This window comes from Perissodus microlepis, chromosome 17, assembly GCF_051167445.1.
Source record: "Perissodus microlepis isolate ML-2025 ecotype Zambia chromosome 17, ASM5116744v1, whole genome shotgun sequence".
NCBI lineage: Eukaryota > Metazoa > Chordata > Actinopteri > Cichliformes > Cichlidae > Perissodus > Perissodus microlepis.
The window spans coordinates 36,463,517-36,666,389 of NC_140477.1; the positions used below are offsets into that span (position 1 = coordinate 36,463,517).

The following is a 202,873-nucleotide window of genomic DNA, read 5'->3' on the forward strand; positions in this document are numbered from 1 at the left end:
CAAGCCGGAAGATTTTGGACAGTCTTTGCATCGTGAAGCAAAACTGCTGAGACCATGACAACAACCACACCCTTGTATTATGTGGTCTGCATAACTGTATATGTTTATGCAAAATCACCTCTTTGCAAAGCTGTTCAGCTCCTAAAGCGCTCAGGTCATGCAGGAGTGGCCTGCAGCACATTTTTGAACCAGTTATTTAAACTCTCTTTAAGAGGGGAAACAAATAAACAACATTTGAATTTTTCTCTGAACTTCTGACAGATTATTATTGTTCATTCATACATATTACGATAAATGAGAGTTCCTGGGAAAAGCAGAAGGCAGTACGATGGCTTTAATTTCAGACTTAAATTAGAGACCTGCAGCATCTTTATCATCTTAGATCAGTTATTATAAACTGTTTAGATGTCTTTAAATGATTTGTCATCAACTTACACAAACCCAATTTTAGAGGTTCGCAAAAAATCTCTCAGACAAAAGCACGAGTCCTTATCCTGTTGGATGACTTACTTATTTGTGCAAATAACAAATAGTCTCCCAAATACAGTGCAACCCCAAAGTGGGGAATTACAACACTTTGTGTGTGTTTGTGCATAGGGCGATCGTGGCTCAAGAGTTGGGTGTTCGTCTTGTAATTGGAAGGTTGCCGGTTCGAGCCCCGGCTCGGACAGTCTCGGTCGTTGTGTCCTTGGGCAAGACACTTCACCTACCGCCTGCTGGTGGTGACCAGAGGGGCCGGTGGCGCGATATGGCAGCCTCGCTTCTGTCAGTCTGCCCCAGGGCAGCTGTGGCTACAACTGTAGCTGCCTCCACCAGTGTGTGAATGTGAGAGTGAATGAATAGCGCTTTGAGGGGTTCTGAAAAGTGCTATATAAATGCAGTCCATTATTATTTATCATTTTTACTTTGTAGCAAATAAACAAATTGTTTCTTTTTTTCTGGCTTCATGAACTAATAAATGTCTAACATCTTGCACACGTCCTGCTTTTATTTATTACAAAGTGAGAATAACATCATCTGTTGGTGGTAGAGTGGATGTTTATGTGTAAGGAAGAGACTCCCTTACTAATATTATTTATTATAACTTGTACAGCACTTTACAGCACACTTTATGTAGCATCGCACATCAATAACATTTGCACACAAGAGGTTTAATTATTTATTGAATATTTGAGTATTTTAATAGTTAGCAGGGAGCCTTTTGTTCCAGGTCCTGCACAGCTGCTCCTCATCAAGAGGTGTGGTGGTTTTCTGTGAGGGGGAATGAACTGTTACTGGGAGCGAATGAGGTCTACCAGGAAAATGTGCAAAGTCCAGAGGTAAAGCTAATGCAAAGAAGTAGCTGCTGAGATGTCATTACTCACCTGTCTTTTCTGTCCTCTCCAGGGTGTTTGGGCAAATATTTCCCCGAGGGTCCGAACATCATTGAAAAGTACCGGGAGAGGCCATGGGCTAAGGGAGTGTGGGGAGCAGAGATGCGTTACTGTAACGCGTTACTTAGTAGGAGAGAGTATGAGCGTGCAGCGTTTAAAGCGTGGAAGTTCTGACCTTACTTTGAGTTTGATTCTGTAAAAAGTGACAAAAACGTAGGAGGAAAACTTGGTTTTACAGCGAAAAAAAAAAAACAAGCACCGAGTAGCTGCCGCTGGAATGTGAAACTGCCGGATCCTTCCACTGAGCGCTGCGGCACACCTGCACCAAGGCAAACCTCCGCCTACCCCATTCCTGCTATACAGGTGAAAATAGAGCAACAGGACCGCTAGTCTTTGACTTTATTTATTTTCTGCTGTGTTTCACTTACACTCACTCTTTCAAATAGATGTAAACACAAAAACCTATTTAATTTTATGTGCTGGAATGTGCAGAAATAGGTTTAAATGTTAAACAAATGTCTTCCAGTCAGAGAATGGTGCATATAATTTAATGTTTGCTTGATGCATAAAGTTAAAAGATTAAAACTGATAAAACAAGTTTTAAAAAGAGACTTTTTCATTAATTACATTTTATATGATGGATTATGTAGAAAAAGTAGAATTGGGCTGAAAGATCTATCGCTTTGTTACCTATTCAGGGGATAAATCATGTTTTAAAAAGTAACTAAGTAACTAATTACTTTTGAAAATAAGTAATCAGTAAAGTAACAGGATTACTTTTTTCGGGAAGTAATCAGTAATTAGTTACTGATTACTTTTTTCAAGTAACTTGACCAACACTGGTGGGGAGTCTAATTGTTATTATATAATAATTTATATAAAATATTGAATCATATGAAAATGTAAAATGCATGTATATATGTATTTAATAGGTTTGCTGTCGACTGTTGGTGGAAGGTTGGAAAACTCGCCTGGCAGTAAGGCTGCCAGTTGTCATTAGACAGGAGAGTGAGCGTCATGGCCTCTTATATACGGGCTAATAAACACCTCTTGGTCTTCCTCGCTGTAAATCCAGCCGCTGCAAAAGGCAACACAAGTATTAGAATCTTTTAAGAATGTGTTCAAAATCATATTTTCATCTTAAATGTACAACAAGTAGAAGGCTTTAAAAGCTTTTTGACTGGCCATAAGCTATTCCTTTTTGTTGGGACCAACCACTACAAAACCACGTACACATCCTGTCATGGGAGTGAATGCAGTATGAAAAGGAATCTGCACGTTCATGTAAATCATGTCAGCCTTCAGTGTGTCTGAGCTGAGTCTGGCTGATGCCCCAGGGTGACATTCCTCTGCATCCAGGCTGTATGCACTGAAGGATTAAACTGTCATGCTGATGTGCTTTGACCTGCACTTCTCTGTCCTCTTCAATGAGTTCTTACTCACATGGGAAACATCATCGCTGTCTTAAACGTTGAGTCATTTCTCACAAAAACCCAGAGACAGCTGGTAACCAGTCTGGATATGGCACTGTGACCTGTGCACCTCTGCCATAGTGGGCTCTATTTTTTACACTGACAGTAACTGTACTTTGGACGGGGGAATATTGATGGTGCTGGGAGGACAGATGACTCAGCCTGCAGCGGGCGCTCAGCGCTCCTGAAGAGAAACACCGGTCGATCGGTCGTTATTTAGACTGTTATCAATCTTATTTGGCACCAAAGCCAAACCCAGACAGCAGGGGGAGGCTGGCAGCTATTACTCTGTGGGGAGATGCACAGCTGTGCCACTCTGTGAACACTCCACACATACTAATTGCACACGACCAGAGGGACACAAGTGAGGACACATTTCAGAGTGAGTGACAATGTTTCCTCTAATCTTCATCTGCAATCATGTGAATCCAGAAGAAATGGCCAGTAGCCGTCCTCCAACCTGCACCTGGCCTCCACAAGATACTGTAGATACCGAGTACTTTTACTGATACTTTTAACTTTCCACAGCAGGTTACACAGAGAGAGTATATCACGAGCTGTTTGCAAATTCTTAACACATTTTATTCATTTGACCAATAAATCACACAGCAAAATAAAAACCTTCCAGCTTTTTGTGGATTTTTTTTGAGACCTGGAATTCAAATGTGCTCGTCTTTAAAGCACTTTCACTCAACGTCTGCTGTTTAAATGTGTTTAAGTCAAACATGGATTTGACAGTCAGTGTAAAAAGGTTATATTCAGATATTTTTTGCAGTTCATGTTTAAGATTTCTTTTTTCAGTTCCAATAAACGAATTTATTTGACTGATTATATTTGAATCTCTGAGTATAGTCCCACAGGGAATCAGTCTGCTAAAGTAACAGCTATGATGAACAGACTGACCACGCGAGGTGGCTGATTACTCTTTATCTCAGTTTCTGTCTGAGGGATCTCCGTCCTCCTCTCTTCCTTCCATCTTCCTTTACATCTAGACGATGCTTCACTTCACAGTCACCACAACCTGCATAGCTGGTGTGACTGCAGGGCAGCTAAACACAGCACAGCAGGAAGGAGGGAGTAAAGTCTTCTTTTATTTTTTCATTTTTATTCATTATTTTTAAATTCAGTTTTTGGAGTTCACGTTTGATTAGACTACACCTGCTTTATGGCTCTTTGTTGCCCATGAATTGGACTTCAGTCAGCAGACACATTCCCCCAGCAGCAGGTCTGCAGTTACAAGCTGTTGCCAGACCGGATATGAGGGTGGACAGCTACATCTTCAGCATGAATAATCGCCCCATAAGCTGTAATATGCATCTTTTCACCTTCAGGATGCTCTGCAGATGCCACTCATTCCTGATGAGATGTCTGCACTGAGAAAGGACCCGGACAAACAGATGGTGAGAGCAGCCAGTCTTCACTTAAAAAGATATATGGATGCAGACAGGAGACGTGTCTGACCAAAGTTTGGTTTTACTCTTTCATTTGGCATAAGAACACGTCTGAATAACAAATGGACCAAGGAAGAACGCAGACAGTTCAGAAATATTCTATCTATGATTTAGATGAAGGATGTCCCATCATAGTACAGCGTTTCCAACTGAAACAGGAAGCTGAAGTGTGACAACACCAAATGGGAACATTCAAAAGTGAAAAGCTGCTTAGTTGGATTATTAACGATGGTCTTTTCAACAAAAAGCAACTTTCACCCACAGACATTAACATAAATACTTTTCTCTGGAAACATTCCTCAGAGACTTTGGTCCATACCGACGCTGCATCGCAGCAGCTCAACACAAGGACTCATAGCAGAGCACCCGCGCACACACTTGTACATAAGCTCGATGTAAGATAAGGAATGAAAAATAAGAACAAAGTGGGAGTTTAAAGAAGTTTCAGTTTGTGTTGGCATTTTGGGCAGACTTTATTGAAAACTGATTTCAGGGTTAAAGCAAGGATCAGGTCTAGGTTACCGATATGGTAAGGGTTTGGCACTCAGTCCTGATGGTTTACTTTAGGGGCGGGAGGCTTGGAAACGCATCAAAGTCAATGAATGCTTTTACAAAGATCTGAGAATTTCCTTAATCATAATTTAATGCAGTGCAACAAAAACCAGTTTGAAGAAATTGTGGTGGAGGTGTGGTCGCTGGTTTAGCTGCAGGGGAGGAGCTCAAGTGGGCAGTGCCAAGGAGGCTAGAGGGACAGGTGACGGCGATCGGTCCAATGAGGCTCCTCCCTTTATATGCAGCGAAGCCGGCGACCAGAGGGAGGTGTGTGTGAGCAGGGTCTGAATGTACACGAGTGTCACGTCAATAAATGCTTCCAGTAATAAAAACATAGCAGTGTGTCAGGACGACTTCTACAAAAAGACAAGAACAATGAAATATAGGAAGACTGAACAATATAAATATTAACACTGACTCAACGTCGAGCCATTGTTCACACCAAAAATGTCCCTGTTGTTTGATTAACATAAGAATATTACAGTACAAATAACCATACTTCAGCACTATGTTGAATATTTCCAGACAAAATGCACTTAACTATAAAACTTGATACTGTTGCATTTCCAACATGGTACAAACACTTCTGATTCCTTCTTTCATTCAAATGAAGAAGGTCTTTGAAATTTTGTGGGATCATCTTTAGGGCAAGAATAATGAGAAGACCAGTAAGTTAGTGGTAGTTAGTTCAAACAGCCTCAGAATAACTGGGAGAAACCTCCCCCAGTCTCCCCACTGGCGGCTACATCAACGCTGTGCACACCAGCCAATAGAAGAGCTTCTCCCTCTCTGACCACTAGGCCATCTCATACTGTAAATTCTTCCTCTCGGTGACTGATGACACTTTTATCGCAACATTAGCCATCAGCAAGCAGAATGCTTGTGATGTGATTGCTGCGATCTGCCTCTGCTCTGTTCTTTGGGACCTCAAATCTAAATGTCATCACTTGAATAAATCAGTGGGTGATTCATCATCACATCAGATAATCCATTCAGTCTGCATGTACTGCCAACACATTTCATCTTTATGGAAGAAAAATTGACCAACCATCTGCATTTTGTTTCACAGCAAAATCCTCCCTAACATTTGGGCACTGACAAATCTGTGCTGCTGACTAATGTTCTTTCCTCAAGGACGGGAGGAAGTGTCTCGTATGAGCTTTTGTAGAGAAACTGAGATTTAAAGCCACTCGAAAGTTGCTGGTGTAAGCCTGCACCCACATCACTCTGATCCTATCATGGGAACTGATATTATCTGTGATAACAAGGCATGAAAATAGTATCTTATTATCTTAATTTATTTTAATGAAGCTTATACGTTAGTGCAGTAAGGAAGATCTAGGCTACTAGTCTGTTCCATTTCCCACGCTGCCAAGCTCAGTGCTGATGTTATTTCTCTGGTCCAATCTTCTTGCCCGCCTCTGGGTCACCTCTGTTTTTTACTTTAAACATTCATACACACAAACTGATGGACTGGTTGAATTCAGTGAAGGCTGGCTTTAAAGCTGACCTTAGTAAGATCGTGGTGGGAAGGGTATTAGTGCCTATATGTAAGATAAATAGATCTACAAGTGTGACAACTGGACTACTGGATGGTATTAGGACACTAGCTATGAAGAGCCAATGAACTTTAAACTTAGTGATCTTCTGTCACTCCACCTGTCAAAGTCTTAGTCTTGCAACCCGCCTCCTCCCTATTGCTCCACGCTGTCAGAGCTCAGAGCGCTCCGAACATCAAAGTGAACTCAACACAAATTCTTTGCTTGAGGCTTCGTAGCACTAACGGCTAGATCAAAGTCCCTGAGCCTGGTTCTGCTGAGACCGTCGTCTTGTTAAAGGCAAGTTCTTCTTCTCCACTGTCACCAAGTGTTCACTCACAAGGGATCAAGGGATCACTGGGGTTCGCTCTCTAATACTTGCAAAATGCTCTTATATCTCCCAAACCTGTTGCTCATCACTTAATCGGCTCATGATCTTAATGACTGGTCTGTCCTGTAACTAGTGAACACTCGTGCTCCTGCCCCCCCCTCCTGTTCCCTGACTTATGTCCCTTTTAGCGGACACAGCCTGTGAGACAAACCTGAGCTGTCATGCAGGGCTTCATCTTATCCAGATAACTTCAGCGTTAACCCTGGATTTCCTATCCTATGAAGGTGGTTCTTCTTTCTTTTGCCCCTAGCTGGCGGTCAGCAATACATCAGTATTCCAATAAGCCAATATGTCGCTGTGGGTGCCGTAGCGTTTCCATCTTGGTCAACGATGCACTTCCAGGCCTTGCGATCTGTGGCCTTGACTTTTACTTGCTCGAGGGTTAGACGTCGTTGTTTAAGATCATCTTCTTGGGCGTGTCACGCTTGATTGTCCAGTGGGAGGGGCGATGGTTGCTCATGCAGCAGACGTGGCCAAACCATTGCAGTTGTTGCTTCTGGATCAGCCCTTCCATTGAGGGCTGCTGGTGACACTACATATCGCACTGTTGCTAAGACAGTCACGGAGGGACACTCGAAGAATCTGATGCAAACAGCACATTTGGAAGACCGCGAGCTTGTTGAGGTCGTGCTTGAGGATGGCCCAGGTCTCGGGTCCATAGAGAAGAATGGGTAATACCAGTGCGCATTACTGGTGGATGGTGGTTCACTTCATATTAGTATGATTATAATGTCTCTGGGTCAGGGACGAGACCCTGCCCCAAGTGGAGGAGTTTAAGTATCTCAGGGTCTTGTTCGTGAGTGATGGGAGCGGGAGATCGACAGACGGATTGGTGCTGCGGCCGCAGTGATGTGGACGCTGTACCCGTCTGTCGAGGTGAAGAGAGAGCTGAGTGTAAAAGTGAAGCTCTCAGTTTACCGGTCGATCTGCGTCCCTGCCCTCACCTATGCTCACGAGCTGTGGGTAGTGACCGAAAGAACGAGATCGCGGATACAAGTGGTGGAAATGAGCTTCCTCCGAACGGTGGAAGGCCTCTCCCTTAGAGATAGGGTGAGAAGTTCAGCCATCTGGGAGGGACTCAGAGTAGAGCCGCTGCTCCTCCACATTGAAAGGAGCCAGCGGCTCTACTCTGCTGGAGGGATTATATCTCTCGGCTGGCCTGGGAACACCTTGGTGTTCCCCCGGATAAGCTGGAGGAGGTGGCTGGGGAGATGGAGGTCTGGGCTTCTCTGCTTGGGCTGCTGCCCCCGCGACCCGGCCTCGGATTAGCGGAAGAAGATGGATGGATGGATGGAACTTATGTGTGAGGATTAATTTAGAGATCAGCAGGTGTGAAATCACTGCCCACTGACTAATCACTTCTCTAGAAAACAGTGTTACTCTTCTTGGGAGCTCTGTCAGACCTCTGCAGACAGAGTAGGAGGCTGTAAACCTTTTCACTATCATATGAAGTCTTTATGTTTAGCTGAAGAGCTCAGAAATAAATATAGATTCTTAGACGCAACTTTATTCAGTTTGACAATGATTTGATATTTCTACAAGCATTCAAATATAATCATGACACAAACACTGTACTTGCTGGCCTCATGTCACGTTTGTATGTAGACTAAGGCTATGTTTGAAATCTGTTTTTATATTTGACATTTACTCTCAAAACTTTACACACCATGTTTTTACTGAGTCTTATATTTTACGTCATTAAGCCGTACCTCACTAAAAACACTGAATGAAGTGCCAGCGGTGCAGAAAAGTCTGCTGGTTCATTTGATGATTAAGAAAATCTGCTGCTTTGTTGCTGAATTCCAGCCACTAGCACAGCGGTCTCCAACCTTTTTTGCGCCACGGACCGGTTTATGCCCGACAATATTTTCACAGACCGGCCTTTAAGGTGTCGCGGATAAATACAACAAAATAAAACTAGTACCGGTACCGAACAAAAGAAGATTTATTCATAACACACGTGAAAAGACCCAGGAAAACCGAGTTAACGATAAAAACGATAACAAAATTACGCTGAAAACCGATAAAAACCCTGAAAAACATACATTTCACACCTGAGCCTCAACTCTCGCGGCCCGGTACCAAACGACTCACGGACCGGTACCGGTCCGAGGCCCGGGGGTTGGGGACCGCTGCACTAGAACACAGGCCCACACCAAGATTACCTGTTCAATCAATAACATGAATGTCACTTTGCTCTGCTGACAAACTAAAGTGATGTTCAGGTCTCATTTATTAGGACGTGGGATACTAACCTTTAATGTTTACAGTAAATGTATCCAGTGTAAAGTGTCAGATGTCTGATGTGCAGCAGTCACCATAGACATAACAGCACTGAGAGCGCTCTCACCCATAAAATTAACTTGAATTAAAATTTTTATTTTGTTGCTCTGCACGTCAAATCAGCGGATTCATGATTTTCTGCAGCATTAATCGTGTGTCCTTTTTGTTCTTTAAAGATTATATCGTCATCTGACAACACCTCTGAAGAAGGCGGCACTCATGGGGATCATTTTCTTTGTAAAGTCAGGATTTATACGCTTAACTAATAGAAACGTACCTGCTCATCCTCTGCTCAGGGAGAGACTGAAGCTCCCCCCTGCAGAGAAAACACTTTCCTTAGTCACTCAGCGGCTCTCTGCAAATATCCATTATGTGTTCCACAAACCTTTCAGTGCTACGAACAATTGTCAGTTTACCTCTTGGGTCCATTTGCAGTTAAACTTGACAATAAAATTTCCAATTAGATTTGTATGTATAATTATAAAATGTGCCAACCTTGGCCCAAATCATTTGTGATCTGTGATCCCCGGGCTACAAATACATTGACAGAACTAGAGTAAAATTAGGATGTACTAGGAACATACACGCTAATGCAGTTCTATAACATTAGCTATGTACAAACAGATATGCAGAGATATCTCAGTTGCCCTACTTCCTGTTCTGTCACACTGGGTTTATTTTCCTGGTTTCCTTCTATTTGTTTAATTGCAGTGTCTTCTGTAATGTTGCTCTTAAGCTCATTACAATCTCTTGACTTTACTGCTGTCCTGTTTTTAAGGACTGACCTAATTCCTGACAAAAACAAAAACAGTGAGAACATTTTTTTCTAAAAAATATTTCCATATTATAATTTCTCTCATTACGTCTGAATATATAAGGACAGTCCAAGGGAGTTACAAAGCTGTTTTGTTACATGCTATTCATGTGTACAGCAAGTCCCTGCTGGTATGGGACTGGAACCCCTGGGTGAAAAAAACGTCCCTGTAAATCTGAAATCTGGTTTATGAGCAGTGCTCAAATCTGTAATCCAAGCAGTTTTGCATTTTGCTGCTAGACATTTCCAAAGTGTGTGCACTGGTTTGCCAGTGGCTTATTTCCTTAGAGAGCTGAGAGCTCCATGCTAGCCTTAAACTAGTAGCTTCTTTGTGCAGTGAAATGAACAGTAAATGTGTGAAATGTACAAAACACAACTTTGTAATCTCCATAAAACAGATATGATGGATGGTGTAAAAACTGAAATGCTCCATTCCTCGTTCTCAGAAGAAATTATTTGCTGCAGTTGGTATTTATAAATCTACTGTGTCCCATACTGGCATTAAACTTTGTAGCCTTAAACTAATGTAAGTACCCTTCTGTCTCGGGCAAAGAGCGTACACCCCTCTGCAAGCTTGGCTGGCCAAGCTGACTTCATAGCTAGTGTCCTAATACCATCCAGTAGTGCAGTTGTCACACTTGTAGATCTATTTATCTTACATATAGGCACTAATACCCTTCCCACCACGATCTTACTAAGGTCAGCTTTAAAGCCAGCCTTCACTGAATTCAACCAGTCCATCAGTTTGTGTGTATGAATGTTTAAAGTGAAAACAGAGGTGTCCCAGAACCCCTTCCACTGTTTTCTTCACCCACACTTAGTAAAGCTCAAACAGTCAACCTCAGCTACTTTATCTTAGTTCTCTGGCACTGATGTTGTACTGTACCTGCCAAAGGTACAGTACAACACCAGGAGAACAACAACACCTGTACTAAAAGGCAGGCTGAGCAGTGGAGGGTTAAGCTCTATCATTAATGTGTCATCTCAGATTTGGATCCAGATTTAAATGTCTGTGAAGGTTCTCATCCAGGTCATCGTAGTCAAAGGAGCTTGCAAAGAAAAGCGTCTGGACTCCTTTAAGTTGCTTGAAGACGTGTCACCTCTCATCCGAGAAGCTTCTTCAGTTCTAGGGTCAACCAATCTGGGTGTGGGTCCCAATCAACCCTGGCTGATTGGGACCCACACCCAGTTTCACACCTTGGCTCAGGCGATTAGAGGATCATCAGGGGGTCCTTTTGTCCCTCTGTGGGGGGAAACTCCCACTAGGTTTAAATCTGGGACTCTCCACCATTTGACCTTAGAACTGAAGAAGCTTCTCGGATGAGAGGTGAAACGTCTTCAAGTAACTTAAAGAAGTCCAGACGCTTTTCTTTGCAAGCTCCTTTGACTACGATCCAGATTTAAACTCACTGTTTTTCTTGCTCCTGTTTAGATACTAAAACTCCTTTTTTAAACTACTACACTGCCTTTCTTTGTTTTTCCCCCATGGTTGAAAAATGAAACTGCTATTTTTCAGTCTTCACTGAAACACACATGCACCTACACACACACACCAGTTGCTATTGGGCCTCCCTCTAATGACAGGGTGTGTAGTTAACAGGCTAGTGAGGGCAGTGTGTATTTCAAAGTTGGGACCACAAGGTCATCCAGGAGGAACGCCTCCAAGTCTGTATTTCTGAATGCGTATGTGCTGTCAAGGGGGACCGGCAGTGCTACACTCGGTACACTCAGTAGTCCATCAAAATACAGTCCTTGTATACACTCCCTGTCCTTTCAGTGCGCCTTGTTTACAAGGAGGAGTGTTTACATATTATATTACAGTGCTGCTACTACAGCGGTGCTGTGTGGGGATGAGAAACGTTTGTCAGCAGTTCTATTCAAGGCCAAAACTAATCGTCAGGGTAAATGAGTGCAGTGATATAGTGTTTTTCCACCAGAACATGACACACACACACACACACACACACACACACAGGTCATCACTGGAAATCTTTTGATTTAGTATCTTACTCAAGGTCACGGCAGGACGCGGAGCCACGCACTGAATGATTGATGAACATCAGCTATTATGTCTGACTGCAAACATGCACACTGATGTGTCCAGTCACGGTTTAAGCCTTAGACCTGTCTGTCCAAGTTTAATAGTTCTTAATGACTTAAAAGTTTCACAAAGTTTTAAAGTTGCTGTGATGCAAAACTTCCAAAACCAACAAATACCAAATACTGGCTTTCAAGCTCTTTAGGATTCTTAACTCTTTCTTATTTTTAGGAAGATGTCATCGTCCAGGTGAGTGTCAGGTTGTGGAGACTGTTTTTCCTGCCCTGCCCCTGGATCCAGTTTCATCCCTCCTGGGCAGAGTTCTGCTTGTTCTGCTGGTTCATCTCACCTGCAGGTCATCATTGCCGATTATGAGCCAACATTTAAGGACCAGCTCGAGCCATCACTCCCTGCCAGACTGTCTGCTGCCTGCCTTGGGCTCAATATCTACACCTCACCTGGTTGCTAGAGGCTGGCCTTCATGTTGGACACTCACCTGGCTGCTTCCCCCTGGAATCTCAGCTCTCCATCTCCCAAGTCTCCTTCAAACAGTCGCTTCAGATGTAGTGGAGTAACCCAGTTGTCCTCTTTGAGTAAATCCATTCTCTCTGATGCTCACTCCTGATGATTACCTGGTAACCAAGTCTCCTGTGTTTAATAGTCTTTTCACTCTGAGTATTATGCTGCCTGTTGTGTCTGCGTTCAAGTCCAAACCTGGAATCAGTCACCTCAGCTCGTGAAAATGGGAAATGGGTGCAAATATGACCTGAAATCCAGCACATGGAACAAAACCAGACTTTGTATAGTAATAAACTTTAAAGTCAACATTTGGCTGTATGACCACCGTTATCCTTCAACACTGACTGAACTCTCCTACACAAGCTTTCTTGTAATTTCTTGAAATAGTCTTCAGGATTAGTTCTGCAGGTTTCTTCTTGAAGGACATTCAGAAGATCTTTGGACGTTTGACTGCCATTCTTCATCAAAATGATCCCACACTGCTTCAATAATGCTCCGGCTTTTGTCACTTCTTGTGTCATTTGGCATAATTCAGCCTTTTCTTCCTATTCTTCATTAATATAGAATGGCTTTGTGTCAGCCACCTTGCTAATTTTCAGATACTGTTCCTGTGCTTTGAATACTTTCTTAGGCCTGCCAGGGAACCAACCAATATAAATTACCTTTACTAATTCTGCCAACAATAGGAGTCAAATATCCAGCCAGGATCATGCAGAAGCCTGTTGACGGCTACTGAAAGCTTCTGGTTGAAGTTCAGCTTGCTAAAGACCATTAAACCAAATATTAGTGTATGAATACTTTTCACCCCGTGCAAGTTAGAGAAAATCCAAATAAATAAAAACTTTTGCGCCCAGTTTTTTAATCATTCAAGATGCATTAAAGATTATAAACTGTGTTTAAATATGCAGCCATTAGGTCAACGATTCTCTTAAACTCTTCACTGAGCCTGAGGAGGTTAAACAGTTAAGTTTGATCTGGGGTCCTTAAGCACAGAGAGGTCAGAGGTCAGTCAGTGGGTTGTATATTTACACAAGAAACCACAAAGTGTGGCAGAGTACAGTGTTGGTGTAATGAAAAAGATGATGGTCTCTGCAGTGATACAGAAACACAGATGCAGTAACGGAGGCAGTAACAATATGAGCTACTGTCCAAGGCCGGACTGTGTAATATTAGATTGGCATTAACCAGTCAGCTGTGTTAGCCTATCAGAAAGGATCATTTAATTACAGTAAGAGAAAAATGTCAAAAGTAGTTAAGGGCTCATATCACATAAAAAAAACATACTCCATGTACGTATCATAGTTGAATTCAATTCTGTTGTATTTATATAGTGCCAAATCACAACCTCAATGCATTTTATATTGTAAGATAAAGACTCTACAGAGATCATCCCTATCAAACAACCCCCTATGAGCAAGCACTTTGGCGACAGTGGGAAGGAAAAACTCCCTTTTAACAGGAAGAAACCTCCGGCAGAACCAGGCTCAGGGAGGGGCGGGGCCATCTGCTGTGATTGGTTGGGGTGAGAGGAAAGGAAGACAGGATAAAAGACATGCTGTGGAAGAGAGACAGAGGTTAATAACAGGTATGATTCAATGCAGAGAGGTCTGTTAATACATAGTGAGTGAGAAAGGTGACTGGAAAGGAAAAACTCAATGCATCATGGGAATCCCCCGGCAGCCTACGTCTATTGCAGCATAACTAAGGGAGGATTCAGGGTCACCTGGTCCAGCCCTAACTATATGCTTTAGCAAAAAGGAAAGTTTTAAGCCTAATCTTAAAAGTAGAGATAGTTTCTGTCTCCTGAATCCAAACTGGAAGCTGGTTCCACAGAAGAGGGGCCTGAAAACTGAAGGCTCTGCCTCCCATTCTACTTTTAAATACTCTAGGAACAACAAGTAGGCCTGCAGAGCGAGAGCGAAGTGCTCTAATAGGGTGATATGGTACTACAAGGTCATTAAGATAAGATGGGGCCTGATTATTTAAGACCTTGTATGTGAGGAGCAGGATTTTGAATTCTGGATTTAACAGGAACCCAAAACAGGAGAAATCTGCTCTCTCTTTCTAGTCCCTGTCAGGACTCTTGCTGCAGCATTTTGGATTAGCTGAAGGCTTTTCAGGGAGTTTTTAGGACTTCCTGATAATAATGAATTACAGTCGTCCAGCCTGGAAGTAATAAATGCATGAACTAGTTTTTCAGCGTCACTCTGAGACAGGATATTTCTAACTTTAGAGATGTTGCGCAAATGGAAGAAAGCAGTCTTACATATTTGTTTAATATGTGCGTTGAAGGACATGTCCTGGTCAAAAATGACTCCAAGGTTCCTCACAGTGTTACTGGAGGCCAAGGTAATGCCATCCAGAGTATGAATCTGGTTAGATACCATATTTCTAAGATTTTCAGGGCCGAGTACAATAACCTCAGTTTGATCTGAATTAAGAAGCAGAAAGTTAGCGGCCATCCAGGTCTTTATGTCTTTAAGACATTCCTGCAGTTTAACTAATTGGTGTGTGTTATCTGGCTTCATGGACAGATAGAGCTGGGTGTCATCTGCATAGCAGTGAAAATTTATGCATCTGCGGACACCAGTTGGGGGCAATGGGAGGAAGACAAAACAAAGGACAAACCATCCTTGCTTCTTTTTCTCATAAGCCCTCAGCGTACTCTAGATGTCCAGGAAGTACTTCATCACCCTTCAGACTGCAGGTCTTCTGGTAAATCTGATACTTTATGTTACTACTGGCGTTCTTTCTCAAACTCTACAGTTGAAAAGTAGGACTGTACAGGTTAGCCTTTCATCCACAAACCAGCAATCACAGACAGAGCTAACCAGGACCTAGTAGCTGTTCTGTCACTGCCTCCAAACGTTGCTCACACAACTCTCACTGAGTGGACAGTCTACCCATATAATGAAGGCCCTCAATGGCTACTCAATTATCACCTTTGGAATAAACTCTAGGTTGTCGGCCACATTTAATTCCAGGCCAGAAGTTGTCAGGGCATCATGCCATCCTGCATCATTATTTTCAGTATTGCTGGAAAGTGTAGAGAGACCAGCACTGGTTACTGGTGACTGGCTGATCAGGCTGAAGACTCTTGCCCAGGTTGGACACCAGGTCAGAAAGTTTGACTGCACTCTACAGATACCTTGTTACATTATTGTAACCATCCACATAAGACTTTAAAATATGAATCTCTAAACAGTTTGAGACTATGAAAATGCACTTGTGTCTTCGAGTCCTGCACTCTGTCATTATGAGCTGTGGTTGAACTTTTGCAGACTGCCTCCCACCGTCTCTGAGGGGGTTGGTGGTCTCCTTTTGCCTCTTACAATATAAAATGCATTGAGCTTGTGATTTGGCTCTAATGTACGTGTGTCTGTCAGGTCTTTTCAGAGGTGTGGCTTCTCACTGCTTTCAGCTCGATTTCTGGCTGACATACTTGCACTTCATCATCTAATCACCCCTCTGCAGTACTGAAGGAGCAACTTATCCACCCACTCTCTGCCAGGTCATTACAGCAGCCACAGTGCTAGCTTGTTCAACTGTTTTCAAGTTGCTTTTGTATTTCCCTGCACTTACTTTTGATTCTCCTCTTGTTCTAGAACTTTGACAGCCAGCAGTCTCCATGTCTCTGGAGCCCTGGCTCTCACCAAACTTTACTGCCCACTCACTTTCTGTTGCCCCTTCAGTGACAGTCTGACTCACATCCAGGCTTTATAACGAATAATTTTTTCTCATTCCAGATAATGGAAACACAAACATGTGTTTCCATTATCTGGCTTCACTCACTTTAAAATTGACAGTCAAGCTAATCATCACATGATCAACTTGATAAGTAAACCCGGGATTTCATAATTAGCAATAACAGCGGCATGAGAGTTATCACAAACATGGGCAGCAGAGCATCATGTTTGACAAAAGAAGGGCTGCAGTGTGCACGTGTGTTCACAACATGCTGTGTATGTATTTATCATGTATGGCTGTAAGGCTGGGAGACTGCTATGTAAATCTGCTGAAAGCAAGAAAGAAAAACTGGTGAAGTTATTGGATTTATCAGCATCACAATCCCATCATTAACACAGGACTTTTACATGGAATTACAAATTATTGTGTTGCTGAGATCAAGGTTTCCTCATGACATACAAGATACTGTAAGCCTCTTTCATTCAGATGCAAGTATAGTGGTGTTTGAGAGAAAATTAAAAACTAAAAACAAAAATAAAAGCTGAATTTAAATGAGTAGATCGGCTGTTATGCAAAGTGTATGTAAGGTCAACAAGGAGCAACATTTAAATGCACAATTTTCGGATATTATTGTTATGCTTACACGGCAGTAAAAGTATTTTAAGAGCAAGGGGAAAACTGAAGAACAGTAAAGAAAGTTGCTCGTCAGGCAAAGACCAACACTTTGTCTGTAAGAGTACACACTCCCAGTGTCTCTCACGGCATCCACTCAGAATGGGTTAATTGTTTTGAACAACTTTATTCTCTTTAACGAAGCCATGCAAACTTTTATCTTCATCCTATGAATATTTTTGAATTGTAGGACTTCGCTCTAATTTTTGAGCCTTTGCCTTATTTATTTATTCACTTATTTTTGAGAAAAACAGACCTAAACTCTGCTAAATACCACAACCAAATAAATGTAACACCCACTCTTTGAGCATCAATATCATGGGATAAATCCTAGTTTCAATAAGGTGTGCTTACTGTGAGGCCCTGTGGAAAAGTCTGTATTACCTGACCAGTTGACGAGTGGTTGGTTGAGATTGCTACCACTGTCTGAAACTGGTTGCACTTACAATCAGCTGGAGATTCCTTTGATCACTTGCAGGTTTCCAGCACTTCAGCTGCTCATTAAGAGTAGTGACACTGTGAATGGAGAGCGCTTTGGCTCAAAGTAAAAGTTGCACCTTTTGAAATGTGTTGGTTTTAGCATCAAGGCCCAACTTTTAACTTTATTTCTAGCACTTTCACTACTTCCACAGAGTAATTGCAGAGTTTTTCATGCAAATTATCATCAATTACCCCAAACAATCACAAGGGAGATCTTTATGACCAGTTTCACCCTGCAACAGTCAGCACACAGATTTTACTCCAGCAACAAGGGGTCACTGACCAGTCTCTGTGACTATGGTATATAAAGGCTGGTATCATTTGCATTGCAATGAAAATGTGTGAAGTTTTTCTAATAATACTGGGGAAGCACTGGTCCCAGCAGAGAATCCTGCAGAACTCTGTGACTAACTTTTGTGTTACAGACACATTTCCATGCACAAACTGGAGTCTAACAGATAGATGTGATTCACACCACTGCAGCAAAGATCCTTTAATAGCCTCATTGTGTTCTGTTCTCTGTAACAGCATGGTATTGTATTGTGAACTGAATGTTGCACTGAGGTCTAGCAGGACAAGCATCACGATGAGTGCACTGTCAAAGGCTATAAGAAGATCATTTGTAACCTTCACTGTCTTCGCTGTCTGACAAATACTCTTCCAAGAATCTTTAAAATATAAGGTAAGTTAGAAATCAGTCTACAATTAGCTAAGACAGTCAGATGTTTGCTTAGAAAGTAAAGGCTTAATCACCGCCACCTTAAAAGTCTGTGATACGCAGCGTGTTACTAAAGATTAAAACTGAATCGTGCTTTGTTCCTGTTTTCGTTTCATCAGTGACGAGCAGTAAGGCGTCCTCGCTTAGCAGAGGGCTTTTTTTCATCAAGCAAACGGAAATATATAAATGAGCGCAACGCCATTTCCTGTCCAGCTTATGTGTGGTCTGCTCTAGGGTGAGAGGAACACATACAAACTTTAGATCAGTTTGAGGTATCTCTTCCTTAAACATAATTACAACACTTTAAGAAAGATTATTATTGTAAATGTTATCCAAACATGGGGAGACAGAAGAGGTTTCCCAGGAAATAATATTTTACTGGTTTTGACTTTACAGTAAAGGTGAACAAGGAGTCAGGCTTAAATCTGTGGTTACAGTGACAGATTGCTGCCACTCCTCCTCAGGCTGTGCTTCAAGCATTCTGACAGTTTGCATGACTCGGGGGTGTTGATTCATGTAAGGATTCAGCCTGCTGTAACCATGTGTCTGTAAGGCACAATCAATACATTGATCAATTATTGACACTGGTTGTTTGGAGTAGTAAATATTACGATGGTTCTAGGGGCTCCTGCCCAGACTGGGACCAGCCAGGTTTCCCAGTCTGGCCCCCACAGGGTCTGAGCTCTTTTGTGTGGATACACATCATTTTAGTTGGTCTGATGATGACTTTATTTTTCTGAGTGTGTAAAGAGACGGAGAGTGTAACTGTGGCCAGAGGCCTTGAAGAACGTACGTCTTGGTTTGAGGACATGTTTATGGGCAGACTGGAGAGCACTCCAGCACGTGTTTAGTGAGGACGACAATGGGATCAAGAGAGACAGGCTCACAGTGGTAGGTTGTTTGTGTCTGTGTGTGTGCGGGTGTATGGTCACCCAGTGGATTGCAAGACCCCCGTGAGTCTCCCCCAACCACTGTTAATCCATCTATCTCGCTGTGTGACGTGCAGGGCGCAGCCAGACCCTCGAAACTGTCTGAGAAAACTGTAAATAACATCAAAGTCTCCACCCTCCACCTGCACCTGAGTTAGGTTTCACTTGTGGAACGAATCATCCAAGTCAGCTACAACACAGATGCCTGTTTGAAACCCCAACTATGTGGGACCACTGTAATGAGATAATGAAAAGACTACAGGATCTACTCTTCAAATGTGCAAAGCATCAAATATCTCAGTGTAAAATCATATATAAGACCATGCTTTGATCTTTATGGAACTATTACTTTATTTGAAAACGTTGTTACTTTGGGTGCAACTCAACAATGCCTCCGCTCAGCCCTGGCGCAGGGGTCCTCTGGCGCATCGACCTAACTAGGGGGCTCTTCGACTGACAGGGAGTTTGTTCCATCCTTGCAGGAGTTCACTCTGCAGGTGGGGGAGAGTCATAGGAGAGGTGGAGAATAAACTTAACCTGGGTGTCTATTGTCTTGTGCAGTCTGGGAGATGATTGAATGTTAGGGTGGGTACAGATTCCTCTGCGGTGGGGTCGGGTGGGCTGCCCCGGGTCCTGTGGGGCTGGGCAGTCCTGCTGCCATAGGCCCTGATCTGGATGGGCCTGTGCTCTCTTGCCTTGGTGGGTGCCGAAGGACGGGGGTGCCAACTGGGGTCAGCGGGGGAGCTGGCCCCAGGGAGGGGCATCTTGCTCCTCCCTTCTTTTCCTCCCCATCCCCGGCTGCCTCCCTCTTCCCGCTCCAACACACCCACCCACACAAGCAGGGCCTTGGGGTGCGGTTGTGTCACCAGGGTGCAGGCTTATCTCCCCTCACCACACTCCCTGCCAGTGACTGATGCCCTCAGGGGTCGGTGCGTTGGTTGTTCTTGGTGTCCGGGGCTGGGCCCTCAGGTATGTACCAGCTCACTCCCGGTGACTACTTGGCGGGGCCTGGTGCCTGTTGCTCGGTCAGGCCTCTCTGGGGCAAAGGGGGCCCTCGGGCCTCCGGCCTCTGGGCCTGCGGCTCGGTTCACTCTGGCACAGCTGGCTGCCGGCAGAGCCGGTGGGCACGTCACTGCAGCCCCCTCTGGCTTCTGCTCCGTGGCTACTGGGTGACCCCTCATCTGGGGCTCTCCTCAGCTCTTCCCAGGAGGGTGGCACGCATGCCCCTCCGGTGGTCCTCCTTGGGCTCTCGCACTCTGGGGCCTCTGGATGTCTGGAGCCTGGATCTCCTCCATGCCTGCTTCATGCCCTGGGGGACGGGGCTATGGCTCTCTACATCCTCTAGCAGACCATTACATGGGGAAACCTTTTGAATACAAGCGCGCTGATCCACACAGGTGTGCACACGGGTGTTCACTGTTCATAGACATAAACTACACCTCTATTGGCTGCTACTTCCAAGCACATTGTGCGCTGTCGGTCCTGCGTGCTGCACAACAACATTGAATATTTAGTATTTACTGCTGTTTACACTTAGCTAGATTAATGCGATGGTGTTGTGTTTAGTATGTTGCTCTGTTGTTTTTGCTTGTTTTCTCTTCTTTTTCTCTCAACAGGTGATCCAGCAGATTTTTTTCTCTTCTTTCTCTTTTTAAGTTTCCTTTCTCACTGTCCCTCTTCCCTCCTGTTTTTCTTGTCCTTCCTCTTTCTTTCTCTCTTTCCTATCCCTCAGTCATGTCTGTCCCGTCTGTAACAAGTGACAATAAAATAAAATAAATAATAACAACAAAGATCGATCAAAATGGATCAATACGGCAAGGCTGTGATGATCCATTTGGCAAAGTAAATCCATTGGGTCTCCTTGTTGGTCTTCAGACAACAATTCTGACGGCTAAAGAACCAAATGGGACAGGCAAAAAAAACCCCCCAAAAAACAATGCCTCCGCTCGTTTAGCTAATAGCCTGCATGCCATGTTTATAACTCTGCTAACTTCTGCAAGAAGGACACCAATCTCTTTTAATTTCTCAAGTGATGTTTGCTGTTGGCGAAGTTTGGCTTCAGTTGGTCTAACCCATCAACTATCACATGAGGAAGTAAGGAGGTGTCATATTCAGGAGTGGGTTGGCCAATTGTCTTGGCTCATGCATCATTCTGCTAGCTCTGCATCTGTAGCTTCTTGAGAATGCGATGCATCATCACCGTCTTGTCTAAGACAGATTTGCACAGCGGCTAAGAGTTTTTCATCAAAGCGAAATGTGTCATCAAGTATCCAGAATAAAAGATGCCATGTGCTCCCTCTAATTCCTCTTCCTGGCAAAGTAGACGGTCCAGAAAACATTTAGACTATTCAGTCTTGTCCGCCAGCTTGTATATCTGCACTGTCTCTACCATAGGTGTGCAAAATATAAGAATCATTTTATATATGTATAAATTGCATTTAATTGCTTGTCGTTTGGACAGAGCCTGCTAGAGAACCTAGAGACTTGCAGGCTAAGAAGTCGTGTATGTCGGGTCACGAATGTCTTTTATTGTGATTTTATATCCATGTGGTGGCGGGAAGCTGGAGCCACATTACATGACACACTGTTTTAATGGTTTCACAGTTCAGATTTGTCATCCAGATTGTTGTCTATAAATAATTACATCACATTAGCTCTGCAATAACAACTGATGCCAATTCACTGTCCAAAATTTAAACAGTAACACATTAGAAAAATTACACACTTAGAGACACTTGCTGACTTACTGACAGAATAATACCTTCATTTGAATTGACCTATGGAGTATTAATCCTTCGATGTCGACTTTTTCTGTTGTTTTGTAGCAGAATTGACACATTAATAGGGAATGCGAGCTGGTTTTAGGCCATCATGGTTAGTTTTACCCTACTGATGATGTGTTGTTGCAATAGTAAGTAAGCACTTTGAGTAGAAAAACGCTATATAAGAGCCAGTCCATTTACCATTTACAAGACGAAACAAAGGTCAGACATTTGGGTTACCTGCTTGACTGTAAATCAGGACCCTGCCTAGACACAGTGATACTGTGGCTCTGGGAATTTCTGGATGGTCTTGGATAACTGGCCGGTGAAGGAGAGCTGTTTGTAAAAAGTTCCTCTAAAAGGATCGATATGTAGGTCCGCAGGTAGGCTGGCTATGATGGTCATGTGCACCATCACACCACCCATTCAACGGGGGACTGACAGAGTCATAGTGTTTACATCAACCCTACCATTAAAATTACGACTCATCAAACTTTTTCCTTCTAATTTTGGTGACTCTGTATGAATTGCAGTTTCCTGTTCTTGGAGGAGGAAATAATGACAACACTCGTAAAATAGTTAGAAAATGTTCAAATCACCTGCCTAACACTTCTCAGTCCACTGACACGCCAGCACATCCAAATCACGTTTCATCTGAAACTGTGTAATGTGAGATGACCTAGTGGCAAGACGTCTCTGTTTCCGCTATTGTAACAGGTCTGTTACTGCAAACCTGCCCCATATGGACACTCAAAGTCAGATTTAATCACAATGAGCGTGTTACAGCTTGTCTGCATAGATTATTGTGATGGGACATACTTTCTCTAAAATTTCTGATCCTATCCAAGCACCACCTGACAGAGCAGCAGTATTCGATGCCCTGTGATTGGAATGGTCAGCTATTGCCCATAACAGTAAAACATATTGACAAGTGTGGTAAATTACTTTGTGCATCACGACAGAGACATCGCCTTTCTGAAGTAGCATGGCAATAAAAATGGCCAGACTAGTTAGGAGCTAGAGAATCCACCAACCCCGTAGAGAGAAGCGTACACGAGTTCCACACAAGACAGAAGGAGACACAGACAAAGTGGATTTCAGTGTCATTTTATTGTGAAAACAGGATAAACCACGGGTCACGCTGCTGTAGGATCCACCCCACTCTCCCACACAGTGTACATTATTCATTATTCATGATTTTGGAAAGTACCCCTGAAAATGAACAGAGTAAAAGAGCACAGCGAGAGGCTGTCCCACGAGGAAAAGCAACATATAGAAAATTTGGGTGTGTTGCCACGGTAACGTGAGCAGGGAAGCAGTATGGGCCGGTATCTAGGAATAAATAAATAAATTAATGGTACATGTTGGAATGAGGGTCTCGACTTCCTGGAGCAGTGGTAGCGCGCACACACGTGCACAAACTCCACTGACGCATAGCTCTTTGATACAGCACACATGGTGAAAACGCTGATGATATGGAATAACGCAGCATCACACACTGATCGTTTAAATTAAAAGGTCACCCACACATTACAGCGCAACATCCGTGCCACCTGGCAGCACGGGAAGCAGCTGGAACCACGAGAGGTGTGGGGCCTCTGCTGAAGGACGTACACAACGTCAGGGCGACACACAGACACGTGAAACCTGCTTGGACAGGTCATGCCCATGCTAATGCTAACTGATTTGAAAACGTGCCTAGATGTCACTGAGCATGCGAAGGGCAGGCCTACTCAGGCTCTCGTCTAACTTTTCAAACACATTAAGATCACTTATAATAAACACCATCTCAGTTTATTATAACTTGGGTTGTTAGTTTTGGAGTCATTGCTATTAAATATTTATTGGCAAGAGTAACAGTGTTACAACCAAGTTAACTATTTGCATCTTAAACAGGATCAATAACTGGGAAAAGATGGTTACGTTTTTTGGAAATCTGACTTTACTATGTAGGTACCATTTTCGGCCTGTATACTTCATAAACACTTTAGAAAGATTTACATTTGATAGTTAATTTTGTGCAGTTATATTTAGCAAAGTTTTCAGCTGTCAGAATGTTAGCTTGTTCTGGTGCTAGTTGGATAACAAATCTGTGCTGTACATACTCATACTATTCTGCTCTGCTAGTTGTTGGGATTGTTACAGATATTTTGGCTGAGTCTGCTGCTGTTTGACCTAAAAATAAAGTGGTTTAAGTCTAGAGACCAGTCGCACCCATCTGGCAACATCTGTTTGCGAGGGGAAAATGTGTATTCCCCAACCAGTTGGCAAGTGGTTGCTGGAAACTGCTGGCAGCCACTGGGTGAAGTCAAAAAAACTCCAACTGTTTTCCAACCAGTCAGGGAATACCCACGTTTCTCTTGCAACCAGCGGCTCACTTAGAGGCCTACAACACTGAGACAGTCGATTTTATAGCGACTGCCAACAACTTCCAAGTGCACCAACTGGTGGGGGACAAAATGTCCACAACTTTTTCATCCTTTGACTGCTCTGACTTGTGTGTCTTTAACACTATCCTGTTGTGGTGATACTGGTATTACCAGTTTGTTGGACAAAATACTCCAAATAATCCAAGCTGTAATAAACTGAGCAGCTTCTGACGAACGCTCATTTGTTTGTAGTTTTCAGGATCATGTCCGTCCCACAGATTTCTAAAAATAAAGCTGAAGTCATACCTGATGGGGTCACTTCTTTATTGCAGGTATGAGTAAGGTTATAAATGAGCATGTACGCCTTCTGTCCTAATGTGACTGCAGGAAATAGGTGTTCACTGTGTCTCTGTGTCGCCTCTGAATGAAAGGCACAGAAAAATGAGAGTAGTAGTGTGTGTCTGTGTGTGTATGTATGAGGCAACCAAAGTAAGTCATAAATATCACATACAAACGTCACAGCTCAAAAAATAACAGCAGAATGAATGACATCATGTTTGGACTGTACAAAAATATCCTGTGCTGGGACTCAGATATGTCTGACACGACACAGGCAGAGGACAAATGTAAGAAATCATCCTGGCTTTGTCCTTCTGTGCTGATGATATGATGCTTATTTCCAAATATGGTGTCTCTGCTGATGAAAAGTGTCCCCACAGAGAGAGAGACTGAAACTAAAATTAAATAAACTTCAATTGTATCTTCTACCTTTATAATCAGCTCTTTTTTAGCATGTTAACAATCTGAACTCTGAAAGTAAAAAACAAATAAATGACCTGACCAAATAAGTGTATTTACACTAAAAGACTTAATCTGCTGACATCATCACTGACAAAGAGTCCTCTCAGCCTTTGGGACAATCCAAGGCCAGGTGTTGCACCGTGTCTCCTGTTTTCACTCAGAATGACAGAAATGCTCAGCTCCAGCCTGCATAGCTGAATGTCACTAACAAATACGTCAGATTATATTAGATATGTCCATCTTTTACACTGTGTATATCATGAGCCAGGCACACTGACACCCACTCCAAAGCACAGAACTGAGTCAGGATTCCATTTGAACTTTCTACCATCAAATTTACAGGAAATTTCACTTCAAACACAATTTTTCTGCTTCTGAAACGATTCTTTCTTGTATTTACAAAATCTGGGTGTCAATACAATAAAATAAAAATAAAAGTAAAGCAGAAAAATGACATCATCTACTCATCCTCAAGAGGAAAACTGCTGTTAGAAGACAGCAAATGTGTAGTTCAGTCTAAAAGCAGACGTCGTTCAGAAACAACATAAATATACCCACTAGCTAGTCCTCAATATAGACACAACTATGGAGGAAAAATAACTTTAAATGTTGCTGCTTGTTTGTAACTGAGAGACTGAGACAGCGTCTCAGGGCTGCTGGAGTCCCCGTGGGCTTTTTAAAGCAGCTCTGTTTGCTTAAGCAGGCTGCGTTTTCCTGCATGGACAGTACTGATCACTGACACTGAGCCTTTTTGTTCTGGTTTTGTTTTTAAACCAGGGGGCCACTGGTTTAAAAACCAGTAGGAGGAGAGAAACCGGAGTGCGAAGAGAGACCGCTGTAATGGCTTGTTTGCAGGTTAAGAGGTCCTTTGTGCATTGTTTGTCTTTCATTCTGAGCGCTAAAAGAGCAGTTTAAACTGAGCTCTGACAGTGTGAGGTTCTGCCTGCTCGTGGCTTTCCCTATAACTGCTGAGTAAGACGCTGCGTGGCATTAACCTCAGCAGCAGTGCTGGTGTGTGTCTGTGTGAGTGTATTTGTGTGCGCCTGACCCAGGAGGAGGCCCAGATGAGAATATAACCATTGTTTCTGCTGGAGGATGAGGACCGGGGCGACAAGCCAGCCCAGTAGACTCTTTCCTTTATTAGAGCCAGATGTCTGTGGGTGTTAAAAAGGAAAACTAAGGCTGTTTGATTCGAACCTCCAGACACAGGCATGTGCACAAACGGACACCAGCAATGAGTCCAAAGCAACAAGAAGGGATCTGCAGCTAAAACATCCAGCCCGAGGGGGAAAAAGGCGTATGTGTAATCTGATTTAGGTGTGCTGACTAACCAGGGGTCATAATGAGACAGTTTTCAAGCAGAGTGGACCTGGATTTATTCTATCAGAAAGAAAACATCATACTGCAACTCCAAAGAGTTAGGGACTCAAAAACCATCAAAATCCTTAATGAAGTACAATCAGTAGTGTTATATATATATTTACGCTTGTTTTGCTAATCTCTCAGGATGAGATCAAACTTAGTGATCAAGCCTGAGCTGTGATAACCCTACTGTCGCCACGTCGCCACCGCTGGAACGCTCTCGTCACAGCCAAAGATTTCACATTTTGAGGGTCTTTACTTTGCAACCTAAAGCACCTCGAGGCGATTGTTGTTGTTGTTATTTGGTGTGATACGAAAACATGGAAATATCCTGAATTGAATTAAATTGACTATATTAACCATAATGCCCCCTCACACAGATCTGCTGACCTCCCTGAGCCTGCTTCTGCTGGAGGGTTCTTCCTGTTAAAAGGGAGTTTTTCCTTCCCACTGTCGCCAAAGTGCTTCAAAGGCAGTTGTTGTTCTCTCTATTATTCTCAGGTCTTTACCTCACAATATAAAGTACCTTAAGGTGAATGTTGTTGTTGTGATTTGGTGCTATATAAATGAAATATTCTAACGCTGTGAAATTAATTTGAAGCTGGAGTGGATTAAAATGTACAAACTGGTGTAAAACACAAAACGACTCCCTCTGTCACTGTAGTGTGTGACGGGCAGCCCATCCTCCCTCCTGTGTAGTTATTGACATTACACAACATTAATCACACCACAGGATCCTTTCTCTGTTATGTTGATTGTTGACGTGTCTTCTTTGGGATGTCCTAAATGGCAATGATGTGTACTTAACAGTGACTGTGGGTCTCGGAGGCCCTCAGCCATTTTGGCACCAAACGTCTGACAATAGAAATGTAAAAAAACATAAATTTTGAATGATCTGAAGCACAGAAAGACAAAGCCAATGGCCAAAAATGTACCACAAGAAATGAAAATGCTGACAGTCAGAATGACAGAACAAAAGTTTGAACTTCTCTAAAGTGTCCTAAATGTTTTTCAGCCCAAGAAAATAAAATATTAAATTCTTTCCATCTTAGTTTCAACAACAAAGCAAATTAAATAATCTTTTCATTGCTGCTCGCAGCAGTGATTCATAAGACAATAAAAACAAATAAAGCATGAAGACGAGAAAAGAGGATCATTTACTGAAAAACAGGTTTGGTTGTTGGAGCAGGGGCACGTCCACGAAGCTCCGCTATGCAGGGCATGGCGGTAATGAGACTCAGCGCCTTTAACCCTTTAACAGCCACACAGGCCGTCTCTTGTCTTGTAGGTTAGAGGCAGGCCGGTGCGCCCACTGAGCGAATCCTGTACCTTTCCAGACACGTTCTGTAGCTCAAAGTATTAAGGATGCTTGGTGTTACAGGCAATGATACGTAAGCACTTCACTGCTGTGGCAGAAGGGCCGACAAACTAATGTTAGAAACCAGTGACAGCGAGCTGTCGGCTGCACCGCCACACTACTAATGTGGAGGTTTTGAGAGTGGAATCGTAGCCATCAACTGCAGTAATCCTCGAGGTGGTGATGAGGCAGTTTCCCTCTCAGCTGTATGAATCTAATGAGAGCAAGCATGATGGGTACTGGCTCGCCACGCCGAGAGCTCGGTGGAAGATGTGAAGTGTGCCTTACAATTTGGCGGAGTTTCTATATTGATCAGAAGGAGGGGGAGACAAACTTAGCTCCCATAATGCTTTGGGGTCAGGGCACGTGCGAGGACGCTGTTTTCTTTGCAGAATCTGAAGCAGCCTAATTTGTCAGCAGTTTGCTTAAACGTGTAGGGAACAACATCAGGAGAATCCCTCATCCAGTCCATCCTCTGAGGATAACAACCATGAAGACCTGCTTCACCCACACATTTCAGTCCTTGCATGCGTCTAGTCCATTTAGCCCACATCCCTGTCCAGTCGGTGCTGACTGAACATCCTCTGAATTATTCCCAGAAACTCACACACCTCCGGCACCTGTTTACACATCAATTTTACAGTTTTTTAAATCAAGTTTGTTCCCATAAAATTCTGCCCTCCGCTCATTTCCTTTTATCTGTTTGACCGAATCAGCCGCTCTCAGAGTCCCATCTCTGTCCACCATTACTCCAACCTCAGGTAGCTGGGTATGGAGTAGTTGAACATGAGGAAGTCTAACTTGTAAAGCTGGTAGAGCTGGATCTGCTGCTGAGTGCTGATATTGCTGAAGAACTGAGCCGTCATAGCATCCGTGGTACGAGTGGACTTGGCGTAGGTCGGGAAGCGCAGGGAGTCACCTACACCCACCAGCTGCAACAGGTAGTTTGCATCCTCCTCCAGTGTCTCATACTTGCCCACCATGTCATAGTGGATGTGACACGGGTGACAGAGCTGGTACACAGTCTGCCAGTGCTCGTTGAGTCCGTCCCGCTGTGTGGCCGGGTCCACCAGATACTCAATGAACTCTTTGAATTTGACATCAGCCCCGTTGAGCAGGGCATCCTGCGTGGCGTTCTTGCGGTAGCGGCGGATGATTCGGGTGCCAAAGCGCTTGTGGAAGGATGAGTTGTACTTGAGGGTGAACTTGTTGCGATATGCAGAAACCAGCCTCTCGAAGGGCTCACGAACAAAAAGGAACTTGAGGTAGTTCTTGAGGCGGTGATTGATCTCGGCAATGCTGTACTGATTCAGTGTCTTAAGGTTGGAGGGAACGTGGGCTTCATTGGAAGGAATTTCCATTGGGTCACTGCGTGAGAGAGGCACGAGACAGTGAAGAACAACAGAAGCACTTATTTTCCTTCCTCTCTGTCTGTTCTCTAATTACTGGCTAATAGGTACAGTACCAAACTCACCTGTACTTGCCCCGGCCTGTAAGCACCATCATGACACGTTTCCAGTTGGTACAGGCCACCTTGGGGACATAGCAGTAGATAAGCTCATGGTCTTCATCCACCACGAGGTGTTTGAGGTCTCCGGGTGTCAGGACTCTCCGCTTACGACTCGATGCGCTGTAGACCCGACAGGCATCGACTACCTGATCCCTCCTGGCCTGGTGGAGGACAGCAGCTCCTGATAACTCCGTCTGAGAGAGAGAGAGAGAGACTACTGTGAAATTCAAATAAAAGGCTTCAGGAGGGTAAGTATAGCACAAGATGTGAACAGTCAGTGCCGCTGTTTTACTTTAATTATGTAGTTTACAGCACAGAGTTGAAAAGAATCCATGAGTAAACAATGTGCGATGTGCAATAAAGGTCCCTGAACAAACACTGGTTCCCAGCTCAAACTGGGTGGTTAGCCAACTTTCAGGATAATTACCAGATAAACCAATGAACCCTCTTTAGGCTGATGTAAAAAATAAATCTTTTTTTTTCAGCTGTGATTGATTGGGTTCAGCTAACCACAAGCTTAAAGAAGAAAAACTCATAGGGAATTGGAGCTTTTCATTGGCTAAATGAAAAGCTCCAATTCCCATGTTACTAGTGTGGACGTGTATGTCCCAGTGAAAGCCCGGCTGTAATCTGTGTGAAGGGATGAACAAAACAAACTAACAAAAATGAACTGCCTACTGGTTTTATTACAAGTTGATCTGATAAGGAATCCAATAATTAAATGCAACAACGCTTCATCATTAGCTAAACTCTGTGCAAGTCATTTGTACCAAATGTAACAAAATGTGACAATTGTGGGATTTTTGTTGACAATAATTGAACCCAAGAACGGGAACATACTGTATTAGTCACCAACATTCATATTTAACTCACTACACTAGTTATTGTAGCAGAATAATAAAATATTATTTCACACATTTGTTCTGAAACTTAAAGATGTTTTACTGCTCTTGGTCACTAACACGGCAGTGAGAAAAAGCAGAGCTGAGCACTCTACGACTGAAATGAATCAGAAAGAGGGCATGAGGCCGGATATGGAAAAGACAGGCAGTTAGATAGCGAGTTATCAATCTTAGGCTTTATTATCATACTCATCTCTTTATTCACTCTATCTTTTTGCCTTATTTGAGTCATTCCACAGACTGTGATAGAGATTAGTCCATGGGTGTGGAGGAAAATAATGATATTGGAGAATATTACAGATCCTGCGAGTTCAGTATGAGTGGCTCCAGTCGGTAATCATTTATCGGAGGCATATTTCACCGTCCCAGTGATGCCTGTGGTGAAGCGGACCGTGGCAGGAGAGAAAGGATGAGGTTACAGAAAGAAATGAGAATAGTAAGAGCAGTATGGAAGTTTTGCATTTTAGGGGCGGGAATGTTTGCTCGTGCCTCTTGATTATTTTTCCTCTGGGTCTACATTCCCCTGTAGGGCAGTGCTCTGGGTTCCTCACAGTATCTAAATTGATTTTACTGTGGCCTGCAGCCTTACCACTCTGTCCCACTCCACACAGCCATGGCCTTTCAGTGATACACTGTCAGGGGCTGAGAGGGTGGGAGAGATGCTGACATGAAGTAATGAAACAACACTGGGGCTAACAGGGAGTCTGTACACGAAGACAGCTTTGACTAAAGAGGTTTGCATGTGATTCTCTTTGATGCCAGCTTTCAAAACAGGTCTCCAAGTTTGCAGTTCATCACACGCACAGCTTGCTACGGCATCATGGGGAAAGCTTTTACAGTAGGGGATTGCACGATGTGCTCCTGTTATCCCGTAGCTAACAAGTCTACAACGATCCCAGCTGGGGCAAGAGGCGCGGTACACCCTGGACAGGCGACCAGTCTGTCGCAGGGCAAACACAACAGACAGTCACACCGACGGGCAATTATAATCATTTAACCCAACCCTACTAACTGCATGTCTTTGGACTGTGGGAGGAAGCTGGAGTACAGAAAGGCCCCGGCTACATGGGGGAGTCGGACCCAGGGACCTTCATGCCACCGTGCTGCCCCCCATAAGTCCATAAGACATAAAATCAGAATGACATCTATAAAATACACTTCTTGAACTAAACCAAAAAATAAAGTACTTACAATAGTTTTTTCTCACTAACTTTCTGTTCACTTATCTAGTGCTCAGTTCATTTAAGTATATCTCACAAAAATACTCTACATTTACTATTTTTTAACAGTTTCTTTGTAAAAAATGATGTGGACAGGTTTGCAAAGCAGTTTCATACTGTGAGTCACCTGGTGGTCCAACCTGTCTCCTGACAATTGTTTGCACAGCAGTGTCTCAGTTATAAGAAGCACACTGACTCACACTGACTCACACTGACTGGGCCTCAGTGTAAAACATTGCCAATTGGTTGTATTTTGGTTATATCCCTATACAAAAACACGCCCAGCACTTACGATATTTTGCAGTCAAATGTAATTTTGTTTAGTAAAAATAAATAAATAAAATACGTGCAAATCTTGCTCTCCCTGACCAAAAAATTACTTCCTGTCATCTTAGACAGCTCTGCACAAAACTACAATTTATTTTGAACTAAGATTTGCTTTTTTGCACAAGACACAATATTTTATTCCCACCAGAGAAAAATTAATATCTAGATCTCTTAAAAGAAACATTCTTCATTGGGCAAAGATAAAAGAGCATTTTCAAACATTGCTGTCTTTATTAGAATTAAAGCAATAGTGGGCGTCCTTTATTCCCATAGTTACTCCTGCTTTTGGGAAAGGGAAGTGGAGCTTTTTCAGGATGGACAATGAAAGTCTCCAGTCAAGATGAAGTGCTCCTTTTGTGCGTCTCCCACTTGTTTGCTCTTTTATGCATTTTGCAGTCCTCCTTATTCATGTTCATCAACTCCAAAGCATCAAAGCCCACTAAGGCATAAGAGCTCTTTGTTGATGAAACTCTTAAAGAAAAGGAAGAAGTGGGAGCATCAGGCTATAATTCCCTCAAATGTTGCAGCAGACATGCAACCCTCCATCTCAGCACAGTTTAAACTGTATTTAACTCCGGAAAAGAGACGAGGGGATCTTCTCAGGCTTGGCCTCAGTTTTCCCCTCATCTCTCTTCTTTCTCTGGGATCACTTTCTACCACTTATCTCATCTTTAGGCAGCCCTGTGAAGTCTCTTGTGGGGTTTTAATGAAGAGTGAGGACAGGGATGAAAAGCAGGAGGAGGAGATGAGATGTGGTGGAGGTCACTGACCTCTGGCCATGTCGAGCTTTTCCCATTGGACAGCAGACTATAGCACTAGCAAATATGCTTGCACATTTCTGCCCTGATACTTTGTGGACACAAGCTAGTGAAACGGCACCAAATAAGAGCCAGTGTCATAAAATGTCATAAAACCACAGCTATAAAAGTAGTTAGCCGAAGTTTGATCTCTTCCAATAAGAGCCTCAAACATCCAGCTCAGCAGTTTCTGCATGCAGGTATACTAGATGATGAATCACTTAGTGTTACAGACACCATGCACTGATATGGAAGTGAAGGTTTAGTCCCTATTTCTCTCTGGCAAACACCATCAAAACTTTGAGAAAATTGGGGGGTTGGAAATCCTTAATCCCACCATGGAAGTCATTGTCAGCAGCGTATCTGCAAACAGGGAAGGCTTTACTTCCTTATCCTGAGGTTTCGAGATGATGGGAAATGCACATCCTCTCCTTGTTGCACATTTGTTGTTAAAATGTGTGAGAAAGTGATGAAAGGGCAACATGGAGACTGTGTTTCAATATTTCAAGTCTTCATTTCCTCACCACGACTGTGTTATTGTCTCTGAAAGTTGTTATGAGTTTGAAATATCATCTGTGTATCAGCACTGAGCGGCTTGTCGCAGCAGTGGTAATGAATAGCTTCCTCCTAATCTGCTGATGATAGCAAAGAAAGAGATAAAGAAAGGAAGCCAGGAAGTGATGACTAAAGGACAGAAGAAACATATTCCAGTGAAAGTCTGTAAACTAGCTTACATACAAACGTAGATCCAAGGCTAAAGTATCAACAAAGCAAAGCAAGCCAGGGACGCAGGAAGTCTCAGGGTTACTCCACATCAGTTTGGTCACTTTGATTTGACCAAAGTCTGTGACAGAGCCTTCATCAGACTGTTAATTGGCTGCCTTGGCAGTAGTTTTATATACGTGTGCTATAACCTGTGTTTCTGTATTGTAACAAAGTTAAGACAAGTGTAAAATATTCTGAAAGCTAAAATAAAGATTGAACCAACCATATTTTCTATTTGACAGTAAATCATCTTCTGTTACTAATCAAACAGTTTTAGTACAGATTAGGTCTTAAAGACTTTTACTATGTAGCTAAAGATGACTAAAAATACACTTGAATGTTCCAGTTAGAGCTTGTGGTCATGAATTTTCATGGTGCAAAAGTAAGAAATTCACAATTTGTCTCATGTAATGACCTGAGGATGTTTCTTAAGCATAAGCTAAATGCTGAGGACCAAAAGGTTAGGGGAAAGAACAAAATGGACAAGGATGCAGCGAGTGAGAAGGAAAGACTATGACTTGACTGGCAAAGAGAGCTGGCTGATACGACTGGTGAAAAGGAGAGTGGATATACTGTGCGTGCAGTAGTCCAGGGTAAATAAGGGGGAGGCTAGGAGCTTAGGAGATGGACTCAAACTGGTCTACAATGGTGCCGACAGAAGGGGCAATGGACTTTAGTGGCTAGACTGACAGACTAAGTTAGAAAGGAAATGTACTAATGATTGAAGGGAGTGTGTTGAGGGGTTTGTGAAGAAAGAAAATAAGAGAGAGAGACAGAAGGATGGCAGTTAGTGAATCAGGAAGTGCAGAGGATGAGTAAGGACAACGTGAGGATGAAGAGTGGAAAGGTGGTTGGTCCTGATGACATACAGTGGACTTTTTTTAACACAATCTAGGAGGATGAAAAAATGCTTGAGGAATGGAGACAAAGTGCCAATTTTCAAGAACAATGATGATGTGCAGAGCTGTAGTAACTACAGAGAGATAAAGCTGATGAGCCATACCAAGAAAATATGTGAAAGAGTTCTTGGCGGGCTGATAATCAGTGAGCAGCGGTATAGCCATGCCAAGAAGGAGCACTACAGATGCAATGTTTGCTTTGAGAGTGTTGATGGAGAAGCACAGAAAAGGTCAGGAGAGCAGCACAGAGAAAGCATATGATAGCATGCCTGGAGAGGAACTGTGGTGCTGAAGGAATCAGGAGTGGCAAAGACTGAGGCTGGTGCAGCACATGTATGTGTGAGTATGTGAACAGATCTGTTTAAGGTAGGGATGGGATCACATCAGCAATCAGCTCTAATTCTTTGCAATGGCTGACAGATGAGATCAGACGGGAGTGTCTGCAGACTATGATCGATGACATCATGATCCGTAGTGACAGCAGGGAACAGATAGAAGACAACCTGGTGTGTTGAGGTATGCTTTGGAGAGAAGAGGGATGAAGAAGCAGTCTTACATATTAAACAAATATGTAAGACTGCTTTCTTCCATTTGCGCAACATCTCTAAAGTTAGAAATATCCTGTCTCAGAGTGACGCTGAAAAACTAGTTCATGCATTAGTCATGCAATGACAAATCCTGGTTTACTCCTAAACTCAAAAAGCTGTGGCTGGAAAAGAGAAAGGCGTTCAGAAGCGGAGACAGGGACTGCTACAGAGAGGCCAAGTACAGGTTCACTAAAGAAGTGGACATTGCTAAACATCAGCACTCTGAGAAGATGCAGCAGCAGATCTCAGAGAATGACTCGGCCTCTGTGTGGAAAGGTTTTAGGAATATCACCAACTACAAGCCTAAAACCCCCCACTCCACTGATGACTTGCTCTTGGCCAACACCCTTAACGACTTTTACTGCCGTTTTGACGAGCCAACAGGCAGCCTTCACACCTCCAACGGCCCCAACAATAGAGACACTTATTCCCCCACCTCTCCCCCCTCCATAGAGCCATCACCACCATCAAACACTTCACCTACAACACCCCCCTCCTCACCCCACACAAAGGGGGATTTCACACCACCTCCTCCCACCACTACTCTTCATATTCATGAAGCAGGTGTGAGGAAGCAGTTTAAGAATCTGAATGCTCGAAAAGCTCCCGGCCCAGACGGTGTGTCTCCTGCCACCCTCAGACACTGTGCAAACGAGCTGGCCCCAGTGTTTTCTGGCATTTTCAACTCCTCACTGCAGGCATGTCATGTGCCTGCCTGCTTCAAGTCCTCTACCATAATCCCTGTCCCCAAGAAACCAAGGATCACTGGACTAAATGACTACAGACCTGTGGCTCTGACATCTGTGGTCATGAAGTCATTTGAGCGCCTGGTTCTCTCCTATCTCAAGACCCTCACGGCCCCCCTCCTGGACCCCCTGCAGTTTGCGTACAGAGCCAACAGGTCTGTAGATGACGCCATCAACATGGCCCTACACTTCATCCTGCAGCATCTGGACTCCCCAGGAACCTACGCCAGGATCCTGTTTGTGGACTTCAGCTCTGCCTTCAACACCATCCTTCCAGACCATCTCCAAGGCAAGCTTTCCCAGATGAATGTGCCTGATCCCATCTGCCGGTGGATCACTGACTTCCTGACGGACAGGAAGCAGCACGTGAGGCTGGGAAAGAATGTCTCGGACTCCCGGACCATCAGCACCGGCTCCCCTCAGGGCTGTGTTCTTTCTCCTCTGCTCTTCTCCCTGTATACCAACTGCTGCACCTCCACCCACCAGTCTGTCAAGCTAATCAAGTTTGCAGATGACACCACCGTTATTGGACTCATCTCGGACGGGGATGAGTCTGCCTACAGGAGGGAGGTTGAACGTCTGGTGTCCTGGTGCAGCCACAACAACCTGGTGCTGAATGCCCAGAAGACAGTGGAGATTATTGTGGACTTCAGGAAGCACACAGCCCCACTCCCCCCCATCATCCTGACTGACACCCCCATCACCTCTGTGGACTCATTCCGCTTCCTGGGTACCACCATCACCCAGGACCTGAAGTGGGAGCCCACCATCACCTCCGTCATTAAGAAAGCCCAGCAGAGGATGTACTTCCTGAGGCAGCTGAAGAAATTCAACCTGCCAACACGGACGATGATGCAATTCTACACTGCAATCATCGAGTCCATCCTCACCTCCTCCATCACCGTGTGGTACGCTGGAGCCACTATCAGGGACAAACAGAGACTGCAGCGTGTTGTGCGCTCTGCTGAGAAGGTGATTGGCTGCAGACTCCCATCTCTGCAGGACCTGTACACCTCCAGGACACTGGGGCGTGCAGCTCGGATCTCAGCTGACCCTTCTCATCCTGGACACAGTCTGTTTGACCTGCTCCCCTCAGGCAGGAGGCTCCGGTCCATTCGCACCAGAACCTCTCGCCATAAGAACAGTTTCTTCCCCTCTGCTGTTGGACACATGAACAATAACCGTATGACTGTTCCCACCACTAACACATGACCCTACGCTGTGTTCACTGCATCATTCCATGTTTGGCACTGATCACCACCTGCACTCATGTATATATCATGTATATATCTATCTACTTAGCACTTTTAATTCTTATTCTTATTTTTTATTTTATTTATTTTTTTCTCATGTCTATTTAAGCGTTATTTATGACAGTATGTTTGCACTAAGCACCGCAGCAATTTCCTAATGTTGTAAACCTGCTCAACATTTGGCAATAAAACCCTTTCTGATTCTGATTCTGATTCTGATTCTGATTTATTACTTCCAGGCTGGACGACTGTAATTCATTATTATCAGGATGTCCAAAAAACTCACTGAAAAGCCTTCAGCTAATCCAAAATGCTGCAGCAAGAGTCCTGACAGGGACTAGAAGGAGAGAGCATATTTCTCCTGTTTTGTCTTCCCTTCATTGGCTTCCTGTTAAATCCAGAATTGAATTCAAAATCCTGCTCCTCACATACAAGGTCTTAAATAATCAGGCCCCATCTTATCTTAATGACCTTGTAGTACCATATCACCCTATTAGAGCACTTCGCTCTCGCTCTGCAGGCCTACTTGTTGTTCCTAGAGTATTTAAAAGTAGAATGGGAGGCAGAGCCTTCAGTTTTCAGGCCCCTCTTCTGTGGAACCAGCTTCCAGTTTGGATTCGGGAGACAGACACTATCTCTACTTTCAAGATTAGGCTTAAAACTTTCCTTGTTGCTAAAGCATATAGTTAGGGCTGGACCAGGTGACCCTGAATCCTCCCTTAGTTATGCTGCAATAGACGTAGGCTGCCGGGGGATTCCCAAGATGCATTGAGTTTTTCCTTTCCAGTCACCTTTCTCACTCACTATGTATTAACAGACCTCTCTGCACTGAATCATATCTGTTATTAACCTCTGTCTCTCTTCCACAGCATGTCTTTTATCCTGTCTTCCTTCTCTCACCCCAACCGGTCGCAGCAGATGGCCCCGCCCCTCCCTGAGCCTGGTTCAGCCGGAGGTTTCTTCCTGTTAAAAGGGAGTTTTTCCTTCCCACTGTCGCCAAAGTGCTGCTCATAGGGGGTCATATGATTGTTGGGTTTTTCTCTGTATCTATGAAGCGCCTTGAGGCGACTTTTGTTGTGATTTGGCGCTATATAAATAAAATTGAATAAAATTGAATTGAATTGAATTGAATTGAATTGAATTGAATAGAAGCAGGGCAGAATACATGTGTGTGAACGAGAAGACGACAGTGTGACAGCTGCAAGGAGTACAGGTAGTGGAGGTGGATGAGTTTAAATACCTGAGGTCAACCGTGTGAAGCAATGGACGACGCACAAGAGAGGTGAAAAATATGTGACAGAAGCACAGCAGCAAAAGTGAAAGGGGAGATTCATGAGACAGTAGTGAGACATAACAAAAGGCTGGAAATGGACAGACTGTCATTGGGAGTGACGACAACGGACAGGATTAGAAACAAGTGCATCAGGACGGCTCAGGCTGAGTGCTTTGGAGACACAGTTAGAGCAGCAAGGTTGAGACGGTTTGGGCACGTGCAGAAGAAGTAGACCACATGAATATAGAGGCTATGGGTGGGTGATGGTGGGGAGCCAGACGCTCCACTGTGGTGACCCCTAAGGTGCTGAAAGAGAGAAACTAATGCATTTGATTTATACCTCCCTTTGTTTAGAGAGGCATTGTTCATTCATGAAGTTAAGATTCTGCTCCTTATTGCAATTTATACGCTGCAACAGTCATTACTCCTGTGTACATTTAACCGTCCGATTTATTTTGTGTATGACTTGTGTTTTTGAAGACTTTACAGTGGGTGTGTGAAAAGAAGAAAGTCCAGTGTCGAGAGGGTGAAGTGCAGCAGCAACACATATCCTGTCTTTAGCTCAATGCTGCTTATTATCATAAGAATGCCGTTTCCGTTTTGTCTCCTAAAAATTCATCCGTCTGCGCTCCTCGTCTCGGGTCGCTGAGTTAGCTTCTCTCTCTGCTTGCCAGCTGTGAAGACAGCTAAACAAAGATCAATAGGATTCATCAAAGCACCTCTCTGTCACACACACTGAGCACTAAAGGCAGTCTGTGTCTGTGCGCACAGGCTGGCATTCATAAAGCAGGCAGGCATAAAGCTGCCAGTGTGCCACAACTGTACCAAATAACACCTGATTTGCAACCATAGAGCTTAACGGGTCGCTGCATGAAAGGTAACAAGGCTCTGCTCTGCTATGAAAGCTTTATGAGGCAGATTCATCCTTTCCAATAAGACCAGCAGTACATGGACTTTTCCACTATGTCATTTATGAGAAGTCCAGTAGCTGCTGAGGAGAAACTGGGCCAGTCATCATGACACAATAACCGCCTGCAGCCACGGAGACACCGACTGGATCTGAGGAAAAGTTTTTCTTTACCTGTATTTTTCCAGTGGGATAACTGAGAACACACTCTTTTTCTGAAGGACTCTGCTTCATATTCATTCCTCATACATTCATACCTAGAAAAAGAGCACAGCTGTCTACTGAGCTGCTCTGAAGGAGGAGTAGGCAAATACTGCAGAAAATAATGAGCTTAATGTTAAATAATTGATTGTAAAGCAGAATGTTTGTAATGCTAAATTTGTTGAGTCTTGCTGGCTTTTATACACAGACAGCACTCGGGCGTAGCTGCTGATAGCAGCTTCATTCAAAGTAGCAAGTGTGACTGTTACAGTGTAACTGGATACATTTTAAATACATTTTAGCCCTCTCTGTCTCTGCGACACTGAAACTGGAAAATCAGATCAGTCTAAAATGAGTTTGTTTTTGATGCTCTTGTCCCGCTTTGATGTTTTATGGAAAGCTGTGGTCGTGGTTATTACCTTCTTCAGTAAAGTGTTGAGCTACAACAGCAACTTCAAGTCAACAGCTCTCAGGGAAATGTAAAACATTTATATGAGGCATGTTTCCCACCATCAGTGATATTCTGTGAGTCTAACTTTGAACTCTGTGACTCTGTTGTGCAGATTCAGAGGATTTCAGTGGCAAACTGAGAACAAGAACCCCTCGACCTTGTATCCTACTAGCTGGATACGATCAGTTAACTAACTCACATACATTGGCTCCTGATGATTCTGACATATTTACTGATGTCATGCCAATCTGCCTGCCAGCCTCATATTCAGTTAACAAATTGCACTTACTTACCACAGGTGCCTGAACTCGACTGCTCTGTTTTATCTCAAACATAGCTGGTGCAATGTTTAAATACAGAGCATCACAAAAGCAGCCTTTCTAAGCTACAGCTTTAAATCTGTGAATCTACTGATTCATGATTTTTGTGCTGACGCTGTTGCATAAGGGCAGTGTGGGAAGGCCATGAATGGAGACAGTGTTCATGCCAGGGGCTAGAAGCACTGAGCTTTCCTGCCAGGTGCCATCAAGGTCAAGTAAACATGCAAACACACACAGATACATGCTCGCTATGATGCTACTTGCTGCAGGGTTCACTTCTTAACACATTCGCAGTAGCAGTTAAAAGTACTGCTAATAAAGTAAAAATAATCTGGGAATCCCCAAAACACCACCCTGAGCAGCAGTCAGTCACAGGTGTTTCATTAGAGGCTACAGTTTGACACACAGCCCTGGATGTTTATCTGTAAAAGCAGCAGTGGAGCCTGGAGGCCTCGCCTTCACTGAGCTGTTAACAGACCATCATAAGAATTTAACTGGCAGAGGTTTTTATGGAGAGTCTTTAGTGTCTTGTGACGATCTGTAGCTTTTCAACCCTAACAGTGTTGTAACTCTGGGGGTAGGCACCGAGTCCTTCTCATGCATGCATGTGACAGGAGGACAGGAGGTTAGTGAACTCTGCAGCATGGTCATTTCATGCTTTAAACTCCAGGATATCCGACACCTGGGTAAGGCCGGCCATCCCTATCCCACGGTAACGTTAAACCGGCAACCTGAGCCCGGAGACAGACCTCCTTCACAGGTGAAAGCTAACCCACAAGGACAGAGAATAGTCTTTACACTTTATCTCTGATGTCAGCCCAACGTTTTAAAGTTCATGTGAAGAACATGACAGTGTCCGCAGATAGATAAAGCTCTATTCAGAGAGCAGGGTTCAGTATGAAACCTATATGTGATGTGCATGTACATGTTATACTGTAAACTCTTTGGATGTGCAAAGGTTTTATGCTGTGGACACCTGCTCTGCCAGCTGATTGGTTTTTACCTGATGAGGAAAAATGAAACACACAAGGGAGAGTGTCGATTTTAGTTTGTCGGCCTGTAGAAGAACCACTGACTGCTTAACAGAGTGAAAGCAGAGAGTATATCCCTGTTTTTTTTTTAAAAACAGCTATTGGATTTATCAACATTTAATCTGAATGGATTCAGAAGTTAATGACTAATAATGCATTGCTGTGACTGTTAAAACGTGAGCCTTAAAAAGGTTTTACTCATATTTACTTTGTTATTTATGTTCCTCTCTGGATACGTGCTCGTGGCCTCGTAATACAGACGTCTGTTTTACTTTCCAGGGTTAAAATGCAACAAAGAGTTAAATTAAGCAGGCGGCGCAGTGACATGAGAGAATGAAATGAACCCGGAGGCCGTACATTTGTGCAGTGATATGTGTTTACTGTATATGTAGAACGTGTGCGCTGATGTACATCTCTGGATCAACAGTGTGTTGTACTTAAATATACACTTGTGTAGAGAACCAGCGTGTGTCTGTGTGACTAAACAGCAAAGAGAAAAGTGTGGGGTATAATCATAGCACCAAAGACAAGATAATGACAAAGTGCTCTGACTTTCCCTCAGTGCAAAGTTTCTTCTTCCTCTCATGAGCACTTTACTTTTTCTCTCTGCATCGTGTGTTTCACCCCTCAGGGAGAAAAAAATCAGAAAAGAGACGTCGAAGGAAAAAATGAGAAATAGGATTTCAATAAAAGCCAGTGACAACTATATTCTCTTTTCTGTTTGTTTTGTTTGTTCGAGTTTGTGATTTGATGGGCTCAAACGCAGCAAACAAGAATTTGTTTGGGTTTAGACGTCTACATTATCAAGAAAATTATGCACTGTTAACTCTGCTGCAATCAGTGTAAAGTAGAGCTGCTGTGGTATCAGTCCAGTCCTGATTTTCAGATAGATAACACTGCTAAAGCTAAGCTCTGAGATTCCTTTGGTTTTAATGTAAGAACATGCACTCAATGGTCACTCAAAATAAGCGTCAACAGTTATTATTTTGGTAGAAAAGTGAAAATAAAATGATATACAATGTACAATTTCCAAAATAACAATAATAATAATAAAAAAACAGTCCTATTGAGTTCATTATTTCAGTTTGTCCTTTTTGGTCATTAGTCAGGATTGTTTGTTAATTCCGTTGCTTTTTTATTTGCTTTGAATAGAATAGAATAGAATAGAATTAGACTTTATTGTCATTGCACATGTCACAAGTACAAGGCAACGAAATGCAGTTTGCATCCATCCAGAAGTGCTTTAGCCATGATATAGATATATTACAAAATATATATTAGCAATAATATGGGTCTGTTTTAGGTATGAGGGTACAAAAATGGGTCTATTATGGGTATGTTACAATGTACACGGTATGAAGGTATGTTATGAATATGCTATAAATATAAGTATGTACCGGCTGTAGTGGGTATACAAGCTATGTACAGGCTATGAACAGGATATAAATATGAAACTATACAGAAATATGCAAGTTATAAACAGTTGTAAACAGTTGTAGAATTATAATTATCGTATTGTACAGAATGATTGTTTATACAGAATTATACAGTAGCAGAAGTACAGTACAGAAGCTGCTCACACGCTCCACAGCCGTCCCTTTAATGTGGATGGGTGGATGTGGGTCAGCATTCCTCCTGTAGTCCACGATGAGCTCCTTGGTCTTCTCGGTGTTGAGCAGCAGGTTGTTGTTGTCACACCACTCAGCCAGACGATCCACCTCATCGTTGTCGTTGATGAGGCCAATCACCGTGGTGTCATCTGCAAACTTAATGATGGTGTTGGAACCATCAGCAGGTCTGCAGTCGTGGGTGAAGAGGGAGTAGAGGAAAGGGCTCATCACACAGCCTTGTGGTACACCGGTGTTCATTGTGATTGTAGATGAGCAGCGGTTATCCAGCCGGACATGTTGGGGCCGGTTGGTCAGGAAGTCCAGTAACCATTCACACATGAGGGAACTGATGCCCAGGTCTGTCAGTTTCCTGATGAGTTGTGAGGGGAGGGTTGTATTGAATGCTGAACTGAAGTCTATAAACAGCATTCTGGCGTAGGTGTTGTTGTTGTCCAGGTGTGAGAGGACAGAGTGCAGTGCGATGGAGACTGCATCCTCTGTGCTCCTGTTCTGACGGTATGCGAATTGGTGGGGGTCCAGGGTGGGGGGGAGACAGGATTTGAAGTGTGCTAGGACCAGCTGCTCTAAGCACTTAGTGATGATGGGGGTGAGTGCTACTGGGCGGTAGTCATTGAGGCAAGATGGGTTGGAGTTTTTGGGTATGGGGACGATGGAGGTGGATTTGAAGCAGGCCGGTACCACAGCGTGGGCCAAGGACAGGTTGAATATGTCTGTGAGCACTCCTGCAAGCTCCCCAGGACACGCTCTGAGAACACGCCCGGGGATGCCATCAGGACCTGCAGCCTTGTGGACATTGATCCTGCTCAGCACCGCTCCTACATCGGTGGGGGAGAGAGTCAGTGGGTGGTGGTCCGGCGTCACGTCTGCTTTGGTTGTGGTTGTTGGGTTCCCTCGCTCAAAACGATCATGAAAGTTGTTGAGCTCATTGAGGAAGGAGACATGAGAGGGTTTGGTGGTCCTGTAGTCTGTAATGGTCTGGAGTCCTTGCCACATGCATCGGGGTTGGAGTTGGAGAAGTGTTCTTCTACCTTCTTTTTGCAATGGTGTTTGGCTTTTTTGATTCAGTGGTTTGGTTTGGTGGTCCACTTGATCCACTTGGTCCACTTTGGTTTGGTGGTTTGTTACCACTTTGGTGCTTCTCAGGAGAGAAGAATGAGTTTCTTAAACAAGAGTTCAGTTCAGTCTGGGCATAGGCTCGCCATCTCCATCCGGAGAGAATCCAGGAATCTGTTCCAGTTGCTTTACACCAACACCAACAAAGAAACCTAGCCAAGATGAGGTATCAGCGTGAACGTGGCAGGGGACACAACCACACGGCCCCTTCTTGCTCCTGCTCACATCAACAAGACGACCGATAGTTCATTATGGACGTCTGCAGCCTGTTTCATTTACTTTTCAAAGTGCAAATACTCTCAATACTTAATACATGATGGCTGGACTAATATCGTTTCTACACAAATGACAGTATTATCGCCTATCGGATGACTGCAGAAAAGCAAATTTTTTACAGTCACTGGTCTGGCCCTAGTCCCCTCCGCTAACAGGGAGGCGGGGTTTATGACCTATACTGCAGCCAGACACCAGGGGGCGATAGAGACATTTTGGCTTCATTTTGGGGAGCTGGTAGGTCATCCTTTTCTACAGTCGCTGCACTGATCGCTAACCGTGAAACGGAGAGGGTCACAATTCCTTTTTTCAAAATAAATATTTTTCAAAGTAAACGACTGCAAATGCATTAATAGAGATTGACAGACCACGTGACTTTCGCGCATTGCATGCCGGGAACTCGTGGCAAAACAATCCAAGTACCGCATCAAATGCAAGCATTTGCAGCACCGCAAAACGTTCATTCTCCGGTTCCAATACCTTCTTGCTTTTTCTTTGCCCCCCAAAAAAGTTATGTACAAAACGAAGGAGAACAATGCCGGTCCGTACAAAGACAGACTTGATGAAAAGTCAAAGAAAAGATACGAGGAAAAAATCAAAGGAGTGAAAGGGTCAGACCCTTACGAGCACACAGAGTGGACAAAAGACGTTAGCATGCTGCCCAACTTTCACCACGCTCAGATTTATAATTATACGGTTCTTGGAGTGAGTGCATACACTCATGAAGTTTAGTAACTTCAGGTCACTGCAACAAGCCCAGGTACAGTTTACCGACGGATGGGTGCAGGACCTTGAAATGCACCGTGTAGAACGAACGACCATCGTACGAACAAAGTTTACCAGTCTCACAAATCGTCTTCATAAATACACATTCGTTAACCGTTTATTAATAGGACCTTTGAGCTCAACGGTAATTAATTAGTAGTGGAAATAATTTCTGGTTCGCATTACAGAAATGTGGCAGTGACAATAATACTGTATGCTGTAATCATACTGGGCTATTAGTGATACAAAACAACTGTTTTACCCTGTGAATAAAAGTATATGTTTTTGTCAATGCCCCATGGTAATAACAGAAGCGAAACGCAATATTGTGTCAGGACAATTCACTATTTATGCACAATAAACAAAGGAGCATAGCGCCACAATTTCTGTTCAGCGCCAGACTTGCTTGTAACCTATATCACCAATTATGTTAAGAAAAATGACGTATTAACTACAACAGCAGACTGAGCTTTGTGGGAATGCTTGGAGCAGACTAACCTGTGAGCTGGAGAGTTCTGGGACGTTATATTTGCTCTTTGAATGGCTGCAATCCAGGCCATCCGTCGCCTCTTTGTTACTTCGGAAACACGGCTCGAACAATTTCTCTTCAACGACGTAATCCGATAACAACCGATCTCTTTACCCGTCGGCTTCCCGTGGCTGTCATGCGACCGGCTATTGCAGTTAATAGTACAACAGCTTCTTGCCATTTTTTGTGTTTCTTTTTATCGCTGTGTAACTGAGTTCAATTGAAAGCCTGTGTGCGCTAGTACCGCTTGCCACGCGTTCCCAGAATCCTTTGCTGTTTTTACCCCTGAATGACGTCACATTTTCAATCTCTATATATATAAAAGGAAGAGAGAAAGGAAAAAAAACGTTTCTCTACTCTGTTACACTTGGTAATGCAAATATGTTATCAGCCAATCACATGAAAGCAGCCTCGGTGCATTTAGGCTTGCAGAAAGGGTCGAGTTGACTTGCTGAAGTTCAGACTGAGCACCAAGCAAATGGTTTAAGTGATTTTTAACGTTGTGTTGCTGTTGGTACCAGACATACTAATATGAGTAATTCAGAAACTGCTAAACTGCTGGGAATTTCCCAAGCAGCCATCTTTAGCATTTACAGAGAGTGCTTCGAAAAAGAGAAAATGTCCAGTGAGCAGCAACTTGATGGGTAAAATGAGCTGATTGAATGAACTGAATCTATCCCATGAAGAATAAGGGCAATTCTAACCCCACACTAACGAGGTGTAACTAATCAGAGTGGACCCTGAGTGTATTACTGACATGACACTGCTCAAGTCCAAGTGGATTTTTTGCTTCATTTGCTTGGTTGAGATTTTACTGCTGAGCTTGTAATATCTTTTTTTGATTTCACAGAACTCAGACATATTTATCTCCCAAACTGGACAACTCACACCAAAACACTCTTTAAGGATAAATAGCACCACAGACCAGATAAAATATGGGAAAACTGTCCCTTTACAACTGAGACTTAACACAGTAGCTACTCTGCAGCCAGAAACTCCACTGTCAGCTACTTTTATGTAGACTAACTAATACAAACTCATCATCTTGCAGGACTTCAAGATTCAAGATTCAAGAACTTTATTGTCAACACAACAATATACACAGCATACAGTGTACCGAAGGGGGTGAAACGGTGCATTCATAAGAATATGAAAGATATATCTCCAAGAGATATAAAACTAGGAATTACAGATAAATAATAACTTGCTAAAACTTATTCTGAATGTTTCTATTTCACTCTTTTAATTTTAGATAGGTGTACCTAATAAAATGAGAAGGTCTAAATAATCCAGGAAAGCTGATTCGGTTCATCTGAAAGGTTAGAGGTTCGATCCCTGCCTGCTCTCCGACTGACTGCCAAATATCCTTGGGCAAGGCTCTAACCCCAAGTTCTCCGATGGATCCACTGAAGTATGAATGTGTGTGAATGTTTAACAGAATGCACTCGGTTAGAGAACATAAGTGTTTATGGAAAGCAACCAACAGAAGAATCAAGATATTCCCGTTTGTTCCTTGGACACCGTCACACCCAATTTGGGATGAATCAGACATTCCATTATGACCTGAGTTCAGGTGTAGCATCTCTCATTTTGCAGTATTTTAATTTTTGGCATAGATCGAAATATCTGTCAGCTGAATCACTTTTTGCTGTAAAATATTCTCCTCTGAGAATCCATCGCATACAGAGACCTGAGACAGCATGAAAAACATCGCTGTGCTTTCTTCTGCCTGCAGTAGGTGCGTCTCACACTTTCGGGGACTTTCCTCTGCACTATGAAAGCTTAGTGTGGAGCAGGTAATGTTAATGAGCACTATAACCTACTTTAATGCACAGATACATACAAAAGAAGACCAAGGTGGAATCACAAAAAACAATTCAAGATTATTTTTTCTAAAAATTCAAAGTAGTGAGCCAAAGGCCTTCTGGAAGGACGTCTGCTGGAATCGAGCTTGGTTTGAACTTCGTGTAACCACACAATATAATTATTTTATGGTTTTAAGTAAACAAGCTTGTAATTTCAAGATCACGAAACATTTGCTTTTTGATCTCGATGACACACAAAGTCTTATTTATGCATTTCTCTAATCCATTTCTCTACGGCCTTCTGTACTATAGCTCCTCTTTCATGCACACAGTTTATCTTCTCCGAGAGCAAAACAGAGCACTCATCCCCTTTAAATCCCTTTGTCTCTCTCTTTTCACCGCCTTTCTTCAGCCTGTTTATATGCAGCCTGTAGAGATAGGCAGAGACAAAAAAGAGTAAAGCCTCCTCCTCTAAATCCCTTTGTCTTTAAACCCAGAGTGACTTATCCAGCTTCCTGCGCACACATCTTAGAACCCACACCCACAGCGTATGAATGTGCTCCGGTCTGATGGCTTTACAGCAGACGAACACTCAAGACAGCTGCTTTGGCTTTTTTGCTGTGGGTGAAAGGTGTGACGCTTCTTTCAAGTCTGTGCCAGTCTCAGCTGCTGTGTTCCTGCATAATCTGGCCCAGGGTGCCAATTCCAGGGAGTGCAGGGAGTGCACACACACACACACACGCACACACGCACACATGCACACACACACACACACACACACACACACAATTGCAATGAGTGGATTGCAGGGTTAGAGGCGTATCTGCAGCTGGTGAAACAGCCAGACAGGTATTAGTGGCACAGACACACAGAGACACTTTCCTCTTTTCACTGATTACATTTATTTATGAAGCAGTAAAACGACCTGTCTGCACAACATGATTAAAGTCTAATGATGTCTGGTCTGAAACATGCAACCCTACATGCAACCCTACATGCAACCCTACATGCAACCCTACATGATGTTCAATATGAACTAATGTGCAGTTTGGTCTACAACAGCCTTCTTTGCTTGTCAGAGGTGGACCCCGTTTATTGAATGTCCAGTTCGGCTGACACAACAAGTATCATTTATTGTGGGAGGCGGGCTTCTTGCGTTGAGCCTTGTTGATTGGTCAGTTGCTTTGATGTGATGAGTCTGAAAGATTTTCGAATTAGAGTCGCTCTTTTTCACCTTTCTGATGATGACCTCATTATTTTTGTCAAACCTGTCAAACGCCCATCTAAACTGTAACTTTGCTGAATGAGTAAAGCGGCTAGCTTACCAGTCAAATTATTAGTCAAGTGTACCATCCAGTCATTACCCTGGGATCTGACTATTTACTGAAAGAATGACATTTCACAGCCTGAAACTCGTTAATGTGATATTCCTCAGAAATGTGTGTGGACACAAAATGCAACTTGAGTGTGATTATCAGGAGGTCATAGAGTCAAGAAGCAGGTTTGAGATGCACATATATGGAACTGCTATTTTTTCACTTTCATGCAGCTTTTATACCTAAATTAAGTTTTTGGTTCACGAGTTTCTGTCGTTCAGAATCTTGATGTGGGTATTATAAATCCTCCTATTTCAAACTTTTACATTTAACAGATAACCCACTGACTTTAACCCCCTTTTAACTTTCAAATCAATTTATTTGTTCAGTCGTTCCAAATTACGTCAGTAACAGAAAGGAAACCGTTTCAAGTTACTACAAAAGGGCTGTTGTACCAGAATGCAGCACGTTACCTGATAAAGTTTGAACGGTAAGTGGCAAAAGTTTAGTCAGATTCAGGTTTTGTCATTGACCCATCTTTTAATGGGTCTCTCTGCTATGTCAGTATAAAGATGAAATGAAAGAGGATGAATGAACAGAGCTGTAAAAACACTCCTTTGTATCCTTGAGATACAGAATGGTATCTTTAGCAGGTATGGAGTTTAATTCCAGTTAAAATGTTCAGCCATTATGAAAACAAGATACCTGGAATAAAAGTCTCCCTACAAAACGCCTTGTTTTGTCACTCTGCAGTCATGTTGAAACACCTCTGAGCAGTTATTTTCTGGCATTATCTAAGTTAAACTCCACAGCTATAAACAGTACATGTTTAAACTGATAGTGAAACCTGATCAAATCTGCTGTTCGATGTTTTCTTGTGCTCTAACCGCTGTCTGTGCTGCTGTGGACCTCTCATGGGTTTCATCTCAGGCTTCTTTGCGCTGTACTCGACGTTCTCATAGAACTCCACAGAATCTGAGCCACAGAATTTAAGATGTTTTCTCAGGACATTTAAATTCTGCCGTCACTGCTAGCTGAGGAAATCTAGGAAAGAGCAAGAATTCATGGGTTTTTTGGTCCTCTTCTTTTAACACAGTGCTGCGCATAGTTCAATCCAACATATTCATCTCTTCAAATAAGTCATTCCATTCAAATAAAAAGGATTTCAATGCACCTATCAGCCAGCACTAACCAGTGAAGTGAGTGTAAACATGGATCCTGACATTCAAGTGGAAGCTACTCTGACATGTCAGCTCCACACCGAGCACAGGAAATGTGAGAAAAGAGTGAGACACCAACACTGAGATAACCAGCGTTTTTAAAAATATATAACCCCAAAATGTGATGCACACACACACTGAAGAATGGTTCAGGGGCAACCCAGGGGTCAGGGGTCAGGACTTGCCCAAGAATGCCTCACAATTCAAACTGGAGGATCTGGGGATTGAACCGCTGACCTTGTGGCCACCTTCATACTCAGTTTAAAAACTATTATTACAACCATGCATATCTGAACTGTCTGGCTTTCAACTCAACGTTGATGAGAAGAAGTCACCAACAAGCCAAGAAACCTGCATAACTCTGAACGATTGTATTTTTCTTATCAGAGTGTCCTGTTACTTTTGGACAAACCCATGCATGTTTTCTGGCAGCAGAAATGGCAGAAAGTTTGTAGCAACAACAAGAAAATAATTCTCTAACTTTTATTAAATGCACTTCAGAAGAAATCCTGGCATCTGGACTTTGGTGATGTCAGTGGTGGATATGGATGTGATGAGGAGACAACAGCAGTATGATTAAGGCAAACTATTGTTTTAAGCCCAAACAGATGGATCATCAAAACAACTTGAAACATCTGTGTATCCTTGGATCCCTCAGCACAAACACAATGAACACACATAGACGATGTTAGCCTACATTAGCTGAGTCATTCCTTTTACTATGGCACAGATCTGAGCATCAAGTCTGATTTCTGATTCAGCATTAATGAGTGAGCTGGGCTCTGGCTCTGTTATAACTGCCTCTGTGAGCCAGCCTGTCATTACTGGTTGGAGGATAAAAAGGAAGAAGGATCATTAGCAGGTTTCTTTACTGTATTTAGATGTAATCTGACCACATGTGGCCACATTAAATTACTTAATTACATTCAGCATCTGATTTAAATTGTGGTTAATAAAACTATCTCTGAGGATTCAGAGCTTAGCTTTAATATAATGTGTTCTAAAAACACACAGGTTCAAGTCACAAAGACGAGGGTGTCATTGGGCTTTTGGAAGTCTAAACGAGACCTTGTAGCTCCCGCCTTCTGCGCCTCCAGGGCTCAATAAGAGGGAAGTTAAGCCCTGAATTAAACACTTGACTTCAGATTTATTTAAAGTGAGCTTTTTTGTAAGAAAACCAGCGAGCATGTATTAGCTGAAAGCAAAAACATCCAAAAGAAAAGAAAGGCGAGGAGAGAGAGGGTGCAGATTATTACAGAGTAGCATATTAAAGGGCTGCGAGGAGCTGAGTGGGTAAATGAGAATACTGCAAGGGAAGCTTTCATTTACTTTTGTTTAATAAACTCTGGAGCTGTGTATTAAAAGTGACGCTGGGAAATTATAGATATGAATATGTGTAAATCTCTACATGCAAATAATAACAGTAAAGCTGCAGGCTTGTCAGCAGTGATGCTGGTGTGTGCAGGCTGTGTTTGCCAGTCACATATGAATCATACCTCAGACAGCACGGCCCTGCTAACAGAACAGTCTGAGGACATGGATCCTGTTACTGTATGCATGATTAATACCGTATATAGAGACATGATGTTGTTCACTAGCAAGGATGCCACCTATTTAAACTGGTTCCAATATTTTGAAGTTTCATTAGATTTTCTGCATTTCGTTTCTATCGTTTCTATCATGCAGCAGTTAAAAATAAAAACATGTGGATGGAAACACGCCTACAGTCTGTGTAAACCTGCTACTGTCACTGTGAATAACTGCATGAGGTCGATTACAGATGCACTAAAAGCACAAAGTGAGATTTTCATATTTATATGAGTCTTACATTTGTTATTTCTATTTATGATTCTGTTTTTCGCTCGACGCCCAAGACTCTCTTTCTCTCCCTCACACACACACACACACACACGCACACGCACACACACGCACACACACACACACACACACACACACACACACACACACACACACACACACACACACACACACACACACCTCTCTTTGACCACTGACCCCAAGCACCCTGCTAAAATTTACCCTAGCTGCACTACAAGCCTCCTCTACATAGAAATATATCAATGGTGCTTCACATGAGTGGGAAAAATCATCCAGGGAAAATCAACTAATGCCGGGCCCATGTGCACCTGGTCTAATCTTAGCTGTCCAGCAAACCGTTTAAATTCCTACGGTATGCTTTTAAAAGGTCCTGGGTGATAAATGGCCAACAGTGAAATGGAAACAGAGAGAGGGAGAGGATGAGGGACAGCCTGAGACAGCACGCAGCAGAACACAGTGAATAAAGGACAACAGGAAGCGTGAGGTAAGACACTGTCTGGGTTAGCGGCAGAAGAAAGAGGCATGCAGACAGGAAGTGATAGATGGTAGGACATTGATCAGAGAACAGAAGAGGAGCAGAAACTATCCAATCTATCACCATAACCTCCAGCAGTGTCCTCCTGTCATGCTCCTCTCCTCAGTGACTGCACTGCTGGCAGGTCGCGCTCAGCCACGAGAGCCACAGCTGCACAAAATGTGCATCTCCACAGTGCTCCAAAATATGCCTGATTTAGTTGATACTGCATACTGCAAAATGTGTACACTTCCCATCCTTTCCAACCATCTTTTGAACATTAAGTTGTTGAATTGATTTTCTACCTTCGAGGCACTCATTGGTTTCAGCTCACTTGCTTGAGATTGGTAATCCATCACAGTGAACATCGAGGCACAGTTTCATTATCACAGCAAGCAGGGTTTCTTTGAACGTTCCCCTCACTGATGCAGGCTGTTTGAAGTCAAGAAGACTCATACCTGTGCAGCCACACTCGCTGGTTCACCTACGGCCTGCTTTACTTGCTGTAGTTTCCAGTTTTCTCGTGGAAACTAAACATATTGATGATACACCGTCCAGATAAAAAGTTACATTTGGATTCCAAGAAGGTAAAATACTCGAATTCTAATTGGAGATAAAGTATCTGAATTTCAGGAGTGGGACCACGCCTCCAAACACGCGCCTGCGCCTCCCCACACAAGCTGTTCATCTTGTTCGGCCCTACACTATAGAGGCTCTGGTATTACACAAAGGGAACAATCAAAAGAGGGTCAGTTCCTCTCTTGCTGGCAGGACATGCAGGGTTCAGCTTTGAGGACAGTGTTACTGACAGAGTGTGACGTCCAGCACCAACCTGGCTGTACTCAGTTCTGTGTACATGCACGTCTGTGTAAGGATGTCTGCTGTACCAGAAACACTGCATAGACCAATCCTATAGTGGTACCTAATAATTTGGACCAACTGACGACTCGTCTCTCTGATATTTGATAGTAACCTTTTGACTGCAGCACGCTGTTATTTTAAACTAAGAGGTGACCACACCTTTCAGGTTGCAGTGCCTGAACTCTGCAGCAGCCCTCCTCAGCTCATCAGGTTGGCTGAATGAGTTTGTTTAAAATGAAACACATTGTTGTATGTTAGCATTTCCTTTCATCTTGCATCCATTATTTCGGTTATACTTTATCTGTATGCTGCATTCGCTTTAATGCATGTTTATCCAAACTGGAGCATTTTGTAACCGTGTGTTTGAAGCAGCACACAGACACAAGTGAAGATTCATCTGAGAGGGACAAACTGAACTAGACCGAGTGCTGAACTTTATTTATTTTTTCTACTTTATGGGAGAATTTTAGACTTTTCAGGTCAAAATAATAGCCATCACTGCCAAATCCTTCTCCTTCTGTGAGCATTAGCAGACTGTGCACAGATTGTTGCAGTTTTCACTAGACTCATTTTTCCATGAAATATAAAAATGTCACAAAAACCTATAAGAATATTCTATACATGGTATTAAAGTTAGCAATGACTTTGTTAGTGCCATCCTTTTAAAACATTTGCTTTTCTCTGGTCCCCCTTCAGCATAGCTTATGAACGCAGCACTGTTGGCAGCTACATTTAAAGTGCTGCCAAAGCTTCTTTTTACCCTTGAATTAAAAAGCTCTCTGGGTGATAGGAAATCATAGCAAACATAGCATATGCTCAGGAGTAATGTGCAAAACCACTGATATGGTTCGATTCATTTGATTTTATCCCAGCCTTCGCTCTTAAAGTCATTCATATGGTAGGTGTTCTCTATTTTATGTCCTTTGCTTCTTTAATTGTAAGCATAAACTGACGAGGCTGAGGCCTGTGTCTGCATCTCCTTCTGATTTTTCCGTGTCAGTCTCTTCACTGTAAACTGTCCAGTAAAACTCGAGCCATTAAAATGGCATCACATTATATGCTTTAATTTCACGCTGGCAATCACACTGTTATAGCAGCCAGCATGCGGTCAGATGGTCGTCATCCTGTAAAGCGTTTTAAATCGTGAAAAATGAGATGAAGCAAGGTTTCACTGGCTGGGACAGACATGACAGCACTGTAATAGTCTGGCTGTTTATGCGATATGAAAAAATGCTGCAGAAAAGAGCTTCTAGTAGGAGTTTGTCATTTCCTCACTGTCCTTGAAAAGCGTAAATTGTGAGACCTGAGAAAATCCTCTGTCCTTTCTTGTGATTTATTGTCTGCTCTCATTTATGATACAGTCGGGATGACTTTATCTCCTGAGGCCGGCAACATTTCCTGACCAAGAGATGGAGAATCAACGGTCATTATGCTGAGCTTTCACAAACAGTCAGCTGTTTCCTCAGGTACTGATGTAAAGACTGAGCATCAGTCCTGTGGGCACCAACAGTTAGAAAGGAAAAAATCTGCCTTCTAAACATGCAGGCAAAAACAAATATAGACCTTCTTCCACCGCCTTCTTCAGGCGAAAACCTGGAGTAAAATACAAATGTGAAAACAGATGCAGGTGGTGATAAGAAGATGACAAGGGCGCTTATGGAAGTGGGATAGTGTCCTACCTGTGTGGGGTTGTAGAGCTCCTGCAGGGCATTGCGGGATCCTTTCCTACAGCAGCCTTCCACCATGAAGGGGTTCCTCCGCATGACTGGAAAACAGATGATGCTCCAGTAAGAACGGAGGACATTCAGACTTACTGCAGCTGTTCTGACACAGCAATCATTTTGACAGCATGTTGTGCAGAACACGTCATCCTATATAAAAACATATCGTTTGGGTTGGATTATTTTTCATGCAGCTATCAGTGTGAGAACGCCAGCCACTGTTCGTGGAGGCGACACTTGAGGCTGGCTCCAAGCGTCCATCCATCCTTTCTATACAGTCTGTGATCTCACCTCATAGCTGCTCAGCAGCAGTGACTGTGGCCACATGTGGTAATTACACAATAGTAACACCTTTTATTCCTCACACTGAACACAAGTCTGTCTACATCCAAGGGGGCTGTTATCCTTTGACTGATGAAAGATTAAATTCCAGCTTCCCTTTATTTTTTACTCCCTTCCTTGAATATCCCACATTTGGAAGCATCACCTTGAACAACCAACTGCTGCAAGTGGCAAGCAGAAAGCTACAGGGATAAATAATGAGAGCAGTGACTATATGCCAAGGGCAAAGCCACAGTTCAGTGTTTATTTGGCTGGATCTCAGCTCTTTATACAACTCGATACAGAGCAGTAGCTGCTGGCACCGGCTCAGTGGGAGCAGCCAGCGCAACACTTTGCCTCGGCCAGCACACTCTCTCCAATTACTCTGGATGGAAAAGCGCACAAGAACGGCGCAGGATCAACAGGAAAGGAAACAAACCACTAACGAGAAAGCCGAGGGTTTAATAGCACTTTGTTCTGCACGTCATCTGCCTCGTGTTCGTGGATGAACGCGTGTTCTTGCCATCAGGAAAGCTGACGATGAGAATAACAAGAGATGTACATTCATTTCTATGGCGAGTTTCCATCTGTGAATCAGGTTTCACAGCATGTTTGCCAACCACAAAGCAACAAAGTAGGATTATACATGGACAACAGATTATGTTTACATTTAAAGCACATTGATACTGTTCACCTGAGGGGTTAAAATAATAGCCAGACCTGTTTCTAAACACCAAAGACTTCTTATGGGTTAAGAACTATTATAATCATATGAAAACAAAGCATCTGCAGTCAAACACACAGTTTTATATACACTGTATGTTTGAAATGGATGGACTACAGGCCTTCTGCACACAGGCCACAGGGCTCAGAGGCTGAGGAAGTCCCAGAAAGACAGAGGTGCTGCAATAAAGAGGAACAAAGGGATGAAAAAGACAAAATTACCAGAGAGACACAAAAGACATAAAATACTCCAAAAGAAAACTGAGAGACGCAATGTGATTACAGACAAAGTCACAAAAAACCACACAAAGAGAGACAAAGCAACGATGAAATGATGATGAAATAATGAACAAAACAGCAGAGATGCAAAGGAGCAGTGGAAGTAATATTAATGAATACAACCACAGACAAAGTTCTGCCACACAGAGATGCAAGAAAGAGACTAAATGGCTACAAAGTGCAGCAACTGGACCACAAAGAGATGCTATTTCGAACAGTTTTGTGATGCTGTCAGTTTTGCGCATGACATGGAGGGCGTGGCTTCTAATTAATCCGTTAATTAATGATCAGTTATTGGTTAATGATTCAGGATCAGAAGCCAGATAAACACCTTTGTCCTGTTAGACCTACACTTTATGAGGGTGTGTGTCTGTGTGCTAGTTGGACATGCTGCAAATTTGCAAATCTGCTGTGCAGAGCTGATAATGTCACAATGGATATTTGCTCATCTGCACAGCATCTAACAAATGTGTTGACCGCAAACATGTAGCCTGTGTACACAATATCTGGTGAAGCTGTCGTTGGCGAGTGTCATCATTATTATTATTATGAATATTATTTAGTGATTCGTTTTTCCTGTTGCGGAGAACTTTCCGTCAGGACTGATTGAGGGGCGTGTCCTCTCCTCTCTCGTCCTCCGCGTCAGAAGAGCATCAAAGCAAAAAACTGAAAAGGAGACTCTTGATTTTGTTTAAAAATTGAAGAATGGGGTGTGATGGGGCTGGAACTGAGCACAGCCTGGATCCCTGTAAGCGAGGTGTAATCCCTCTGTTCACATGAATCCTTTGACAGAGCCCTAGGGAGTGAGCTGGTGCTTGTTAGTGTAACGAGCCCCAGCAGACAGCAATGACCTTCAAACACCAAAGGGAATGCTAGACAGAAAGGAGGGATGCCTTTACACACGCTATGTGCAATTAACCATGCACAGACACACACGCGAGCGTGATTGATAATAGTTTTGTGAAAGCTGGTCTTTAATAATGCAGTTCAGCACTCCGTCCTGCTGTGGACGTTTTAAATAGGCAATTAATGCTGGCTTGGAGAACAAGAGCTCGCAGCACAATAACGCAGTTGCACAGTATTTGCCTTTTAGGTGCTTTCACAGGCCAGCTCAAACCCAGCACATACACACACGTCTCCAGCACCAGTAAGTCAGTACAAGCTGAATCGGCAGACGGTGGGCCACTGCTGATTGCTGTGGACACAGCCCTGAGGTGGGTCTCAAGGTAATAAGGATTTAGTGTCTGAGTGTGTGTGATTGCACTGTGTTCACTGACAGGTTGCACAGCTGGGGGGATTCTTATCCACTAGCACCAGTGGACCCAGTGCTAACTGCCATAATAAATCAGGCATCGGTAACAGTCACTACAATTGAAAAAGAGGCTTGCTTGAATAGACATAAATGAGCTAGTTGTATTGCGGGGACCTTTCACTTGTTACTCCACATAAGAGCACTGTTACACATGTAACAAATTTTATTTACTACCTCGGAGAAAATGATTATATATCTTAGCACATGCTCTTAGACAAATGGATGCAATAAAATAACAGAGGAGGCTGAAAGCAACACACAGAGCACAGAGGAACGCAACTGCAACGAAAAAACACGCAAGATGTATAAACCTGAGACAAACCACAGAATCAATGAAAGAAATGATTTTACTTTTTAACAACGTGGATATTAGTTAATATGTAGAAAGATATAACGTCATTATCATGTTATGTCAATAGATACAACGTGACCACAAAGAAGCTTCCCACAGGGATGATGAAAATATAATAGAGCAGTTAAATACATCCAGTAAAAGCCATTAAAGTGCATTAGTTATATGTATAACAGAGAAAGATAGAATCTGACCAACTGCCACCGTCAGTCTCATCTCTCCTGGCAGCTCTCTTTTTTCTCTTGGCAGTATATATATATATATATATGTATATATATATATACATATATATACACACACAGCACAGAGGCACTAATGATGGCAGCACAGGAACAAACTCTGAGCATAGAGGCTGGGGTCTATCACATCAGGCAAGACCCCAGGTGCAGGCTGTGTAAAGATGCCCTTGAGACAGTCCAGCACATAACAGCAGGGTGCAAGATGGTAGCAGGCAGGGCGTACATGGAACGCCATAACCAAGTGGCCGGCATAGTGTACAGAAACATCTGTGCTGAGTATGGCCTGGAAGTCCCGAGGTCAAAATGGGAGAACTAAGTTCCTGTGGGACTTCCAGATACAGACGGACATAGTGGTGGTAGACAAACAGAAGAAGATGGCCGTAGCGATAGACATGGAGATACCACATGACAGCAACATCAGGAAGAAGGAACATATATACAGAAGCTGCTTCCATCAGCTGGAGTCAACTGTTATAGTCAGCCTACGTGTTTCCATTTTTATGGTAAAACAAATTTCTCTGTAGGTTTGTGCAAATGAGACCACCCTGAAGAAAGAAGTGAGAGAAAAGCTCATCTTTCTAAATCCCTCACATGGTGCAGAACTTGCCCCGAGCACACATACAGACACACAAACCAAAATGTACAAGTTATATTAAATCTGTCCACACAGGCCTTATCTCTGCTCTGATGCCTCCAGGCATCATATACACAGCCACCACGCACAGATGTACTAATGAACTTTTTAATCTGCCAGTATTCCTGCGTGTGGTCTGTTACCTTGAAGTAATGGTTCAGCCACAGCGCATGAAGGCCTGGGACTGGTGCGACAAGGCTGAAAACCAGCTTCCAGAACTCTGCATGTAATCCAGTCAACAGGAACACAAGGTCACCTCTACCAGTACCTGGCTCCTTAATTAGTGGGAACTGGGCTGAACCTCCACCATCACCTGCACCAGCTGGCTGGATGCCTGAGCTCTGGAATCAGGTAAGGTCACGGGAAAGCAGAACCTTATTCATTTCCTCAGTGCTGACAGTATTGATTGTGCACCATCATAATACACACACACACACACACACGATGTGGATGCCAATAAGCTTTCAGACTCACAGATTCTCAGCGTACATGAACATGTACATTTCTAATGCCACATTTCGAATGCTACAGCTAGCAGAGCACGTTACAAATGCAGGACCTGCATGTGTTTGTCAGAGATACTTGAAATTTAACGGCAATGGTTTGTTTGTATACACAAACATGCATAAACTTTTCCAATAAGCAGATCTTCAGCTCTGCTTTTGACCCTTTATTTGTTAACATTTTTGAAACTTCAATATGCACAGTTTGCTTTTAACAGTTCTGTGTCATATTGTACAGTACGTGTGGATATTAGTGAATTACTAAGTAAAGTAAAGCTTTGGTTATTGATTAGCTGTATGGTGCATCAGCTGTCACATGTGTACTGGCACTCTGCATGTCACAGAGCTGCAAAGTTTTCTCTTTTCTCTTCAAGCTGTTGCAAAATCTTCTTCTTCTTCTTCAAAAAAGAGGGTTACCAGGGCTCACCATGCACCAGGCCTGGGGAGGGAGGGGGCCCACTGTTGCAAGCAATTCAGTGCATGTACCACTGCAGTGAGATCTCGGTCCAGAACAATAAAGGTACAGAAATAGTGTTGGTTTGTTTTTTCTATCTGACCAAAGCTGAAAATACTGCAGCCAGTTCCTGTCCATTAGTCTCTGGTAGATTAGCACAAGAGAACTGCAGCTACTGATGATTTTAGTAATTGAGTACTGTATTGATCTTTCCACTGATTAATTGAGTAACCAGTTAAAATACACTTTCAAAAATAGCCTTTACTCTGTCTTCTTGAATTAGTTCCAACAGTAGCCGTACCTCTGTGGGCTACACTGTGTGTGTGCAGACAGACTTCAGTTCCACATTAAACTACAACAACTGTGTGTAAAGCTCAGACTTAGGTAAAAGCACAAAAGAATGTTTGTGTGACTTTGAGTACTTTAGTGCTCCACTTGAGAGCATAAGGTCTAAACTACAAGTGGAATATAAGTTATATGGTTATAGTGTCTATGATATGGCATATAAGCAGCAGGCTACAGCTGTGAGATGGTCCGTTCTTCTGCTGTAGCTTGAGGACATTGCCTCATTTGGCCTCTGCTCTCAGGGGATCTGGGTAGAACATGCTGAGCCATTAAGATGCTATTTCACTTTCATTTTCCTTGAGATGCAGTTCTTCTAAGTTTGCTGTCTCATCAAGCATGAGTCAGCGAACTTAACACTGTTTTGGGTTAAAATGTGCTTTTAAATCAAACCCCAGCTAAGGTCTGATAGCCCCTGGAACTTCGAACTGGTTTGTTTTACTTAGTCAACCCTGCCACACCGTTATTTAAATGTATACTTTTCTGCTATAGCTCCTGATTTGATCTTTTTCTTGGAGATATTAGACAATAAACTACTGCTAGATTTTTAAAGTTGGTGGTTGCCATATTTTGGTATTGCTGGTCACAACGATCCCTTCTCCAGTGCCTCCTGTTAGTAGATTTTAGATCATCCACTCTGTGTTATTCTCAAACTAGCATTGCTGGCTGAGAACTGGTGTGTGATAAGGCACCAGCTCCAAACTGGCACTTTAATTACATGACGTGTTTTTTAGAGCCAGGATTGAGTGTACAGGAGACGCCAACACGCATGAATGAAAACTTAGAAGCAGCTGAAACCCATCAGAGGTGCTGAGGCAGACTGAGACATAGCTCTGCCTCCACCACTGACATGGTTCCTGCCTCCTCCTCATTCAGTAACACTCACTCCCCTGCCAGCCCAAATGGCAGCAGCCCACGCAGTCTCCAGCGTTACCTCGAAACTAAGAGACGCTCTGCGCACTGAACAAACATCCATACGCACCACAGATAAAGAGTGCACACAGCATTCAGCATTCTGTCACTGTGACATGCCGCCTCCTCTCCTCCTCTTTGCTGTCACCATCATCCCACTGGTGAAAATGCTCCAAAAATGTTCTGATTTCAAGTGTGCGCTCTTGTAAAAGCAAGTGGAGAAAAAGCCAAATCACTGAAAGTATTCTCCAGTAAAAATGTTTCCATGCTGCTTCCTGAGGAACAGCTTTTTAAAATAAGCAACAAAAAACAAACTCATTTCACAATTTACTGAAAAGACAGAACAAAAGACTTGCTAGTAAAAGATGTTTTTGTACCATGGAGCGATTTCTCAGCCAGGTGACAGGATTTAATAGGCTGTCAGCAGAGACAAGCAGAGTGCTCAGAATGGTGTGTGCTACTGTACACCAGTACAAAATGTGCCGTTTGAAAATCAGAACTATTCATGTATATATACTTTATTTGAAATGGGCTTTCATAAGCCTGTCTGTTCAAACTGAAACTGGATTCATCTCTGAAAGGCAAAGATTAAGAGTGAAAAGGGAGATGAGGTTGAAATTAATTTTTAAATTATATTTGCAGCTTAGTTTTTCTACATTTGGAAACTTTCACTTTACATATAGTAATGTTTTGGTTTTATAATGTGCTGAAAAATCAAATTAAAGCACCTTATGTGTACTCGCATTGTTAGCATTGTAATTTAAGTCCTGTTGCTTTTTTAAAGTTTACAGCCCAAAACTATCCAGTCTAAGTCTTCAGGTCCCAAAGTCAAACGAACACTGCAGCATCACTGAGAGTTAAAAACTGTCTAAATTCTTTCATCTGTAATAAAATGATCAGTGTTGCTGTTTTACCAGGTGTAACAATTAAGTTTAACATCCAGGCATCCATGAAAACAGAATATATTACATCTAACAGAGTTAGAAGTTAGCAGGAAGTTAGCTCGCTAGCTTTCACCTAAACATGATATAGCATGTTGACTGAGAGATTTCTGACAAATTCAAACGTACAGCTCTGCTGTCACTTCCATCATAAATGAAGACAGGAAACTAAACAGCGGTGATGTTTGTAGAGTTACTAAAGTTGGACTAGCTGGTATAATGATGTGCTCTCAGGCCTCCCAACATGTAACATACGGACGATTTGTCACAGTCGTGGGTGTGTTAGACGTTGGGATGAGAACATGTTGTAACTATGCTGCTGCATGGGCTGGGCTGTAGTTACATCGTAAGGTTTAAACTGAGCTTTAAAATGAACAGTGGTAATAAAATCCCAGAGAGGCCGACGGCAATCACGGCCTTTTTTAGGGGCTTGTTCAGATGAACTAGAACAAGAGGGAAACCATTCAAACAAGTTAAAAACACACCAGCCTTAATCTCCAAAGGCTGATTCTGTTCATCTGGACGTTTTCAGTGGGAGAATCGCTTCACTCATCCAAGTGACTTCTTCAGTCTGCAGGTTTCTCCAATCTTATAAACAGGACATTTGCACAATGACTGAAACCAGCCCACTGATGGAACAATGGGCTGAATCATCAGAATCAACTTTTGGAGATTTACTTACCTGGATGATTGAGAATGCATCAAGACACGAGCCTTAATAAACACAGCAGTTTGGGTCCAGAAGCAGGGTTCATACGTCATCACAGGACAGGACCAGAAGTCTATCGGTAAACCCGTAAAAATAATGCTAAAGAAAACAAGCTTACCTTTTTTCAGTTTAGGTCAAACATTATCATGTGCACTATGCACACACATCAGCACGTGAAACATCTGTATCCTTCTGCAGGTTCTGAGAGTTAGATCTGGTTAAGATTTATTTACTTTTCTTTGAAAGTTAATCTGATATGGTTCAAAAATAAAAGCACAGTGTAGAAAATTACGTCTTTTTAAAAATCAGGCTGCAGTTTAATGCACAGTCTCAGCGGACAAGCTTTAAAGTGGCCTAATGCAAAACAAGCCCTGCAGCTAGAAAGTATTACACTGCATTCAGTTTTCTCACCATCTGATTATGAATGAGTCACCTTATAAACAGCAGGGATGCTTCTGCACATGCTCGGTACGGGCCTGCAATCGAGCAAAACATCTGCCATCATCTATCAGCAGAGGATTATGGTCCACTGGAGGATTAACTTGTCACTAATCTTACCTTCACAGTAGGAAAGGAAGGAGAGACAATTCACACTGGGCCGCCCGCACATAATAATCAGCCAACACACACACACACACACACACACATATGAATCTATGTGTGTGTGTGTGTGTGTGTGTGTGTGTGTGTTACCGTCCTACACAAAGTGAAGTGCCACAGTGTAATTGGGATTTAAATGAACAATGCAACTGAAGCAGAGAAGTAGAGATACAGGTGATTAGCAATGTTGGCACAACTTCATTAAACAAAGCTCAATAAGAAGTTGGGGAAGTGATTTTCTCAGCGTGAGTGGGTAGGCTATAAAACCAATCAAGTCTCCAGTGATGATTGACTGCATGTGTCTTTTCCTGGTTGGAGCGCTCAGTCTAATCCCCTTAATGATGATTACTAACACGACGATAATACACAAGCAATTATGTCTGTGACAGTCCTCACCTGAGGCTTACAGGCAGAGTCAGGAGGAAAAAAAAGATCTAATATTTCTCCAAACTCCATGTCTGCTCAGTCTTATTATCAGTATGCATCATAATAAGCTTTGACTGATCGTGAGAACAGCAGGAGGCAAGAAATGCCAATCACCACGTTTGAAGATATAATCAAGTTATCACTGAGACACATTCAGAGTTTCTCTCATTATAAAGAAAATATGAATCCAGTTAGTTTAATTCTCCTTTTCTTTTTCAAACTAAACAGAACAGCTGACTGGATAAGGTTGTGGAGCGAGAACCCTGAGCCTTCTATGAAATGTCTTCACATCTTAACACTAGTAAGAATTGTAAACAAAGTTGGATTCATCACTCCATAAGACCGGCTGCCACAGGTTTTTTAGTCCTGTTCTTTTATAATTTGGCATCCTCAGCCTTGTTTCTATCCTTAAGTGCAGCTTCCTGACAGCCGCCCTGCCACTGAGCCCATTTCTGATCAGGCTTTGATTAGATGGATCAGCTGAAGGTCCAGACGCATCTGTCAGATCACGTGTTAGGTTTCTGGCACAGCACTGGTTCGTTCTTTAAGTTCGGTGCCACTTTATGCTTACATGATCCGCAGGTCAGTGTCATCAAGAGGCTTAAGAAACAAACAATATGAAAGTCTTCTGTAGAGACCGGACTGAAAATGAGTGGAAGAGCAGCCATGTCCAGACTTTCAGAAAGCCAAAGTTAAAAATGACTCCACTCACATTTATTCAAGAGTTCAAATTACTTTTAACCATCATTTATGCCTGCTCTGTTCTATGGACAGCCACAAAGGAGGGTATCACAAGAACCATCTCATGGGGTCTCTGCAGAATGTCCAAAAATCAAGAACACTTCTAATAAAGTCACATTAAAAATCCAAAACAAATCTAGCTTGACAATTATCATATTACGTAAGAAAAAAAGCATTTGACTTGATCATTTTTGGAGAGCTGCCCTCAGTACGATCGTTGTTCTGCCTACTCTGCTGTACCAAGTAGTCTTCTGCATCACTTCCAGCCCAGATGTCCCTGAGACAAACTGAGGAAAACTGTGGACTGAATCCACAAAGACAACGAGAGCACCTGACAGCTTCTAAACACATCTACATTGCACTACATGAACAGTGGACCGGACTTTTCAGGCCTCCTTTAACACAACAGAGCATGAAACACAAAGAAGTGGCAGCAGGTCAGGAGGTGAAAGAGCACCACAGCGCAGCACGCAGATAACCTCGGCATCATCCTACCGTCAGTGTTTTGTCATTCAACATGAGGAATCCCATTCCTGATGCATTACTCCAGGAACATGAGCTGCACTGCTGCAGTACGCACACGTAGATGATGCACATGGAACCAGAATCAAATCCTGATGTGTTGTTTCTACATCCAGTACTGATGTTGATCGCTGTCATTTCTGCACTGACTCGCACCTCAATGCACCAAAAAGGAAAGCATCTACCAGAGGAATTGATCCTGAACTACAGGATTAATAAATAAAGTCATTATGTTAGAAGCTTTCAGATGAGAAATAATAAATATTACATTTATAGCTTCAAGGCCAGTTTTATTCATTAGCTGAATAATTAAAAATCGATGGGGGAATTAATACAATATTAATAATTTGCACTAAACGACTATAGATTCATATTTTGGTAATGCTGACATCTCTAAGGTGGCAGTGAGTGGAAAAAGTGAACAACATGTAACACTTTTGTTTTTTATTGCCTTTTATCCATCTTATGCAGTGACACGGACAAGTTCATTCATATACAAGGCACCATTTCACACAAGGAATTTTAACAGCCCCACCCTGCAATCGGACGTATCCGTGAGAACTTTATCCATATATTATCCCAGTTTTGAAAGAAAAACACCCCCAATCAGTACAGTTGGCTGATATCCCCAAGGTGTCCAGGCAGGAAGCACACAAACACAATCGGAGTCAGTCAGTTTATTCCAGATGAATGAGCCCAGAACAGGAGTCACATAGGCACCCTAAACCAGCGGTCTCCAACCTTTTTTGCGCCACGGACCGGTTTATGCCCGACAATATTTTCACGGACCGGCCTTTAAGGTGTCGCGGATAAATACAACAAAATAAAACTAGTACCTGTACCGAAAAAAGGAGATTTATTCATAACACACGTGAAAAGACCCAGGAAAACCGAGTTAACGATAAAAACGATAACAAAATAACGCTGAAAACCGATAAAAACCATAAATTTCATACCTGAGCCTCAACTCTCGCGGCCCGGTACCAAACGACTCACGGACCGGTACCGGTCCGAGGCCCGGGGGTTGGGGACCGCTGCCCTAAACCATCTCCACTGTCCTAACCTGTGACCTTCTGACTCTGTGGAGTCATTTTACTCACCTGCACCTGCAACGTGAGGTCATGACCACATGCTGGGATGTAAACATAAAGGCTCAGCTCCACCACTTCATTGCCAGAGCCTGCAGGTGCATGTTTCAGTGCCAGTATTCCTCACTTCACTGCTGTTAGTCACCCACACCTTCTTCAGTCAGTGGAGCTTTCTCGCGTGTTTCCACGTGTTGAAGTGGCTCTAGGGTTTAAGCTTTCAGCTGACATGTCAATAAAGACATTTGATAAGAAAAGCAGCACGGTGTGCATATTTAGTGCGTGTGACGGTCGTGTGTGTTATCAATGCAAATTTAAAAGCTCCATTCAACCAAAAATATGTTACAAATATTCCTCATTGTTTTTTAACTTTCACGTGCCTCTGGTGAGATTTTTTGTTATCATATGAATCCGACGGTTATGAAACTTTCACACGTCAGTATTAAAAGTCCAGCCCACGTGCAGCTGCAGACTACTGTCCATGATGCCACCATGCTGCTTACACATTTGCTCCAGAAGCCCTGAGTCACAGCTCGCTGCATGACTCAACATTCCCTCGACAAAAAAGGGAAGGAATTCGTACTCAGTGGCCTTCAGATGGGAACGAAGACCTCAAACGTCCACTTAAGTCTTTGCCTGGCAACCGACCACATGTGTTTTGCTGGTATCATAGTCGAGCAATGTATGTGTTGAGGAAGTGTCAGCATGGAAACTGAGCATAAGTCAGTGAGACAGAGGAAACTTGATGGTTTGCATGCCAGACTTTTAGAGGCTCCAGACTTTAATTATTTACAAAGGAAAGATTTGGAACCTGAATTTAGACCAGTGCATGATGGGAAATCTCCCACAAATGAAATCATATCCTTTTTTTCAAAATGATTATTGAATAAACAAGTTAGCAAATAAATATGCAAATAACAGAAAGTTTATGAGAGTATTCCATCATATCACTTTACAATGTAATAACGATTTCAGTAGGTGGAGGGAGATGGAGATTCATGTAGCTCAAGGATTTGATGAATGGCAGGAAGTGATGACTGTTTATACTCCACCTCTCCCTCGAGACACACACACACACACACACACACACACACACACACACACACACACACACACACACACACACACACACACACAGCGTAATTTGGTTGAAAGGCGGCCAAGTGTGCAGACAGACCCAGTCACATGAGGGCCAACCAGGGGCCTCGGAGCTCGCCGGGCTCAGACATGCAGGTCAGAGTCATGAGGAGACAAAGACAGAGAGAGACAGTGAGTCAGACAGTGGAGGAGACACTTCTGCCTGGATACAGGCTGGAAAGCTCAAATTGAACTCACTGAACCTCTTCACACATGCCCTGTGGGAGTCACACATCCACACATTTCACGACTTTCACCCTCCACCTCCCCACACTCCACCCTTCAATAAAAAAGCATGTATGTAAGCAAACGTCAACTAAGTGAAGAAGAAAGGCATGCTGGGATCAGACGGAGGCATCTGAAGCAAGCTGACAATTTGAGCTGTCATCTGCAAACCATCACACACACCGGCAGACACAGGCAGCACGCAAGGAGATGAATAATTCAGACAGGAAAAGGCACCAGCAATGCCACTAAATTCCCAACATTGCTACGGGGTGAAATGATCTTTGTCTTCCCTGGTGCTCACTGCCTGGACTCCAGGGTCTTTTGCATTAAACATCTTAAGTTGGAGAAATGTTCTCAGGAGAGAGAAGCTGGTGAGAAATTCATGAGGGTTTGTAACCGTGAGAATCCTTCAAGAAGGGGGGATATTGAGCTGCAATAATCAAGGCATGTACGAGCTGGCTTGGTTCAAATAACTGAAGTTGTGCTCTGTTATCAAGGGCGCGATTTACAAGCACAACACAGCAGAATGTTAGGATGGAGAAAACTGACATTTGTTGTTTGCAAAACTTAAAATCAAAAGTCATGAAAGCAGTTAGCAGATGTTGTATAGAGCCACGCTGCAAACACACCTAAAGATGTGCTACAGCCAATCACAACAGTCTCGCCAAGCGAATCCAACTCATATAACACACACTAACACTGTGTTCTTGACAATATGAAAGACTAAATTCTGTGCTAATACTCCAGGATACGTTTGTTTTTATCACCAGCAGTTATTTAGAAAAACTCTTCTTCCTAAAGTTTTCTGCTAGGCTGGAGGCAGAAAACCTGAGGGAGTCTCACAAGTAGAGCTTCTATTGCATTTACATTACATTCCAGCTTTGTACAGCGTCAGGAGAATTTAACAGAAACTGCAAGCTTAAAGAAGCCGTGACTCTCCCCAAATGACCGACTCACAATATAGATGCAAAGGATGAAAAGCCACAGGGGTGTGATAACAGATGTACGAAGTAGACGTGAATATTTGAGTGTCCTCAGTGAGACAAAGGATCGCCACATGAAGACAGATGAGTCAGAACAGACGTGACGTGAGTGGTAACGAGAGGAGTTATCCATTCAAACTGAACATAAGGAGCGACTGCAGCTTCACCTGTGGCAAGAAGAGTAAGACGAACGAGGCCCAGGTGGAGCAATGCCCCAGCGACTGCTTCTGAGTGAGAGCTGCATTTGTGCTAACAGCTCAGAGTTACATGCATCTGCTAATGGGAGGTTGGAGCTCCCACAAAGGCCACATGCACTGGAGACACCCCCACTCCCCTCACACACTCAGGCTGATGGATAATCAGTGTGTGCTGGTCAACACACTCCATGAGTTCAACGATAATGTAGGATCTGCTTCACAGTGGAACTCTTCTCCTGTAGGCAGGGATGTCCTACACGTCCTAAACGGATTCTTCAGTTTGGGACTTTTGTGTAGTGGAGAGGTAATAATGACGGACAACGAGTAACGAGTCCGCTGAGTAACAGCCAATCTACTACTGTGTTTATGCCAGACAAGTTCGTATGAGGTAGAAGGTAAAGAGACAAATTTATGCCGGACTCTGTGACTCTGCTTTCATTCAAAGCTTTCTTGCTGGGCTCCAAAAGTCCGTCAGCACAGGTTTTCCCGTAGCTGTGCTGTGGACCGTCATGATGCCACTGACTCTCAGAAATGGAGGATGAACGTGAGGAAAGAGAGCAAAATTATATGACCTCCTGGTAAGTTGTGAATATTTTACTGTAAATTGATTCTCCTGTTGGCCGTTAGGGAAGAATATTTTTAGCTTCCCAAAAACTCTCCAGTGATTCTATTTGCATGAATATTAAAAGGAAAAACTTTGCCTTGCATTTATTCTGAAAGCATCATAGTTGGAGACTTGAGCTGAATGATTTCTATCAAGAAGTCACATCCAATAACAGGGTCAGAGAGCAACTTGGGGTCAGTATTTTACCCGAGGACACTCGGGATCAAACCACCAGCTGTCTGATTGGTAGATGACCTGCTCTGCCTCCTGAGCAGTGTTGGTCAAGGAACTTGAAAAAAGTAATCAGTAACTAATTATTGATTACTTCCCCCCAAAAGTAATCCAGTTACTTTACTGATTACTTATTTTCAAAAGTAATTAATTACTTAGTTACTTAGTTACTTTAAAAACACGATTTACAACCTGAATAGGTGATAAAGCGATAGATCTTTCAGCCCAATTCTACTTTTTCTGCATAATCCATCATACAAAATGTAATCAAATGGAAAAGTCTCTTTTTAAAACTTGTTTTATTAGTTTTAATCTTTTAACTTTATGCATCAAGCAAAAATTAAATTATATGCAACATTCTCTGACTGGAAGAAATTAGTTTAACATTTAAACCTATTTTCTGCACATTCCAGCACATAAAATAAAATATTTTTTGTGTTTACACTCAGTCTTTCAAATAGATGCAAGTAAAACACAGCAGAAAATAAATAAAGTCAAAGACTAGCGGTCCTTTTGCTCTATTTTCACCTGTAAAGCAGGAGCAGGGTAGGCGGAGGTTTACCCTGGTGCAGGTGTGCCGCAGCGGTCAGTGGAAGAATCCGCGAGTTTCTCTGTGAGTTTCCCATCACCTCGTAGCTACTCGGTGCTTGCTCGGAAGTTTAGGGGTTTGTTTCGCTGTAAAAAGAAGTTTTCTTCCCACGCACAGCGGACACTAATGTTTTTGTCACTTTTTATGGAATCAAACTCAAAGTAAGGTCAGTACTTCCACGCTTTAAACGCTGCACGCTCATACTCTCTCCTGCACTCGATATATGATCCATTGTTGATCTGCACACAGCTGTTGTCACGAACGTCGCACTCGCTTACGTCACTGTCATGAGACATTCTCGCAAAAAAATCACGGTTTTAGTAACGCAGTAACGCAGCGTTCCTACGGGAAAGTAACGGTAATCTAATTACCGTTTTTGCAATAGTAATCCCTTACTTTACTCGTTACTTGAAAAAAGTAATCTGATTACAGTAACGCATTACAAGTAACGCGTTACTGCCCATCTCTGCTCCTGAGCGACCGTCATCCCAACATAATGTTAAGAGTCGTAACAATTAAAAAGCAAACAAACCACAGGTTTGGAACCAAACTACTGTTGACAGTCTGAAGATATGAAATTAAGAGATCTAATTTCTTGAACATCTTTTTTCACCTTTCAGCATGGTGGTGCAGTGTTCAACACTCATGTGAAAAAGGTTTCGGGTTCAAATCTGATGGTCACACGGGGTCTTTCTGTTTAGTGCATATTTCCCCTGTGCCTGCATCGGCTTTCTCCGCTCATCCCAAACACATGCATGTTAGTCGGCAGGAAGCGTGAACGTGAGTAGTTGGGTACCCTGCATCTTGCATAGTGATAGATGGAAAGGCTCTAGTGTGGATGAGTGGTTAAGGAAACAGACGAATGAATTTGCTCCTACCTTTCTAGGAATCTGGCCCTGGTTAGGATCCATGTGTATTACAGATGTTTATGCCTTTATCAGTGATTCAACCACAACTCTGTTTTTGTTTAAAAATGTTCAAAAAACTCACAGATCAGTATGTGAAAATCACATCTGTCCATTCATCCATTAATCCACCCATGAGGTACCAGTTAGTCAAGCCCAAGTTGGACTGGCAGCTCTTCCAACCAGGGGACATAATCTGTCCAGCATATCCTGGGCGTCCTCCTGATATGACTAATTGATGGATATTAGCAGCTCTGCTCAGGGAAGCCAATCTTTTATAACATGCTTGTTCACTAAATGAAGTCAATGTATCAATATTAAACGGAACAAAGTTACTAGATTTAAATAAACATGTTAAAACTAAACATTCATATTTAGTTTCGTTATGTAGTAACAAATACAGTGTGTACAGAATGAACACAACGGTGTGTGTCTGAGAAAACTGAGACACAGAACCCAAGCTTGTATCCACCAGTGCAGCGTTTTGGAGTTATGAACACTGGTTTTTCTACATGTTCTTTGATTTATGCATGTTGGCCAAAAAGGGACAATTAAAGGACAGTAGATCATGGTGTTTGGTATTCATAGATCAGCTTTGTGCATCCAGTTTTTACACCTCTGTCAATCAGTCTAAGCATCTTTTAAGACTCAGCCTTTCAGTATGCCATTTTTAAGAACTGCCTGCTTGGCATTTACATTTCCTGGTGGTTGGTGAAGAGTTTATAATCATCAGTGCTTGGTTTTATGTTTTCATCTCATCTTTCTTCATTTTTTGAAGTTCCTCTGCTTTTGTTATGTCCACCGGGGCCACTCATGCTAAAAATAAAAGGCTGCTCCATTACAGAATGGTATGGATGAAAGTGTTTGCATGATGTGTGGTGGACGCCAATGCTAAACAGTCTTTACACTGAGCTCAGTTCACTGTGTCAGGTTAACAGTAGGAGAGGTCAGCACTGCTGCAATGAAAATACAAACACAGGCTGACATAAGCCGTGCTAATTGGTAAACACACTGATTCTTATGTGGCACTTTTCTACTCTCCCAGAGCACTCGAAGCACTCTACACAACATGCCGCATTCACTTCTATGCTTTCAAGTGCTTTCTAACTAACATTCACGCACATTCATACTCCGATGGATGCATCAGCGAGCAACTCTGGGTTAGCATCGTGCCCAAGGGCAGCCAGGGATCAAACCACCAACCTTCCAATCAGCAGATGACCTCCTGAACTACAGCTAACGTAGATCTGACACATACAAAAATATCCAGCAGGTATTTAAAACAAAAAAGCTACAGGAACAGAGAACCATCCAAAGTTACTGTAGCGCACAAACAGACACACACATGTGCGTGCTCACACACACACACATCACACACACCAAGCAAAACCACTGTCATTATAGTCATCAGCCTCATCAGCGTAAGTACGACAGCACTTACTGGTTACAACCTTACACAGCACACTGACCAGCAAACAGCTTAACACAAGAAAGCAGACACACACGTGCACGCACAGCATCTGTATCTCAGCATCCTTGGAGAGATGAGACGACAGGCCTTGACTGGGTGATGTTGTGATGTCTATGTTCACTGTTCCTTTCTGCAGTGATAGATGTTGGTCAAAGATCTGATGTGTGATTAAACAAAGTTCATGGGTATGAGGCAGGTTTATAACCGTCCTCAGAGAAACCAAAGGTCTTCAAAAACACTTAAAACTACATGGATTTTGTTTTGGATCCCAAAAAATGCTGTAAAAGATAAAACACACCCAGTAAACAGTGAATCTCCATTGTGAGATCTGTCTTTGGCCTTCACCTACTGATAATATTCCTAATTGTGGCTGGCTAGTCGCTCACTTTGTCTGTCATTGGAAGAGCAGTCTGCAAACCAGTCTAAAGACCAGTGACAGAAACGAGACAAACCAGAACATGAGAACTGCAGGGCACACAAACAACAACACGCTGAATGGACGAAACAGCTGAGGGAGCTACGGGAGACAGCAGTCAGGAGATCATTTTCTGTGAGCTTATCTTCACATCCAACATAATCAATATAATGTTTTGATGTGACTGATTAACCTTTAACAGTAACTCAGAAATACTGAGTTGTATCGTGTTTGAGTTGTATGCTGCCTGATGGGTAAACTTTACTATTCATGACCTTGTTTCTCTCATCACAGTGAGACCCTGTGAAAAATTATATTTCTCAGCATTTTTAATTTAAGTAAGATTTCGGCCTCTGGGGAGCAATACTGAGATTTTGACTTTTATTCTTATTATTATCTGTACCCAGGTCTATAAGTGGCTGCATGAAATATTTAACAGACCCTGACAAAGGCCACAGGCCAAAGTGTGTTGGTCAAGTAATAAAGTTGATTCATACCACAAGTGTTGCTGGAGCCTCAACCGCCGTTGAAATATTGGACAGCAGAGTATTGTAGCTGTCTGTCCAATCTAAACATGCTTCCCTGCAGCAATATGCAGCTCGCTGTGATGTAGACACAAACATACACAGCTTCCATTATGCATGCTGTGATTTCAATCTAATTCATATCGCTCAGTGTTTCTGGATCTGTGTGTCCCTCTGAAGAGATCGCCTTAAGTCTGGAGTGCTGTAGCACAAAGCGGGGAACGCTTTTACATGTTTGCACTCAAGCATATTGTACAGAAATCTGCATTTCCAAACCACAATTTATGTCAGTACTCAATGTCTTTAACTTGGAGCATTGTCTCAGCATCACTTAAAAGAAAACTAGATTTAAGACACTGTTTTGCAAGACATTTCCTCATGTGGAGCTTTTAAATGATCTGTGATGCTAAAATCCTCAATAACAGATGAAATCTTTCAACTGCAACAGTGTTGAAAGGTAACTGAAGAAGTGCTGGAACCAAAGCAAACGGCAACATTTCCAAAAGTCCAGGAGCCAGTAATGTGTGAAACTACCAGGCTCTATGCTGCTGATTTAAATGTAAATGCATGAAACGGAGTTGCACACTATGCCACCCTGAACACATTTTATTACCACTGCTATGATGATGTAACCCAAATTTCTCCACAGGGAATTGGATGAAGGTATAATATATCCATAAAGATGAATGTGTTATACAAGCAGTGCTGCCGTATAGACAGGGAGCTTTTTTAGCTCCATGTCTGTGAATCCCTTTATATTCAAGAGCGCTGAACCTGAACCACTAGTCACCATCCTATTTATCTTAATTCCACCTAACCTGTCGGGGCGGGGACACCAGTGTAATTATGATGCAGACCCAAGTGCAGACACGAAAGGAGACGGAACTGAGTTACAACAAAAGGCAAGTCGTTTATTTGGGCCGAAAAACATGGATACAAAATAAGCCAAAACTGAACACCGGCGAAAACTAAAACTAAAACCTAAACTGGGAAAAACTGGATTGATGACTGTGAAAAGGACATGAGCACAATTCAGAGCAGGAGCATGCGGGAAAAACACATGAACATGAGACATGAGCATGACCTGAACTGAGCCATGAAGTACCTGAATGTGTGACGTGACACGCAGGGAGGAAAACAGGCGACCTGACAACTGAATGAAAACACACAGACTAAGGCTGTGTCCCAATTCAGGGTCTGCACGCTTGAAGTACGCGTACTACGTACGGTGCGTACTATAAGTACGAGAAGTGCGGAAGTGAGAGGCTTGTGAAATGGGACGGTCTAGCCTTCGTCGTGCTGTTCAGGTTGCCTAGCAACCATGATACTAACCGCGAGAAACGTTTCATACGGCTTTGTTTGACATAAATGAAGGAGAAAAATGTTTTGTTGGTCAATCAATTTTGTCATGACATCACTTTGATTAGTTGAGTATCTGAGGCTGAGACCACAGGACTGTAAAACATGATTGTTGGGCTTCATTTCTGTGCTGAACACTCATTTAAGATTAGTTAGTAAATAACAATCAGCTGATGTTGTTCATGAGACTAAAGTCATCTCACTGTGGTAATGTAAATATAATATGGCCAATATTATAGCATTGTCAGATGTACATATATACATATACATATATATATATTACAGCAGTGAGCTTGAACTCTGGGAAAAAGATTCAAGTTGCAGTTATTTATATTTCTTATCACCTTAAATCTTCAGTCAAAGACAAGTATCTGTGACAGTGTATATACAGATGTATTATACATAAGAGACAAATATTGTTCGTTTAATATGTTGGCATTATTACATTTGGCTCAATGCTTACACATATGTGTAAAAAGGAAAATATACGAGCTGTGAAAACTGTGTCTGATAGAATGAAGAGTCGACTGATATATGAAATATTCCTTTATTGGGGGAGAAAATCAGACCATGTCATAACTGCTTTAAGTCACACAGAATAGATATCAGAGCCTTAAACAGGCTGACTTCTGCTAAATGGGTCAAACTGGGCAGAAAGTCTACAAACACATAACATCCTTATGGAATATGATGTAACACTATAGATCAACTTAGCTCAGAATATATAAAGCATATAAACAATTACAGCAATATGATGCAACAAACACAGCAGCTACTGATCCAAAATACTCAAAGCTTCGTAGAACTGAAACCAACATTTATTTTTAGCTCCATTCTGCTGCTGATACAGACTTTAGGTTTCTGAACATTAAACTTGTTGCTGCCTTTCATAGTGTGTAACTTGAAGGCCCTGAGTACTTTCTCCCACACTGAAAACACTGGATGATCACATTATTTGAACATTACCTAATAAGACTGATTCAGGACAGACAGTTATGTTAAACTTTCCTAGCAGTCCTTCACAAACAGGGAACAGTCTGTCTATTCTCTCCATCTGTCAGCTGCTGCTGGCTCTTCCTCCTCCTCTTCCTCACACACTGCTGAGTTTGTCCTGGTGGATCATCAGGGCTGCAAAGCCTCACAGATGATGTGCAGCAGTGGGTCCCTCAGTCTGTCCTCACTCTGGACACTTGCAGTCGTCACACATGGAAATCAAATGTGTGATAAGCTGCAGGATTCAAACACAAGTGTAACTTATAAACACATGTTCATACTTTTATTCCACAATCAGAGAGAAAGAAACAGAGAGAGAGTGCAGGACAGACAGACAGGTGACAGTCTCAGGTGTACACACTGCTACACAACAGCACCAGAGAAGGAGGATTTAGTGTTTGTGTTATTACGAGTGTAAACAAGAAGAGTTCCCAGATGGTCCAGTGGACACATGTGTGACTGCTGTGATTAAAGCATCTTTCTTTCAGCTTAACGAGTGAACCGTCAGCTCGTTCAAACACACGTTAAAGTCCGTTTGGCTCGACACCACCGAACAGAGGCAGCAATATAACATAGCTAACATTAACAGTGCAGTGAATCCTGCTTGTGCCGTGATATTCAGGACTGCAAACCGAGCAGCATCACTGACTTTCAGCCTGTTGTGTTTGTGGATATATGACTGACTTTAATTATCCATAAAATCATCACATTCTCTGTAAGATTAAGGTCGACTACATATATATTTTTTGAAGTAAAGGCTTTAAAACCAAGTTAACGCTGAAAGTACAAACGTCACTAATGTCACATAACTTTGCCGACATGTGGCCAACAGCAATGTTTTAATGTTCTTCGTTATTAAACATTCGCACATAAATAAGTGACGTCATATTCAGTACTTACTTTTGACAGTTCACTCTTCAGCCGCTCCTTTCTGCCGTATTTTGCAGCAAAATTATCCACACCCACCGCCGCGCTATGAATTGTGGGATATATGGGACCACGAAGCGTGTACCGGACCACGCTTGATATTTGGGGAAATCGATGGCGCATTTGGAGTATGCGTTTGAAGTACACTTTGAATTGGGACAGCCGTCGTCACGTGGCGGTGACGTAATCAGACTCAAAATGCGTACTTCAAGCGTGCGGTCTCTTAATTGGGACACAGCCACAAATGAACATAACGACGTCACAGGGGAAGAGTAAAACACACTGAACAAAGAAACACAAGACTTTCAAAATAAAACAGGAAACACTGAGACGTAGACATGACATCACAGGCTTGAAAAACATGAAACACGCAGACAAGAAATACAGAACAAGTAACACAGAAGGCCTGGGTGATACACAGACTAACCTAATAATAATCCAAGCATTCTCCATCATCTTCAAAATGTAAACAAAAGAGATCAAAGCAGCCCCTGACACTAACCCATCATACTTTGATTTTAGATCTGTGACTTGAACTGTACTATGAATCCAAAAAGGTTTTGAGCCTGTTTGATTAGGCCGTAGTCACACCGCCATAGAAACTGGCTGGTGACCACCACGGTTACCACCAGTCTCTGGGAAAAAAATGGATATTCCCAGACCACTTGCAACTGGTTTCTGGAGGTTCCTGTCAGTCACCATGAAATTAGCTGACTGTTATGTGTTTCAACAGATCAGCAAATGGCTCATACTGGTCGATAATATCAGCTCACTGATAAATCAGGTGGTTAATTTTATAATTATAACAAAAACATTGTAGAATTGGGATTTAGATACAGTCCACTGCAAAGTAGTTAAAAGAGTTTAGTGCACACTCTTACACCCTGTTAGTAGTAGTATTTTTATTAGCTAGGCCCATTCACAAAGGCCTAGAGATCAGTGTGTGATCCCCTGGCAACCCCAAGCATGATTTGAAATTACATATATGTTTTTGTTTATTTGTTTGTTAATTCAACATATATACATAAAGTTATTCAATTTCTAGTTACACAAACGCGCACCACCATCACGCCGAGAGACTCTTCTTTTTGCAGTTTGCAGAACACAGAAAAAAGAAAACTTTGGCTTCGGTGCATCGGAAATTTATAGTTGATCACATTTGTTAGAAAACGTTACAGCTGAAAAGTCACTGGTAGCAAAGAGAAAGTGAGAGAAATGCAAGTGTAGGTGTAATAGCTGCTGAAGGGTACGATTTTCTAAGCCTGGCTCGGTTAATTGGCTTCTGTTGTCCTACTGGCAAACGATGGGCAGCTTGGCTCTACAGCCCACACCTGCTGGGCCTGACCCTGGTCCAACACTAGCCCAAGCTCGACTCCTCTGAAGGGAATCAAAAAGCAGGTAAAAGCAGTTCGTTAACCCTCGCAGACACTCATTTGCTTTGTCCCTAAGTCTTCTTGCAGCAATGTCACAATGAGCATCAGACAACAACAGAGGTACAACTCATTAGAGTCACTACAGACATCCTTTGGAAGTTAAGCATCTGCCTGTGTCAGAATGGTTGTTGTGGTAAAAGACGGATAATTGTGGATGCCCAGCATTTAATCAATTGTTCCTCAGCCAAAAGTGTAGTGAGTTAGGTAATGAAAGATTCATTCAATTCATTCAACGTAGCCAAAGTGGGCCAGTTTCTAATGCTTACATTACAGCCAGCTTTATCAGCATTCTGAGGTGTGGTCTGAGAAACATTAGAGTCATTCAGAACCCAAAGGATACACAATGTCAGAACTCGACAGTTTGTAAAATGAGGCTACCTGTGCTTCACCACATTCTCTGTGTACTTCAGTGGAGCTGTGACATCTGACCTTGCAGTCTTTCTTAATGTGGTTCAGTGGACACATTGATTACAGGATAATTAAAAACGATGCTGGTTAATACCCAGACGACTCCCACACAACAGCCGCATCAGGAATTGGGGATAAGCACTTTGTAAGACACACACACACAAAGCTCTTTATAGTCCTAATGACGGTCAATGACTTAATGGGTTGAGGACATGGCAGTTATGAATCCTCCCACTGGGGCGACATATGTGAAATACAGTACAGACCAGTACACACTGAAATTGAATTAGCGTGTCAGCCATATGGCAGCAGAAATGAAGCGCTCAAACCCACGAAGCAAAGATATGTATATAGCAAAAGTTCCACTTGGACTCTTTCAGACTGTTAGCTAACATTAAACAGAAAGATGCATGCATGACTGGGATGGAGCAAACACACTGCCTTTAGCTGCAGTTTGGCTGTTTCCTAATTTAACTGTTAAAGGTTCTACAACTATATCTTTACCTGCTTGTAGATAACGTTGTCCCTGATCTCTTTACTCCTGGGTGGGCAGTGTACAGAGAGTTTAATGATTTTGGCTGTAAATAGTTTCCTGCTGGCAGCTGATGAAAGCCAGGGAAGGGGATCTAAAGAGTGAAATGGCTGGCAATAAAAAAGAAACAATGAGCTGGAAAATGCTAAAATATGCACTTTGCACACTGCAATTAGATCAATTTTCTGTATTTTTAAGGAGGCATACGCATAGCCAGAACTTTTAGGCTTATACTCACTGAAAGGTGTCACTTCAGTCTCAGAAATGAAGACAACGGTATTGCTCAGCATTGTATACACATAAAACAGCTTTAGTGCATGTTTAAGGAAAGGTTTCCATCTCTGTCCCCAACATCCCTGTAAACTTACTACACTTGCTGACTTTCAGACTGTAAATTTTGAAATTTATTACAGTTTGAAAACTTCACAAGCAAGTCTGCAATGACACTATAAGCCAGCTAAAACACAGACGGATTAAAGATGCATTGAATTTACAGATGTACTGAACAGCTTCCTGCACAGATGGATAATTAACATTTATGATGATTAGATTGACCTTTAAGTGTAAAATGGACCCAGTGCCCAGTCAAGGCTTTTGGAAATTTGGGTCACAATGAGCAAACCTACTGTCACACATGAGAAATGTTTGCACCAGACTGTTCCAGTGCCAGGCTCGTCTTTGTGCCCAAGTCTGTGCTACATAATCCCTTAAGGGTGTAGAAATGCATTTTTATTAGTTCTTGTACACCACATAACTTTTTTTCACATTTTATGAGGCCATGCTTACTGTTACTGATGCCTAGCAGAGCAAACATGCTCACACGCTCCTCGGATCAAACCATCGAGCTGTTGTGTTTATGACCTGCACCCTGTGGAGAACTGCATTGTTTCATGGAGGCCTCCCATAGTGCTCTGAGGCACTGTGTAAGTCCAAGCCATCTGCCACGCTGGAGGTCTCCAACAACAGGACCGCAAGAGCACCTTTTGAATTGCATCATTGCAAAATCATAGTTTAGCTAGAACGTTTCCCACGTCCGTGCACTGCTGGAGTGTCCTTCAGGCAAATCCACATCCAGCTGAGTTTGATCCTTCTGCAGAGGATTCATAAGAAGCTGCTGCTACAGGAACATCAAATTAAAATGTGCTTGCTCATGACTATTTGAGACTCTGCAGCCAGGTGCACCATCTATCAGACCTCTGACATGACAGAGGCCTGTAAGAGACCCAGTGGGGACCGTCTTAAATACTTTTAGTGGTAATGGCTCGTAGACTCCATTAGCTTCAAACACTGGTACCAGGTGCCATTTTTCAAAAAGTGAATTTCTCCTTTTGGTCCACGTGGCAAGATCAGCTAATGGCCAGAATGATATAAGCAGCTCTTCATACACCTTGCCAGACTCTGGAGGTCATGAGTCCCAGCTTAAGTTAATGACTTGGCTTGATTGATGGACCCTCCATTTAAAGGTCGAAGTTTTGTTAGGCCAAATAATGCTAATAATAGGTCCAGCCTTAACCAACATCGGAAGAAAAAATATTCCTGGATTTTGTTATAAAATAGAAGCTGAGTTCTTGTCATCAAACCAAGCAGAGGCTTCTGTATCTACACCAAAACCAGGAGGGTAGACAAATGACCCTGACTGCATTTCTTTCTTATGAATAAGACCTTTGACCTGAGCTGAGTTTCAGACGGTTTCGTACAAATAAAATGATCGTTATCATTTAAGAAATCTTGCTCCTTTTTCCGCTTTGCAGCATTTTAACCACTTTTCATATACTCCCATAAATGTTATATGAATCAACAACACGTTCTCACTCCCAAAGCGTAACATTTTACGCTAGGTGACAAATCGTCAACATATTACGTTTTCGGCTACCCACCACGTTCCTAAATGACGACCTTGGAAAAATGAGGAAATACAGTGGGGCAAAAAAGTATTTAGTCAGCCACCGATTGTGCAAGTTCCCCCACTTAAAATGATGACAGAGGTCAGTAATTTGCACCAGAGGTACACTCCAACTGTGAGAGACAGGATGTGAAAAAAAAATCCATGAATCCACATGGTAGGATTTGTAAAGAATTTATTCGTAAATCAGGGTGGAAAATAAGTATTTGGTCACCTCAAACAAGGAAAATCTCTGGCTCTCACAGACCTGTAACGTCTTCTGTAAGAAGCTTTTCTGTCCCCCACTCGTTACCTGTATGAATGGCACCTGTTTGAACTCATCATCTGTATAAAAGACACCTGTCCACAGCCTCAAACAGTCAGACTCCAAACTCCGCCATGGCCAAGACCAAAGAGCTTTCGAAGGACACCAGGAAAAGTATTGTAGACCTGCACCAGACTGGGAAGAGTGACTCTACAATAGGCAAGCAGCTTGGTGTGAAAAAATCAACTGTGGGAGCAATCATCAGAAAATGGAAGACATACAAGACCACTGATAATCTCCCTCGATCTGGGGCTCCACGCAAGATCTCATCCCGTGGGGTCAAAATGATCATGAGAACGGTGAGCAAAGATCCCAGAACCACACGGGGGGACCTGGTGAATGACCTGCAGAGAGCTGGGACCACAGTAACAAAGGCCACCATCAGTAACACACTACAACGGCAGGGAATCAAATCCCGCAGTGCCAGACGTGTGCCGCTGCTGAAGCCAGTGCATGTCCAGGCCCGTCTGACGTTTGCCAGAGAGCACATGGATGATACAGCAGAGGATTGGGAGAATGTCATGTGGTCAGATGAAACCAAAGTAGAACTTTTTGGTATAAACTCAACTCGTCGTGTTCGGAGGAAGAAGAATACTGAGTTGCATCCCAAGAACACCATACCTACTGTGAAGCATGGGGGTGGAAACATCATGCTATGGGGCTGTTTTTCTGCCAAGGGGACAGGACGACTGATCCGTGTTAAGGACAGAATGAATGGGGCCATGTATCGTGAGATTTTGAGCCAAAACCTCCTTCCATCAGTGAGAACTTTGAAGATGAAACGAGGCTGGGTCTTCCAACATGACAATGATCCAAAACACACCGCCCGGGCAACAAAGGGGTGGCTCCGTAAGAAGCATTTGAAAGTCCTGGAGTGGCCTAGCCAGTCTCCAGACCTCAACCCCATAGAAAATCTGTGGCGGGAGTTGAAAGTCCGTGTTGCTCGGCGACAGCCCCAAAACATCACTGCTCTCGAGAAGATCTGCATGGAGGAATGGGCCAAAATACCAGCTACTGTGTGTGCAAACCTGGTAAAGACCTATAGTAAACGTTTGACCTCTGTTATTGCCAACAAAGGTTATGTTACAAAGTATTGAGTTGTATTTTTGTTATTGACCAAATACTTATTTTCCACCCTGATTTACGAATAAATTCTTTACAAATCCTACCATGTGGACTCATGGATTTTTTTTTCACATTCTGTCTCTCACAGTTGGAGTGTACCTCTGGTGCAAATTACTGACCTCTGTCATCATTTTAGGTGGGGGAACTTGCACAATCGGTGGCTGACTAAATACTTTTTTGCCCCACTGTATGAGAACCGTCTGGACTCAATCTACACATGTTCGCTCTTTTTCTTCAAATCACGCTATTTAACATCATTAAAGTCCCGGTTAGGGTTAGGGATAAGGTTAGGTTTAGGGCTGGAATACAGGGCTGGAACGTCTATTACCGCGGGAGCGTCATTGCACTGGATTTCAGTCATAACCCTCCGCGTACCATAAGAACGCCGAAGGTCTCCTTTCGCGTTCCTCAGGAACGCCGCGGGACGTGACAAAATGTCGGCATGTTACGCCTCGGGAGTGAGAACGGGCTGGAATCAAACCGCTCAAAATTGAAAAAGTTAAATAATCTTTGTTATATGCAGAGCAGGATGTTTAAAATGATCAGATAAATGGAAAGTCAGCTCCCCTTGGAAGATTATTGTAATCCTTTCTATCCAAGCCTAGAGCGAGATTCATAAAACGCAGTTTGAGGTTATCGTGGTTATTTTACTGCTAAAGCTGCTTTACTTTGACATCATCTGAACTAAGTTTCTTTGCATTTTCCCAAAACTAATGTGTTTTTACCCCAGTAAATATTCACATAACTACATCATACAAATTAAGAAGATTCCTAAGCGGCCAGCCTTACAAATATAATCATGCTGTACATTTCAATACAGTTTCAGTCAGTTCATGCAGTGGGAGAAGAAAATGTTACACCGGGATGACACATGATTAAATAGTAAGGCTGTAGAAGACAGAAGAAGTGGGATTACATTTATCATTAAATATATGTATTAAATCTGCTGAAGCAGTAAAACTATTGGAACTCTGTGTAAATGTGTTTTACACATGAAATAAATGGCAACCAACTGCAGAGCACGGTTTGTAAAGTACTTTAGATTTATGTAAAGTGTTCATGATTTGTAATTAATGGGCTACAATGTGCAAAATCTTCTTAATTAAGTAACTTTCGTGGAGCTTATTGATTTTTCTGGCCTAATGAACTACAGGACATCCATACATAACCATTAACAGAGTCATCGTGGGGCACAAAGCTTTGTGCTTCCAGCTTACAAACTGTCCCTTGTGGGAGAGCCTGTTTGGCTGACGTCACTTTGGCGTTAGCGGTCTGTTGACACGACGCCTTGATCGACGTCACCGGCTGTGGTAAAGTGAGTCTTTCAGAAGGGAAAGAGCAAAAGAGGGAGTGAGAGAAGGGGAGTGGAAATCCCGAGTCAGCAGAAAAGCTGGGTGTAAAATATCTGATGACATCCTGACAAAGCACAGAGTGTGTGTCTCAGGGCACTACAAGGCAGTGAAGCAGTATTTCTCCCCGTCAGAAGCCAATGTCGCTTCCGTCGTTCTGGTGGAGAGTCGGCTCATAGACACATAGACAGATTATTATGCTCTCATGCTGCAGGGATCTTGTCTCCATATGTCACCTGAAGGACACTTTTAAAGTTCGTCACTGTCTCTCAAAGTCTATTTCTGTGTTTGAGAGCTAAGCAGCAGGGAGGTAAACATTGTCAAAGCGAGTCTCCTTTCACTTTGTATCTTTATCCTTGTGAGAAGCAGCTCGAACTGGAGGTCATGTTTGCTGATCCCCAGACTGAAGCTGGGGTGAAAATGAAGTTGAACTGGAATTAATTGGGCTAAATGGACGGTGCTGGTGTGACGCTTTAAACTAAATCACACTGCATGTTCTCAGACTGCAGCTCGAACCTGAATGCCCGTTCGGCTTGTTTAATGATTTTCACATGCAACAGGGAGTTTGAATCTCAGGGGAAGAAGATATCATTTGCAAGTCCTTCAAACCAAGAGAAATTTCACTGCATTACCAAGACAAAGGTTTATTTGATCGGCGATGAAGTGCAGCACAGAAGCTGCATGTAAAAATAGACCAGTGGTTTCCAAAATTAATGGTGGTCTAATCTTTGATTTTAGTGTGAAATTAGGGCTGAATAGAGTCATGTTAATGAAACCATATGGGAAGTTCAGAGGGTAACAGTGGTCTGCAGACCACAGAGATGCATGTGTGCAGTGTCTCTCTCTGCAAAGCACACACTTCTCTAACGGCTTCTTGACGTATAATCTTTGACACATCAAGACACGAGGGTGTAAAATAAGCACCAGAGTAGCTCAGTTATAATGCGAGCTAAACACATGCACTTCACCTAGGTATGTTGTTGCAGGTCCAAGCCATCACACTGCCTGTGCCGTGTTTTACACATGTTGTGATGTATGCTTTGGATCACGAGCTGTTCCACTCCATCTCCATGCGTTTTTCTTGCCATCGTTCTGGTGGAGGTTGATCTCAGGTTCATGTTTCCAAAGGACTGAGGGCCCAATGATGCCATGGACTGTAAAATCTTTCTCCCTCAGAACTCTGGAGATGGGTCATGGATGGGTCTTCCAGCTTGACAATGACCTAAATTATACCACCAAGGCAACAAAGGAGTGGCAAAAGAAGAAGCACATTAAGGTCATGGAGTGGCCTAGTCAGTCTTCAGACCTTAGTCCTCTAAGGTCAGGAAAGCCAGGAAAGCGAAAGAATTAGAGGTGGACCCTAAAATGTCTGCAAAGCTGGTAACTACAAGAAACACCATGCTCTTGTGCTTTTGGGTGTACAGCATTATAATCATATGATACTTCTATCTAATGATCTCAGAGCATTTTACCTGTAAGGACAAACCTTAAGCAACTCAAAGCTATTGTCAAAGAAATGCACTGGACTAAATGGCCCTAGAAAGCAAACACAAGTGGATACAGTACTTGACTACAAGTCATTTCTGTGGCCTACAGCATCCACACTGTCTTACAGGTGATCAGTAAATGATGGAAATAAGCAGCAAGAAACTCATTCACAAGGTTTGGTCTGTCTTCATCTTCTTCTCGTCATAGTAGATCAGTCTCCCAATCTAACATTTGAAATGGGATTAGCTGACAGGTCTGTAGGTTATTCAATACAGTCGGACCAAGAGTTGAGAAAATATCTGACAAAGAACATACAAATGCAACAAATCATTTGGGAAATTGACAGTATGTAGGTGGGCTGGTGGGTGGATGAAAATGATGATAAACGTTGACAATTCTAGTTATTCAGCCTACACACACACTGCTGCTTGAAAATCAGATGCAGGGCTTCAAATTTATGCCATCCCTTGCTCCATCTGAACACGAAGAGAAAACTCAGTCAGTATGTTGAACATGTGCTTATATACAATCCCTCTGTGATCTTCATTCCATTCCAGGAGTTATTTCTGAAATGAAGCCTTATAATTAACTTTTTTTGAGGTACCCACATTACCTCAACTTGCCTCATCTGTTTCTGCCTCAGCTCAGTGGTTTCCTACACTTCCCAGAATGCTTTTCATCAGCCCACACAGTGTAGGCCCTGACCACAAGAATATAACTCAGATTTTTAGTGGGGTTTAATATGACTGACTGCAGACCTATGAGAGTATTTCAGTGACACTTAAATTTAGATGCTGTCCTTCAACAATGTTATATAAGAACAAATATAGATGAATGTTAGCGCAGAGCGGTTGACAGTTTTTGGGTCATGACACAATCTAAATATGGAAACAAATGTGAGTAAGACATTTGGCTTTGTATCTATATAAACTTTTAGACACCCTAAGATCCGTTGAGCTGTGGGTATGTAGGTGAAAGCAGCAGCAGTGATGACAGTTTTCTGCTTTAGAATAACTGTTGTGTTCTGGTCTGCTCGCCTGCCATTGATCGCACCCTCCCTGATGGATTTTATAACTTAATACTTGTTGATTTTTCCAGAAAGGTTTGGGCTCGTACTAAAAACTTTTTTAGTTTTTTCACGTCCTTCTAAGCTAGAATATGTTAGTCAAGTTAGCTGGCCAACACACTCTAAAGCAAAGTCTATTAATCTTGCTTTTTCAGTATCCGAACCCTGAATTGTTCATGTTTTAAATCCAGCGTAACAAAATAGTTGTCACTTTTATTTGTATTGGAGAAATGGGTGCTTTGAAGTAACTGCTAGTGATGTGTCGCTCTTAGAGCCGACTCTTTGAAGTGAACGACGCAAGCCGTGTTTTTTTTTCTTTCTCTCACCCTCTCTCTCCCTCGCACTTTTTTCCCGCTTCACTCCGCACGCCAGCCTTGTGCTTTGCGCTGGGCAGAGGGGGGAGGGGCGGTAGTTACACTCAGTAGCACATGAACAGAGTGGGAGGGAGAGAGAGAGAAAGAGAGCCAGGGACAACAACGTCACATTAGAAAGGTATAGTAATCATCCACAACTATTTTCAGTTGCAGATGATAAAGGATTCAGAAAGTTTATTCATGCAGGCCCATATGACAGAGAATGTGCATCTTCTTTTTGTTTTCATATTTTAATTTATATTTAATTGTGTTGTGGTTTGCAGTGTTTTGTGTTGTTTCATTTGAAATTTGTTTAAAAGGAAAAAGCTGAAAATTTAAATAGTTAAAAGTTGAAGGTGGCCCCTACAGACAAAGCACGTACAAACTCCGAAACACGTACAAAACACAACAGAGGTGCTCCAGGATGCTAGGCGCAGTGTTGAGCTTTTGTTACCTCGTGGCTACACAAGCCAGCAAGTACCAACGACCGGATTTGGTGTGTGGTAGTAACAGGTAAATGAACATTTTTTTGAATTATTTGAATATATATGAGTGCTTGTGTATAAATACACAAACAATACACATATGCTTTCAATTGTGTAATTTAAGTGATCTAGGTAGCTCTGTTTTGGAAGTTCAGTTAACGCTAGAAATGTATTTTGGAGTTTGTACGTGCTTTGTCTCTTGGGGCCACCATACATATTTATATATAAATATATATAAATAAAACCACGTTTTTTTTTTTTACGTTAGTAATTCCTTTTGTGTATAATTTTATATTATTGTCAATAATACATTAATTAAAGCAACAAAACAACCTGAAGAGTCGGTTGGGAGCTGAAAGAGCCGGCTCTTTTTAGTGAGCCGAGCCGAAAGAGCCGGCTCTCTAAAAAGAGCCGGAAATCCCATCACTAGTAACTGCAAATACAGATATTGTCACGGATTTTCTCTATTTTTGAGAAAATTAAAGGATTTTAAGTGTGGAAAATACGTTATACAGAAGAAAAGAATATATTGCGACATATATCGTTACTGCACGTGCTTCAAATTATATCGCAATATGAATTTTAGGACATATCGCCCAGCCTTACAAGAAAGCCAAACTAAGACACTAGACTAAAGAATAAACTGGGGCAACAAAGAGAACTAAGATCATAATACAAAAACTCAGAACACAAGAAACTCAAAACACTGGGTCACCGTTGCCGCCCGCACGGTCGGCCCCCAGAACTCCTCCTCTGTTCCTCGTGAACTTTTTGTTTTGGACTCTTGGTGCTCCTTGTCTTGTGTCTATCTGAAGGCCACCAGATGGCACCAGCTGTGGTTGCAAAAGACTTGCAGTCCTATAGAAGTCTATGGGAAAATAACTTTGTGATTTGACCTCTGTTAAAATTTCCCCGTTGAGTTTATGGGCTGGGTTAATCATACTGGGTAATACTTGGTAAAAAATTAAATCTGTTTCATAAATCCTTGTCATACCATGGTGCAAAATGAAGCACACAATCATGAGTGTGTATACAGTCGGACCCACCCCTACTCTTCACAGCTGGTTTTGTCAACCAAGACAGCCATGACAGAAACACTCATCTCGAGGCCTCAAAACACGACATGGCTAACCCATGGGTGACCTGGTAGCTACATCTTCATGTTATCTAGCCATTTTCTTTGTGAGCTTGTTGCCGCAGCAGCTGCCATGGCTTTGGACTCTAACTGTTTCAAAATCACATGATGGATGAAGCCAAAAATAGAATAAATAAACCTATACAGGATGGCTCAAGTGTCTGACGGTGGCTTTAGTTAGCTGCAGTGAAAAGACAGCTACTTGAGCTGCACAGAAGCCTGGTGAAGTCCTCACAAGTATAAATGAGTATTTGTGTTTTTCCTATAGTAGACCTCGCTGATCTGTGTGCCAGTACTTTTCTTTTCTCTCCTCTGAAAATGAGATTTCAACACAAAGCTAATGAGCTGCTTTTATGGGCTCATTTTCTACTTTTCTCTCCCACTCTTTATTTTCCCCATTTGCACACTTGTTCTTTCAAATCTACTTTTCAGCTTTTTCCTAACAGTCTGCAGTCTTTTCTTTCTCCCTCTTCTTTCCAGCATCTCATTCATGCTGCTGTCTGGGGTGCGGCCCATCCGATTAAGGGTATTGTGGGAGAGCTGAGCCGTAGTGAGGGCTGCTCTTAGCCAGATCACCCCCCTCCGGAGCCACAGCTGGCCTCGGGCACTAAATATAGAGAGAGAGCTTGGGGCTTGGCAATCTGGAGAAAAAAATAAACAGAGGCTGAAGAAGATAAAGAGAAAGGAAGGGAAGATCGATTCAGATAACACCCTTAAGGTTTATTACAGAGAGGGAAGGTAAAGACATATAATAAAAACAGTGAGAAGAGAGTGAGAGCCCAACAGGGCATGTTTTGTAATCCTGACCTCCACAGTGGACTAAGGGGATTTAAGGTGCATGCTGAGGATTTCTCTGGTCACGCTATCTATCTATGCTCTCTAGCCCAAGGCCGAAGAGCCTCAGTGGTTCCTAGCAGCAGCAGCAGCACTCCAACCTCTGTACCTAGCTACTAAAAGAGGCTTTTATGTGCACCAGGCAATGTTGGACTATAACCACACTACAAAGTTTTATATACATTACTCAGAACTGGCCTTTATGGTTTAACCTCAGTTCTAATGGCTTGCAGAAAATTCCACAACACAAATTGCTTTTTGGTGTGAATGTGAAAGCAAATGTTTGGCTGTCCCTATATGTTAGCCCTGCTACAGACTGGCGACTTGTTCAAGGTGTACCCTGCCTCTCACTCTAAGACAGCTGGGATAGGCTCCATTCCCACATAGCAGACAGGTCTGACCCGGATCTGGTGTCAAGCCGGCATTGCTGGCTGACTCCTGGCATGGTAAGTGGTATGTCATCCAGATATGGGCCAGGCCTGGCATAGACGGCACTGTTTATGTGATGGCATGTCACATCTGGCCCAGATCTGGTTTGCCAGAGGTAATCCACACATGGGCCAGCACAGGACCACCAGTGTGTCTCCAACTGGCCTTGTGCTGGCCAATGTGTGGGCCACCGCTGGCAAACCAGATCTGGGCCACCAAAGGGCCGTCATTCTTTGCGGTATGTGGCCCAGGTGTAAGCACATTGTGTGGGCCAGATCTGGGCCATACCAGTTTTGCTATGTGGGACTGGATAAGTGGAAGAGGATGGATAGCAGGCTGCATTTAAATTAGTTGATCTCCTAGCACAGACAAAGCCCCAAACTCAACCCTGTCGAACGTAGTCCACAAATGTTCAACAGGGCTGATATTGGGGCTTTGGGAAGGCTGTTTCACAAGCTTAATGTTAGCCTCCTTTATCCATTCCAAAATCAGTTTACCTGATCCAACACCTAACTATATACAAGACTCGACTGTCTAGCTGTTGATTTGAGGTGAAATTGAAGAATTTCTATGTAGTCCTTCATATTCCATCCACTTTGTGCAGTGTACCAATACAACCGGCACCAAAACAGAGCACGGTGCTGCCACCACTATGCTTGACAGTTGGTATAGTGCTATTAGGTTTGAAAGCCTCACCCTTCCAGACATTTGATCTTAGCTGACCATACAGCTTTTTCAATTTGGGCAGCCAAAAACTTTCAGTCAAGTCAAAGGGTTTGCTTCTTGGTCAGCACCCTCTCAGTTCATGTAAATATGAAACTGTGGACAGGTATTCCAGCAGTTTCCAGTTCATGGCAGGCAACATGGTTCCTAGATTGTTGCTGAACAACATAACCACATTTCCTCTCATCTCAGAGTCACAGTTTGGGTCTTCATTCAGGCTTTGGCAAAGTGATGGCACATCACTATGAACTTCTTTCATTCAGCTGTTTAGAAATGTCTCCAGGAGACCTTCCCAACTTGTGTAAATCTGCAAATGAGTGCTATGAAACTGTATCAATCACTATCACTAACTGAAGTTTACAGACCATGGCCTTGTCAAGTTAAGAGATCGCAGAGGACTCAGCACCACTTACTGAAAGTGACACATTTGTGCATCCAATTCTTGTTTTTTCAGTGGTTAATCATTCCACCTTGGGAAAAATACAGTTAAAAAATAACTGAAAGGCTAAAATCACAATGACCTTCATGTCTATGAATGTCTTTTTTTTTTCAACTCTAAGTTGATAAGCTATTAAAAGAAAAAAAACATATCCCCACATTCCATATGAGCACAAAAGAAATAACCAAGAAGAGGAGAAAAACAAAACGAAACACTTGTTAGAAAATCACATTTACTCATGTCAAAAACATCGAAACGCAACAGCAGAAACACAAAATGAAATCTGCCCTTAGCTCAGATTACTTTCGCGACTCAGCAGTGGCAATGGCAGCTAACTTCCTGTGTCAGCTCTATTTGTGCTGTGGTGCGACTGATGCTGCTGAAGCAGAAATGGAAGCGGTAAGCAACCCAGTTCAACCAATCAAAGATTTTCAGAAAAAAAACTACAAATTTCAGTGATGATGCAGCTGACATGAAGAGTAATGGGACTGATTTTACACAAGCGCTCCCTCAGCAACCAGACGGACTTTAGAGGAGAAGAGACGTCCTAGTCATCTACTAAATGACCTGCAGCACAATGCAGGAACGCAAACAGCTGTGCCACGCCTTACAGCATCACGTGTCTGTGTAAGTCCTTCTGTTTCACTCAGTCATTTTGTGGGTTTAACTGAAAATATTTAAATCAAGAAACTTTAAGATGAAAACTTGTTGGATTAGAGTTACTCAAAGAAAGACGTGTAATTGAAAAAGATTCTATTCAGTTTTATTTATGCAGCACCAAATCACAACAACAGTCGCCTCAAGGTGCTTGATGTTGTAAGGTAGACCCTACAATAATACATACAGAGAAAAACCCAACAATCATATGACCCCCTATGAGCAAGCACTTTGGCGACAGTGGGAAGGAAAAACTCCCTTTTAACAGGAAGAAACCTCCAGCAGAACCAGGCTCAGGGAGGGGCGGGGCCATCTGCTGTGATTGGTTGGGGTGAGAGAAGGAAGACAGGATAAAGACATGCTGTGGAAGAGAGACAGAAGTTAAAAGTAACTGTGTATAAACGCATAGTAATTATTTTTTTTATTAAATGCATCATGGGAATCCCCGGCAGCCTACGTCTATTGCAGCATAACTAAGGGAGGATTCAGGGTCACCTGGTCCAGCCCTAACTATATGCTTTAGCAAAAAGGAAAGTTTGAAGCCTAATCTTAAAAGTAGAGATAGTGTCTGTCTCCTGAATCCAAACTGGAAGCTGGTTCCACAGAAGAGGGGCCTGAAAACTGAAGGCTCTGCCTCCCATTCTACTTTTAAATACTCTAGGAACAACAAGTAGGCCTGCAGAGCGAGAGCGAAGTGCTCTAATAGGGTGATATGGTACTACAAGGTCATTAAGATAAGATGGGGCCTGATTATTTAAGACCTTGTATGTGAGGAGCAGGATTTTGAATTCAGTTTAACTTCAAAAAGATGAGGATGATCCAGGTATATAAAGCAAATGGATGTAGTTTGACTAAAAATGTATCTGGCACTAATCTCAGATGTTTACATGTTTTCATGCCACTATCATCTGAGATCATATCCAAGTTTTTCTCATAAATTTACCACTTTAATATCTGGGGTTAACCTAATGACTCAAGTGTGTCGAACATCATGAAATTTAAAGCATTACACTTTTTCATTAGTTAAGTACTAAAGTTGTTTGTATAGTATTTATGTATAAATGTTTCAATGACAAAGGAGAATAATAGAGGCAACAATATGAATGTTGATTTCTGTAAGAGGATTTGAAACTGACGTACATGCTCTAAATTTAGCAATAAAACCAAGCACAGATTTTTCTATAACATCCTCTCACTGCTGCTGCATTATCTTTTTGCCAGCTTGTAGAATAATATTTGAAGTGGGCTTGTGTGTTTAATTCTGTGATCACTGCATTCATTGAGGTCTGAACCATAAAAACATGTTAGGCTCAGGAAAGAGGAAAAAAGAAGAAAAGAAGATGATGATAGACTGATTGGAGAGAAATCATAGGATGAGTCTTGTGTAACGCCGCTGCTCCTTTCCTTCTCCAATCATGGACATGCAGCTTTGAAGTGCGAACAAGTTGGGCAGTTGGAGGGTTGTAATTATAAAAGCCATAATCAGCATGGAGCAGAGGGAAGTGTGTGTGTGTGTGTGTGTGTATGGTTTAGGATGATGCACGTGGGGGTGCCTGTTTGAAAATGGAAAAAGCGTTGGACTGTGTGTATGTCTCTGAGGCTATAGCATTGTGTATATACTCCTAAATGGCTGTGCAGAGCTAAAATTGATGGTGTGTATGTGACTGAGGATGTGTGTGTGTTTACAGGCATGTGAGTGTGTGTGTGTGTGGCTGCAAAAAAGCCCTGATGCGATTACATGTGTCCGTGTGTGCACTATGACAGAGTGTGTCTGGGGGTTTGTATTAGTGCATGTCTGTGGTCATTTGTGTGTTTGCAGTGATCAGTGAATAGTGTGTGTGAAGGAGCGCGTGTGCATTTCAAATATCTGGGTATAAAGCACTGTGCATTGTGCATTATAAAGACAACAAGTTGAGTCATATAATTTATTCATAGTCTTCATCATTCCCTTTAAATTGTTTTCTAGGCAGGTGAGAAAAAACCTTCCTCACTGTGTATTTGCATATAGGTGTTTGTGTGTGAAGTGTAATTCTTTTAATAGTTTGTTTATCTCGCAGTATTCGCCCTCACATGGAGGAGTGCATGTTGTCATTTTCTTCTTCATTAGTTTCTTCAGAGGCCAGCAAGGCTCAGCAGCAAGCTGCCACTTTGCTTTCAGCTCCACTTACATTTAGGGAAATCTATTCCTCATTATGCCACCAAATGAAATGAACCTATTTCCTTTTTGGCTTTCTTCTTCATCGTCTCTTCATTATACCAGGATACTGTTTCCATTCACACGCACAAGGTAAAAGCACATCATGAAGTCATGTCTTAGGGAGGAAACAATATCTTGCTATTGTTAGCTAAAGATAGAGGTTTGAATGTTGCGTACCAGTATTGACTTTCTGGGATTAATAACTCATAATCAACTGGTTAGGCAAAAACATATCTCACAGGCAACACTAAGCATGGTAACACAACATCTATCTAACCACATACATGTACTTGCCCTCTTCCTTTCAATTCAGATCAATATAGCACCAAATCACAACAGGTTGCCCCTTATATTGCACGGGAAAACCCCTAAAATAACACAGATCAAACAGTTGTATGTATCACCACTTTGTCACAGTCAGGAAGAAGACCCAAACTACCACCCTCAGAGGAGACACAACTCCTCTGAGCTGTGTGTGATCATCAACCTCAGGTTCTCTGGAGGTTTTCGGGTTCTGTAAAACATCTTTTTTCCAGGCCTCCACTCTTCTGGACAGAGACCTCCGATATTGTGTCTGGAATCTGCTGGAATCACTCTTTCAGTTTCGGAGTTAATACTCACATTATCACTAGGACCACTTTGGACTTTGCCTTCTGCACTTGCTCTAGTTGTTCCTCCAGCTCCTAGTACTTCTTTTTCCTTATTCCCGTTATTCCTGATGTTGCCATCCACTGTGATAATTACTTGTCAACCACCATTACGATTGGTCGGTTGGTCAGTAGCTGCTTGTTGGTTTGTAACTCAAAGTCTCACAGGACCTTTGCCATGTTGCTGTGGTTGAGGCCTGTGCAGAACAGCAGCAGGGAATCACCTTGGTGTATACCATACCTGATAATATCAGGCCATCTAGTATCCATGTGTTTGGTACTGAGTCATAGACAAACGTGGTGCTCACGCTTGTCTGCCTGGTCTTAAGTCCTGATGCTTTATCAACAATAAGCTGGTGCTTTGGCCCTCTGGTGTCATTTCCGATGCCTTTCTCAGTGATGCTCACATCTTTACTGCATTCACTGTTTGTTTGCTGTGTTGCCTGAGAGACTCTTCAGTGGTTTGGAAAGAGATAATTGGCCAGTAGTTTCATGGTGTAATACAATTTTGAGGATCCCTTAAGACCAGAATTGTTCTGCTCCGTGTTAGCAGCCCTTTATTTTTGCTGCCAGGAATTCATATAGTGCTGTCAGCTCCTTCAGCTTCCACAGTAGGTGTGGATAATGTCGTATCCTAGTGGCGTGTAGCTCTTCCTTGATTGCTAGGAATCTGCCTTTGTGATAACGACTGATTCTTTCTCTCCGGGAGCTGCTGTGGTCTGCTCTGTGGTCCACCAGGTACTTGGCATTGGTGTTGTGTGATGCCCTTTTCTCTCAGATGCATTGCTATTGCTATAGTTCCCTTGTAGCTGAAAGTACATCCTACTTGGGTCTTTGGAGAACAGGTCATTTATTCTACTGGCCTCTTCAACATCTCTTTAGCCTAGTATTAGTGGATTTTGTTTGGACTAGTTTGGACCATTTAGGACTAGGATTAGGACAGTTTCATGTGCCCCTTAATCATGTGGGAACTGTCTCTTGTGATACCTTTCTGCTCTTCAGTTAAATGACTAATATCTTTCTGGGTTTCTTGATTTTGACCCCCAGACTTCTTTTTCATGGGAGCTTTCTCTCGAGGCCTCTTTGGTCGTATACCCAAGTGCTCCTAGGTTCATTGGAGCACATTGTTTTCAGTGATAATTGAAATAGGGTTGGTGCATAGAGTACTGTTCACATCTGCAAGCATCAACTCTGAGTTGTGCTCTTGGTTAGGTGCCTACCTTGAGTCTGGACACAATTTTCTCCAATCAGCAGACACATCTGCCGCTGCAGATGGCCGGGCATCATCTAAATTATATCCATACTGCTCACTATTGTTCCAACAGCGTTGTAGCCTCTGGATCACCAGCTTTGATAGTAGCTCCTTTTATTGATGTCTGCACAAGTGACAGTTTGTTGCAGAACGTGGGCCTGATGTTCCAGACGATAAGCGGGCGGACGTGCGACAGGAAGACACCTGGGATGGAGACGTGTTCTTTTCAAGCTGTGTTAAAAGTCATTGTGGTTTTGATTTGACGTATGCATGTATTGTATCTGATGACGCATGAGGGGGCGTTAACCCTGATGAATCAAAAGCAATCTGAAGTGTCTTTTTGGGGGGAGATCTACAGCTGATGTTTTGCAGTGTACATCTCCCACGCGTGTTCATTAAAATCATCGCTTGACTCCACCCGGCCGGATCAGTGTTGTTATTTTGGAATTCCTCCTGTATCCCTCCTCAATATTTAACATGCTGCACTAAGTAACCAGGTGCTTCTTGCTACATGTGGATGTTGGCTTTTTACTTATCCCTAGTTCCCACATGCATTACAAATATAACCTGTCTCACTGGGTTGGCTGATAAAGTCACTACATTCCCCAGTTATATATTTAGCATCCTGATACTGAAGTGGTATTTTTGACTTTGTTAAACTCTTATTACAAACATGGTAAAAATAGCTAATGATGGTGTAGCAGTGAGCACTGAGAGCGTTTGCCTGTATTTAGGATAAGAAAACATGTGACTAGATCTTTATACATACAAAAGTCGAGTCCAACAGATCTCCGGCTCATTGTCACTCAGCCAAAATAGATGACACTTTATGAGAGCTGCTGTCCAGTACGAAACTCACTGCTTTTTATGTGTCAGCCCCTTAATGCATCACTTTCCCATACAGAGAAAACACGACACAAAAGTGTGCAGAGGAAAAGAACAAGCGCTCATTTCTGTGCTTCTGTTTAAATGTCTGTTTCCTGATGATGCCCACCCACACAGAAACAGGAAGACAGGCTCCTAGACATGCTCTTGACTCATATGTGAGCAAAAGACCAGGACAACTACTGCAGGGGACGGTGCGGTTTTAATTGTTATAAAACAACTTACAGTAAATACAAAGACATAATTTGGAACAATATACTACAGCATAAATGAACCACACATGGATGTGTGCTCTTCTGTTCTTTTTGTTTGGCTGGCCTTTTTTCTCTGTGCACTCAGATACCTTTAATGCTGGCTGCTCCTCCAACACTACAGTTATATACCGCTAAATTACAGTGTGTGTGTTTTCTTTCTGAGGATTCCAAGTCCTCTTAAAATAGATGGCAGGGGAAATTATGGTTCTGTGTGCCCATGTGTTAGTATATGTGTGTGAGTGAGTGAGCACGATTCAGTGAGCGACAGAATAAATGCTGCATCTTAGATGTTTCGGTTCTCTGCCATTCAGGACTACAGCAGACACAGCCATGACTTTGCATCGGAAAGCACCTCGAAATGGCACCCAGACAAACAAACACGTGTCCTACTCATTACAACTCGACATCAGAGAGAAAAGATTTACAAATATAAGAAAAGATTTGGAAATACGGTAACACTAGCAGCACTTCCACAAATGTACAGATTATAACTGATCTCAGAACAGTGAAATCAGAAGCAGCTTGTCCAGCGTGCCAGTTTCCTGTCAGCCAGAAGTTTGTCCACAACACACACTGCCAGTCAAAAGTTTGGACACACCTTCTCATTTATCGTTTTTTTCTTCATTTTTATGACTGTTTACATTGTAGATTCTCACTGAAGGCATCAAAACTATGAATGAAGACATATGGAATTATGTAGTAAAAAAGAAAGTGTACAATTACTCAAAACATCTTATATATTTTATATTCTTTATAATAGTTGACTTTTTCTGCATCGCACAACGACACAGCAGGTGGAATATAATGTAGAAAGTAGTAAAAATAAAGAAAAAACGTTAAATGTGAAGGTGCAACTTTTGGCTCGTAGTGTACGACTGCATACAACTAGAAAACCTGCTGGCCTCTCAGCTTCACAAGCTCGGGCCATTTCTAAAAGTGAAACAGACAACCACGTCAAAATTGACATACAGTACAGATGATAGTGGAATGATAGTCAAGCAGAGTTAAGCCTGCTTCCAGAGACAATAGCCAAATGCAGGCACAGGGTGGCAGTGTGTTAAAGGACAGATGAAAACAAACAAGAAGCTTTGTGAATAAAGGTGTTTTAGATGCAAGGAAGCAGTTTTGGCTTTTAATCCTGAATCACCCTTCTTTTTCAACATCAGTATTGATTTTCTATACACACTGACAACAATTTAAATATCTTGCTCTATCTTTGCAAGTTGTCACTCAGAGCAGTACCAACACAGCCCAACGTTCCCACTTTTACGGTGTTTTTCTCAAGCTCATACCAGTTGAAAACATTTTGTTATGGTCTTAGAAAGATGGCAAGTGTCGAGCCTCCATGGCTACAATGAGAAGATAAGATTAAGCACAGGAGTTCTGTTGAAATTTTAAAGGAAATTTAAAACAAATATGAAGTCCATACCAATATGGCACTGTTCTTATAAGCCAGAGATAACAAAGGTGATAACACCACCACAACAACAAAAACAAATGAACCTTCTTGTCAAGTTATAGCCTGACTATATTTATATGTAAATGTTTTTATGTTTTTGTTTGGGGGCAGCTTTTCTGGGTTATATACTAAATGTGTATCTATAAGAAATGTTTTGAACTATTTATGTCCAAACCCAAATAATGCAATCAAGTTGCACTGTGAGTAATTTAGACAGATGTTGACAAAGAGGATTAATGACATTATCACTGCTTCTATCATTTATCTCTGGTTGGTTCCAGGTTTGGTTTTATGGTAGTAATGAGAGGCAGTTTAGCAGAAAACATTGAAGTTTATTGCTAATTGCATAACCTGGATCAAAAAAATGTCCAAGTTGAACTGCCCATGGTGAGATTAAAACATAAAGTGACAGAGCGGCCTGGGCTTATGTAGATTTACAGCACTACCTTAAAACAAACAGGAAGTCACTGCTCATGGAAAGATTCAAATCTGCAGTAAAAGCAAACTGTGAGAGTAAATTTAAAAGGTCGTAGATCAGAAACAGTCTTGGTTTGGCCCATACAACATGTGGCGTATAGACCTCTTATTCAAAGGTCATTTTCTAGCTGTTACATGGCCACCTCATGTTCCTAAATTTGGTCATATTTTTATTTTAACCCAAAGTAAAACATGTTCAACTGTTATTTATGGGTTATAGAATATATAATATAAGTTTGTGCTGATGAAAGCCTTTCAAACCCCATTAGGTGAACACACAAATGCATTTTGGTCATGCAGTAAACAGGGCAAGTTGACATGAGGCTTTGTTCCTGACAGTGACAATAACTAAAGGCACAGTTCTGTGATTTATCCGTTGTCTCTATCTTCTCACATCTTAGATGTGTTTGAACCAAACAGATTCCAACAAAGCCTTTCCACACTCACTATCAGAAGTCACACTTCTGCTACGCTACTGTGTCAAGAGGACCCCCAGCCAACTGGGACGCCCATCACCATGGCAACCCCATCCTGCCTGAAAAGCAAGCTGGTAGTAGGAGGAAGGTGTAAACGCTTTGTGCATCTGTTCCTCTTCATCCTCTATCATCTCTCGCTGTCATTCTTTGCACTTCTTTCCACCATCACTGCCTCCATCCTTTCCCCCTTTTTGTCAGCAGTTAACAGATGCCCAGCCTTCCTCATAAATATCTCCTAATCACCAATACCAGTGATTCATGAAGCACACAGATGGATAACCTTTGGCTACATAAACAGTTTTGTCACATACACACATGCAGAGGACAGCTGGGCCTTCTCAGAGACACTACTATGAGGTTCTGCTGGGCAGCATGGTGTAAGCACCAGAAACCCAGAAGCAGCAGGACAGGAGAGGGTGAGATAAAGGAAGCAAAGGGGATCAAAGTGGAGAATAAAAGAAAGAGCAGGAAAAGCCAGAGGCAAGCACAGAAAATATGAGAGGAGAACGTAATATCAGTCTCAGCCACATTCAGTCGCACCAGTATTTGACCATTTATGGTCGGTGAGCTGCACACGAGGCAGATACGGAGCAGAGGTGCTCTGCAAAGTTGTACAGACGTTTGAATCCCATTTTTCCTCCGAGTCACAACTGGAATTCCAGCCAACTGCTGGAGCTGAATATGTACTTAAAGAAAAGCTTTAAACTTCTAGACTCCTTTAAGGCACAGTTATGCTTTGTGCCTGCTGCTGTGGTGGTTTTAATGAGACGGGGACATTGATATAGATTCTGGATTTTCTTTTCTATATTTAGCAGGTGTTTAAAATGAAGGCTCTGAGGTCATATATCAGCATTCATGCTTCAGAGGGACACTAACTACTACGCATTCATATCAAATCTGAGCATAGTCCAGTTCAGAATCTGGTTTAATCATTAATGTTGGTACATTTATATCAATGAGAAATAGTTGAAAGTATAAAGAAAGAAAGAAAACAATATTATTGATCATTTTGAGAATAAAGCTGAAAATCGTCTTCATCCTGACATCATACTGTGTTTATGTGCTCAGAGAGAAATCCTTTCCTTGTTCCTAAAACCGATTCTGAAGCAACTGTGCCAGCTGGTCTCCACATTTTGACTTTTGTCTTTAATAATATTAAAATGTTTTTAATGTGGCCCTAACACTCGAGAGATATGTACATAGTGGAAAATGAAATATTGCAGAGAAGCAAATACAACAGAAGAGACGAGTGTCAGCAGACTACAGCAGGGATCAGAGGAGCAGACAGCTGTTGGTATTCTGATGTTCTGCTCTGCTTGTCTGCATGTGGTTTGACTGCAGTCTGGCTCTGACTCTGTACAGAAAGCAGACTCACAAAGACTCAGCCTTGTCTTTGGTACTGCGTGTAGCATTGCCATGTCAGCAAGGCATAAACACATTCATTTTGAGATATTAATTACTATAATCACCGCAGTGAGAAACTGTTGCAGAGATGTTTGCTGAGGGCTAAATCTTTGGCCAAGTCTAACTTGACATTTTTCAGGTTAGATCATATCATAGAGTCTCAGGGAGCCATGATGCTTTCAAGACTTTGCATAAACAGCTGGCCACACCTTAAATATGCCTGTTAGAAGCCATTGGCTCTGTGGACATCAAACTACAGTTCCACACTTTGAAACAACAATTATTTGCCTTCTTGCAGAAAGTTAGATGCTAAGAATCACTTAGCTTGGGAAAAAGAAGATTACAGAAAGTTGTAAATCAATAGTTCCACCATAAGCCTGCCTCCAAAACCACATATCTCTGTCTAAATATAAAACAATTATTACTAAGTTACTAGATGCATTTTTCACACCTTTGAAACAGTTTTTACATACTTTTGATCTTTCGCCAGATTTAGCTTTTGTCATGTCAGCTTTCCTCTAAAGTTTCTTCATATAGAAGAAAACATCTTCCGGCGTTAAACACATCATGTTCCTGGACATTCGTTTGAGCACTTTGAAATATAATAGGAACATTTGGGCTTTCACCTCATCAGTGAAGCGCTCAGACTACTGTGACTGTATTCATAAACAGCCCTGACATAATCCATCCTTTTACACTCAAACGTGTGCATGTTATACAGACTTTTGAACTAACTCATTTACCTTTAATTAATCTGAAACTCCGCCCAGTAAAACACGTTTTCCTTGGTAAACATTAAAACAAGGCATTTCAAAGGAATCTGTGTTTTGATTAATTACAAACTTATATTGCAATGTATTTTATAATGTAACCCACATACTCTTTATCAGAGCACACTTTCTTTTGAACCACCTGGGCATTGTATTAATAGCATTCAGGTATGCAACAAGTCAGAGATGCTTGACTCCCCTGTGTAACTTTCAAACATGCGCCTTAAAGCATCTTTAAGCAACACCATTTCCTCCCAAAGTAAACGGTGCTGAACTCAATCAAAAGATCTTCATTTGGCCTGAAAGATTTTTGTTATTCTATTCTTTGATAAATACGCCCTCGGTGAAATTAGGACATTTGGCACAGATCAAGGAAAACAGGAAGCACCCAGGTTTCTGTGCAGCTCTGCAGCCAAGCTGACACAGACTCAGAGCTCAGTCAGTCCAAGTATCCCTGCAACCTTAACTAGCAATAACTTCACAAATACGATTTTAACTGTAGGAGCAATATTCACAGCCGTCCCACAGATGCATCGTTAGGTGCAACAACTTTGATAACTGCTTTTGCTCCTATCGATTTTTCAGAGTTAAATTCAATCATTTCTTCCTCCAGACCAAAGTCCTACAAGACTGCTCAAAGAAGTTTTACCGTTAATTAATACTTCAGTCTTCAGACAGCCGCCTCATCTCGCTCTGGCTGTTCTGCTACATCTTAGCATTCAGTACCACTGATCACAGTGTTTCGCTACAGAGATTAAACACCATTGGTGTTAAAGCAGCTACATTGCACTGGTTTGAGTCATATCTATCAGATGCATGGGGAGTCTTCTTCACACACGGTATAAATAAAATCAAACTGAGCTCCATGGTCTTGTTCTCTGTAGTGTAACTCTTCATTGTAGATCTGTCCCTCACTCATTTCAGGGACAATCTTTTCAGCCTCAGTGGAGTTAAGTGTGGAAAGATGTGAGGGCTCAGCTGTGGGGCATGCAAGAGACCCCGACAATAAGTCTTACCTGATTCCTCGCTGCCCGTTTGTGTCCCATTACAGGTTTCTACAGGTTTTTGGTGGAGGTAGAGTAAATGCTGCAGTGTCATCTACTGTCACTACAGGGAGTGTTATATCACTCTTTTATTTCATTTGGCATTTGCTGATGATGCATTGGCTGCTGCAATGGGAAAAAAAGATGGATAAGGTTGTTCCTTGGTGTGATTAAGTAGTTTTCTTCAGTTAAACATCAGGAAAATAATGACCCATAAAAGTAGCTGTTTACTGCACTGAAGTTGTAAATGAATACAAGTATTTCTCTTTAACTAGAAACTTGTTTGGCCTGTAGAAAAAACTCAATTCAAACCGTAACTATATCTAGTAAAACTGCAGGTCTGCAGCAAGAGTGTGACAGTTAGGACCATCAGATCAGAAGTACACGGCAACACACTGCAAACTACTCATACAAGAGTATCTTCTAGTATGTCTCTTTAGACCAGGTCACATGGGAGGCGTGGGATATTGTATATCGTGGTACTTTGGTTATTGGTGATGAATTTTGTTGCTTGCATTTAATGTTTGTCGTTGCGATACTTTGTTGTGGTTGTATTTATCTGACAGTTGCCACAAACACAGATAACTTCCAAAAGAATAGCACACTGCTAACTCACTAACTATCAGCTCCAGCAAAGGAATAAGCTTTCTGTTTACTCATGCAGCCAGATTGCCTTGTAAAATTGCTCTGCAGCTCTGTCTTCAAGGTTTATAGAGGCGAGTGGTGTGTGTGTGTGTCTGTGTGTGTGTATGCATATTCATACTTCTTGCTGAGTCAGTGATGAGAAGAAATTTGTTTGCCAACGTGTCCGCCCTGACCTCCATTTGGGACATGAGAAGAGTCTTTGAGACTCCATCAGAACGGCCGCTGAGCTGCGTACTGCCATGCTGCACAGTGGAATCTGCAACAAGGCCAGTGGCACCATCCACCAGCTCCATGGGCCAAACTGGCCACGCTGGCAGAACAAACAAGGCTGGAAAAACTCATGCAACACTGAGCTCAGATGGATAGTGGCAAAGAGAGCTCTGTGGAGGAATTGAAACAAGTGTGCTGTGGTAAAAAGCAAAAGTGATATCAGTGCCTGGTAAAATGTTTAGTGGCTGTACAATCAGTCAAGCAGTAATACACATAATGACTTCATGTCCATGTATTCGGATTGTCCTGTTAGCTATTTTGTCATTTTCTATATAGTAGTAAAAGGAAGAATGCATGCAAAAGGAGGATATAGTCTTAAATAACACTTTATTAAGGTGTTCCTTTGCTTGCTTTTTGTCAAGTACAGATATATTCTGTGGCAATAAGTATCCAGTATCTCCCCAGTGACTCTCAGAGACATTTACTCCATTGTCTATCCAACCATCACAGGCTCTCTGAAGAGGCAGCCAAATGATACCGAGGACCGCTAACACTGGCCTAGTCACCTGACAGCTGGTAGGAAGGGGCTTTAAAGATATGGCCAACTGCTATTTGTGCAGCAACATTATAGTGTCACTGACCCCTGAAAGCACCTTTACACTACCAAAAAAGCATATTTTTTCAGTCACACACATTCACTCACTCACTTCATTTACATGGACTTTTTCCGAACAAAACTATGGACTCTGCCTCGACTACGACACAGGTAACAAATTATTACTATTTATTACCCTCGCCGTCTACGATAGCAGATGTTGTGCACTTACATTCTGCATGACCGTTATCATTTATCATGTTGCTACTGATTTTGTGCTCAGGAGACAAGTCCAGTAAACATGTGTGGTCATGTGATATGCTTTTACTTAGACTTAGGTCCTCCTGCACCCTTCAGCGCATTGGGCAGCAGATCTCCGCCAGCAGCTGCGGCTGCTTCGGCCTCATCCCATGCAATGTCTAAGGCGCGTAAATCATCAACGATAGTGATCTTGGGCAGTTGGTGCAGGAGTTGGTGCAGAATGTGACCTCCTGTGGCTTAGTCAAAATGTCATGGAGCGGACGTGTAGTCCGGCGGTGGACTTCTACATTGGTGACATGGTCCCAGTAAGAGACACGCAGGATCTGACTTAGCCATGGCTGTTGGGCCACATTGAGTCTTTTGGTGATTTTGGCTCCTGTTTTCCACGTCTCACAAGCGTAGATCGCTAGTTAGGTATAATGATGGAGCAGATTAATCTTCCTCGCCAGATCGATCTTTGAGTTCGACCAGATCGGCCGAAGAGCGCACCCGCTTTCGCAATCTGACACACGACGTCATGATCAGCATCTCTGTCGCTTGCAAGGATGCTGCCCAGGTAGGTGATTTGGTTCACCTCCTCCAGCGGTTGGTATCCTACTACAATGGGATCCTGAGTCATCACGTAACTGATCCTCATGACCTCGGTCTTGTTCCCGCTGATTTGCAAGCCTACTTTGGCTGCCTCTTGCTCCAAGCTTGGTGTCATGGTCGTCATGTTCTTCCGGACGTCAGCCAACAAAGCGATGTCATCCATGAAGTCGAGGTCCTTCAGGCGTGTTGATGGATGTCAAGGTATCCTGAAGCCATCTTGGTCATGATAACTTTGATTTGCCATTTCGGTAGCAAGTTGATCTTTACAGGGTGGGTCGCTAGCCCAACGCCCAACCCTCCTCCTTTCTCAGCCGGGCTTGGGACCCTCAATGGCGGACTTAACCGTCCACGCCGGAGTTCTGCATTTACAGGCATGCTAATCTGGATGGTGATCTTTTTCATTCATGTAGCATGTAAGTGCTAATATGGGCCACCTATATATACACCACCCATGTTTTCCCACTAAAAATCCACCGTCTTTAAGTCTAATATTATATACTGTTGTAGTTATCATTATGCTATGCTACACTGTGACTGTCTTCTCAGGCTTGAGAAAGGCAGAGCCACAGTATAAGTTTTACAATGTATTTATTTATTTTTAGGATGAGCAATATACCCGTGGCAGGGTTAACAGACCTGGGGGATTGCCACGCTCAGAGAAAGCCAGGGCTAAAACTGTATAAATTACTAATTATTTAAAAAAGCTCCTAGTAGACCTGGATGACTTACGTTTAAAGAAATGCAGCATTTTATCATACAATGAAAGTTCCAAAGGCAATGACATTTAGCAGTGTTCAAAGAGTACACAGGGCAGATAATTCCTTTTCTCTGGCAAATGGAGTAAGTCAGGAGAGGCTAGAGGAAGAAGAGTCGAAGGAGGAGGAGTGGAAATTCCCTCCCGTTGTTCTGTAAAGTGTCCCAGTAGCTGATGTAGAACAGGCAGGTTTAAATGTTCTTCCACCAGCAATTTAATGAGACACGACTCAGCCTTCCTCCACTTAATTAAAGCCATGATTCACTTCTCGTATGCCACACAGTCTACAGTACATCTGGCAGCCAGAAACACACTGTCACCCTCTTTATTTGCTCACGTGTACACAGAGCCTATGCTCTATACGCTGCACTTTGCTGACTTTCAAAGAGCTCAGCACCTCATCGTGCCCAGTTACTTTACCTAATTCCTAAATTAACTCACTGACTTTCCAAAGACAAGGATTCGAGGCACACAGGGAAACATGTATGCATACACTTGCTGAGTTGTCCTGGGGAAGCAGCAGGAGCGACTGTATGCCTAGTGGGTCATCTTGAGCACAGACACAAACCCACACACTCCTCTGGCTCCTTGCACTCCAGGGGTAAACACTAACTGTGAGATCAGGCCTGAAAGCACTTCTGTCACCTCCTGAGTATTCCCCAGTCCTGGACTGCGACTTCTAATGCCTAAATGTGGCAAACACAGACGTCTTGATGTCCTACTTGGGGCTAAAACATAACAACCGAATCGATATTTATCTGCAGCGGTGTTGTGATTACATTCCCATCTCCGCTGCTGCTGTTGTTCTGTGCCAGCATATGCACAAGGGGCCGCTGTGCATGAGCCACTGGAACCATCCACTCCCACTACATGCTACACTGTAATCAACATGCTAGTAAATACACATACCCAGTGATGCTGAACCCCCCCACTTCCAGTCAGACACGTCTCATTTAAAGCTGCTCTGGATTTTCCTGTAATTACACAATTATTCGTATCAGTCTGTATTAAACAGTCTCAGCTGTCTCATTCCACATACTTGAGATGTTATATTTTACTGCAATTTGTAATAATTAATTATACGGTTTATTTAAAGGGAAAAAACCCTCTGTGGTATTTCAGGCACAGTTACTTCAACTGGAGGAGCAGATCTTTGAACAAACTAATAAAACAAAACAGGGATCATTCTTAGATGTGAATTAGCTTTGCATGTAAGGAGATTATTCATTTGTATCCCAAAGAATGGGACCAGTTTTACAAATGGAAACATTAAACACTGATCATTCTCGTATTACTGCATGACTCATTTAAAGCAATGCTTCCTGTTCTGCTCAAACGCCAATGTTAGCTAAACATTAGAGAAATCCAAAGTAAGCACAATTAGCTTGGAAAACATGGCATATAGACAGGTAGATAGATCCATAACCAAATATAGCTGTTCAGTGAAGTGAACTGAAGATTCATTTGCGGTGTAGCCTCTTCATTAGTGTAGCAGGCATCCTTTTCAAACAAAGACAACTACAGACGATCCAGACGTCACTGCAGAACATGGATGTGTGGCACATCACAACCATGTTTCAGTTTACTGCTCTATAATCCCCCTGTGAACACAGACTCATATGGAGAGAATTTTTGGACACAATCTTGCCTTTGGGAAATTGATTGAACACGAGATGGATGAATACCCACCAACACATCCTCTGAGATGTATTTTATGATGCATGGTGGGCAGATGTTTATGTGCAGGCGACACCGCTGAGGCTAACATTAGCACTTCCCTGTCTGACGAGTGATTCTTTGATCACCACGAGTCATTTTCTTTGTTTCTCCATGAGTCAAAGTTTACAAAGGATGCACTTCAGATAATAGTCTGCTTGATTCCTCCTGCCAGTTTGTGCAAATGAAAAGTGCACAACTAGAGAGTGCCTGTTTCGGCCATACAGTTTTATGTTGTATTCCAGCTGCAGTCACAGACTTGAATCCAGAGGACCACATATAAAGCAGACTTTGGTTCTCCAGACATCAGGTGGTTTTTATAGGGTGGGAAAGAAAGCTGGGTGACTGCAGAGTTCCCTTTGTGCAATGTTGCAAGTATGTGTCTGCTCTGCGAGGGATGGTGCATTTCAAATCCCCCAAGGCCTTGCTGATGATGTTCCAGTGAAGTTATTGGGGAGGTAAACGTAGATGCCAATTGGTCTAGAAAGGCCTCTCAGACACACGCACGCACACACATGCAGGCACGCACGCACACACACACACACACACACACATGCACGCACGCACACACACACACGCACACACTTGTTGGCTCTGACAGTATGTGTCTGTCCATTGTTTCCACTCAGAATAGGCCTGGTTTTTGTTCCGAGCTATGGGAATGTCTCACTGTGTCTGATAATGGCCATAAAAGCTGTGTTATTGTTCGTGTGCAAATTGTTTTCTTACTGATACAAAATGTCAAAAAGGAAATATTTCCGGTTGTGGCGAACTTCTATCACATGATTTTGTAAATCTCAATCAAGGCTCAAAGATTGTGTGTGTGTGTGTGATTTCAAGTGTCTTTCTTTGTGGCAGTCCTTTCATCGCCTCACTAATGAAGTCCAGATGCTCGTGCAGATGGTGACCGACTCTAGTGAATGAGTGTTCGGTGTCAGGGCTCCGGCTGCTGCCTGAACCACAGGCAGACTGCTCAGAGTTTTACACTAAAGATTTTTAAAGAGTCAGGACAGTCACCTACCTTTGTTTAATATTAGGTTTCAACAAACATAAGTGTATATACACTGTTTACATTTTAAAGGAGCAGTCAGCTGCAATGCCCCGTACACCATTTTAATGTCTGAATGTAATCTTTGTTACTTTATAACTCAGATCAGTGTCCTGGAAACATTCTAAATATTCTTATAACACGTTTGACTGCCTGATATATCTGACTATAAATATATGTCGTTCTGAATTCGAGTGTTACTGTAACGTCCCTCCAGCTGTGATGGGGACAGGTGCAGCCTACTCTGCACAGTAACACAGCGATGGCTCTTTAGATGATAAAGACCTGAAACTTTCCAGCTGGCATCATCCCTCTTTTGTGTTTGTGTTTAGCTGGTGTATGTTCAATACATTTCATTGTCCTTTAGCCCTAAATTTAGCCCTCGTCTAAGGTTACCCTTTCACTGTTTGGCAGATTTTTTTTTTTTTTTTTTTTGGGGGGGGCGCAACTTTCCATTGTTTTTTTTACAGCGCGTTGTGTTCTGCGTCCTGATTGGCTGTAGACTATTGTCAATCAATCTCGTGCCGTGTCTGCTGTACAGTACAGAACGCGTTCAGCTTGTCTTCGATCCTAGCAGTGTGACTCTGAAGTTCTGTAAATGGTGAAATGGTAATGGCCTGTATTTGAATAGCACTTTACACTACATTCAGTCATTCACGCATTCACACACTGGTGATGGCAGCTACATTGTAGCCACAGCTGCCCTGGGGCGCGCTGACAGACTGGGGATAGGGTTAGGGGGTAAGTTTTCTCCCCAACAAACAACAGTGTCGACGAAACGTCGTCACCTGCGGGTTCCTTTGGTTTCTTTCTATAATACTGGACTTATTTTTCTACAAGGTTTGAACTTTGAGAGTTTAAACAAGACAGAAAAGTGTGAAAATGTTCGTGCCTGTCTGACAAAAGTGTGTAAAGTGTGTAGTGAGGGGTTTACAGCCTTAAAACATCTATAATAATTGTAAAAAATAAAGTTGGCTACTTTGCGGATTTCTTTATTTATCGCGGGTTGTTTTTAGAACGTAACTCCTGCGATAAACGAGCGACCGCTGTACATATTATTATGAAATGAAAATAGATTAGTGTTTGTATAGAGGATTTCCAGTCTCATTACCACTCAGTGCTTTCTATTTCTGTTGCTTTATTTTTTTGCACCTGTGGCTAAACAAAATTATATGTCTAGCTTTACTGTCCATATGCACCTTTTTGGCCCTCAGTGAGGCGCCATAGTTACCATGAGCTCCAAAAATTGGCCCTTGGGTTCATGTTTGTGGAGACTTTCCTGCACTTTGTGAGAATGCATCAAGAGCAATGTCAGACATTAAGTCTACTCTGAACATCCCTGATCATCACACACATCATGACGTTATGTGTGGGAGTTCATCAGGGCGCACTGGGATCAGAGAACGAGCCATAACAGGGATCCCCTGCTCCCCTCCCCCCGCCTCTGATGCACTGGATGTTTTAAGCAGAGCAGGAAAACAGCAGTAGAACCGGGATTACACACACAGGACCTCCGGGATACACTCTCACAACACACACAGACACATAAAGTGGCAGAGAGGTGGGAAAGGGGACAAAGTTTGGAGGTAAAGAAGGGGGTACACAAACACAGCTATGAGGCTGAATCCAAACACAGAGGGCAGCTATGTTTTGCTGTGTATCTGGATCATCTCCTCGCACTGTGTGACAACATCAGCCGGGTTCTGTGAGGAACCCTAAACAGGAAGGATACACAGGAAACCTGAGAAGTGGCAACAGGCTTTAAAAGAAAGGGAGCAGTTTGGTTGTGACAGCATTTGTTACAGCAGCGGTTTGAGCTGCAGTCGCCACAACTGGTCGTTATTGTCCTCAGAAGAAAAGTGAATCTGTGCGCTGTTTTGAGGATTTCTCAACATGTTGAAAACATCACTGACCTTTGAGTACCATGCATTTAAATGTTAATGCAGCTCCTCGGCTTTGTAAGCGCTAAAGTGATCAGTCATCACATCGAGGATCTGAAGTGATCATACACATGTAAACTGCAAAGTTTACTCGAGTCTATTTCTCACATTTTACATCTGAAGCTCTTGAATGCTTTTTAGTAGACAGGCTGCTGGAACAGAGATACCTGCTCTGGGTAACCTGACCAGCAAACTGCAGCAAGCTTGATGGGAATTCAAGGCTCAGGTGCAACGCTTTTGCTCTTGCTTGTCTCACTTGCACACAGGTGTTAGCATCAAAAACACACATGCTTTGCTCTAGACGTTTCCTAAAACAGACCAATCAGCCAAGGCCAACAGCCCCTGAAACCAAAACTGCAAAGAGCAAGCATGAACCTGCACGCTGACCAGAATAAAAAGAAAAAAGCTGCAAATCAATAACAGTAGCTAAAAGAAACGCACACAGGCAGATGATTTACACTGCTGGATGCATTTTTCTTTCTGTTTTTGTGTGAATAGAAAATTTGAGGGTGTCTCTCGGTTCTTCAGAAGTAAAGACTAATCGCCTTGTACACACAGAAATCCCAAATCCCAAATTGCAACTTGTAGCTCGTGACAAACTCAGAAGCTCGGACTTGAGAGCGCATTTCTTTTCCCATTCCAGCCCGACGGTTTGAGGAATCTCACTGTTCTACTTTCCACCCTAAGAACACAATTAATGTCTTGTTAGGGTGGAAATGATGTCATCTTAAAAATGCTGGTTTGATAAGGAGAACACAGACACTGTCTTCATGGATCATGATGCCACAGTGATGACAAAACGTTCTTTTGTCTGTTTGAAGAAGGTGAAAAGAGACACATTTTGGTCACAGATAAGAATTGGTTAGAAATATTCTCTGTTTTATAACATGTTAAATAATAAAACTATTAGACAAAAGCAGCCTTTGCAAAGGCGTTCTTCTATTCTTCTCAGTTTGTTGCAAGTTTCTTAAAGAGGCTCTCCATTTTTTCAGATTACAAGGCCCCATAATTGAGGTCACTGACCCCAGTGACTCAGCGCTCTCTCTTTACAACAGCTGACGCCACAGAGCAACCAAGGTGAGGAATTTTGAGTTTCCTGTAGACATTCTAGGATTTTCTGTTCTTTCTCGAGACAGAATCAGTTCACTCGTCCATCTCTGTTGTTATCATAGAGCTTTCTCTCTCCCACACAAACACACGAGGAACAAAACTAATAATGTTGAGATTTCTAATGAGGTCACTGAGGTCTGTCTCAGCGAGCAGCTGGCTGCTCCAGTGGCACAAGAGCTTTGTGGCAGACGTGAAATGTGAGCACGCAACTTTGAAGCCTGGGTGCACAAGCAGGTTACCTCTCACAGGCTGAGCAAAGACAGTGCAGTGGGCGAGCAGGGCTGCAGTCTCACACACACACACTCCAAATATCCCAGACAAGAATCCCACGAAGCAAACGGCCTTATTAGCCGTGCTGATTTCTGCAGCTACGATGCCTTTAAAAGCCCAGCAGCAACTCAGTGTGGTGACGCAGATGAGATCTGTCACAGGCACAATGAAGGCTGAAGGTGAATGCACCCAGACAGGATTAAGGTGGGAGGCCAGAGGTTGTAGCTCTTGGCTGTCAGCAAGCTAAACTATACAACAACAAGAGCTGTGACAGTCTCCGTTCAGCAGGAAAGGCCTATGTTTCCCCGTCTGGCTGTCGCATTTGTGATCACAGAGATGTGTATTGCACCAATAATCTACCGTATACTTCTTAAAACCCTACACTGCCTTTTTTTGCTGCGTGAAATTCATGACTCCATATTTCAGGCAGGCAGGCAGGACTGTTCTCCGTAGGCATCCTAAATAATTTGAGCGACATCCTAATGTGGGCTTTTCTATGATGCCAATAGTCATTTTCCAGACTCTGGATATTTCATTTCAGTGTGGAAGAAAAGCCTTGAGAGCTTCCACCAAAGCTTTTAGAACTTTTGCCATTTTTTATCCAGCGTGTGATGAGAAGTTTGGCAAATGCACCAAGGAATTCAGATGCTGTAGTGTGTAGAATACAAGCATGTGTATAATGACAGATCATGTAATCAGTATTAGGTCAGTATAGATAAATACTGCTAACAATTAGTGAGAGCCCCTAACATGGTGTCCTGGATAAATCGTTTAGAGACTGCATGTCATGAGGCTAAATGCCAGAGTAAATGGAAGAAGCAGAGAGGCCGTGGTTCTAAGCATCATGAGCGTTATGAGCCATGCAAATAACACTCCTTAAACCTGAATAAAAGTACAGCATTAAATCAAAGTAACTACCTATACTTCCTTTGTATGGACCCAAAACAGTAATTATATGTTCCAGCAACAAAGACCATAACGATTCTGATTGGTCTGCTTGGTTGTAATATGTGCTGTAAGCCTCTAATATCTGACTGCTCACACTGCCAATGCAATAGTCAGTATGGTCCTGTCAAGTGTGTTGAGTCAAAAGTCTTTCCTGTGTTTCAGCTGAGAGGATAGGCAGGATCAGTCCTGCTGGCAGAGCAACGCTGACAAACCAGCACATATGTATGAGTGCAAACCGTACTCACTATAAATCAAGTTTAATGGTACAGTAAAAAGACTTTGTAAAAGACCTTCATGTGGGAGAATTTATATTTTTCAGGTTTGGGGACAACTTTATTTTTATTCTTTATGTACCTTGAGAACAGAACCTTAGAACAACAGTCTGCTTGTTCTCCCGATTCACTCGTAGATACAGACAGCTGTAACTAACAAAGAGTCGTCATATCTGACACAGGTGCAAACAGCTTAACTTCACTCTGAGCATGAGAACTGGTAATGTTCTCCCTGCCGCCATGCTTTCTGCCTGTTTTGTCTAGGCTGGCAGTACGCTCCAAACAGAATCTCATTTGGCGTGCGCTCAAAAAGCTGTTGAATACAGAGCTGCAGGCCAGTGACTGGCAGCATTACCAGGGCATCTCCTTCTACTGCAGAGATTATGAACTGCACTGGGAGCAGAAAAGACCACAGGTAAAACACCAGTCTCTGGAGAGCTGCAAAATGCTTCTTCACACTTCCCTTCATGCCAAATGATTTTTCTTTTTGAGCGTAAACTTGACAGTTTTTGACATTTTGACACGGTGAACACACAAAAACCTTTTTGCCTCAGACTACACTTGAGCTCTTAAGCCTTATTCTGTAGAGATATTAGCAAAGACTACAGTGTGACACCACTGTAAACCCCTACCCAGCTCACCACCACTCTACCCTCATCCCCCTTCCTTTGTCTCTTCTACAAGAGGTCGTGATCCTGCAAGCCCTGGAGGAGAGGTGAGAGTTTACACTGGGAGGCCCAGTGGGATTCCTAAACCAGCTAAACATGCCTGAACCACGGAGACGCTGCTTCCAACTTTATCGGAAGAACAATGACAGTGCTGGTGTGTGTGTTTGAAAGACAGGAATGCAAAGGAGTGAAAGGGAGGGGAAGGACAGAGGGCTTACAAAAGGGTGATTAAGTCATTTCAGAAAGAGGGATAAGATGGCAAAGATAGAGATAACGATAAATGTCATAAAGGAAGTCAGCAACAGTAAACACACATGCTAGTCAACAGTACCCGTCTCAGCTGTGTAATCGTGCACAGACACACACTCCAGCATTTAAACTTGTACCAAGCTCCTGCACAAACACCCTGCTTTAAACGTGTCCTCTTTAATCACAGCATCCAGACCATGTCATTGCCATGACGACATCAAATATCCACTTTGTAATCTGTATATTTCTCTGTGTGTGCACGTGTGCGTGCGTGTGTGTGTGTGTGTGTGTTGAGCATAGGGTTGCCAACCGTCCCTTAAAAAACGGAATCGTCCCGCATTGAGCTAATAAGGGACGCACTTTGTCCCGTAATACAGTGAGAATCAAAAGTAGTCTATAAATGTTTATGGAATTAACGCTTTGTTTGAAAACATAATTCCCAGCCCCTCTCCTGCTTTGTGACCAATGAGCTGACAGCACACTTATGACAATTCGAGTATGACAAGTCAGATTACCACTCATCTCATTGGTCGAGGAAAGGTCGCTTACGGAGAAAATACCGGAAGACAACAGATGACCACAACTACAAGCGTGGCCAACAGGGAAACAAACGCCGACACTGCGGTGCAAGTCTCGGACGTCAGTACACCTAAAGCTGGGCAGACACTGTGCGATTTGTTTCAGTCACGTTATTCAGCTCCTGCTCAAACTGCACGATTGACTCGCAGGGGTTAGAAGTTGGTAGGTCACGATGCAGGTCTCACCCTATACCGCCGATGCTCTGATGCGACCTGAGTGCTCACACTGTGCCTCCATAAAATGAAGGTTATAACAGAAAATCTGTCGCGCTCTCTCTCTCTCTGTCTTTCAGTTCAGTTCAGTTCAGTTCTTTTTTATTTCAAACATATACATTCACCAACGTTTCATAAAATCATTCCATACAGTTGTTTGAAAAGGAGTAGGCAGAAGTATATACTTATTTAGCCCTACCCCCTCAGGTTTACATCCTCATCTAAATTTGAACAACAAAAACGTATACAACGCCTTCAACTTAGAACATAACATCTCAAAAAAATATTTTCACATGTTCAACTAAAACTATATTTAGATTTACTGATTTGCAAAAGAAAATAAACATCAGTTTGACTGCTGTCTTGGGTTAATTGCATTTTCTTCATTCTTATACTTATTTAATATTTATTTTTTGAGTTTTATTTTAAACTGGTTTATATCACTACTGACCTTTATTTCTTCTTTTAACTCGTTCCAGATTTTAACTCCCGCTACTGAAATAGACATCCTTTTCAATGTTGTTCTTACTCTTTGTAATTTTAAATTCCACTTCCCTCTAAAATTATACCTCCCTTCTCTTTCTAAGAACCATTTACTTATTTCGATTGGGAGCATCCCTTTCCTTGCGTTATATATTATTTGCACTGTTTTAAACTTCACCAGATCCTGGAATTTTGTAGCTTGCGTCTCAAGAAAGAGTGCATTTGTGTGAGCCCTATACCCCTCCTGATTTATTAGTCTAATGGCCCTTTTCTGCATTATGATTATAGTCTGAATATTACTTTTATATGTATTTCCCCAAACCTCTACACAATAACTCATGTATGGTAATAGTAAAGCATAATATAACATGTACAATGTTTTCCTATCCAGGAATTGTTTTGCTTTCCCCAAGACAGCAATGCCCCGAGCTAACTTTCCCCTCACATGAGTGATGTGTGATTTCCAACAGGCCTTTTGATCAATGATCACACCAAGAAATTTTATGGCATTAACCCTTTCTAGATATATATTATCGACACAAATTTCAATGTTAATGTTTTTCTTATAGTTTCCGAATAACATAAATTTTGTTTTATTTAAATTTAAGGACAATTTGTTTCTATCAAACCACTTATTTAATATCTTCAACTCCTGTGTGATCACCTCCAAAACCTGTTGAAATTCCACACCTGAACAAAGTATATTGGTATCATCTGCAAAAATTACAAACTTTAGTATCTTCGATACTTTACAAATATCATTTATATACATAATAAACATTTTCGGACCCAATACTGATCCTTGAGGTACTCCACATTCAATATCCATCAATTTAGATTTAAACTCATTTATTTGTACATATTGCTGTCGATTCATCACATAGCTGTTTATCCAATCCAGTACCACACCCCTGAACCCATATTTTTCCAGTTTGATTTTTAGAATTTCGTGGTCAACAGTATCAAATGCTTTTTTTAGATCTAGAAAGACTCCAAATGCATACTTCTTGTTATCCATACATTCTGTTATTTCTTCCATTAAATCCATCAATGCCAAAACTGTTGATCTATTATTTCTAAACCCATACTGGCAATTTGCCCACAAATCATGTTTATCCACAAAGCTATCAAATCTTTTTAGAAATTGTTTTTCCAGTATCTTAGAAAACTGGGAGAGTACCAACACTGGTCTATAATTTGTAAAACAATGCTTTTCACCTGATTTATAAATAGGAATAATTTTTGCAACAATTTTTTGTAGAAAAACCCCTTCCTGGAAAGACAAATTAAAAATATATTGTAGTGGTTTTACAATACCATCAATTACTCTCTTTACCGTTACCATATCAATATCATGACAGTCAGTACTCGTTTTGTTCTTAAGTCCACTGACAATATCATATATCTCCTTCTCTTCCACTGCTCTTAAAAACATTGAACTTGCATTCCTTTCAATGTTTCCTCCAGTCTCCCTTTCTATCATATCAACCTTTATTTCTGCAGCCAGTTTTGGCCCTATATTTACACAAAATTCATTGAATCCATTTACTACTTCGTTCATTTTACTAATAGCATTTGTCCCTTCCATAAAATACCCAGGGTAGTCATTAGTCCTTGGTCCATTTTTTATTATACTATTTAATACCTTCCATATCCCTTTCATGCTATCTTTATTATCTTCTAACTTTTTGATGAAGTATTCTTTTTTACAAGTTCTCATTATGTTAGTTAATTTATTTTTATACTTTTTATATTTCTTTTCAGATTCTGTAGTTCTCTTTTTAATGAATTCTCTATATAAGGTGTTCTTTTTTTTACAGGCATTTTGCAGTCCCTTTGTCATCCATGGTCTTCCTGCATACTTATCTTTCCTGTTGACTTCAATGAGTAGGCTGTTTTCCTCTAATAAGGCCATGAATATGCTTAAGAATGCCTCATAGGCTTTATTGACATCCTTGTGTTTATATACAATAGTCCAATCTTGTTTTATTAACTCATTTTTGAGACACTGCATTGTCTTTTCTGTTCTAATTGTTTTATATATTGTCTTACATTCATTTCTATGAACTTCATAGCAACAGTCATAAGTTACAAAAACTGGTAAGTAGTCACTTATATCATTTATCAATATCCCCCCTTTTATATTTTCTTCCATTACATTTGTAAAAATATTATCTAATAGAGTTGCGCCATGAGTGGTTATTCTCGTCGGTCTTGTTATCAGGGGAAATAATCCCATACAATATATTGAATTGATCTTTCTGAGTTAACTTCAATAATTACTTCCTCCAAACCATCAACGTGTCTTTTAGACCCCATTCCTACAAAACTGCTCAAAGAAGTCCTGCCATTAATTAATGCTTCGATCTTAAATATGATCAACCTATCTCTAATAATCAGCTATGTACCACAGGCCTTCAAGCTGGCTGTAGTTAAACCTTTACTCAAAAAGCATCTCTAGACCCAGCAGTCTTAGCTAATTATAGGCCAATCTCCAACCTTCCTTTCATATCAAACATCCTTGAAAGAGTAGTTGTCAAACAGCTAACAGATCATCTGCAGAGGAATGGTTTATTTGAAGAGTTTCAGTCAGGTTTCAGAGCTCATCACAGCACAGAAACAGCTTTAGTGAAGGTTACAAATGATCTTCTTATGGCCTCTGACAGTGGACTCATCTCTGTGCTTGTCCTGCTAGACCTCAGTGCAGCGTTCGATACTGTTGACCATAATATCCTATTAGAGCGATTAGAACATGCTGTAGGTATTACAGGTACTGTGCTGCAGTGGTTTGTATCATATCTATCTAATAGACTCCAATTTGTGCATGTAAATGGAGAGTCCTCTTCACACACTGAGGTTAATTATGGAGTTCCACAGGGTTCAGTGCTAGGACCAATTCTGTTTACATCATACATGCTTCCCTTAGGCAGCATCATTAGAAGACATAGCATACATTTTCACTGCTATGCAGATGACACCCAGCTCTATCTGTCCATGAAGCCAGATAACACACACCAATTAGTTAAACTGCAGGAATGTCTTAAAGACATAAAGACCTGGATGGCCGCTAACTTTCTGCTTCTTAATTCAGATCAAACTGAGGTTATTGTACTCGGCCCTGAAAATCTTAGAAATATGGTATCTAACCAGATTCTTACTCTGGATGGCATTACCTTGGCCTCCAGTAACGCTGTGAGGAACCTTGGAGTCATTTTTGACCAGGACATGTCCTTCAACGCACATATTAAACAAATATGTAAGACTGCTTTCTTCCATTTGCGCAACATCTCTAAAATTAGAAATATCCTGTCTCAGAGTGACGCTGAAAAACTAGTTCATGCATTTATTACTTCCAGGCTGGACGACTGTAATTCATTATTATCAGGAAGTCCAAAAAACTCACTGAAAAGCCTTCAGCTAATCCAAAATGCTGCAGCAAGAGTCCTGACAGGGACTAGAAGGAGAGAGCATATTTCTCCTGTTTTGGCTTCCCTTCATTGGCTTCCTGTTAAGTCCAGAATTGAATTCAAAATCCTGCTCCTCACATACAAGGTCTTAAATAATCAGGCCCCATCTTATCTTAATGACCTTGTAGTACCATATCACCCTATTAGAGCACTTCGCTCTCGCTCTGCAGGCCTACTTGTTGTTCCTATAGTATTTAAAAGTAGAATGGGAGGCAGAGCCTTCAGTTTTCAGGCCCCTCTTCTGTGGAACCAGCTTCCAGTTTGGATTTGGGAGACAGAAACTATCTCTACCTTTAAGATTAGGCTTAAAACTTTCCTTTTTGCTAAAGCATATAGTTAGGGCTGGACCAGGTGACCCTGAATCCTCCCTTAGTTATGCTGCAATAGACGTAGGCTGCCGGGGGATTCCCATGATGCATTGAGTTTTTCCTTTCCAGTCACCTTTCTCACTCACTATGTATTAACAGACCTCTCTGCATTGAATCATATCTGTTATTAACCTCTGTCTCTCTTCCACAGCATGTCTTTATCCTGTCTTCCTTCTCTCACTCCAACCAATCACAGCAGATGGCCCCGCCCCTCCCTGAGCCTGGTTCTGCCGGAGGTTTCTTCCTGTTAAAAGGGAGTTTTTCCTTCCCACTGTCGCCAAAGTGCTTGCTCATAGGGGGTCATATGATTGTTGGGTTTTTCTCTGTATCTATGAAGCGCCTTGAGGCGACTTTTGTTGTGATTTGGCGCTATATAAATAAAATTGAATTGAAATTGAATTGAAATTGAATTGAATTGAATCAATAAATTCTTCAATACTCTTATTATGATTTGGGTTCAATAAATCAATATTAAAGTCTCCACAGATAAACATTCTTTTCTGATTCAGATTTGTATACAAGTCCTCCATAATGTCCTTAAAAGTCTCAATCTTTGACCCTGGTGTTCTATATATGCAACTGACAATCATATTTTTCTGTTTTTTCATATTTATTTCCACTGTTATACATTCCATCACTCCATCTACCACCCTCATCATTCTTCTCATTTTTTCAAACCTTAAATTTTTATCAACATAGAGTGCTACCCCACCTCCTTTTTTATTAGTCCTATCTCAGTGGAGGAATTCATATCCCTCTAACTCAAAATCCTCTTCTTTTCCAGTGTTTATCCAAGTCTCTGATATTGCTATCACACCAAATGGTTGATTAAACTGTGCTATATATTCTTTAATAAATTGAAAGTTTGCATATAGACTTCTACTATTGAAATGAACCATGGTTATATTCTTACCCCGCTCTAGGTTCCTATTAAATTGTTCCATTGTATAATAATTACAGTCCTTTAACATTTTGGTAAAAAAATTACAGTCAGGATCTATATTGCTATCATACCCCAGTGTCCCAGTTTCAACATCCATTTGATTTGTTACTTGAAATCTGTCAGACATCTGACTTTATTATATATCTTATCCACTTACCATCACCTTTAACAATACTTTGTCTAAGCCAAGTACCAACCAATTTGACAATTCATTGAAAGTACCATCGACCATCCCAATGCTTTGCCTTACATTTTATCAGCCGTATTTTCTAATTCTGTCAGCTCTTTAATGACTAAGACCTTTGCCTGCTCCGGTGTTCCATTTAACTTAATGAACACCTTACAATCTGATGTCCAGGTTGACTGTATTTTCTTCTGTTTTCTTAATAATCTTGCTTGTCTTCACTCACACAGACACGCACACCACCACCATCAACTTGCTAAATTGCTAATGAAAAACATTGATCAGGCAGCTGTGATTGAGCAGCAGTGTAAATCCAACTATTTTCACGGTTGTTGTGGTCGTGATAATTTTGTGATGCCACATCGAAAAGGCTCGGATGAGCTTTCCAAAGTTCTACAAGTTGTGCCTCCATTGCTTGTGTCCAGATCACAGGCTGCACTGCCGTGCTGCTCCGTCTTTTTCACCGACGTTTACGTGTTTGCACGTGAGCAGTGTGAGCGGCTGCGGTGACACGTCACGAGCGATTGATGATCGGGAGCTGGTCGTGAGGTGTTAATCGCTTCTCGTTACCCCACGTATACTACACGATGCACGATGAAGGCCAAAATCGGGCCGATTGCCAAATCGGTCGCACGACTCAAAAATCGGCTCAAAATGGGCCAAAAATCGCACAGTGTAAGCCCAGCATTAGACCAGCAATGTTTGTTCCCCTCAGAGAAAGAAAAAAAAGGCTGCAAAAGTACAGGGAGGAATGGGAAAAGGAAAACACCTGGCTGGGAAAATGCACGGTAACACCTATAAAGCGCACTGCACTGTGTGCCGGCGCATGCTCAAGGCTGGACTGGGACAAAAAATCGGCCCGGGCATTTTGACTAGAGACCGGCCCACCAGGATAAAGATTGAAAATGTGACGTCATTCAGGGGTAAAACCGCAAAGGATTCTGGGAACTTGTGGCAAGAGGTACTAGCGCACGCAGGCTTTCAATTGAACTCAGTTACACAGTGATGAAAAGAAACACAAAGAATGGCAAGAAGCTGTTGTATTATTAACTGCAATAGCCGGTCGCATGACAGCCACGGGAAGCCGACGGGTAAAGAGATCGTTTTTTTTTTTTATCGGATTACGTCGTTGAAGAGAAATTTTTTAAGCCATGTTTCCGAAGTAAGAGCCGACGGATGGTCTGGATATACCAAATATAACGTCCCAGAACTCTCCAGCTCACATGTTAGTCTGCTCCAAGCATTCCCACAAAGGTCAGAGTTTTGTAGTAGTTAATACGTCATTTTTCATAACATAATTGGTGATATAGGTTACAAGCAAGTCTGGCGCTGAACAGAAATTGTGGCGCTATGCTCCTTTGTTTATTGTGCATAAATAGTGAATTGTCCTGACACAATATTGTGTTTCGCTTCTGTTATTACCATGGTACATTGACAAAAACATATACTTTTATTCACAGGGTAAAACAGTTTTTTGTATCACTAATTGCACAGTACGATTACAGCATACAGTATTATTGTCACTGCCACATTTCTGTAATGCGAACCAGAAATTATTTCCACTACTAATTAATTACCGTTGAGCTCAAAGATCCTATTAATAAACGGTTAACGAATGTGTATTTATGAAGACGATTTGTGAGACTGGTAAACTTTGTTCGTACGATGGTCGTTCGTTCTACACGGTGCATTTCAAGGTCCTGCACCCATCCGTCGCTAAACTGTACCTGGGCTTGTTGCAGTGACCTGAAGTTACTAAACTTCATGAGTGTATGCACTCACTCCAAGAACCGTATAATTATAAACATGAGCGTGGTGAAAGTTGGGCAGCACGCTAACGTATTTTGTCCACTCTGTGTGCTCGTCAGGGTCTGACCCTTTCACTCCTTTGATTTTTTTCCTCGTATCTTTTCTTTGTCTTTTCGTCAAGTCTGTCTTTGTACGGACCGGCATTGTTCTCCTTCGTTTTGTACATACCTTTTTTGTGCGGCAAAGAAAAAACAAGAAGGTATTGGAACCGGAGAATGAACGTTTTGCGGTGCTGCAAATGCTTGCATTTGATGCGGTACTTGGATTGTTTTGCCACGAGTTCCCGGCATGCAATGCGCGAAAATCACGTGATTGCTAAACAAGGGGGAGGGTGCATCCGGCCTCCTCGGCTGTAATTGGTCCAGCCCAGAGTCGATCATGACCAATTGGCCAATCCAACACGTATATACCCTTCCTAAAAAAAAAAAAAAATCCATCGGCCCATAAAAACAAAAAATCGCCAGCGGACCACCGGGCAAATGCCCGGTATGCCCAATGGCCAGTCCAGCTATGGGCATGCTTCTAATGGTGGGCACATGAAGAACATGAGGGGCGTGAAAGCTTGGGGAACCCTTAACCAATTTTTTGTCCACCAGGCCACGGCAGAAGCAGATATGGTATATAAACACTGGTTTGTTTTTTTTAAACCCTCTGGTTAAGGTTAATATGGGCATGTGCAGTGAATATCAGCGCTATGTGGCCAGAAGTGTGATAATATAATTTATTTTGTGTAATAAACAACTGCAAGGACAGATGATTACAACAAATAGATCACTAATACATAAAAGTAATACATAGATGAATAATGATGATGAGTTATGATGGGTAATCATGGGAAAAAGCGGGTTTACAAACAGGAGCAGCTGATTAGCATTAGAAAAGCTGAAATAATACCTCAACTGAAGCCAATTGTACTAAATGCACTAAATGTGCACTGTTACAAGAATATTTTTCGTTCTATTGTTTTCTATTAATTTATATAATTTTAAGTTAAGCAGGACAGAGTTCTTTTAAAGAAAGATTTACTTATATTCTCAAAAGTTAAGCATGACAGGCTTCTGTTTAAGAAAGAGACCTGTTTTACTGTGTTAATGTTGTCATTTTGAGCTAAAAATAAATGGCTAAATGATCATTTGTTTCCCATATGGTCATATCACAAAGAATATGTATCTGCTTAAATCAAATTCAAGTCAAATGGTTAAAAAATAACTTCACACACAAAAAAAAGAGCTACCACACTGGGAAGGGTGAAGACAACTGGGTTGCCCGGCCCTGGCCACGAGGTGTCCCTTATTTATTTTTCAGGGAGTTGGCAACCCTAGTTGAGCAGAAGCTGATGCAACATCTGTGGCGATTGGCACAACTCTTGGAGCATGATCCCGGGGTCCTTGAGAACAGTTTTATGGAGGCTCGGTTCAACTATTACAATCACTTCCTGCCCTGGAAGCTCCTTTAATGATACACAATAGACAAGAGGTCTCTCTCTGTACAATGTTCCTGCAGCAGGTTACAGTTACGTAATTTTTAAATAAATCTTATGATTCTACCAGGATCTTTGCAAACAGGGCGTCTTAAAAAGACATTTTAAATGCATAAAGGGTCACAAAGTCTAGTTGAGACTGAAGTAACTCACTGGAAACTCTACATCCAGATCAACAGAATCAACCTTTCTGGGATTTACTTACCTGGATGATTGAGCATGCAGCAAGACGATTAAAGGGTCAGTTCACCCATATTAACAAAAATTTGACTCTCACTTGGAGCCAGGCAGTACAGCTCTGCTGCTACCCAGTACACCGGAGCTTTCACTTGAGTTTTCAACATGAGCGTCTGTATCCAGAGTCAGTGTGCATGCACCTTTGCACAACACTGCAAACTACTTTTAATTTGACTGATTCCCTATAAAAGTTGGAGTTGCACAGAAAACTCGGCAATACAGCAATTATGTGTTGTGTTTCAGCCCCTCAGTATCTCTTTCTATAGAGACTATAAGGCTCTTTGAGCTTCTTCTGGCAGCACCAAACAGCCCAACATCTTATAAAGACTAGGGATGGGTACCGGTATCTGGTGCCATTGTGGCACTGGTTCTTAAATAAAGGGTAGTAACCAGACCGAAGAGCAGCGCACATTTCGGTGCTTTTTTTCCTGAGCTGTGATACACTTTAGATTCTAGCCAATCATTTTACGTTTCCGAGGATAGTAGGCGGGTCCAGGTACGTACGTTCTTTTAGAGCAGAGCTACAGATTAAAAATGCCCAAGGCGAAGCGGTCAAAGTCTGGCTGTACTTCACAGCAAAATATGCAAACTCAGCAGCCTGCAACAAGTGCTTTAAGGTGATACTGTGCAAAGGAGGTAACACCTCAAATCTGATGAAACACCTGGTGACGCATAGCGTTTTTTTTAAAAGCCGAGAAATGCACCGTATTTGATAGCTTGCTGCGAGACCTCACACCGAGCACATCTACTGCAGGTGTGGTGCCTGTTATCAGACCTGGAGTTTGCAACATCCCCCAAGAACCCGAAGAGGAGAGTCCTGGCCCCTAGCCCTGCCAGTGTAGCAGAAATGATGAGGATGATGATGCAGCAGCAGCCGTTCTTCTCTGCGTGAGTAGCTTAATGTTGTTCGTGTGTAATTTACGTTGAGTAGGCTAACCATGTTATTAAATTAATGCATGTAAGGTGAACTAGCAAACACCGTCGTAGTTACATGTGGCTGTCTTCTTGTTTGATGGCAGATGCTCCCTTCACCCTGGCCAAAAAGACCAAAGAAAAAGTGGAAAACAGTTAAACATGAGAGGTTTTTGGACAAAGTTTGTGTTTTTTCCATTGTTTAAGCACTGCTTCCAGCCAAGAGTGATACCATATATGCCCCATAGCTGCAGAAAAGATGAGATGAGATGATGAGATGAGATAGCCTTTATTTGTCAGTTGCAGGTCTTTTGCCCACAACCGAGATGACAGACCTTGCCGACCGTACATACAATACAAACATCACATTGGGGAGACAGGTCAACGTGATGTTAACTTGTTAACTTTTTACAAAAAAACAGCTGAACATGAGAGGTTTTTGGACAAAGTTTGTGTTTTCCATTCTTTAAGCACCGGTTTGAGCACCGTTTAAGCACCAGCACCGTTTCAAAAGTACCGGTTTGGTACCGGTATCAGATAAAACCTAAACGATACCCATCCCTAATAAAGACACATCATTTCATCATTTTATCATCATCATTGTCATAACTGTTGCATTATTTTTTGAGTAGAATTTAATCTTTGCATTTTATTCCATGTGTGACTCCTTCCTAACTACAGGGAGTGCAGAATTATTAGGCAAATGAGTATTTTGTCCACATCATCCTCTGCATGCATGTTGTCTTACTCCAAGCTGTATAGGCTCGAAAGCCTACTACCAATTAAGCATATTAGGTGATGTGCATCTCTGTAATGAGAAGGGGTGTGGTCTAATGACATCAACACCCTATATCAGGTGTGCATAATTATTAGGCAACGTCCTTTCCTTTGGCAAAATGGGTCAAAAGAAGGACTTGACAGGCTCAGAAAAGTCAAAAATAGTGAGATATCTTGCAGAGGGATGCAGCAGTCTCAAAATTGCAAAGCTTCTGAAGCGTGATCATCGAACAATCAAGCGTTTCATTCAAAATAGTCAACAGGGTCGCAAGAAGCGTGTGGAAAAACCAAGGCGCAAAATAACTGCCCATGAACTGAGAAAAGTCAAGCGTGCAGCTGCCAAGATGCCACTTGCCACCAGTTTGGCCATATTTCAGAGCTGCAACATCACTGGAGTGCCCAAAAGCACAAGGTGTGCAATACTCAGAGACATGGCCAAGGTAAGAAAGGCTGAAAGACGACCACCACTGAACAAGACACACAAGCTGAAACATCAAGACTGGGCCAAGAAATATCTCAAGACTGGTTTTTCTAAGGTTTTATGGACTGATGAAATGAGAGTGAGTCTTGATGGGCCAGATGGATGGGCCCGTGGCTGGATTGGTAAAGGGCAGAGAGCTCCAGTCCGACTCAGACGCCAGCAAGGTGGAGGTGGAGTACTGGTTTGGGCTGGTATCATCAAAGATGAGCTTGTGGGGCCTTTTCGGGTTGAGGATGGAGTCAAGCTCAACTCCCAGTCCTACTGCCAGTTTCTGGAAGACACCTTCTTCAAGCAGTGGTACAGGAAGAAGTCTGCATCCTTCAAGAAAAACATGATTTTCATGCAGGACAATGCTCCATCACACGCGTCCAAGTACTCCACAGCGTGGCTGGCAAGAAAGGGTATAAAAGAAGAAAAACTAATGACATGGCCTCCTTGTTCACCTGATCTGAACCCCATTGAGAACCTGTGGTCCATCATCAAATGTGAGATTTACAAGGAGGGAAAACAGTACACCTCTCTGAACAGTGTCTGGGAGGCTGTGGTTGCTGCTGCACGCAATGTTGATGGTGAACAGATCAAAACACTGACAGAATCCATGGATGGCAGGCTTTTGAGTGTCCTTGCAAAGAAAGGTGGCTATATTGGTCGCTGATTTGTTTTTGTTTTGTTTTTGAATGTCAGAAATGTATATTTGTGAATGTGGAGATGTTATATTGGTTTCACTGGTAAAAATAAATAATTGAAATGGGTATATATTTGTTTTTTGTTAAGTTGCCTAATAATTATGCACAGTAATAGTCACCTGCACACACAGATATCCCCCTAAAATAGCTCAAACTAAAAACAAACTAAAAACTACTTCCAAAAACATTCAGCTTTGATATTAATGAGTTTTTTGGGTTCATTGAGAACATGGTTGTTGTTCAATAATAAAATTATTCCTCAAAAATACAACTTGCCTAATAATTCTGCACTCCCTGTATAAAGCTATGACCAACAACTGCTTTGCTTAATTTCAATTTGGATGAAAATAAGAAATCATCATAACTAAGCAGAGCTCAGTGTCACAGTAACCAGCAGACTAAAGTTGGACCAGTTTTATATACAACCCATTTTTACACAGTTTCTGCTCTTTCTAAGAACAAAACTGCACTGTTAGAAAAAACATCTTAAAAAAACAGTAATATTCTGGCAGCTGGGGCGCCAAAATACTACCGTAAAATAACAGAAAATAACTTACTCATGAAAATACGGTTATTTCCAGTAATGAAAATACAATTTGTTGCCCTAATTTTACATTGGATTTTGCCTTTTTCAGGTGCTTTTAAACATTAAATTAGGAACAATTTAATGTGATTAAACAATGAAATTACCTATAAACAAGGTCAATGAATGTGGCAATATGAATAATAATACTTAAATGTACAGAAATATACAGTTAACAGTTGGTTTAAATAATAATGGATTGCATTCATATCGCACTCTTTGAGACCCTCAAAGCGCTTTACAATTCCACTTTATTCCCCTCTGACCACCACCAGTAGGTGAAGTGTCTTGCCCAAGGACACAACGACCGAGAGTGTCCGAGCCGGGGCTCGAACCGGCAACCATCTGATTACAAGGCGAACTGCCAACTCTTGAGCCACGATCGCCCTAAATAACAACAATAATAATAATTATTTGATGTAAAAAAAAGTTTATACGAATCATTTTATATATTTTTCCACAGCATCACATTTGAATTTAACAGTTCAATCTTTCAAATGACGGACAGATATTTGTGAAATTATGATACATTTGTGAATGTATTTTAACAATCTACATATGCATATGTACAGACAGATACATTTAAAAAACAAGGAAATTATGTTTTATTACATTTACAGTGATTTTATGTTAATTTACATTTGAAATGTGAAATCAGTCTATTGATGTAAATTTAATGATATTCTAGAAGAACAGCACAAAACTATAAAACACACAGTAAAATACTTTTATATTAAGATTTGTTTTTACAGTGTGGTCAAGGGGTTGAAATAGAATTGTTGACAAATATTTACTAGTATTTAGACAATTATAGATCAGAAGTTATCACAGAGGCCTAAATAAACTGTATTTTCTCCTTCTAAGTAACGAAACTGGCATTTAGCCTTACTGGACGGGATGCGTTGCCACAACTGGTTATTGTGGATGACTTAATGTAAATTTTAAAAGAACTCTTTGTCGGTTTGAATGGTGCATGAAATTCATTTGAAACAGTTGTGTGCCTAATGTGTTATGTCATATAGTCTGACTGCTGTGTTCACTTGTATTTGTGTTTTTTCCCTATGTTTAAAAATGTCACCTGGTGCCATCTTTGTCAGGTTATCCTTGGAAAAGACACTTTAAATCAGTGACACTTTAATCTATATAAATAAAAGATATCAAACTCTCAAGGATAACAAGCCCAGTGACTTACTAATACACAGAACACGTGTATTGTGGTAATATTTCTGAGCAGATTAGAAATAGAAATGATTTTCTGCGATTGTCATGTTATTAAAACTTATTGGAAGGGAAAACATGCAGCAATACAAGAGATATTTGGAAGATATTTACCTTTGGAAAGTAAAACCCTATTTTTTGGACTTATGCCAGAAGGATGGACAAAGAACGATAAATACTTGTTTAATATTTTACTGGCAGCAGGCAAAAAAGCCATCACAAAAAAATGGCTTTCTTCAGAGAGCCCAACTATGAACATGTGGATGAACATCACAATGGACATTTACAGAATGGAGAAAATGACAGCAGATGTGAACTACAAGAGGGACCTGTTTGTATCACGATGGAAGAAATGGATGGACTACATTAAAAAAAACGCAGGCCAGTTTTTGCTTTTGCTTTCGATTTTGACTTTGTTAACTACTAGAAGACTAGAGGAAATATTAGTCACATTAATGGAAACAAAAACACAATCCCTATATTTATTTATTTATTTATTTTTCTTTCCTTTTTCTTTTTCCTTATGTATTTTTTATTTGTTTTGTTGGTTGTTTCCTGTTTTGCTTCTTTTTTTCTTCTTCTTCTTTCATTCTTGTTGTATGGATGTTTTGGTTGTTTGAATGTAGAGAAAAGAAAGGAAAAAAGATGTATGTACTGACGGATGGCTGAAGTTGATGGTATTGTGCGGTGATTCTAAAATGTCAATAAAAAAATTAAAAAAAGAAATAGAAATGATTGTCCATCTATGGCAGCAGCACCTGCACTGGTGACTCACACAGTGGCAGTGTGTGTACAGAAAAAAACAGCAGGTCAGTTCAGTTTCATATTCCCATGGATGATATTAGCTTTTCTCTGTTTATCTCATGTTTCATCGCAGCCCCATTACCCACACAGAGCAACGATGTTTCCAAATCATTACCTGCGCACCGATCCACGTCTCTACACGATCTCACCAGTGGACATGGTGGCATTAAACCCCTGTAGATATTATATATGTTTATTATAACCTTAAGTATCATAGCCTGATCCAGTCAATCTGAAATGAGCCGCTGAGCCGCGCAGACACCGGGACTTTTCTGGGATTTAAATTTCTGGTGCTTCAGTTTATTAAGAGAAAGCAAATACTCCGAAAGTATGCTCGTCCGTTCAGAGCGTTAGTAGACCTGTTGTGCAGCAGGTCGGCAGCCCTGAGCCTGAATAGTCGCTGCGCCTGTGCTTGACGCGCAGACTTGTGTGATTTCGGCGCACAGAGACGCTGCTGTACAGCCCTTCCATCCATCCAGCCAGCGGAGATTTGGCAAAGCAATAGATCAGATTACATAATTAGATGCAAATTCTATCACCGAGCCCCCGCTGAGATGGAGAAGAGCTCTTTTCTTGTGCAAGAAATTACTACCTGCTGGTCTCCAGACAGGACACGCGTCCTAAACGCTCCCCAAAGACAGTTCCGTTTTAGATATGGATTCCACATGAAAGTAACTCCTTGTTCTCCTGACAGCGAGAACCACTGGGGAGGGTTTGAGCATAATGCCACAGCCCACGCTGCGTGCCAGACCTAAGTGCTGCCCCGTACACCAGTTCCTATCGCCAAGCCGCGTTTGTGAAGACAAAAAGCCCCCCCCACCGCTACTGCCACCATGCCACTTGTCAGCTGAAGGGAAGCGAGTGGCCAGCCCCAGGTTACTCACACATACACACAAACCAAGAAACACTTCAACCAAAAAAGAGCAGCTCAGCAAACGCCGGAACGCGCAACAAGGCGACCGGTCTCACGTGGAAGATTGAGTTAAACCACCGTACTCACTCTGGTTGATTTACGCCTTTACATCGCGCAAGTATCAATTATTTATCGGGCGCATTACTGTACAGCCAGAACAAATCGATGTGTCGGCGCGCCAGGAGGTTACCAGGCAGGATGCAATTCATCAACACACACTCACACACCCGAGAGAAAGAGCAGCGAGATCCTACCTGGTTGAAACATACTTTGGAAATAAAAGATGACCAGAATAAAGGATCCCAAACAAGTGGCAAATATCATCCGGCATATCCTGCTCATCCTCATCAGTTCGCTCAGAGTCTGTTTCATGGCGGGACGGAGAGGCTGGAGGATGCCGCGCGCTTTGTGCGGGAATGAAGGGCCGGTCTGTCGGAGGCTCCGGGGCTCTGGCGGTACTGATGAGGATTGTCCGCCAGTCAATGAGCTGAACACATCCAACATGGAGCGTACCACGTCTGGGCTAAAAGAGGGGTGGTTCGTCCTCGGAGCGAATGAGCGCGTCCACGTGTGCACTTGAATTTATGAGCATAATTCCAAGCTGCTGTTTGTTGTTATGGCGCCGTGTCTGTCGTGGCTGTATGACCAACACAAGGAAACTTTTAAAATAAGAACAAAGTATAAAAATATCACCAATCTCAACAGAAATCGATATAGATTAAATGTTTGCAACATTGTGTAGCATTGGGCCTATACCCCGATGGCGTGCTTTGGGTGTCAGTTCTTCTCCTGTAACTGTCTGTATTAGTTAAATAGATTTATTGTGGGTTTAAAAAGTACAGTACTTCCTTCCGAAATGCATAACATAAAATTAAGTCAACGGCATCTAGTCATTTTAACTTCCTTTGAACATCCACAATGTCAGTTTACATTTTAGTCGACTATACTGCAGTGGTGCACCGTAACCAAGTACACTTTGTTACAGTTCATTATACTTTTCATTTTATGCTGCTTTGCACTTTGACGTCTGTTTAGTGCAGAGGTAAGTGTTCTAACTCTGAAAACTATAGTTTTGTTACTTTACAGCACATTAGGATTTTAAAACTTTAATAATATAAGGAATGAAATGACACACAAGCGAAGCCTCAAAAAAGTGAATCTAGTGCTATTGCCTATCATAGCACAAGGCTCTGACCCATCCAGGTCCACCAGCATAACAAGAATATTAGTTATTCTTCAGTCATGTCTAATTTTTAAATAGTTTATTCATTGTCTTGCAGAAATCCATCAACATTGGTCCACCTTAGTTTGCAGTGAATATTTTTTACTTTTATTGCTACTCAAGTACATTTTGCTGACAAGATTTGCATACATTTAGTTAAAACAGGCTGCGAATGCAGGACCTACTTTATATTATAGTCCACTATTTTTACATTGTATTGCTACCTTTACTTAGCAGAAGATGTGAGTATTTCCTCCACTATTGCTGTTGGATGGCTAAAACTATAATGACTCAGAGGGAGAAGGACCAAATGAGTTAATGTCCAAAATAAAAATTCTTTGGTTAAAACACGCAACTGTCTTACGAAAACAGTGTGCCAAAGAAGCACAAGAGGAGCACACAGGAGCCTTTAAACAGTCCAAAAAATTCCAAACACGATGAGGAAAACACTGACAAGAACAAGAGCAATGTGTGGAGTACATATGCCTGCGGGTGACTAACGGATCAAATGTATAGGAGAATAACTGTGAAACACCAGTTTCACCAACAGGTGAAACGAATCAGGCTGGGCAAACCAGTTATCGAGGTCTAAAAAGTTACCATCCAGACAGGAACCAGTGATAACAACACAAAATGTGAAACAGCTCGAACCAAAACATAACAAAAATCCAAAAACAGTCATTTGGCTTTCAAAGTGTGTAGTTTGTTTTGTCATGTCTCAGCTGATTGATTTGTTTTTCTGACAGAGAACTAGAAGCACTGTAAATGATTGTTTTAGGCTTAAATGATCGAGTATTTCACAAAGCAAAGAAAAAAGATGGATCTGAGCACACAGATGTGCTTTTACTCTTCACTCTGCCCTCTTCATCATGTTACAGCAGCTTCATCCTGTGACCCTTTGGAGGTTCCTGGGCTCCATGGGCTGGAAACCATTGGACTAAACTACTGAGCTGTGTGCAGTGGAATTAGAGCTGGCTCCACCTTGAAGAGCTACAAAGCTAAACTACTGCTTATACACATGAATAGATCTGTATTAGCAATATAACGCTGTTTCATATATTAATGACATTAGCTGATAATATGAGGACTTGTGCTTCTCATGAAATCAACCAGTACAGCTTTTTAGTTTGTGTCTTAAATGCAAGCAGAGCTGCTTCATTCACTTCATACAGCTACAGTCCCACCTAGTGGAGTAAGAGCATACTGTAAGAAGGTCAGGCAAAACCTTTAAACCAAGTCCAAGCCAAGAGGCCGGTGATAAATAGACTCCTACATGGCATCTCCACCTTGCTGTGAGACCTGCACAAAGTCATAGAAGCTGCTTTGCTTTGATCAGATTATGCTCTAATTGCATTTTCAAGCACACGCCAGAAAGAGGCAGTCCTGTGCACTTGTTCTAATGAGGGTATCTATCTTTTGCAGGCAGGTCTGTCACAGAGGCAGTCAGAAGGTGGTCAGGGGGATAGCAATAGAAAATCTGCGTCTAATCACTCAGCATCAATGGTAAATGGACTGATTCTTATATAGCTGACTGATTCCTTTTTACTCTCCCGGAGTACTCAAAGCGCTCTATACAACCACTCATACCAGCACGTCTATACACAAGCGCAAACTAACATGCATTCACACTCCGATGAACGCATCAGAGGGCAATTTGGGGTTAGTATCTTGCCCAAAGATACTTGACATGCAGACTGGGGAAGCCAAGGATCGAACCACCGACTTTTTGATCAGTAGCTGAGCTGCTCTACCACCGGAGCCACAGCCACCCCATCAATGATCATAGAGTGCAACAACATGGAGTGGATGTTGAACCTGTGCACTCGAGACAGGCTGCAACTCACCAAGATAATGAAAATGATGCCCTTGCACAGGACACGTCCATGCTGTGAGCTCACAGAGGTACTTTTTTTTAAAAATGTAATCGAAATGCAGAGTGCAGACCTGAGGTGATGTGGGATGAAAGAACTCTTCAGAGAGATACTTTATGTGCTTCACTCAATGACCTGCACCAATATTCAGCCGTTGCTTTAAAGCAGATGTTGTGCTCTGTGATGCTGAGTTGGAATATAAGAGTAAAAATAGGGAACTCTAAAGGCTATAGCATTAGCTTCCACCAAGAATACCATTAATTTAGATAATTCCATAATCTTCCGTCTAGTTCATTACATGAAATTAAGTCTGTAAAACCCCCGAGGCTCGTACCAGGAAATAAAAACACAGAGTATAAGCCAGATCTTTTACTCCATGTAAATGCAGCAAATCCCAGTCTTATCACTATGTTGCAGCCTTTAAAATATTCTACTAAATTTAAGCTTACGGAGGCTTTCAAAGGCAGAACCTTAGGGAGCATCTTATCTTCCCTGAAGCAACGAAGCAAAAAAAAATGCTTCAGTGGGACTTTATATTTTAAAGTTATACTCAAAGCAACCAGTTCATAAAAAAAGCAAACAAACACAAAAAAAGACGCACAAAAAGAGAGAGTGTGTTAGCAGCAGACCAACAGTCGTCACCCACCTGTCTGTCAGGGTTCAGGTGAAAACATCACTCGAGGATCGTCCAGCCTTTCTGCCACCTCCACTAATCAGCTGGTCACAAACGTGTGCCTGCTGTCCTGTTGCAGTAAGAGACTGTGACGCGCAGCAGGGGAGCTAACCTCAGCAGTTTCCTCTCAGCATCAAGGCCTCAGACAGACGTTGTGTCTGGGTCAAAGCGGTGGGCACCACTCCACTGCAAAATCCCTAAAAGTGAGAAAATGTTTCACTTTGTCTTTGCAACAACACACTTTTTGCAAAGACCAATGATGTCATCTCATTTAGATGGAATCTAAGCCTAAATCATAACCTTCGGCCTGTGTATAAAATAAACTGAGCTGTTTTGGCTCATTTTCAGACAGACAGACGTCTGCGTCGAATCATAATTACTACTGGTTCATCACTGTGACACATTTCACATTACACACAGTCACATTCAGTAAATACAGCAGAGCAATCAATCCGTAGTCCACAAGGTGATATACAGTTAGCCATCACTCCCCGAACCTCGTCTTAGCTGACACTGGCGGGCTCAGTGACCTCTATTTACCACTTCATTGAATGTCTTATTAATTAACTTTTGAAAATGTCAGCTATTACGGGCTCATGTACTCTGGGGTCAATCTCTGCTGCCTTGAGCGACAGGTTTTTGTTCTTTAATTAAATATTGTCTATGAATAATTCAGACTGGCTGCATCCAAAGTGGGAAACTCATTTAAATGTGCTGCTGTGGCAATGACCCCAAACAGCAGAGCTTTTCTAGGGCATGAACACTGTAATATCTCCAAAGTGAGCTCTCAGCACAGCTCTTCAAAACCAAGTGTAACAGCACATCAAGCAGAAGACAGAGGATTAATAACAAAAATTATTAAGAAAAATTATTAGCAGGTGTCAGAAGCAGCAGTTTGTCATTTGGTGCCTTAATAGCTTCCAGATTAAGTTGTTCTTTCTAAACGGTTTTTAAAATATTGTGGAAAAATACTGACCTGGGCTGATCGGGGTGGATGCTCACAGCAGCATCTAGTTGTTCTTTGGTGAGACCATTTCACTGCTGCCACAAAACCCTGGAGGATATCTCCAGCATTGGGGCCCATAATATGGAAACCAATCACGTTCCTGTTGAAGCACAGCAGTTCGTCATTGGTTGACCTCTTCTGGATTGATTTTTCCTCCAGTGGAACAACGGAGCTTCAGGAGGTGCAGGGGCGTCAAACGGCTGCTGGCTATGTCCAGATGATGCAGAGAGCATCCCTCATGACTGAGGGCCCTCGTCTGTGTGGTAACCACTGGGTTTTTCAACAGGACAGCGCTACAGCACACAATGCCCGCTGGAACTTGGATTTTTGTTGTGTGTGTATGTGTGTGTGTGTGTTTGAGGGGGGGTCACAGGGTTTTTTTTTTGGAGGTGTGGTCCTAAACTTTGGATCAGTTGTAAAACAGCCTGTTTCAGTTTAAGTGTTGTTTTCAATAAATTGCATGTTGTTTTATCTCACTCCCATTTCTTCTGGTTGCATGTTGAAAGCTCTACTTGGAACCTTGTTAAGATCCAACCATGCAAAGCTGTGGTACACCTGCAATAAATATGCCTTTTTTAGGTGTGTGTGTGTGTGTGTTTGCTGTGTGTTGGCTTTTCCAGATGTCCTACAGGCTTTCTCCTCAGACAGACTGAAGGCTGCGTACAGTGGAGTGAGAAGAACAGTGGGTACAGTAGCGTAATCACATTGTGACCAAAATTCAATTCAATTCAATTCAATTTTATTTATATAGCGCCAAATCACAACAAAAGTTGCCTCAAGGCGCTTCATAGATACAGAGAAAAACCCAACAATCATATGACCCCCTATGAGCAAGCACTTTGGCGACAGTGGGAAGGAAAAACTCCCTTTTAACAGGAAGAAACCTCCGGCAGAACCAGGCTCAGGGAGGGGCGGGGCCATCTGCTGCGACCGGTTGGGGTGAGAGAAGGAAGACAGGATAAAAGACATGCTGTGGAAGAGAGACAGAGGTTAATAACAGATATGATTCAATGCAGAGAGGTCTATTAATACATAGTGAGTGAGAAAGGTGACTGGAAAGGAAAAACTCAATGCATCATGGGAATCCCCCGGCAGCCTACGTCTATTGCAGCATAACTAAGGGAGGATTCAGGGTCACCTGGTCCAGCCCTAACTATATGCTTTAGCAAAAAGGAAAGTTTTAAGCCTAAAAGACCAAAAGACTGATACCGACTGTTTCTCATGCAACATTTATCTCACTTCTAAAATCAGTTTGATAGACGTGTAGAAATCACACATTTATACAAACTGCATGTTGAGATTTTTTTTTAATGTACCAAGACGTTCTCCCCTCCATAAAGTCACATGACCAGCAGCTTTCCACAATGCACAGAAAGGCCTGCAGTGGAGAGGCGTCCATGCTGCACTGATCCAATGGCATAAATCTAATCCACGCTGGTCTGGTCCCTCTCATTTACCAGCATCCTGTCATTACCACACACACACACACATTTTACCGATCATAATTGTAACACTGGGCAAAACTTGACCCGTTTTTGGCCATTTTAAAGACTCAAAATGAAATGTAATGTAGAATAAATTCATCTGACATGAACTTCCCCAAATAGGAGTTGACAAAAAAATCTAATAATTGGTCCCTGGGAAGTAGCCAGACTTTTTTTTTCCCATACAGGAGGTTTAGTCTCATCCTGAGGAGGAGAAACTACCCATCTGCCCCCCCATTGAGATCTGATGTGTTTTCAGAGTTCTCCTTTCGTTCCACTTTTTTTGCCCTGTGTTAAAGTCACTACTAATGTGAAGTTTGCTGAGTGGTTTGAACACTTGTACTACTGATCCATGAAGGAAAACCTTACCCTGACACACCAGCATGTGAACAAACTGATTGCTTTCTTGTTTTATCCTTGTAGCTACTGGTGTCCTTGGCTGCACTGAGGGGAATCTTTGGTACCTTGCACAATGACATAAAGTCAGATACTATCATGTTTTCAATGTGCTGGAGCCCCTCAGAGTCAAACTCCCAAACTCCAGCTTCAGTCAGGCAGATACAGGTTGGTTCATCCCACATGGTACATACCCCCCCTCCCAGAGGTATATAATTTGCCCAGATACATGGTAACCTGCTTCAGCCTAATGTCTTTAATGTCTTGAACCAAACACAACCTTTATGCAGAATTTGTGTGCATTTTGTCTGTTGAGGAAGCACATCGTGTAGGTTCTGAGAAAATATACCCAGTACTGGTTCTGTGAACTCTCCTAGTATATTGCTCGTGTATATTTTGTTCTTTCAGACACCAGAAGAATACACAACTGCTAACAAATGAAAGCAGAAGAGTGAAGCAGCTTTATTAACGTGCCCAGCTCACAGAATGACCTGGTTCACGTAGATGTCTTCTGCTGCACCGTATAAATAATGACACAGTCAGTAGTAGTTATTGATCCAAGTCTAAGGAGTGAGGAGCTTATTAGCTGACTTGTCTCAGTTTCCAACCCAGATCTATCCAAAGGAAGGGGCTATCACATTCATGGACATTAGTGCGTTTGTGGACATCCTGACTGGGATGCTCCATCTTCACCAGTATCAGATGAATATCTCCACGTGAAGCTTTGCAGTACCCACTTAGCACAATGTCTCACGTGACCGAGATCACTGACAGCAGAGACTGCTGAGCAGTTGACTGGCTTCATGACTGATCCACTAATTTAACATTACACTTTGTTGCTTTGCAGGCCTTCGTTACAGTAGTGGTCAGACTGACAAACATGTGAGCATCTCTGTAGCCTTTAAACCTCATCATAAAATGCATAACTGCTTTATATTGCAGGTTAATGCAAACATAATGTTAAGTACAATTAATGTGAGTCCACTAAGAACAATGGCCTAAATTATAAAGAAGGTGTGTTTAACAAAGCGATCTACAGGAATACATCGAAAACATCATAAAACTTAGCTGAAGGTGTTAAAGTTGCCTGAAAACCACATCTGTGGTCAAACCAATGCAAATGTATTATTTGATGAAAAAAGATCCACTAAGCATCAGGCAGGTACTGTATATGTCACATGTAGCTGACGTGTGTCCTCTTCCTGATTTCTTTTTTTTGCATATTTGTTACACTTGCATGTTTCAGATCATCAAACATTTTTATACAAAATGCAGTATTTAAATGATGACTTCATGACGTAAGGGAAAAACGTTATCCAAACCTACCTGTCCTTATTTCAAAAAGTAATCGCCCCTTAAACCTAATAACTGGTTATGCCAACTTTGGCAGCAAGAACTGAAGTTAAGCGTTTGTGATTGCTGTGGAGGAATCTAGGTCCACTCTTCTCTGCAGGATTAATTCGGCCATAGTGGAGGGTTTTTGAGTGTGACTGGCCTGTTTAAGGTCAGACCAAAGTATCTCATTCAGACAATCAGATTTAAGTCTGGACTTTGGCTAAGCCACTCCAAAACCTTCATTTTTCTTTAATTTTCTTCTCTTGTTCTTGAACCATTCAGAGGTGGACTTGCCAGCATGTTTCAGATCGTTGTGCTGATACATAATCCAAGTGTGCCTTGGCCAGCTGCTTGAGGAGGTACACCAGAGAGATAGAAGGAAAGAGAATAAACCAGCTGTTCTCCACAGAACCATCTAAGGTGTACTCTCAGTGGCAAGGGAACAATATGAGAACAACACCACCAAGGCTGGAGGCAGAACAATACTGGAAGAGCATATGGGAGAAGGACACAACCCATAACGGCAATGCTCAGTGGCTAGTGGATCTGAGGGCAGACCACAGCAACCTCCCTGAACAGGGTCCAGTAACCATCACAGTGGCAGATATCCAGGAAAGGGTCTCCAGTATGAAGAGTTGGACAGCACCAGGCCCTGACATGGTTCACGCCTACTGGCTGTAGAAGCTGACTGCACTCCATAAGCGCCTGGCAGCACAAATGAACCAGCTGCTAGTTGACGAGAGACACCCGGAATGACTAACCGAAGGCCGGACAGTCCTGATCCTCAAGGACCCCCAGAAGGGACCGGTCCCCTCCAACTACCGACCAATAACCTGCCTCAGCACCACGTGGAAGCTCCTGTCAGGCATCATAGCGGCTAAGATGAACAGGCACATGGGTCAATACATGAGCGGGACACAGAAAGGGATGGGCAAGAATACCAGAGGCGCAAAACACCAGCTACTGGCAGACCGAGCAGTCAGCCGAGACTGCAGGACCAGACTGACCAACCTGTGCACTGCCTGGATTGATTACAAGAAGGCCTATGACTCAATGCCCCACACCTGGATAATGGAATGCCTAGAACTATATAAGATCAACAGGACCCCAAGAGCCTTCATCAGGAACTCAGTGGGGATGTGGCGGACAATACTGGAGGCCAACCTCAAGCCCATAGCACCAGTCACCATCAAGTGCGGGATCTACCAAGGAGATGCTCTGTCCCCACTGCTGTTCTGCATAGGCCTGAACCCCCTCAGTGAGATAATTGACAAGACTGGCTACAGATACCGACTACGGAATGGAGCAGTTGTCAGCCACCTCCTGTACATGGATGACATCAAGCTGTATGCCAAGAGTGAACGAGACATCGATTCACTGATCCACACTACCAGGATATACAGTAATGACATCGTGATGTCGTTCGGGCTGGAGAAGTGTAGTCGGATGGTAACAAAGAGAGGGAAGGTAGTCAGAACTGAGGGGATTGAGCTACCAGAAGGCAACATTGCAGACATAGAGGACAGTTACAAGTACCTGGGGATCCCGCAGGCGAATGGGAACCATGAAGAGGCCGCTAGGAAAGCTGCAACCACCAAGTACCTGCAGAGGGTCAGGCAAGTCCTGAGGAGTCAGCTGAACGGTAAGAACAAGATCCGGGCTATCAACACCTACGCCCTGCCCGTGATCAGGTACCCTGCTGGGGTAATAGGCTGGCCAAAGGAGGAGATAGAAGCCACTGACATCAAGACGCCTGAAGCGACATGAAGCGCCTTGAGGCGACTTTTGTTGTGATTTGGCGCTATATAAATAAAATTGAATTGAATTGAATTGAAGACAAGAAAGCTCCTTACCATGCATGGAGGGTTTCACCCCAAGTCCAGCACCCTGAGGCTGTACGCTAAGCGGAAGGAAGGAGGCCAGGGACTGGTGAGTGTCAGCACCAGAGTCCAGGATGAGACAAGGAACATCCACGAATACATCACAAAGATGGCCCCAACTGACAGCGTGCTCAGTGAATACCTCGGGCAGCAGAAACCCAAGAAAGAGGAGGAAGGCGAGGAACCATCATGGAAGGACAGGCCCCTGCACGGTATGTGCCACCGGCAGATAGAGGAGGTGGCTGATATCCAGAAATCCTACCAGTGGCTGAACAAAGCTGGACTGAAAGACAGCACAGAGGCACTAATCATGGCAGCACAAGAACAAGCTCTGAGTACAAGATCCATAGAGGCTGGGGTCTATCACACCAGGCAAGACCCCAGGTGCAGGCTGTGTAAAGATGCCCCAGAGACAATCCAGCACTTAACAGCAGGGTGCAAGATGCTAGCAGGCAGGGCATACATGGAACGCCATAACCAAGTGGCCGGCATAGTATACAGAAACATCTGTGCCAAATATGGCCTGGAAGTGCCGAGGTCAAAATGGGGGACGCCCCCAAGGGTGGTGGAGAATGACCGAGCTAAGATCCTGTGGGACTTCCAGATACAGACGGACAAAATGGTGGTGGCTAACCAACAGGAGATAGTGGTGGTAGACAAGCAGAGGAAGACGGCCGTAGTGATCGATGTAGCGGTTCCGAATGACAGCAACATCAGGAAGAAGGAACACAAGAAGCTGGAGAAATACCAAGGGCTCAGAGAAGAGCTCGAGAAGATGTGGAGGGTGAAGGTGACGGTGGTCCCCGTGGTAATCGGAGCACTAGGTGCGGTGACTCCCAAGCTAGGCGAGTGGCTCCAGCAGATCCCGGAAAAAACAGTGGAGATCTCTGTCCAGAAGAGCGCAGTCCTGGGAACAGCTAAGATACTGCGCAGGACCCTCAAGCTCCCAGGCCTCTGGTAGAGGACTCGAGCTTGAAGGATAAACTGCCCGCAGGGGCGTGCTGGGTGTTGTTGTTGGTATATATTTAATGCAGTGGTGTGAAATACTGGTGGTGATTACTCTTCAGGCTGCAGAACTGCCTGTTTCTATTCCACGTTCATAACAAGAAATTAATAACTTGCTGTATATCCAGCCTATTGGCTGCAGCTTCTCATGCATCCACCAAAACTTTACCAAATGGTTTTTTTTTTTTGCTTCTTAGGATTTGTTTTGTTGTTTCACATTATTGTCCCGGTTCCTGGTTCACTGTTAACCCAATACAAAATTTTCAGTCTAATATTACGCTGCTAAAAACCATGTTTAGCATCAAACTGTTACTTGTTATTACCTTAGTAATTCATAGTATTGCAGGATTGTCACCACTTTATGGCCACTTTATCCACTATGTTATTACCAAACTGCAATTTTAAGGTGTTACCAGAAAGCCGTAATCAGTGGAGTTTATTTAAATATCAGAGCTTGAACTTTAATCAAGTGTACTACATGTAATGGTAAAGGGTAAATGGATTATCATATAGGGCAATTCAAAAAACGTGCCTCATTCTCAAGCAGCAGTCATAGCTGACATATAAGAGATGCTGTGTAAAAAAGTCACGGTGATTAATCAACATTGAGTACACGTGTGAGTATTCCAGCATGCAGGGTGATGTAGGTGTGCCTGACTCAAATCCACTGGTATGTTTAAAGTAATAAGAGTGACGGCTATAGTCCACAGAGGTTATATAAATCAGGCTACTTGTTAGTGGGAGACGCTGGTTCACTAACATGATCCTTTCTTTTCCAATCCAGTGACATTTTTATTGTTACACACTCAATTTGGATTTAAATGCTTTTCTGTTTATGTTTTTTTTACAGATTATCATTGCATCATATTATAGTTTTTATCATTATATGATATTTTTTAGTTACTGGGTACTGGATTAGGACTGAGAAGCTCATTTTTAGGGTTTGGTGTCAAACCAGTGACCGAAAGAATTATTTAAAGACGTTTTTAATCTATGAATCTTAAAATATTGTGCATGTGTGTGTATTACAAATATGTAAGCACATTTTAACAAATATCATCAAACTGAGTAACTGAGTCTGTATAGAAATAGCCTCTGTGACTAATATATTACTTTTATGTACATTTTATTATTCAAGTGTTGTTGCCACAGCCTTGTGGTGACAAAGGGGCACAAGATAAATCTCAGAGATCTCGAGGTGATTAATGGGTGAGAACATTAAGTTTGGGGACCTTATCTAATCCTTGCTCTTTGCTTTAGTGGACATTTTTGTTTTTGGGGACTTTTAAAAGGTTATTTATTGAAAAGTTTCTCAAAAGTTCTGATAAAATGCTAACAATTTTATGTCTGTCTTTTTGTACGGGATCAAACCCAAACCAGTCGATAATAATGCTGAATCTGAACAGCAGCCATTAACAAAAAAGGATCCATTCATCCATTTAACCACCGATTGCCTGAGACACAGAGGTGGTGGGAATACCCAGGTTTCCCCTGGGTATTCCCACCACCTCGCAGTCCAGAGACACCTGTTAGGTTACCTGATGATTCTAAGCTGGCCGTGGATGTTAAAAAGATAAATTTCTTCAAGTATGCACAGCATTGTATGGGTGTTTGTGGTCCAAAGTGCTCTGAGTGGTCAGCAACAAGAGAACAACACTATATAAATCCAAGCCAGTATCTGAGATCCACACTGACCAAATAGCCTGAAATAGCAGACTCTGTACTTTTTACTACCAAGTCTCTATCATCAGAGGACAGCGTCACACCCCTTCTTAATGTCTTTAAAGCAAGAAAGTGTAAAAATTGGTGATTGGGCAAACTCAGTGTTTCTAACAGTAAAATCACATGTCCCCACTCTTCCTTCTGACCCAATATAAATCACCTTAATGTGACTGCTGATTTTATTTTAGGTTATATGAAGAAAACTGAATTGAATTGATTCTGGCTCAGGACCAGCACTCGCAGCGCACAAGCTTCTGACGCTCTAAGGCTGGATTTGTGTCTCCTCCAGTTTTGAACAAGGGACTTTTTCACATACAAAGAAAATGTGCTAACCACTACACCATGCAGTCACTGTTGTAGTGCAGTACAGTACTCGAGTACTTGATGCTCAGTTACTTTCCACCATTATTTGTTCTTTGCAGATATTAAACCTTGGATGTATTTAGGCCATAATTTGGGTTGATTACATGTCTGCTGTGTAAAATTCTCTAAGAAAACAGATAAACATCCCTCGAACTGTTAGAAGGACTATTTTTAGGATCTTAAGCAATTTTATTATAATATAACCTATAATTGATATTCTGTTTCTCTGTATTGTTGTAGGGTCTTTACCTTAAAATATAAAGTGCCTTGATGTGACTGTTGTGATTTGCTGCTATTAATAAAACTGAACTCTAATAAGTTAAAAAAAAAAATTACCATACCCTAAAAGACATCCAAAGTCTGCTCTACCTAAGAGACAAGGAGAGGCGTTGAAAGTTTTGATGATGTGTTGTTATACAGAAAATTATCATATTGTTATCGTCATATACCTCAGTGAGAGAACAGTGATAAAGGAAGTCCACTCCTCCAACAGTCAGATAGTTCAGATCTTATTTGCCATTTTCTGATCTAAGCCTGGGAGGAGGCCAGGCTGCAGCAGGACGGTGACCGCCAGCCTGAGACCGGACAGGAAGCCAGCACGCTCCAATCCCTCAACAGACCCGCCCACCACCAGGGTTCGAAGGAAGGAAAGGTATTTTAAGGTGATGGTCAATACATTTTAGATGGGTTTTTTCTGTAGAGATGTTAGTTGACCTCTCTGTCCCCGGTATGCCAAGATACTGAGGTCTGCTGTCAGGTTTTTCTCACATCCATATCTGCACCTTAAACAATTGGGAATTGGAAATTGGGAAAACAGCTTAGATTATAACAGGAGTTTTATATTTTAATAGAAATTACTAATATTGACAACCAGTGAGGTAATTGGCTTCCCAGCAATAAATAGGCAGCACATTAATGCTACAATCTTTCTGTGCTGCAGTTCATCTAGTGGCCACTGGAGGCTGGTCCAAACATATTACCAGTGCATGGATGTAAATGCAAAAATCTCTCAAAACTCACTTTTCAAATATATATATTTTTCAACTTTACACACAATTCAATTCATTACTGTCAACAGATATTTGAAAGTATGAGAAATCTTATTAGGCACTGAGCATGTAATAATAAAATTGTGACAAATGTCAGAAACCATCCGGGGTTTTGTTTGCTTGTTTGTTTTGTTGTTGTTATTAAACAGCACATCATTTGTATTTACTGATGATTTCTCTGCAGTGATTCTATCAAAGTTCAAATGTATTTTAACAGATACCGTGACAGTATGAGGTGCTGCGATCTCTCGCACGATCTGATTTCCTCGTGTTGGTGTTGTTCCCAGATCATCATACTAAATGTTGTTCCAGGATCAACATTGCAAGTGACCAATCAGAATGTTGTGACGTCATACTTTTGCGACTTCGGGAAAAACCGCCATAAAACAAAAAACTGTACTTAAGCTGCGAGAAACCGCCTCTGTCCGCCGATCAACGGACCCTGACCCTAACCCTAACCCTAACCCTAACCCTTTAATAAACGGTAAGCCGAATTGATATTGTCCTTGCAACATTGGAATTTCATAAATGCACGAATGGCTTGGCGCGCAAAAGAATAACGTCACAAGGATGTGATTGGTCACTTGCAATGTTGAACCTGGAACAACATTTTCATGATGATGTGGGAACAACACCAACACGACGATATCAGATCATCCCGATCTCTCCATGAGCACTGAAGACAGTGACTCCACAGCTCTGCAGCGCCCTCTTCAGCTCTAAACTGCACCCAGGTGTGTCCCACTGAAATGAATCAAGAGTTGGATATTTGCATTTGGACTTACACATAGTTATACAAGAACTCAAGTGCTTGTATTTCATGTGAAGTTGGAATGTTTGCACGATAAACAAATCTAGTGCTTATCTATAATTGAATGACAAATGGGGTCAAATAATTCATTTTACCATTTAAAACCAAAACATATTCTGTTTCACAAACATTCCCTCTTGGTTAAACGTCCAACCATATTTTGTAGAGTCTTGGCCTCTCCCAGCAGTGATGCCGCTTGTTCAAATTTCCTGATGCTGTCAATCCTGAAAGACAAAGCTCCCAATTTTAAAGGAAAGCCAAGGCAAAGCAATGAAAGGAAAGGAAAGGAAAGGAAAGGAAAGGAAAGGAAAGGAAAGGAGGCATCGTTGCCCACCTCTCAATTTTAAATACACGTAGACATTGAGGGCTATCAGGAGGGGCTATGCGCTTACCTGCTGCTCTCTGGCAGGTAGCTCCATGCCCTCCTGGGTTTTACATGCACCTTAGAACACACATGCATCAACACTACATATGAGCGGGCGGAGGGAGGTTTGGAGTCTTCTCACACCCCCGTTCTCTGCGACCTGCTGGAGCGGGGGGCTAGGAGGAGGAGTTGGCCATCCGACTGGGGTCTGGAATGTGGGGCCTCCCTGCTGCTGCGGAGTCGGGGCGGTCTGCTTCTCCCCACCGCAGGGAAAAGGGTAACACCACCTGGGTCTGGGTGCAGTTTCCCCCTCCAGGGGCAAGGGTACCTAGACCCGGTTCTTAGAGTACACTTGGGGAGTGTGATTGTGTGTACAGCGTCTCTTTATGTCTGTCTCCACATTGGTTGAGTGTTGAGTAATTGCATATGAGAGCATGAGGGTGGGAATGGATGTTTGTATCTGTGTGTGCCTGTATGTCTGTGTCTATATGTCAGGTTGGGTATCAGACGCCACCTCTCTGGGGACATCTCAGGCCCTCCAAGGTATGGAGGCCTATCTCCCCCCACCACTTCCCCTGCCGGTGGCAGACGCCCTCAGACATTGGTGCGTTGGTGGTTCTTTGTGTCCGGGGATGGGCGTCCGGGTACCCACCGGCTCACTCCTGGTGGCTGCTTATCGGGGCCTGGAGCCTGGGGCTCGCTCGGGCCACTTCGGGGGTGGGGTGCCCTCGGCCTCTCGGCCTGGGGCTCGGTCACTCTGGCGCAGCTGGCTGCCAGCGGAGCTCACGGGCACGTCACTGCAACCCCCCTGGCTTCTGCCACACCCTCTAGCAGATCATTACATGAAGGAACCTTTTAAAAACAAGCGCGTCCATGCTCACAGGTGTACACACGGGTGCTCACACACACAAACTGCACCCTTTTTGGCTCCTACCTCAAAGCACACTGTGCGCTGTCGATCTTACGTGCTGCACAATAATGTTTAATATTTAGTATTTACTGTTATATTCCCATAGATCATCGTGATGTTGTTTATTATGTTGCTCTCGTTTTCTTCAGCTTGTTTTCTTTTTTCTTTCTCAACAGGTGATCCAGGTGATTGATGTATGTATTTTTTTTTGTCTGCTTATTTAGTTGTTTTTTGGGTTTTTTTGCCCTTTATCCCCGTCCCTCTTCTCCGCTGTTTTTCCCCCTCTTCCTTTCTCCCTTTTCTGTTCCTCATTCAAGTCTGTCCCGTATTTAGCAAGTGAAAATAAAAAAATAAATAAAATAAACAATAAAAGGTGAATCAAATAGACCATTACGGCAAGGCTGGGATGGTCCATTTGGTAAAGTAAATCCGTTGGGCATCTTTCTTCGCTTTTAGACAATAATTCTGATGGCAAAAGAGCCAAACGGGACAGGCAGAAAAAAAAAAAAAAAAAAAAAAGGAAAGGAAAGGACTTAATATTTATCACCATAGCTCTGGTTCAACTGAACACTCGCCCCTGGTGCCTCTTGGAGTGGTGGCCATGAGGTCAAAGACAAGCACATTTTTCCCCAACGCTGCAGCTTCCTGAATGATTAAGAGGAGAGGAAAACAGTCAGAGAGCAACTTGAAGGAGAGAAATTAAATATTTAAACGGCCTAAGCATTTGTCCTTCTCAACAGTCCCAGCTCTTGTCCCTTCATCTCATTTCCACTCTTGTCGAGAGCTGCTCACACATCATCCCATTACCATGAAGCCCATTAATATGATAATTATCTGAGCTGGGCCGTGGCAAAGAGTGCATTCATTGACCAGATTAGCAGTAATTATGAGGTGCAGTTGGTGAAGTGTCCTCTAACTACTGGGAGCGCAGCAGGAGTTAATGCTGGATGCACACAAAGGAACGTGGGGAAGCACAAATATGAATAAAAGGAGCGCAATCTATGCCTTATAGTAGTCATATAATGACTGATATTTGGGAATAGTAATTATAGAAGGTACTGTGTGGTTGCTAGGGTAAAGTAGACTGTGAGATAGAGCATGTTGCTTTAAGGCCCCTGTTCTGTGAAACCAGCTTAGATTCGGGAGATTAGATTTAAGATTAGGCTTCAAACTTTCCTATTTGATCAAGTTTACAGTAGTTAGGGCTGGATCCGGTCACAGTGCACCCTCCCTTAGGCTACATCCACACTCGTTTCCTCTCCTTTTTGGCCTCCCGTCCACGCTGAGACGGCGTTTTTCCCGAAGAAAAACGCAGCGTTTTGAAAACGCTCTCGAAAACATTTGAAAACGGTGCTTTCACATCGCAGTGTGGACAGAGAAAATGCAGACTTTCGAAAACAATGACACCTTTTAGTCATGTGATGCAGTCATGTGACCAATTAAACTAAAATAGCAGAGGGCATTATACAGCAGTTGTTTTGTTTGCTCTCAATTTTGACAGCCCTATTAAAGATTAATATCAGTTTGTACATGCTACAAGTTCTTTAATTCTCCCTCGCTTTTGCAACTTTGTACTTTTGTGTTACTCACAGCAACAACTCCACCTCATTGTTAGTCCATTTAAAGAACTCTGTGCTTTTCCTCGACATTCTGCCGCCACGTTTCAAAGAGCCGGAGAGTAAATAAACGGCAGACAGAAATGAGGCAGGTCGAATCTTCTTGTGTCTAATCTTCTTCTTCATGTGCAGGACTGGAATGTAAGCGTTTACGGCCGTTTCAATGTGGACGCACAACTCTGTGAAGACGACTGAAAACGCTAGTGTGGACGCGGAGCGTTTTCAGACGTAAACGACGTTTTCAAATTTATCCGGGCTAGTGTGGATGTAGCCCAAGTTACACCACATTAGGCCTAGGCTGTGCTGTACTAGGCTTCCCATAATGCACTTCTTGTTCGCTCACCTTTTTTCTCTCACTATGTGTTTACACACCTCTCTGCATTTAATCATTAGTTGTTATTCATCTCCAGCTCTCTTCCACAGCGCGTCTTTTATCCTGTCTTCCTCCCCCTCACCTCCGACTGGCTGCAGGCGGATGGCCCCGCCCCTCCCTGAGCCTGGTTGTGCCGGATGTTTCTTCCAGTTAAAAGGGAGTTTTTCCTTCCCACTTTTGCCAATTGCTTACTCACAGGGGGTTGTTTGATTGTTGGGGTTTTCTCTGTATTATTGTAGGGTAGCACCTTGAGTTGACTGTTGTTGTGATTTGGCTCATTTGATTGAGGTGAGTTGAACCCTTGGATCTGATAAATCTCTTGTGACTAACCTTTTTTAAATGCAGTATATGTACGTAGGTTGTACAAAGTGCCTGCAAACCTGTTAAAAAAATGTGTAAAAATACTTTTTCTAAGCGTGCTCATAGAGTACTTAGCTAGTGCAGTGTTATTTTAAATTAAGTTTAGTAATCAAAGTTAAAAAGAGGTGTTCAAAAGAGAAGGGGAGAACAGAATGATTATTGAAGAATGAGGAATTTTAGAAATAAGCATTTGTTATACAGGGTGGGCCATTTATATGGATACATCGTAATAACAGGGGAATGGTTGGTGATATCAAAGTCCTGTTTGTGGCACATTAGTATATGTGAGGGGGCAAACTCCTCAAGATGGGTGGTGACCATGGTGGCCATTTAGAAGTCGGCCATCTTGGATACAACTTTTGTTTTTCCAATAGGAAGAGGGCCATGTGACACATCAAACTTATTGGTAATGTCACAGGAAAAACAATGGTGTGCTTGGTTTCAACGTAACTTTATTCTTTCATGAGTTATTTACAAGTTTCTCTTTGTTCACAGCCATTGACATGTCGAAGAGGTTAACACGTGAGGAGCGGATCGAAATTGTGTTGATACCTGGTGAACGCAGTAACCGGGTCATTGCAGCAGATTTCAATGCAAGACACCCTACGAGACCACCCACCTCCCATGCTACAGTCAGCAAACTGCTTGCTAAGTTTCGTGAAACTGGTTCAGTGTTGGATTTGCCAAAATGTGGACGTAAGAAAACTGTCACTAATGAAGGAACATCAGTGGCTGTCCTAGCTTCATTCAGCAAGAGCCCACAGTGTAGCACCCGCTGCATGTCACTGGAGAGTGGCATTAGTCAAACATCCCTTCGGCGGATATAAGCTACTCACAAATGGCACCCTTACAAACTCCAGCTACTGCAGCATCTCAGCGAGGATGACCCAGATCGGCGCACAGAATTTGCAGAATGGGCAAAACAAAAATTGGAACAGGACCCTCAGTTCACGCAGAAGATTTTGTTCAGTGATGAGGCAAACTTTTATGTGAATGGTGAAGTTAACAAACAAAACCACCGCTATTGGTCTGACACTAACCCACATTGGATGGATCCCTCCAAGACTGTTGGAACAACAAAAGTGATGGTTTGGTGTGGTATATGGGGTACAACGATAGTGGGTCCATTCTTCATCAATGGAAACCTCAAGGCCACTGGATATTTGAAATTGCTACATGATGATGTGTTTCCCTCTTTATGCACTGAAGCTGGCATGTTCCCTGAGTTTTTCCAGCAAGATGGTGCACCACCACATTATGGGTGCCAGGTCCGAGCATTCCTAGAAGAACAGTTTCCTGGAAAGTGGATTGGTCGTCGTGGGCCAGTTGAATGGCCCCCAAGGTCTCCCGATCTGACCCCCTTAGACTTTTATCTTTGGGGTCATCTGAAGGCAATTGTCTATGGTGTGAAGATACGAGATGTGCAGCACCTGAAACTACGGATACTGGATGCCTGTGCTGGCATTTCTCCTGCGGTGTTGCTATCAGTGTGTGAAGAGTGGGAGAAGAGGGTTGCATTGACAATCCAACACAATGGGCAGCACACTGAATACATTTTATAAGTGGTCAGAAACTTGTAAATAACTCATGAAAGAATAAAGTTACGTTGAAACCAAGCACACCATTGTTTTTCTTGTGACATTACCAATAAGTTTGATGTGTCACATGGCCCTCTTCCTATTGAAAAAACAAAAGTTTTATCCAAGATGGCCGACTTCTAAATGGCCACCATGGTCACCACCCATCTTGAGGAGTTTGCCCCCTCACATATACTAATGTGCCACAAACAGGACTTTAATATCACGGTGTATCCATACAAATGGCCCACCCTGTATAGTGACTCATTAAGTCAGTCTTTGAAGACCTGTGACGTCTCATTTGTTTCATGTTTACAGACATTACAGATATTTTATCTGTGCTAAAAGTCATTTGGGCTTGTAGCCTCATTGAAGTGTGTGAGTTTATAGCATAAGCTTAGATGAAAGTTTCCTTTTCCCAGACGTGTGACTCTAGTTTTTGTCTATAATGCTGATCTAGTGTGTGTGTGTGTGTGTGTGTGTGTGTGTGTGTGTGTGTGACTTCATGCAACCGCTTACATCAGACTCTTTGGGATTGGAAATACAAAGTCACAGTGGTAGTTAGGCCAGGTCACAACAATCATGCTGAACAACATCTAATCCAAATGAGAAGTTTTAAACTTTAACTTTGCAGAACCAAGACTTTCCACATTATCTGTGAGCAATGCAACAAATCCTAATAATGTGTCTGTCATTGCAAAGGTTCCTAATAGTGGTATGTTGTAAGTAATAAATTTGTTCTCCTACCTTCTCCAGTTTTTATGAAGTCTCCTTCATTTGAAGCTATAGTATGCATAGCTAGAATAACAACATCAAATATCTTACAATTCAACTTTTCAATAAAACAATTTGTATAAAGAGTATAAATATCTATGAGTATATGCATTTCCGCCTTCTTTCTCGTCAAGTTTATCTGAAAGCAGAAAGCAATGAAAAACCAAACACATGTGCCCTAGGTACTATTTTTCTATTAAATGAAAATCAATCAGAATTGATCACAACTAATTAGTATCATAGCTCTACCTGGGGTTTTTTAATGGACTGTTTAACTGTCGCGCCATCTTGTGGTGAAAATTGTGAATAACATGTTCAACTCAGCAGCCGCCACTAAGCAGTAAAACAAGGTTTGGGGATTCTGAGTAAGTGCACACGAAATGACCACTGCATACGAAAGCCCCGGACACAAAACAAACAACCATAAAGTGTAACACAAGGTAACCATATAGTGACTTGTTGTCGCACTTGGTTGAAAAATGCTCCCCGAGATGAAAAAGCCTACCTATTTCAGTCAGAAATGTCTGGAACTATTACTGTTGCTGCGCCTTTCAACCGCTTTAAAACAAAATTCGAGTGGCTGTTTTTTTCGGGTTTGTGTGTGTGTTTGTTCGTTTTTTACTTGTTTTTTTATTATTAATTTATTATACCATATGCCGTAGGCAGACCACGTAGACGTTTTCTGGAAATCCACGCGCTACAAGATGCGTTCATTTGCTGCCGTAAATGTAGGAACTACATTTTCTGTGATATTACATTATATTACATTATAACCAATGTGTACTTTATCTAAGAATGTAAGGGTTTTCTACTTCGTTTATGTTGCTTCTTGGACATATAGTTTCGATAACAGTACCAACTACCATTCCTATGTAGATTTGTACTTGTGCGGTACTGAAGGTCCTGAACGCAGCACGGGCCTCTACTGTTGAGATGGGGTACTGCAGCCGCGGCTCCGCGCTGGGACTGGTCCTTTTGCAGCCATTTTCTGTCCAACCAAACAGCCGTCTCAGGAAGGTAACCAACCAGGGCTTCATTGCAGGTTTGTTCCTGGCTCCGGCCAATGATTGCTAACCGATTTCTCGTTAGCTCGAATGGAAATGTCCGTCTCTGTCTGATTTTTTTATTTGTTGTCTGGGTGAATGAGGGCTGCTCATCAGGAAGTATCCAGCGGGTGAAAGTTTAAAAATGACTACTAAACATTTCGGCCCTGGTCACGTCTTGCTATGCTGTGCACCACAAAGAACAGGCCAAGGCGGACGCGAATTGCGTTGGATCTGCAGTGAGAATGTATTTAAGGGACACTCAGTGCCTGAATAGGGTTAACTACTCAAGGTAACAGTCCACTGGAAAGCTTCTCTTCATTACGTTAAAAGCACTGGTTTCCCCAATATTGGCGAGGCCACGGGCTTACCCCATCCCCGGGTTAACACTAGCTAACATTAGCTAAAAATGTCACAAATGATAACCGCTACTTACCACACGGTAGCCAAACACATGCCAGTGTATTTAGCATGTGGCTAACGTAAGCTGGCCTCACCGTTGGCTTACAGCTGTTTTACGTTTTCCCTTTCAGATAAATGCTAACTGTTCCAGTGGGTAGCTAGCTGTGTCATGCCAAGTTAAACATTTCTCAGTGCAAACACACAGGCCGATATAAAAGTGCGCACAGTATGAGGGAGCGCTGTTATTGTGGCATTCCTCCTTATACACGTCTGAGTACCGAAATACGCTACTTAACCAAGCTAGTCGTTAGTAGAAACTCAGAATGCAGATAAACCCTCTAAAACAAGCACCAAGACGCAATAGCAACAAACCCGCCAAGTCAGTCTGCTGGAAAACAAAAACACACGCATGTATCAGGATTGGGTGACAACACAAAACACGTTTGGCGCACTATTAACGGCTAGGTTACCTCCACCGAATAAGAGCTACTGATATTTAGTGTACATTGAAATGTTGAATGACTTAGTATCACGCTATAAAAACATTGCGATGGCCTTCTCTCCCTGATAGATGCGATGTTATAATAAAGTAGCCTTTGCCTTTAGCTTACCAGTTAATTGAATAGCTGAATGACCTCGTTAATTAATACGTAATAAAAGAAAAAAAAATAATGAAAGTGTCATAACCTGCAACAATTAAAGCTAGCTGCCCCCTTATTTACAAAGAGTCGCTACAGTAACAGCTTCTTTTAGCTGGTATTATTTTTAATGCCCTTCCTGACACAAGCCCAAAGGGATTTGTGTCTCCTTCCGGGATCGAACCAGGGATCTTTCACTTGTTAGGTCAACCCTTGATGTATGTTTCGCTGTTGATTGCAGGGTTTGACGTATGGCCTAAACATTATGATAAAAATGCTGAAATCAGTCAGCATTGATCATTATCATGATCCATTTAAAAGTATTATTACTTAAAATTTAAAGCTTCTGTCTTCATTTAAACAACACCTTACCCTACTCAATACAACAGTAGGTCTGCTACTGTCAAACAAAAGATCAATAAATAAAATGGATAAATGGTTTGTTTAACAGGTCATAGCTGCACTTTCTTTTGTGCTCACCCATGTCAGACATATCTAGGTCAGTCTGAGTGTTGGAGTCACAGTGTAGCTACGGAGAAAAACAGCAAGCAGGCATTATTTATTCTGTTTCATAGCTCAGAGCATAGTAAAACAGCATGTGGCTGAATCCCAAAGGAAAACATCTTCTCCTTCCTAGAGGAGCATGCGTGCTGGGACCCTTCTAAATAACTCAGATCATGCCTAAGGTGTGGCTCTAAGAAGCTGGCTACATTCAGGCTTCATAGGTTTACTGTAGTGCTACAGCTCCAAATAACTAAGCCAGCTGTGTGGTATTGCAGATGGACGGAGACAGCTCGACCACCGACGCCTCCCAGCTGGGCATCACTGGAGAGTACATGGCTTCCAGTCACTATGTTCTCCAGCCTCAGGAAGGTAAGGAAAAAACAAAGTGTCAGTATAAAATCATCATCTTCATTGAAGTGCATTTTGGCTTTGTTCTTATAGAGCTGACTCTCTGTGTGTTTCATAGATGATGGAGATGAGAATCTGAATGACCATGAAGACGGCAGCAGTAAGGAGAACTACAGGGAACAGGACATATATCTTCCCATTGCTAATGTGGCTCGCATCATGAAGAATGCTGTTCCTCAGACTGGAAAGGTTTGTGAGGGATGAAAGGGAAGAGAAAGAAAACAGAAATACTAACGCCTTCACACAGTATGTTTTCGCACGGATGGATACATCAGGAAATTTGGGGTTCTTTATTTATTTAGGGCACATGTGAACAGGAGGAGCTGGGGTTGAGCTCACAAAGAGATTCTTAACCTCCTCAGTTTCACTTTCATCCTGGCCACCTTTAAATAGCTTTCACTATTACGATAAGCACCTCTTCTAGCTTTGCCCCAGCAAGATGGGCTGTCTGGTGAGATGTCTCACTCATGCTACTTTGACAGCCATCGTTAGAGATGGGAGATCACTCTTTAATGTCATTGCACAGTCATACCTAGTACAATAGTGCTGTACAAGTCCTTCAGGGTGTGTGTGAATGTGTGTGTGAATGGGTGGATGACTGAATGTAGTGTAAAGCGCTTTGGGGCCCATAGGGACTGAGTAAAGCGCTATACACATACAGGCCATTTACCATTCAGGGAGGGAAGAGGGTGTCCAGTGATTTTTGGGCCATATTAATGACCCTCTGAAGTGCTTTTTTGTGCGCCATGGTGCAGCTGGAGAACCACACACAGATGCAGGATGTCAGCACACTTTCAATGGTAGAAGACGACCAGCAGCTCCTTCAGGTCCATTTTTCTGAGGATTCTCAGAAAATGGAGATGCTGTTTTGCCTTCTTTACAACCACTGAGGTGTTTGAGCTCCACTGGAGGTCTGAGTCTATGTGCACACCCAGGAACTTGAAACTGGAGACCCTTTCCACACACTAACCATTCATGCTGATGCAGCTCAGACTTCCTCCTTCTAAAGTCGACTCCCAGCTCTTTTGTCTCGGTGGTATTGAGGTCCAGGTTGTTGTCTACACACCAATCTGACAGCCTCTGAACCTCAGCTCTGTACGCCGTCTCGTCGCCCCCAGAGATGAGCCCCACCAAGATGGTATCATCTGGGTGGGTACTGACGCAGTCATGTGTGTACAGTGGGGGACTCGGTACACAGAGTTGTGGAGAGCCAGTGTTAAGGCTGAGGCCCCACTCTAACTCGCTGTACACGGTCTGACAGGAAGTCTCCGATCCAGCAGCAGGTGGTCGAGGAAGTTCGATATCCAGCAGTTTAACTATTAGTCTGTCGGGGAGTATCGTATTAAAAGCAGAGCCAAAGTCAACAAAGAGCAGCCTGGCGTAACGGCCCTGTTGTTCCAGGTGGGAGATGGTGGTGTGTTGGTTGTAGCAATGGCATCTTGAGTTGATCTGTTAGCTCTGTATGTGGCAGGACATGATGTGATGTTGGACCAGTTTGTCGAAGCACTTCATTATAACAGGTGTTAGGGCAGCTGGTCGGCAGTCGTCGAGGCTGCTGATGTTGGTACACTTTGGCAGTGAGACGATTGTGGCCGACTTTAGGCACGGCAGGATGCAGGACTGGGACAGTGAAGCGTGAAGATCTTAGTGAAGACCCCCCCGGCCTCTCTGATCCTTCTTTACAGCTCAGATCTGGCTGCACTGTACTGCATGCTGTCACCAGAGCTGAAGGCAGAGTCACGTTGCTTCAGCAGGACCTGGACCTCTTTAGTCATCCAGGGTTTCTGGTTGGAATACACCCGGAGACGTTTGTCCACAGTGACACTGTTGACACAGAAGTTGATGTATGAGAGCACTGATGTGGGCTCTCGAGGTCCAGGTGTTCAAACACAGTCCAGTCCTGCAGCTGATGTGATGCATCTTCTGGACAGGTTTTCACAGTCTTTGTGGCTGGGGGGGGGGGGGTCAGTGTATGCAGGGATCAGCAGCATGGACATGTGGTCTATGTTGGGATTTGTCACTGTATAAATAAAATTGAATTGAGCTGAAGAGTGTTCGTTTGGATGTCTCACTATGGGAAATGGAGACTCCATTATTGCCACACAAGCTTATCTCAAGCAATCACTGCAACAGCCAGCAGCTCACCTATCCACGTGAGGACCCAGTGCCAGCACTGCTCGAGCTACACCTGAAGTGGAGACGTCCAGCCTGTAAAACCAGACGAAGGTGAGAGGTGAAGACCAGCTCACTGCTGCACAGATGTCCTGCATTGACACCCCTCTGAAAAGGGCTCAGGACACTGTCATATAGCAAGTTAAGATATGCTTCAAAGTATATGAGGAGTACGCAGGGAGACACATCACATAGTGAGACGTGGAAACGAATGCTAAGAACGGGATTCTTTTTAACTATTTTTCTTTGGCCTGATGCAGTTTCCAAAGGCCAGCTTTGAATCGTCTGTAATGTCTGAATCTCTTTTTTGCACAGATTGCAAAAGATGCCAAAGAGTGTGTGCAGGAGTGCGTGAGCGAGTTTATCAGCTTTATCACATCTGAGGCGAGTGAGCGTTGTCACCAGGAAAAGAGGAAGACCATCAATGGGGAGGACATCCTGTTTGCCATGTCCACGCTGGGCTTTGACATGTATGTGGATCCACTGAAGCTCTACCTGCAGAAGTTCAGAGAGGTGAGGCGCAGCTTCCCATTTATTTGGATATTTAGGTTGAGATTCTGAATATTGTCATGTTTCTGTGCTTACTGCTCAAGTTTTGTGTTTCATTGTTAATACTGCTGTTTGATGGATCCAGACTCCTCAAATAACTCGAATAACTTCTCAAAAGTCACCAGAGCTATGAATGCAAGTAGCTTTGATGATCACATACAGTTTTAGAACATGATACAGTTATTATGCCCTTTTTATCTACCTGTGTGATTCACAACAGTCCAATTTATCAGGACCATAAGGCAGCTGTGTTCACAGGTGTCACCAGTACAGTCAGATTTTTATTTGCAGTCTAATTTGATTACCCAAAATCTGATTAATTAGCTTGAAAATGTAAGTTTGCACAGCTACTTGGATTCCTCTGACCAATACTGAAGTGGTGCGAGTGGAGGGATTGGGATAGATGCTGTTAAGCAATGAAAAAGTGTAGAATGGAATTCTCAGTCGAATCAGGGAATCCATAAACTCCAACAAACTTTTTTTCCAGAAAGCAACATAGTGCTAGTACCAGTAATGTTTGTGAATGAAGCCGTGGTCATTTCTGGAATGTGTGTGCTGATTAAAGCGTTTTCTCATGTAAGCTTATAGATGAGATATTATTTAGAAATTGGTAATTAAATCATGTTGTAGTTTCTTCTGGGTTCTTGCCATGTTAATTAGTTAATGTCGTTACTTGTAATGACTGTTAAATACAGCGGTCCTGCTCGCTGATGATCAGATAATCAAACACACGAGTTGGGCAGCACCTGGCTGCTTCTACTCTTTTAAATGCTGTATGTGTAATTGGTGTTTCGTAGCACTGCACAGAATAACGTGAAAATGTTTTCTGCTGTCTTCCAGGCAATGAAGGGGGAGAAAGGAATGGCAGGTGTGACTGTGGGAGAAGGCCTTAGTGAGGACCTCTCAGAGGACAGCTTCAGTAAGTGAAACACAAGCAGCGTCCCCCCGTTAATGAACAGTCCTAATCAATTCCACTTCTTCTCTCATCAGCAAATCCACTGCCAGCTGGGATTATCACAGCAGATGGTCAGCAGCAGAACGTTATGGTGTACACCACATCATATCAACAGGTAAAAGCACATAAGTGCTGTGCTGTCCCTTTATCCCTTATCTTGCTACTAAGAGGAAACACATCAGTCATGTAGTTGGATTGTTTTATCCTAAGTTTGGAAAACTCTTTGCAGTCAGCTCGACAGAAAATTGTGTAATAAAAGCAGAAGCTAAACCTGATGACAGGTTTCTGTGGCTAACTCTGCACAGGTGTGCCTGAATACATTGTACATTTCTGTGTGGACACAGCCGAGTACTCGTTATAGTTTGTATATTGTCTCATGGTCTTTGATTCGTATTCTTTATCTTGTGATTGTTTTTCGTGAAAAGTGGAATTTTGTTGGTGATGCTCGCTTCTCTTTGTTCCAGATTCCCACTGTACAGCAGATCCAGTTTTCATGACGAGGCTCCATCACTCCCAGCCTGAACGCCGCGGCGCCGTGCACACTCTCCGATCACCGATGACATCTGGCCCGGCCGACGGGTGAAGGTTATCAGAGAGAGAGCAGGGGGTGTTGCAGAATCCCTCATGTACAGAGAAGCCACTACCTGTTTAGTAGAAAGTGTAGTTTCTAGTTGCAGTGTTCCAGATGTTTTGGAGCTTCCAGAGCAGCTGGGAAATTCAAGGTTTTATTTTAAAGGCTAGTCTTCGTACATGATTTAGTGATGAATTCCTGTTTGTGCTTTCGTGTTAACGTGTTTGCTTTTATGCTTTTTTTTCCTTCCTCTTTTCTGGGGTAGGGCTGGGATGGACGGGGTTATAAAGGGAAATGTTGCATTGGATGCTTTTTTTTTTCATGTCTTTTCTGTTTGAATCAAGAGGAGCCGTGTTGTTACTGTCTTACTAGATTATGCAGCTCTTTTGTAAGTTGACAGTTTACCATGTGCTTTAATGTCATAAAAATCCTTTGAATAAAATTTGAAAAGCGATGTTTCAGACTGAATTTTATTTCATCACATAAAGCACCTGCAGTTTGCACTTTTAGGCACAAACTCCAGAGCCTAACAGGCAGCTGGCAGCTATGTTGATGCTTTTTGTACAAAGCGTCAGCTCAGCCTGAATTTTACTTGGTTACTCACCTGTATCGCACATTACTGTTGTTAATGTTAGCCTCTGTAACATAATGTCCATAGATGATGGAGCTCCCCTACGGCCATTCATACTGCACCACAGTAATTAGGGAATAGATAATTAAATAGAAAAGTTCCTGTTTTTTGGATGGGCGGGCTTACAGTCTACTATATACATTTTTGGTGTTGATTTGTTCATCTTAGTCTCATCTCAGTGTTTTGTTATTCCTTCGGTATCCCCGGCCACGTGCCGGTTTCTGTCTCCTCTCTGTGTTTCCCCCGGTCCCAGTGCCAAACCCACACGTCTTAGTCTGAGTCTCAGTGTGTGTTACTTCCTGCTTTATTTTGATAGTTTCCTATCATGTATGTTATGTTCAGTTTTGTGTGTCCTCATACATTGTCTGCGCCTCTCTCTGCTCTGTGTTACGTCCCCTCTAGCTGTGTGTTCTCCATAGTTCCTAGTTTGAATATATAAACATAATGATGTATCAATTGCAGAATACCCATATGAGGTCCTGTATGATATACATGCACACACCTCTAACTAACCAGCCTCTCTGAGGCTGATTTAAGGCTCATGTTATTATTGGGCGATAACATGTCAAAATGCTCCCTGACAGCTGATACTTTTTGGGGGTGGCTTCCTAATGTGCTCGTGGTGATCCTCAGAACCTCAGATCCAGTTCAAAATTTGAATTCCCGCGTTTTTTCAACAGCTTGAGTAACATAACAAGGCAGTTATGTCATTTATCTGTGGCCATGTGATATTCTTAAACCGATAAGGGTCTCGACACAGGATTCGTTTGGGCACGCCCCCTTTCCTGGGCACAGGCCTTTGGGCATCACTACTGCATCTCTCATCTCCCAGTCCTGTATCTGGGTCCTACGCTGCTTGGCACACAGCTGGACTTGATGTAAATTTGTTTTTCACAATGGTTACAGTTAAAAAACAGGGCATTTTCTTTGAATTAACAAACCTTTTTTCTGTAATTTAACATATTTATTTTTTACAGTTTAAATCATGCTGACACATTTGTTTTCATTTACGACAGCAAATACTGTTGAATTTCACCAGACTCACATCCGGTAAAAATGGGCTGTATTTGGTAAATGACTCTGACATCCCCGCTGTAAGATAATCATTTTACTTTAAGTCATCTTAGCTAAAATAAATATGGATGTCCTCCAGTGCTGTCCCTCAGCCTCCTTGTAGAAACACCCATGGTATCGAGTTCACAAGACGCTCAGTAAACCTGACCTCTGACCTTCAGGTTGAGGTCACTCCGATTCCTCTGAGGTTTTTAGTAGATGCACCTATGGTGGAGATCCAAATCCCAGATCTAACCGCAGTATTTCATCCATAAGTTTTACAAACTCTACAAGCTTATAAAGCATCTTAAATAGCAAGACCCCAGTAGATAATGTTTTGAAAATATGTCTGTTAAAAAGTGAAACTGTGGCATATAAAATAAGTACTGATGCTCTATATTAATGCTCATAACATACTGTCACTAAATCATCCAGATCTTTGTTGAGGTAAACGCAGAGCTCCCTGATTACACATCAAGCTCATTCAAATTATACAAGTATTTTTACCTGGCCCATGTGTTTCACTCTGCAGTCTTCTTCCTGTCCTATAATCTTGGCTTTTTAAACAGCTGTATGAGTTTGGCAGATAGCACATCTGTCTTTGAGAGAAATCTGGGCAGCAGTGGCACCGTGGTAATACACTTTAACTTTGCATTCATCTGAAAAGAGAAGTTATAACAAAAAATACTCTGAGAAACTCTAATTTGACGAGCACACATTCACATAATCCTTTACGGTTTCTTAGCTGTAGATTTCCAACTCTGCCAAAAAGAGCTCAAACATGCACCAAAGTGGTCATTAAACATCTTCACCTCCTCGATGATGCTATGAAATTCTCCCTGTTGCTGTCTTGTGAGAATTCAATTCATTTGGCACAACTAGCTGGAGTGAGGGGTAAGCCCACCCAGATAAACCCAGAATCTCAGTTTCATCCTTGTCTTCTTAATAACATCAGGACCAGCTGATTGTTGCCTGACTTCATGTTTTTCACACTTCTTTATTATGAGAACAATTTTTTTAAAAGAAAAATCTCATCTCATCAAGTTTTCTCTGCATGAGTTATAAAACATTTATAGATCCAAAAATGAGGAATTGCATGTCATGTGTATCTTTTACTTGCAGCACTCTCAGTGTGTAGGCCTTTAGGGAATTTCTGTTTTGAAATTTTTGCTACTTTCAGCTTCCTTTTAAACCACACATCATTAGTGCAGGGCAGCTCTGCCTGTGAAACAACAGGCATTAAATGCTCATTAGCTATTTGAAAATCGTTAGCCACTGAGAATACACTAATTTATTCACCTTTGACACTAATGAGACCATAGTACAGGGTGGGCCATTTATATGGATACATCGTAATAACAGGGGAATGGTTGGTGATATCAAAGTCCTGTTTGTGGCACATTAGTATATGTGAGGGGGCAAACTCCTCAAGATGGGTGGTGACCATGGTGGCCATTTAGAAGTCGGCCATCTTGGATACAACTTTTGTTTTTTCAATAGGAAGAGGGCCATGTGACACATCAAACTTATTGGTAATGTCACAAGAAAAACAATGGTGTGCTTGGTTTCAACGTAACTTTATTCTTTCATGAGTTATTTACAAGTTTCTCTTTGTTCACAGCCATTGACATGTCGAAGAGGTTAACACGTGAGGAGCGGATCGAAATTGTGTTGATATCTGGTGAACGCAGTAACCGGGTCATTGCAGCAGATTTCAATGCAAGACACCCTACGAGACCACCCATCTCCCATGCTACAGTCAGCAAACTGCTTGCTAAGTTTCGTGAAACTGGTTCAGTGTTGGATTTGCCAAAATGTGGACGTAAGAAAACTGTCACTAATGAAGAAACATCAGTGGCTGTCCTAGCTTCATTCAGCAAGAGCCCACAGTGTAGCACTCGCCGCATGTCACTGGAGAGTGGCATTAGTCAAACATCCCTTCGGCGGATATTAGCTACTCACAAATGGCACCCTGACAAACTCCAGCTACTGCAGCATCTCAGCGAGGATGACCCAGATCGGCGCACAGAATTTGCAGAATGGGCAAAACAAAAATTGGAACAGGACCCTCAGTTCACGCAGAAGATTTTGTTCAGTGATGAGGCAAACTTTTATGTGAATGGTGAAGTTAACAAACAAAACCACCGCTATTGGTCTGACACTAACCCACATTGGATGGATCCCTCCAAGACTGTTGGAACAACAAAAGTGATGGTTTGGTGTGGTATATGGGGTACAACGATAGTGGGTCCATTCTTCATCAATGGAAACCTCAAGGCCACTGGATATTTGAAATTGCTACATGATGATGTGTTTCCCTCTTTATGCACTGAAGCTGGCACGTTCCCTGAGTTTTTCCAGCCCATTCTGCAAATTCTGTGCAACGTAACTTTATTCTAACTCATGAAAGAATAAAGTTACGTTGAAACCAAGCACACCATTGTTTTTCTTGTGACATTACCAATAAGTTTGATGTGTCACATGGCCCTCTTCCTATTGAAAAAACAAAAGTTGTATCCAAGATGGCCGACTTCTAAATGGCCACCATGGTCACCACCCATCTTGAGGAGTTTGCCCCCTCACATATACTAATGTGCCACAAACAGGACTTTAATATCACCAACCATTCCCATGTTATTACGGTGTATCCATATAAATGGCCCACCCTGTACAAAAAAACCATGAGGAAAGTGTGACAGTCTGACACTTTTGTCTGTGACGTCTAAATCTACCAAAGTCTTTGATATACAGTTTGTGCTCATTACAAATTTCAGGTGCAACAAGAGGAATAAAAGAATAAAAATAATAATAATAATAATAATGAAAAATAAAAGGAATAAAATCGTCCACAAGTTAAAAATAAATATTTTTACAACTCACTATGACCAGTCAGTTTTCACAAAGGCAGTAGAACATAGTCAATATTTAACACAATGATCTACCAAAAACCACTGTAAACTACTTATTTCAGCAAATAAGAGCATCCATGCACCACCCAGACTTGAGACAGAGCTATCAATCTGTCGATCCTTTTTGTGTCTGGGCTGGGAGCGGTTTCCTGTGTTGAGTCAAATTAAGCTGCAGGCCCTGCGACAGACTGGCGACTAGTTCAGGGTGCACCCCGCCTCCTGGCCTTGGGTTCCAACCCCAATGCGGCCTTGAATACATACCTCACAATACATACCTTACTGGAAGCCTTCAGTGTGACACATACTACAACATATCTTCTATATGCATTTTTATTTTTATCTGAAAATTCACCACTGAAAGTAGCTCCACTCTCACAGTCTCAAGGCTCTTTTCAGGGGGCAGGGGGCACTGTGTTCTTTTAATGGCTAAAGTAGCACCTGCTAGGTTTCTTAAATGAGTGCGCTAAATTATTTTTCAGCTACCATCCCAATGGGACGAAGGTGTTTTGAGATGTGAACCTCTTCAGCTGTGTTAAACTCTTCATCAGTTACATGAAGTTTGTATCAGGTGCACCTCAGCACACTGTGTAGTTCAGATTTCTGTCTCTACCTTCACTTGAAGTGAAGTTCATGAACTCATTTCCAAATAAAGTAGCTTCTTTTTTGTGGGTCACGCCCTCTTTGTACCTCTTTTATAGGTTCAGTGATGGATCCTGGAAGTCCGCTGTGAAGATCACTTTTTATCAACTGTGTTCTGTTTATTTGTCTTCAAGAGAAAACAGAGGAAACAAGACTGAAGACAGCATGGACTATGAGCCATTAAAAAGATAAAGATTACATCTTTTAATCAGAGTGATGATAGTGATGTGTCCTCGCTGGCCTGACCTGAGGTTTCTCTTTCTGTCCCTCCTCAGTGTGTGTGTGTGTGGTGTTCCTGACTTTGTGCAGCATCAGGACCATGAAGAGAGTTCCCACTCTCAAGCTGCACACACCAGCTGATCATCACACACCTGCTGACCATCACACACCAGCTGATCATCACACATCTGCTGATCATCACACACCAGCTGATCATCACACACCTGCTGACCATCACACATCTGCTGATCATCACACACCGGCTGATCATCACACATCTGCTGACCATCACACATCTGCTGATCATCACACACCTGCTGATCATCACACATCAGCTGATCATTTACACCTGCTGATTATCCCACACCTGCTGATCATTTACACCTGCTGATCATCACACATCAGCTGATCATTTACACCTGCTGATTATCCCACACCTGCTGATCGTTTACACCTGCTGATCATCACACACCTGCTGATCATTTACACCTGCTGATCATCACACATCAGCTGATCAATTCAGTTCAATTCAATTTTATTTATATAGCGCCAAATCACAACAAAAGTCGCCTCAAGGCGCTTCATAGATATAGAGAAAAACCCAACAATCATATGACCCCCTATGAGCAAGCACTTTGGCGACAGTGGGAAGGAAAAACTCCCTTTTAACAGGAAGAAACCTCCAGCAGAACCAGGCTCAGGGAGGGGCGGGGCCATCTGCTGTGATTGGTTGGGGTGAGAGAAGGAAGACAGGATAAAAGACATGCTGTGGAAGAGAGACAGAGGTTAATAACAGGTATGATTCAGTGCAGAGAGGTCTGTTAACACATAGTGAGTGAGAAAGGTGACTGGAAAGGAAAAACTCAATGCATCATGGGAATCCCCCGGCAGCCTACGTCTATTGCAGCATAACTAAGGGAGGATTCAGGGTCACCTGGTCCAGCCCTAACTATATGCTTTAGCAAAAAGGAAAGTTTGAAGCCTAATCTTGAAAGTAGAGATAGTGTCTGTCTCCTGAATCCAAACTGGAAGCTGGTTCCACAGAAGAGGGGCCTGAAAACTGAAGGCTCTGCCTCCCATTCTACTTTTAAATACTCTAGGAACAACAAGTAGGCCTGCAGTGTGAGAGCGAAGTGCTCTAATAGGGTGATATGGTACTACAAGGTCATTAAGATAAGATGGGGCCTGATTATCTAAGACCTTGTATGTGAGGAGCAGGATTTTGAATTCTGGATTTAACAGGAAGCCAATGAAGGGAAGCCAAAACAGGAGAAACCTGCTCTCTCTTTCTAGTCCCTGTCAGGACTCTTGCTGCAGCATTTTGGATTAACTGAAGACTTTTCAGGGAGTTTTTAGGACTTCCTGATAATAATGAATTACAGTCGTCCAGCCTGGAAGTAATAAATGCATGAACTAGTTTTTCAGCGTCACTCTGAGAAAGGATATTTCTAATTTTAGAGATGTTGCGCAAATGGAAGAAAGCAGTCTTACATATTTGTTTAATATGTGCGTTGAAGGACATGTCCTGGTCAAAAATGACTCCAAGGTTCCTCACAGCGTTACTGGAGGCCAAGGTAATGCCATCCAGAGTATGAATCTGGTTAGATACCATATTTCTAAACTTTTCAGGGCCGATCATTACACATCTGCTGATTATCAAACACCTGCTGATCATTTACACCTGCTGATCATCACACATCAGATGATCATCACACATCAGCTGATCATCACACACCTGCTTATCATCACACATCAGATGATCATCACACATCAGCTGATCATCACACACCTGCTTATCATCACACATCAGCTGATCATTTACACCTGCTGATCATCACACACCTGCTGATCATTTACACCTGCTGATCATCACACACCTGCTGATCATTTACACCTGCTGATCATCACACACCTGCTGATCATCACACATCAGATGATCATTTACACCTGCTGATCATCACACACCTGCTGATCATTTACACCTGCTGATCATCACACACCTGCTGATCATTTACACCTGCTGATCATCACACATCAGCTGATCATCACACACCTGCTTACCAGATTAGTTAGTAAATAACAATTAGCTAATGTTGTTCAGACTAAAATCATCTCACTGTGGTAATGTAAATATAATATGGCCAATATTATATGTATTGTCAGATTATTATGATATATATATATATATATATATATATATATATATTAGGGGTGCAACGATACTCGTATCGATATTGAACCGTTCGATACAGTGTTTTCGGTTCGGTACGCATATGTATCGAACAATACAAAATTTTACAAAACTTTTCTTCTGACGATGCTGTCTGTGTTGAGAGCTCAGTGGATCTGTGTGAAGAGAAAATTATTAGAAAGGTAAATGAAGTCACACTCAGATATCTAATTTTTACATGCGCATGGGCGGTCACGGTCCGATCTGCTCTGCTTTCAAAGTGCGCACAACAGATGTGACAGAAAAACCGCCCAGGGCTCTCAGCGCATTCTTTATTTATACTCCAAGTGAGCTTTCAAGGAAGTAGGAGTGGTATGTTCAGTATACAAAAACATTTCCATAATAGAAGAAAAACTGTTCGCTTATCTGCTGAAACAGGAGGCAGCTTGGTATGTATAGAAACTTAAACATTTCCTTAAAAGGAGAGTGAGAGAGGGGGGAGACCGTTAACTTATCTGTTAACACAGGAGGTAGTATGTATGTCATGGCATTCTTTACACATATGGTTTCAATCTCCCTTCCTGTGGTGGCTCCAATCCACAAGCTCCTATTACATTTAAAATGAAGCTACAACTTAAACATAATCACAAAACTAAAAAAATATCTTAACAATCTGCGTTCGACTACTCCGCCTAGGCTGCACTGTCGAGCGCAGATCCACTGAGCGCAGGGCAAGCTAGCAAGACAGAAGCTAAGCTCGTTGCAACATGGCAAATTGAACCTCCCCCACCCTCATTCAGATCTGGCGTTTGGAACTATTTTGGCCTTCATGTGAAGTATGACCCTGAAGGTAAGCGCGTCATGGACAAAAGTAAAACAGTATGTCAGATGTGCCACGCAATGCTCAGTTACATGGGTGGGAACTAGTGCCTTAGCGCAGTTTGCTCGTTAACGTGTTGACGCCGTCCAGCCCCACGCACGGGGCAATCCGCGGTAGCTCGTTAACGGAGATTTGCCGCGTTATGGCGTTGATGTCATTTTAATGAGATTAATGCTGACAGCACTAGTGGGAACACAATGAATATGACTGCACATTTACTCCGACATCATCCTAGTGCAAAGACAAGTGGAAGCAGACAAAAACAACAAGCACGCATGCTACAAACTTTACCCGAGTCATTTACAGCCGTTAGCACAGGATTCTCCTCATGGGGACCTGATATGTTTAATATGCTGCTGAGAATATAGCCCAGAAGAAGCGTATAGTATAGCTTTTATTTTGGAAAGAGCCATTTCTCTGTAATAAACTCTCTTTTCCAAAGATGAGTGATTTCTCCATCAGATAGATTTATTTTTTACTACTTTGTTTCAGCAACATTAAATTTAAAAACTGTACTTTTGACTTAAAATATATATTTATAATTTTAATAATTGACAAATTAAAAAGGCATGAACATTTTTTTGTATCGAAAAAATATCGAACCGTGAGTTTTGAGTATTGTTGCACCCCTAATATATATATATATATATATATATATATATTACAGGATATATTACAGCAGTGAGCTTGAACTTTGGGTCAAAGATTCAAGTTGCAGTTATTTATATTTCTTATCACCTTAAATCTTCAGTCAAAGACAAGTATCTGTGACAGTGTATATACAGATGTATTATACATAAGAGACAAATATTGTTCGTTTAATATGTTGGCATTATTACATTTGGCTCAATGCTTACACATATGTGTAAAAAGGAAAATGTACGAGCTGTGATAACTGTGTCTGATAGAATGAAGAGTCGACTGATATATTGAATATTCCTTTATTGGGGGAGAAAATCAGACCATGTCATAACTGCTTTAAGTCACACAGAATAGATATCAGAGCCTTAAACAGGCTGACTTCTGCTAAATGGGTCAAACTGGGCAGAAAGTCTACAAACACATAACATCCTTATGGAATATGATGTAACACTATAGATCAACTTAGCTCAGAATATATAAAGCATATAAACAATTACAGCAACATGATGCAACAAACACAGCAGCTACTGATCCAAAATACTCAAAGCTTCATAGAACTGAAACAAACATTTATTTTTAGCTCCATTCTGCTGCTGATACAGACTTTAGGTTTCTGAACATTAAACTTGTTGCTGCCTTTCATAGTGTGTAACCTGAAGGCCCTGAGTACTTTCTCCCACACTGAAAACACTGGATGATCACATTATTTGAACATTACCTAATAAGACTGATTCAGGACAGACAGTGATGTTAAACTTTCCTAGCAGTCCTTCACAAACAGGGAACAGTCTGTCTATTCTCTCCATCTGTCAGCTGCTGCTGGCTCTTCCTCCTCCTCTTCCTCACACACTGCTGAGTTTGTCCTGGTGGATCATCAGGGCTGCAAAGCCTCACAGATGATGTGCAGCAGTGGGTCCCTCAGTCTGTCCTCACTCTGGACACTTGCAGTCGTCACACATGGAAATCAAATGTGTGATAAGCTGCAGGATTCAAACACAAGTGTAACTTATAAACACATGTTCATACTTTTATTCCACAATCAGAGAGAAAGAAACAGAGAGAGAGTGCAGGACAGACAGACAGGTGACAGTCTCAGGTGTACACACTGCTACACAACAGCACCAGAGAAGGAGGATTTAGTGTTTGTGTTATTACGAAACAAGAAGAGTTCCCAGATGGTCCAGTGGACACATGTGTGACTGCTGTGATTAAAGCATCTTTCTTTCAGCTTAACGAGTGAACCGTCAGCTCGTTCAAACACACGTTAAAGTCCGTTTGGCTCGACACCACCGAACAGAGGCAGCAATATAACACAGCTAACATTAACAGTGCAGTGAATCCTGCTTGTGCCGTGATGTTCAGGACTGCAAACCGAGCAGCATCACTGACTTTCAGCTTGGTGTGTTTGTGGATATATGACTGTGTAACGCTGGACCCAAGAAACATAAGCTGGAGCGAATATGACGACAGCAGAACTTTTATTTAATACTGTGGTTTTGTACTGGGACACAGACACTCCCGCTCTCTCTCTCTGCTGTCACGTCCGCCTCCCTCCTCCGACTGTCACTGCCAACATATAAAGAGACACAATCACTGTCAGATCCCAGCACACCTGTTCACCCCGCCCCTGCGCCGCCCCGGGAGCTCACTGCGTCACCCCTCCTCTGCAGCTGGCCAGAGACCACACCCACGCCACAGAATGACTTTAATTATCCATAAAATCATCACATTCTCTGTGAGATTAAGGTCGACTATATATATATATATTGAAGTAGAGGCTTTAAAACCAAGTTAACGCTGAAAGTACAAACATCACTAATGTCACGTAACTTCGCCGACATGTGGCCAACAGCAATGTTTTAATGTTCTTCATTATTAAACATTTGCACAAAAATAAGTTACATAATATTCAGTACTCACTTTTGACAGTTCACTCTTCAGCCGCTCCCTTCTGCCGCATTTTGCGGCAAAATTATCCACACCCACTGCCGCGCTATGAATTGTGGGATATATGGGACCAGGAAGCGTGCACAGTGTCACTACCTGATCCGTACCGGAAACCCGATCGGTACCCCGCATGCACAAATCTTACGTCATTTCCTCTCTTTGCCAACATTGCGACATTCAATATATTTGAATGATATGGTTAGCGCCCAGTTAGCTCCTAGCATTTCTCAACAGCTCTGCCTCCTTTTCGACTACTGGGACATTTAAACAATGGATACGTTCGTATACAAACAAATTCATGCTTTTCTCCTCAACACAGAGCGTTCCCCGATTGAACAACAGCACCGTAAAATAAGAAGAATGGCGCATAATTACGGAGTTAATAATACAGACTTTGTAATATGTCACGCGAAGATTCATCAGCCAGATTAAGTGTTTACTGACAACTGACAGTGATAGCGGACATCATCATCACTATTCCAATCAATCCTCTCCACACATAAACACACTCCACTATCACTAAATCAAATTTAACACACGTTTGTAACGACGCTAGTTCAGTTTACAATAGGGTTCATTTGCTCAGTCAGCAGGTGGCAGTATCCTCGTACACTGGGGAGTAAACTGCCATTAAACGAACAGAAGAAGAAGAAAACCCCTGCACATGCGCGGTACGGATCGGGTAGACCCGATTTGTACGGTCCGACTTTGCACATGTGCAGTAAGGATCGGGGAGTCCTGATCCGTAACTATCTTTTTATTTTTTGTTTTTGTCTACATTATATTGAAATGTTTCATTATCGGAAACATTTTAAGAGATACTTGTTATTCTTAACATCTTAACAGATACCCTGACTACGGTGTACATTTTAGGACATCGTCAGGTCTCAAGAAAAAAGTTGTCAGGTATCAGACAAAAAAATGTCAGGTCTCAGTTCTCAAGAAAAAACATTGGACATATTCCAATGTCCAATGTTTTTTCCAGCCCAGTGCAGTAGCAAATCGCTCGTGCTTCACTGCACAAGCTGGACCCACAGAGTCTGCTAAGGTTTGTCACTACCATATTACATATGATATTTATATAAACCCATTTAGAGTGAGGTCCATGTAAATTTACCATTCTCTATTTGTTTATCTTCTGACAGCGTAAGATTACAAGTGTGCTCCAAAGCTTCCTTTGCCTGTTAGACGTGGGAATGCTGCAGACCATCAGGGAGTGTACGGTCCATCAAGAATAGAGCCGGACTGGAATTTGTCAGTTCATGAACTGATGGCATTCATTTCAATCCTGTTTGTAAGAGCAATCATGTGTCCTGTTGGTGCCATTGTGGATTGCTGGTCAGAAAGATTTCTGGTGCCAGTAATCAAAGAGACAATGCCCCGAGATAGAGTCATTTCAATTATGCAACACCTTCGATTTGATGACAAGGACACGCGGGCAGAACGGGTGAAAACAGATAAATTTGCAGTGATCTCCGACATCTGGACAAGCTTCAACAAGAACTGTGCTAAGAGTTTCACTCCAGGAGAACACATGACCATAGATGAACAGCTGTTCCCTACCAAGGTTCGTTGTCCATTCACATAGTATATCGCAACCAAGCCAGACAAATTTGGGATCAAGTTCTGGATGGCCACGGACTTGGACACCAAATATGTCTGCAGTGCATCTCCTTACTTGGGAAAAGACCCCAGTCGTCAGAAGGGAGAGAGGCTGGCAGAGAACGTGGTCATGAAACTGATGGAGCCGTTTTTGGATGATGGGAGAAACGTCACAACAGACAATTTCTTTACTTCACTGTCACTGTCGCACAGACTGCTGCAGCGCAAAACGCCGTTATGGGGCACGGTGAATAAAGTCTGGCGTGAACTTCCTCAACTTGTGCGGATGTATTCCATAAGAGCAGCAACACGCAGGTGGCCAGTAGCGGTTTTCTACAATATGCTGGACCTGGCGGCGGTGAATGCCTACATTTTGTACAAGGCATGTACAGGGTGGACAGGCAAAAGAAGATTGTTTCTGAGTCTTCTAGCTCAGGAACTTCGTTGCCGATTCATGTAGCACAAGGAAATATTAGCACAGACGCAGGCTGCTGAAGCTGCTGTGCCAGGGACTGTAAAGACAACGCAGTGCCAGTGGAATTTACGCAAATTTGCGCAGGGCTAGTAAATCTATTCAATTCAATTCAATTTTATTTATATAGCGCCAAATCACAACAAAAGTCGCCTCAAGGCGCTTCATAGATACAGAGAAAAACCCAACAATCATATGACCCCCTATGAGCAAGCACTTTGGTGACAGTGGGAAGGAAAAACTCCCTTTTAACAGGAAGAAACCTCCGGCATCTAGTAGTAGGGACTCGCACCAGGGGAAAAAAAGGCTCAGTAATTCTAGTGTTAAGGTGTGAAACAGCTGTGTACTGCCTTTTGTTCCTGGAGAAGGTATTTAACTGAGAGCCATGCTAGGCTCAGGGAGACTCTGCTGACCGTCTGTCCCGCGGTCATGCAGGGACTTCATCAAGCTTGGTTGTCTGTTCTTTGTGTGTTTGATTAAAGAATGTTAGCTACCGCTCACCGCTCGTCTGCAGGCTTTATTTAAATGGAAAACTTCCACAACAGGCAAAAAAAAAAGCTTTTTGCTAAAAAAAAAGATTTAGAGCAGAAGTTTTTTGCACTGCATTTTAAAATGAAAACATATTGCATTTACTTACAATTAAAGACACAGAGAGCAGGAAGTGTGTTACTGTTTTACATCCACAGACACACAAGAAAAGAAGCAGGCAACATGAGGTCAAGTTATGGCAATTTTATTTGTGTGTTTCAGTAAATGTATTTAGATTAGAGTTTTTAAAAAACAAACAAACGTCCCAAGAAGTTATATTTAGTAGTTTCACCTTTAAAAAAATAACCAATACTGACAATAAAAGTAATATTGACTTTAATGCTCTTATTAATGTGAAGATGAGTATTTTTTTTGTGTGTTTACATTTTTTTTGACAGTAACTCTGAACAAATCATGTAATTTTGCTTTGCTTTGCCTAATAGTCATTCTCTAAGTTGACCTTGAACACATTATATGTAAACATGATAGCGACCTATTCAGTTAGCTGACTGGCTTTTACCAGCTGATTTCAACACGTATTTCAACAATATATCAACTTTTTTTTAAACTAATAGGACTTTCTGCAAAGTTTGGATGCATTCACCGGAGCGAACGGATGACTGAAAAAAAAAAAACAGTCTGACAAGACTGCAGCTTTGCGTTTCTGCCACAGCTCTCATTTACGTTTCAGGTGAGTTACTTAATTTAGCGAAGCAACTAGTTCGACACTCATCACTGTTAAAATAGAAGTACAACATGAGTCTGTCAAAAACAACACATTTAATGGACGTACTTGGATCAGCCAAAGTAAATGCTAACATTATGTTACAGCTTCTGCAGCTCGTTTCTCTGGCTTTTGTTAAAATAACTTACCGTTAGTGCGTGGATGCTTGAGCCCTCATCAGTTACTGAAGAACTGGCATTAGTTTGGTTGATTGGGGCCGTCCTTTCACCTGCTCCAGGTAAACCGTGGCGGGTTGATCCATTCTCCTCCACTCCGAGAAGGTGACGCGCATGTGTCCGCTTTACGTGATAGTAGAAGGAGTTATACACTCTGTACTCACTCGGACAGCCATCAATTCCACACACCACGCGAAAGTCAGGGCTGCGCATGGTATTAATGTGACTCAAAAGTTGTCTCAGACTCAATGCTACAAACACGTAGCATATAAAGCAACGCCAAATCATGTTGGAAGCTAGTATGTTTCATTCGGTAGCGCGGGCTGCAGTTGTGCCGTAAAATAACTCGTTACCATGGTTAAACGCGCCTGCTAAATTGTCGTAAATGTGGGGGATAAACTAAATTATTTTTTTATTAACCTATAATAATTAACGTTATTTTGCAATATGTCTGTGAAGGTTCTCAGTCATCCAGGTCATCGTAGTCAAAGGAGCTTGCAAAGAAAAGCGTCTGGACTTCTTTAAGTTACTTGAAGACGTTTCACCTCTCATCCGAGAAGCTTCTTCAGTTCTAAGGTCAAATGGTGGAGAGTCCCAGATATAAACCTAGTGGGAGTATCCCCCCACAGAGGGACAAAAGGACCCCCTGATGATCTTCTAATCGCCTGAGCCAAGGTGTGAAACTGGGTGTGGGTCCCAATCAGCCAGAGTTTCGGGTGTGTTCATTGTGAAACCTGGCCCCACCTTATCATGCGAATTCCTGAGGTCAGATGGCCCAGGATGTGAGTGGGCGTTAAGGCGTCTGGGAAGGGATCTCAAAACTGGATTATAGATGGCAGAGAGTTGGTGTCGTAAACCCCCGCCTCTGTTCAAAGATGGTCGCTCACAGTGGACATAGATGGCTTCTTTCACTCCTCTTTCAAACCATCTGTCCTCTCTGTCCAAAATGTGAACATTGGCATCCTCGAAAGAGTGTCCTTTATCCTTAAGATGCAGATGGACTGCTGAGTCTTGTCCTGTGGAGGTGGCTCTTCTGTGTTGTGCCATGCGCTTGTGAAGTGGCTGTTTGGTCTCTCCAATGTAGAGGTCTGGGCATTTCTCGCTGCACTGTACAGCATACACCACATTGTTAAGTCTGTGTTTTGGCGTTTTGTCTTTCGGGTGAACCAGTTTTTGTCTGAGCGTGTTGCTGGGTCTGAAATGCACCGGGATGTCATGCTTGGAGAAAACTCTCCTAAGTTTTTCTGATACATAGGGGATGACAATGTTGTTGCGTCTGTCCTTCTTATCCTCCCTCGCTGGTGTCTGGTCTTCTTTTCTGTGCCTCTTTGCTGACTTTAAGAACGCCCATTTAGGATAGCCGCACGTTTTGAGTGCTTCCTTTACATGTGTGTGTTCCTTCTTTTTTCCTTCAGGCTTAGAGGGAACATGTTCTGCCCGGTGGTGTAGGGTCCTAATTACTCCAAGTTTGTGTTCCAAAGGGTGATGGGAGTCAAAGAGGAGGTACTGGTCCGTGTGTGTGGGCTTCCGGTAAACTTCGATGTTGAGTTTGCCGTTCTCTTCAATGTGCACAGCGCAGTCCAGGAAAGGCAAACAGTTGTCCTTTGTGTCTTCCCTGGTGAACTTGATGTTTTTATCCACAGCGTTAATGTGCGCAGTGAAGGATTCCACTTCTTGTGTCTTGATTTTGACCCAGGTGTCGTCCACATATCTGTACCAGTGGCTGGGTACTCTTCCTTTGAAAGAGCCAAGAGCCTTCCTTTCCACTTCCTCCATGTAAAGGTTGGCTACAATAGGTGACACGGGGGAGCCCATGGCACAGCCATGTTTTTGTCTGTAAAAGCCTTCGTTGTATTTGAAATATGTAGTGGTGAGGCAGAGGTCTAACAGTGTGCAAATCTGATCGGGTATGAAGTTGGTCCTGTCCTCCAAGGAGCTGTCTTCTTGTAGTCGTTTTCTGACAGTCTCCACGGCCTCCGTGGTGGGTATGCAAGTGAAGAGAGAGACTACATCAAAGGACACCATGGTTTCATCTGGGTCCAGGGTAAGTTTCTGGACCTTGTCAGTGAAGTCGGTGGAGTTCTTGATGTGGTGTGGGGTGTTCCCCACAAGGGGAGCAAGGATGGTAGCAAGGTGTTTAGCAATGTTATAAGTGGCTGAGTTTATGCTACTGACTATGGGTCTGAGTGGGACAGCTTCCTTGTGGATTTTAGGAAGTCCGTAGATGCAGGGTATGGCATCCCCTGGGTAAAGGCGGTGATATGTAAGGCGGTCAATAATTTTGTCCTTTTCAAAGTCTTGAAGGCAAGCTATAACTTTCTTTTTGTAGCTGCTTGTGGGGTCTCGCTTTAAGGCTTCGTAGGTATTATTGTCACTGAGGAGAGTAGTGATCTTTGTATGGTAATCTGTAGTGTTTAGGACCACGGTGCATCTTCCCTTATCAGCTGGTAAAACAGTGATGTTGTGGTCTTTGCTCAGGGAAGCGACGGCCTTCTTTTCCTGTATTGTGAGGTTGGATGGAGGGACTTTGGCACTGGAGAGCGTGGCTGAGACTTTCATCCTGATTTGCTCTGCTTCTGTCTGTGATAATTTATTAATCCGTATGGCAGATTCTGTGGCTGTGATGAGGTCCACTATGGGCAACTGTTGTGGAGAAATGGCAAAATTGAGTCCTTTGGCTAATACTCTCTTTTCAGGTTCAGTGAGAATCCTGTCTGAAAAGTTCTTAACCCATTTCTCCTGACTGACTTCAGGTGTGTTTTCTTCTCTGGGTTGTGTAGGTTCAGGATGAGGAGTGTGTGTTTTTGAAAGCAAGGTGTGAAATTTCCTGCATTGTCTTTCTTTTCCTTTAGAGTGTTGGGCCCGCTGAGCCTTGTCCACAAACTTGTAAACCTCTTCTAAGATTGGAGAGGGTAGAAGGATTTCCAGTTCCTGCAGGGTCTGGCTGATCTTGATCTGGAGGGCATCTATGGTGAAATGGACCTGTCTTATCCTTTCACTTAAAAGGTGATTTTGTGCTCTCTGTAGAATCAAGTCTGCTCTGTATCCCCTGACAGTGGATCCAAGGCGCAGGCTCTTAGGAACAACTCTGCTTTGTCTACATCTTAGGTTGAAACGGAGATGGTTCCTATAATCCGCTAGTTTCCTTGATTCCCTTTCATACTCCCGCACCAGTTGAAGGGTGTTCCTCCCAAAATGTACGGCAATATGTCTGTGAAGGTTCTCAGTCATCCAGGTCATCGTAGTCAAAGGAGCTTGCAAAGAAAAGCGTCTGGACTTCTTTAAGTTACTTGAAGAAGTACTTGAAGTTATTTTGCAATGCACAGAGACAGTTGTTTGGTTTAAAAACCAATCAATCATCCTTTTAGGATTTTTGGGCCAAAGAAATGTCAGGCAAATTGAAGACGAACTTCGTTTCTGGCTGTCGTGAATGATCTGGTGGACATCTTAAGTTCATGTAGACACGTGCCTGCCACTACTGTCCGAGAGTTCTTTGCATTCGTGTTTCATTGGAAGTAAGTTAAAATGTATTATACAGTGCTCATTTTTTGTACATATTACACTCCTTTCGAAAGTTCTAAATGTTTTGGTGTGTTTATATTGTGTAACGTTGCAGCCGAACAGTGACTGGACGAGGCAAGCTAACGCCAAAAAAGCTAACTAGTGTGCTAAGTAGGCTAACGGCATGGAAGGACTGGATGAGGTCACAGTGTCGGTTTTAAAGGGTAATGTATGCAAATTTTATTTTTAAACAGATTAAATGGACTTATGTTTTACATAGGTGTATGAACACGGAAGTGTGTAAATTACATTATTTTATAAATAATGTCGTTGATGATGTTTAAGTAATGTTTAATGTTGTTTTTTTCCATTTCATGTGATCATTTCCTCATTTTAGGAACATTTGTAGTTATTTGTTTTACTTATGCAAGTGTATTTATTCATCCTTAGAGGTGGATAGTTCTCAGTAACATTTACCAATTTACATTTAATTGATTAACTTTTGGGGAAAAAAGTACTTATAAGAGTAGTTTTACTGCACTATATTTTACACTTTTACTTGAGTAGATTTGTAAAGAAGTAACTGTACTCCACTACATTCCAAAAAGCTCAGTTCCTTTAATAATACCTAAAGCTGGATAAAAATTCAGTGTCCAATATATAAAAAATGAGGTCAACAATGCTACTAAAGTAGTGTGATGATTTGTTTGTCTGTAAACAGAATTTTTCCACAGCAGTTAGCCCAGCAAATATGTTTTTTAATTTAATTAATAAATTTTTTTGAGGAGAATACTTTTTTCTTCTACCTCATTTTATTTTGAAGTAACACTACTTTTACTTAAGTACAGTCTTTTTAGGATGTTGATCATTAGCTCTATACAAAAAACAGTAGCAGACAATAAGGTATTCACATTTCTATACTAAACTAGTTAGCAATAGCAACAAAATTTTAATGAAGTGTCAACTTTCATAGTCTCGTCTCTCATGCAGTTTCCTTTGTAGGGCATAATTTCATCTTGCTATGTTTTTCTTCCAATGTGTTCATAGCTGCAAACATCAGCGAGGGAATGATGGGCACCCTGTCTCGTGAAGACTTGCAGGATCTTTTCCCAGGCCCAGAGAACTTTTTACGGAGAAAAGCTGTCTGGCGTGCCTGTCAGGATGTACTGGAGGTCAGTTTCTCAGTCACTCACCACCTCTTAAAATTGGCATCGTCGTGTTTTTGTTCCTTTTGTAATTATTTTTTTGTTTTAACACCAGTCACCAAATATACCTATTTTATTTTAAGGGAATAATGGAATGAACCTGCTATCAACCTGCTATTAATGAGGGCTGTCAATTGATTAACAAAATGCACTCAGTTAATCACAACACAACTCTGTGATTAATCACAACTAAAATACTACAAACCACATATACTACTGTTACCTGAATTTTCATTTGTATGTTCTTATATAGAATTGAAGGGTGCAATATAGGTAATCATTACAATTTAAGGAGGCAATTTTATAGACTTGTGAAGAATAACACTTTTTTTCTTTTCTTTTTTTACATCAAAATTACGGTATTGAATAAATCAATCTGCAAACCTCAACTTTGAGAAATAAGTCACATCATGGTCAGTCTATGGTCACTTAGTTGTGAATAGAAAATATTGTCTCCCTGAAGCTGCCTTACGTTGTAGGAACCACCGACCATCATAGAAAACCTTTGCAGAGTAACAACCGGTCTGACTGCCAAATCAGTTTACCAGGTTTCTCAACTCTGGAATGTGATCAAACCACCGATTACAACTAGTTTAACCGTGGGCAGAGTTGAATGGCTCTTCACTATCCCCCCCCCCCACACACACACACACAGAGACAAAAAAAAATTTGCATTTTGCTTTTATTCATTATTATTTATTTTACAGGAATCTGGCCAAGATGACTCAAAATCTTCAAGCAGCTCCTCCATTAATGAGTCACCCAAGCAACAGACATCCACTACTGTAAATGCAACTCCTGCAAAATGCACAAGCCCTGAAAAGGTTGTGAAGTTATTCTATCCAGAATATGTATTGCACACTGAGCTTGAGCAAGTCCGCCAACAATACTTTGAGTTGTCAAAGAAAGGTGAAGAGCGCAGCTGCAAAATGTCAAAGGAGCTCAGATGTCGGCTCATCCGAAACACCATGACTAGTATGATTGCAATCCTGAGGGCAAAGGGGGATGGAGAATCGCATAGATACCCATCAAAACCAGAAATTACAGCAATGGCAAAGAGAATAGTGCAGTACTACCCTATGCTACAGGACCAAGGCATCAAGAATACATGGGTAAGTGAAATGCATCCACTTCAATACCAAAGTGTTTCATGTTGGACATTTTAGTAGTGGTTGGAAAAATGTATTAAATGTCCTATACAGGTTACTGTGTACACACAGCTAAACAAAAGACTGCAAAATGTGAGATCCCCCCCCAAAAAGCCACTCCAGATGGGAGACATTCAAAGAGGTAAGGCTGCAACTAATTAATTTTAATTTTAGCAATGATAATTCTGTTATACATTTTCCTCATTAATTGATAAGTTGTTTAGTCAGTACGATGTCTGAAAGTTGTGAAAGTTTTTCCTCTAAAGTCTTCTTTTGTCCACAACCTGACAATTTTAATTTCAACGATAGAGGACAAACAAAAAAGCTAAAATCATGTTTGGGCATTTTATTAAGGAAAGAAAGAAGTGATCCAAAGTGATCAATCAAGTATTTGGTGACCTGCCTTTAGTTTCCTCACCTGTTTTAGCATGAAAGGAAGAAGCACTTTGTGTTACACTTTGTATATATGAAAATGGCTATACAATAAAGATATGAATTAATTGAGTTTATAGTTGATAACTAATTGATTAACTGACTAATCTTTGCAGCTCTGCCAAGAGGCGACGTCTTGATCAGCCAAGTGACGCAGAAGAAATGGATTCAAGTGACTCAACAATCATTCTGGATCTGTCCACAGAAGGGAGGAGCAGCCCAGAGTCGGCCAGTAAAACAAGTGAGTTAGAAGGTGAGTTTCAACTTTACATTTACAAACTGGTCACTGTGTGGTCATCATAAAAAAATAAAACAAATATACCTGCATGTTGAGTCAAGATGGCAGTCCTGACATGACAGAAGTAAAAGGCTTTAAAATGGGCATCAGAAAATGATAACTACATCACATTTTCCCTGTTTTATCATCAGTTTGTTAACATTTCTGTGGAAATTAATGTTAATAAAGTACTGGTATTAATAAAAGCCAGTATATTATAAATTTAAAGAGCTGGGTACTGTGGTGTGTTTATAGTATAAGTCTGTGCAACATCACTGTCTATAACCACTCAGTATATCATGTAAAGAAATGTTTTTAAAAAACAATGTGCCTCACTAGAGGCTTTTTTTTCCTCTTTTTAACTGTTTTTTAATTTAGGTTCCAAACTAATTTTTAAAATGTATTACCCTGACACAAAATATCTCTTTGCTATGTCTTTAAGGAAAAAGGAAAGCACAAAACCTACTTGAAGAAGAACCCTCTACCCTGCCAAGTCCTAATAGTGAGTCCATCCAACTGCCTCATGGCTGTGTGTGTGTGTGCACATCTTTGTAGGGGTGCACTTGTGTGCCTACATATAATTGTACATGATTGCATGACCATATGTAAATTGGCATTTACATGGTAAATATTTTGATAAATGAATAAGTATTTGATAGTTAAGTTCAGAGCTGTAGTTTTTTGTTGTTTTTAAGATTTAACTCCATTAAAGTATAGTCTATATTTTTTTATGGCAGATTTCTGACATTTGTCATTTTAATGACATAAGATTTTTTTTTTAAAGTGAGAGACATTATTTATGTAATTTTGTGTCTTGCAGCAAACAAGCCTGCAGATATCAACAGTCCAGACACCCACTGTCCAGCAACCTTGGCCAAACACTACAAGACCCTACAAACTTTGTTTAAAAGAAAAAACCCAAACCACCAGGATGCCTCTCAGCTCCTGGATTTGGAATTTTCAGCCAGAAGAGCATTCACTGATTCAAATACTATTCGCGAGGAGCACAGACACAAAAAGGTTCTAGAAGCATATCCTTGCTTCAAGGACATTGGACATGTAAGTCATTGTTGAATCCACGTGATTCAAGCCAAACAATGTTTATCATACCAACTTCTTGCTCCTCAGTGATGCATTGACATGTTTGTATTGGTATGCTGAATATTTTATAGGTGATGGAGGAGCTTCATCGCATTTTGGATAAAGAAAATGCCAAATTCATCAATGAACTGAAGGGAAGATGGCAAGATTTCTGCCAGAAGGTGCAGTTTTTTGGTGTATGGAAAAAGACGCTGAAGCCCCCAATGGGAATGGATAAAGGTAAGCAATGATGTTTTGGTGTTATTGGTCATCAGAGTATAGTTTGGATCTTTAAGCATGTTAAAGCAGTAGTCCGTAAAGTAATGTCACTGAGGACAGGAGGAGGAGAATTTGAAATTTTAAAGGCCTAATCCCCCACTCCCCTCTCCTTCTTGAAGGAGCTGAAAGCTGCACCTTTACTAGTTACGCGCAGGGAAAACAGACTCAACGCTACAAAAGGCTAAAAATACAAACCAACAGGCCAGTTTAGGAAAAGGTTGTTGTGTAGGCTCACTACACAACATACAATGTAAGACAAATCCCTTTTTGTTCCCCCTCCCTCCCCTCCTCAGCATTAAGTTTTACAGACTTCCATTAATGCAATGTAGGTCAATGTAGGTGTAGTTAGCATTCAAGCATAAGTCATATTAGCCTACTGTAAACACAGTATACAACAATTATCTACACCATTTAGCATTTTTTAGGTTACTGTGACAAGCTTAAACTATGGATTACAGCTTTAACTTTCATGTGCTAGTGTCTTGTTGTTCACCTTTTCAATCCACGATGGTCGTCACTGGCCAGATATTTGTTGTTGTTGTTGTTGTTGTTTTGTTTTTTTTGATCTTGACGATTTTGTTTAAGTGTGGTAATGAGATGATGATTCTTTTTTCTGTATAGCTGAACAGGCTCTTGAGATCCTACATGTGCTGCCATCAACTGTTCCCATCCACCTCTGCTCCTCCAAAGAGGGCACGGGATGCGAGTGAGGCTCTGGTGCATGTCCTTGAGGTGAGTTGTGTAAAATGTAGCCGTTGTTTTTTGTTTCTGTTCTTTTTGGGACAACAGTATTAAAAAAAAATGCTTCTTCTGATGAGTGCCAAAGTATTTTATATTCACATTTTATATGTTCTAAGCCTTCAAAAGGCACCTAAAACACATTTTTGGAATGAGGGTTCTCACAGGTTAGATCTGTGACCAGTAAATACAAACATGGATGCATTACGTGGTAGCACATTTTTATCACCTCAATGATACCTAATTAAATGTAGCCTTGGTTTTCTGTTTTTCAGGAAGGCTAGACAGATTGGCCAGTAAAGCCAATATGGTCAGATGGACTATAGGAAAGCACTTCCTCTCTCCTTCCACGGCTACTACAGTCCATGTTGGTTGCGATTGATTTTTGTTTGTAATTTGGCCAGGTTAGCCCAGTGTTATAATTAAGGGTGCACGATAATATTGGCTAACATGCCGACATTTTGTGTTTGGTTTGTGCAGTGCAGAGACAGCCTCGCTTTTAGTTAATTTTAAGATTTTAATGTTGAGTTTAGACAGAAGACTATTCAGAAAATAGGCTCTACTGTGAAAGAGTAAATTGACTAAGCTGAGACTGACTAGTTTGGTATAAAAGTAAGAATTGCTTTATTGGGTATTGGCTAGTACAACTGTAAAATATTAGATATAGCTGAAAAATCAAATACTGTGCATCCTTAATGATAATGTTATGGTATTGTTTGAAGAATGTGGTCAAATGTTCATGTTAAAAGCTCTTTGTAATAATAAATGTTACAGGTTGAGGAGTTTTAGCCTAGCAGTGTTTGTCTGTACTTTGCCTGTGCAATGCACATATGTTACAGGTGTGTTTAGTGTTAGATTGGGCAGGGGGAAAAGTCACTGCAAAATGGCTTTCTTTTATGTAGTCCCCTCTGTTTATGGGGTTTTATCAATAAAGTTGTTGCTTTTGAAGTCTATAGTTCTCATTTTTTTTGTCTTATAAGCAGTAGGTAAAAGCCTTGAATATGGGGTAAATGCACTAGAAATAGGGAATTATTACAAAAAAGATTGCCTAATACTAGTAAAAGAATGCTAACTTTAATACATTTTGTCTTGAAATGCCAATTTCTAATCTTATTTCAAGTAAGGTGTTGGACTTAAATCTAGATTGGTGTCACATTTTTAGAACTGAAAATAAGTTATATACACTGAAAACAATGAGGATGATGTTGGGAGGTTTATAGAAAAAATGCTATTTTTGAGGGGAAAATACTTCTTTTGAGCACCACAAACTTATTATGAGACACAAAAACTTCACAACACTAGTAAAATATAGCTAAGAATGAGTTTTTCCAGCTAATTTCAAGATCTCGTAAAGCTTGATTCACTGTCTTATTTCAAGAAATCTTGTCAAGAGAATTTTCACTTGTTCCATTGGCAGATTTTTTCACTTATTTCAAGCAAAAAATATCTTGTATTAAGTTTTTTTTTCTTGTTTTTGGAGGGCCATTTTTTTCCAGTGCACTGATTACCTCAGGTTATTAAATTATTTTCCAGTCACTCAAAACCAATTTGCACAATTATTTTTAATAGGTTTTTGTAGGTATTTGCGTGTGTGTGTGTGTGTGTGTGGAGTGAGAGAGAGATTTTTCAGGCCATGCATCAATGTTTGACAAGTGATAATGTTTTGTGTGTCAAAGTTTTCCTTTCCTTCTGCATACTTTTCCAACTCAGTTAATCTTGGTTTCACAGACTTCTAGGAAAGATTTTGGACAAAGTGTAATCTCCCTTCCTGTTACTGATTGTTACCAGTGGTTGACATATTGTTTTAAGCCCTCTGTGTGCCATGATCCTGGGTCTCAGACCCAGTATTTTGAGCTTGTTCTTTCTCATACTTCTGAGTTGGTTATTTTGTAGTTCTTGGTTGCTTGTCTGATTATGTTACTTCCCTTTCAAACCCAGTCTGTCCCAGTCGTGTCTCTGTTTCGTCATCATCTCCAGTCAGTCACGTCTCCATGTTTTGTTACGCTTTCTGCCTCCTCAGTCGTGTCACCATGTCTGTCTGCTCTCTCTGCTTCCTGTCTCCATGCTAGTCAGGGTTACCCGTCTTGCCTACAGAGGTAGGAAGTAACAAAGTACAATTAATTCAGATAATACATTGATTCTGAATACATTTTACTTTTACTCTCTACATTTTTAAACAAACATCTGTACTTTCTACTCCTTACATTTTCAAAACATGCTCATTACTTTTGTGGGTCTGGGTGGAGTTATACCAGCTTGATACAATGAACCCGATGACCACAGCATTGTAGTTTGTCCTTAAATTTACAGTTTTAAAGGTGCAGCTTTCCAGCTGCTTCGTTTCTGCAGCACACACTGCTCTCCCCTCCTATCGTGGCAACATCCTATAAAGAGGAAACATGATTAGATGATGAGGTCAGGTGTGTGAGTCAGCCTCCACCACACCCTAAACTGCTCCCCTGCAGCTGAGCCACAAACCCCACACTTCCCTGTCTAACCACACCACTTCATAGGTGTTTGCCACTTGGTGATTAACTTTGAGGTAGAAGAAGGGAGTAATATTAGCACTCTGTCTCCCGTTTAGAATTGCCAGAGTCTATCCACTCTGTTGTACAGGCGCTGCTGACTTTGCTGGGCCTGAAGCAAATTTTCTCATGATAACCTTCCCAATGTGTAGCTTTAAAGTCTTATTCAGCCGCTCCACGACCCCCATCAGTCTGAGGGTGGTAGACACTGGTCCGAACAGATTTAATTCCCAGTAATTCACACAGTTCTTTTAGTGTGCAAGACATGAAAGAATTGTCCTGGTCAGTCAGTATCTCTTTTGGGATGCTGACTCAGCAGATGACCTGAGAAAACCCCCAAAAGTTGACTCTGTTCATCTGGATGTTTTCAGTGGGAAAGAACCTGCAGTCAGCTGAGACTGAAGAAGTCACCTGGATGAGTGACGAAACGTGTCTCCCACTGAAAACGTCCAGATGAACAGAATCAACTTTGGAGGTGCTACAATGGAAAATCTTCAGTGGAGTGAATAACTGGAGCTGGCGGGGCCTCATAAGAAGGCTGTGCCATATCGTCCTCCCCAGAGTGTCGGGCGACCCCATGTCTCTGCTGAGTGCAGCGCAGAAGCTGCACACCAGTCGGGAACACATCCCCGGCCAATCTGTCCAGAATATTAAGGGGTGTGTCAGGCGTGGGCTAACTGCAGCCTTTACTCTGTATGTTTTGCTCTTGTATTTAATTTGCAGCAGCACTTTGGGATATTTGTGCATTTCCCCATGCAAGCACCTAACCTCCATCCATTCTGCCTCCAATAATGCCCCGGGTCGAACCAGGGTTTGCATGCACCCCGTATCCACCAAGACCTGGCGTATATCGCCTTGGCACCTCACCGGTATGCTGTATGTGTCACGGGTGTATACTAGAAGGGAAACCCTTTCAAACGGGAAGAGCAGCAAGGGATGATCACGGCATGTGAAACCCAGTTAAAATAGTTAAAAAATAAATACACTTTATTTACAGCATAAAAATACCCTGATCAGGGAAGGGAATAATTAAAAAAACCCCATTAAACTCAGCACAATTTAAAAAAAAAAAAAAAAAAAAAAAAAAAGAGCCTCAGTCAGCGAGCTAAAGTCCCAAGGGTCCCAATCGGGCTCCGCCACACTTCTTGGCCATTAAGGGTCCGCCGAGTCCACCAGTGGGAGCCCAGCCGACAGCGTCCTCCATCGTCTCCTCTGTCACACCGCTGCCGCTAAGCACAGGAGAGCAGTGGCAGTCAACCTTCTTAGTTTCCCGGGGTGTCTTATGAATCTTAACAATTGGGACTTACCCTGCGAGGGCAGAACTCTAAACTCTGCCCGCCGCTGCTACGTGCTCAAATGTATGGTTGGCGTCAAACCGGCGTCCTTACTGCCATCCTCTGGGCCTACTTACTTCGCCCAGCTCAGCTCAGCTCAGCTCAGCTCAGCTGCTTCCCACAGCAGCTACCTGCCGCCTGTTACCACTCCATGGCTGTATCCCAATTCAGGATCTGCAGCCTTAAAGTACGCAGCCTCAACGATCCTCAAGGGCCGCGTACTTATAGACCGCTAAGGCCGGAAGTGCGAGGCTTGTGAAATGGGACGGTCTAGCCTCCGTTGCGCTGCCCAGGTTGCCTAGCAACCATGATACTAACAGCTGGAAACGTGTCATACAGCTTTGTTTGACAGAAATGAAGGAGAAAATCTTTTGTTCATTTGTTTGTTTGTTTCTACATGAGCTTTGATCATTCTCTGTAAGATTAAGCTCAGCTATTGAACGGCGTATGTTTTAAAGTAAAGGCTTTAAAACCAAGTTAGTACAAACGTCACTGATGTCACATAACTTTGCCGACATGTGGCCAACAGGAATGTTTTAATGTTCTTCGTTATTAAACATTTGCACATAAATAAGTGACATCATATTCAGTACTTAAAGTTTACTCTTCGGCCGCCCCTCATCCGCCGTTTTTTTTCAGCAAAATTATCCACACCCACCGCCGCGCTATGCATTCTGGGATATGTTGGGCCACGAAGTCTACACTGCCACGTCCTTGAAATTCAGGGAAATGAAGGCCGCATTTGAGGGCCGCATTTCGAGCAGCCTTCGAATTGGGACAGCCTTCGTCGCGTCGCTGTGATGTAATCGGCCTTAAAATGCGGCCTTTAAGGCTGCAGACCCTGAATTGGGATACAGCCCGTGGCTCTGAGTCCTCTCTTTCATCCAACCCGCCATTATTGGCCTTTGGCAGCCACAAAGGGAGCCCTGATTGGTTGCAGTCCTGTGTGGGCTGACTGTTAGGTGTGCCGCCTTAGTGCTCAGTAGGTGAGGGGGCGGGAGTCTCCCCGTCCACATCAAATAAACACAATAAAAGCTTGCAAAACTGTAAAGATAAAACATTCAACAGAACACACCAAACCCGCACACAACAATACATGCAAAATAATAAAAACCCAGGTTAAAACATGTCAGTTCCACCCTGTGACATCTCCCCCCACAAAAATGTTAGCAGTCCCTGCTACGTGCACCGTTTCCAGTCATGCAGTTCCAGGGGTATCAGCGACAGTCTCCAACCTTATCATGGTCTCGAGTTCCTTTTCTACCCTCCCGAGTAAAATTATAACCAGGTGCGTCACTCCATCCACTGCCACAGGAAGCAATCCCTTCCACGTCCCAATAGCACCCAGGAGACATGAGGCATAAGCCACACTTAGCTGGTCCTGTGGGGGCCTAACCTGGCTTCATGCTGAATCCCAAGCACCGCTGGCTAGCAGCAAATCACGACCCCACAACCCTGCAGCTAACCTCCCATGACACCTTAAATTTGACCTTTTTCTGCTACTCTTCTCGTGGCCTAACACTAATATCTGCGCACACACTGCCCATCACCCTCTGCTCGGGTGGCCCTTTAAACTTCGACAGCCCCGGGACATCACCATCTTTCTGCTCCCCTGTCACCTCAAACTGTTTGAAAACACGTATCCTGAATTGGGTGTATGCTAGAAGGGAAGAGCAGCAGGGGATGATCACAGCAACAGAAAAACGTGAAACCCAGTTACAATAAATACACTTTAATAAATAAAAATAAACTTTATTTACTGATTCGATTCCGATTCACAAGGTCCCGATTCAATTCAATTTGATTCAATTCAATTCAATTTTGAATCAGACAGTAAGAAATATTATAATTCTGATCATTTATCAGTACATTTCCATATTTTTATATCCATGTATAAAAACGAAGCTGAGACTTTATCAGAGGTGTGATCATCACAGCAGAGGCCTTTGTGTCAAAGTAACGGAGGATAAAACAGAAAAACATGAAGCAGATTTTCCTGTTCTGACTTTTTACAGCAGATAACCTTCAAAATATTCTGCAGTAGAACAAAAATGGAAGAAAACCATGAATCAACATGTGAACATGACCTGATGCTGCTGAAGTGAAGCAAAGTTACAGAGGTTTGATTACAGACACAGCTGAGAGTTTTGCAGCTTGGCATTTAAAAAATTTAATTCTTCGGTTTTGAAGAACAGAGGCTTTCTTGTTGGAGGTCATTTTTGTAAAAAAAAAAACCAAAAGCACCTGACATTGCTGTACACAGCTGTAGACCGGTGCGTAATAAGCACCAAAGCACAATAAGCAAGCGAATAATGCAGGAAATAGAGATTATTGATGGTAAACTGGTCTCTGAGTACACTGAGAGAGAGAAAGCTGTGCAGGAAGTAACAGCACGAGTCCGAGGGAATTCATCTTTGTCAAACGTGACGCGTAGTTTTGATCTTTTGCTGCTGGTTCAGTGAATTTTGGTCAGAGTGACCAAACCTGTGAGACGTCTGCTGTCAGCACCCAAAATCGATTTTAACTGCACCCATAGTTACTGTTTGGTCACTTTGATGGACAGTTCAGGTTAATGCGTTAAACTGAGTTACACCATGGCAGCGCTGTTTTAAACCATATTACAAACTGATTCTGGATTACTTTACCTCTGAAGAAATCCCCCCTAACCCTGTTTAGTTGTCCACTTTAGTTATTTTTTTCTGGTTTTTCAGACCTTCTGGTGTTAATGAGCCGTGTAGTGCATACTTTGAACATTTTTAACTTGGTGACTCTCACTGGTATATCTAGATCTTTCAGCTTAATGCTAGCCTTCATCAACATCTCTTTTGAGCCAATATTGAGGCCAATATAAAAATATTTTTTTATATAAAATTTACGTAAGGGAGGGAAAATCGAGAATAAACGCTCCAGAAGATATTACGACGTATCTATTGAGATCTTATTTTTCTGTCACTAAACAGTATAGGAAAAACAGAGAGAAACCCAAGAAATTGACCTGTGCAAAGGTTAACTCGTCATACAATAATTCACCCACAGCTCAGTGCTCTGGCCTCCACCTTTTTTCCATGCCGTCTGTCTCACGGTATGGTTAACTATTAGTATGAGCTAGATGGATAATATTTTACATTTAAATCTTCATTGCTCAGCAGAATTAAAATGTATTTAAAGGATGCCAAGGTTTGCTTTAGTCTCAGATCGATCTCTGTATGGTGACATACAAAAGTCTGTCTGATACCAACTGCTGACATTTTCCAGTAAAGTCATTCCAGGATCACAACTATGACTTCCAAATCCAAGGGTAATGTTCCAGGTGACAAGGCGTCCTCATCTCTACTTCTGTCGTCTCCACCTTATCAGCGCCTGATCACCAAAGAGGGACGCTGTGCTTTTCGTGTCCCTCTGTCTTCTTCAGGCTCACGGAGAAAGTCTTTGCACAGAGCTTGGCTGCTGGCCCTGCAGGACCTGTGGGGACTGCTGGTAAATCTTCGCTGGAGATGGACTCTTCTGGCCTTCTGCAGCTCCTTCGTGGCTCACTGGTTGTTTTTTGCCTGTCTCTGGTATTTGTTGGCTCATCTGAATGGAGACCTTGATGTGCAAGATCACGATGCCCCACCACAGGGGCATGTTGTCTGTGTAAAGTACATTACAAGCTTCTCTGCTGCCTTTTCTTTCTCTTTGGAGACACAGCTAACCATCGGTTATGGCACCATGTTCCCCAGTGGAGACTGTCCCAGTGCCATAGCGTTGCTAGCTGTACAGATGCTGTTGGGGCTCATGCTGGAAGTATTTATCACAGGTAAAGCGCTCATCAGCTATTCTAATTCTAGTTTTAACGTACAAATTGTAAGACAAAAGAGAAGGTAACAGTTTTTTTACTTTGTAAAAAGTAAATGACATTTACAATTTCAGAAGATTTAGGCCTTTTCATGAAATCTTGCAATGATTTACTCGTAAAAAAGGGCATTTTGAAATTTTCCTCATTAAACTGAGTCTATGGTAGCAGTCTCAAATCAATCCCTGCATGCTCAAATAGAGCACATCTGAAAGAGGCATAAAAAGAATCAGGGCTTTATTTCAAAAGTGACGTCACTGTGATTTTATTTATTATTATTTAGTTCAGTAAAAACGGTATAAAAATTGGTCACTTTGTTAATTTCACTTGCTTTGAGACTTGCTGCCTTGCCTTAAATAACAGCAGATCAAATCATTGCATAAGCATTGCTTATTTATTCCTGATGATGTCACAGTATGACATATTTGTTCATGAATGATGTCATTGTCTTAACATTCAGGTGCATTTGTAGCCAAGCTCTCCCGCCCCCAGAAACAAGCAGGAGCCATCCAGTTCAGCCCCCAGGCAGTGGTAGGTCAACACCTGGGCCAGACGTGCCTCATGGTTCGAGCCACCAATCTGCTGAAGCGGCCTCTGGTCGATGTAAAGTTGAGTGCTGTGCTTTACAAGTGTGAAGGTCAGGCTCTCCACCAGACCTCTCTGGACTTCTATTTGGACCATTTGGGCCAAAAGGCATGTCCTTTGTTCATATTCCCACTCACCTTTTACCACCCCCTGGAGCCTCAGAGCCCGCTCTACACTGCCCTGTGTGAGGGGTCCTCCACTAACTTTGAGTTGGTGGTTTTTCTGTCGGCCTTGCAGGAGGGAACTGGTGACTCATGCCAGAAGAGGACCTCCTACCTTCGCCAAGAAATCAAATTAAACCACTGCTTTGCCCCTGCTTTCAGGATAGACTCCCGCGGGAGGTACACAGTGAGCTCCCAGCACTTAAGCACAGCCCCTTCAAATGAGCCTGTGAACAAAGACTCTGTAGAGCAGATCAACAGTGATGGGATGGAGTAAGGATGCTGAAGGAAAATCTCAAGAGATAGTAATTTTCTTTTTTCTCAGGAGGTATTTCACTGAATCTTGTAAACATTAATATATGATTAAGCATTAAAAAAATCAGGTGCACATCAGACACACTGTCAGTACTGGTGCAGGCTCCATCACCATCAAGTCCTCGGTGCAAAACCTAAGGAAGCGTGTTCCTGAGGTCCATATGTAAAGATTTTGTACTTGTAGGAAAATATCTGGAAATGTTATGTTTGTGCATCCATACAGGAGAACGTGTGTGTTCGTAAAAATAATTACACAAGTTGCTTTTTCATTGTTGTTTCGGTCTGTTTGCTTATACAAAGCAAAACAATAGCTGCGTTCATGTTCCGTGTGCGAGTTTCAACTTGCAAGTGCAAGATTGACTCGATTTTCTTCCTTTCAGCTGATTGGTCAATGTCATGGCAGTCACAAATGTAACAATCCAATCAGAGAACAGATGGGTTTGACTATCAGAGGTGTGCTTTACTGAGCTTCAGGTTCTGGGAGGGTAATACAGTTTGAAGATGGATGATGGTGACAGCACTTCTGCGGCTCAGTGTGAGTCACTCTGTGGTGTGACTCACAGCACTGGTCCTGGGTCACCCCTGACTTTGTGTACACAAAGCAATACTAAAGTAATAATCATATTTTTGACCACTGGTATACCACAACCTAATCCATGTGGTATACCAATGGTACACTGCTACCAAAAGTTAAGGGACGTAGCTGTCGCTGTCCTCCAGCTTCAGACTGCTTTAGCCTTCCACAACCTGAAAAGCGCCCCTCCGACAGCCAAGCCCATCTGTTCTCTGATTGGACTGTTAAATTTGCTAGCTCCCCTTCTGATTATGCCAGTAACTTGGGCATATTACTGGGTAGCTCGTTTAAATTTGCCAAGTGTTTGCTGTACTGAGGTCTAGTTTTCATCAGCTGCGCCTCATTTCAAAGGCTAAGCACTATATGCCGCATAAAGATCTGGAGAAACGTATTCATGCATTCATGACTTCCAGGTTGGACTACTGCAACTCTCTTTACATTGGCCTTTCCTCCTCCCTTCTCCTGAGATTGCAGACTGTCCAGAATGCGGCGGCACGCCTTTGGACGGGTAGCAGGAAATTTTCCTCCATCACTCCTGTTCTTGCTGGCTTGCACTGGCTGCCAGTTAAATACCGTATTCAATTTAAAATACTGCTCTTTATGTCCAAAATTATCAATAATTTGGTGCCGAACTACCTCAATGAGCTTCTTAGGTTACACACTCCTGTCAGAGCACTTAGATCTGCTACCCAACTTCTTCTGGAGCAACCTCGTTCTCGGCTGAAGTCTCGGGGCGACCGTGCGTTTGCTGTTGTCATTATCATTTAAAGCCAAAGTGATGTGGCACCATAGCACCATATAAATAATACTGAACTGAATACATCACCACAAGCCATAAATGAAAGTGTTACATCTACAAGCAGCTAGAAGCACAAAGAACAAGTGTGTTGGTTTCCCAAACAGTTATCGCTGCAGCACGAGTGCAACACTAGCAGAACGTATCAGCACATTTTCACTGAAGATGTGAAGTTTAATGTAAAAAAGGGGAAACAAGGATAAACAAATAATATGCTAATTTTACTTTGAGAGCGATTAAAAAAACGTAGAAATCAAAGTAGAAAACTCTCACTGTATTTTTTAACTGTGTATGGTTATAAATGAATGTCTCCAAACTAACGGTATAAAACAAGCATCTGTGTACAGTACTGTGCAGAAGTGTTGAGTACTGATACTGAGTCATATTTTTAAAGTGGTCTTGAGCAATAGTTTTCCAGGTTTTATTTTCCCAGTATATCTTTGAACACTGGCTGCTTGTTCACTCTTTTCCAGTCCAGTCCCTGTAGCTGAGCTATTTCACAGGAAAGCGTTTTTTAATCCATTTAACACTAATCTGTAACTCTGTTAATCAAAAAAGGCACCTAAGTCGAGGAATGAACCAGAGTTGTATCAACACATAACACAACTCAGAAAAGAACCAGTTTTAAATGATAACTTTAGGCACTGCTAACAGCCTGCTGCAAAAACAAGTCGTTTGTTCCTCTTCCTTTAGTTGAATCTAAGACAAGGTTAACACAGTTTGACAGACATAAAATAGTACTTCTGTAACAGAAAAGAGCTATTAGCCAAAAACCCGACATAGCTCAGCATGGTTGTGATTTAAGGACAACATGCAGTATCACCTGGACACCACCGGCAACAGCTTTATTTAGCATGGCAATATTGAGGAAGAAAAGCCCAGCATGCAGATGCATGTAGACAGATATAACACAATGCAAAATCTTCATTTAGGTTGAAAGCAAAGTGCAGACACTCAGAATCCATGAAAAGGAAACGGCAAACTAAATGCTTTGATGTAGAGGACACAGGGGAAATAACACTATGACAAAAACAAGGACAAAGGAAGGACTGAGTCTATAAATAAAGATATATTAAAACATGTCAAAGTAAAGTGATCTTTCTCCTTTCACCTCAGACGGCTCGGTCATACGGCTCCTCACCAGTTTGCATCCATCCTATACATCACTGCACCAACTGCTGTAGTCAATACTGAACTTCAGCTGCCATACAGTTCAACCTGCCACTGGCTCTGCTTTCAGATTCTCTGAGATTAGTTACAATTTGCACTTTTATGGAAACAAAAGTATCAAAAGCATCAGCAAATAGTTATTATACAGGGAAGTGTGACAACAACAGAGAGGCCTGGTCTAATAAAACAGGAAACATCTTTGAGAAACTTTTTAAAAACTATTTTTTTCCAACTCTCCTTATTTTTTTTTCATTAATATTTTTAGCCACTGACAGTTAACCATGTAACACACTGCTTGAGTCTTTCAATTCAGTTGCTTTTTGTTATTAATATGTTTTAAAATACATTTTAAAAATAAAGATGTAGGCTGTGTTTCTGTGTTGATACATTATATTGCCAAAAGTATTCATTCGCCCTCCTAAATCATTGATTTCATGTGCTCCAATCACTCCCATGGCAACAAGTGTATCAAATCAAACACCTAATCTGCTTCTACAGATACTTGTGAAAGAAATGGGTCGCTCAGTGAATTCCACAGACGGGCGCACCTCAGGATGACAAGTTTATTTTCAGTGTCTGAGTGTTCAGAGCTCGTCTCGGTACATGCTCATTTTGAGAGGACGTGTAGAATTTTTATTAGTCCTTTATTCATCCAGGTAAAGAAAAATCTCATTTCCAAGAGAGACCTGGCAAAATACACAGACCACATAAGGTTGTGAAATAAAGGTTACATAAAAACAGAGGGATGGAGTGACCAAAAATGTAAAAATTAGAGCTGCCAGCGTTAGAATGACGCTAACGCCTACCCGCATTAACGCAGCAAATCTGCGTTAGTGAGTTAGCACGGATCGCCCCGTGCGTGTGGCTGGACGCGGTTAGCTCATTAACGTGTAGCGCGGTTAGCTTGTCAAAGCGTTAACACGTTAACGCCGTGCAGCCCCACGCAGGGCGATCCGTGCTAACTCGCTAATGCCGATTTGCCGCGTCAATGTGGTTATGGCGTTAACATCATTTTAACAAGATTAACGCTGACAGCACTAGTAAAAATCAATTAAAAATGAACATTAGAAAACAACTCATACCTCAAGTTTAAACATTCATGTTTATTTTCCCAAATGTAAAGTACTCTCACTGATGCACTGCTGCAATTTCTTCTTCCAAACATGTCCAACATTACTGAATGTCAGCCGTACACCACCCTGATATTTAATCTAGACTCACATTGAACTCTGTAACATTATATATGAAGCATTTATCAACTTATTTCATTTGTAACAGCAGTTTCACATGAACACACATATGAACACACACACACGATGTCTCCTTCCTTCAACTTCTCATCTTCTCTCTCTGATACAATCAGCAGTGAAGGGGAAACAGATTAATAACTTTGTCAGTCTGACAGGTTTGCTGTACGGTAGAAAAACAGGACTTCCTGAAACAGTGAGTTTATTAACAGCGGAAAAACAAGGTGCAAAAAACAAAACACAATTTCCCAGTGTTGATAGTTCCAGAATAGCCTTTATTGTCATTGTACATGTGCAGCAAAGTTGTGGGTTCTCCACACCGACTGTGCCAGGAAATAGTGGACCACAGGACTAAAGAGAAAACAGGAGAAATACACACAATCAAGAGGAATGTAGACAAAACAAGAGAAACAAATACTAAAAATAAAACAAAGGCACACAGAGAACAAAAAAGTTTCAGAGTGCTCAGAGATAGTGTGAAGAAGAGACTCGGTCTGAACAGAGTCGGTGTGTGAGGGGCTTGAATGATGGGAGTCAAGCTGGGCAGACACTGTGCGACTTTTTCAGTCGCACGATTCAGCTTCTGCTCAACCTGCACGATTGACTCGCAGAGGTTAGAAGTTCGTAGGTCACGATGCAGAGTCTCACACTATACGGCCCGATGCTCTGATGCAGCCCGAGTGCTCACACTGTGCGTCCATAAAAATGAAGGTTATAACAAATTCTGTCGCTCTCTCTCTCTCTCTCTCCGTCTTTCACTCACACAGACACACCACCACCATCAACTTTGCTAAATTGCTAATGAAAAACATTGATCAGGCAGCTGTGATTGAGCAGCAGTGTCCATCCAACTATTTTCACGGTTGTTGTGGTCGTGATAATTTTGTATTGTATATTGTAATAACGTGATATTATATTGTACAAACATGATAGTATATTGTTAGCACGATATACTTTTCACGTTATAACGTGATATACTTATATTTCTCTTTTGCCTGGGTGGCAGCTCTACGCTTCCGTGCCAAATAAGCGAGAATAAAGTAATATTATATTTGAGAAAAGGCACCTGCTAGCTTGATGATGGAGGCTTCGTAGACCGGCCACCTTTTGGCTCCTTGCCGCCACTCCACGAAAAAAAGGTCAGTTTCCTCCATGCCGGCTAATTATTCATCCTCATTAAAATCTCGTATACGTTCAGTTGGCAGAATTTTACATCTTCCAACCACTTAATTAACACGAACATAACAGACCCTGTGCACAAGAAAATGCTAACTTCCTGTTTTAAGACCGGATGTAGGGTTGTACATTTCCGGTAGCTTTATTTTGCAGTCAATCACTACTGCGAAGGTGGACTCAAAAATCATGTCCAAAATACGAAAACGGAAAGATTACGTTAAGTTACAAAGAGCAGGAGGTGGGAACACTCACCACTGCTGTGTCATAAAAAAATCTAATGATCAATTTTGACGTTTAAAGAGTTTAGATCGATCAGTTGTTTACATCACTCAGCACAAGCAGAACTGCATCACTGCAGCAGAAGACACATCGTCCACATTCAGAAGCACATCTCTGTATAGTGACTGGTCTCATGATTTAAACAGGTAAATGTTCAGCATTCAAACTACAGGTGAACAATAGTCAAACCAGATGTTTCTCTGTTATGTCGATACCAGTACACACCTACACAGCATGTTAACAAACCGTGAAAAAAAGCCACAGGATATAAAAAAATACATGAATGATTGCTGGTAAGGGTTTCTATATATTAGTATTTACGAAGGGTATGTTGTGACCCATCTTCTCAATTACAGTGGTCCCTCGCTATAATGCGGTTCACCTTTTGCAGCCTCGCTGTTTCGCGGATTCTTTTAGTGCAATTTTGCATGCTTTTTTTTTTTTAAGCGCATTGTGTTCTGCGTCCTGATTGGCTGTAGATCACTGTCGATCTCCTCCACGCCATCTCTCCTGTACAGTACAGAATCGTTACATCGATCACTAGCAGTGTGACTCTGAAGTGCTGCACTGTTTGTTTGTAAGTTTTCTCCCCAACAAACAACAATGTCAACGAAACGTTTTGCACCGTCAAAGGCACCTGCGGTAGCACCATGCACAAAACGTTGGACTTCTGGTCATACTAAAGAAAGGTAGAAGTTACCTTTTTTTTTTTTTTTACCATACCGCGCACCAGATTATAAAGCGCATTAAGCTTAAATTAGTGATGTGCGATACCACTGATTTCCTTTCCGGTCCGACACCAAGTAATATTCAGGGTGGTATCGACGATATTGATCCGATACTTTGTACAAAAACGTATTTTATTTATTGTATCTCAAATTATAGCATCATAATGATTACAGGACATCAGAGTACTTGTTTCCAACAATGGCGGCAGCTGCTTAGTTTTAATATTACTCTTATTTCTCTTTCTGGGTCGCAAAAAAACTTTTGACATATTTTCAGGTGAGAATGTAGCTGTGTAAACTTCAAATATCTGAGCCGACCGACACATCGTCTTCAAACCCCCGCGCTCTTTCACTACTTGGGTTAAACATGATATATAAGTCACTTGTTATTGTTTGGCTTTTTCAGTGTTTTATTTGCTCGTGAGTAAATCGGTTTGGCTGAGATTAAAGTTATTAGATTAGATTAAATGTAACTTTATTAATCCCTCGGGAGGGTTCCTCCGCGTTTTCACACAGCTGAATAAACGTCAAACAGAAAATGATTAAACAGAAGAGTTTACGTCAGCGCCCGGTTATATTTTAGATAGCAAGGAGCAGACAGCAGAGTTTCACTCCACTGAGGGAGCCTGTGACGTACTACCCGGCTTTCTTTAGACCGCGAAGGCCAGGTCCTCAGGTGGAAGCAGCCTCTGAATTTGGACACCCCCGCTGTTTCCGGACATTTAACGTATTTTATCTGATAAATCAACAGTGTAAAATGTATTTATCCCCCCACCCCCAACAGCCTTTTTGAATGTCTCCCTAGTATGGCCACAACACCTCACCTTTTTTCCACATGTATTGCAAACCACGTCTCAGCTGTTTGTGGAGGTAAAATACGTCCGCACATGACTCCAATTACGCTCAGCCATTGTTGTGAGTGCGCACGCCAAGGGGCTGCGAGACATTTATACAGCCGTATTTCGCAAATGACTATGAAAGGCGGAAGAGGAAGTAGTTCCTTTGAATGTAGACAATCCGAATGTTATAGTTTCTTTCCACCGTGTTCCTGTTAATGATAAACTACAAATTTACTCTAAATTACTAAAATATTGATATTTTAATGTGAGAATCGATTCTAGAACATAAATGATTGGTATTGGAGGAATCAATATTTCAGGATCGATCCGCACATCACTAGCTTAAATTAAACAATTAAGCTTAAAGTTAAATTCATTAGTTCAAAAATCTGTCATTATTATTTATAGAAAAACAAATATACTGTATGTTTATTTCTCAAATAAATGTTTGGGACTGAAAACAGGTTTTGATCTTTGGTTTCAAAACAAGAGAGAAAAGTGTGAAACTGTTCATGCCTGTCTGAGAAAAGTGTATAAAGTGTGTAGTGACGGGTTTTACAGCCTTAAAACATCTAAAATTATTGTAAAAAATAAAGCTGGCTACTTCGCAGATTTCACCTATCGCTGGTTATTTTTAGAACATAACACCCGCGATAAACGAGGGAACTCTATATACAAATACTGAGAATTTTCAATCCCTTTTCTCTTTTGCTCTGAGGGGCAAGGGAAAAATATCGACAAGTCGATGAACATCATCTACAGATATATTTGGTAAATGCCCAAGACATCTTGAGAAATGTAACTCGCTGCTTGATTTGTCCATTTGGTTGACTTTTTTTTGGAAAACCCGACCGTAAACAAGACGCGAATATCACACCGGAAACGAAGCGCCCTACAGGAGTTTCCCCACCGAAAGTAGCATATGGTAAGGTGCATAGTCTATCGGCTTGTTTCTTCCCGTCTCCTGTATCCGGCCGTTCCTCTCGCTGTCAGAATTCGCGCCTCAGAGACGAAGTTATTTTTCAAAAAAAAAGAAAGAAAGAAAGAAACAGCAACAACTAATAAACAGAGTTTTTGCACGTTCATTGCACATTTGTGGGAATATTTAAATCTGTACTTTTTATTAATTACTTTTCATTTTATCTTTATTTTTAAAATCACCATGGTAATGCGCATGCGCATATTCTCCTGCACACAAAGGGCTTTGGAGTTGACGTAACGCCGCAATGCATTGTGGGAGCGCAGCACCATCTTGGCAGGCCACAAATCAAAACAAGATTGTTACGAACCATTCTGAAAAGTAGCTCAAAAGAAAAAGGACGGTATAGGGCTTTGGAGTTGACGTCACGCCGCAGTGCATTGTGGGATCGCGGCGCCATGACAGAAGGCCACAAATCAAAACACAGTAAGTGTTGGAAGCAGGACTGCCAGAACCATGCTTAAAATCAGCGCAAAAGACAAAGGGCTGTATCGCGACCGATTGCGCCCAGACGCCAAGAGACGGTAGCGTGCATTGGTAATGTGGACCCGTCTGAAATAAGGCAGCGGAGCGGGAACCCAGACAGCCTACCGCCGTTGTCCTATCCCGATATTTTCGCGTACCTTGTCTGTGGAGTCAGCGCATACACGGCGAATCATTTTCGGAATTCTAAATCCCTGGAGGCGCACACCTAATTCCCAAACAGTTGGGTACAAGATTTGGCCGTTTTTAAGCCTCCACGTTGTGAGTACGTTGACCATATGACCAAGATACAGCCAGAGGTTGCACATAACATTGACTTCTCCTCAGCAGCTGCCCCAAAAATTGCTCTAGATGAACGATTCACCATTGGTGCCAGCTGTGCGTTGCCATGTAAATAGTTTGCATTTCATGTGTAACCGCACATGTATTTGCTAAGTACATGTGAACAGATCTTGAATAATAATAAAAAAACAACATACTTTTCATTTCTGTTGTATTGAAACCACTTCACAGAAAGTACAATTATTTACAATGAACTGTACATGCAACACAGCAGTTTTATGAATATTCAACAAGAGCAAGCTTCATTTGGCCCTGGTTTGACAACCACACTGGGGCACATGTTCACCAAAACACAGCACACCTTAACATTGTTATCAAGCAGTGTTGTGTCTTCACCCTCACATGATATGAGTAACTCCTGTCCACAGCCTCCATGACATGGTGATTTTGTTGTTGGTCTTCTGTCAGATCTTCATCTATTACTTCTGCACGGCGCACACCTTCAGACTCTGCAGCTGTATAATGAAAGCCTGTAAGATAAAATTAGTGCATACACATAAGGTAAATGTACACCAGTATTCCAGGTGTGTGATTCATCTGAAAGTTATGTGCAGATTAGCGTACAATGAGCACAATTTTGTATGTTTTTGGGGCGGGGGTTACCTCCGATGGGTGCTCTTTTTCGCTTTCGTTGCACTTGCCTTGCGTGCCTGACGTCTTCGTTTAGTAATATCGGATACATGAGATCCCTCCCGTTGCCTCCAGGAGGGGAAACGATGAAAAGAGAGCCCATTTTCCAGCTTCGTGCCTTCCCTATCATGTGATCTAACGTTGCAACCGACCACGCAGTACGTACGAACCATAGCTGACGCTTCCGTGTGCTTCGTTGGGCCTACTGTCATGGCCCCCTCCCGTGACATCACGCTCCAAAGCCCTATAGAGATTGAAAATGTGACGTCATTCAGGGGTAAAACCGCAAAGGATTCTGGGAACGAGTGGCAAGCAGTACTAACGCACGCAGGCTTTCACATGTAAAAAGTCACACAGCGATAAAAAGAAACACAAAAAATGGCAAGAAGCTGTTGTACTATTAACTGCAATAGCCGGTCGCATGACAGCCACGGGAAGCCGACGGGTGAAGAGATCGGTTTTTATCGGATTCCATCGTTGAACAGAAATTGTTCAAGCCGTGTTACCGAAGTAACAAAGAGGCGACGGATGGCCTGGATTGCAGCCATTCGAAGACCAAATATAACGTCCCAGAACACTCCAGCTCACATGTTAGTCTGCTCCAAGCATTTACACAAAGGTCAGTCTGCTGTTGTAGTTAATACGTCATTTATCATAACATAATTGTTGATGTAGGTTACAAATAAGTCTTCATTTGAATTGAATTCGTTGCTATGCTGCTTTGTTCACTGTGGCTTTGCGGGCTAATGTTTGTTGTGTTTTGTAGGAAAACCAGCCAACAAAATGCTGGAATGCGATCCAGACTGGGCCCCTCTATCAGCCTGGGTCAGACCGAGTTTAAAGCTGCTACCACAGCCAGATTTGATTGGTTAAGAGAGAGAGTGATATCAAAACAGCCACGAAACGTCCCGCCAACTGTTTTCCAGTATGTTGTTTTGCAATGTTTTTTTTGTTTTTTTTGCATTGTTGATTTGTTTTTCACCGAAGCAGCTAATAGAGCACGGTGGATTTTTACAATTTTGCCTCTTTCTTGTAAGATTCTATAACAGAATGAAACAATAATGCCAGTTATAAATAAAGACAATAATTGAATGAATTACGAAACTCATTTTATTTCTATTAGATCTGAAAATGTTGTGTAACACTACAACCTGAAACGACAAATAGATGCGTTTGCCTGTACAGGAGATAAAGGAAAAAACAACAGCTGTGAGATGGAATAGTCCAAATCACCAAAGTAAACTGGACCTGGGCTTGTTGCAGGATCTGAAGTTACTAAACATTTTGTGAGTGTGTGCACTCACACTTAGGACCATATAATAATAATAATGTGCGTGATGAAAGTTGGGCAGCACGCTAACGTCCTTACTCCACTCTGTATGCTCGTGTGGGTCTGACCCAATGACTGTATAAAAGATGGACGACGCGACACCGCCTCCTCCCATTGTGCAAAAATGAAGCCAAAATATCCCGCTTGTGGAGGCTGCCGTCTTGCAAATTTGGAGCCAGAGTCTGCGCAGTAGTGACTTGAGGTGGAGCGACTGTGTAACACTCCCGCCCACACACCCGCTGGACGTGACCGCAAACACGCCCCCTACACTTTTTACGTAGCACCTGTGGCTCGAGTTTTTTGCTGGTTTACCGCGACTGACGACTCGTTTAATTAAGGTAAATACAACCATGTCCCTGTTATAAGAAAAGACACACAGCTTATCATCTTATAGTTCTAAAATCGCTCTGTTGTTAATTCGTTCGCTAGATTAGCCGCTAGCATACGCACTGCGTTGGAGGCTTGTTGCTAGCTAGTTAGCGATGCTACACACCTGTTACGCTAATAGCCTGTGTTATTGAAGGATTCAGCACTTCTTATGTTTTTTTTTATCCATTTTTAGACAGCGATGAGATCGGCTACACACTCCACAGAGGCCCAGAGTTACTGTTAATATCAAAAATATAATGCTGTCCTTTGAGATTTTAACATTTAAGACTGAGTGTAATGGATCTAAAACTGTTTAAATCTCTAGTCTACAGCCTGGAAACATGGAAACTTTAAAAACAGCAGCAGAAGGTTTCAGTAGTGTAGGCTAATGTGTTCTTTTCATTTAATAATAATCCATATTATGTATAACAGCTACATTCAACCTGGAGAGAAACTAGTGAGGGAGACCATCAGGACCAAGCTGGGTTTCTGGGTCCAGAGGTTTGGAGAAACTTCTTCCCTTTCTTTCATCACAGCTGTCCTGTGCCAGAAGTTCTGTTGACCCACTGAAAGAGGCTTCATTTAAGAAACACCAGGAACACTGAAGCTCATCGCATTGATCAAGCAGGACTCATGATCTTCACCAGCAGCTCCCTCACAGGGAAATCTTCAGAGCTCCTCTGTAGGCCCGCCCCAGAAGATGGATAAACCCAGCATTTCATGAACACTGTGATGGAGACCTTTGGTTTGAGTAATGTTATAAATACTCGGATACTCCCCAGAGGCTCCGGACTTTTACATAAAGATATTATATTCAGTCCTGTAGAAAGTTATATATTTAAAAATATATGATCCTCTCTGGTTACTCTGGTATGAATAACTCTGCATCACTTTATGGTAAATAACACACTATCTGCAAAAAACTGTGACCTTTGACCTTCATCAGGTTTTATTTAATTGTGTTAGAGAAACTCAAGCGTGCTCTTTATGCAGCTGAGTACATCAAGTGTTTAAAACGGAAGCTGTGCAGGTCTGAGATACAAACTGAGGTCCTGTTAATGCTGATATAGTGACACAGTTACAGGGGTGATCAATCCTTTTGTTTTTTTGTCTTTAACTTTATCAATAAAACAGCTGCAGCTTTCACTACAGCACATGTGGTACTTTAACCTTTGTACTGTTTTCATCAGTTCACTTTGCAGTTAAAAATTTAAAGATGCCGAGGAGCAGCTCAACAAAACCTTAAAAGAGCTGAAGGCAAAAGAAAAGCAAGCCGAGGACAGGAGGGGATTCTGGAGCAGACTGCTGAGAAAGAACTGACCCAGCAGCATCGAGTTTGAGGACATCAATAGTTTCTTCCTCCTCTCTCCACCTTTCTTTCACCCCATCCTTCTTCTTGGGACGTTTGTTTGTTTTTTAAAAACTCTAATCTAAATACATGTACTGAAATACACAAATAAAATTGCCATAACTTGACCTCATGTTGCCTGCTTCTTTTCTTGTGTGTCTGTGGATGTAAAACAGTAACACACTTTCTGCTGATCTGTTGAGAGGCTTAACTTTAACAAAAGGAGTCAGAGAACATTTAGCAAAGTTGGTACAGGTGAGTTAGTACAACTCGGTGGTTTCCAAAGTGGGGGGGCAGGTCCATTGAAGGGGGGGTTTGAATGCGGAGTATGAATTAAACAAAATGCTTGGACACTGCTAGCACAATGGACAGGTTTTTGACGAGGCTCCCACACAAACACAAAGCAGAAGACGAAACATCACCAAATATGCTTCAAAACAAGCTTCCTTAAAGTCAAAGACTAGAAAATATGATGACATATCCTGCCTTTGTCTTCACCTGCACGTGGGTACCAAGGTAGGTCTCCCCAACAGAAGTTATTTCCCCTGCGTCGGCAGCAGCTGCGCTGTCCAAATCATGGACAAACAATATCCAGTCTCTGCATTTTTAATTCTTATAACGACTAACTACTCCTGACATTTTGGAGATGTTAGCTCTTTATACAGTAAAGTTACAGGAGGATACAAATAATGTCAGGGTGATGCTGCCACGATTTGTTGCCCCTGCCCAAATTGGGGGGACAAATTATCTCACAGCTGTTTATGTTTTTGAACCCATTTTGCACAGAGAGGCATTTTTGTTGACTGCAATGTTGAATATTATTACACAGGAAAAAAACAACTACACGTAAAATAATCACACCATAAAGATGTATTTCTGTTATTTAAGGCTACATCCACACATACATGAGTATTTTTGAAAACTGAAATTTTCCATTTTCGTTAAAAAAATTCTGTCCACATGTAAATGATAGAAAAACGAAGTCAAACGCTGCTAAGAACATGCCAAATCCTAACCTTGTAGAAATGTTGGCCAATCAGAAGTCTAGCAGCCTGGGGGGGAAGAGTAAACAGCATTTGGGCGCCTCACCAAACCTGAAGCACTTCTAAAAGGTTTTTGTGTTTTTCTGCAAAGGCAGCTGTGTTACTTTTCAAGTGCCTTCATCATTTAAATGTTAATGACTAAAGACTGTATTTTAGATGTTGTCTCACAGGCTCTCATGGCGCTGTGAAGTACGGCTGGTGTGGACTCACAGCTTTGGACAAAATGCATACAGCAAATTTAATAAAAAAAAATACATTTATTTGTTGGCGTCGGGATTTGTTTGTGAGAGCGTCTGTGTGTAGATGTCTTTCTAAAAGCAGGGACAGTAACTGTGTGTCTATGTGAGCGTGTAGAAACCGCAGATAGATTAACAGTAACAGTATTTTGTCTCTATCTGCCATTGTAGAAATTCATCTTACATAAACAATAACGTGGCGCGCAGCGTGACATCTAACAAGGCGCACACATTGTGTGACTCTGTTTTCCTCATCCACACGGAAACGCTACAACGGACCTCCACCCGGCAGGAGTTTTTAAAAGTCTCTGTCTTCAGTGATCCA

The 202,873-nt window shown here is 42.2% G+C and overlaps 4 protein-coding genes and 1 pseudogene across 7 annotated transcripts; 3 read left to right on the forward strand and 2 right to left on the reverse strand.

Annotated features, from left to right (window-relative positions):
- Positions 1 to 22,770: 22,770 nt before the first annotated feature.
- Positions 22,771 to 129,425, reverse strand: chst11 (carbohydrate (chondroitin 4) sulfotransferase 11). Of its 2 annotated transcripts, none has more exons than XM_084910997.1 (4): positions 129,212 to 129,425; positions 54,303 to 54,388; positions 29,043 to 29,272; positions 22,771 to 28,936 (listed from the first exon to the last, which is right to left on the reverse strand). In XM_084910997.1, the coding sequence occupies exons 1-4, from the start codon at positions 129,312 to 129,314 to the stop codon at positions 28,315 to 28,317; spliced, it is 1,041 nt and encodes a 346-aa protein (XP_084767123.1). In that variant the 5' UTR covers positions 129,315 to 129,425; the 3' UTR covers positions 22,771 to 28,314. The 2 variants fall into 2 exon arrangements, with proteins under 2 accessions (XP_084767123.1, XP_084767122.1); XM_084910996.1 differs by having other exon boundaries at positions 129,197 to 129,424.
- A 3,396-nt stretch (positions 129,426 to 132,821) lies between these two features.
- LOC146370033 (thioredoxin reductase 1, cytoplasmic-like) lies at positions 132,822 to 150,770 on the reverse strand (annotated as a pseudogene).
- On the forward strand, positions 150,674 to 157,429 carry nfyba (nuclear transcription factor Y, beta a). 3 transcript variants are annotated; one of them, XM_084910589.1, is made up of 7 exons: positions 150,674 to 150,775; positions 152,596 to 152,689; positions 152,787 to 152,917; positions 155,216 to 155,413; positions 156,290 to 156,368; positions 156,440 to 156,519; positions 156,869 to 157,429. In XM_084910589.1, the coding sequence occupies exons 2-7, from the start codon at positions 152,596 to 152,598 to the stop codon at positions 156,899 to 156,901; spliced, it is 615 nt and encodes a 204-aa protein (XP_084766715.1). In that variant the 5' UTR covers positions 150,674 to 150,775; the 3' UTR covers positions 156,902 to 157,429. The 3 variants fall into 3 exon arrangements, with proteins under 3 accessions (XP_084766715.1, XP_084766716.1, XP_084766714.1); XM_084910590.1 differs by lacking the exon at positions 150,674 to 150,775 and adding an exon at positions 150,794 to 151,068; XM_084910588.1 differs by lacking the exon at positions 150,674 to 150,775 and adding an exon at positions 151,102 to 152,502.
- A 17,757-nt stretch (positions 157,430 to 175,186) lies between these two features.
- Positions 175,187 to 179,519, forward strand: LOC146370035 (uncharacterized). The gene is made up of 8 exons (XM_084909354.1): positions 175,187 to 175,292; positions 176,116 to 176,240; positions 176,981 to 177,385; positions 177,476 to 177,563; positions 177,970 to 178,098; positions 178,573 to 178,632; positions 178,951 to 179,189; positions 179,303 to 179,519. The coding sequence occupies exons 1-8, from the start codon at positions 175,253 to 175,255 to the stop codon at positions 179,459 to 179,461; spliced, it is 1,245 nt and encodes a 414-aa protein (XP_084765480.1). The 5' UTR covers positions 175,187 to 175,252; the 3' UTR covers positions 179,462 to 179,519.
- A 7,846-nt stretch (positions 179,520 to 187,365) lies between these two features.
- On the forward strand, positions 187,366 to 188,941 carry LOC146370036 (inward rectifier potassium channel 13-like). Its single transcript, XM_084910661.1, has 2 exons — positions 187,366 to 187,882; positions 188,379 to 188,941. The coding sequence occupies exons 1-2, from the start codon at positions 187,366 to 187,368 to the stop codon at positions 188,939 to 188,941; spliced, it is 1,080 nt and encodes a 359-aa protein (XP_084766787.1).
- The last annotated feature ends 13,932 nt before the right edge of the window (positions 188,942 to 202,873 follow it).

What these genes read in the sequence shown, in the direction of transcription:
- chst11 (XM_084910996.1), bottom strand. Translation starts at nt 129,314, where the DNA reads ATGAAACAGACTCTGAGCGAACTGATGAGGATGAGCAGGATATGCCGG. An exon ending in CCAAAGTATGTTTCAACCAG is followed by an intron (nt 54,389 to 129,196) that starts GTAGGATCTCGC and finishes TCTGTTTTCCAG; the next exon opens with TCATGCGGAGGAACCCCTTC. An exon ending in ACAGGCCGGGGCAAGTACAG is followed by an intron (nt 28,937 to 29,042) that starts GTGAGTTTGGTA and finishes TCTCTCACGCAG; the next exon opens with TGACCCAATGGAAATTCCTT.
- nfyba (XM_084910588.1), top strand. An exon ending in TGTTCTCCAGCCTCAGGAAG is followed by an intron (nt 152,690 to 152,786) that starts GTAAGGAAAAAA and finishes TGTGTTTCATAG; the next exon opens with ATGATGGAGATGAGAATCTG. An exon ending in ACCTGCAGAAGTTCAGAGAG is followed by an intron (nt 155,414 to 156,289) that starts GTGAGGCGCAGC and finishes GCTGTCTTCCAG; the next exon opens with GCAATGAAGGGGGAGAAAGG.
- LOC146370035 (XM_084909354.1), top strand. Translation starts at nt 175,253, where the DNA reads ATGGAAGGACTGGATGAGGTCACAGTGTCGGTTTTAAAGG. An exon ending in TACCCTGCCAAGTCCTAATA is followed by an intron (nt 178,633 to 178,950) that starts GTGAGTCCATCC and finishes TGTGTCTTGCAG; the next exon opens with CAAACAAGCCTGCAGATATC. An exon ending in GCTTCAAGGACATTGGACAT is followed by an intron (nt 179,190 to 179,302) that starts GTAAGTCATTGT and finishes AATATTTTATAG; the next exon opens with GTGATGGAGGAGCTTCATCG.
- LOC146370036 (XM_084910661.1), top strand. Translation starts at nt 187,366, where the DNA reads ATGACTTCCAAATCCAAGGGTAATGTTCCAGGTGACAAGGCGTCCTCA. An exon ending in GCTGGAAGTATTTATCACAG is followed by an intron (nt 187,883 to 188,378) that starts GTAAAGCGCTCA and finishes CTTAACATTCAG; the next exon opens with GTGCATTTGTAGCCAAGCTC.